Source organism: Marmota flaviventris, chromosome 8 (assembly GCF_047511675.1).
Source record: "Marmota flaviventris isolate mMarFla1 chromosome 8, mMarFla1.hap1, whole genome shotgun sequence".
NCBI classification, from domain to species: domain Eukaryota; kingdom Metazoa; phylum Chordata; class Mammalia; order Rodentia; family Sciuridae; genus Marmota; species Marmota flaviventris.
This window is the reverse complement of record NC_092505.1, coordinates 134900236-135186175: the sequence shown is the minus strand read 5'-3', so window position 1 is coordinate 135186175 and position 285940 is coordinate 134900236. Positions and strand designations below refer to the sequence as shown.

The window sequence follows — 285940 nt, the reverse complement described above, 5'->3', positions numbered from 1 at the left end:
TTCAGTCTATGAAGCTAATAGAATGATACCAAAACCAGACAAAGACCCATCAAGGAAAGAAGACTTCAGACTAATATCCTTGATGAATTTGGATGCAAAAATTCTTAATACTGGTAACTTACATACAAAAGTACATTAAAAAGATAGTGCACCGTGATCATCACTGGGTTTCATCCCAGTGATGCAAGATTGGTTGAACATACTGAAATCAACAATTATAATTCATCACATAAATATACTTAAAGACAAGAATCACAAAATTTCTTCAGTAGATGAAGAAAAAGCATTTGATAAAATACAGCATCTATTCATGTTCAAAACATAGAAAGTCTGAGGTTAATAAGAACATACTTCAATATTGTAAAAGCTATATGCATCAAACCCAAGGCCAACATCATTCTAAATGGAGAAAAACTGAAAAGTATTCCCTCTAAAACTGGAATAAGATAGGGATGCCCTATTTCATCACTTTCAGTTAACATTTTCCATGAAACTCTAGCCAGGACAATTAAGCTAAAGAAAGAAATTAAAGGAATACAAATAAGAAAAGAAGAGCTCAGATTATCTCTGTTTCCAACAATGTTATTTATATTTAGAAGACCAAAAAACTCCATTACAAAGCTTTTCTTCATATTTTTATGATACATCATAATCATACATGATAGCATGATTCATTGGTACTTATTCATACATGTAGACAATACAACAATATAATTTGGTCGATATCATTTTCCAGTAGTTCCTCTTCCTCTCCACTCTTCCTTCCCCCTCATCCTTTTCTTCTACTCTGATTAGCCTCCCTTCCATTCTTTCTTATCCTTTTTTCTTCTCTAGCATCCACATATGTGAGAAAACATATGACCCTTGATTTTCAGAGTTTGGCTTATTTCACTTAACAGAATGTTCTCAAGTTCCATCCATTTTCCTACAAATGACATAATTTCATGCTTCATTCAGTCATAAAGACTGAATAAAACTCCTTTATATATATATATATAATATTTTCTTTATCCATCCATCCACTGATGGACACCATAAACAATTGCTAATGGTTAATGAAAAGACTGTCAAAAATAACTAGAAGAGAAACTTTTCAGAAATTTCCAATGATGGGGTGCAAATATCCTCAGATGCAATTAATGTGTATAGAGAATCTAACTCCACTTTCCAGATAGAATTATAGTTCCCTGAGGGATAAATTTTCTTGAATGTATACTTCTATATACTTTCTCACAACACTTAGCAACTCGAGAATGTATAACATAAACAGTGAAAAAGAACAAAAAAATAGTGTGTAATGTAGCTGCAAAGGAAATAGAAGTAAATAAGGGAGATTTTTTTCTCCCACCAATGCCATTTTAGCAAAGAGGAAATATGGATTGGTATTTCCAAAACTGTTGCTAATATAACTACGTAAAAATAGCCCCTAAGTTAAGTGCAAAGGAAGTTCTGGGGGATTGAACTCTATTAAATATTTCTAATTATTATAATTATACTTTGTGCTTGGGAGTGAACCCAGAGCCTCTTAGAAACTAACTACACAATCTACAACTGAGCTATACCATCATTGCATTATTTAGAAGTGAAAAGAGGGAGAGCTTTTAATGTTTATCATACTCTCTGATACACATTTGTTTTGTCAGGTCATTCAAAGAACTTCTCATATGTTATTAATGAGATCCAACTAGCATGTTGTAATCAATATAGAAAAATGTCAAAAAGATTTAGATCCCTTCATATTATACTTTGCAGAAAAACTATCATAGCCTGTGAAAAGAGTGAATGTGAGTAGCTTTCTTATCCAAAAAAAAAAATGAAAATTGCTTTTTATCTTCTTTCCTGATAGGGATTTAAAAGAACGCATTTTTTATTTTATTTTATTTTTATTAGCTACACAGGACAGTACAATGATCCTGACAATTCATACATTTGAATCAAATGGGGTATAATTTCTCATTTTTCTGATTATACAGGTTGCAGAATCACATTGGTCATACAGTCACCTTTCTACATACAGCAATAATAATGTCTATTTTATTCTGCTGGCCTTCCTAACCCCCCTTCCCCTCCCTTCCCCTCCCATCACTTCTCTCTATCCAATCTAATGTGACACACTTTTTTTTTCTTTTTCTCCTCACAACATTATACATGTATTCTGTATAACGCTGAGGATCTCCTTCCATCTTCCGTGCAACTCGCCTTCTCCCTCCTTTTCCCTCCCACCTCTCTTCCCTATCTAGTGGTAATCTTTTTCTCATGCTTTTCATCCCTATCCCATTTTGAGTCACCCCCCTTATATCAGAGAAGACATTCAGCATTTGTTTTTTTAGGGATTGGCTAACTTCACTTAGCATAATCTGCTCTAATGCCATCCATTTCCCTGCAAATGCCATGATCTTGTTATTTTTTAGTGCTGAGTAATATTCTATTGTGTATAAATGCCACATTTTTTATCCATTCATCTATTGAAGGGCATCTGGGTTGGTTCCACAGTCTAGCTATTGTGAATTGTGCTGCTATAAACATTGATGTGGCTGTGTCCCTGTAGTATGCTCTTTTTAGGTCTTTTGGGTATAGTCTGAGAAGGGGAATAGCTGGGTCAAATGGTGGTCCCATTCCCAGCTTTCCAAGGAATCTCCATACTGCTTTCCAAATTGGCTGCACCAATTTGCAGTCCCACCAGCAATGTACAAGAGTACCCTTTTCCCCACATCCTCGCCAGCACTTATTGTTGTTTGACTTCATAATGGCTGCCATTCTTATTGGAGTGAGATAATATCTTAGAGTAGTTTCAATTTGCATTTCTCTGATTGCTAGAGATGGTGAGCATTTTTTCATGTATTTGTTGATTGATTGTATATCCTCTTCTGAGAAGTGTTTGTTCAGGTCCTTGGCCCATTTGTTGATTGGGTTATTTTTTGTTTGTTTGTTTTGTTTTGTTTTGTTTTGTTTTTGAGTTCTTTGTATACTCTAGAGATTAGAGCTCTATCTGATGTGTGAGGGGTAAAAATTTGTTCCCAGGATGTAGGCTCCCTATTCACCTCACATATTATTTCTCTTGCTGAGAAAAAACTTTTTAGTTTGAATTTATCCCATTTGTTGATTCTTGATTTTAACTCTTGTGCTATAGGTGTCTTATCAAGGAATTTGGGGCCTGCACCCATGTGATGAAGATTGGGGCCAACATTTTCTTCTATTAGACGCAAAGTCTCTGGTTTGATTCCTAGCTCCTTGATCCATTTTGAGTTGACTTTTGTGCATGGTGAGAGAAAGGGATTCAATTTCATCTTGTTGCATATGGATTTCCAGTTCTCCCAGCACCATGCTATCCTTTCTCCATTGCATGCTTTTAGCAACTTTGTCTAATATTAGGTAGTTGTAATTTTGTGGATTTGTCTCTGTGTCCTCTATTCTGTACCATTGGTCTACCAGCCTGTTTTGGTGCCAGTACCATGCTGTTTTTGTTACTATTGCTCTGTAGTATAGTTAAAAATCTGGTATCGTGATACCACCAGTTTCACTCTTTCTGCTTAGAATTACTTTAGCTATTCTGGGTCTATTATTTTTCCAGATGAACTTCATGATTGCTTTTTCTATTTCTGCAAGGAATGCCATTGGGATTTTGATGGGAATTGCATTAAATCTGTAAAGTGCTTTTGGTAATATAGCCATTTTAATAATATTAATTCTGCCTATTAAAAGAACACATTATTTAGAAATATAATCATTCACTAGAGTCTGATGATCTGTTCCTGTAAGATTAACACATCTACACAATAGCTGAGCATGAAGTAACCACATGTTCAGTTTGTGAGAGTTGAGCTCATCTGCTGTGATCCATCTTATTTTTATATTAGCCATACATGTTCTTTCCTACATACCTTTTATCTTTAAGGCTACCTGAATAAAGTATTACTCTGATTTACAATACTTTGATCAGTCAGGAAGTTTCAGGAGTAATCTCTTGGTACTACTTGCCATAATGAATTTACTTTATAGGTCCTACCAACCAATATGTATGCTTTTCTATATTATAGGTATTTCCTTCATAATTTTAAAAGTCATACTCCAGAGAAATGACAATGAGATAAGTTTTTAAGATTTGTCAAGTATTTGATAAGGATTTGTAAAGTATTTAACAAAAATTTGTCAATATTTTGTCAAGTCCTAAAAGAGCTCTCCCAACAATGGTTAAGGGGCAGCATCACATGACCGTCAATTTCTGTCAATACAAATTAGACACATCACCCTGCTCATCTGATCAATCATTTATTTCCTCCCATGGCAGGAAATTACACATATTAGACCTACCTTATGGATTGACTTAGCCTCCATCCATCATTTGGTCTTCACATACCCCAGTTTAACATGGGGACTATGGTTGATCTTTACATCACCCTGTTATTAGGGAGAAATGGAGGCATAATTTCTATATCCAACATTCCTCAAAAAGATTTGGGTGTACTCTTTTCCAAAGTGAATAGTTAATTGGACCCATGGCTACAGATCCTATTGGGGAAAGATTGGGTGAATATGTTTTCTATACTCACAGGGGCTCTGTGGGTTCCATTCTCAAGGATATCCAGGTCCTCATTCAAACAATGGGCTTTGTGTTCAAGAACTAGTTCAGATATCAAAATTGTGTGAGGGATCATGATTTTCTGCTAGGTAACTTATATGAGTCTTTTGCACACATGCTCTTTATTATTTCTGGTTATAGAAGGTGATCAGTATCACAGTCACTCCACGAAGCACGCACTACACAGCTCTCTCCCTGCTCAATGATCCGCCAGCCCGCGTGCTGACTGTGAGTCCTCGGTGCTCAACCTTTCAATTGCGGGACAGAAAAACAGCCGGACCCAGCATAGACTGGAGCAAAATGATGCTTCAACACCCAGAGCAGGTCTCTGCCTTGGGAGTCAGTGCCTCCGCCATCGTGCCCTGCCTGTCTCCTCCTGGGTTACTGATATTTGAGGATTTTGCTAACCTGACAGACACCCTTTGTCAAGGAAGGGTTGAGGTTTGCCATCCAGAACAAGCACCTCTGCCATTGGATGTCCTCTGCGCTGGAGTCAGTCATCATCAGCGACAGACCACTGGAGATGTCAGTCACAAAAGCTGAGGTAGCTCCTGGGGATGATGAAAGGAAAAAGAGGCAATGGGAAAGAAATAAGATCGCAGCCACCAAGTGCCAAAACAAGCAAAAGGAAAAGACCAAGTGCCTGCAGTCAGAGAAGCTGGAAAGTCTGAATGCCGAACTAAAGTCCCAAATTGAGGAGCTGAAGAATGAGAAGTAGTATTTGATATATATATATGCTCAACCTGTGTCGGCCGACGTGTATTGTCTGAGCTCAGAATGGGCAGACTCCAGAAGATGAGAGAAACTTCTTTATCCAACAGATAAAAGAAGGAACACTAAACAACAACTGGGGAGTCCTCATCGAATACACCTTTCCCATCTAAAACCTTGATGCCATTGGAAAGCCGACTACCTGTGCACCTCTAGAATCCCAGCAGCTGAGAACCACTGAGGCAGGAGGGCCCATGGTGAGTGATTCTACTGGGCCTTCCCACTCTGCTGAAAAGAATGAACTTTAGACCAGGGCAAGAGCATCCTTTGCTTCAGCTCCAGGATTTAGGCCTTCACATAGTGGTTGTTCTTAGATGTTCCAGATGGCCCCTGATTAGGGTCCTGTCTGCTTTCATGTGGGTTCTACAAGAACCAGGATGCCCACCATTAGGTTTCAAGCAAAATTATCTGTACCTTGGGGGGATGGAATGGCACCATCTCCTCCACTTCAGCTGCCTCTGTTGCTCATAGGAGACATGGAGTGAGAACAACACTTATTGAAGTTGTACAATGGCCAGGGTTGTGCTTTTTAGAGCATATGCTGTTTATCCTGGGATTACTGTGTGCAAGGCATTCGTTTCAAAACTAGGCATTATGTTCTTTTGATGTTTGTTTCATACAACACTGATGTGTGACTTTTCCGTGGTTTTCCTCAGATCTGGTTTCTGAGAGTCTGGAGGGTCCATTTCCATGGGCAGAATCTTACAAAAATGTTTGGTTGCCCAGAAGAGCTTTCCAGCTCCAGAAGAGCAGAATTGTCCTGCTGACCAGCAGAGCAAGTTTGTGCCAAAGAGAAGGCCTCCTTTTTCCCTTGGCACCCAGGTGTTAAGGGGAAATCTATGGGTGTGACAGTGAGTCCTCTGTTGCAGCTCAGTTACAATGTCACAGGAAGTATGCAGAAAGAAAGTCCAATTTCCAAAGGGTTAGGACTATCTACTCAGTGACTTTGTCAAGAGTTATCTCTAGTGGAAGAGCCAAAGAATATTCCATTTTCCTTTCCTTGTGGTAAAATCTGGTCAGTGGAGATGCATGATTGAAGCCTGATGATACCCAGGCTTTAGCATTATTGGATGTTAATGGCATTGTTTTTGTCATGTATCTGTCTTAAGAAATCTGGCTCAGAGCATTTGCAGCTGCGAGAGGTCACTCACACTGCCCACAGGCTACTATCTGATAAAATTCTGATGTTTCTGTGAAATCCTCAGTGTATAAGCTTTCTCAATAGTATCATTACAATTTTCTGTAAGAGAAAATATTATTTATCCTAGTATCCTTAACCTGTTAACATAATAAACCTTGGACCAAAAAAAAAAGGTGCTCAGTATCATCACTTGGTGCTCATCTAATCTCATTGCTAAGAACAAGTCCTATTTGCTACCAACCCAAATCCTTGTAGATCAAGGCCCCAAATTGCAAAGTCAGCCTTGTTTCCCCTTTCAGCAACTATACCCCTCTTGCTTCTAACAATAAAATGTTATCATATGATCCCTGTTACATGAAATTCTAGATCCCCAATGGTATTAAGGAAACAAGTTTCTTGAAGCTCTCTTGTCCTCACCTGGGAACATGAGAGGACAAAGCCTTTTAGTGATGCTGTGCTCACCTTACTAGTACATTCTATATTGTTTTTGTGAGGGGAGTGGCTTATGGACCCCCTCTCTGGGAACATAATCAGCAAGTGAGTTCCCTGAAGTCACAATAATTCAATTCTTTCTTCTCTTTTGCTGAAACTCATGACTATCTATATTTTCCAAAGAAGTCACAGCATCCAATTATTAACTATGTCAATACCTCGTAAGTCCTCAAAGAACCCTCCCAGCAGCATTTAAGGGCCGGCATCACATGATAGTCAATTTATGTCAATACAAATTGGACATATCATGCAGCTCAGTTGCTCAATCAGTTATTTCCTCCCACAGCAGTGACTTTATTTTCTTACCAAGACTCTGCTGGGACCTGAACCTAGTTATTGGTATAAAGACCATGAAGTGGGACACAGTAGAATCTGAGATGAGATTGACTTTTTTAGGAGACCTTTGTTTGACAAGAAGAAAATGGGATACCACTGTCCTCTAGCAAAGGTAGAACTATTTCTATAGGACTGAAGGATGTTTTAGGGGAATCTGGGAGTTTAAGAGTCTTAAGAAAATCCCACTATATAATCCCTTCCTTGGTGTAATGGTCTTCCTTCAGCATTAGTATCCCAATTTAGCATAGAAGACCCATAGAATCTGTTAATTCAGCATCCTTTTAACTCCACCACTATTCTAATTAAATCTTGTTTTCTGTTTGTCATCTAAGAGATAATGGTATTATGATTTAGGTATGTGATGTCCCTCAAAAGCTCATGGGTGAGACAATGCAAGAAAATTTAGAGAGGCTGGAGATGATGGCACACACCTATAACCTCATTGGCTTGGAAGGCTGAGGCAGAAGTATCATAAGTTAAAGCCATCCTTAGAAACTTAGTGAGGCCATAAGCAACTTAGAGAGACCCTGTCACAAAATTTCAAAAGGGTTGGGGGTGTGGCTCAGTCATTAAGTGCCTTTGGGTTCAATCCCTAGCACAAAAAAAGAAAGAGAGAAAAGAAAGTTTGGGTTATAAAAGCCTTAACCCAATCAGTGAATTAATCCCTGGATAGGGATTAACTGAGTGATGACTGTAGGCAAATAGAGTGTGTGTGGAGGAGGTAGGTCACTGGGGGCTTGCCCTTTGGTTTTATATTTTGTCCATAAGGAGAATCCTCTCTCTTCTTCTTGGTATGATGTCTTGAGCAAATTTCTTCTACCACACCCTTCCACCATGATGTTCAGACTCACCTCAAACCCCAAAGAATGGAGCCAACCATATTTGGGCTGAGACCTCTGAAACCCTGAGCCCCCAAAATAAACATTTCCTCCTCTGTTGTTTTTGTCAGATCTTTTGATCACAGCAGCAAAAAAGAAAAAAAACTTACTAAAACAGATGGTCTATTTAAATGCTTCTGTGAAGAGATTGACTTTCACAGCATGTCCTCATGTTACTGTTGGCCAAACACCCAACTCCAGATTTCTTCTAATCACTCTTCTCATGTACATTTCAAATGCAAAAACTAATGCATAAACCAAGTGCTTCCTTTTCAATCCATACCTCATCCCTATCTACCATATGTCTTTCCAGTTACAAGCATGGTGTTTGTCAGCAAAACAGTCCTCACTGTCATCTTGTTCATTGATCATTTACTACACCAATGATTGACAGTAAGAACTACTTACTTCATTGATAGTTGACCACTTACTATACCAATGGTCTTAGATTTGGTTCCCTCAAAGAAAACTCTGAGATATAGACTTAAATGACACATTTTATTTGGAAAACAGTCCCAAAAAACAAAAGTGAGGAAGTGGGGAAACAAGACAAGGAAGATGGCATTACTGAGCAGGTTTCTGCTCTCTTCCACTTGGAAAATCTCTGAGAACAGTATAAAACAAACCCAGCATCTTTGCAGTTTAGTACATTAAGTTGCATTTACCCACAAATTCCTCACTTCAGTGTTTGACTTTTACTCCCACATCCTTTGTCCCCGTCTGTTTTCTGTCAAGTAAGATCATGTACTACCAAAGAAAACTTCAGAGAAGAGACACCTATACCTGGGATATACAAAGATGATAGCACACTGGGAGGGTGTCTTGCTTTAAAGCTTGCCTTATGGAACTTGGGTGAACCTGTAATGCCAGATTCGTGGGACCCCAATAGACCTTAGGAGCCAAATCCGATGCAATCACACAAGAGTCTTTATTGCAAGCTCGAGCCTGGACTCACAACCGTTCCCAAAGTAGCAGTCCCAGGGAGTGAGTCCCAGTCCTTTGTTCAGTAAAATTTTATAGGTTTTGGGGGTAGCATCACAACATCACACAGCAAATCATTCCGTACCACGGGAAAGTCAAACAACAACTCTTAACATTGATTAGCACATTCACTGGCAGAACAAGTTGGGTAGGGGTGATTGGCTAGTACTAGAGGGGGTTCCTTTGAACTGATTGGTTTAGGCCACGAGGGGTGTACATGCTAAACTACATGGTTTCCCAACATGTTATCAACCACCATAAACTACTGGGGGGGGGGGGGGCCATCTGACATCCCAGGTATTTTTCCTGTCTCATGCTGATTGGCGGTTGCTAGGGGGTTGCTATGGGTCCTCACCTAGCCTAACTGAGTAAGGGACACCTGGTGCCGCAGATCTCTCCTGTTATTTGTAGACAACTCAGGAGGGTGGGTATGTGCTTTGGAGTGCTCTGTGGGTTTTTCCCAGGACAAAGGTCACACCCCCTTCCTTAGGACAGGCCTTGAGGTAGAAGCTGGTTTCTCAAAAATGGAGCCACATCAATTTGTCAAGCCAAAGGAGTGTAGAGACAGCACCAACAGTTTCTGATACACATCTCAATGCAATCCAGTGAATAAATTGGCAAGTCCATCCACAAAAGTTCAATCAATGGAGCCATTCTATTCCTCTTAAATGGAAAATTTTTCATGTTGCTTATAAATGTGTTCAAAGCATAGATCAAGTTCAGAAAATCATGTTTTCTCCAAATCATTATTGATTTAAGAAAAAGACATTTTCTCAGTAGAAGACATTTAAAAGGATCCTTTAAGATTATGAGATTATGTATGTTCACCATGGGCATATGACATGCATGATTTAAGAGTTACTGATTTACTTTAACTAGGAAGATGAGTTATTAAATTTAGAGCTAAATTATTTTTCTATATGTGAAAAAGTTTATCAGTCATAAAGAATTGGAGTTCTTTTTTTATTATTATTATTAGTTGTTCAAAACATTACAAGCTCTTCACATATCATATTTCTTTTTTTATTGGTTGTTCAAAACATTAATAATTCTTGACATATCATATTTCATACATTAGATTCAAGTGGGTTATGAACTCCCATTTTTACCCCAAATACAGATTGCAGAATCACATCGGTTACACATCCATATTTTCACATGATGCCATATTAGTGACTGTTGTATTCTGCTACCTTTCCTATCCTCTACTATCCCCCCTCCCCTCCCCTCCCATCTTCTCTCTCTACCCCATCTACTGTAATTCATTTCTCTCCTTGTTTTTTTTCCCATTCCCCTCACAACCTCTTATATGTAATTTTGTATAACAATGAGGGTTTCCTTCCATTTCCATGCAATTTCCCTTTTCTCTGCCTTTCCCTCCCACCTCATGTCTCTGTTTAATGTTAATCTTTTCCTCCTGCCCTTCCTCCCTGCTCTGTTCTTAGTTGCTCTCATTATATCAAAGATGAGTTTTGGCATTTGTTTTTTAGGGACTGGCAAGCTTCACTTAGCATAATCTGCTTTAATGCCATCCATTAACCTGCAAATTCCATGATTTTGTCATTTTTTAGTGCTGATTAATACTCCATTGTGTATAAATGCCACATTTTTTTTTATCCATTCATCTATTGAAGGGCATCTGGGTTGGTTCCACAGTCTAGCTATTGTGAATTGTGCTGCTATGAACATCGATGTGGCAGTATCCCTGTAGTACGCTCTTTTAAGGTCTTCAGGGAATAGTCCGAGAAGGGCAATAGCTGGGTCAAATGGTGGTTCCATTCCCAGCTTTCCCAGGAATCTCCATACTGCTTTCCAAATTGGCCGCACCAATTTGCAGTCCCACCAGCAATGTACAAGAGTACCTTTTTCCCCACATCCTCGCCAGCACTTGTTGTTGTTTGACTTCATAATGGCTGCCAATCTTACTGGATTGAGATGGTATCTTAGGGTGGTTTTGATTTGCATTTCTCTGACTGCTAGAGATGGTGAGCATTTTTTCATGTACTTGTTGATTGATTGTATGTCCTCCTCTGAGAAGTGTCTGTTCAGGTCTTTGGCCCATTTGTTGATTGGGTTATTTGTTTTCTTATTGTTTAATTTTTTGAGTTCTTTGTATACTCTGGATATTAGGGCTCTATCTGAAGTGTGAGGAGTAAAAATTTGTTCCCAGGATGTAGGCTCCCTATTTACCTCTCTTATTTCTCTTGCTGAGAAAAAACTTTTTAGTTTGAGTAAGTCCCATTTGTTGATTCTAGTTATTAACTCTTGTGCTATGGGTGTCCTATTAAGGAATTTGGAGCCCGACCCCACAATATGTAGATCGGAGCCAACTTTTTCTTCTATCAGAAGCAGAGTCTCTGATTTGATATCAAGCTCTTTGATCCATTTTGAGTTAACTTTTGTGCATGGCGAGAGAAAGGGATTCAGTTTCATTTTGTTGCATATGGATTTCCAGTTTTCCCAGCACTATTTGTTGAAGATGCTAGCCCCTTTATCAAATATAAGAAAGTTGTAATTTTGTGGATTGGTCTCTGTGTCCTCTATTCTGTACCATTGGTCCACCTGCCTGTTTTGGTACCAGTACCATGCTGTTTTTGTTACTATTGCTGTATAGTATAGTTCGAAATCTGGTATCGCTATACTGCCTGACTCACACTTCCTGCTTAGAATTGCTTTTGCTATTCTGGGTCTTTTATTTTTCCATATGAATTTCATGATTGCTTTATCTATTTCTACAAGAAATGCCATTGGGATTTTGATTGGCATTGCATTAAACCTATAGAGAACTTTGGGTAATATCGCCATTTTGATGATGTTAGTTCTTCCTATCCATGAACAGGGTATATATTTCCATATTCTAAGGTCTTCTTCTATTTCTCTCTTTAGGGTTCTGTAGTTTTCATTGTATAAATCTTTCACCTCTTTTGTTAGGTTGATTCCCAAGTATTTTATTTTTTTTGAGGATATTGTGAATGGGGTGGTTGTCCTCATTTCCATTTCAGAAGATTTGTCACTGATATACAGGAATGCCTTTGATTTATGCATGTTGATTTTATATCCTGCCACTTTGCTGAATTCATTTATTAGCTCTAGTAGTTTCTTTGTAGACCCTTTTGTGTCTTCTAGTTATAGAATCATATCATCTGCAAATAGTGATAATTTAAGTTCTTCTTTTCCTATCTTAATGCCTTTAATTTCTTTTGTCTGTCTAATTGCTCTGGCCAGTGTTTCGAGAACTATGTTGAATAGAAGTGGTGAGAGAGGGCATCCCTGTCTTGTTCCAGATTTTAGAGGGAATGCCTTCAATTTTTCTCCATTCAGAATGATGCTAGCCTGAGGCTTAGCATAGATAGCTTTTACAATGTTGAGGTATGTTCCTGTTATCCCTAGTTTTTCTAGAGTTTTGAACATAAAGGGATGCTGTACTTTGTCGAATGCTTTTTCCGCATCTATCAAGATGATCATATGGTTCTTATTTTTAAGTCTACTGATGTGGTGAATAACATTTATTGATTTCTGTATATTGAACCAGCCTTGCACCCCAGGGATGAATCCTACTTGATCATGGTGCACAATTTTTTTTATGTGTTTTTGTATCTGATTCGCCAGGATTTTATTGAGGATTTTTACATCTAGGTTCATTTGAGATATTGATCTGTAGTTTTCTTTCTTTGAGGTGTCTTTGTCTGGTTTCGGAATCAGGATGATGTTGGCCTCATAGAATGAATTTGGAAGAGCTCCTTCTTTTTCTATTTCCTGAAATAACTTGAAAAGTATTGGTATTAATTCTTCTTTGAAGGTTTTGTAAAACTCCGCTGTATATCCATCCAGTCCAGGGCTTTTCTTAGTTGGTAGTCTTTTGATTGCTTCTTCTATTTCATCCACTGATATTGGTCTGTTAAAAATTGTGTGTATCCTCCTGACTCAGTCTGGGCAAATCATATGACTTAAGAAATTTATTGATGTCTTCACTATCTTCTATTTTATTGGAATATACGTTTTCAAAATAATTTTTAATTGTCTTCTGTATTTCTGTAGCATCTGTTGTGATATTGCCTTTTTCATCCCATATGTTATTAATTTGAGTTCTCTCTCTTCTTCTCTTTGTTAGCATGGCTAAGGGTCTGTAGATCTTATTTATTTTTTTCAAAGAAACAACTTTCAGTTTTGTCAATTTTTTCAATAGTTTCTTTTGTTTCAATTTCGTTGATTTCCGCTCTGATTTTAATTATTTCTTGCCTTCTGCTACATTTGCTGTTGTTTTGCTCTTCCTTTTCTAGGGCTTTGAGATGAAGTGTGAGCTCATTTATTTGTTGGTTTTTTCTTTTATTGAGGAATGAACTCCAGGCAATGAATTTCCCTCTTAAAACTGCTTTCATTGTGTCCCATACATTCCGATATGTTGTGTCTGTATTTTCATTTATCTCTAAGAATTTTTTTATTTCCTCCTTTATGTCTTCTGTAACCCATTGATCGTTCAGTAACATATTGTTCATTTTCCATGTGATGTAGGATTTTTCCTTCCTTCTTTTATAATTGATTTCCAGTTTCATTCCATTGTGATCAGATAAAATGCATGGTATTATCTCCACCCCTTTATATTTACTGAGGGTTGCCTTATGGCATAATATATGGTCTATTTTTGAGAAGGATCCATGTGCTACTGAGAAAAAAAGTATATCCACTTGATGATGGTTGATATATTCTATATATGTCAGTTAAATCTAGGTTATTGATTGTGATATTGAGTTCTATAGTTTCTTTATTCAACTTTTGTTTGGAGGATCTGTCCAATGGTGAGAGAGGTGTGTTAATTATTGTGTTGTGGTCTATTTTATTCTTGAACTTGAGGAGAGTTTGTTTTATGAACATCGCAGCACCCTTACTTCGTGCATAAATATTGATAATTGTTATGTCTTGTTGGTAAATGGTTCCTTTTATCAGTATATAATGTCCTTCCTTATCCCTTTTGATTAACTTAGTCTTGAAGTCGATTTTATTCGATATGAGGATGGCCACCCCTGCTTGCTTACGAGGACCATGTGTGTGGTATATTTTTTCCCAACCTTTCACCTTCAGCCCGTGTATGTCTTTTCCAATCAGATGTGTCTCCTGGAGGCAGCATATTGTTGGATTTGTTTTTTTAATCCATGTTACCAGCCTATGTCACTTTATTGGAGAGTTTAAGCCATTAAATTTTAGAGTTACTATTGATATATGGTTTGTACTTCCAGCCATGTTTGATTATTTATCTTTTTTTTAAAATTTGGTTTGTTTCTCCATGATTAGCTTTCCCCCCACCCTCTGGCTTTACTGAGGTACTTCCCACTGTTGGTTTGGGTTATTGTTTTTCATTTCTTCCTCATGTAGTGTTTTGCTCAAGATGCTTTGCAATGCTGGTTTTCTGGCTGCAAATTCTTTTAACTTTTGTTTATCATGAAAGATTTTTATTTTGTTGTCATACCTGAAGCTTAATTTTGCTGGATACAAAATTCTTGGTTGGCATCCATTGTCTTTCAGTGTTTGAAATACGTTGTTCCAGGATTTTCTCGCTTTCAGCGTCTGTGATGAAAAATCTGTTGTTAACCTTATTGGTTTACCCCTGAATGTAATCTGCCTCCTTTCTCTTGTAGCTTTTAATATTTTCTCTTTGTTCTGTATATTGGATATCTTCATAACAATGTGTCTTGGCGTTGGTCTACTGTGATTTTGTATGGCCGGTGTCCTGTATGCATCTACAATTTGTACATCCGTGTCCTTTTTTATTTCTGGAAAGTTTTCTATAATTATTTCATTCAGCAGGTTCCTCATTCCCTTGGTTTGAATCTCTATACCTTCCTCTATCCCAATGACTCTTAAGTTTGGTTTTTTTATGTTATCCCATATCTCTTGGATGTTTTTCTCATGATTTTTTACCAGCCTTTCTGAGTTGGCTAGAATCTTTTCAAGATGATATATTTTGTCTTCATTATCTGATGTTCTGGCTTCTACTTGCTCCACTCTGTTAGTGATACTCTCATTTGAGTTTTTAATTTGGTTTATAGTTTCCTTCATTTCTAGAATTATTGTTTGATTTTTTTATAATCTCTATCTCCTGATAAAGATGCTTATTTGCTTCTTTTATCTGTTTATGTAATTCATTTTCAATGTGTTCTTTCATTGCTTGAATTTGCTGTCTCATATCCTCTTTAAGATTCCATTCCATCTGTCTAAGGTATTCCTTGAGTTCTTTATTTGACCATTTTTCTGATGCCTCTAGGTCCTCCTGAATATTTAGGCTGTCCTGCATTGTTTGTACACCTTTTCTTCCTTGCTTTTTCATGCTGCTCATGTTACTTCTTGTTCTGTTTGACTGCTGAGTTACTGTTTACTCCTATAAATTTATTTGATGTTTGGGAGGAAAGGTATTAGAAGGGAAGGGAAGAAGTCATTAAAGAGAATGAGGGTAAACAGGTAGAATTCAAAGAAGGGGGAATAAGGAAATTGAAAAGACAAAAGAAAAAATAGAAAAGAAAAAAATTTAAAAAATAATCAAAAAAATTTTAAAAATAAAAAAAATTTTTGAAAATGAAAAAAAAAAAACCCAAATAAAAAAATTTAATAAATGCAGTCTTAGAGTTTGATTAACTTCTCTTCCAGTAGGTGGAGCTGTGCCCACCGGGCCAAGCTTCTCCTCTCAATACGCGGGAACCAATCACTCTGCAGCAGCTCCTCCTCCCAGACTGGGTGGGTCTCCAATCCTGATTGCCTAGGGCCTTTTCCTGTGTCTAGTTACTTCCCCGCTTTTCCTCAAGCCAGGCCCCACTCACCGGTGATGCTCACCACAATACTGGCTACACGCCAGGACTGGGCACACTCTCCCTGTTTGCCATTCCCTCAGACCCTAAGTTTGCGGAGCTTGGGGCTGAGAACCCTCAGTGTATTTTGCTTGCCGTCCAGTAGCCACGCCCCTGGTAGCTGGTGTAAGAGACCTCAGTTTTCAGCACTGGTGGGAGCGGTAGCCGGGGGTCCCGCGCCACGGGTCCTGCACCACTCCTGATTCCCTCGGTCTGATTATCACACTCACGGGAGAGCTGGGAGGGGCCTTTGAGGTTTCCCCGCTGTGTGGAAAGGGAAGGCTAGGGGGTTACACATCTGTCGCCACCAGTTTCAATGAAGTTATCTCCTCCGCCACATTCTGGTGACATCAGTTCTCTGCCGTGGTGGTATCCCATGCAAATGGCAACAGTTCATTCCCTTTGCCGGGTGACCAATGCAACGGGTGGGTCCTGACTGGCTCTCCCAAGCCCCGTCTCAATCCTGTGGCCACTGCCTATGAAGGCTCAGTTGGTATTAACCTCCGCAGGTTCAGAAGGGCCAACCAGTTGTTTCAGCAGGATCGTTTAGTGCTGAGTCACAGCAGTTTGTCTGCGAGACACAGGCAAATGGGAGCTTGAATTCAGCCGATCTGGGCTCGGTGTGTGTTCTGAGAGGCACAGACTGTTCGCCCCAGATCCACATTAGCTCAGAATTGCCTAGTGATCCTGAGCAAACAGCATTTAGACGGTTTAAGACTCCCTATGCCCGCGCAGCTGAAGAAGTCAGAGACTTGATCTCTCAGCACCCACCGCCATGTTGGATCAGTCAGAATTGGAGTTCTTAAAAAGCTTATATTAAGAAAAAGATCTTCGGACACAGCTGGGTACAGCACAGGCCTGGGACCCCACAGGCTGGTACCAACGGGCTGCCAAAGCATTCATACTGGCTGGACATCTGGCTCTTTGTGCTCTTGGACATGGTGCTGTTCCTCTTTGTGTACCTCTTGCCCTGATGGGTTTGCTGACATCTCAAGACCACTGGATTCTGGAATGAATTCTGAAAATGACTACAGTCTTCTTGAACAAAGAAGATGGGATTGTGCTACTACAGAATATCAAGTCTCTAAGGGAACTTCCTTTCTTTTTATATATTTTTAACTCATTTGGGGAACTACTAAATGAGTAGTGATCTCCTTCATAACCAAGTTCTTAAAACTAAATGCAGTGTTTCACATTTACACTTTTCTCAAACACCTAATGGCTTTATACAGGCTGGTGTAGAAGTATTTGTACCTTAAAGCCTAGCATATTCACTAAGAATACAGTAATGTCTTTAATGTTGTAAGGGTTTGTCTGGGTTTAATTCAGTCACATAATGTGGTGTGTAACTAGATGAGATGAGGTAATTGTAAATTCCAAATTTATTCAGAAAAGAGAAGAACTTTACTAGTGTTCTAGGTTATGTAGATGCTGTAATTAACACAAGATGTACAGAAAATAGAGTCCACAAGCTATTGGCTCTAAACATGCTTAGTTTTTAAACAGTCTTTTCATGACCTTTGAAATTCTGCATTGTGGTCAGCAGGTCAACAGACACAAAGGAGGTAGTAGCATCTGATAGTGGAAAGCCCACCTGCATGCCCTCTTGAGCACCCTCAAGTAGGAGTGTTTCAAGCCTGTTTTCTTTTTTAAAAATTATTGTATTAGGTATGCTTGTGTCCAAAACATTTGCTTTTATAGTGCTTGTAACCTATTTAAATACTTCTGCAAAGTCAGTGATATTTACTCACTCTTCAGAGCTTCATGATTGGCTGGCAGCATTTTAGACCACAGCAGTGGAACAAATAAAAATTCTTGCCTCTATAGAGATTGTTCTGTCATTGCTGTTCTTCTAAAAATCTAATTGTTATTAAACACAAATCTAATTGTTATTTAAATCTGCAGGTATTCTGACCATGGAAAGAGACAGGGAAGCATTCCCCTGGTGAGCAAACTCCCAGAGGATAACTGGCACCCTGATCTCCATGATTGGAATGTCTAGAAGTTTCCCCCCTGAGGCTAGTAAGATAACCATGCAGGTGCACCACTTGATTTCCATAGTAACTCCTTGGGTGTGAGAGGCTCTGTGTTTGTATTAACCTAGACCTTATCTCAGCTAGCACTCAGCATTAAGGGAATACTTGTTAGAGTGTAGTCAGGTGTGATGGATAATATGTAACCTTTTTTGAGTTAAAAAACTTGGCAGGAGGGATAAGCAGACACCACTTCTATACTTCTTCTTCACTCTTTACTCCACTCTCTCTTTTCCATCCTGTCTGCCTGCTTGTACTTTTTGTGTCTGTGTCTGTTCTATGTGCACCTTCTTGCAGGTATTCCTCCACAGATGTTCCTTTACAACTGGCGTTCAACATTGGAGCACAAGACCCCGCATATCCTCCCAGTCCACAGAGAGTATGTGACAACAAAATCAGCCCTGGCAGAGACCATTCCAGATGTAATAGGGGAGGGAGTGGCTTACTCCCTACGCCCCCTCCAGAGGGCATTAGATGCATCTTTTCATCAGCTGGTACTGATCCCTAATCAGTGACACCATGGGAAAGTTTCTGTCAAATGCACAAAGATGTCATCAGGCTGAGTTTTCTTTCCTGTTTCACAAGGCTGGACATACTGTGACAATAATCTTACTGCCTTGCTGACAGAGATAAGCTCTTGCTCTCCCTTCTAATCAGAAAGTGGATCACTAAATTTGAAAGACTGGGAGAGGATAGGTGAAATTCTTCATGAAAAACTAAGGGCTCCCATACCTGTGTTACAAACTTGGGCTTCTTTGTAGGGATACAATTGATAAGGCCTCAGTTTCTCACTGCTTTTCCCTTTCTGTGCCTAGCCATGCGGTTCATTTAAGGGACCTGCAGTTGCCTGCAGCTACTTAGGACACTCCTAGATGCACAGCTCCCCTAGGTGATTTACTGCCTTTGTCTTCATGCCTGTAGCAGCCACCCTACCCCAAGCTAAATCCAAGTTAACTAAGTGTTTGGGACAAGATGCAGAGGAAGGGGAGTTTCATAGCTTCACTGTCTGTCCCATTGGGTTGAATTTCGCCGGTCAGCCAGAGCATAGCAATTATCTTCTGTTATATTTAAAGAGTTGCAATGTACTGTTTTAGAAAGTGATGTAAACAATGTTTTTACTCTAAATATGATTGAAATGTTGGAAATAGAATATGCTCTAGTTCCTAATGATTACAAAATCACTAAAATGGTAACTCCTAAAGTTGCCTTGCCTTAAAACCCCCCAACTCAGGACAAAAGGAGGAGGAACTAATTTCTCCAGCCCCCTCAGGATCCCAAGATGCAAGTGTTTCCAGAACAAGAGACCTCTCAATCTCATTTCACAAATCCTTTCACGCCACTAGAGGGAGCAGTGTAATAGGTTTGATTACTACTAAAGACATCCAAGGGAGGCCTTTCACTGGAGACACAGCTTGGTCCATAGGGTTCCTTGCATGGAGAAATCATGGGTTTCCCCAGTAATAACCTTTAAATAAAAGGGAAGATATAAAGTTTGACTCTACTGATATTGGAGCATGTCAGTCAGTTACTGAAAGTAGACCTAAATTAACTTTTTTTTTTTAATGAACAGTCAATTACAGGTTTATCGGACACTAATACTAATGTCATGGTAATAAATACTTTTATGGTATGGTTTTGTGCATGGCCTTAAGAGGCCACCCCGGTTTGAGGAAAAGAAAATAAAAATAAACAAGTGTCCATTTATTCATGGTCTCAAGGGGCCACCCCAGTTTGGGGAAAAGAAAACAAAAATAAACAAGTGTCTAAAACCTCCCTGTGGCTACCATGCTCTGCCCCTTACAATTCACAACAAATCATTGCTTATATTCAACCATATGTGGAAACTGTTACAAGATTTGCAAGGTTTAAAACAAAAAAGAAAAAAATAACTATCCAGAAAGAATATAAACTGCAACACCATGCTCTAAGAAAATAATATTTAAAAAGAAAAAATGGTTACACAGTTTTCCTTATTTTTAACTTCTGCTGGATTTCTAACTTTCCTAGACTTATATTTAAAATGTGAATACAGCCTCTATACAATTTACTAGGGTTATTTAAAAAATAGTTTAGACAAAAGAAGGGAAAAAAGTGTCTCTTCAAGCTGCTTGACTGGCTATCTTATCTGTTTTCAGCCAGCTTTCTTAACCAGCTCCTCCCTATTGCTGCAGCACAAATAAAAAGAGAAAAATATAAAGATTCCAAATGTGCAAGTTTGTGACAACAAATCTCACCACTGTGTATAACTATAATGCAACAATAAAAAATGTGGAAAGAGAAAATAAAAAGGAAGTAGAGTAGCGCTGAAGTACAGCACAATGGTAGAGTGCATGCTTAGTATGTATGAGGCCCTAGGGGTTCTATCTCCGGGACCACAAAGAGAGAGAGAAAAGAAATGGGTGTGGATTTGATGGAAGAGCTACAGTCTCATTATAAAGAAATACATACAAAAGGAGGCATGGATAATTACACACATTTTCTTTTCCTTTCCCTAGAAACAACTACAAAGAACAATCAATTTGTATCAGTTGTCTATATTTAAACCCTTTCCTAATTTGCATATCATTCCCCAGAACCAAAAAAAAAACTGTTCTCTTTATAAAGCCATTTAGCAACTGTCAGTAATCACCGGAGAAAACCCCCTGAAAGTTTCATCTTTAATTTCATGAGCTTCTCAAATATTTATCTGGAAAAAAAATGTAGATCTTTTCAGAAAAAGGCAGGTTGGAATTGTGCTGTGATACATGCAGATTTTTTATATTTTATCACATTTTATTGAGCAAAAATATCTAATTCTCAATTCTAGGTTTTATTTCCCTCATGAAAGGGTATAAAAATATAAAGCACAAACAAATTTTTCCAGTCCATGTATATGGATATTTTTGTTATTTCTTTTTAATTTCTTTTGGATGTGACTCATGCCTATCTTGTCCTTTGGAATATTTCTTCAGAGACAAATAAACATGTTTAGAATATGCCTGACATTCATGTAATTTTGAGATAAATAAATTTTTCCTATCTTTTTCAGTGTTAGGATAATATAACTCAAAACAAAACCTTCTATCAACCCATAAAACTTCTCCACAAAAAAAAAAAAAGAAAGAAAGTAAAGAGTATTAGTAAGCATTAAACCAGAATGTGATACACATCACAGGCAATCTTCTATTAGTTTGCAAAGACAGAAACAAATCTCTCTTTTATATAGCCAAGCAGATCAAAACTATTACATTCATGTTCCCAAAATAAACAAAAATTAGGTTTTAATTAGCCCTCCAGTATGAGAACTTGACAGTACCATTTATTACACACAGTTCATCCTAAATTTACCATCTGTGTTAGTTCATTGGTTTTATACAGTGGAAAAATAAACTTCTATCTTTCTGACAGGAGATAGTTTTGTGATTGGGAGCAAGGCATCCACTGAAATTAGGCTCCTACTCACCCCCAGAAACTGGGAGGTAGGGCCCTATTACACTTCATTGAAATGTAAACACCAAGGGATAGTGCACCCATAGTTCCCAGGTCCTTGAGAAAGACATCCTTATGTTATAAAGAAAGCAAAAGATTTATTTAGCTTCTCTTAAAAAAAAATATTGATTCCTGTGTGGATATTCACACATTTTGAGATAAGAAAGAACTTAGAATTTTTCTACAGTAAATTTTCTAATAAAAGGGAAGGGAATTTTCCCTCTTACTTTCAAGAGAGAGAAATTAAAGCTCATTTTTATTGATGCATTATAATTATGCATAATAATGGGATTTGTTATGCCATATTTGTACATGCACAAAACATCACTCAGTACCTTCCCTAACCCTTCCTTTCTTCTTCCTCCTGATCTGTTCTACTCTACTGATCTCCCTTTTATTATTATTGTTTTAATTAGTGCATTATATATAATTTAAAACAAATTTTATTTTCTCTTTCCCTAGAAAGAACTGCAAAACTCATTGTGGTATATTCATACATGAACATAGCATAATTTGATAGATTTCATTCTCCAGTGTTTCCCCTTAGGTCTCATTTTCAATTTGTATTTACCTTTTCCTTAAGCAATGGCTTTTCTGTGTCAGCCATGGTTGTTAGTAACCATGTTGTTTAGAGTACTTGTTATTCTCATCAGCTTAGAATTTGTTCATCCATTTCATCATCTATCAGGTTATAATTAAATCTTATGCACTAGAAACAAGCCTGGACTATGTTGATTTAGAAATGAATTGGAGAGACAGATTCCTTTCACTAAAGAAATTATATTTCATAGAAGGAAACAGATATTAAAGAGAGAAATAAATAAATTTACTTAATAATTTGTTTACAATCTAATTACAGGTGCCATTAAGGATAATGAGGATAAACAAGATAGCATAAAGGACTAAGCTGGAAAAACTTCATGGGAGATGATTTTTGAGCTGAGATGTGATGAAAGACCACCAAGAAGATGAGGGGAGTTAGTGTCATAAGCAAAGAGAAAATGAGCTTCTAGATGTTTAACCTTAGCAAAGGAATAGAATATAAATGGCATTTGCTATGAGTGGAAATACAAGTGAAAGGTACATTTGTGGGACCAGAGAGAATTCTGTTTTAAACATGTTGATCCGAGTACTCTCTTAAACATCAAAGTATAGATTTTAAGGAAACAATGGGTTCCATAGTTTTTAACTCATATTAAATGTCAGAAAAGAGCCTACAAATGTGAAAGTCATCAAGTTACAGACATCATTTAAACCAGAGATCCAGACTTCCTCTTCTGGCTATGACAAGTAATTTCTGGAAGACTCATGCTTCCCATGAAAAGCAGATTTAAAAGGAAATAAGATTTAAAAAAATTAATCTGTCTGACATTTTCAGAAAGATGACTAGGCAACTAGGATTCAAGTGGGCAGAATAATAAAAAGAAGGGAATATTTTTGCCTATGGATAGTTGGTCATTAATAGCATGAAGAAGCCTGAAAATTCAGGCATAAGGAGATCTGGACAAAGTTACTGCTAAAAGACAGAGCGAGCAAAAGAAGTGACAAAATTGAACTTTGTATGGCATGAAAGTCAAGATTCAAGTGGCCACATCTCAGCAAAGGATAAAACCCAACAACTTATTTGGTCTCTCCTTCCCCTAAAGGTATTTGCCAAATTCTTGGATTATGTTGAGATGGGGAATAAGTCTGAAAGTCTCTAAAATATGCCAGTCTCTCAGGACTAGAAGAAAATATTGAATTTTAAGAATTTTATTTTAATAATTTTAAAATATTAATTTTAAGACAAAGAAGAAGTATCCTTTAGGAAACACATTCTTTTTTGAGTTGAGACACCGCAAGGTACACACCTGAAGTAACATCAAGGCATTCCAGAAGTATATCTTTAAAAGTAGTGCGACCTTAAAATACTGAAAATCCATATTCTGTTATCTCATGGCCTTATCTGATTAAAACTGTATTCTTTCAGTCTTGATGGAGAATTGAGTACATTTATTACTAAGTAGATTAAAAGAACATATGGAGAATAAATAAACAAACCAACATATATGCAATCACTTGCTTTTCAACAAAGTGTCAGTGAAATGTGATAGGGAAAGAATGACCCTTTCAACACATGGTCTGGATATTCATACAGAAAAACTAATTCACAATGATCACAGATTTACATATGAAATGTTAAAAAATAAAGATACAAGCAAAAAGTGTCTTTTGGTAAACAAATGTATCTGAAAAAGGAAAGTATAGTCCATTAAAGAAAAAAATTGATAAATTGGACTTCATTAAAGTAAAAAAAAAAAAAAAAAAACTCTGTTTATCAAAAGTTACCATAAAGGTTCACAGGAAAATTTGCAGGAAGAGAGGAGTAAGATAAATGTTTTATATCTTAACTATGGTGTAGTTACACAACTGTAGAGTTAACTAGATTAATTCTCAATTTCTCAGTCAAAGAAAGACTGCCTATGCTCAGGAAAGAAAGTTCTATTCAACATGCACTACTCTCTGGCCTCAGAGTTTCCTTTATTTAGTAAGGAAATAGAATATGAATGTCTTTACTGGTCACTGCATTATATATTTAGAGGACATAATACTTAGAACAATGGCAGACAGGTAGGAATTATCCAAAACTTCTTAAAGTTTCTGAAAATCTAATGGATGAAGAAAGGAAGAATCCAAGAACTATGGGCACATTTTGTGCAAGCCTAGGCTCTTCCAACCCCAGCCCTACCATGGGGCTCACAGTTCTCAGACTCCATGTTTCTGCTCCAGTTGTTTCCCCAATTAGGTATGCATTGGGTGCCCAAGAATGCACAACAGATATCACATGAGCCAGCTGTTTTCTCTCTGTGTGTGTGTGTGTGTGTGTGTGTGTGTGTGTTACCCCACTGGAGACACTGGCTCTGAAGCTATAAAGACCTAAAGGTCTGTAGGCCACAAATCTTCTGTTAAACTACCTGAGGCACCAAATTCATGATTGTTTAACACATAAAATTTCCATCATCACAGTCCTCCATACAGGTGGTTGTTTTTATTCTGGGGATTGAGCCCAGGGGCACTTTATTACTAAGGTACATCACCCATCCTTTTAATTTTTTTACTTTTTTGAGACAGGATTGCTGCAGTCTGGCTGGGCACAATTCAGGAGCCACTTGTCAAAAGAAACGAACTTTATTTTTAGAACACACAAGCCAAACCACACAGCTCTTCAGGAAAACCTTCAGAGCCCAACTGCCACCACCGGCTTCCCACAAGCCTCTCAACCTCCCCCACTCCTCCTGCTCTTGAGGCCGATTGGCTGGGTCACATGGGCGGAGCCAAAAAAAAGTCCCCCAATGAGCAGCTCCGTGGTCTGAAAGAGTGGGGAAACAACCCAATGAGCATCACTGCAGAGGAGCCAATCATTTGGCAGCTAGAAGTTTGCTGGGGTTGCTGTGAGCCAATCATCAGCTGGCAGCAGGAAGTTTGCTGGCAGCTGGAAGTTTGCTGGGGCCCCTTCAGCTGTGGCTCTCAACATCTCCCCCTCTCTGTTTAAACAACAAGCATGTGGCTTAGGGACCGTGCCTGGCTTAGGTTGTCCAATACTACATATGGTCCTTACCTGTCATCGGATGAGCTGACCTCAAGGCGTCAGCCTCCTGTTTTAGGTTGGTACCATTGCAATTGACTATTACCATTGCAATTACCCATCATTGACTACTGGTCCAGCATACAGTCACACCTGTGGATAGGTCTTTGTGCCAGCGGGGGAGGGGGGTGAGGTTCTTTGCCTCATCTCTGTTGGCCCCCAAATTTTAGCTGAACAACCATCACAAGCAGAAGGGAGGAGGATACACCAAGCCAATTGATGGCTCCTTTTGGAAAAATTGTACCACTGATGACACCATCAGCAAAAATACCCCAACAATTTTCCAAATTCTGGCAAGTGTGTGACGTCCATCTGCCAAATATGGTTAGGTATCAGTGCTCTAAAATTGACTCCAAAATTAACTTGTGGTAAAAAGGTTACACAATTTTGACATTGTTTTATTATTTGTCTAGCTTGTTCCTTAGTTATTTTAAAACACTTTTGTAAAGTATTAGCATTGACGTGGAACTTTTTATGAAAATTTGTAGCTTCTTCTAGTGTAGAGAAAATATGTATGTCATGTGTAATTTTATCTGCTAAATCATTGCCCAAACTAAGGGCTCCAGGCAATCCTGTATGTGCCCTGATATGTCCCATAAAGAATGGATCTTTTCTGTCCCAGATTAGACATAATATAGTGGAAAGCAAAGAGAAAACAGTAGAGGAAGGGGAAATCCTACCAGCATCTTCAAGGGATACTATAGCATTAACTATATACTGACTATTGGAAAATAAATTAAATACAGAATCTTTAAACATCACAAAAGCTTGTAATACTGCATTAAGCTCTACCTTTTGAGCTGATTGTTTGGGTACTAAAAATGTAAAAGTTTGATCAGGTGTAACTATTGCTGCTGTACCATTATTTGACCCATCAGTGAATATATTTGGAGCATTCATGATAGGTGTTTTTCTTGTCATTTTTGGAAAAATTACAGGATGCAATGACCAAAAAGACAATAAAGGATTAGATGGTAAGTGGTTATCAAATGAAACATTAAATTTGCACATGATTATTGCCCAAGTATTTAACTCATTAGCTAACTCATTAATTTGATCCATAGTATATGGAGTAATAATTTTATTGGGAGAAATTCCAAACACTCCCTTTGCTGCTTTTATTCCTTTGAGTATTATTTGTCCTACAGCCTCAGGATACCTAGGAGAATAAGATAAATGTATCCATAGTAATGGACCTTCTTGCCAAAATACTCCTGTAGGAATATTTTTTGTTGGTAGTACAATAAATAATAAAGGCAAACTTATATCAATTCTATCCAAATGCATATTTTCCATATATGTTTCAATGATTTTTAATGCCTTTCTTGCTTCAGGCGTTAACACTCGGGGTGAATTTGGATCTGATGGACCTTTTAGGATATCAAATAAAGGTCCCAACTCTCCTGTTGGTATACCTAGATAAGGCCTTATCCAATTTATGTCTCCTAATAACTTTTCAAAGTCGTTAAGTGATTTGAGTTGTTCTACTCGTATTTGAATTTTTGGTGGACGGACCATGGTTGAGGATAATAGAACTCCTAAATAATTAATTGGAAAATTTAATTGTACTTTATCTATTGCTATCTCTAGATTATAATTTTTTAATAAATTTGTAAGTGTGGCATAACATTCTAGCAATGTGTTTTTATCTTTGTGTGCTAATAATACATCATCCATATAGTGAAATATTTGTAGTTCAGGATTTTGATTTCTAAGTGGCTGGATTACTTTGTTAACATAAATTTGACACATAGTTGGGTGTTAGGCATCCCTTGAGGGAGTACTTTCCATTCATATCTCTGATCAGGACCTTCATGATTCAGTGCAGGGATAGTAAATGCAAAACGTGGACTATCCTCAAGATGAATTGGAATTGAAAAAAAAAACAATCTTTAATATCTATAACTAAAACATACCAGGTTTTTGGCAAAGCAGACAATTGAGGAATCCCTGATTGAGCAGGTCCCATAATAACCATCTCATTATTAATGGCTCTTAAATCCTGCAATAATCTCCATTTACCAGATTTCTTTTTGATGACAAAAATGGGAGTATTATGGGGAGATACAGAAGGTTGTATATGTCCTTCCGCTAATTGTTGTTTGACCAGGTCATGGGCTGCTTGTATCTTTTCTTTAGTCAGGGGCCACTGAGGAACCCATACTGGTCTTTCTGATTTCCAAGTAATTTTTATTGTCTCAGTGGCCCCTTCTGAAAATCCAACCCATGTCTGTCTGTTCCTTGATCTATTTGTATTGGTGCTGCTATACCTTGTTCTTGTTTTTCTAATCTTTTTCCTTTCCTAAAACCTTGTCTAGCCATAATAGTGGGTGCATTTTGATTGATGTTATTTGTTAATGTCAAACCTAATTGATCTAGGACATCTCGTCCCCATAAATTTACAGGAAGATGATCCAATACATATGGTTGTATAGTTCCTTCACATCCTTCAGGATCCTTCCAATCTAATACCATTGCACTTCTATGGGGATTAGTCGCCACTCCTAGGCCTCAAAGCATTTGAGTGGCTTGCTGTAATGGCCAATGTTTTGGCCATTCTTGTCAAGAGATGATGCTAAGGTCTGTACCTGTATCCAGTAGCCCATTAAATTTATGTCCTTGAATATTTAGTTTTAGCATGGGGTGAGAATCTAAATTTAAAGAAAGCATAGCCCAATCTACACCTGTGGAGCCTAATCCCTTGGAACCTCTTTCTACAGTACGACTGGAAAATTTATCATGTAGGCTGGGTATTATTAGTAACTGTGCTATTCTATCTCCTGGTGAAATTACTGATATACCCTTTGGAGAACTAGCTATAATTTTTATTTCACCTTCATAATCGGGATCAATTACCCCAGGACTTATCATAAGTCCTTTTAGAGTAGAAGAACTGCGTCCCAATAATAAGCCTACTGTTCCTTTGGGAAGAGGTCCTTTTACCCCTGTGGGAATGATTTGAACTCCCATCTCTGGAGTTAGTACTGTTCTGGTGGAGACACAGATGTCCAATCCTGCACTTCCTCTGGTTTGTCTAGTGAGGGATTTAATGGACAATGTGTCCTGGCCACTACCCTGATGGGGTTGCTGGGTTCCTCCAGTGCTCCATATATTTGTGGTCTTGGGCCCCGGAGTACTGGGCCCCCCTGTCCATTTTTTGGCAATGAAGCCCGATGCCTTTCTCCACTATATCGTGGATAGACACCTGGTCCTTGTTCGTTTTTTGATAATGGAGTACCCTCTATGGTGGTTTGAGAATGGCATTCATTAGCCCAATGTCTCCCTCTACGGCATCGTGGGCAAATACCCGGTATTCTACTCCTTTGATACCTAGTTTTGTTAAACCCTCCTCCTATGGGGCAATTCCTTTTAAAATGTCCTGTTTGTTCACAACTGTAGCATATTACAGTTGATACTTCTTCCGGATTTTTGATGGGCTCCCTTCATACTGAAGAAAAAACTAAAGATATCATAGCCCATTGCTTACAAAATTTTGCCACTGTGGGTGTTCCAAAACAGTTAAAAACAGATAATTCCCCTGGTTATACTTCTACCTCTTTTAAACAATTTTGCTCATCATTTGGCATTATTCATATAACAGGAATCCCATACAATCCACAGGGATAAGGCATAGTTGAAAGAGCTCATCAAACTATTAAAATGTACTTATTAAAGCAAAAAGAGGGAATTGGGAAGGGGTATATATTCCCCAAAGATAAACTTAAAATAACACTCTTTACTCTAAACTTTTTAAATTTGGATTCATCAGGGCTTAGTGCTGCAGAAAGGCATATGTGTCCAAAAAATGTACATAAGCCCAAGGTACTTTGGAAAGATATTCTAACAGGACAATGGAAAGGTCCTGACCCAGTAATTATCTGAAAGGGTGGGGAAACAACCCAAATGAGCATCACCGCAGAGGAGCCAATCAGCTGGCAGCTGGAAGTTTGCTGGCAGCTGGAAGTTTGCTGGGGCCCCTTCAGCTGTGGCTCTCAACACAGGATCTCACTAAGTCACTGAAGATTTCACTAAGTTACTAAGGGACTCACTATGTTGCTGAGGCTGACCTTGAACTTGTGATCCTCCTGGCTCAGCCTCCTGAGTTGCTGGGATTACATGCATGTGTCATTGCAGCCAGCCCTCCATGCAGTTTCTAAACTCAGTGCATACAAAGTCAAAGTCCTCCTTTCCCCCCAGTCCCATACCTTCTACTGGGTTAGTGATCTTTGTGCCATGTTTCATCACTTCACCTTCTATCTGATTAGTCTGGACACCCCTAACTATAGTTCTCTCTATGGCACCCGATGCCCTGCATGAAAGCATTAGAATATGCAAATCCACTTCCCCCCTTTGCTGTGACTCTTGGCCATGACCCCTATCCCCCATTCTCAGTGTTCCTGCTTCCACCAATAGCAACTGTGTATAAAAGAATCATTGAAGGGCCCATTCAAATCCTCTAGCCATATAATTCTACATCTCAGTTCCACTGCAACTTCAATGAAGCACAAGGAGACCTGCTGTACAACCATTTCTCCCATTCCACATTTCTACATGCTCCTATTACTGCCCATTGAGCCTGCCCTGAACATTGTCTCTCCTGGATCCCATATGGTCTTAGAAGATTCATACCCATCCTATAAACTGAGAAAGGTCCACTATGGAAGAGTACTTTCATCCCACACATGGGTAGAGTGCAGGGTGAAGAACCCTAAAGTGGCTCAGAACTCACTAAAACAGGGTACAAGAACCAAGTCATAGTCCCAGGGATGGGGTTCAGGGAAGAAAAGCAGGGGGGAGTACTGGCTCATGTCTTGGGTTTGTTGGCTCTGAACTGAAGACTTCTTCTGGCATGAGATAACTCTGGATTTCTCATATAGATTAGAAGGAGAAGACTCTAAAGTTGTGTGAATGAATGGAACATTGGAAAAATTGATCTATACATGCAGGGTGCTATAGTTTGGATGTTAAATGTCCTTCAAATGCCCATATGTTAAAGGCTTGGTTCCCAGAGTGGTGCTACTGTTAAATGGTGGAACCTCTATTAGATGGGGACTTACGGGAAGCCCTTAGATCACTGAGCATCATTCTTTGAAGGGGATTGTGGGACCCTGGTTCCTTCCTTTTTCTCTTTTGTTTCCTGGTCATGAGGTGAGCAGTTTGCTCCATCACATGCTCCCTGTTGTTACCATCCAGAACCAACCACAGGCTCAAAGCAATAAGTCAACCTAATCTTGCACTGGAACCTAAAGCAGAGCTAAATTTCTCTAATAACTTAATTTTCTCAGGCATTTGATTATAGTGATAGAAAGCTAATATACAAGATAATTAAATTCAAATCTTATCTCACACCATAAAAAGAAATCAACTCAAAATGGATTAAAAACATAAGAACTGACAAAATAAAAATACTAGAAGAAAATATAGGAGGAAATCTCCATGATATGAACCCACGGGATGATTTTCTGAATATGACCCCAAAAACTTAAACAAAAAGAAAAAATAGACAAATAGAACTGTATCAAACTGAAAAGCTTCATAGCAAAGGAAACATAGGTTATTGTTGCATAGGTTATTGTTTCAATCAAAAGAATGAAACAATAACCTATGCAATGAAAGTAAATATTTGCAAACCAAATAATGTATCTGATAAAGCCTTAATATTCAAAATTTATAAGATTCTCAAACAGGGCTGGGATTGTGGCTCAGCAGTAGAGCGCTTGCCTAGCATGGGCAGGACTCAGGTTCGATTCTCAGCACCACATAAAAATAAAGGCATTGTGTTGTGTCCATCTACAAAAAAAAAAAAAAAAGATATTCATTCATTCTCTCTCTCTCTCTCTCTCTCTCTCTCTCTCTCTATCTCTATCTCTCTCTCTCTCCCTCTCTCTCTTAAAAAAAAAGATATTCAACCCAAAAGCAAGGAAATAAATAACCCAACTTAAAAACAGACAAAGGATATCTGAACAGACACTTCTTAAAAGAAGAGATATGAATGACCAAGAGACACATGGAAATGTGCTTAACATCTCTTATCATCAGGGGAATGAAAATTAAAATCACAATGATATATCACCTCACACTTGTTAGAACAGCTATTATCAAAAAGATGAAAGGTAACAAGTGCCAGCAAGGGATATTGAAAAAAGGGAAACTTTGTACACTGTTGGTAAATTATGGAAATTTATGAAAAACAAGATGGTGGATCTTCAAGAGGTTAAAAGTAGAACTACCATATGAACCAGCAGTTCCATTTTGGGTATATGCTCAAATTAAAATCAGTATCTCAAAGAGATATCTGCATTTCCATGTTCACTGTAGCATTATTCACAATAGCCAACATGTGGTAATAACCTGTCCATCAACAAATGAATTGAGGAAGGACAGCAGAATAAAATAGACATTATTATTGCTGTATGTATATACGTGACTGCATGACCAATGTGATTCTGCAACCTGTAACTCAGAAAAATGAGAAAATTATACCCCATCTGATTCAAATGTATGATATGTCAAGATCATTGTACTATCATGTGTAACTAATTAAAACAAATTGAAAAAAACAAATGAATAGATAAGAAAGTGTGGTATGTGTATACACAATAGAACACTCTACAACCTCAAAAAAGAAAATGAAATTCTATCATTTGTGACCTCATTGATAAGCCCAGAGGATAATATGTAAAGTGAAATAAACCAGTCAAAGAAAGACAAATATTGCATAATGTCATTTATATGTGGAATCTAGAAAGTTGGATAGTTGTTAGTTAAAGGATATAAAATTTCAGTTAGACAGGAGCAATAAGTTTGAGAGATCTGTTGTATGACAAGGTGGTTATAGGTTAATAAGAACATGTTGTATTCTTAAAAATTGCTAAAAGAGATTTTTAGATATTTTCACCACAAAAAAAATTAATAAGTATGTGAGGTAATACATATGTTAATTTGCTTGATTTACCTCTTCCACAATGTATACTTATATCAAAACATTATGCCATATGCCATAAATATATACAAGTTTATTTGTCAATATAAAATTATTTTTATAAAACAGAAGCACAAGTGGGGAACGTGGATCTCTGCACCCATTTGGCAATAATAAAGCAGCAACATTCACCCCTTTCCTCATTCCTAAAATGGCAACATAAAATCTTCAATCTCATCGTGTAGTACCCAGTGAAAAATCATTCATTATACCAAGAACCAGGAAAATCTGATACTGAATAATAAGTCAATAGATTTTGACATTGAGGTAACAAAGATATTAGAATTATCTGACATGCATTATAAAGATACTTTAACAGGCAACTGCAAGCATAAATGAGGCAATGAAAAACAGAAAGTCCAGCAAAAAAATGAAAAATAAAACATCTGATTTGTGGTTACAGCAAAATAGAGGAGACAGAAAAGAACCAGTGAACCTGTTCACAGAATAAAAGAATAACAGAAATTCATAACCAATATGAATGATTGAAATTAGACTGAAAAAAATTCAGCAAAGCTTCAAAGATTTTGGTGACTGTAACAAAATATCTAATGTTCTTATCATTGGAACTCTAGAAGTAGAAGAGAAAGGGTAGTGCTAAAAAGTTCAAAAAAGTATGGTTGAAATTTCCCAAAATTTAGAAAAAGACATAGTCTACAGATTTAAGAAACTGAGCAAACCCCATCAATGTAAATCTAAAAAAACTTTAAACCAAGACACATTATAATCAAAATTCTGAAAGTTTCAAAAACAATGAAAAAATTATAAAAAGCAGAAAGAAAAGTGACATCCTGTCTATAAGGGTAAAAACAACTTGAATGACAGAATATTTCTCATCAGCCATCATAGAGGCCAAAAAGAACTAGAACAGCATTTGCATCTGCTGAAAGAAAAGAACTGTTAACCCAGAATCCTATATCTACCCAAAATATCTTTAAATAATGACATGAGGCAATGAAAATTGGAAATCAAAAAATTGTCAGATAAAGAAAAACTGAAGTTTTTTTAAATCAAAAGACCTAAAATAAGTTCTTGAAAAAGAAATAAAATGATATAAGGAATATTGGAACATCAGGAAAGAAGAAATAAAAACAGAAAGAATAAGTTACGCTTTAATACAATAGATTTTCCTTCTCCTCTTGGCATTTATAAAACATGTGATACAGCTGACGCAAAAAAAAAATATATAACATTGTCTCATATTGTCCTATATGAATGTAGAGGAAATACTTAAGACAATTATAAATAGGAGAGAGTAAACAGACTTGAAATGAGATAAGGTTCAATAAACATCACTCAAATTTATAAAACATGGGCTCCATTGGACTTTGATCAGTTATATACACATAATGTATGTCTAGAGTAATCATTAAAATCTATGCATGGAAATGTATTTGCAGGAAAATGGATAGAATTAGGACCATTATGTTAAGTGAAATAAGTCAAACTCAGAAGGTTCAGGGTCGTATGTTTGCTCTCATATGCAGAAGCTAGAGAGGAAAAGGAAAAGAAAGATGGGAGCAGATTTCATGAAAATCAAAGAGAGATCAGTAGAGGAAAAGGACCAAGAGGTGGAAGATGGGGAGAGAGAAAGAAAGTGCTGGGGAGTAATATTGGCCAGATTATATTGTTATGCTGTGTATTGTGTGCATGTATGAATATGTAACAATAAATCCCATCAGTATCTACAACTATAATGCACCAATTAAAAATGTGAAGTGACTTTTGAATCATATAAAAAAATGCACTCAAAATGCTATTGACAAATCAAAATGGAATTCTAAAAAACGGATTTATGTAACTCAAAAGAAGGCAAGGAGAAGAACAGGGAAATGAAAAGGAAGGAAAAAACAGAAATATAAGAGTTCAGATTTAAAAATTGAAATGTCAATAATTCCAATAAATATAAATGGTTAAATACATCAATTAAAAATTTGGCACTGTGTATTTTTAAAATAATACAAACTATGTGCTGTCCACAAAAAAACTCACCTCAAATATAACAAGTTGGTAAGAACTAAAAGGATGGACAAGAATATAATATGCCAACAGTAATCCAAACAAAATAGTAGTGGTTATATTAACATCAAGTAAATAATAGTTTAGAGCAAGAAAATTATTGGGGACAAGAAGAGATCTTACACAATAATTAAAAGGCCAATTAGCTAAGAAAGTATTATAATCATAATGTATATATACCAAATAACAAGGCTGAAAATGCATAAGGCAAAATTAATAGAGCTGAGAGGATAAATAAACAAATCCATAATTATTGTTAGAATTTCAACTCTCCTCTTTCAACAATGGATAGAGCACCTAAACAGAAAATTAGCAAGTAATGGAATAATTCAGCAACACCATCAACCAATATAATCCAATTGACATTCACAGAACGCTCTACCCAATAGTAGAATATATATTATTTTCAAGCACACATTTACCAAGATAGACTGTATATTGGGCCACATAACAAACCACAATCAATTTAAAAGAATTGAAATCATACAGATCATGTACTCTGACTTCAATGAAATTAAATTAGAAATCAATAACAGAAAATTAACAACAAAAACCCTAACATTTAAAAACTATTAATTTAAAAACATTAAAAAACAATCTAATTCTTCATAACTATAACAAGATGAAGTCTCAAGGGAAAATTTAAAACTACATGGACCTAAAATTGACAAATTATGCTATGTGCACATACAAATATATCACAACAAATCCCACTATTTCGCATTATTATAATGTACCAATAAAAAATTATATTGAGTTGAATGAAAATAAAAATACAACATACTAAAATTTGTTGGATGCAGCCTAATCAGCACTGAGAGGAAATTTTATAGAAATCTGAAGAGAGGAAGCCTCAAATCATTAATCCAAGCTCCTGTATTAAGAAAATAGAGGGCTGGGGTTATGGTTCAGTGGTAGAGTGCTCGACTAGCACTTCTAAGGCCCTACGTTCAATTCTTAGCATCACATAAAAATTTTTTTAAAAAAAAGTTATTGTGTCCAAGTAAAAAATATTTTTAAAATAGAAAATACCCCTCAAAAAATAAAACAGAAAACATAAAAAACAAGAACAAAATAAATCCAAAGCAAGAATAAGGAAATAAATAATTTTAAAAGATCAAACAATAACAAAAATTGAAAACAGAAAAAATATGAACAAAACAAAAACTTGTCTTTTTCAAGATTAACAGAATTCTCTACTGAGAATAACAAAGAAAATGACAACACACAAATTTGATATCAAGAATATAATAGAGGGGTGCTGGGGCTGTAATTCAGTGGCAGAGCACTTGCTTAGCATGCGTGAGGCATTGGTTCTATCCTCAGCATCACATAAAAATAAACAAATAAAATAAAGGCATTCTGTCCATCTACAACTAAAAAAATATTTTTAAAAGAATATAATAGAGAGCTGGGGCTGGGGCTCAGGGCTAGAGTGCTTGCCTGGCACATATGAGGCACTGGGTTTGATCCTCAGCACCACATAAAAATAAAATAAAAGTATTGTGTCCACCTACAACTAAAAACATACATTAAAAAAAGAATATAATAGAGAATATCACCACAGACCTTGTAGACATCAATCAAAAGGATAAAAAGGTATACTATGAACAACTCTACATACATAAATTTGATAACTCAGATGAAATGGATCAATTCAATAAAATTCACAAATTACTATCATTACCTCAATATGAAATATTGTCATTTGCAGGAAAATGAATGGAACTTGAGAAAAAAAGCAAAATAAGCCAAACTTAGAAAGTCAAAGGTCACATGATTTCTGTCCTATGTGGAAGCTAGAGAGGGACAAGGAAAAGGAAGATGGAAGGAATCTAATGAAAACTGAAGAGACACCAGTAAAGTAGAGGAAAGGATCCAGGGAGAGGAAGGAGAGAGGGAAAGGGGAAATACCAGACAATGATATTAGCCAAATTATATTGTTATATTGAAGGTATGTATGTATGACTATGTAACAATGAATCCTGCCATTGTGTACAACTATAATGCACCAATAAAAATATAGCACACACCTATAATCCCAGCAGCTCAGGAAGCTGAGGCAGGAGGATCACAAGTTCAAGGCCAGCCTCAGCAACTTAGTGAGGCCCTAAGCTATTTAGTTAGACCCTGTCTCAAAACTTAAAAAAAAAAAAAGGCTGGGGATGTAGCTCCATGGTAAAGTGCCCCTGGGCTAAATCCCTAATACAAAATAATTTCATAAAATTTAAATAATAAGAAGAATTTTAAAATTAAAAAAAAAAAAACACTTCCAGGTCCAAATCATGTCACTGTGTTTAAACGACTGACACCAGTTCTATGTGTTCTTATAGGTGTGTGCTATATTTTTATTGGTGCATTATAGTTGTACATGCGTCTCTTCCAGAAAATAGGATAAAACAGTTCCCAATTCATTTCAGGAAGCCAGTATGACCCTAATACCAAAATCAAAAAATGAAAATGTGGAAAAAAGAAAGAAGAGTGCAGACCAATGAACTTGAACACAAAATTCTCAACAAATTAATAGCAAAATAAATTCAGCAATATGTTGACATAATTATGTGCCATGATCAAGTGCAATTATAAGAATGCAGAACTTGCTCAGTATTTGAAAATCAATCAGTGTAACACACTATATCAATAAGCTAAAGAAGAAAGTGATGATCCCATCAATTAATAAAGAAAAAGCAGTTGATAAAATCTAACACCCATTTTATTTTAAGACTTAGACAGAGGTTTATTTAGGAAGGTAGATTCAAGGGAGAATGTGGGCTGTCTCGAAAGTGACAAGCAGGCCTGACTTGGACTGAGGGTTCAATATTTATAAAAGGGCTATATCAGGGGCTGGACTGAAGGTAGATTCCAGGTGGAGCTGCACAATTTCACCCCAGTTTGACTGTGCTTGTATATTTCCCTCCTTTTACAAGGTCACAGGCCAAAAGTGTGGGCCAAGATTTGCAACTATGTTTTCTGCATCTCAGTGGCTTGATTCTATATTTCAATGGCTTGATTGATAAAATTTCTGAGCATTAGTTTCTGAGGTTTAGAAGGGAAACTTCTTGTTATGGTTTGGATGTGATGTGTCCCACAAAAGCTCATGTGTGAGACAATTCAAGAAAGTTTAAAAGAAATTATTGGGTTATGAGAGCCTTAACCCAATCAGTGAATTAATCCTCTGACAAAGATTAACTGAGTGGTAACTAAAGGCCTGTAAGGTATAGCTGGAGGAGGTGGGACATTGAGGGCATGCCTTTGGGGTATATATTTTGTAACTGGCAAGTAGAGTCTCTCTGCTTCCTAAGCATCATGCAAGCCACTTCCTTCTGCCACACTCTTCTACCATAATGTTCAGCTTTACCTCGAGCCCTAAGGAATGGAGCTGGCCATCTATGGACTGAGACCTCTGAAACCATTAACCCCTAAACAAATTTTTCCTCCCCTAAAATTGTTCTTGTCAGGTCTTTTAGTCACAGCAGTGAAAAAGCTGACTAAAACACTTCTTCAACCTGATAAAGAACATCTACTAAAAATCAACAGTTCACATCAGGAACAAGGCAAGTATGTCTACTCTCACCACTCCTGTTCAACATAGTACTGAAAGTCCTAGCTATCCTAAGACAAGAGAAAGAAATGAAAGGCTTATGGATCAGAAAAGGAGGCAGGCTATTACTATTATTAACTATTATTTGCTGGTGATGCAATGACATAAAACTTACCCATAAATATTCATGTCAATTTTGTTTATAAAACAATCAAAAAGTAAAGACAATTAAAATGTCTTTAAAAAAAGTAAATAGTTAAATCCACTGGGGTTCAACCATACTATGAAATACTACTCAGCAATAAAAAGGAACAAACCATTTATACATACATATTTATACATACTAGGATGGATCTCAAGGGCACTCTGCTGAGTTAAAAAAAAAAAAAATCCTATCTCAAAAGGCCAACCACCGGAGGGTATTAGTTTCTGAGGTTTAGAAGGGAAATTTATGGTATTCTCCAATGACAAGATTATAAAGAATGGATTAGTGACTGTCAGGGGTTAGAGAAGGTGGAGGAAGAAGAGTGAGTGTGACAATAAGAGGCTATGTGTTGGATGTGCTTGTGGAGTAATTATGAATCTTATGACAGCTACACAAATATTCATGTGCTAAAATGGTACAGAACTATTACATACATTGCACCAGAATCAATTTCCTGACTTTGATCGCTCTACATGGCTACATAAGGGTACACAGTACTATTTTTGTGACTTCTTATGAATATAGAATTATCTCCAAAAGTTTTTAAAATTAAATGTAGACATTTGTGATGAACATTTTCTAAGCCCTCCTTACCTAATCAGACTCAACGGAAAGGAATATTTTCTTGAGGACATGTAATTATGAACACAGAAGTCTGAACCTAATGGTAACATATAAATGCTCGGTTGTCTGCTCCTACTCTGTGGTCAGGGTCAACCAACTGTGATAGGCTCTATCCACAGCAGCAAAAGGCTAATAGCCCTGGCCAAGTTTCTAGCAGCATGCACACTGGGAGGGGTGACACCCACGCCCATACTTCTTAGGGAAGCACTTCTTGGAGGCAGGATGATGTAGGAGTTAGAAGTGTGGCTCTTGAGCCATATAGCCTGGTCACAACATCTGTGTGCCTTTAACTGCTGTATGTCCTTATGTTTCTCATAGATTCATTGTAAGGAATGCTTTGGAGGACCTGGAAGACTGGTGGCAAGAATTTCTTGGAAAGTACTCCAAATTCCACAAAACTCAAAGACATGGATCTATCAGATTTTAGCATCTACCGTAGAACCATCACTGCACTAAGCTGAACATTTTTTTCAAATTTCTTGCTCAACAAACTCACTTGAGTTACATTCTTCAGATGTGGACTGAGATTACATGGAGATGCCCAAGTTCTGCCCCTTTATCCTACCTAGACACCTTAGAACACAGCTTCCCTGCCTCCATCTCTGTCAGGTTTAGAGCTTCACAGAGCAAACCTACCTAATCAAACTGAGGTCACACCTTTACTGTGCATCTCAATTGCAAACACCCATGTTTGAGTAGAGTCTCTCCCCAGTGCCACACACAGTTGTGCTATAGTGGTGGCCATAGAAGGGATGATTTTTAATATTTCACATGAAAATCTTCTTTTAAGAATTGAGAGCCAGAAACAATCACTCTTCCCCACCATGAATGGCCATGCTTCCTTCTCTCAGAACTTGTAGGCTTATTTTTCTATGGACTTCTTTGTGATGAAAACCAGTATCACTCCTATAAACATTAGTCTCCTGCCATCATTATTTTTACTGCTCTTTACAATTATAATTTCTATTTTCATTTTAACATCTTGACTGATTGCACAACTCTTAATCTAAGGCGACTATAATTCCCTAAACTGGAGAAATCTAGCAACTACAGAAGACAAGGAAAATCCTCTTAGCACTAGCATTCTGGAAACAATAATATGTTTATTTGTATCATGTTTTTTTCTATTATTTCTTTTAATGATAAATAAAATATCATTAAAAATTTTTAGATAAGCAGAATCATGACCCCACTGTAACATGATTTATATACTCATTTTGTATATTCTCCTCAGTCATTATCCATTTATATAAATATTTATTTAAATAATCATGAACAAATTTTAAATACCAATGTAAAGATCTACTTGATATCATAAGTGTAAATGTTACATTTAAATTTATCTCATGGCTTTCCAATCATGATTTTTAAATGGCTTGTATTCCAACAAGTTGGAGGTATCAAATTTACAATACTTTTTTTGTGTGTGTCAGCAGAGTAGCTTTAAAACTTAGAGTGCATAATTCCCATTTCTAGTTTACATCCTAAGGGATTCCATTTAATACAATGTATGCCTCTGTTTGAAAAGTTGCCATTCCAAGCCTATGATTTTGCTTCTCTGGTAACTGAAGGAAAAAAATAAGAAAAAACAAATTGCCCCTAAACTACTTTACAATAGAAGCATAATTTATCTGTGCACCGCACCCTCTTCTAAGACTCCCACCAAGGAATATGTCATAGCCAGGGGATGATGCAGTAGTTAGCATCCAAATGTGGGTTGAGAGCATATCCCTGTGGCAGCCTGTCAGCCACACACTACCTGTAGATAAATCCCTGCTGCCTCAAGCCTGAGCCAGGGAGTACAGTCTCTTTCTTCTAAGGTCTTTCTTCATTCCCCTTAAAAACCTTTCATGTTTCCTCTTTTAAGGGTTACCTTCTGACACTTTAAGAGTCCTTTCTATTTTCATCAGCACTTTTTTTCATTTATTTGATCACCTTTCACATCTTTTCTTATTTCCTTCATATTTTTCTTTCCTCCCCACTTTGTTCTCAACCGCTCTATTTTGAAAGTCCACTGCACTTCTATTCTTCACACCATTTTTAATTATTTGACATTTCTTTCACCTTCAAGACTCTAAAATACACTCATTCTCATTATATTTCTTCTAATTATTCCAAGTTTTTCTGCTTTTTCTTTTCCTGGAGGCACTGAAGTGTAGCAGCTCGTAGTACTGATGCCAGTTGCTAGGGTTCAAACCCAGCTCTGGGCTACATACCAGATATAGGAGCCTGGATATGTTACCTAACCTTTCCACACCTCAGCTCCTATTAGTATGTTCTAAAATTTGTACCTACAGTTTTATCTAATCAGTTTTGGTAAGATATACAGGCACAGAAATGAAGGAAGAAGTCTGTATTCTTCTAGGACTAGGAAGCAAGACACAGCATGCAAAGTCATAGAGGAAAGCACCAAGGACAGTCAGGAGACAAAAGGAGAAAGCCTGGGCCAGAGTATTTCTTATGTTTTCTGCAAGAAAAGCAAAGCAGGACAGGGTAAACAGCTCAGCTTAATTGGCAAGTGTGAACAATTCTGGTGGGCTTTGAGGCATAGAGACTGTCCCTAGTTGTCTGGTCACTGACCCTGGGTTGATTTAGGGCAGGTAAAATACTGGCTTGGTGTGTGAAAGTCTGATACAAGAGATGGTTGGGGTGAGGGTCCTGGCTTGATTAATTGGTATAAAAGTATGCTCCTTTGCTATCTCTAAGGTTTGGCTAGCCCTGGGAGGGACATGTAAGATGCCTAGGCTGGAGTATCTGAGAGATTAGATAGATACATAGATACATAGATAGATACATAGATACATAGATACATAGATAGAGGTAGGTAGGTAGATAGATATAGATATATAAAATCACAATATCTCAGAAGGAAAAATATGGTCTCATAGTCACTATGTTTGTATTTGAATAAACTAATGGTTTTTTAGTCATCATTTTCCATTCCAAATTCTTTAAAAAGGACATTTAATTGTCCCTGAACAATCCAAGCTGGTTTTGGCTAATGGAGCAGATAACGTTGTAGAAAAAAATAGTACTCCTAAGAACCACCACTGTGGATCAGGCTGTGGGAAAATATTTAAAGTAGAGAAGTCATCACTACTGGGCTTCATAGAAGGACACTGTCTTACTCAGTTCAGGATGCTATAACAAAGTACCATAAATCAGTTGGCAGATAGACAACAGAAATTTATTTCTCACTATTCCTGAGGCCAGAATTCTAAGATTGGGGTGGCAGCATGCAAGATTCTGGTAAGGATTCTCTTTTAAATTACATACTACTGATTTCTTGCATCTTCACATAGCAGAAAGAGATCAAATAGACCTCCAAGGATTTTTTTAAAATGACACTAATCCCGTTAATTAGAACTCCTTATGACATAATTGTCTCCCAAAATTTTTTTTCTTTTCTTTTTTTTTCTTTTTATGAGAGAGAGAGAGCCGGGGGGATGGTCTCACTAAATTGCTCAGGGCCTTGCTGACTTGCTGATGCTGGCTTTGAACTTGCAATCCTCCTGCCTCAGCCTCCCAAATCACTGGGATTACAGGCATGCACCACCACACCTGGCCCTCAATATATGAATTTTTGAATTTTTGAGGGACACAATATTCATTCAATGACATCCTATGTATAAAATACTGAAAAGAGTTGTCAAATTCTTGACAGATATGTAATTATAGAAATTTGCATCCCAGGGACAGGCACTGACTGTAAGAGCCTTATCCAACAAGGCCTACTTAGCAAAGATCTCTATGGAAACATCTGTTTGAATCATTCTTTCAGTGATTCCCTCCTGTTAGAAAGGTAAATTCACAAAAGCGGAAACCTAGAAGCTGGGTTGGCACTGAGAGATTGGTGTTGCTAACCAGATTCCGTGTAAATGTGGCAAACAGATTCTCTACCCTAGTAATTTGGAACAACTAAACAGGTGCCACCTAGAAAACTAAATCTGCCCAATGTAATTATGTTAATTAACATTTCCTAGAGATTCCTTGCAAGGTCCATCTAGGCCTGCCCCCAGTCCTATACTTCTAATTCAAAAGTTGTGTTCATCTAAACAATGAACATCACTAAAAAGTGAGTTTAGATAGGGATACCTACAGCTGAGTGGATCTGGCCCAAGGGAAATACCAAACAAAGTGGAGGACAGACTGGGAGTCTGCCCACCTGCAGTTTGTTTCAATCAGAGCCAGATGGGCTGTGGGTGGAAATCCTTCCAACTGCTACAGACTTCAGCCAAAGCTTTAAATTCAGAGTGAACTGGATATGGGCTAGTGCCATGTAAAATGGAGATTGAGTTGCCTGATGTGCCCTTGGTGAAAATCTTCTCCTATCTGGATGCCTTGAGCTTGCTACAGGCTTCGCAAGTGAGCAAGGTAAAGGCTCCAGTCTCTCTACTGCTTTGACAGAATTGACCAGCTTCCTGCCCACACTCCTCTACCTTGTCAGACCCCTTCCACCTCTCAGCCTCAGCCATGGATCTTGGCTACCCCAGCATTACACCCACACAGCCTTCCTTCATTCCTTAAGTTTACTTTGTTCAGATCCACCCACTTAGCTCTGATACCAGTATCCCTAGAATCCATTCACTTCTCTTAACCAGTTGTGCATCAGTTTGCAGAATAGCAAAATACTTTGAGGGTTTGGGGGTAGTCCTCATTCACTGAGTGCCTCACATTCTGTTAAATGGAAAGGATAAGCTGATACACAGGACTTATTTTGACTAAATGATCCTTGAGGTTCCTATTTCAAGTCCTAGAAAATCACTTCTTCCTCAGAACTCTCACAGGAATATGGAGTGCCTGGATTAGCAATGATAGGTCTCTGCTGTTCCTACTTCCCTCTCTCCAGACTGGGAAGGCATTGAGAGCTGGGATTGTGTCAGATTAATCTTTGTGGGTCCAGGCCCGAGAATAAATGCAAGCAGAAGAGAAGCCAATGTTTGTGTATTGATTGCTTATCCATTGCCTTCTCTCTCATATTGGAATAAGGTTGCAGAAAGTGATTTGCTATGGAGGTGAGTAAGAAAAGGGGGAGAGTAAGGTGGGAAGGAAAGAGGAGGCCATCTAATTGTGTGTTTGCGCTGTGTACTTTGGTCTGTGTGCATCTGTGTTGTGGGAGGCCCATAGAAAGGTTAGCATGAATATAGGGCTCATATGACAACAGTGGCTCTGAGGAGATGAGCTGAGGGTCACCTGATAGGATTATGACTCCTGTTTCCAGGAGGATGTGTCTAAAGAAATGGCACTTCTGCAACTTCACCTATGAGCACCTGGGCACACAGACATGGAAGCAGTTATTCCTCCACCAAACAAAGCAGGAGCATCGGATGGCATGTGCACAGCCAGAAGACTTTATCTACAAAGAAGCAGCTGGGAACCTTGGTATGCCTTGGAGAAGCATGATAAACTTGTTTTCAGAGGTCTACTCTATTTTTCCCCATATGCAGTTTTGTGTACTCATTCAGTGAAAGGGAAAGGGATTAAAATTTAATGTGCCTGGGTTGCTGTGATAGCCACATCACCAGTGTTCCTGCTTCCTGTGTCTGAACAGAATGAAGGAACCAGAGTGATTGTTTCACAACATAAAATAGGGCTCTACTACTCTCTTTTTCCAAAAGTTTCTACCTGTCCTAGAAAAAATATTTGGGGGGGCGGAATTAATGGATAAACTCCTAAATAGCAAAGGCTCTACTGTTCATTTTATCCCTGATACCTCTTTTAATACTTGTAACAGTTCTCTGAAGAGTTTTTTAAAGAGCATTATAGTTGTACATGGTAGTTGGGTTCATTCTGACAAAACCATATATACAAAGAATTTTATTTTAATCCCCATTCCCCCATCTCTTCTCTTTCTCCCTCCCTCCCCCTATTCTCCTTCCTCTACTCATCTTCCTTTTGTTCATTTATTTATTTGGTTGGTTTTTGGTACTGGGGATTAAACTCAGGGGCATTCAATCACTGAGCCACATCCCCAGCCCTATTTTGTATTTTATTTAGAGACAGGGTCTCACCGAGTTGCTTAGCACCTCACAGTTGCTGAGGCTGGCTTTGAACTCACAATCCTCCTCTCTCAGCCTCCCAAGCCACTGGGATTACAGGCATGTGCTACCACATCCAGCTCATTTATTTTTGATTGGTACTTTCTATATATTCATAAAGGTGAAATTCCCTTTGGTACTTTTATATATGCCTATAACATGATTTTTCAAATTTATTATATATTTTCATGGAGAGATTCTAATATCCATGAATCTATGGATTAATTCTAATACCCATTAATCTATGGAAACAGATTAAAGAGAAAAAGTAAGTTTTCCAATATCTCCTAATCACCAATTACCAATCTATAACAGGACCCCATATTTGACTGACTCTAAAGCCCAGTTTCTGTCTTTTCCATAATTGCTACCCAGAAAAGCTTAAAATTATCTTTATTTGGTTTGAATGATCCCTCTATTATCTGGTGGCCAAGTAGTGTCTATGTTTCCTTCCAGGAATCTTGGGACCAGTGGCTTATGTCTCAGGAAGTAGATTCACACTAGATGAACAAGGGAAGTCAATCATTTGTATTGTGTCTTCAATGCGCAAACTTTATACCTGGGATGTGCAAGAGGTGAGTCAGGCAAAAATAATACATACCTGTGACATGTGAAATAGTGCTGAGAGGAAAATGATACTTGGAGTTGATAACAAAGTTTCAAGACATCTTTTCTTTTTTAAAGTTCATTTTTTGGGGTGGGGGCTGGGGATGTGGCTCAAGCAGTAGCGTGCTTGCCTGGCATGCATGCGGCCCAGGTTTGATCCTCAGCACCACGTACAAACAAAGATGTTGTGTCCGCCGAAAACTAAAAAATAAATATTAAAAATTCTCTCTCTCTCTCTTTAAAAATAATAAAGTTTGTTTTTATTGGTGCATTATAATTATACATAATAGTGGGATTCATTATGCCATATTTGGACATGCACATGACATAATTTGGTCAATCACATTCCCCAGTACTTTCCCTTTCCCTCCCCTCCTTCCTCCTCTGATCTGCTTTCTCTATTCTACTGATCACCCTTCTATTATTATTTTAATTAGTGCATTATAATTATATATAAAAGTGGAATTCATTATGGTGTAATTATATATGGATATATATACACTGATTTGGTAGATTTCATTCCCAGAACTTCCTCATGCCCCACCTCTCACCTTTTCCCCTCCCTAATCCCCTTCTTCTGCTTCACTGGACTCCCTTCTATTTTTATGAGATTTCCCTCTCCCCCGCCCCCACATTTTTTTTTTAATTCTTTCCCTCCCTCTCTTCCCTCTTTCTTTGGAGAGAGATTCTGTCTTTGAGTTTGAGCCTGGCTGATTTCACTTAGCATGATGTTCTTCAGTTCTATCCATTTACCAGCAAATGACATAATTTCATTCTTGTTTATGGCTGAATAAAACTCCATATGTTTTATATATACACACACACACACACATATATATATATGTATATGTATATAAACATCATTTTATTTGTTTAAGGTGTGGATATACTTTATTATTTCAAAGACAAATGGGTTGGACCCAACAGCTTGCTCTTAAATATTAAGCACACATACTTTTTTAGAGTATTATAGTTATATATAATAGTGGAGTTCATTTTGACACATTCATAATATATCATAATTCATAATGACACATTCATAAATTTCTCTCCTCTTCCCTCCCCTCCTTCCTCCCCCTGACTCCCCTTCTCTACTCTATTGGTCTTCCTTCTATTTATTTATTTACTTATTTTGTAATTGGTACATTATAATTATTGTTCTAATTTAGATATGAGATGTCCTCCAAAAGCTCCTATTAATGCAGGAATATTCATAGGTAAAATGATTATGAGACTGTCACCTAATCAGTTCATCCTAGTTTGAATAGACTGACTAGATGGTAACTATAGGTAAGTGGAATGGCCTAGATTAGGTAGGTGGATCACTAGGGGCATGCCCTGGAAGGGTGCATCGTCCCTGTGGTCCCTTCCCCCTCCCTCTCTCTCTCTGCTTCCTCACTTTACAGAGAGTTGTTTAGCTTTTCTCCACTGGGCCCTTCCCCCATGATGTGCTGCCTCACTTTGGTCCCAGAGCCATGAGTTGGCTGCCTGTGGACTGAGACTTCTAAAACCATGAGTCCCACATAAACTTTTCTTCTTCTAAGTTGTTGTCAGGTATTTTGGTCACAATGATGAAAAAGCTAACTAGCCGGATGTGGTGGCACATGCCTATAATCTCAGAGGCTTGGGGGCTGAGGCAGGAGGATCACAAGTTCAAAGCCAGCCTCAGCAATTTAGCAAGGCCCTAAGCAACTTAGCGAGACCCTGTCACTAAATAAAAAAAATTTTAAAAGCCTGGAATGTGGCTCAGTGGTTAAGCAACCCTGTGATCAATCCCCACACACCACACAAAAAAAGAAAGAAAGAAAGAAAAGGAATGCTAACTAAAACAGAATGCATTGTGATATATTCATACATGTGCATAGCATAATGTGGTCAATTTCATATGCCAGTTTCTCCCCTTTTCCTCCTCTCCTCCCTCACCCTTTCTCCCCTGTTTCTATTTTACTGCTCTCCCCTGTTTTCATGAAATATTCTTTCTTATTTCTTTTTTTCCTCTTTAGCTTCCACATATGAGAGAAAAAGTTCCACCCTTGATTTTTGAGCCTGGCTTATTTCACATAACATTATGTTCTCCAGTTCCATTCATTTACCAGCAAATGACATAATTTCATTCTTTATGGTTGAGTAGAACTCCATTTGTGTGTGTGTGTGTTTGTGTGTTTGTATGTGTATGTTTATCCATTAATTGTGTGTGTATGTGTGTGTGTGTGTGTATCCCTTCATCTGCTGATGGACACCTGGGTTGGTTCGATAACTTGGCTATTGTGCCTTGTGCTGCTATAAACATTGATGTGCATATATCACTATAGTATGCTGATTTTTAGTTCTTTTGGATAAATGCCAAGGAGTGAGATAGCTGGTTGTTCCATTCCTCGTCTCTATTCAGCTTTCCAAAGTGATTGCACCAACAATGCATAAAAGTATCTTTTTCCAGCCAAGTACCGTGGTGCACACCTATATTCCCAGCAGCTCAGAAGGCTGAGGTAGGAGGATCACAAGTTCAAAGCCAGCCTCAGCAAAAGCAAGGAACTAAGCAACTCAGTGAGACCCTATCTCAAAATAAAATACAATATAGGGCTGGGGATGTGGCTCAGGGTTTGAATGCCCCTAAGTTCAATCCTTAATACTCACCCGCCAAAAAGTATCTTTTTCCATGGATGAGAGGGTAATATGGTATGATATCCATCACCACATTGATTGCCAGGGTTGATTTGACTGATCTGGCTGGCTAAGCAGGTGTTCCCTTCCTTTCCCCAACACTTGTTTTTATCACATTTTTCAAGAATCAGTTGGCTGTAAATGCATGGAATTATCTGGGTTCTCTATTCTGTTCCCTTGGTGTATGTATCTGTTTTTATGCCAATACTTGGGTTTTTTTTATTGTTTGGTTTGGGTTGGGTTGGGTTTTATTTGGTTTGATTTTGTTATTGTTGTTTTGGTACTATGGCTCTGTAGTATGTCTTGAAATCAGGTATTGTGTGATCTCCAGCAGTTCTCTTTTCACACAAGATTGCTTTGACTATTGTGGGTCTTTTATTCTTCCAGATGAATTTTAGTATTGTATTTTCGGGTTCTGTGAAGAATGTCATTGGTATTTTGATGGGAAGCATTGAATCTGTAGATTACTTTGGGTAGTATAGGCACTTTAGCAATAATAATTCTTCCAAACCATGAAGTTTTTCCATCTTTTAATGTCTTCATCTTCAATTTGTTTCTTCCATGTCTTAAAATTTTTCGTGCCTGGCTATTGTGAATGGGATTGCTTTCATGATTTCTTTCTCAGCAAATTGATATATATTGGTATATGGACAAGCTACTGATTTCTATGTTGATTTTGTATCCTCCTACTTTACTGAATTTATCAGTTGTAATGGTCTTTTGGTGGAGTCTTCAGGTGTGTATTTGTGTAGAATCATATCATCCACAATCGGGGATAATTTGACTTCCTCCTTTCCTATTTATATGTCTTTTATTTCTTTCTCTTGCCTAATTGCTCTAAAATTTCTAGTACTATGTTAAATAAGAATACTAAGAGTGGACACCCTTGTCTTATTCCTTAAATAAACAAGTTTTACCCCATTCAGTATAATGTTGGCTATAAGCTTGTCATATATAGTGCTTACTATGTTGAAGTATGATTCTTCTCTACCTAATATGTTCAAGGATTTTTATCATGAAAAGATATCAAATTTTATTGAATGCTTTTTTTCTGCATCTATTTAGGTGATCATATGATTTTCATCCTTGATTCTGTTTGTGATGTCTATTAATTTTCATATGTTGAACCATTCTTGATTCATATTAGTTTTCATGAAACCAATTTGACCATGATCTATGATATTTTTGATGTCCTGTTGAGTTTGATTTGCTAGTATTTTGCTGAATATTTTTTCATCTATGTTCATCAAGTATATGTTCTCACAGTTTGAGAAGCATTGTGTTAAATGTTTGGTAAGCCAGGCTCAGTGATGCTCATCTATATTCCCAGTGACTCAGGAAGCCAAGGCAGGAGGATCACAAGTTCAAAGCCAGCTTCAGTAACTTAGTGAAGGCCTAAGTAATTTATATAGCCCTTATTATGTTGAAGTATGCAAGACCCTGTCTCAAATTTTAAAAAATAAAATAAAAAAGGTTGGGGATATGGCTCTGTGTTTAAGCACACCTGTATTCAGTCCCTGGTAGAAAGAAAGAAAGGAAGGAAGGAAGGAAGGAAGGAAGGAAGGAAGGAAGGAAGGAAGGAAGGAAGGAAAAGTTAGTTGAATAAGAGGCTAGAGTTGTAGTTCAGCGATAGAGCATTTGCCTAGAATGCACAGGGTCCTAGGTTCAATCCTCAACCCTACCAAAAAAAAAAAAGTTTAGTAAAATTCAATACTGATGCCTTCTGGTCTGGATTTTTCTTTGCTGGAAAACTATACTACTGGATTCAATTTCATTTATTGTCATTGGTCTATTCAGGTTTTTTATAGCTTCTTACTTCAATTTTGGTAAGCCATATAGGTCCATAAATTTGTTTATTTCCTTTAGATTTTCCAATTTTTAGCAGCTTTTCAAAATAATTCCTAATAATCTTTTAAAAGTCCAAATGTCTATAGTATCAGTTGTAATATCTCCTTTTATCTCTAATTTTATTTACTTGGGTCTTCTTATATGATCTCTATCTCTCTAAGATTTGACAAATTTATCTTTTCAAAGAACCAACTCTCTTTCATTGATCCTTTGTATTGTTTTTAGGACTCTATTTCATTTATTTCTACTCCGATCTTTATTATTTCTTTCCTTCTAATTTTGAGTATGTTTTATTCTTGCTTTTCTAAGATCTTGAGATGCATAATTATGTTTACATTTTTATTTTAAATCTTCCTCTTTTTTAATTTAAGCACTCAGTGCTATAAACTTTCCTCTTAGTACTGCTTTTGCTGTAAGACAGGTTTCTGTATATTGTTTCCATTTTCATTTTTTTCAAGGAATTTTTTTAACTTCCCTTCTGACTTCCTCAATGACCGCTATTTGTTCAAAAGTGTGTTGTTCAGCCTCCATGTATTTGTATAATTTCTAAAGTTTTCCTTGCTGTTGATCTCTAGTTTTATTCCATTATAATCAGAAAAGATACAAGATATGATTTCAAATTTTTTAATTTAAGACTTGTGGCTGACTACAGAAATTTCCATGTGCTGACAAAAAGAATATTATTCCACAGCTGTTGGATGGAATGTTTTCTAAATGTCTGTTAAGTCTATTTGATCTATATTTAGTTTAATTCGGATGTTTCTTTGTTGATTTGGTGGCCGGAGGTAGGATCTGAATGATCTATCCATTGATGAGAGTGGGATATTGAAATCCCCTACTATTATTGTATTGAAGCCTATCTCTTCCTTTTGGTTTATTAGTGTTTGTCTTATAAAACTGGCTGCTTCATTATTAGGCATGTAGAGATTAATAATCATCATATCTTCTTAATTAACTCAGTAATCATTATATAGTGACCTTCGTGGTCCCTTCTTATTGTTTTTGTTTTAAAGTCTTATCAGATACAAATATAGCTATTTCTACTTATTATCACATTCCATTTTCTTGGAATATCATTTTCCATCCTTTCATTTTCAGCCTGTGTGTGTCCTTATTGAGAGATGAGTTATATGTATGCAACATATCATTTGGTATTGTTTTTAGTGCATTCAACCAGACTATAACTTTTAACTGGAAAATTAAGACAGTTTACATTCAGAATTATTATTGAAAGGTATGGACTCATGCCTGTCATTTTGTTGATTTTCTTCTGGTTGCTGAATATTCTGTTTCTTCTTTCTTTAATCACCTTTGTGGTTTGATTTATGTTCTGACAATATTTGATTCTTTTCTGTTTACTATTTGTGTATCTACCCTTCTAGTGGTATTTATATTTTCACTTGCTATCATGATGCTAGTTCTCTTTCTTCCACTTCTGGGTATAGGACTTCCTTAAGCATTTTTTGTAAAATTGGTCTAGTGGTTAATTTTCTTTAGTTTTGATTATCTTGTAAGGTCTACTTCTGCTTCAATTCTGAAGGATAGCCTTGCTGAGCATGGTAATTTTGATTGGCAGTTATTTTCTTTCAGGATTTGAAATATATCACTCCATGGCCTCCTCCTGGAATACATCATTCCCTGCCTTCCTCCTCAGTTTCTACTGATAAATCTGCTCTTAGTCTAATGAGGTTGCCCTTAAAAGTGAAGTGGCACTTTTCTCTTGAAAATTTTAAAATTCTTTCTTTGTCCTGTAATTTTGACAGTTTGACTATAATATGTCATGGTGAGGAGCATGTCTACTTGAAGTTGTATAGACATCACATGCCTCAGTGTCCATGTATTTCCCAAGATTAGGGAAGTTTTCTGATATTGTTTAATTGAAGAGGTTTTCTGTGCCCTTAACTTTTTTTCTTCCCCTTTGAGGAGAAAATGCTGAGATAAACATTTGATCTTTTAATGGTGTCCCAATGATCTTGGATGCTCTCTTCATTCTTATTTCTGATTTATTTCTTTTTTAAAAAAATACTTATTATTTTTAGTTGTAGTTGGACACAATCTCTTTTATTTTTACATGGTGCTGAGGATCGAATCCAGGGCCTCACACATACTAGGCAAGTGCTCTACCGCTGAGCCACAAACCCAGCCACTCTGCTTTATTTCTGAATGTAATATTTCAAAAGACCTGTCTTCAAATTCCAATGTCATTTCTTCCACTTCTAATCTATAGTTGAAGCTTTCAACTGAATTTTTTCTCCATTTCCAATATTTCTAACTAACTGGGTCTTTTTAACCAAAAAAAAAATCTCTCAATCTCTCTCTCTCTCTCTCTCTCTCTCTCTCTCTCTCTCTCTCTCTCTCTCTCTCTCCCCACCCCGCCCTCCTGATTTTCTTAATCACATCCTGCATTATCTCCCTAATTTTGTTTCACTTGTTGTCTGTTTTCTGTTGTAACTTATTCAGCTTTCTTAAAATTAATCTTTTGAATTCTTTTTTTTTTTTTTTTGAAGCACCAAAAACTAATTTATTTAAGAACTTTGACCAGGTTATGGAACAATAATAATGGATAATCACAAACTGGGTGACCTGGGAATAGGAATGGAGATAGGATCCTTAAGAGATGGGAAGGGGGAGAAAGATCATCAGAAAAGAAGAGGAGATAGACTCCCTGTAAGCTTGAGGGTGTAATTCTTGACACATTCTGCCCTTGACTCCAGAGGCTGCCTGCTGTTTATCTGTTTTCACAGGTTAGAGTTACCTGTTATTTGCTATTCTCTCTACAGCTCTCCAGAGACCCAACCACAGCAGGCACAGGGAGAGAAACATTCTCCAGTCCAGAGGTAGCATCAGTAATTTTACCTTCAGACTGAAGCTCAGTATAAAAAATAAATAAATAAATAAATAAATAAGGCTACAAAGCTTAGATTCCAAATGTTGACTCATCATTAAATCTTTTAAAAGAATTTTCATGGCTCTTTTTTTCCTAGAATCAGAGAAACACTCCATTTTATACTATAAACTTTTACCAAGACAAAGTGCACACTAGTGCGTAGGTTCGGTAGTGCAGGCTCCCATCCCGCTGCCCCGGTTCACGCCTGCATTCTATAAACCTGTAGGAATCCCACCTAACAGCTTTTCTCAGCAGTGTGAGTTGTTAATATGTTATGTAGCATCCTCCCTTGATGACAAATGGGAATTGATGGATAAATAGCCCTGGCAGGGGAACTCTGAGGTGTCAGCTATGGTGCTGTAATAACCACATTTTCTAGTTTCTGTATTCGGTGCTTAGATGCTTAGACCTAGGAGTCTTTGCTGACTCCAGAAAAACCGTCCCTCCCAGGGCTACCCAGTTCCTAGTGATAGGAGAGGACTTAACCTGCAGATGCACTTGTCATATGCAAACCAACCCATCCAGAACCCATGCCTTGGTCACCACCTTTAGATGATCTCACTGGCTCCCACTCTAGGCCATTATCCACCTGCCCAAATCACCCCAAGGCCAAGTACCAGATGACTGAGCCCTCTTGCCTTAGGATCTGCCCAAATTATCCAAACTAGCCCACTACCAGCCTGCTCCTTCCCTGCCCATTACTTCCCACGGAAACCACAAGAAAGTCTTTCGCCCATGTTTTCTCCTGACTCCTTGGCCTCCTGACCAACCTGGTGCTTCCCTAGGTGGCCTCTCTGGGGTGGGACCTATCCCCTCCTCTTGAGATCTGCGGGTGTAACAAGTTACCTTTTCATCATCTCCTGATCTTCCAGCCTTGTCAGACCTGAATAATAACTAAACCTACGTTTTAAAGCAACCATCTCCCACACTTCTCCAATGAGTTTGAGCCCCAGGTATCCAAAACACTCATCTGCTCCACAGCTTTTGAATTCTTTATCAGGAATCTAGCCACTTAACTATCTTTGGAATAGTTACTAAAGAGTAACAATCTTTAAGAGGTGTCATATTACCTTGCTTTTTCATATTTCTTGTGCTCCTACATTGAGATTTGCACATCTGGTGAAATGGATACTTCTATCATTTTTATGGGATGGCCTTCTTATTATGCAGCTTTCTCCTCAAGATGAATATTCCAGAATCTGTTTGTTATGCTGAATTTATCTCCAGCTGGGTACTATAATGTAATTTCCTTGTAGCTTCTTGGGCTATGATAGGTCAATTTGGGTACAGTGTACTGTATCAGAGTCAGACACTGTCTCTGTGGGTCATGCATGAGTGGGGGCTCAGTAGCAGTTCAGGAAGATATTGTGTAGGTAGCAGAGTGTGTGGGGTGAAAGCTGTGTAATTACTCTGACAATGGAGTGACAGCCCCTATCAGGTGGAGGGAGTTTTCTCAGGCACTGATCATAATTCTGTTACTTGAATGGGTCTCTGGTATTCCATTAGTGAGAAGGGGCCTGAAGCACTTGTTATCTAATGAGATACTGGTGTGAGGCCAGGTGCTTCATGGGTAGAGGCAGGAAAGGAATCCCTGTACCCTTCTGTGCAGTCACACCCAGGCTTCCCAGCACCATATGTCAGACCAGGTATGGGGGCAACAGATGCAGCATACCTGCACAGGTAAAGTCGGGGCAACTGAGCAGGTTACCTGCATAAGTGCAGTGAAAGCAAATGTTTTGTGATTCCTCTGTACTGCTACTATAAGCAGAACCTACCAAGAGCAAAACCTTAGACACCCCCCACAGCTGTGCATACTTAAGGATAGGGCAACAGCCAGGGGCATTTCTCCCCCTGATTCAGTTGTAGTATCCACCAGGGATCAAGCAGGAGTGGATCATGGCTGGAGTTGGGTAAAATTCCTCTCAGCTGGGGTGCTTGAAGGATAAAAGGAGAGCAGAACACACTGGGCTTGGTGGCACACGCCTGTAATCCCAGCAGCTCAGAAGGCTGAGGCAGGAGGATCAAGAATTCAAAGCCAGCCTCAGCAAAAAGCAAGGCCCTAAGCAACTCAGTGAGACCCTGTCTCTAAATAAAATACAAAATAGGGCTGGGGAATGTGGTTCAGTGGCCAAGTGCTCCTGAATTCAATCCCCAGTACCGAGAGAGACAGAGAGAGAGAGAGAGCAATACAAGGTCAGCATAGAGCAAAGACTCTTTTCAGACCTTCTTTGGTGTGCATCTTGGAGCATGACTACATTTGGAGCTGCAGTAATGTTGTTTAAAACGGCCCCAACACCCCTCTGTGGGTAGGAGAGCAATAGACTCTCAGAGCTGTTTATCCACCTTGTTATTTGGTAGGCACCCTTGCATGGTTCTGGGAGAAGGGTGGCAGGAACTATGCAGGCAACTTCCTTCAGTCCTGGCAAACATGTGAAACCGCAGAGGCCAAGTTCCTGGCCTCAGAGGACACACTCCCCATCCCCCAATTCTTATAGAGGGCACCTCCTGTTCCCCTCCACATCATAACACCCATTCCCCACTGAGGAGTGCTCTCAGCAATTTGTGTCAGCCACTCCACCAAGCCAAGTCTAGTTCATGAGGCAGTCACCCCCTGAGACAATGCAGTGGAATGTCTGTGGGATCCTAGAAATGAGAATATTGCAGCAGTTTCTGACTCCTAAAGCAGTCCAAATTCAGACACTAGGTCCCTTCTCAAGATGGCTTCTATCTGCAGCATTCTTGGTTCACTGGGATATAAAGTGAATTCCTTTTCCAAAGCCAGACTACTGTAAAGATCTCAGTACAATTGTATATTTAGGCTGTAAGACTGCCAGGGCCATGAAACTTTGCCAATATCTGAACTGATAGAGTTTGCTGGAACTTTTTTACCTTCATTCCTTCAGAGGGGAGATTAACCCTCCTCCAGACCAGAATGTCAAGTAATGAGATATTTTCTCTTGCTATACTGCCATCTCAGGTCTCTGGACTTAACAAGGTTTCCATCTTTCTACTGTTGAATTCCAGTGTTCCCCTGTCACCTCAGTCTTCACATATACACCTGTTGCTTTAGTTCTTCCTTGTGAAAAAGCAAATGAATGCTGGGTACCTCTATTCAGCCATCTTCTCCCCCACCCCCAACCACCCGCTGTTGTCTCAGGAATTTGCTTTTCAATATGTATTTCTATTGTTTAAACTTGTATAAGTTCTTATTTTCTACCAGTAACACAAAGTGACTTCATGAAATAATCTTTTGGTGTTATGTATCTTCATTACCTTTTTACTGCCTCTTTGTCAATGATTGGCATTTGTTATGTTGGCTTTTGCAGAAAATTATCTCTAACTGATTTCCTCAAAGGTGTATAAAGTTCTTGTGAGAATTAACAAGGTAGTGCAAGGAACACTGGATTGGGAGTTGGAAGACTTCAAAGTGGGTCCCCAATTATTGTATTTTCTTGGATTTTTCTATTTGTATTTCTCTCTCCCTTTCTGGAAAAAAAATGTGTAATGACTCTTAAATCCCAGGGTCTTTTGAAGTATGATAAGTGCCCTCTTACAAATATTTACAGAGAAATTTTAAAACTTTCAGAAGGGTATCTCTTAGGTGACTTTTTCTAGATGATGCCAGTCATCATATCCCTGAGAACATTTAAGCAGCCCAATGATCAGACAGCAAAGAATCCTGACATCCTGCCAACAGCAAACACCAACTTTCAATTATGCTTGTTTTTGTGGTGACGGGGATTGAACCCAGGGCCATGTGCATGCAAGGCAAGCACTGTACCAACTGAGCTATATCTCTAGCCCAACCAACTTGCAATCATATGATTGTGTCATCTTGGCAGCAGATTCTCCAGCCCCAGTCAATCCTTTAGCCAATGACTTCTACAACCTCATGAGAGACTCTAAGCCAGAATGACTCAGTTAATCCATTCTTCGCTTTTTAATTCACAGAAACTGTGTGAGATAATGAGTATTTATTGCTTTAATTCTCAATGTTATTTGTTATATAACAATTTATAACTGGTATAGTCTTTAGAACCTAGACGCAGAGTGCTGCTATAACAAAAACCTAAAATGTAGAATAAGCTTTAGAACCAGGCAGTGGGCATAAGTTGAGGAGACTCAGAAGAGACAGTTGAGTTTTAAATGATTATCAAAAATCTCATAGCTTTCATGAGAGCTTCAAGGAAAATATAAGAAATATTATTAGACAATGGAGAAAATGGGTCCTTGTCATAGTGGCAGAAGTTTAGCAATAGTGTCACCCATGTAAAGTGAAAAATTAGAAAATGTATCCAACAAATTGAATAATGTTGCTAAAGACATTTCCTGGCAGAATTCTCAATGCTGACCATTTTTGCTGCTCATAGTAAAATGCAAGAGAAAATAAAGCAGTTAAAGTAATGACTTCCAAATAAAGGTGAGTTAGGAATTACTGGTTTTGAAAATCCACAGCCTCTTCAGATGGAAAATGATGCTAAATCAAGTAATAGGTTCCAAATGAAGATCAAATCAGAAAATCATACTACAAAGATAAAACCAAAGGAATGGTTGCAAATTTCTTTGATATATTTCAGAAATAAGCAAGGAAGTGCCTTGGAGAATTGTTAAGTCAATGAGACTTATAAGAACCTTAAGGCATTATCCTCAGTAGCCACAGCAGAATACCAAGATATAAAAGGATAAAAGGATTCATCTCAAAGACATGTGAGTATAGTTGTATAGTAGCAAAAACTCCAATAAGGCTCTTAAAAACCCACAAAGTTTTTCAAAGAATGACACTGGAAAAAGAAAAAACAATGACATTGGCAGAAACATTGCCAAATTGAGTTTAAAGGGGAAATACATTACAAATATATTTTACAAAGGAGAAGCAGGCTTTAGTTCCCAAAACTTTTACAGGCAGGAAGTAGGCTCCAAAAACTACTCAGCTATAAATTTGGCCCACTGTACATGGTGGACAGAGGACAGAACAAAGAGCCACAATGAATCTTTCTTAAGAGCTTGACTCCTAATCAGCAAACTACCAGCATATTCTCTATTGAATTTTAAAAGTTCTGTTTACCAGTGGTTTATTGGTGCTTCCCATTCTATTTTTCCATTTTCCACTTTTTTAAATGGCAGTGACTATCATCCTATGTGTACCCTGCCCTTGTATTGTGGGGACATGGAGGATAAATAACTTGTATATTTAGTTCAAAGATTTCACATCAAAATCAACTGAATCTTTACCTGTACCTAATGTATACCTGTATCTAATTAAACAATGAGATCTGAGATTTTTCAATGATGCTGTAATTAATGAATTGGAAGGTGGTGAGTGTATTTTCATGTGGGAGGAAAATGAAATATTAGGGTCCACAGGGTGGACTATGGCAGCCAATCTCTAAGATGGCCCCAACATCTTTGCCCCATAGTATTCATGATCTTGTGTTTACTGCCACATTGAATAGGGCTGACCTACGTAACCAATAAGATGTTGTAGAAATAATGGTGTGTAACTTCTGAAGCTGTACCATGAAAGACACTTATACTAGGGTCACTGGCTCTTAGAATAGCCATAATATGATGAAGACAGATAGTCAAGCAGACTTATAAAGATTGTGTGGTGAGGTACAGAGGACTCCTGCCAGTATTCAGCACCAAATTGCTGGCCATGTGAGTTAGATATTTTGAAAATGAAACTCGACTGCAACCTCATGAGAGATCCAGAACTAGAACTACCTTCTCAAGCTGCATCTGAATTTCCAACCCAACAGAAATGGATATTTAAAAAGCATGTTGATTTAAGTCACTAAATATTGGGATGGTTTATTACATGGCAATAGATTACTAGCACCAGAAAGGTAAATTGTTATAGTGTAATCAAGTAAAGATTACATTTGAGAAGGATGAAATGGTTATTAAATAAATCAAGGACAGTTTGGAGGGGGGCTTAGAAATTGGTTACCTTGAATTATAACCAAGTGGTTATAATTTACTAAATTCACACACATATTTGTTTTTATATGATATACCTCACAATTTTAAAAAGACTAAAGAAAAGTCTGCAGAAGTAACAATTTCTTCTGTTTTGTTTGCAGTGTAAAATTTTGATGATAGAATAATTATTTTCATGATGATTGATACATTTTGAACTCCTAGAATTCCCAAGACAGAATTCTGTTTCGAAACGTAATAACAGCCCCAAAAGAAGCCACGATAGGAGGTAACTTGCTGGATGTTGCAAGTTGGTTAAGAGGCAGAACTGATTAGAGCACAGAGTCTGATCATTCTTTATGTTCTTCACATTCTGAGTTCCTGCCTCTGAGCACAATGCATAGTTCCTGTTTTCATATTCACTCCCACCATCAAATAATTGAGATGTTTAGGATCTTGATGTCCTTTTCCCAAAAGCAAGAAATGGGTCTGGGTTGGGATAGGGTTCCAAGTAAGCATTAGCAGAATGAAAACACAATGGGTATGAAGAGTTCCTGGAACACCAAATGTTGCTCTTGCTCTCTAGGGCACTATGATCTGGTCAAGCCCAGTACAGCAGTTCAATATCACCAATTTGGAGACCCTCCCTCAGATGCATCTCGCGATCACTGCAGATATGGGAGAAAACAAGTGGAACTGTCGTGACAGGGATCCTCTGGCTACCTGCGCAATGGCTCAAATCTGTTTTTCCTTGAATGCTTTTCTCACAAAGGATGGGCCATTCCTGATGGTAAGTGAGCCCCACACCTTAAGTGGGTGCACAAAATAAAATTCTTGCTGCTGCTTTGAAGACACTGAGGTCCTATTACTGTCATATCTCGATCTGTCTTCTACCCTAGGAGTTGATCACAAAATACCAATGATTTTTGACCATAAAAACCTGCATTCCATTTTGACTTTTGACCTACCTCATGTATATTTCCCCAGCCATAATTCTATGGGGAAAATAAAGTCCCTGAATTATGTTGTATCTCTGTCTCTTCTTTCAGTGTACATTGTTGTCCATGAACTTGGGCAGGGACAGTGGAGAGTAAGATGTGAATTTTGGCAAACATTGAGAAGAAAATAGTGCCAAAGTGCCTATAAATAACTGTCCCTGGCAAGAGTGTTTGGGGGCTTAGGAAATTTTATTCCATAGTATTATCCCAACAATTTTGGGAGGCAAGCTGATCAGAAGTTTGGATCTCCAATAAATGACTGAAGAAATGGCAGTATATATTGAGTACTTTAGGATATCACATCTTTTTCTGTTGACATGGTGGTGATGCTTTGGTTGCAGGTGGGTGATTCTGATGGTAACATCCACACATTTACAATACCTGAGTTAAGGGATATTTCTGAAGTCCATGCATTTCAACATAGCATTGATATTCTACACTGCTCTCCTGACAAGAAATGGGTCTTTTCATGTGGGATACATCAACATATTTTTTCAAAGGTAGGTGCTGTTCTGTGAACTTCAAGTTTAGGATAGGAGGGTCAAGCATTAGGAAGATCAAGTTGGGAAGTATCTGAGGAACTGCAGGGCCAGCAAGGAATTGGCATAGTGCTCCCTCCTCTCTAAGGAGAATCTGTTCATAAGCAGAATCTGCTCAAATAGTCAGAAAACAATATTTCTTTAAGCAGAATCTGCTCAAATAGTCAGAAAACAATATTTCTTTAAGCAGTAGTATCCAGTTGCAGTGACAAATGTTTATTAATGGAAATATGTTCATGAAACCTAAAGGAAAGTGAAAGGGAGATCCAAAAAAAAAGGAGGGGCTGGGATTGTGGCTCAGCAGTAGAGCGCTCACCTAGCATGGGCAGGACCCGGGTTCGATCCTCAGCAGCATATAAAAATAAAGGCATTGTGTTGTGTCCATCTACATCTAAAAATAATAATTTTTTTAAAAGTATCTTTAGTGAGCTTGTTCACTTTTGCTTTCCAAATTTTTATCTACCTTGGTTAGAAAGTAGAGAAGTCCAAGAAGAAATCTATGTATGTCTCTTAGAGTTACCCTAAGGAAGTCTTTGGCCTCTGAGCAGGCCATCTGTAGCATGGCACCTTGACTAGTTTTCCAAGAAGGGAAAATTGATATAACCACCTCATTTTGATCAGGAGTCCAATGTGGCAAGATGATTTTGTAACCCTTCAGCCTTGCATCAAGGACTCCATTCTATCTGTGAACATCCTGGTAAGATAAGAAGACAGTGAGCTCCTCTTTATACTTTGGAGTGGAAGCAGTAATTGTTTAACCTTTCCTAAGAGGCAGAACAGAGCTTTGGGCATAGGAGGAGAACTCTTACAGTGGCTTGTCTGGAGTCCCTCCTATACTGAGATTCTCTACCTTCCCCCTTCACCCGATTTCACTCTCTCCTTAGATTTTTTTCACAGAGTGTTTATTGAGACCATCAGAACATAGCACCCCCCTGTATTTCACTCTCCCATTTGCATCATGCAACAGAGGCTGCTGGACTCCAAGGAGAGAAAACGGGATACCACTGATGTACCGGAGAGGTTCCCACAAAAAAAAACAGGATTTACCACTTTTGATCTAACAACAGAAAGCCCTGAGGGTTAAAAAGTCATTCCAGGTAGATTATGCAACATTAGAAATACTTGTTTCTATTCCTTATTCCGCATGCACTCCTATTAAGCTACAAATAGACATGAAGAGGTTGGTCTATGTAAAGGGACCAGAGAATTTCCTTAGCTGGGTGTGACCCCGTGCCTATTTGACTCTTATTCATGCTGATCTCTTAAGTTCACCCTGCTCTTTGGGGAAGAAACATTTTGATTTCTATTATGTTTTAGGGCCTGGGTTCCAATGCACATTTCCAGTAAAGGCTTCTTTTCAATGTTTAAGCTATTATGTATTGTCCATAATCTTCTGTTCCTATGTCAGGGTACCTATTATCTTGGTGGCATGGATTTGTCAGGCCACTTCATTGTCCTCGCTGGACTGGAGTTCCATGGAAGTAGGAAGTATGTTTTTTTTTTTTTACTCAATGCAAGATTATCTGTCTTATTCCTTAAGAATAAAACATTCAGGGTCACTCCAGGTGAATTGGGCTGCACAAAATAACCATACATGAGATAGAGATACCTTTTTCTTTGGGGTCCTGTGACGGTTCCTCTGACCTTAAAGGTCTGCAGAAAGAACACAAGTGAGCACGTGCTGAACCCTTTTATTGAGGAGAAGCCATTCAAATGAGGCAAGGGGTCAGGTTTCAGGGGGGTTGAGTCTAGCTTCATGATGTTTGCTGTCAGCAGATTGATATCTAGGAAGGCCATCCACAAAGGCAGAGCAAAAGAAGGGGACACACAAAGGGCATTTCCATGGAATATTCTATCCCAAACAGGGCAAAGGGGTAAAATCACAAAGGAATAGGTGAGCATAGCTCAATCCACGGGGCAACATGCCTATGTCTGAAGACGCATTCTCAAACTTCCGGGACTGGGGCAACATCCAGGTCACTACAAGATGTAGTGATGGCCAGAGCCTCTCTGCTCAGGGAAGGAGAATGTGAAATCATTCAGACTGGCTGCCCACAGTTATTGTTCTAACTAAACAATTTGCCTATAATATGTATATGTGTGTATGTGTGAGTTATACGAAAACAGCACATCAGATTGCAAGTTTTCTGTTGCCAGTTCATATAGACAGCCCTAATTGGATGGGAGTCAGTGATGGAAGTATTATTGTTGTTGAGAGTGGGCCATACCTGTTCCTCTTCACCATTAATGGCCTCATGCTAGAACGATGTGAGGGCCACCAGAGCATCATCAGCAACATATGGGTGGTACATACGATGCTTCTCTCTCTCTCTCTTTTTTTTTTTCCATGTCAGGGATTGAACCCAGGGCCTCACTCTGTCACTGAGCTGTATCCTAGTCCCTTTCCCTATTTTTTGATCTGAGCTTGACTCATTATCCATTCACTCTCAGGTGTCCTTTGAAGGATTCTCTCCATATCCTTGCAGCATCCATGGATTGTTCTTTACATGTGTACATGTGGGAAGAGGGAGGCTATTACCCATATCTCAAGAAGTGCTGTCACCTGGAATACCTGGGGAACAGTCTGACACCAAGCTGGTAAGCCCTGTTTTGTGACAAACTTTTCTTGTGGATTCTTATTTCTACATAAAAATAAATGAAAGGATAATAGGTTTTTGAAATTCTTTGTAGATAAATATATGAATAAACTTATAATTGGAAACAGAATTGCTGGGGTTGTAGCTCAGTGGCAGAGCCCTTGCCTAGCGTGTGTGAGGCAGTGGTTTTGATCCTCAGCACTACATAATAAATAAATAAAATAAAGGTATTGTGTCCATCTATAACTAAAAAAAAAAAATTTAAGAGAGAATTGGTAGTTCTTGGAGTCACGGTACTTGCAATAGACATAAAAAGACTTTCCAAAATGGCACTCAATTTTTATTTCCACAAGCAGTAAGTGGAAGATTGGATACTCAATATCCTATTTTACCTGCAAAATTTGGGCCTTTTATTTTTTTAAGTTTATCAGTCATTTGTGTTGCCTCTTTGTGAGCTGCCTTTACTTCTACTTTGCTATTTTCCTTTTGGAGTGCTTGCCTTCAGCAAAGATGTCTCCTTAAAATTTTACACATTGCCAGGCAAAGTGGTGCATGCCTGTAATCCCAGTGGCTCTGGAGGCTGAGGCAGGAGGATTGTGAGTTCAAAGCCAGCCTCAGCAATGGCAAGGTGCTAAGCAACCCAGTGAGACCCTGTCTCTAAATAAAATACAAAATACGGCTGGGGATGTGGCTCAGTGGTTGAGTGCACCTGAGTTCAATCCTTAGTACCCAAATAAATAAATAAATAAATAGTACTGTCTCAATTTTTTTTATTACTAGTATGTAGAAATACAAGTGTCTTTTATATATTAACTTCGTCCTGCAAACTTGCTAAACTTATTTATTCTTTATTCTAACAGGTTTTGTTTTTTGTTTATTCTTTGTGGGGGACAGATTTTTGGAGGGGTTTTGTTTGTTTTGTTCTGTTTTTGTGGTACTGGAGATTAAACCTAAGGGTATGCTACCTCTGAGCTAGATCCCTATCCTTTTTATTTTTTATTTTGAGACAGGATCTTGGTAAGATACTGAGGCTGGTCTTGAACTTTTGATCCTCCTGGCTTATCTTCCTTTGTCACTGGGATTACAAGTGTCTGCCACTGTTTCCAACATCTAATATATTTCATTTCTATTTGCAGATAAATTATGGGAGGTTTCTAGGTAGACAATCATATTATATTAATAGAGACTATTTTCTCCCATTCCAACATGTGCATTTACTCCCTAATCCTGCTTTACTGTTTTGGCTATAACCTTCAGCACAATGTTGGAGTAGATAAAAAGTGTTCAGTCTTTCACTATTATTATATTCACCATTTTTTTTGTAGATGCCATTTATGGGATTAAGTTCTCTTGTAGTCCTAGTTTGCTGAGAGTTTTTGTCATGAATAAATGTTGAACTTTTCCAAATGCTTTCCTCACATAAATTGTGATAAGCATATGGGTTTTCTTCTTTAGATTATTGGTAGGGTAAATTATATTAATTAACTTCCTTTGTTTTGATCAGGACATAAAACTTTATTTTTAAATCCATGATTCACAAATAATTGTATATATTATGTATGTCTTCATGTATGTATACATTTGTATATAATTAAATCAAACTAATTAACATATTCATCACCTCACATAATTTTTTGAGATGAGAACATTTAAAATCTACTTTTGGAAATTTGCAAAGAATTAATTACTACTAACTGTAGACATCAATAATGCACCAAAGATCTCCAAAATTTATTCCTGTCTAAAACTTTGTACGTTTTGACTACATTTTCCCATTCCCCTTCTACACCCCACACTCAATTGCCATTCTACTCTCTACTTCAATGAGTTCAGTTTTGTTCTAGATTCTATATATAATTGAAATCAAACAGTATTTGTCTTTCTGTATCTGGTTTGTTTCACTTAGCATAAATGTCACATAGTGACATGATGAATCCATGCTGATTCATCTTGGAGTCACAGCACTTGCAATAGACATGAAAAGACATCAAAATAATGACAAACATCCTTATTTTCCTGAATAGTATTCCATGTATATATATATACCACATTTTCTTCCTTAATCCATTGATGTACACTTAGGTTTAACCCATATTTCGGATATTGTGAAGAATGTCTCAATGAACAAGGGAGTACAGGTATCTCTTAACTTATCTCCATTCCTTTGGATATATACCCAGAAGTAGATTACTATATCATATAGTAAATCTATTTTTAATGTTTTGAGGAACTTCCATACTGTTTTCCACAATAATGTACCAATTTACAGTTTCAACCAACACTTTACAAGTGTTCCCTTTTTTTCCACACCTTTGTCAACACTTGTTATCTTTAGTCTTTTTGACAATAGCCATTCTAACAAATGTGAGGTGATACTTGTATTTTAATTTCCATTTCTTTGATGCAAAATATTAAGCATTTTTTCTTATATTTGTTAGCTATTTATATATGTGTTTTGGGGATAGGTCTATTCAGGTCATTTGTCCCTGTTTTTCATAGGGTGATTTATTTTCTTATTGAGTTATTTCAGCTCTATTATCTATTTGGATATTAGTCACTTATCTGATATATAATTTGCAAATATTTTCTCCCAATTTGTGGTTTTTTCTCTTCACTCTGTTAATTATTTCCTTTGCTATGCAAAAACTTTTCAGTTTGATGCAATACCATTTTTCAATTTTTGCTTTTATTGCCTCTGAGTTTGGAATTTTATCCAAGAAATCTCTGACCAGACCAATGTCATGGAGCTTTCACCCTTTATTTTCTTCTAGTAGAGTTTTACACTTTGGGGTTTTATATAAGGTGTGAGATAGATCTAATTTCATTCTTCGGCATATGGATATCCAGGTTTCCCAATACTAATTATTAAAGAGCCTGTTATTTCCCCATTATGTGTTCTTGGCAACTTTGTCAAAAATGAGGCAGGAGGATTGCGAGTTCAAAGTCAGCCTCAGCAATGGCAAGGCACTTAGCAACTCATTGAAACCCTGTCTCTAAATAAAATACAAAATAGGGCTGCGGATGTGGCTCAGTGGTTGAGTGCCCCTGAGTTCAATTCCTGGTACCCTCGCAAAAAAGATTAACTAACCATAAATGTGTGCTTACTTCTGGGCTCTAAATACTACCTATTTCATTGATTGATGTGTCTTGTTTTTATGCCAATACTATGATCTTTTGATTACCAGATCTCTGTGTAATGTATTTTGAAACAGTATTGTCATATCTCCAGATTTGTTCTTTTTGGTCAAGATGGCTTTGACTACTGAGAAATCCATTGTCATTCAAATCTGTCATTCTATAAAATGTGCTATTCTCTGATTTAAAGTTATTTTCTTTGTCTTTAGTTTTCAGAGACTTGATTATGATGTTTTTAGTGTGAATTTCTTAAGAGTTTAACGTGTTTGGGTTTGATCAGCTTTTTGAATCTGTAGATTTACCAGTTTGGGGATTTTTCTTTTGTTTGTTTTGTTTGTGCTGGAGACTGAATCTAGGGACTTGTGTATGCAATGTATGAGGTCTAGCACTGAACTGTACCCCAGCTCCTTAGGAAGTTATTACTTGTCTATGCATACTCGAGAGAAAGGGGATACCACTTCTACTTACCATAGTACAAAGGTGGTCAACAAGGCTGTAACCCCATGAGCAGATTGGGATTGCTACTCCTTCAGATGATACTCAGTATAACTTGGCTGGATCTATGCAGTTACTCAATATTTAAGAGTATGATTAAAGAACCAATTGGGAGAAATACTTATAGTTTTGTTGGGTTCTAATTTAATATCAACAATGGACATATCTAGTTTCCATTTCACCCACTGATCTTGTTTCTTCTGCCAGCAGCCAGGTCTCCCGGGCAATATGTGATAACATGAGCATAGTACGCGTGGTGTCAAGAGCTCATGAATCCAACATTCTGGTGATAAATATTTTGAATGTGTAACATGGAAACCAATGGAGTTAATTTTGCATCCTCATCCTTCTCCTTGATGTAGTAAAGATAATTCTGTTTGCAAGACCAGAATGATGATTTAAATGCTATTAAGAAATGGTTATATATATAGTGAATTAGACTCATGACAGATGTTATGAACAGGCGCTATACAAATAGAGTGTGGAGCAAAACATCCTTTAGAATGCAAATAAGGTAATAAAATGCAAATAGTCATAGATACACAGTTCCAAACAATTCAAGGGGAATATGTTATGGGGAAGATTTTCAACTGTAAACTTAGATTGACACAGATTCTTTCACTTTTAAATCAGCCTCAATCCATGTTCTTGCCTATAAACAACCACACACACACACACACACAAAAAAAAAAAAAACCTTTGTCAAATCTGAGCCAAAAAACAAAGTATTAAAAAGACATAGAGGTTAATATTTAATGACCTACCTGACAGCTGTTCAAAGTAGATATGATGGGCTGGGGCTGGGGCTCAGCAGTAAATAACTTGTCTAGCACGCGTGAGGCATTTGGTTGATCCTCAGCACCACATAAAAATAAAAGTATTCATCTACAAATTTATTTATTTATTTATTTATTTTGAGACACTGTCTCAAAATAAAGAATTCCTTGTGTGTGTGTGTGTGTGTGTGTGTGTGTGTAAAACAAATGTGACCCCACTAAGAATGTCATTTATCATAAAGGCAGATGGTTTGTCTTTTTTGAAAAAAGACATATCAGGCATGGTGGAGTACACAAGTTCAAAGCCAGCCTGGGCAACTTAAGACCCTGTCTCAAAATTTTAAAAAAGGGCTGGGGATGTAGTTCAGTGGTAAAGTACCCCTGGGTTCAATCCCCAGTACTATTTAAAAAATAAAAAGGAACTGTGCTGGATACAGTGTAATTCCAGCAGCTCTGGAGGTTGAGACAGGAAGATCATAAACTAGGGAACTTAGTGAGATCCTGTCTCAAAGTTAAAAAAAAAAAAAAAAAAAGGGCATGTGGGGGGATCCAAGATGATGGAATAGAAGAGAAACTGTTTCTGGCTGCTCTGTGCATGAATCCAAGGAAGCAGTCAGGCAGCTTCTCCACAAGGTCTCCCTAGACGGAATACAACATCTCAGAGCATGCGACAGGACCCCTATACAACAGATTTTCACAGAAACAACCAGTGCTGCGACTACCTATGCAGAAAGCAGAGCCTCTGTGTTCCACTAAGACTCCAGACTCCAGACCCAAAGCCCGCAGTTCGAGCATACACACAGCTCTCAAGCGGCGGCGTAGCAGAATCACTAAATCGGCACCTCTGCAGAACTCTAGACTGCGCTCCACTCCCACGCAGGTCACCTGACTGCGTTCTAGCCACAGCACAAGGACATCCCAGCTACCCCCACCTCACCAGACACCCAGGTGCTGGAAGCAGACCAACTCCATTTTGGAAAACCTTTCTCACCATTTTTTGGTGGGCATGGGTGCAGATCTCCAACTGAAGAGGTACCTGGTTTCTAACTCCCCCTCCCCCCATCTGCAAAAACTCGGCACAGTGACTACCCAGCACAAAAATTTCTCTCAGTAGAACAGAAGCGCAGTGCCACCAGGGCGCTGCCCACCTGGTGTGAACCACCAACTGCGAGAGGTCCTGAAGTTGGGACCTGATAAGCAACAGAGAGTCTAAAACCAGGCAGGAGAGGGAAGATGATAGGGGTGGGGTGGGGGGGGGGGGGGGGGACTCAAGTCTTCTCACCCTGGTTACCTACACCACCCTGAGGGCAGAGATTCAAGCTTAAAATAGACAATTCCACCTACTGGAAGAGAAGCAGGAAATAAACGGAATTCTAAGAGTATTTTCTTCCTTCTTATCCTTTTTCTTTCTCCTCTACCCTTCTATCCTCTGGCACTCACAACCCCAACATATGTGAAACCAAGAACTTTGCATGAAATAGAATATTGAGAACTGAGTCACCAGAATAATATAATATAGAGGAATTGCATAAGCCCCGCCCCTTTTCTTTTTTTCTCTTTCTTTCCTTTTCTCTTTCTTCTTCTTTCAACCTCCAAATTTTACTATTTTTACATCCTGTAATTTTGTAAATACATATGTGTGTTTGTCTTTATGTACTCTACTGTCCTCCCACGTACTTGTCTACCCTAAATTACCTCCTTTCTATTCCCCTGTTACTAACCCTCTTCATTAGAGTTCTCCTCCAAATTTCCTAAGTTATATTAACCCCATACCCTCACATCTTTCCCCCTTAGCATATTGTCCTACGCCCGACTCCCAGTTCACTGTCTGCCACCAGAAATTGTACACCTTTTATGAAACTACTGATTATATTTTAAATAATAATCCAACATTTCTGGACATTGAGACTAACTATAAATGTCTTAATAACAATAATTTGTTCATAGGTGATGTATTGTTGATATTGGAATCTATTAACACTATCCTTCCCCACAAAGGAGGGATCTCAAAGGAACCATACAAGAGCACTACAAATCTATAGGGTAAAAACAATAACACACCAGTCCCACAGAGCTGGAAAGAAAGAAACACGAGCAACATGAAAAGACAAGAGAAGAAAGTACCACAAACAATTCAAGACAACACATCATTAGAAGAATGGACAGCTCCAGCAGAAAAAAAATACAGAGAAAGATTTCAGGATATACATGATTAAAATGTTTTGGGATCTCAAAGAATTCATTGGAGAACAAATACAGGCAGTGAAAGATCACTTTGACAATGAGCTACATAAACAAATCCAAGAAGCAAAAGATCACCTCAACAGGGAGATAGAGGTTATGCAAAAAAAACAGAAATACTTGAAGTGAAAGAAATAATAAACCAAATTAAAAACTCAAACGAGAGCATCACCAACAGAGTAGAACACTTAGAATATAGGACATCAGACAATGAAGATAAAGTATATCATCTTGAAAAGAATGTAGCTAGCACAGCAAAAATAAGAAACCACTAGTAGAACATCCAATAAATATGGGATAGCATAAAGAGACCAAATTTAAGAGTTATTGGGATAGAGGAAGGCATAGAGGTCCAAACCAAAGGAATGAGCAATCTGTTCAATGAAATACTACCAGAAAACTTTCCAGACATGAAGAATGAAACAGAAATCCAAATCCAAGAAGCCTACAGGATGCTGAACGTGCAGAATCACAACAGATCCACACCAAGACACATTATAATGAAAATGCCCAACATACAGAACAAGGAGAGAATTTTAAAAGCCCCAAGAGAAAGAAATCAGATTACATATAAGGGTAAACTAATTAGGATAATGGCAGATTTTTCAACAGAAACCCTGAAAGCTAGAAGATCCTGAAACAACATATTTCAAGCCCTGAAAGATAATAGATGCCAACCAAGAATCTTGTATCCAGCAAAATTAAGCTTCAGATTTGAAGATGAAATAAAAACCTTCCACAATAAACAAAAGTTAAAAGAATTTACAGCTAGAAAACTGGCACTACAAAACATCCTTGGCGAAATATTTCATGAAGAGGAACTGAAAAACAACAATGAAAACCAGCAGAGGAAGGTAGTACACTAAAGGAAAAACTAATAAAAGAGGAAAACCAAGTCAAGTTAAATAACAAATATGGCTGGAAATACAAACCATATCTCAATAGTATCCTTAAATGTTAATGGCTTAAACTCACCAATCAAAAGACAGGCTAGCAGATTGGATTTTAAAAAATATCCAACAATATGCTGCCTACTAGAGACTCATTTGATGGGAAAAGATATACACAGACTGAAGGTGAAAGGCTGGGAAAAATCATACCACTCAAATGGACTGCGGAAGCAAGCAGGGGTGTCCATACTCATATCAAATAAAGTAGACTTCAAGCCAAAGTTAATCAAAAGGGATAAAGATGGACATTATATACTGTTCAAGTGAACCATACACCAACAAGACATAACAATCATAAATATATATGCTGCAAACAATGGTGCAGCTATGTTCATCAAGCAAACTCTTCTCAAGTTCAAGAGTCAAACTGACCACAACACAATAATCTTGGGGGACTTTAACACACCTCTCTCACCACTGGATAGATCTTCCAAACAAAAATTGAATAAAGAAACTATAGAGCTCAATAACACAATTAATAACTTAGACTTAACTGACAGATATAGAATATTTCAACCGGCATCAAGCGGATACACTTTCTTCTCAGCAACACATGGATCCTTCTCTAAAATAGACCATATACTATGCCACAAAGCAACTCTTAGCAAATACAAAAAAGTAGAGATACTACCATGCATTTTATCAGATCATAATGTAAAGAACTTGGAAATAAACGACAAAATAAAAAATAAAAATTTCTGCATCACACGGAGACTGAACAATATGCTACTGAATGAACAATGGGTTATAGAAGACATCAAGGAGGAGACTGAGGGCTGGGGATGTGGCTCAAGTGGTAGCGCGCTCGCCTGGCATGCGTGCGGCCCGGGTTCGATCCTCAACACCACATACAAACAATGATGTTGTGTCCAACAAAAACTGAAAAATAAATATTAAAATTCTCTCTCTCTTCTCTCCTCTCTCTCTCTCTCTCTCAAAAAAAAAAAGGAGGAGACTGAAAAATTCTTAGAGGTAAATGAGAACACAGACTCAACATATCAAAATCTCTGGGACACCATGAAAGCAGTACTAAGAGAAAAATTCATTGCATGGAGTTCATTCCTCAAAAGAAGAAAAAAATCAACAAATAAATGACCTCACACTACATCTGAAAACCCTAGAAAAAGAACAAATCAGCAACAAAAGCAGTAGCAGGCAAGAAACTAGAGCTGAAATCAATGAAAAAATTAGAGCTGAAATCAATGAAATCGAAACAAAAAGAAACAACTGAAAAAATTGACAAAACTAAAAGTTGGTTCTTTGAAAAATAAATAAAATTGACAGACCCTTAGCCACGCTAATGAAAAGAAGAAGAGAGAGAATTCAAATTACCAGCATATGTGATGAAAAAGGCAATATAACAACAGACACTACAGAAATACAGAAGATAGTTAGAATTTATTTTGAAACCTTATAGTCCAATAAATAGACACTGAAGGCATCAATAAATTCATTAAGTCATATGATCTGCCCAAATTGGGTCAGGAAGATACACACAACTTAAACAGAACAATATCAAGTGAGGAAATAGAAGAAGCCATCAAAAGATAACCAATCAAGAAAAGCCCAGGACCTGATGGATACACAGCCGAGTTCTACAAGACCTTTAAAGAAGAACTAATACCAATACTCTTCAATTTATTTCAGGAAATAGAAAAAGTGGGAGCACTAGCAAACTCATTCTATGAGGCCAATATCACCCTAATTCCAAAACCAGACAAAGACACTTCAAAGAAAGAAAACTTCAGACCAATATCTCTAATTAACATAGATGCAAAAAATTCTCAATAAAATTCTCACAAATCAATTACAAAAACATATCAAAAAGATTGTGCACCATGATCAAGTGGGATTCATCCCAGGGATGCAAGGTTGGTTCAACATATGGAAATCAATAAATGTAATTAATCACACCAATAGACTTAAAGATAAGAATCATATGATCATCTCAATAGATGCATAAAAAGCATTTGACAAAATACAGCTCTTTATATTCAAAACACTAGAAAAACTAGGGATAACAGGAATATATCTCAACTTGGTAAAGGCTAGCTACACTAAGAGCCTCAGGCCAACATCATTCTACACAGAGAAAAATTGAAGGTATTCCCTCTAAAATCTGGAACAAGACAGGGATGCCCTCTTTCTCACTTCTATTCAACATAGTTCTTGAAACACTGGCCAGAGCAATTAGACGAAAGAAATTAAAAGGATATGTATAGGAAAAGAAGAACTTAAACTAGCTCTATTTGCTGACGATATGTTTCTATACCTAGAAGACTCAAAAAACTCCACCATAAAACTTCTAGAACTAGTAAATAAATTCAGCAATTAGCAGGATATAAAATCAACACCCATAAATCAAAGGCATTTCTGTATATCAGTGACAAATCCTCTGAGAAGGAAATGAGGAAAACTACCGCATTCACAATATCCTCAAAAAAAAAAAAAAAAAAAAAAGATACTTGGCAATCAACTTAACAAAAGAGGTGAAAGATCTATACAATGAAAACTACAGAACCCTAAAGAAAGAAATCAAAGAAGACCTTAGAAGATGGAAAGATCTATCTTGCTCTTGGATAGAAAGAATTAATATTATCAAAATGACCATACTACCAAAAGCACTATACAGATTTAATGCAATTCCAATAAAAATCCCAATGGCATTCCTCATAGAAATAGAAAAGGCAATCATGAAATTCATCTGGAAAAATAAGAGACCCAGAATAGCTAAAGCAATCCTAAGCAGGAAGAGTGAAGCAGGTGGTATCACTATACCAGACCTTAAACTATACTACAGAGCAACAGTAACAAAAACACCATGGTATTGGCACCAAAACAGGCTGGTAGACCAATGGTACAGAATAGAGGATACAGAGACTAACCCACAAAATTACAATTATCTTATATTAGACAAAGTTGCCAAAAATATGCACTGGAGAAAAAAAATAGCATCTTCAACAAATGGTGCTGGGAAAACTGGAAATCCATATGCAACAAAATGAGATTAAACCCCTATCTCTCACCACGCACAAAACTCAACTCAAAGTGGATCAAGTACCTAGGAATTAAACCAGAGACTCTGCGTCTAATAGAAGAAAAAGTAGGCCCTAATCTTCATCATGTGGGATTAGGCTCCAACTTCCTTAATAAGACTCCTATAGCGCAAGAATTAAAACCAAGAATCAATAAATGGGATGGAATCAAACTAAAAAGTTTTTACTCAGCAAAAGAAACAATCTGTGAGGTGAACAGACAGCCTACATCCTGGGAGAAAATCATTACCCCTCACACATAAGATAGAGCACTAGGGTATATAAAGAACTCAAAAAGCTAAACACCAAAAAAACAAATAACCCAATCAACAAATGGTCCAAGGACCTGAACAGACACTTCTCAGAAGAGGATATACAATCAATCAACAAATATATGAAAAAATGCTCATCATCTCTAGCAATCAGAGAAATGCAAATCAAAACTACTCTAAAGATGTCATCTCACTCCAGTCAGAATGGCAGCTATTATGAAGACAACAACAAGTGTTGGCATTGCTGGTGGGACTGCAAAATGGTGCAGCCAATTTGGAAAGCAGTATGGAGATTCCTTGGAAATCTGGGAATGGAGCCACCATTTGACCCACCTATTCCTCTCCTCAGAGTATACCCAAAGGACTTAAAAACAGCATACTACAAGGACACAGCCACATCAATGTTTATAGCAGCACAATTCACAATAGCTCAACTGTGGTGCCAATCTAAATGTCCTTCAGTGGATGGATGGATAAAAAAATGTGGCATATATACACAATGGAATTTTACTCAGCATTAAAAAAGAACAAAATCATGGCATTTGCAGGTAAATGCATGGAGTTGGAGAAGATAATGCTAAGTGAAGTTAGCCAATCCCAAAAAACAAATGCTGAATGTTTTCTCTGATATAAGGAGGTTGACTCATAGTGTGGTAGGGAGGGAGAGCATGGGAGGATTAGATTAATTCTAGATAGGGAAGAGGGGTGGAAGGGAAAGGAAGGGGGCAGGGGATTAGCAAGGATGGTGGAATGGGATGGACATCATTAACAAAGTACATGTATGAAGACTTGAATTGGGTGTCAACATACTTTATATACAAACAGATATGAAAAATTGTGGTATATATGTGTATTAAGAATTGTAATGCAAAAAAAAAACCCAAAGTACATGTATAAAGGCATAAACTGGCGTGAACATACTTTATATACAGAGATACGAAAAACTGTGCTCTATATGTGTAATGAGAATTGTAATGCATTCCACTGCTGTCATGTATTTTAAAAAATAAAATAAAATAAAATAAAGGCATGTGACTTCAAGTGGTTTTCCTTAACTATGAGTCTACAGAAGTTACCAATGTTCCTTAGTTGTTTCTTTGAATGATATTTGCTGAGTTAAAGTAACTAAAGAATTAGCCTTTATGAGTAATCTGCATGGAACAACAATATGTGAGAATACTTTCAAACAAACTGGAAAAAGCCTGAAGTAGAACATACTAAAATGTGTTACTACTGGTGGCAATAAATATCCTATAAATAGAGTATTTATAAATGCTGACAACAGTCAATTCAAATCACAAGTCAGAGACACATATTCCATGTTCTATAACCACAATATAATTAGACTGAAACAAACAAACAAAAAAAGTATATTTTTAAGACTCTAAACTTCTGAGTAACAGATGGGTCAAACAGTGACAGTCTAAGACTATTAGACAAATTTACAAAATTTGTGAAAATATAAACGTATAGTTATTCATTGTATTATTTATCAGCAGTTACTCTAAGGTAAATATTTAACTATCACTCATTATTGAACCAGTAACGTCAATGGTGAACTTCATTTATTGTGATGAACTTAACTATGGTCAGTTCCCTAAATTTCTGTTAGAAATACAGGTTGATATCCTGACTTAACTAACCACATATCAGTTTCTTGACTTATCAATAATAAACTTTCATTGCAGCTTTTAAAGCTTATAGCCAAGAATTGTCCTCAGCCATTGGGTGACTTTACAAATTAGCTTTTGCTGCTGTCTTAGTTTTCACTGCTAAAATACCTGAGGCTGGGTAACTAACTATACAATGGGCAGATATTAAACTCTGCATTCCAAAGTTAGAATATACAGATTACTTAAATACAAACAGAATATTTCTTTGTTGTCCTTCCTTTTTTTTTTTAACCAGGGGCACTTAACCACTGAGCTATATCCCCAGCCCTTTTTATGTTTTTTGTTTTTTTGTTTTTGAGTTGGGGTCTTGCTAAGTTGCTTAGGGTATCTCTAAGTTGCCAAGGTGGCTTTGAACTTTCAATCCTCCTGCCTCAGCCTCTCCCAAACCACTGAGATTACAGGTGTACACCACCATACCCAGCTCCAAATAGGATATTTCTAAATGCTGATAGTATTCAACTCACATCACAACCATCACAAGTCAGAATCATATATCTCATGGTCAGTAATTATAACAGAATTAGACTGAAACCAAAAATGGATAGGAAAAATACATCTTTAATAATATAAACTTCTAGGGCTAGGGTTGTGGCTCAGGGGTAGAGCACTTGCTTAGCATGTGTGAGGCTCTGGGTTCAATCCTCAGTACCACATAAATATAAAATAAAGATATTGTGTCCACCTAAAAAATAAATATTTTAAAAAATAAATAAATAAAATAAATTTTTAAAAAAGAATATAAACTTCTAAGTAACCATGAGTCAAATAGTACATTATACTTGTAATGAGATTTGGATTGTACTTCAAATTGAATAATAATGAAAACATTACTTTTAAATTTGTCAGATATAGCCAGGTGCAATGGTGCACACCTATATTCCCAGTGATTTAGGAGGCTCAGATAGAAGGATGGCAAGTTAAAAATGAGGCCCTAAAGAACTTTGCAAGACACTGTCTCAAAAAGTAAAAATGGCTAGGGATGTGGCTCAGTGGTTCAGTGTCCCTGAGTCCAATTCCTGGTACAAAAAAAAAAAAAAAAAATTCAGATATAGTTAGACCAATACTTTGTGTGGGAAAATACGCAAAAACAAATAAATGATTTTTTGGAACAAGAAAATTAGCTAAGCTTTTTATTCAAAATATTAGGAAAAAAAGCAAAGTAATCCTAAAAGAAATCACAAAGTATAAAATACAAATAATCCAAATTAAAGAGAGTCAAAAATTTTATAAGTTGAGAAAGCAATCCCATTCACAATACCTACCAAAAATAAGTACAGATGAATTTAACCAAGAAAGTGAAAATCTCTACAAAGAAAATTACAAAACAATGATGAAAGAAATTAAAGAAGACATCTAAAATGGAAAGACATGGGGCTGGGGTTGTAGCTCAGTGGTAGAGCATTTGCCTGGCATGTGTGAGGCCCTGGCATGTGTGTGGTGTTCACTTCTCAGCACCACATACAAATAAATAAATTAAATAAAGGTCCATCAATGACTAAAAGAAAAATATTGAAAAAAAAAGGAAAGACATCCATATTCACTGATTGCAAGAATTGTTAAAAATGTCCATATTGGGGCTGGGGATGTGGCTCAAGCGGTAGCGCGCTCGCCTGGCATGCGTGCGGCCCGAGTTCGATCCTCAGCACCACATACAAACAAAGATGTTGTGTCCGCCGATAATTAAAAAATAAATATTAAAAAAAAAATGTCCATATATCCAAAGCAACTTATAGATTCAATGTAGTCCCCATCAAAATCCTAACAATATTCTTCATAGAACTAGAAAAAAAATCCTATTTTTTTTAAATTTTAATTAACAATCCTAATCTTAAAGGTGATGTGGAAGAAGAAAGACCCCAAATAGCAAAGCAATCTTGATTTAAAGAGCAAAGCTGGTGCTGAGGTTGTAGGTCATGGAAGAGCATGGGTGAGTCACTGGATCGATCCTCAGCACCACATAAACAATAATAATAAAAAAATAAAGGTTAAATTATTTTTTTAAAGAGCAAATCTGGAAACATCACAATACCTGACCTCAAAACATGCAACAACAACCAAAAAAAATGCAACAAAGTCATAACAACCAAAAGAGCGTGGTTCTGGCATAAAAACAGACACACAGACCAATGGAGCAAAATAAAAACAGAAATACATCTTTGGTAAAAGTGCCAAACATACATTAGAAAAAAAGGCAATTTCTTCAATAAATGGTGCTGGAGAAACTGGATATCTATATATAGAGGAATGAAACTAGACCCCTATCTCTTGCCACATATAAAAACCAACTCAAAATGGATCAAAGAATTGAATGTGAGATCTAAAACTGTAAAACTATGAGAAGAAAACACAAAACACTTTAAATCATTGATATAGGCAATGATTTTTCACATAAGACCCCAAAAGCACAGGCAACAAAAAAAAAAAATAAACAAAGTAAGAAGTTTCTGTTCAGCAAAGGAAACAACAAAGTGAAGAGACAACCTGCAAAAGGGGAGAAAATACTTGGAAACTGCTGAACTAACAAGAGATTAATATCCCAAATGTACAAAGAACTCAAGAGCAAAAAAAAAAAAAAAGGCCAAATAACCCAATTTTTAAATGGTCAAAGAAGCTGGGTATGATTGTACATGCCTGTGATCCCAGCTACTCCAGAGCCTAAGGCAAGAGAATCACAAGTTTGAGGCCAGCCTGGGCAATTTAGCAAAACCCTGTCTCAAAATTTTTTAAAGGTGGTGGTGGCTGGGGATATAGCTCACTGAAAGAGTGCTTGCCTAGCATATGAGGCCCTGTGTTCAATTCACAGTACTGAAGGAAAAGGGAAGTGGGAATGATCTGAATAGACAGCTCTCAAAAGACATAAATGGAACTGGGATTGTGGCTCAGTGGCAGAGCGCTTGCCTCACACATGTGAGGCACTGGGTTCGGTCCTCAGCACCACATAAAAATAAATGGTATTGTGTCCATCTACAACTAAAAAAAAAAAAAAAAAAAAATTGGAAAAAAAAAAGACATGAATGGCTTAGAAGTATCTGAAAACTGCTCAACATCACTGATTATCAGGGAAATGCAGATCAAAACAATGAGCTATCATCTCACCCTAATTAGAATGGCAATTACCAAAAATGCAAAATAAATAAATAAATAAATGCTAGCAAGTATATGGAAGAAGGGGATTCTTATACATTGTTGGTGGGGAGGTAAATTAGTGAAGCCATTATGGACAACACTGAAAACAGGACTACCATAAGAACCAGCAATTCTGCTACTGAGCATATATCCAAAGAAGATGATAGATGCATGATAGATGATGGACAGATAGATAGATAGATAGATAGATATCAGTATACCAAAGGGATACCTGAAAGTCCATGTTTATTGAAGCACTATTCACAATATCGAAGATGTGGAATTCAATGAAGACGTCTACTAATGGAAGAATGAATGAGTAAGTGCCTAGCATACACAGGCCCTAGGTTAATCCTGAACACCATACACAATGTACCCACACAAAAAAGCCAAAACAAATAAACTGTGGTGTATATATACACAGTGTGCCGCAGTCTGGCTGGGCACAAATCACGAGCCACTCAAGCAGGAACAAACTTTATTTCCGAACTCCCACAGCATTCCACGCACACTCCCCGGGAACGCTCCAGAACGCCACCCACGCGGCTCCTGCAGGAACACAACACACACTCACCCCGCGAGAACTCAACGGGAACTCCAAAGTAGCGGGCGCCCTAGGCAGCAAGAGCCATCCTATTACCGGACAGTAAAGGTCTAATATACAATTGAATACACAACCTGTTTCAATCCAACATCATCTTAATGGCTCGCCTCTCAACCATACTTCTGGTAAAATGCCAGGGGCCATTCCGACTTGGCTGTGGCTCTCAGCAACAGTGGAATACTTTTCTGCCTCTAAAAATTAAATTCTGTAATAATTGCAGCAACAAAGATAAAACTGGAGGACATTATGTTAAGTCAGACACCAAAAAACAAGTACCACAAGTTTTCCTCATTTACAGAAGCTAAAAGAGTTGATCACATGGGAGTAGAGAGTAGAATAAAGGTCACTAGAATCTAAGAAGGGGGGCAGTTAGGGAGAATAGAGAGGATAGATAATGGGCATCAAAATACTGTTAGAAGGAAGAAAGTAGTTCTGAAGTTCTGTAGCACATAGGAGAACTATATATATGTGTGTGTAAAATGTAATATATAATAATAATGCCACTTGGGGTATTCTTGAATATAGAGAATATCCTCCAAGAATAGCTTGTCCTTATGATTTTTAATTTTTAAAATATTATAGCATTCAAGTTTTATTTTCTTTTATTTTCAATGAAATTAATAGGTTAAGACTAGTAATTTCAATATTTTTTACCATATGGTTAATTTTATTTTCACTGCCTTTTCTTTGCTTTTTATTAAAAATTTTAAAAGTGAGTAAGTACTAGAAGCTATGAATTAATTTGAGGGCTGACTTTGATATATTTCCTTTTGTAAAAATTTGATTTTTATCTTAAAATCAAAATCACAGTTGTATTACTAATATCTATAACAACAGGTAATGAATTAAAGTTTAATTTCATGAAAGTCAAGAGTTGTCAACAAGTGACCCATTATAGAATTTTCAAAGTGGGTTCAAATACTTTCATTTTTCTAGAAGGGAGAAAGTAGTTCTGATGTTCTGTAGCACATAGGAGAAATATATATATATAATAATGCCACCTGGGGTATTCTTGAATATAGAGTAACCAATTAATTACATCTTTTAAAATAACTAGAGAAGTGTTTGAAGATTCCCAACACATAGAAATAATAATATTTAATGGAAATGCTAATTACTCAGATTTTATCATTACACATTGTACACATGTATCAAATTATACTATCCCCCATAAGTAAGTGCAAATATTATGTAGATTAAAAATAAATATTTTTAAAGTTTGTTTTATTATACACTGGATATTGAACAGCATTCAAACAGGAAGTGCAAACTCCAAAAGTATTACCAGATGTATATGAATATACCACAATGAATCCCACTTCTGTTTATAATTATAGTGTAATAACTAAAATAACAGAAGGGAGATCAATAGAGCAAATAGATCAGGGAAAGGGAGGACAGGAGGGAAAAGGAAAGTACTGGAGAACAAGATTGAGTAGATTGTTATGTGAATGTATGAATATGGCATAATGAATTACACTATTATGTATAATTATTATGCACCAATAAAAATAAGAAGTATTACTAGAAATAAAAAGGAAGTTTTAATAATAAAAAAGGATAAAACATTAAAGATAAAAAAAATCCTAAACATCTATCCGTGCATGTAATAGTCCTTCAAATGTAGGAACAAAGACTGATAAGAGTTAAAATGAGAAATGGACTATGAGAGGAATGAGAAGGGAGCTGATAGGAAACCAAAAGACTGAAGTACAAGGAGGCAGGGAACAAGAAGCAGAGAAGGAACTGGACTTTGTTGTCTCTTAAAAGGCTCAGAATCCTGGTCCAGTATGGAGATAAAGGCACAGAAGGTTCCAGAAGGTGACCTGGATGCATCCAGGGAAAAAGAGTATGGTGAGAGGTTGAACTTGGGCAGCACTGAAGCAGCAGAAGCCTGGATTCCATTTGTGGGTCCAGAGATCTAGGTTCTAGTCCCATTTGCTGTGTTCTTGAGCAAGTCATTCCTCTTCCCTTGTCTCAAGCTCCCCAGTGAAGGGACACCTTCTCCATCTTCTCCAGCCTACATGCCAGAGCAGCACCTTTCACATATATGGGGGTCATATATGTGAAAGTCAGAGGCAAAGGGCCTTCCTCTATCTCTTGGATTCTAGATCTCTACAGCCTTGAAGAACTCAGGAATCTACCCTGAGCATGGGAGAAAGAGGTGAAAAACCTCTCAGGGGATTGCAGGGATGGGACAGGTGGCAGGGCAGGAACTTGGTGTCTCTGATCCTAGCAGTTGCTGTGCCCTTCGATTTATTATCATAAAAGTCTTTCTGCTCACCACACAATGGAAGCCAACCAGTTAAGAGACAAGGCAGAGGTAGAGAAAGAAGTTAATTAAGTGATGAGCTAGCCAATCACAGCATGACTGGTACATAAGGACCATCTTGCCAGGAAGCTGAATTAACAGTAGTTTATATAGGAGATAAATAATTGTAGCCTTCTCACAGCTGAAGATTTATGGCCAGATTAACACACATTTGTTTTTTTGTGTGTATTTTTGTTGTTGTTGTTGTTGTTTGTAGTTGTAGAATGAGAGCACTATTTGTTTTTGTTTTTATGCAGTGCTAAGGATTGAGCCCAGTGGCTTACACATGCTAGGCAAGTGCTCTGCCACTGAGCAACAGCCCCAGTCCCTACACACATTTGATTTTAATCACCTAGTTACAAAATGTTTTCAGTTCTGCAAATCTCAAAAAACACAAAAAATCCCAGCATCTCAGGAGGCTGAGACAGGAAGTTCAAAGCCAGCCTCAGCAATTTAGCAAGGCCCTGTCTCAAAATAAAAAGGGCTGACAGTATAGTTCAGTGGTTAAGTGCCCCTGGATTCAATCCCCAGTACCAAAAATAAATAAAAAGTGATTATTTTTGTCAAAGACATTATTTCCTAGCCAAGTCTAGCCGTTATTTCCCAGCAGCTTGGGAGACTGAAGCAGGAGGACCACCAGTTCAAAGCCATCGTAAGCAATTTAGTGAGGCCCTAAGCAACTTAGCAAAGACACTGTCTCAAAATAAAATATAAAAAAGGCTTAGTGGTTAAACACCCATGGGTTCAATCCCGGTACCAAAAAAAAGAAAAAACACCATTATTTCTCAGCTATTCTTGTTACTAACTAGTTTGTTTATGTGAAGTACCTGAGACATTACACGATGAACAGGCTAGAGGGATAGCTGTCCAGAGGGCCTGCTGTCAAATTCATGGTTATGAAAGAAAACATACTCCAACTGATTAAAGATAAGGGTCAGGTGAAATTAAACATGGAGCCAGGCATGCTCAGCTTCAGATCACAAACCCAGCTCAAGGTGAAGAGGCCCTCATGATAGAGGGCTTTCTTATGCAGTACACAGTAGTGGCATTGAGGCCCAGCTGGCACAGGACTTCTGGATCCCAGCTTGCGCCCCTCCATGTGCTCATGTTTCCCTCCATCCCAGTAGAGGCCATGGTAAGATATACTTCTGACTGCCCCTCTCCTTTTCCAACAAAGCCTCAAGTGTGTGTTGGTGGGGGGAGGGATGTCACCCAGTGTGACACCTACAGCAGGGGTAAGCCCAGCCCCTGGGATGTAGAGGATTTCTAAAAACTCTGAGAGTCACCAGGGCCCTTCCCCCTGCCATGAGTTTTCAAAGGATGCTTCCTCTAGAAAGGTGGTTATAGACCCAATTTTACAGAAGAACAACCCAAGTCTCAGAAAAAGAGGTAGTTGTCTCACAGTGGTCAAGCCCAGGCCAAACCCTGACTTCATGCTCTAACTCCATGGGACTTTCCACCACAGCACCTTTATAACAGAGGTTCTGCCTACCCCCAATGATGTATACATCATGAGTACACGTATGCACAAATACAAACACACAAGTACAATGAGCAGGCTGGCCTGGGTGCAGGTGAGATTCTCTGCAAGGGGTTTGGAATGCCTTCACAAACTTCAATGGATATGAGGAATGCAGGGGCACCAGCTTCTGCATCTCTGGGTTGGACAGAGAACTGTAGACAGAGAACAGAAAAGATGTCTTCCACAGCCTGCAACTTCTTCCTTGGGTTACTTCCTGGGTTACACCCAGCATCCCACCCAACCTGGAGAAAAGGTATGAGAGCCCTGAAAAGTTGGGGTTTCCAAGGTTCTTCAGGTAGACTACGTAGTCCTTCCCAAGTGACACCTGGGTATGGTGTGGAGAGAAAATCCTGGGAACTGGGAGGCTAAAAAAAAAGTCCTGCTAAAACAGGAACTACCACAGCCTTTCATGATAGAAAGCCTACTAGGTGTCTCACAGGGCAGTAGGTACTCAGGTGAGCTGCACCAATGGTCCTTTCTATGACTTGCACCCTGTTCTGCACTCCAGAAGCTGATCCCCATTATCTGCACCAGCAAGGCTCCCCTGTCCTCTGGCTTTCAGGGCCAGATACCCAAGCAAGCTAACAGATGTCTGAGCAGTGCAAGGAGCAGGAGGCCAGGATAATTATCCCCAGCATCCTCCTGCAGGTTTGCAGCAGCTGCCTTCCTTCTCTAAAGGCTGAAGCTACTTGGGGGGCAGCCCCTCCTCCAGTTACAGACCCACTGGTCCTGATAACTGTTCTGTCCCTGCCCCCTTGGGGCCCAGGGCTAGTGAGAGCTACACTTCACTGCCCATAATTGGCTTCCCTTATACCTGAAGCTCTATATGTAGTTCCCTGGTTAAACTCTCTTCTGGTTACATCTTTTCTGGTACATGCCATCAGCATCCTGCCAGGAGATGGACAGATCCAGCACCTAAAATATTTCATTAAATCCTGCCAGGTGCCAACCTGGATGTAACCCAGGACTCAGGGTGGCTCAAACCACATGCCAGAATCTCTACCCTTCTCACCAGGTCATAGCAGGGAAGGAGAAACTAGAACCCAGGCCTTCTGTCACTCAGAACAGGGCTCCTGTCATTCAACTCCCTATTTGTCCCACTTAGGAACTCCTAGAGTGATTTGTTTTCCTGACTAGTCACTCAGTGTTATAGTATCTCAATTCTGTCCTTGGATGTAGTAATCTAAAACCAAAATTTACATTAGAGACCAGCCCCAGAGCTACAGACTCCCACTGTAACTTTCTAAACAGCTCAAGATAAAGAAACTCTCCTTATCTGCTTCATATTCTACACTATGGCCAGAAGATGGCAGTATATCACCATGCCCACTTTAATACTTCAATAGGGACCCAGATACCAGCTGGGACTGGACTGGGCAATGAGCACATTCCTGCACCAGAAAATTCTTCATGAGGCTTAGCCCACAGCTCACCTGTTTAAGGTGCACATATCAGTAAGATAATCCAAGCACTTAAGGTAGAGAATCCCAAACTTGTTCTCAAGGAAGAAATTCCCTTTCAAACATCATGACAATATTCTTGTCTTCTATTTTTGGTAAATTTGGATTTGGATAAACTATCAACCTTTATTAGGACAGAACACTTTTAAAGAAACCCATGAACCATTGCCAATCAGCTGATCTCAGTGATGTAGGAGATGTGTTTTTTCTTCAATGTGTTATATTTTAGGAGCCTGGCAGATGAAATAAAAACATCAGTAGGTGTTGGGGTCCAGCAGAGAAACCTGGGCAACCAGGCTCACCCTGTGGCCCCCAACACAGCCAAAACCACCTGCTGGCATTGGCTAGTAGGAGTCAGGGTGCTTCTGTCCATTCCCAAGACTCCAAGTTCTTTCAAAAGATTACAAAATGTATCCGCACAAATTCAGCTGTTACATTGACTAGCAAATGATTCTTTCCACATCAAAAAATAAACACAGGGGCTGGGGCTCAGCAGTAGGGCACTTGCCTGGCATGTGTGAGGCACTGGGTTCAATTCTCAGCACCGCATATAAATAAATAAAATAAAGGTCTGTCAACAATTAAAATAATATTTTTTAAAAAAAATAATAAAGTAAATAAATAAATACAAACCTCCTAGATCTTATAACCATTTGGACAATGACTCCAATATTTAAATTAGTGAAAGCTATTTTAATAAAGCAATTTGCTCCATAAATTCCCTAAGGAGTCCCAGGTAATACTGAGAAACAAAGGTGCTTTGTATGCTAACAGGCTTATAGAAAACAGTAATGAGAGCATACCTTTGAAATCTTGGTAAGAAAAAGACTGATTAAACTGAATTACAAACATTCTACATTGAAATTGTGAACTGGACCCAAATGAGCAAAGCTTGTCAGTGATGGCATCTCCATTGTGAGCCATGGTGTTTAAGTGAAGACTTGAAGGGATTCCTATCTTATTGTGGTAGGATTTTTTTTTCTTTATATTTCTTCTATTACAACAAAGTTCCGGGCCAGGGATGTACCTCAGTGATACAGTGCTTGCCTAGTACCCATGAGGTCCTGGATTCCATTCCCAGCACCACAAAACAAATATTTTGTGAAGGTGAGTCACAAAATTGAGTAACTCAAAACAAGTTCACTACTCACCCCTCCTACGTACATGTGCCCAGGTATGCAAGTACTTGGCCTTCTTTTCCTGGGAGCCCTCACCTTCAGTTAAAGGCCTCTAAAACTTGCAGAGGCCCGAGTATGGAATAGAGGCTTGGCTTTGTGGTCTTTGTGGTATTAACCAAGACTGCCTCCCTTTATGTGCCTGCTTAAAGTCCACCCCAAACTGCATTCTCCATCTGCCCTGCTTCTAGAGACTGTCAGCTCCATAGTTTGCCAAAGCAACTACTGGGGGAGCATCAGAACCATTCTGAGTGACTATAAAAACCTGGCTATGGCACCCATTTGAAGCTCACATGCTCCCAAATGACAATACCTGACCACTAACCTGTCCAACTGTGGTCTGACCCACATCTAGCAGAAAGAGAGAAGGAGGGACATTAGAGCTAACAGAATAGCAGCTATGACTACCTCTGGCATGGACAAGACCAATGTGAGTCCTACTGCATTAAAGAATTTTACAGATGTTTTTGGGTACCAAAGGGAGGCAGGGAAAGGACTCCTAGAATTATAGCAGCCTGTCCCTTCAAACCCTCAAGGAAGACCCCAAGGGGAGGCTGGGGGTCACAGGGTTATAAGGAGTAGGCAGAAAACCAAAGGAGTGTACTTTTTGAGGACCTTAAGAGATGAAGGGCCCCCATTTCACCATTGTTCAGTGAGGGACTGGTCTCCTGAGGGAAGTCTCTGTCACAAAACCATCAACCCCAGCCTACTAACCCAGCTAGCAATGTAAGACCCCACTAGGACTGTCTCAAAGATCACCTCCAGCTATGTATCAGGTAAAACCACCCAAGCTGGCCTTCATGCAGGTAGGCAGTTGGGTTGATCCCTTGCTCTAAGGGTGCCTTGACTTGGAAACCAAAGGTCTAGAAATGGAGCCATAGAAAAGGGCCCTTAAGACCTATGCTGCCTAGAGTCACCTGTAATAATGCCACCCTTTCCCAATTCCTTTCAAAATAAATGAAACATGAGTACAGAAGTTATAAAACTTAAGTTGAAGAGATGGTGGACCCCTCCAACTTGGGTCACAGGCCTTCCCCAACTGGTACTGGATGAAGTTCTCCCTTTCCAAAAGCTTTGGTCCCAGGAGCCAAGGATAGCCAGACCTGCAACGGGCCTTTAGTAGGGGCCTTGAGAGACCTCCAAAGTACAAAGTTCACCCCCCAACACACTTACCCTGTGCTTGCCAAGCATAGCTACCACCCTCATATGATGGGAGGGGCTGGGTGAGCCCACACATCACAGTCTACTTACTCAGTGTGTTATCCTTTAATGAAAAGCTGAGTCAGTGGGCCACCCTTCTCCCCAAGACCCCCTCAGCAGATACCCCTCATTACTGGCTGCCTGGAAGATAGGATGGCCCTGAGGCAGCCAGCCTTGCTGAGGGGTCAGTTTGCAATGACCTAGGAAAGGCTTTATCTAAGAGACCTTGGATGTGGCAGCAGCAACAAGGACAGAGGAAACTAAACCAAGGTCAGGGATGATGGAGGACAGAAAGTCTCTGAATCCTGTTGGGATAAAGGCCAGTGCTCAGGAATAGTACAGTCTCCCCAGGGTCCTGGAGGCCCTTCCAAACACTCTGGAAACCCTAAATCCCATATCCAAGCAGGCTGATGTCACACAAGAAGTAGTACTCAGGGCCACTGAGCTCAGAGAGCAAGCCAGGCACCACCTCATGAGCTTCAAGGTCCCACGCCTACAAGGTGAGTCTAGCAGGGCTAAGGCCAGAGCCACCAGGAGACTAGGAACCACCTTCCACTAAACCTGCTTGTCAGTCACTATAGACATCTAAGAAGGTGGTCTTCTCCTTAAGGTTCCAGGAATGTCCAGGCAGAACTGAGGCAACAGCAGGCCAGGACACCCTGGTGGTCCCTATAGATCCGTGACCTTGTTTTCCACAGCAGCTGCAATCTGCTGGAGACGATAGCCCAATTGCATCTTCTGAGCTGTGCCATCCTCCTCCAGGGCAGTGATGATCTGAAACGCAGACACCAACACCATTAGGGGAGATCTTTGGCCCACACATTCACTGCAGACATCAACAGGCCTCCAAAGAAGAACAACTGGCAGTAAGAACCTGAGAAATCCAGCAAAATGCCTCACTTCCTGTATGACCTCAGAATCTCACTGGAGAGAGATAATAGAGTAAAGTCACCATGGAGTTTTAGGGATTAATGAGGTAGGGAATGATATATTTTACTCAGTTACCTAGCACTTATGTTAAAAAAAAAAAAAAACATATACCTCACCGAGTAAAATTGTTGAATGGAGACCAACCCCTTACTGGTTTCTCACCACAAGCCCCTCAGAAGCCCTGCTGCAGCCATCCCAGCTCACCTGCCCTCCAGCCAATAGCAAATCCTGAATCCCTGTGTGTCAGATGCCAAGCAGAGATCAGGGACCAGGGACCCAATTATGGCCAGAAAGATGTTGTATGAGAGACAAGTAATGAGCAACCATAAACAGGGGGCTGCCTCAAAGGTAACAAGGAAGCCAGGCACATGCCTGTAATCCCAGCAGCTCAGGAGGCTGAAGCAGGAGGATCACAAGTTCCAAGCCAGCCTTAGCAATTTAGTGAAGATGTAAGCAAACTAGTGAGACCCTGTCTCAAAATAAAAGATAAAAAGAAAAAGAAAGGGAACAGGAGAGCAGCAGAGTTGGGGGAGAGGAACGGTCTCCCACTCTGTCTCCATACAGGAGCACAACTATATCATACCCCCACCTGCCCAATGCCTTAGCCCCCATGCTGCAGAGCCTGGACTCCACATTTGTGGATCCACTCATTGTCAAATGACTGCTGTCCCACTAGGCTATGGGCCACAAGGAAGGTTCAACACTGAACAGCAACAGCCGTATCACTAGTGCCACCCAGACATGTGAGTGAATGATTCCATTAGACAATGTAGGTTGACTGATGAACACTTAATGTAACAGGCCCAGCCCAGGGGTCCCCCAGAAAACCCCCTTACTGACTCTGTTGTACCCTAAGTCATCCTCATCCTGTGCCTGAACCCTTCTCTCTCATGGTTCATGCAGCCCAGTCAGGTCTGAACCCACAGAGGTGCCCATGCCCCGAATGCTGCCTACTTCAGAATCTGATAAGGGTTGAACAAAGGCATGGCCCAGGTAGAGATGGCAGTTATATGGTCCCAGAGCACATCCTACACACCATTTCCAGGCCCTGATAGATTCCCCAGCCCCACTCAACCACTATCACCATGCCTGGGGGCCCTGCTAAGGAACTGGGATGGGGAGTTGGGAAGAGCAGAGCCAACTTCTTAGAGCCAAGAAGAGCTATTCTTTTAACCAAGAAGCATGCCTACAGGACACTTTCCAAACCATTAAAGGACCCAGTCCCTACCCTATTCCATGCTGAGGGAGCCCCCAAAGACTCCCACCCACCCTGAGTCACAGAGTCACACCTCTTCACATCTATCCTTCCCCTCAGCCTCCCAGAGGGTACCTTGAGGTCAGCTTCCCAGTCAGGGCCCAGAGCTGCCCACCTGGTCATAGTATTTGTTGATATACTTGTAGAGTTCATGCAGGGCCACTCGTGCCCCGAGGTCACCAGAGTAGTTCTAGAAGGAAGGCAGATAAGAAGTGAGAGAGATGAGGGGTCTGGCCAGCCATGGGAGCAGGCCCAGGACTCCAGGGGAGGGTGAGAAGAAAGAAGGAAGCCTAAGAGGTAGAGCAAGGGACAGGCCCTATAGTGGGAAGTAGAACCCCACCACAGACTAGGGACTTCATGCTAGGCATGCCTAGGCTGTCCTCATGCCTAGCCTGAGGACAGGAGTCTTCTTGGTAGGAAGAGCCTCCATTCTGCAGTTTCCTCAAAGACTTGCCTCTCTCTCTGTCAAGAATGTCACTTGGAACCCCCACCTTCCCAGGGGACATGTAACAGGCCCAGCCCAGGGGTCCTCCAGAAAACCCCCTTACTGATTCTTTTGTACCTTTAGTCATCCTCATTCTGTGCCTGAACCCTCCTCTCTCATGGTTCATGCAGCCCAGTCAGGTCTGAACCCACAGAGGTGCCCATGCCTCTTGGTTCTACAGGGCCAAGTAGAACCAAACTCACTTGTAGGCTGTCAACCCAGTATAATTCTGCTCTGATCCCACTCAAGGATTTCCTAAAGTCTTTCCATAGAGACACCTGAGTGTCAACCTCCTAACTGGGACACTGGTGTTGATATCACCTAACTTGTGGGGGCACTAATGGGGATCAAATAAAATAAAGCCAATACCCCAAAAGTACAGCTGCTGTTAGTACTGTGCTTGTGATCAACATCATCATTTCAGAAACACTTTTCTGAAACTGTTTGAGGGGTAGGTAGGGGCATGACTATACCATAAAGGCTAGCAGAACAGTGGGAAGATGTGGGCAGGCAAATGCTAGCAGGCCTAGAGTTGATCCCAAGCATTCCACAGACCCCAACAGGCATCCAAGCACCTGACTGAATCAGATTAAGTGGCAGCTTCAGAATAAGACCCCTGCTTACTCCGTGATGAAATGCTCGGAGTGCTGATATCTTGCATTAGTAATTGGATCATTCTACATTTATACTGGTGGTGTGTATCATGTCCCAACCAACTTACAGGGCTGTTAAGGTCCCAAGGGCTTCCCTGCCAAGGAGCAGTATGAAGAGGGCAGGATTGTCATGGTAGGAGGCTTGTACCCAACCCAAAAAGCAGAGGCAGGCCTTACCCGGGACAGCTCAGCCAGGACAGAGTTCATCTCTTGATCACTGGCTGGGACATTCTGTTTGATGTCTGCATAATACCTGCCAAAAAGCCAGGTACAACAGCTGCTTGGTAAATAAGCCCACTCCTCCCAGTCCCCACCAGGACCCACCCCCAAGACCTCAACTGTATGCACGCCCATCCACCAACACCCTCTCCAGACTCACTCCCTTCCCCAGTACCTTTCCACCATCCCTTTGTAACGGGGAATATCACGAGCATACAGAAGTTTGTTGATGGGGGAGTCCTAGCACCGCCAGCAGGAGGGTAGTGAAGAAAGAAAGAAGGATGACAGCCTCTGTTAGGGTGATTGACTCCCTAGGGTTTCTCAGCAGTGCTTCAGTTTTAAAACTAAAAGTCCCACATCCTGGGAACCCCTCAGTCCCCAGCAAACCAGGATGATTTGTAACCCTAGCCCACTTTCTTCTGCAGGATCCTCCTCTATTCCCTCTGTGCTTCAACATTCATTCTCTGAGATCCTCAGCTAAGGATCCTCCCCTGTTATTCTGAGATTATGCCTCCATCTGGAGCCAGAATGCAGAGTAATTCCTCATGTAATTATGTTAAAAATCAGCAAATTGTGACCCAAAATATCATGTAAATTGCCCCAGACCATCTCACTCCCCAGTGACTGAGCTAAAATTTGAAGCAGGTCTCTCAAGTCAAAGACCATAATTCTCACACACTCAGATACAGCCTATATCACCAAACTGGGTTCAAGTCCCAGCAGCCATGACCTCTGGGCCACATACTTCTGCTCTCAGGACTTCTGGTTCATGCTAAAGCTGCCAGGAAGAGGAGAAAGATCTTTGGATGGCACTGCCCTATTAGAACAGGTCCAGGTTCTACCTCAGCCTGAGTCGGGATGTATGCTATCTCCTCAACTCTCCACGTTTGGCATTCCTGGCTTAGACTATTCCCCTAAGCTACCCAGGAACTATTTGCTGTTCTGTAGGAAAGAGGAGGCAGATAGAAAACCTGGCCGAAAAAAAAACATCACCACACAGGATCCACCCCTAGAGGTGACCCATGAGTCCTGATATGGCTTTGTGATTTTCAGCTCATCATAGGCAGAATAATGAGAACATGTGGAACAAAAAATGGCTACAAAAGACAGCACTACAAAGTGGAACTTTCTATTTTGCTTCTTCACTAACTCTTACAGGTATGTCTCTTAAGAGATCAGAGACCAACCATAGCCCAGAGGTCTGAGCTAAGCAAAACTTCATTCATGGAACTGCAAAGCCATAAAGGCCCTGCCTAATGGGTGTCTGAGCAACACGTAAGGACCCCATATATGATGGGACTCAGGCTTTGACTACATACTCCCAACCTTGGTACTACCAGAGACCACTTGTCTATGCTTCCCAGATGCCCTTGTCAGCACAACCCTCAAACCTAACTCTCTCCTGGACCTTCCTCCCCTCTAAACCACTAGCAGACAGACATCTCCACCACCCTAAAGAACCAAATCCACCAGGCAGCCCAGAGTGGCACTCAGATTGGAGAATCCATGTCTCCACTGGAAATCACGTGGTAGCCCCACAAATACCAAAGGCTTACCTCTAAATCTGAACTCACCATAGCCAGAAGCATAGGGATCATGCGTATTTGTCCTTCTTCTATATCCCCCACATCCAATCTACAGTTTATCTCTGCCCTGCACCTTGTTGCTGGCTTGAATCTGGCCACTGCTTGTCCAAAGAACAGCATAGCTTCCTCTGGACCCCCACTGCTTAGCTGCCATGATGCTCTGCCAAATTCTCATAAGACCTGATCATACCACACCCCCATTCCTAGGTCTTCTGTGGCTCCCCATTGCCCCCAAGGGGAGACCTCACCAAGTGGCCCTGGACTACTCCCAAAGCCTGCCAGGTTACAACTGCTATCTACATCTTAATCTTGTAATTTGGCACATAGTGCCCCCTACTCTTGCTCATCCCTTAAAATTAACCAATTGCCACCTTCCAGAAAGCTCTTGAAACAAAGCTTGGCTAGCGAATGTCTTAGGTCAGTGGCCTCCCCTAACCCTCTTCCTTGAAACTTTCAGGAGAACCTAAAAGCTGTGTGCACATACAGCACTGCTCACCCCCAGCCCATGCCACCCATGCCCCCATCCCCTTCCTGTTGTATCCAGCCCAGCCTGCTCACCCGGCCCAGCTTGTGGTCAGCCAGGGTGCAGGCATCCATGAAAGTCTGTGCAATGACAAGGAGCACTGCATCCATGTTATCAGACGTCTGCACATCAAACACAAACTGTGGGTTTTTGATTATATTGATCCAGAACCTCAGTGGCAGGCTGTGAGTGGGGAAAACATGGCTGATGATCATGTTGCAGGGGTGAAGGGGGGACCCATATACATTCTCTAAGCCCTGCCCCTGCCCACCTGTTGGTCTTCCAGATATGGATAGTGTCTTGGTCAGAGATGCCATGCTGCTGGGCCTGCTCATCCAGCAGGTCAAAGAAGTACTTCACAGCTAGAGGCACAGGGCGGCTGGTACTAAGAATTACCTGGAACAGGTCATCCACAAACTTCTGTAGGGTGCCCTATAGTAAAAGGGGAAAGCAAACAGGTGTGATCAGCAATGGGATTTTCAGCACCAGCCCAAATCCCATTAGTAGCCATTTTCCCTCACAGTCCAGACCCCACTGCTTGTCTTATAACCCTGACCAGTCCATCCAGCCCCACCTTCATGGATAACAGGCGAGTCAGGTAGATCTCAGGGATGGCCTTAGCTCGCTCACGCTCTCCGCCCCGAAGGCTGCCCCTCCGTGGCCTGGGTGGCTCTGGTTCCTCACTCGGTTTCACCAGGTGCCAGGGTCGGATGCCCCCCTCATCTACATCCTCCAGCATTGGAGTTCCTGTGCCAAGACCCCATAGTTTGTTGCCCCACATCAGGTGCCACCTCCTGGGCCTCCAGGGTCCTGCCAACCTTCCCAGGAGTGGAGATACCTGATTGAGGCTTCTTGGGTAGAAGGAAAATAGGCACAAGCCCACCCTGAGGTCCAAAGAACTGTCCCCCATTACCCAGGACTGGGCAAAGCAAGTGTAGAAGACTGGGAGGGTTAGGTACTCACGTTCTCCAGGGACATAATCCTGGTTTTCCCTGAGTACATGTTTGGTGAGGCAGGGAACAAGGGCCACAGTTGCTCCATCTGGGACCTGATGACCACAGCTGGTGACCCCTCTACCACTTCCACCCCATCATACCCCTCCTCCAACTCCCACCCTCCTACCTTATAATGCTGCAAAGTGTTCAGGCGCCTCCACATACCCTGAACCTCAGAAGTGACATCCTCATCAGAAAGGATGAGGTGTCCAGCCACCCCAGATCGCCATTCTATAAGAATAAAATAGGACTTGGTCCAGGGCTTCTTAGGATCCCCTTGTCATAATGGAACCCATCTTATCCTCCTAAAGGACAACATCCCTTTATCAGGGGCAACCCCTCCCCAAATTCTCTAAAAACCAGCAAGGGCCTAACCACAGGAGAGATTGTCTAATATCACCCACTCTGAGTGATAAGATGTCCCCGTAGGGCTGGTCCTAGGCCATCCCAGGCCCAGCACTATCATAGGTCCCCAGGCCATGCCCCTCTCCACACTTACCAACATCTAGGGTACGAGGTGCTGGCCTTTGGGCAAGAGGTACTCCTTTATAAAGCTGGTCCAGCATCTTCTCCTTGGCTTGGGAGATGGTGTCACAGTCCAGGACCTTCACAGGCACACCCTGAGCCTCTCCTGCCCCAGTCCCCACAGCCAACAGCGCATTCAAGGTCTAAGCAGGACACATGGGAACCATCAGTATTGTGTGACATTTCAAATGACCAAGACCCAAGGCTAAAGGCAGCAACAAACATGAGAAAGCCACAGCCTCTGACCCCCAAGTACCAAGCAACCCTAAATTCTTGTCTCATCACCTGCCTCCCCCAGGAACAGCAGCTTCCTACATTCACTGACCCCAGCACATAGACAGTGTGCTTGTAAACATCTATGGGGTAAATGGCAGAATACCTGAGTGACACAAACCCTTCTTCACTCAGGTTCCCAGGTGCTTGGCTGAGCTGGTCAGGCTGAAGTGCCTGAGGAAAACCTGCATAAGCCAAGATTCCCTGCCCTATCTGACAGAGAAGCAAGTTTAATGGAGTCTGCATGGCACTTCCTCAAAAGAACCCTCATGTGGAACTAAAGGAAAGCAAATCCAGAGGAAAAACATGCAGATCAGCCAGCCTTCTGACTTGGTAGACAAGGCCACATCCCTAACAGGGTGATCAGAAAGATATTCAGGCCCAATCACAACTCAGGTTGATGTTCCAGGACAGGGCAGACTCCTCTCAGACCCTGGACCTTCTGAAGTACTCTCAAGGTCTGGCTCTCAATCCTCTATCCTCCTAAGATTGTCTAAAGGCCTCTCTTAGGCTGGGAGTACATCTGAGTGATAGAATGCTTATCTAACATATCTGAAGCTCTAGGTTTGATCCAGCATCAAAAATAAATAAGCAAAGACCCCCTTCAGCCTGTAGCCAGAGATCAGCCTGGCTCTACGTCTAGATACAGACACTAGAAGCTAGTACCTCAACTGAGCACTGATATTGCAGACCACACACATGCACACCCTCACCAGGGGACGGTACTCCACATCTTCTCTGAGTAGGCGGTTGTCGTTCAGAGTGTATTTGGCTTTGCCAGTCACGCTATCCACTGGCCCCTTGTCCACTTGATGCTTAATCCCTCGAAAGAGCATGTACAGAGGCTCCCCTACTGAATCCTAGGAAAGAATAGGCAGTTAGGGCTCCAGGCAGGCAGCAGAGGCCTATGAGACAGAGTGCACACTGGGGAAAGGGACAGGATGCAAGCTGAAGGTGACTGAGAACATGCTAGGCAGGGTCTCTGCTGTGGCACAAGTATGCAAGCTAAGTTGCATTGGGGGATACAGGGCTTGTGTTTTAAAGGTCTCAACCCCCTCTGAATAGAAGCTCTATCAGTCTCTGCCTCCCTCACCCTCACGAAGGTATAAAGACAGATGGACATCCAGTTGGTGAGCAGCTTTTCCACCACAGTCTCTGTCCTGGGAGGACAAAAAATGGGAAAGCCAAAATTAGCAAGTGCAACTCAGGGTTCTCTATTCTATAGATCCCAGACCGGACCCAAAGCCCTGCCTCAGCTCCTACCTCCAACTGTCCACTACCCACCCAGTCACAACAGCCTTACAGACCTGCGCAGCATCAGCTTGGGGTTCTTGGCCACATACTGGGCTACCAGGTCACTGAGCAAGGTGCGAAGGATGTCAGTAAAGTACTCAAGCTTCCCATGCAGGGCCACAGTAAGTAGAGATGCAACGTAGGCACGGTCCCGAGCAGAGAAGGTTCGCTGACTCTCCAGTGTGTAGATGAACTGGGCCAGGGAGAAGATATGTGGGGGAGGGGATTAGAAATGGTGGAATGGAGAAGGGCCGGGCCAGGAGTCTAGTTAGGGATAAGATGGGATAGGAAGGGTCCAGCTGAGGGTGGGAAAGCACCTTGGTAAGAAAAAGCTTGCTGTTGAGCAAGTTGGAGAGCTGCCCCAGGCCCTGTTCCACAGTGGGTCGCCTGCTCTCAGGCACACCGAGATCCCGGTGCAAAGGTGACTCCCGGTGCCCAGGGAAGAAGACCCTCTCGGCATACACCTTATAGTCGAGGAAGGGGATGCCACTTCCCAGAAGGTCACTTGTGAGATCAGTCATCTCTGTCATGAGGTCTGTTGAGCAGAAACCAAGTTGGGTGCCAATCCTGTGTAACAGGAGTGGACTTGGGAAGAACCCTAGAGGCAGGAGCCAGCTCTAGGGCCTCACCTGTGAACTCCTTCTTGCAGCGGTCCCGTACACTGCTCTCCAGATTTTCCAACTGGATCTGAACCTTCTTATAGTCCCTCAGGGCCTGCTTGCTCTTCCTCCTGCTTAGCACCAAGATCAGGAAGGGACAGCCAAGAGGCCAAAGCCCTTGCTGGGTTCCACTTAGTCAGGCCTGCTTGACCCAGCCCTAGGCACACCCTGACCTTGTCCAGCACAGTCTAACCCAGGGATGTCGAGGCATGGCCCAGAATAATTCAGCCTGCCCTATCCCAGCAAGCCACACCCACCCATACCCTATCAGTGCAGTTGAGCCTAGGGATCAGCAAACTACAACAGCACCAAATTTGGTTTGTGACCTATTTTTACAAATACAGGTTTATTAGAACACAGCCACACTTATGTGTTTACATACTGCCCCTGGCAGCTTTTATGCCCAATTACAGGGTTGGGTAGTTGATTGCAACAGACACATCCATCCTACAGAGACATCCATCCCACAAAGTCTAAAACATTTACTCTGGTCCTTTGCTGAGCCCTGGTCTAACCTGCCCCTTCCCCATCCTGCCTCATGCCACTTACTGCCCCAGACCAGCCCAGCCCAGCCATACCTGGCTACACCCACCTGTACATGAGGACTATGATGATGACACCCAGAGCCAGAAGAGAGGCTCCCACCCCCAAGCCCACCTGGGCTGCCACAGGAAAAGCCACAGGGCTCTCGCCATCATACTGCACATGACCAAGGGAGAAGTGCAAGTTTCCCATCTGCACCTGTGTGGGGAGTCACCTGTGAGGAAGGGTTCAGCACATCCCCAATGCCCAGCCCTGCCTGGGACCGGCCCACTGACTGTGAACTCAGGCAAAGTATCAGGTGCCTCCCGGAGGGCATGGTGCCGTGGCAGTGGCTGCTCCACAGGGGGCTCACAGTACAGATGGTGCCGGGTCAGTGTCTTCACCACACAGGGGCCATCTCCTATCATGGCCACCACCTCCTCCTTGGATATTGCCAGGTCCAGATTCTCCCCCTGGAACATGAGGTCACTGATCTGTCACTTAGAACACTTCCCAGAGAAAGCTGGTCGCCATTCAGATCCTATCCCCCCACATATGGGAACAATGGTTCTGAGACCCACCCAAGTCACAGGGCTAACAGTCCCTTACCACTACTCCCCCTGTAGATAGGGCTGACAGTCATGGAGATATCCTTCAGGCTGATCCTCATGACCTTTTTCTGCCCCTCCCTACTTTTTCTATAGAGCTAAAAATGTGGAGAACCTAAAACTGCCTACAGAGTGCTGACCAATTAACTAACAAAGCCAGAGCCCCCATTGTCTGAAGACCCCACAGGTGGGTGATGGATTACCTACCTGTGGCCTGAATACCCACCTACTGCCCACCATGCATGTCAGAACATGTGCCTAGTGTTGTCTCTGTAAGCCAGGCTGCCACATAGGGATCAGCCCAGTTACCTGTTAAGTAGCACACCACTCAGCTACTGTGTGTGCCAAGTTATTTACTGATTGTCATGAAGACACCCATCATGAAATGTTAGAACCCAGGCCAGTAGTCAAACCCCTGCCAAGAGCCAGGGTTCCCCTACTCCACAAACCTCTTAGCCCTTGCTCTACTGTCCTGGCCTCTCTACCATTAGTGCAGTGCTGTCCTACAAAGGGAGGGTCTTTGGGCCCTGCCAAGCTCAAGAAGGAACAGTACCTCCACAGAGAACACACTTCCAGGTTTGTGCCGGAATGGCATGGTGGGGTCCTCAGGGTTGAGGGGCTGCAGAGTGGGATCAGCCTCATAGGAGAAGGGTATGCGGCTCAGTGTTGCAAAGTCAAAGACCAGGTTGTCAAGGACAAATTCCACCTGGACCCAGGGGTCCTCAGGTAGGCCTGGGAGGGCAGGTGTACGGCACATAATGAGATGGGAGGAGTTCACATAACATGGCTCTTCAAACTGGCAGAAAAAGACAAGAGAGGGTCAACTGAGGGGCCATGTAGGAAGAGGGCAGAGCTGGTACCAGCCATCTGTGGTTGTGGGGAAAAGGGACAGCAGCAGCCAGCCCAGTGCAGGCAGGGAGGTCCAAGGGTTTCCTACGTGATGACTGCCACAGGAGGCTCCAGGGGAACACGCTGTCTCCAGGACCGCACGGCGCCTCCGCCCATTCCCCTGGCTAGGCTGCAGCACTCCTAGGGCCACTGTCACGCGGATTCTTGGTGTCTGCACCACATCCAGATTCTGGCCACGAACCCATATCTCACGTCCTCCACTGAAATAGAGCCCATGAGCCACTCATGACTTACATGAATCAGGGTTTTCTGTTTTATTTTGTTACCAAGGATTGAACCCAGGGATGCTTTACCAATGGCCTATATCCCCTGCCCTTTTTATTTTTTATTTTGAGACAGAGTCTCACTAAGTTGCTTAGAGCCTCGCTAAGTTACTGAGGCTAGCTTTGAACTCAGCCTCCCTAGCTGCTGGTATTACAGGCATGCACCACTGCCTGGCTATGAATGAGGATTTAAAAGACAGCCAGTCCCAGCTAGCTCAGCCCAGCCCAAGCCACATGACCCCATTTCCCTATGCATGGGATTCAAGGGCCCACACAGAAAGCCCTATCCCCACTAAGGGAGTGGCAAAAGCTCACTTGTCATACAACCATGCCCATGGTCCCATACCTGAGAAAACTCTTAGTGGGGCCAGCTGAGGTGACATTGGGATCTGATGTGTATTTGAACTGGCCATGCTGAAGCCTCCGCTTAATGGTCCCAAACCACACTGTCACAGGAAGCGTGGCAGGTATGGAGTGTGGGCTGGTCTTACACTGCAGCTGCTCTGACTGCTGTTCCAGCAGTCTGGGGAGAAAGGTGAAAGTAGAAGGCAGGTCACCTGGGCTGGAGGATGTGTAGGAGCGGGGAACTAGAGACCCACTCAAGGCCTCAGCTTACTTTCCTTTCTTGCTTATTGCCATCTCCACCAGGTAGCTCTGAAGGCTGCTTTCCCACTACAGCCCCAGCTTTAAGAGGGCCTGACCAAAGTCTCAGAGGGCAGATTTGCCTTCTCCCACTTTTGTTCTCCCCAGAATCCCAACCCCTCCCATTCTCTCCCTGGAGCACATGGAATTTTGAAGGATAAGGAAACAGCTCTCACAAGTGACAAAGCTGGTCTCCAACCACCACTCGGATATCCTCTAGCCTCCCAGTCAGTAGCTTGGAACCATGCAGGGTGAGGTGGGTGCCCCCAGCTCTGGGGCCACGGGCTGGGAAGATGGAATGCACCTTTGGGTCCTATACAAAGAATGACAGGGAGTGATAGAAAACAAAAACAAGGGAGCTTGAGTCACACAAAAGGGCCCTGGGGTGGAGAGCCACATAAAGGCAAAACCAGATGGGGGTCAGCTGGGAAAATAACTCAGTTGGCAGAGGGCTTGCCTCACATGCACAAGGCCTTGGGTTCAATTCCCAGCACCACAAATAAATAAATAAATAAATAAATGATGAGGGGCCGCCAAAGGGACTAGCCACTTGGTAGCTAGGGGGAGCTCAACAATCTGGCACCTGGTAGGCAAAGTTGAGCTCTGAGATGCTGCGCCCTCTTCCTGGCACCTCCACTGCAGCAGCACCAACCACCTCCTCTCCACTGGCCCCAGTGATGCATACGAGACTGTGGGTACAAGGCAGGCAAGAAGTATGAGGCTGTATCAAAGGCCCCCTTCAAAGTAACCCAGTAGTCCCTCTCCCCACCCCACTGCCAAATGGTTTTCCTTTTTCCATGCTCCATGAAACGCATCGGGATTCTCTTGTTTTGGTACTCCTTAAGGCACACCAGCTGGCCTTGGCATCTGAGAATTAATATTTGTGGTTTAACCATTCAAGTGCTACCCCAAAGAGGCTCTCAACAAGGAAGAGTTGATCAAACCTCTGTTATGGCATAAATTTAAAGGAGCCCTGTAAGGCTGGTGTGGCGGGTGGTCAAGCTGAAGAGTGGGCCTAGCCAGCCACCCTGTCTTCTACCAACACCTCATGGCATAGTACCCACCCACAAAGTGGTAAAAACTTGATCTCTTCTTGAAAAAAATCTGAAAGTCTCCAGTCAGATCTGAGGGTAGAAGTGAACAGCCTAAGAAAATGCTGGTTATCAGCCAGAAGTTGGGGAAAATTAATTTCCAGAACATTAAGTCTCAGGGGCTCTATTCCATGACATTGTCACAGTCACTGCAAACACTCAGGGAAAACAAAACAAGTAAAGTGTGAACCAGCCAGGGGAGGTTCCAGTCAGAATATATTTTAATCACTTTATAAATTACTTTGTAACCCATGTAAGTCTTAAAGTTCTGGAATCATTAACAGTCCATAAAGTCTCCTTAGGTTTTTCAGTCATAACACATTTTAGAGAAAACTCCATGCTCTTGCAAAATAGTCCTTGTTTAAAATACCTATTGTGTCATTTGCTTAGCATGCACAAGACCCTAGATTCAATCCTAAGCACCACAATCAATCAATAATAAAATACAGATTGTGGGGTCTCACCAAAGGCCTTCTGAATCCACATCTCTGAGGGTAGAATCAGAGACCTGTTCTCTCTCCAAGTTACCCTGATATTCAATCAGGTTTGGGCCACTGATTGTGGCCACCACCTCTAGAATGTCCCACATGTGTACCTTGGGACCCTGAACCACTGACCAGGTTACCATGACTAGAACCTCAGTAAGCCATGAGCCCTGGGGAGGCGGCAGGGTTCCCAGAGGCTGGACAGAGAAGTCTGGCATTCTACAGGTGTGCCACAAGTATACCTCCTGAGAGCCCAGCAAGACCAATACTTGGGTAAGGACAGCTGATGAGAAGGCTAGCCCCTTAGCCCAGCTATTTGGATCTGGGAACCCTACTTAGCACCACTATATCCACTATCACTCAGAAAGTCAGATAAGAAGACCTAACCAGAGCCAAGATGAAGAGTTACCAGTCCTCTCTGCCCCGTACAGGCCCTGGAAGAACCCCAAACCAGTGACCTGCAGGTATGTGCAGAAAGCCAAGGTGGGTACTTCAATGCCTCAGTGGCAACCCCAGCACTAAGGCATTAGAACCAGAATCAAGGAAACAGGGAGACAGAAAGCAGATGAGTAGCAGGTAGTAAACCCTGAGTAAGAAAGTCAGCCATAGAGCCCTCCCATGTTGAGTCCAGCCAGCTCACCTGCTAGAGACCTCATACTCCTGGGCATCCACAGCACAGGGCACTCCAGCCACCATGACCATGCCCAGCACATCCTGCACATGTTGGCCCAGGTTGGAGCCCCTGATGGTGACACGGGTACCTCCATCTATAGGCCCAGTCAGTGGTTCCACCTGTTCCAAGACAAGGATTGCTCACCTCTACCCACCTGTGTAGACTTCTGGCAGTCTGCAGAGGCAGCCCAGCCTCCCACCTTTAGGTTCCCTGAATCCATGGCACAGGCACAACCCTCCCACCAAAGACAGCACTGAGGAAGGGATGTGCCAGCATTTCAACATACTGAGTGGATGAAAGGTGCAGGGCACTGGGTGGCCACAGCCTCAGCCTTTCCACAGGCTTCCTGGGCCACACAACGTGGATATTCTCCATCACACCACACACAACCATATTGGGGCATGGCAGTTTGGCAGCGGCTACAGTCCCAGTGGCCCACAGAACAGTTATATAGTATCACTGGAAGTAGCAAAGACAAATGTGAGAGGCAGGCCCAGAAGAGCCTTGCTACTACCAGCCCACCCTCATTACCAGTGAGTAGCTCACCATGCAGCCCATCAGCACTGTCTACACGCAGGCGGCCAGCCCGACGCAGAAACAGCCCCACCTGGAGCTCTGGCTGCAGAGCCTCATAGCTAAGCTGAAAAAGTAGGAGTGTGATCACAGCCTAGGGTTGGGGTGCTCAGAAAAGGACTAAAATGATTAGATATGGTAACACAGGATCAGAGATCAAAATTGGGATGCAGGGACCCCATAGAGTGAAACAGTTGGAGGTAGGAGGCAGAACTGGAATGGAGGGACTCTCTGGGATTTCTATTTACAGATCAGCCTCAATGCAAAGACCCCATGTGACACAGAGTCAGAGGTAGGGTACCCATCTGTTTTCCAGGGTCAAAACATGGATTGGGTCAAGCATGATGCAGCCAGCCTGTGGCCAGTGCACCCTTGCCCACCCAAGTTTCTGTGGTTTGCACCTGGTGCTGCTGGCACGTGACATGGCACATGGTATCTGGAGGCAGCTCACACTCAACCCGGGCCTCAACCACCACTTCAAGGCCCTCCAGCTCCAATACACACTCATTGTCTCCTGGGCTGTCCTGGGGGCAGAGAACACAGTTGTTGGGGCAGTTTTGGGAACAGGCCCCATGAGTCACATGGGTCCACAGGACAGCTTCTGAGTTGTAATTGGGACCCAGGGCCACACCCTTTTTTTGCTCCCCAGGAGTAGTGTAGAATTTGTCAACAGCCAAAAAGCCTGCAAGGACAGCTGCAAGCAGGACACACACACCTGGAAAAGGCGCAGATTCCTGCCTTGCAGATGAATTTCTTGTTCCACGTGGACTGGCATCAATGTGGAGCCCTGAACACTCTCTACACAGGGGCAGGAGCTTGGCCCCCAATTCACCTCTCCCTGCAGGTACCAAGAGCAAGGCAATCTATGGACCCCATGCTGCCTACCTCAGGCCTCTGTCTTGCTGGACTTCAAGAGCAAGACCCTGCCCCTGCCCTTCCACTGGGAGAATCACAAGGCAAGAGAGGGGCTACATTTCCCCAATCCCCTCCCGAGGCCTCCTTCCTGGGCTGGACCTCACCAGCTCCCAGAGCCCGGGGGTGTCGTACTGGTAGTCGAGGCTGGACAGGAGGATGAGGGGGGCAGGAGGGCCCTCGTGCTCTGCTGAGTCTCCATCACCTGAGAGGAGGGTGGAAGTGGAGAAGGCGGGCGCGTCACCCCCTGTCCACTCGTCGGCCTCGGGCAGCTCGCCACCTTCTCTCATGAGCCAGTCCAGAGCGGGCTTCGTGGAGCCAGTGGCCCCTGGGAAAGTGGTGGCAGGTACAGTGCCAGGGGGCTGATCCAGGGCCACCATGGAGGGAAGGGTCTCAGGGCCAGGTTCTGCAGGGGGCATTGGTGCTGCATCTGAGGGTGATGGATGGGAGGCTGAGAGGTCCTCAGGTGTGGCTGCAGGTCCCAAGTTAGTGGGGGCAGGAACAGTGGTTCTAGGTATGATAGGGAGGTTGGGAAGGAGGGGCTTCTCATGGAAATGTGATTCTGAAGAGGTGGGGGAAGGAATGGGACCAGGACCTGCCCATGGCCCCCAGGGGCTGAGCAAAGAAGGTCTGGCCCCAGTTGGGACATCTGAGTCTGTGGCTCCTGGGTCCACAGGAAAAGTGTCAGGTACAGGAGTGACTGTGGATGCAGGGGCAGTGGGTGGGAAGAGGGTGGGTATATCTCTTGCAGGGGGGGCTAGGGAGAGAAGCGGGCTCTGAAGGGGAAGGCAGAGAAAGACAGGAAGGGCCACTCAGCAGGCAGATGCAGGAGCAGGAGGCAGGCAGGCAAAGGGTATGTTAAAAGGAAAGGAGACCAAGGAAAAGAGAAACAAAAACAGCCCATTAATTCTCCAAAGGAGAAACACAGAGGGCAGGCTCCAGGGGTGTCTGTGCTGAGGTGGGGCACGAAGGCCACACCTCCCGCCTCTCAGCTACAAATGTCCTCTCCTGAAACAGGATGGACGGATCAGCAGCCATTCTTTAGTGAATCCGTCACACACAGCAGGTTGGGCATTCAAGACACAGTCTCACATGGGCAGGCAGACACACAGACCCCGGGCCATCAGAAAACCCTCACACTGGGGACCCAAAGCCCATGTGTGGTTCATCCTGGGGTCCCACTCACCTGTTTGCTCATCACCATGGGCCCAGCATCACATGAGGCCTTATGTGTGCACAGGTGCTGCCAGACACACCAGTTACACCCCCAGTGGCTGCTCACGCAGGCCTGGCACCTGCACAGAGTACAACCATGGGGCAGGAATCACCACAGGGAAGCTCAGAGCTGAGGGACAGGATGAGGAACTCACTGTGCAGATGGGCGAAGCTCAGTGACTGCCATACAGTCGTAGAAGGAGAGGGAAGCTTTGGTGATTACCACGTCGCCAAATCTGAGCTCTACACTCACGGAGATATGGTCTGCAAAGTGGGAGAGAGGCCCAGGGCTAAGGAGTGGGGAGTGCACTCAGACCCAGAGTTAACATGCTAAGACCACACAGAGGTGGTGCTACCATCCAGAATGGGTAAAGGAAACCAGGGTCAGAGAAGGCAGTCTACAGGGCACAAAATAGACATTCTAGGGTTTGGGGCATCAGTGAAGGGACTCAGAGAAAAGCATCAATTCAAGGTTCTTGTGCCTGGATTCACACCTCACCCTGACCACACCCTTTGGAACAAAATAAGAGCAGGGTAGGGCTCCCCAGTTGTGGGACTGGCAGCTTTTCTCACCCACCGGTTCCTCTTTGCAGCACTGGGGCTTCACTAGGGTCTGGGGAGGGGCACATCACACCAGATCCGGTCAGCAGGGCAGGGCTCTGATGTTCCCCAAAGTGACAAGAATATGACTCCCCCGGCCACAGGGGTGGCAGGTTCGGCACTGACAGGAAAACCTGCCAAGAAAGGCCAGCACACACTTTTAAGGCCCCACTACGGCTTAGTAGGTAGATCAGGGCTCATTAAAGGGTACCCAATGTGGGTTGGCACCAGTACCTCCACCCCAAAACCTCACAAAATCCTTCTGAACTAGGTTGATAACAGATGGAGAAATTGAGGCCTCAAAAGGAGTAATTATATAAGGCCATGTGGCATTTGGTACATCTAACACCAAAATGCAAGGTCCCATCCCCAAAGCCCTCCCCTCGGGGGCCCTGCCTACTCTGGTCACTCACCTCCCTCCTCTCCTCTCGGCTGATGTTGGCAGGACTTATGGCTGCCACTCGCAAACAGACCACCTCAGTTTGGAAGCTCCATAGCCACTGCTCTGGCCCTTGGCCCCTTGAGCACTCTGAACGGCGACTACACCTGAGCAAGAATGACCAGTACCTAATCTGTGACGCTCAAGAGCCCACTGGGCATTCATAGGGCAGAGACAACTACAATACTGAGGCCCTGGGCAGGCCCTTTCAGTGATAGATAACACCAGGATCCTGTGTCTGTCCTGGTAGGACAGTGATACAGATAGGGTGGATGATAGGGGTGTCCAAAAGTCAGAGTTTAAGAGTCAAGGGCCAAGGGTCAAGAATCCTGGATGAGACAATTACACAGTAGCACTTCAGGCATGAGGCTGGGTCAGGAGGGGTCAGGAACTGGTAGAACACTAACCTGCCGAGTAGCACACACCACCCACAGTAAGGATCCCTGTGAGCAAGGCAAGATGCACAGTCCAGATGCTGAGCACAGGAAGCCACAGGAACCTTCACAAGCTGTGAGAGCAAAGAGGACCTGAGGCCAGCAATCCAAACACCAGTGGCTCACCCACATGTGGGTCCCCAGCCCCACCCAGAGGACCCTCCCAGCAATCATGCCCTTGCTTATGCCTGACACTCACTGTAGTCTGGGTCATAACATACAGGTGCTCAAAAGTCCCATCAAAGGTGAGGTCTCTGCTCACTGCAGACCCCTGCTGGATGCTCTGTATGGAGTATCGTTGGCCATCACTCCCCGAGCCCAAATACACCTGAAATTAGAGACCAGGAATTGGTCTGGCACCAATTCCAGGGCCACAGACCCAAAGCCTTCTCCCATTCACAATTTAAGCAATTTACAGATAAAATCCCCTCCTAGGAAGTCACAGCTCATTACAACCAGTCCCAGAGTGAATAGAAGAGAGTTACTGGTAAACCCATCCATTTCTAGGAAGTGGAACACAGATTATCTCTCCCAGCCCAGGTCTTGGGGGCATATCTCAGCCTCAAAGAACACTGGGGTACCTCCACATAGGCTGGGTTCTCTAGAAGCCTGTACTCTCTAGATCCTGGAACAGGGCTGGTACTTCCTGTAGACTCACACTGTGCAGCTGTCCTTGACTGTCACCCAAGAAGGCGATGGTGTGTCCATCCTCCACGGTGACTGCCACAGCTGTTAACTGAACCCCTGGCAACTCTAGAATCGGTGTGGCTTCCAATGGAACATGGCTGGCCATAGGGCTGGGTGTGTGATCTGAGCCACAGGGATAAGCATCCGGGGTGTCCTGCAGGTAACAAGAAGAATTGATTAAGTCTCTCACTAAATAAACTTCCTGCCCCATCCTTCCTGGACAACCTCCTCCCAGCCCAGTCTCTCTGCCAGACCTCCCTGACAACCCTAGCCTGGGCAGCACCTGCCACAACTGCATCCTTATCACTAACTCAATGCACTTAATCTATGACTGCCATAGACAGTTACCAGTGGCTCCTTTCCCTCTCTTGATTCCCCATCCAATGCCTACAGCCGCATCTTTTCCCATCCCTGGCCTGGGAGCTGCTTCCTCTGATCTCTGTGTTCTGCCTTCTCCTAAGCCACTTCCTAAAGCTCTTGCAGCTGGCCTCCTCACCTCCCAGACCACTGGCTTAAGCCCTCTGCATTTCTCACTGACTCAGTCTTGCTGTGAGCAATTTCTTCCCTTCTGTATCCATCCAAAGACTACAGCCCCAAGTCCCAACCTCTTCTTCTTCTCTTGCTCCAGAAACTAAAACAATGTCTCATTTCAACATTTCTGCTTTTATCCTAGAACCTCAGCCCACCTCTACAATGCTACTTCTTCAACATTCTGTTCTAAGCCCATCCCGGTTCTATTTTCTGCCACCCTGAATGTTCTGCTGTGTTGAGGGGCCCCTTCATCACCTAGGCCCAAAGGAAATACCTAGTACTTGCTAACCTGATCATTCCCTGCCCCACTACCAGCTTCCTTTCAGGCTCCTTGGGTACCTTCTTGGCTGCAAATGCCTGGCCAGTGGCTTTGGAGAAGGGCAAAGGCCAGGCCATGCTGGAACTCACCATTGGCAGCTGATCACAGCAGGAATTGACATCATACTCAATGTAGGCCACCTCAGTCCCATCCTCAGCACGGCCCTTCCGGGTGTAGCAAGCATCTCGTGTATGATTAGCAAGCCGGTCCACCTCATTCAGAGGGAAGGCACAGAGTGCCGAGGCTCCAGATGCCCCAGTAGCCACAGATGGGGGCCGGCCCACAGTGGGGGGAGCCGCTGAGGAGAAAGCTGCAAAGAGCACTTCCCCACGGGCCACCTCCTGGGACACAGCCACAGCTGCAGCCTGGATCAGCCCATAGTGGCCACCCTGGCAGGCCAGAGGCAACTCTACATAAGAGTAATAGTGCTGGTCCCAGAGGCACACTCTAGACACATAGGCTCGAAAAGCTCTAGACTGAGCCTGCAGGTCCCGTCGCAGGAACAGAAAATAAGCATTGGTCCCATGTGCAAAGGCACTCACAAAGTGGTGGCTGTACTCAGAGAGGCGGCCTACTGCCAGCTTGGCTGTCTCTTCATAGGAGAAGGCAGCTTGGGGGTCTGGTGGCTGCAGGGCCCGGGTTGTAATAGGGGGGATACCACCCCCGACACCTCTGCTAGTGTATCCCCGCCCTACAAATAAGAGGGGCTCCCCTGCTAACCCCTGGGCCACCAGCCCCACTGTGCTGACTGCAGGGTCATTGGCAGCCACATACTGAGTGTCCCCGGGCCGCTCTGGTCTCAGCAGCAGCTGCCCAAGCTGTCCCAGTCTCCGCTGCTCACAGACACCCTGGTGCACACTCCCGCACACTACCAGGGCTCCTGGGCTCACCAGGAGCAACTGGTTGGGGTTGTTGGTAAGCTGGGCTTGGGGGCACTCATCAGACAACACAGGCGGCAGGCAATCCCTGCTATCTAGCACAGGACCTGTGGACACTGTGGCCTCCAGCTGCAGCCCAGGGCTCAGTTGAAACAGGAAGTTGGTGGCCCCTAGATAGAGGGTGCCTGATGTGGGGTCCCTCACCAAGTGCTGCAGATGTGTGCCATTGGGAGTGAAAGCAGCTGGTGGAGATGGCTGGAGAGTGAGGACCCACCCAGCCCAGAGTGTCTGGAGAAGAGCTGGGCCAAGAGCAGGCATGATCACCTATCAGGAAGAAAGGTTGAATGGGATTCATGTGGCCAGCAGAGTGCCCTAACATCACTAATAAGGGATAGGAATTGCCTCCTAACCTGAGGGTAAGCAGAGGAGGACTAGGCTTAGATAAGCACTATGGTCAAGGATGACCCTAGGACCACACACTATCTGGGGAAGAAACAGGGACACTTAACCCTGGAAACTTCAACACCAACCCTTCTCTGTAGGCATTATGCTCTCCGGAGTCCTACATCCACCCCACTCCACCCTCACTCCTGCTATGCTGTGCCACCATATGGATCAAAAAGAGAAGGGCCTTGGGCTGGGGTTGTGGCTCAGCAGTAGAGTGCTCGCCTAGCATGCACAAGGCACTGGGTTTGATCCTCAGCACCACATATATGTAAAATAAAGATAATGTGTCCACCTAAATCTAAAAAATAAATATTAAAAATAAGAGAGAGAGAGAGAGAGAAGGGCCTGGAAGAGATAGGAAAACAAGTGAGGAAAAGGAAGGGGCCAAGAACACTGAGAGGCCCTCTTTGCATGAATGTTGGTTTCCTGGCAGAGTGGAGAGGGAAAACAAAGACTCATGGGCCACTAGCATATCTGAGTAAAGCAAGAACTGGGTGAAGGGCCTTTCTGGCCAGGAATCCAGAAGGGTGATAACCACAGAACCAACAGGCCAGAGAGAAGAGGAAAATCCAGGCTGAGAGGGGTGGGAGGTAAAAGCCTGGGCCCAATCTCGGAGAGCCCTGAGCACAGGTAGGAATAACACCACCCCCAGATGCCTAGGAGTAAAGTTAGACTCACCTGGTAGGGCCAGCTGGATCAGGAGACAACAGCATGACCTAAGTAGGAGTCACCTAGCCAGGGAGAGAGCAGAATATGAATTTGGGGTCTAGGCTGTAGGCATGTGGAAACCCTGGGCTCCCCACTGTGGAAGTAGCACAAAACTACCCCCTCCCCATTGCCCAGCCTGCCTGTACAGCTAGGCCCAGCCTGGCCCTCAGCCACCAAACACATTCCACAGAGGATGCCTCCTCAGCACCCACATGAGGAGGGGGAGGGCAGCAAAGCCAGGCACCAGAGGGGCCTGGGAAAGGTCAGCTAGTAAGGAGCCCCATGGCCATCAGGGCCAAATCAGGCCCCCAACATGGCTCTCTCACCCAGTTCACTTCCTCTCAGCACTGTCTACTCTCCTACCCTCTGTCCAAACGCTTCCCTGTAGAGGCACCCGAGTATACACCCTCCACACCAGCCAAGGGCCATCCCAGTCCCAATGGGAACCAATACATTGGCAGATACATATTTATACACACCAACCAGCCTGTGTGCATACACCCACACATAAACACATGGGTAGTTGCACATACACATACACACATGCAGATACGATGAGTACACACACAGAAACACAGGCACATCCCATGTCCAGACACCATATAAAGTTACATCCATACAGAGACAATCCCTACACACCCAAACACATACATGGCACACTCTGCACAGGCACATGACATACCCACCGACCAGAGACATAGGTAACACCACCCACATTTAGACAATCACACACACACACACACACACACACACACACACATGCTTCCCTGGCTCAACTACTAAGTCCTAGAGAACTATGGAAGGCAGGCCATCTTTTGCTATTTCCTCCCATGGAGGACAGAGCTGAGCCAGGGCCCAGGGTGTGGGATGAGTAGGGTGTAACCTGAGGAAGTCATCATGCCTGTGTACACCAACCGCAAGTCCATCCAAAGGTCCATCCCTAGGACCTCACCAAACTTTGTACTTGCTCTTCTTACCCTCCAGCTGGGGCTCCTGAGTCCCAGAACCAAGAAACCATGGTAACACCAACTTTCCCAGACCCCAGTGGTCCCCAACTAGGAACACCAAGCATGCATCCCAAACTGGGAGACACCTCTCACTTATCTATGCTCAGGCCATGTTGCTCAGCCCTCCCACTACCCGGCTGCCAGGCTGTCTTTGCAGAATGTACCAAGGGTTCTCACTTCGAATGGCCCAGCTCAGCTTATCCCTTCAGTGGCCTCAGCAGGGTGCTCTATGGCTGTCCCTATGTAAGCAGGGCTGGGCACAAGGCTCAGAGGAGGGTCCAGCAGCCTGGTGGGAGCAGGGACACAGTGGCCACAGCCTGGCTGGGCACTGCTCCCAAAATAGCTTGGGGGTTTCCATTTTTAGTGTGCAGAGAACAGGGCAGCTCTATGGGAGCGGGAACAAGGCTGCCTCTGTTTGCCACCCAAGGGGGGGCGGGAGGTGGCAGGGAAAGTCTCAAACCAGCCAGAAGCTCAGGACGGTGGCAAGGCCAAGCTGTTTAGGAGCCCCCACCTTGTTTCCACAGAATGGGGGGACAAAATTTCTTCCTCTAGGAAGAGAATCCACCTGAAGATAGTCAGAGGCCACCTCCTGCACTTGGCTGCTGCCCATTCCTTCCGCCACCTCATGCCAAGGATATGCCCTGGGCATAGGGTCCTATAGTTAGACTGACATTCACTGTTTCATTTGCTGGCAAATATTTGCTTAGAGCCTACTGCATGCCAAAGTTCTCCAGGCCTCAAGGGGCAGCAAAAACACACTCACACACATACAAAAAAAAAAAAAACCACTCCCCAAATGTGAAATCACAACTGAGTTGAGGGGCACACAGGAAGAAAGAAATGCATGGGAACAGATGAGCTTCTGACCAGGGCACATAGAAAATCGAAGGCTGACCCACTACAGGGAACTACGTCAGGCTTAATCAGTTTTCCCATGAAGCAAGGCCTTGCACTCTTCCCCGCATACCACGGGCAGGTGGAAGACAAAGGACAGTGACATTTTCTCCTCCATGTTAGGCACACTTATTTTACTTAACCTCTGCCACACAGCACAGAGCAGCCTCTTTAATCTACCCCCACCCCCAACCTCACAAGATTTTCTTTGAGCAGAAATGGAGTGCATCTCTCTCTCTAGAGCTTTTGGGGTACCCCAGAGCCAGAGGGATAAAGGTCAAGCTCCTAGAGACCATATCCTCCCCCATACATGCTCTTCATTCCTGCCTGAACTGCAGGCTGTTCCACTTCTCCCTGCTGTCACAAGGACTGTTCCCACTACTTGGAATGCCCACTCCCTCTCTATCTCATTAACTCCCACGCCCAGCCATCACCTCCCTGGGGAGCCTTCCCAGTCCTCCCAGGCTCCTGAGGAAGTTGCCTGTGTGGCAGATAGAATGGACACACCCAGTCACCAACCTAGAGTACAGTGCTCTGCCAGCTGGGCTCTGAGCCTCTGATTTCCCAATGATAGAATGACAAAAAGTCCTCTGATCAGTAAAAGTGATAATGTGTGTGCCTGGCATTAGTTGCACTACCCAAGAAGACCACTTCTCCCCATTACATCATTCCACACTGGACCTGAAGCTCCTTAAAGACAGAGTACAGCTTTTGATTTGGAGTCCCCAGCAACTAGCACAGATATTAGCACAGGGCAGGGGCTCCCAGCATGGTGAATGAACCTCCATTTCACTTCCAAGGAGATTCTGTCCCTGGGAGAGATATAAGGCTTACACATGCCTCTCAAAGCCACTTGGCCTCAGACAGGGCAAAGCACTGGCTCCACTTTTATTAAACCACCAGGCAAGAGCACATTGAGATGGCTGATTTGAGCCAAACCTTGAGTCCCCAACTTGCACAGGCCGCGATCTCCTGCCTACTCCCCACAACTCAGGCCCTGCCTAGGCTCACAGCCAAAGCCTAACTGCCTGTGCCCAGGCCTGTCTGGCAGGTCTCTTCTGGGCCCATCTCTCTCTGAACTTCTTCAGCAGGGCCCAAGATTGCTTGCAAAGTTTGCAAAGAGCAAGCACCACCGGAACCTCCTGCAGCTGTCCTCACCAACCAAAAGGGTCATAAATTTGGTCCTTCCACACCTGTATATTTATTTATCTTGTCTGAGAGTGGGAAACTGGCATTCCCTTTCCATCCTCCTGCCCCACTCCCATGGTCCACCAAAGGGAGAAAATATTCATTGATAGTGGTGCGCAATGCCCACTCTCTTTTCTGGGTGTTGAGTAGGGTGAAGGGAGCCACCATTTACCAGCCACCCACGATGACCCGACGTGCTCATCAATCATCCGCTGAATTTGAGTGTGGAGAGGGGGTCGTACTCTAGTGTAAGGAGACTCGTGGTCCGCCTTTGTCAGCCTCACCAAGCGCAACCTTAAAGAGCTGCTCCTTCTGAGGGAATGCCTCGACCACCCCATTCGGCTCTTCCCCCAACCCTCCTCCCTCACTCTGCGGCAAGGAAAAGGACCCCACCAGTGGTCCTGGAAGGGCGGGGAAGGGGCCGGCCGGACCGTACCGCGGCGGCGGTGGTGGTGGCGGCGGCGAGGAGGGGGCGCGGAGGAGCAGCTCCACCTCCTCTGTCTCCCAATCGCGTTACAGGCGGAGCCACCAGAGTTTGCTTTCGCGCTCAGAAGTGTAGTTCCAACTCTCTTGATCCAAGCCGCCCACCACTCACTAAGGCAACCCCTGCCCGACCGGATCGAGGCCTCAGGCCATGCCACTCGGGACGCGTGGTTTCGTCCCAGTCCCACTGCCCCGGCCCGAGCCCCGCACTCACCACCCAGCCAGCCCGCGGGATGAGCACGCTGAAGCGGGCGCCGGCCGCTCCGGACTCGCTTGGGATCTGCGCGCAGCGGCCTCCCCCGGGGAGGTGGGTCTGGCGAAGCCGCTGCAGTTACCCGGAGACCGAGGGGCGGAAAACTGCGCCCGCTGCCCGCCCCTCCCGCCGCGGCGCTGCCACCGCTGGGAACAAAGGAGACAAAGCCGCGTCGGCCGGGCCGGGCTCCGCTCCTTCCCCCCCTTGCCCGCCGGGCCGCCCTTCCCCCTCCCGCCGCCAGGGCCTGGCCGGAAGCAGCGGGGAAAGCGGGACGCGCAGCCCTGAACCGCCCGGGACCCCGCATTCTAGTCCCCCGGGCTTAGTGTTTGCCCACGGATGTGGAATGGGGGGGACGGTTTCCAGCACCGGGGTAACGCTTCACCCTAGAGGTAGTCATGGCAACGCGGACCGCAGGGGGGAGGGGGTGTTAAGGAGTGAAACCTGGAGCAAGGGCGATCCCGCCCCGCCCCCTCCGGGCCTCACCTGCGCTCAGGGTTGGCACCGAAATTCGCGGCCCCACCTCCACCCAAAGAGGCCCGGATGGTCGCTGCGGTTTGCACCCCATGTGCTTTTGGTAAAGCGCCCCAGCCTCTTTGCCTCACCAGAACCGGGTGGGACCCGCGCCTCTCACCTGCCTGGCCTGTTGGCCCGTGAACACCACCACCACCCTGCCTCGCCCAGTGCCTGGAGCTCTTTTTTCCTTCTGGTACCGGGATCGTGTAGTCGATCCTCCCCAATTTCCTTTGTCTGAACTCCTAGGCGCCTTGTTTCTCCTCTTCACACCTGGCTCTGCCCACCGCTCCTTCTTCCAGATCTCCCCAACAACCAAGCTCTCCTTCCGGCCCCCACCCCTGGCTGTTTGAGAAGAGCTCGGGCTTTGGACCTGAGTTTGCGCCATCACTAAACTATGTAACCTGACACCCACCACCACCACCTATTTGCTAATCTACAAGTGGGGGTGACAGCACCCCTAGCCGGTCTGTGAAGCAGGGTACACAGGCTGCGGAGGTGCACAAGCAAGGTCTCACTTCCTTTCCTCTCAGGACTGTACTTTGACTCGCCCCAAGCTGAGAAACCTTGGGCAAGTCTGGGCTCCCTCACTATCAAACAACTGGGCCTTCCTGAGGAGGAAACGCTGGGCGAAGGGTTTTCTCCTGAGGCCTATTTGTGTCTTAAGCAACGACCAGGCCCAGCCTTTACCACCGCTTCCAATGAAACAAAATTTGTCACAGAACCTTCCAGGGCCTTCACAAACTAAAGGAAACCTCAACCGGGGGCTCAGGTCTTCCACACTGGCTACTCTTCAAACTTCCTACCCGCTCAGGGTCTCCATTCTCATTCATCTGCCTTCCAGATTCACCCTCCCGTTACCTCTCAAGTCACCCCTCCCCTTCATCCCCACTTCCAGTCCCTAAACCCAAGCTTCCAGCACCTTACAGGCACTAGCAAGGCAACCCTCTCCAGTTCCCTCACCCCTAGGCTCCAGCCTCAGAGACTGACAACTCTCTTCCCCATTCTCTAAATATACAATCTCCAACTTCCCTACAACCATCCTTACCTCAGCCAGGAGAGTTTGCCCCAAATCCCTCACCCACTTTGGCTTTCCTGTCTCTACAGCTTGTAGAATCCAAGCTGTTCCCCCGCCCTTTTTTTTCAGTTGTTGATAGGCCTTTATTTATATGCAGTGCTTCACACATGCTAGGCAAGCACTCTACCACTGAGCCACAACCCCAGCCATTTGTATCACCTTTTGCATGCCTAGAATCCTCTCCTCCCCAAATCCATTCACTCAAGTGCACAAACATCAAGACCTACCTTACCCCATAGGTAAACCTGGACTCACCCCACAGACCTCCTGATCTGTATACAGATAAGGTAACTCCTGTGCCATTAGAATAATGAACACTCAGTACAGAGGTCATTCCATCCCATGCCATTCTGGGGAAACATCACACACTGAAGATGGATTGACCAAATGACTGAGGGACCAGGTACTCAAAGGTTCAGAGGACTAGTGGGGTCATCTGGGCTGAGCACAGGCTCCAAGAGGAGGGTACCCAATACAAAACATTTCCGCTTTACTGACTTCTGCAGAACACTTTTACACAGGCACAGACGAATGAGCTCCCATCCACAGATCTAAGGTACAACTTCAGGGTACTCTGAAAGGGTAGGTAGGCTTTCTACTATATGCCAGATCTCCAGTACTCCAACACAAGTACAGAGCACCACCTTACATTCTAAGACATTTTAATTGCACATTCAAAGTTGTGATAATTAATGAAAATAAGCATTGCCTGCAAAGCAAAGTACATGCAGATGGTAAGCCATGCAGATGGTGTTCAGACTCAGGCTGAGGCTGTATATGTCCCAAGACTCGCTTCATCACTGAAATTCACTAATGAAAGCCACATTCTACCCCCTTAGACCTTCAATAGGCAGATCCAGGGGCTAGCTGGCCTTGAACAGCATGTAGAGCACAGGCAGTGTCGCCATAAACGTCACACAAGTGACCAGTGTGCTGTAGATGGTGTTCCTGTTGCCTTGAACTTTTACCCTCTGCTCCATGTCAGACAGAGCCAACATCACACTCTGCTGTTCCAGCAAGGAGCCAAGCAGAGCCCCATCTGCTGGCTCCACCAAGCTTGGGTGTGCTGCAGCCTTTGCAAGCTGAACCACCCCAGCCATTTGGCTGCAAGTCTTTTCCAGGCCATCAAGCTGCTCTCGTAAACCCTCTAGACAGGAATGGACCTGCCGAGAATGACTGAGCTGCTCTTTCAAAGCAGCTGAAAGGACATCGGTGTCTCTGTTTCGATGCGGGGAAGTACCTGCCAGTGACCCAGATCCCTGGCCCTGCCCAGCATGCACCAGGCTCCTCAGGTCTACCATGAGGTTGTGGAGGTCCCTCTGTTGGAGGGAGTAGCTAGACGCCTGTTCACGGATGGCCTCTTGGAGACTCACAGGCCCTTTCTGTGCCTCCAGAAGTAAAGCCTTCAGTTCCTGTAGCCGAACACGGTTTACATAGGTGGAGCCAGCCACACCAATCAGGGCTCCTAGGACTGACCCAATGAGGGACCAGTTCTTGGTCCTCTCGGCCCTTGCCCGCTCCTTCTCGTGACTCTCACGCACAGCTGCAGAAAAAAGGGAGAACTTCTCACGCTCAGAGTCTTCTGTATGCATATAGGCAATGCGGAGCCTCTTCTCCTCCTGTGGAAACAAAACATGTCACATAGCAGCAAGAGACCCTGTGGCTACAGCCAGTGGCACCTGGGTCACTTCCCTGCCCCTGGTTCCACTACACCTGCTGAATGATAAAGGCCACATAAACCTGGCTAGGTGTAGGGGCAGAGAAACAGGGAGTGTAGAAGTAGTGGCATGATATTCCCATCTGGGCAGTCTTGGGTCTGGCCAGAAGTGCACTTATGTTTCCCAAAGGTGTGTATAGGAAATGATGTGTCTGGAGCTGCCTGGGCTGGTCCTTCTTAGTGATCTGGGTCCTAGAATGTCAACCCCACTACTCAACAGGAAGAACATGAACAGGCTCTGGAAGCATGGGGCCCTACCCCTTCACAAGAGCTTCTGGTTTACCTCTTAGTCTCTCTACAATTTACCAGGCAAGGGGCCCTGTGCAGGTGAGAAAGGCTACCTCATAAGAGGCTTACCTGCAGCATCCTGTGCTCCAGAGTAGCCAGTTCCAGGTACTGGTTATCTTCCCTGGAAACACGGTCCAAGCGATCCCTCACCTCCTTCAGCTTTGCTTGCTGAACTTCCAAGTCCTCCCGAGCCTCTCGGACAAGCCCACGAGCCACCATGAACACTTTCTCTGCCTGTAGAAAGAACAGCAGAGGTCATCAGTCCCCTCCCTCAACACCCACACAAGCTCAACTCCTTGGCCAAAAAGGCAGTGGTTAAGAGGTCACTGGGGTGTCAACTGCAAAGGGTAAAAACGGTTCTTTTGATGCTCTTCCTGGCTCACCCAGTGGTATAGCCCTGGGCCACACCCCTCCAAATCACCAGATTTATCCATTCAAACAGAAATAATGTGCCCCTGAGAAAGTTGAAAACAGCTAACAATGCATATAATCGGTGTTCACTAAATCCAGCCAACTCAGATACAAAGCACAGTAGAACCCATGTTCTTACATTGTTTCCCATGTATTACCTTACTTATGCCTCAGGACAAGGCCATCAAAGGCACTGCTACAACTCTCCAGTTTATACACCAGGAAAGTCCAGCTTGGCCAAGCTCACAATCCTCAGATTCTTCCTGCCTTGCTACAATGTTTTGTGCCTAAGCAGGAGTGGGACTAGAGGTAACACAATAAATTTCTGCTGCCACAAAGGACTTGACAACTGCCTCAGGCCCTCTACCTTCACATAATAAGGCAGAATCACACCCCCCTTGCCTGAAAGTCTCACCACCAACCCTCCCTAACAATCTGTGAAGGATGTTCATTGGCTTAATTGAATGTATATTAATGGCCAAAGACTTACTGGCACACAGCAACTATTTTCACAGAGATTAGGGGGCATAGTTACATAGAGACCTTCATCCCAGAAGTGTCAGACCCAAGTTTCCATGCAAGAATAAGTCAAATCCCTCCTCCAGAGATGTTTAAGAAAAGGAAGGTCTGGCCAGGCGCAATGGCACACACCTATAACCCCAGCAACTTGCAAGAGGAACGCAAGTTTAAGGCCAGCCTGGGCAACTTAGCAAGACTCTTGTCTCAAAATTAAAATAAGAAAGGGCTAGTGGTGTAGCTCAATGGTACAGAACCCCTGGGTTGGAAGGAAGGAAGGAAGAAAGGAAGGAAGGAAAAAAAACAAAAAGTACTGGGGATATAGCTCAGTGGTAAAGCAGCCCTGGGTTCAATCCACAGTACCAAAAAAAGAAAGAAAGGCAAATTTGGAGTGGTTTCCCAGCACCAGCATATGGCTGATATACCTGGTAGTAGCCAACATAGCACATTTCCCAAGTCTGAGGGCAGGGCCAACCACCCCAAGTCCCCTGCTCACCTCAGTCACATTTCCCTGGGCCTCTCGAACCTCATTAAGTCCAACAAACTCTTCATATCTGTCCCACCAAGTCTTGGCTGTAGAGGTCGCCCTTTGTTGAATGTTGTGCCCCAGGGCTCTTCCTAGTGCTGGGAGGCGGTGATACAGCCCAAGGGCTGCTTCCTCTGGTCGCTTATCCCCAGGCTGAGTGGGGCCTGGGCTGCAGAGAGTCCTGGCCACAAAGAGGTCCCTTCCAAGGAGACCCCTTCGCATCAGTACATGGGATAGATCCATGATGTGCTGCATGGCAAACACAGGACTACACCCCATCAGCAGGAGATCTATGAGGAGAACATCAGAGAGATGAGCTCACAGCTAAGAAAGGCTGGACAGAAGCTAAGTCTCAAGGCCTAGGGATAGTTCTGAACAGATTCACACTAAAATTATCTAAACCAAGCACCACTCTGTTCAGCCCAGAGACTGCAGCCCTGTGGTAAGAGTTTCCCCCAGGTCTCCTGAACAATGGAACACATTCAGGGAAAAGCTTATGTAGAACATCATGTCTTCCATGTTCCTCCATGACACCACCCAAAACAGACCTTCCCACCTCCTTGCATCCCTCTGATGTGACCTGGATGATAATTCTACAACCCAGTTTTCTGATAATGTCAAAGAAAGAAACCAAACCTGGGTTATGTCCATGCTGACAAAGCCTCACAAAGATTCATGAAGACTTCCTGGAAAGTGATGGAACTGAGGGCAATTCAGGGAAGATTAAGATCCAGGGTCATTTCTGGAAATAACCCTCACATTCAACTTCCCAGACTTCTGAAGCCATCCTCCCATTGGGTAAGCAAAGTTTCAATTATGTGCAAGGACATAAAGACACAGGTCATTCATATCCCAACAAAGAAAACTCTCATCACTCTTTGAGAAGATAATTCCAGAGGAAGAAAAAAAAAATCTGCTTTCTCCAAAGAGAACAGCTTTTCTTAGGTTCACAAGCCTTCTCCTGCCATCTAACTCAACTTTCCAGACTACCAAGTCCCAGTCTCACATTTCTTGAGAGCTTTTTCCTTCCTCTCCAACTTTAGGCACTGCTCAACAGGTTAGGTTTCTCTAGTTTCCCTTTTAGCCTTGCTTTGATGTTTGGGCCTTAACAATGCCTACTTTCCCGAATATGAACAACATAGTGAATCTCCCAGTATCCCAGAGTCAGGCCTTGCCCAGCCCAAGAACAGCACTAAAAAGGAGGTCAGTTACCCATATTCTCAGGAAAACCTGGCACCACCTTCTGGCCAAAGCACATTTCAAAGCCCCTAAACACTGATCCTAGCTGTCAGAGTGACATCTGGTGGCCAAATAAGCAAGTCAGAAAAAAAGCAAAAGGAGCTAGGCACAGAAAAATGGAGGGAGGTACATCAGATGCCAAACAGAAAAAGGCTTCCTGAGGTAGGATGATGTGAAACAGAGATCTGCCCACAGCATCCCAGCCTCAACCTCATCACCTATGAAGAAGCTCAGGCCCTCATGAAAATAAGCCTCATGGGCAGGGACATGCCTTCTGGTCAGAGTGCACCCAAGCTAAGAGCCATTAAAGGGGACATCCCAGTAACAGAGTTTCCACGGTGTGCTGTACAGGAACCCCCAGCCTCATTCATAAGGCTGGGAACCATGGAAAATCACACTTTCCATGCCCCAGTGAATGGGTGAGCCTCACAAGCCTCAATACTAGTGCCCTCAGCACACAGACCACGGCCCCACAACAGCCCTGCCAGTGTACCCTTCACCAAAGCAAAGCACATGGCACTGCACCCCACCAAACAGAGCACCCACTCTCTTTCCCAGCAACACTTGGCAAAAGGGTTCATCACCTTGGCTATCACCACTCCCTCCTCTTTCCCTCTCTTGATCCTACTCCATGATCAAGGTTGTTCCCTACAAGCCCCTCAAAACTTCCAATTTTTTAGGTTCCTATTTCTGCTTCTCAAATTTCTTCTCCAGCCTCTCTGCAACTTTTGATACCCTCTCTTCCTGAAATCACTGCCCTCTTGGCTTCCTCCAATCTGCTCAATCTCCTTTCCTCTGGCAGAGGCCCACTCGTGGACCCCAAGAGAGTCACCCATCCCTGGGAGAGATGATAGCTACAGCCTCCTCCTGTGCAATCTCAGCTTCCTCTCCTGCCTTCCACAGACATTCTCCATCAGCAGCCCAGAGGTCTGTTAACATGTGAGAGAGATTGTATCTTTCAGCTCCCAGTTTACCTAGCATGAACCCCAAGCCTGGAAGCAGCTAACAAGTCTCTCAGCCCTTACCTTCTTCCTTCTCTCCATCACTGTACTCTGCTCCAGCCACCTTGACATGCTAAGCAGGATCCTATCACAGGCTCTATGCCCCGCTGCTCCTCCAACCCAGGCCTCTCTTCTTCAGTAAATCTACATGGCTTATCTTGACATTTATGTCTTTCCTCATAGCTCACCTCTCAGTAAGGCCTTCCTTGGCCACTCATTGCATGGCCATCTTTCCTGCTTCATTTTTCTCTATTAGACATCCATTTCCTAACTAGAACATAAGTTTGGTGACACAGGGACTTCATGAAGAAATGTGTCAATAACATTTGGAGTTGTTTCTCCACTCCTTTCCCTCCTCTCAGCCTCTCTGGCCCATCCCAATCCCTGGCCTATCTTCCCCACTTAGGTATCTTCCAGACCCTTTAACCAGCAAAGGGAGAATGGTACTGGCAGAGGTAAAAGGTGGAAAGTACTTGAGGTTGTCCAAAACCTGAAAGGCAGTCAGTGCAATGCAGAAGTAGAAGCAGACAAGGGTGGATGGAGGAGAAGCTGGACAAACGGACAGAGGCTCAATTGAACAGGGTCCCAGGAGCCAAGCTTGGAATTTTGCCCCTCCAAATCCATTCTCCCACTCCATCTAGATGACTGTCTCCTGCCAACTGCTCTTTCTTAAACCCTCTGTTATCTGTACCTTATCTTCATTCACAGTTGATGCCCTACTTCATTCCTCACCAAGAAAATATGAATTTGGAAGGGAACTTCCAACAAACTCCCATAATATCTTCCCAACTGCCGATTTCTGCTCCATTTCCCTTTCTCTCTTTACTCTTATTATTCTTTTATTATTCTTTTTTTTTTTTTTTTAATGTTGTACAAGGGATTGAACCCAGGGGCACTCTACTACTGAATCACATCCCCAGCCATTTTTATTAATTTTGAGACTGGATCTCACCAAGTTGCCCAGGCTAGCCTTGAGCTTGATGATCCTCCTGCCTTAGTTGTTTTACAGGCATATACTACCACACCTGATTGGGCAATTGCTTTTTGATGACCATACTGTAATAATTCAACAGAGAAATTTCAAAATGGTGTTGGGGGCTGGGTAGCTCAGTCAATAGAGTGCCTGCCTCATATGCACAAGGTCCTGGGTTCAATCCTCAGCACCACACACACATATATATATTAAATAAAAAAAAAAATGGTGTTGGGCTAGGAAAGGAGGCCCACACCTGTAATCCCAGCAACTGACTATGGCAGGAGGATCACAAATTCAAGGTCAGCCTCAGCAACTTACCTTTTGTCAAAAAAATAAAAAAGCCTGGGAATGTGGCTCAATGATAAAGCACCACTGGGCCCAGTACTCCCTGGCAAAAATGGTGTTGGAGGGGCTGAGGCTGGGGCTCAGTGGTAGAGCGCCTGCGTAGCATGCATGAGGCACTGGGTTCGATCCTCAGCACCACATAAACAAATAAAGATATTGTGTCCACCAAAAATTAAAAAAATAAATATTAAAAAAATGGTGTTGGAGTAACTGCAAAAGAATTAATTTAGACTTGTATGTCACACTATATACAAAAATTAACTTGAAATGTATCAAAATCCTTAATGTAAGATATCAAACTACAAAAATCTTAGAAGAAAATAAGCAGTGACTTCTTAGATGTGATACCAAAAGCACAATAAACAAAAGTTAAAAAAAAAAAAAAGAGAGAGAGAACTGGACCCTACCAAATGAAACACTTTTGTGATTCAAAAGAGAGTATCAGGGCTAGGATTGTGGCACAGTGGTAGATGTATAAGGCACTAGGTTCAATTCTCAGCACCACACATAAATAAAATAATTAAGTAAAGATCCATCAACAACTAACAGAAAATATTTTTTCCAAAAAAATACACTATCAAAGCCAGGCGTGGTAGTGCATGCCTGTAATCCTAGCAGCTCGGGAGACTAAGATAGGAGGATTCAAAGCCAGCCTCAGCAACTTAGCAAGGCCCTAAGCAATTTAATGAAACCCTGTCTCAAAATAAAATATAAAAAAGGGGTAGGGATGTGGCTCAGTAATTAAGTGCCCTGGGGTTCAATCCTCACAACCAAAAAAAAAAAAAAGATGACGACACTATCAAAAACATAAAACGATATGGGCTAGAAGTGTAGCTCAGTAGTAGAGCACTTGCTGAGCATGCTTGAAGCCCAAAGTTTGATGTCCCAGCATCACAATAAAAGGAAAAAAAAAATGAAAAGTTAAGTTTATAGAATGGACTCCCCATCTCTCTTGATTCTCAGGATAAAGAATCTATGCTTCTAGGGAAGACCAATGCATGCCCCAGGTCCCATTTCCTCTCCCTCCTCAGATATTGCTCAACAACTGATGTGGCACCCCCTTCAGCAACTGCCCCATTTCTATGTTCTTCACATCAGACTCTTCCACAGATTGCCTGAACTCACCGTCTCCACTTGTTTGCCTCCTGTTCTCTCACAAACCCTGTCTGCTCTGGCCTTCATACCCACCATGCCACTGGAACTGTACTTGTCTGGATCACCACACTACTAAATCCAATGACAAGCTTTCAGTGCTCATCTCATTTGCCCTATCAGAAATCTGTGCCTCATGATAGCAACCTTCTTCCTTCAAATGCCACTTTCACTTGGCTCCGAATCCCCCACTCATCTCCCTAACCTCTAAACACTTGCCTCAGGGCTCAGGGCTCAGACTTCTAATACAGTATTTTTAAATGCTGGGTACATAATGGAGCACACCTATAAACCCAGTGGCTTAGGAGGCTGAGGCAGGAGGACCACAAGTTTAAAACCAACAATTTAGCAAGATCCTGTTTCGAAATAAAAAATAAAAAGGGCTGGGGATGTTGCTCAGTGGTTAAGCACCTCTGGGTTCAATCCTTGGTACCAAAATAACAAAAAAAAAAATGCTATGGTACTGGGTGCTCACTTCAGCAGCATAAAATTGCAATGATACAGAGAAGATTAGCATGGCCCCTGCACAAGGATTACACACAAATTCATGAAGCATTCCATATTTTTCCACTATGTATAACTACTTTTAAAAAAGAATTAATACTAATGAAATTATGCCTATGGAATAAATAATGTTAGATCTTGATTCATTGTACTTATAGAACATTAGTAGCCCTATTTAGATGACAAATTACCACACACCCAAGGTGTTTTAAAGGATTAAATTAAATCTGTTAGATCTATACCTGGCAGAACAAAATGAGAAGTGGTAGCAATTGTTATTATTGATTATAACGAGAACAAATAAGTACTTGATGTTAGTGGCAAATATATTCTTCCAACAAAATTGTCAAGTGAGTATTAAAAAAAAAAAATGCAACAGAGCTGAAGTGCAGTGAAGTGGCAGAGTGCTTACCTAGAATGTCCAAGACCTTGTGCTCAACAACCAGCACTATTTTAAAAAAAAAAGGGGGGGGGGGGACTAGGGTTGTGTCTTTGTGGTAGAGTGCTTGCCTAGCATGCTTGAGGCACTGGTTTCGATCCTCAGTACCACATAAAAATAAAATAAAGGTATTATGTCCACCTATAACTAAAAAAATATATATAGGTTGTGGCTCAGTGGTAGAACACTCAGCATGTACGAGGCTCAGCACCACATAAAAATAAATAAATAGATAGATAGATAGATAAAGGTATTATGTCCAACACCAATTGAAGAATATTTAAAACACACACACACACACACACACACGGATGAAAACGCTTTTAAAAATTATTGCAGTAATGTCTGCACATCTCTGATTATACTAAAATCTACGGACTGTACATGTTAAGTAGGTTAATTGAATTGTACGATAAATTATATATGAATAAAGCTGTTATTTAAAAAAGAGAGAGAGCGCTTTAATTGAAGTACAGCTCATTGGTAGAACATTTGCCTAGAATGATGGGCTCAATCTCTAGCACCTCAAATACAAAAATTAAAACTATACAGACTTCTCCTCAGGATTCAGGCTTATTTATCAAACTGCCCAACCCTTATCTTTGCTTAAAAACTAACAGGGTCGGAAGGGAATGTAGCTTAGTGGTTAAGCACCTGTGTGCCCCAAGACCCTGGGTTTGATACCAAGCACCACAAAAAAATAAAATCTAATGGTAAATCTTATCTTCCCCTCTATTTTGGTTTGATCAATTTTTCCTGGCTGTGACAAAAATACCTGACCAGAACAACTTAGAGGAGGAAAGATTTATTTTGGTTCATATTTCCAGGAGTTTCAGTCCATGGTTGGCTAGTTTCATTGCTTTGAGCCTAAAGTGAAGCAGAACATCATGGCAATGACATGGTGGAGGAAAGCTGCTCAGCTCATGACAACCAGAAAGCAGACAGGGAAGAAGGACCAAGGATAAGATATAGTCTCCAAGAGCATATCCCTGGTGATCTACTTCCTCTGATCATGCCCTACCTGCCTACAATTTCTACCTCCTCCCAGTAGTCCATTCAAATTATTAATCCATCAAATGGATGGATCTACTGATGAGGTTAGAGCTCTCCCGATCCAATCATTTTCTAAAAGCCCTACCTCTGGACATTGCTGCATTCCTTCAACACATGTGTTTTGTGGGGACATTCCAGATACAAACCATAAAGCCTCCCAAACCTGCTTTTCCCATAACCTTCTCCATCTTAGTTGATGGCAACTTCAAGTCCAAATGCTCAGGCTGAAAACCTCACATCCTCCAAAACCCCGTACTTTCTCTCCTACCCTGACATCTAATTGATCAGCAAATGTCCACTAGGATCACTCCTCCTTTCATCTCTGCTAGTGCTACCAAATGGTCCCAATGACCAACATCCCTTTCCTGGATTATCCCAAGAGCCTCTTGACAGGTTTCCCTACTCTAGCTCTAATAGACTACTGTCAACAGAGCAGCCAGTGTTCCTCTCAAAACACTGGTGAGACCATGTCTCTGCTCAAATCCTCAAATCTTTTCTCACAAAGTAAAAGTCAGTCTTTTCCACAGCCTACAGGGGATGGAGCCCCAAGCTCCCATACCTCTCAGACCTCATTTTCTACTATTCTCCCTTTCCTCACTCTGCTCCAGTCACATGGACCTTCATGATGCTAGAACACACTAGACTGTTCCTCCTAAAGGTTTTCCAATCCTTAAGTGACCAGTGATCATGGTCAGCACTGCTTGCTCTCTGGCTTTAAGTTTTGCTCAAATATGAATTCCTGGGGAGGTCTTTTTGTGTCCACCCTATCAGCAATGGCCATCCACTCTTATCCCAGTACTCAATACCCACTTTCCCTCTTTTTCTCCTAAAACACCTCATGAACTCTGATATGTATTTCACTTTTATACTTTGTTTATAATCTGTCTCAGTTGAATTTAAGCTACACCAGCACAAGAAGTATTGTTCACTGCTGAATCTCCAGAGCCTAATATACTATCTAAATATAGTACATACTCAACAAAAGTGCAATGGATGAATAAACAGAATTCACAAACAAGTGCACTCCTGATTATCTTATAAAAACCAAACTCCTTCCAATGACTTCCAAAGTTGTAGGATCTGGTGACTTAGAGCCCTCCCACTTCTGCCATCTTCCTATCTCCCTTCAGTAATTACTTTCTGAATTCAAGAAAAGCTCCTGGCACTTGCACTCCCCTCTACCCGCAATCCTCTTTTTTCCGGTGCACGCAATTGCAGGCCCGGCGCATTCAGGTCAGGTACCCTTCCCACAGTTCCGGAGACCCCTGGGGAAACGACCCTTCCCACTTGTACCTGGTACACCTAGTCAGGAGCACTGGAGCTATAACTCCGACAAAGCATCTGCCATTCAGTTGACCTCTGACCCTTTAGCGCCTGCCCCTGGAGAGCCGCATCCTGTAGCGGGAGGGCAACTTCCTGACTAGGACCCAATCAACGGGCCCGCAACGCGGTATACGAACAGGAGGCGGGACTCGGATCTCCGTTTCCGGTTTAGGAGCAAGGTCTAGGGTAGGGGCGGCAGGCGCCATGTCCGGCCGGGAAGGTAAGTGTGTTCGGATTGCGGGGACCGCGGGGCGGTGCTGAACGGCTGGGAAGGGCCCGGCGGCGGGGACGGGCTGACCGTGCTCCTGTCGCCTACAGGTGGCAAGAAGAAGCCCCTGAAACAACCTAAGAAGCAGGCCAAGGAGATGGATGAGGTGAGAGCGGGCTCGGAGGCGCGGTCGGAGCGGGCGTGCGGAGGGACTGGGAGACTTGCCTGGAGTGAAACTTGTGCTTCTCTCTAGGAAGATAAGGCTTTCAAACAGAAACAAAAAGAGGAGCAGAAGAAACTTGAGGAGCTAAAAGCGAAGGCCGCGGGGAAGGGCCCCCTGGGTAAGTGAGGACCGAGGGGCGCTCAAATCGGACACATACTTTGAGCATCTTTAGGGATGAGGGCCGAGATGTTCCCTGTATCATTGGTGAGCTGCGAGGTCTCAGTTCCTGGTGTCCGCCCCGGCGGATCGCCCTAGCCAATCTTGGATTTGAATGCAAGCCAGAACTGGAGAAGGTAAACCCTTAGCAAAACCCTGTACAAATTAAGTATCCCTTATCTGAAAAGAAATCTTACCTTCCAGGCAGTCTTGGGCTTTCATTCCTAAGAAAGCTGCAGAAATTTACCCCAGGCACAAATTTATATGGTTAGGTTTATGGATATTTTTCTTCCATGCTTTCTTGCCCCAAATTTGTAACTAACTGCTTATTGATTTTGTTGCGTTATGTTGTGTTTCTTGGTACTGGGGACTGAATCCAGGGGTATTCTACCACTGAACTACATACCCAGCCTTTTAAATTTTATTTTGAGACAGGGTCTGCCTAATTTCTCATTCTTTTTTTTTTTTTTTTTTTTTTTGAGAGAATTTTTTAATATTTATTTTTTAGTTTTCGGCGGACACAACATCTTTGTTTGTATGTGGTGCTGAGCATGGAACCGGGATGCACGCATGCCAGGCAAGCGCGCTACTGAGCCACATCCCCAGCCCATAAGTTGCTCATTCTGAACTCAAAACTTGTGATCCTTCTGCCTCAACCCCTTAAGTAGCTGCTATCGGACATGAGCCACCACACCTAGTTTATTTATTCTTTGTAACACTACTCAACTAATAACTTTTACTTACTGCTCATATTATTTATAATAAATGATTCCTCATTTTGAGTTACTACTAGGTGTGCCTAGACTATAGTCCAGGTTCCTTAGAGTGCTATTGTTCCATGTGCTTTTCTAGTCTAACCCCCCCACCATTTTTTCTCTTTTCCTTCTTGTGAGAGGAATGGATTACATTTTACTTGCTGTCCTAGTACTGTGTGCTAGTTGGAGGGTAATATACTGTGAATTGAGCCCAGGGGTACTTTATGGCTGAACTACTTCCCCAATTCTTTTTATTTTGAGACTGGGTCTCAATAAATTGCTGAGGCTGGCCTTGAACTTGTGATCCTCCTGCCTGTACTTTCTGAGTCATTGGAGTTAAGGCCTGCACCACTGCAACTGGCCAGGGCCTACTAAAAGCTGTTTTCAGAATTATATCAGGTACCTTGCACCTTCCCTTAATTTGCGACTGTATATAGGGAGAAGGTAAGTCCTTAGCAAAACCCTGTACAGATTGAGCATCCCTTACCTGAAAATCCAAAATGCTCCAAAATCTGAAATGTTTTGAAAATTCCACACCTGGCCTCGTGTGGTGGCTTGGAGTCAAAATGCAGATGCACTAAACATAATAAAATTACTTTCAGCTATGTATATAAGGATATTCGGAGCGAAACATTAATGGATTTTGTGTTTGTTTTGGTACTGAGAATTGAACTTACCACTAAACTATATCTCTTTTTTTTTTTTTTGGTAGGATCTTGCTAAATTGCCAAGGCTAACTTTGAACTTGCAATGCTCCTGTCTCAGCCTTTAGAATTTCTGGGATTTACAACTTGGGTCCCATCCCCCAAAATATTTTATTATGTATATGTAAATATTCAAAAATCCACTGGGCACAGTGGTGCATGCCTATAATCCCAGTAGCTCAAGAAGCTGATGCAGGAGGATCACAAGTTCAAAGCCAGCCTCAGCAACTTAGCATGACCCTGTCTCTAAATAAAATATAAAAATGGCTGAGGATGTGGCTCAGTGGTTAAGCACCCCTGGGTTTAATCCCTGATACCAAAAAAAAAAAAAAATCCAAAACACTGCCAGGTGTGGTAGCACATGCCTGTAATCCCAGCAGCCAGGAGGCTGAGACAGGAAGATCTCAAGTTCAAGCACAGTCTCAGCAACTTAATGGGACCCTGTCTCAAAATAAGAAAACGGTTGGGGATGTGTCCCAGCCCCTGGGTTTAATCTCTGGTCTAGTAAAAAAAAAAAAAAAAAAAAAAAAAACTTGTGGTCCCCAATCGTTTCAGATACAGGATACTCAACCAGTACTATTTGTTTCTCGTAGAGCATCATCTGACTTTTTTTTTTTAACATCTTTTTTTCTTTTCTTTAATATTTATTTTTTAGTTTTAAGTGGACACAATATCTTTATTTTACATTTATGTGGTGCTGAGGATCAAACTCAGTGCCTCAAGCATGCTAGGCAAGCACTCTACCACTGAGCCACAACCCCAGCCCAACATCTTTTTTTTCTAATTAGTTACATGATAGCAGAATGCATTTCATTTCATTATACACAAACGGAATCATGTAACTTTTTTAAGACTCATTTTGTCAGAATCCTTTTATATCTTCATTCTGGTATCAGGAATTAATTCTACAGTTATTGCTAAAATTACCTACAGGTTGCCAAATGTATTATCATTTGTTAATTGGGTAAAATAAAATCATTGAGTAAACCAGGCCCCAGGAACATAATATGGAATGGAGTGTAGTATAATGTGGCAGTTAAGTATGGATCTAGAAATCAGACTACCGAGGTTGGAATTCTGGTTTGTCACATTACAGTTTAAAACCTTGAACAACACCAAATATAAAGACTATCTGTAAAGTAGGATGCATGGCAAGAGGATTATGAGCTAATCTGTGAAGTATATGATATTGTGGATGCAGAAAAGTACACAGCTATTGCTTGGGCCCCTGCCTTAACATCATTCTGCCTTTGCTCAGAATAGATGGTATCAGTAAAGCCACTGTGCACACTTATGTGAGAGTGAATTCCCAGGGTAAGAGTTAAGCTTTACTGGAATATACATTAAGCTCATTGGGATTTTTGCCATAAGAAATATGTTTTTCCTTAACTGTGACTTTTCCTTTTGTAGCCACAGGTGGAATTAAGAAGTCTGGCAAAAAGTAAGCCGATTCTTGTGCCTGAAATGATGGTGACCATTGATTCCATTCCTATTTAGACATCTGGATCCCCGCTGTAACATCTTTTGCCACCTATAGCTAGAATGAAGTGTTATGTTGGAGTCTGTTGTAAATTTAATAAACTTTTGTAAAATAATAATAATAATACACAACAAGTGGCTCATTGTCTCTTTAGTTTCATTCAGGCATTCCTACCTCAGCTGTGAATTTAAAGTAGACCCATCCTAGAATCTTGCCAGAGTTTGAATTCTGTATCACCCGGAATTAAACAAGTTCATCTGAAAGGCTGTTATCATGTGATGTATATTCAGTGGAATGCCCAGGACCTCTCACATGGGCAAGTTCTCCACCACCAAAGTACATCCCCAGCCCTTTTTAATTATTTTATTCTAAGTTGGCTCTTTTTAATGCTCAGGTTGGCCTCGAATTTGCCATCCAACTGCCTCAGCTCCCAAGTAGCTGAGATTACACACATGCATGGCCACACCCTACATATATATTTATTGAAACATTTGGTTAAGAGCCACCAGTTTGATTTCCTCTCCAGGCCTTGATAGAACTTGGGAATAATGATAAGCTTTGTATTTTAAAAGGACTTTCAAATCATTGAGACTACTAAATCAGAACTATAAAAAGTTTTTTTTGTTTTGTTAACAGGGATTGAACCCAGAGGCACTTATCCATTGACACACATTCCCAGCCCATTTTTTTGCTTTTTCACTTGAGACAGGGTCTGGATAAATTGCTTAGGGTCTCACTGTTGAGGCTGGCTTTGAATTTGTGATACCCCTGCCTCAGCCTCCCAAGTTGCTGAGATTATAGGTGTATGCCATCACACCCAACTCTAGAAAAGGTTTTGGTAGACTGAAACTGTTTTATGACTACAATGAACATGATATTAATAGGGGGGAAAAAAACACCAGTTTGGGTCCTCCAGAAAGTTGCAGTTAGCAGTACCTTCTTTGGGTTTTAGGCATTACTCATGAGGCCTTGCCAAGCCCTGTGCTGCTGTAAACCACCATTCTGAGTGCATTGCCCTAAAAGGAAGTTACTGCTCTTTTATTTGGTCAACCAATCCCTTCCACCAAAAGAACGATTCTGTTTCCAGGACCAGAGGCATGCAGCAATTAAGACAACCACTCAACATTTGGGCAGCTATCTGAAGGAATCTACCAGTTGCTTTAAAAGACTGAATTTTTAGGCATTCTAGGCCCTGACATCTCCCTTTTCATTTAATCTTTCATGTAATGTTTTTTTGGTTTTTTGTTGTTGTTGTTGTTGTTTTTAATATTTATTTATTTTTAGTTCTCGGCGTACACAACATTTTTGTTGGTATGTGGTGCTGAGGATCGAACCCGGGCCACACGCATACCAGGCAAGCGCGCTACCACTTGAGCCACATCCCCAGCCCCTCATGTAATGTTTTGGCAAACATTCATGGGCTACTCACTGAGCATGCAAGAATGAAAAAAGTCTTGATTGAAAAAGTCAAGATTGAAAAAAGTTGCTCTCCAATACCAATGCCTAATTGCTGCTAGCTGTTCTGCACACCACTGCTGCTCAATAAAATCCTGGCAGGCACTCAAACCCGGCTCAAATTCGTGCTCCTTTGTGAAGCTTTACCTTCTATAAAAAGGTGTAGTTTTTTTGTTATGTTGTTTTGTTTTGTTTTACCACAGATTGCACCCAGGGGTATTTATCCATTTTTGCCATAGATAACTTATTATCTGGCTTTCCATGTTAAATTCTTGTCTGAATAAACCCTGTGCTACAGCCTCCTACATGTTTTTCTGGCTAACTTCCACTCAACCTGTAGGAAAATCTAGAGGACATTTCCGGGAAGGGAAAGTCTTTACCTCCTGAGCCTCATTCACCTCTATACAACCAGCGCTTGGCACAAAAACACTATTGTACTCTCAGAGGCATGAATGAATGTTAACAGTCTGAGCAATTCTCATTCCCTCCAACACCAGCACAATATTCCTCAGGATCCTTTTTCACCTCAGACCTTTCCTGCTCCTGAGACCTCCCCAGAGGAAATGCAAATGCAAACATTTGAAACATTTACTTATTCTAGAAGATCCCTGCTCACAACAGCTCCACGCATACTCCGCCCTCAACCCCGCTCTTCCGCCCTCAACTCCCTTAGGGAGTCTCCTGGTAAGTGAGAGGTGTGTCAAGCGAGGTAAAAGTAAAAAAGTGAGGTAAAAGAGACTAGATCCCTTGAAGCTACCTGCCTCGATTCAAGGGCACACGTGCGAATGTGAAGCCAAACTGATCCTGCACGACTCTCTATTCCACACAACGCAGGGAGGGGCCTCGGAGCCATAAGTGAGAGCGGACAGATGCTTGTCAGACCCGCGCTCGGGGTAACTCTAATAGCGCCGCTCCGAGTCCTACCGCCGACTAGCGAAGCCAGCCGCTAGCGCTAGGCGCCAGCCCGAGCGGGGCGGAGCCAGATGGTCAGGGGCCTGGCTGAGCGCTGCGGCGCGCGCGCCTATTGTATGTCATTTCTCGGCGCCTGGCGGCTGGCTGCTAATTGGCCCTTGGACTCGGGGGCGGGGCACTAGCTGAGGCGAGCGGCGGCGCGCGGGCGGTTGGTCCTGCTAAGGCTTCAATTTCACTGTGTTGGGATCAGCGCCCTCGGACGCTTGGGGCCCAAAGAAGATATGGCTGGGACACCCGGGCCAGGCAGCAGGAGGCGGAGCGGGCCCCTGGCACCTCGCCCTGGCCCACCGCCCGGCACCGGATACCCTCCGAGCAAGCGAGCTCGGGGCTTCCCGGTGGCCGCCTCCCCGGATCCCGAAGACCCCTTCGGTGCGCAGGGGGAATTCACCGCCGATGACCTGGAGGAGCTCGACATCCTCGCGTCACAGGCCCTGAGCCAATGCCCGGCCGCCGTTCTGGAAGTATCCAGTGAGTGCTCCTGAGGGTCTTTTCCCCGGCGGGTGGCGCAGACCTCGCCTGACCTCTTGAGGGCTGTGGCTTCGGGATCCTGAAGCGAGTGCTGCCCCTGTGTCTAGCACTGATACTGCCTTTTCTACTTTTTAAACCCTGATTTAAGCAGGGGTTGTGTTCCAAAAACACTGTGATTGGGGCGGGGGCAAAATATCAAACAGCCGATATGAAGCGTGGACAGCTAGATTAACATTTATTTTCTAAAGTTTAGGCCATGTGGTTCTTGGTTCTAAGCAGAGATCCTTAGAACACAACTACCACCACTGTCAGAACCATCACAACCCAAGTGACGGAGTTTAAATTTTATGAAGCCACTGTTCCTTCTGGCGGTATGAGTAGAGGAGCGGCCTGGCAGAGGCACGACATGAAAGATTTATTATTTTGTACAACCAATATTCTGCACTAGGTGCCCAATGGTTAGGAATTACAGCAGACCTAGCAATGAACACAGGTTAAAAATTCCTTCCTCCATGGATGCATTAGGGTTTTCTAGAGGAATAGAATTAACAGGAAGTATAATTATAAAAAGGGGATTTATCAGGTTGGCTTACTCAACCAGAAGTTGAATAGTACACAGTGGCCGCTTGCAGGCTTGGAGAGCTGGAGGGACAAGTAGCTGCACAGTCCAAGAGGCTGAAGGCCCAGAACAAGAGGGATCTACAGTGCTAGAGGGTACTAGTCAGAGATCAAAGGCTCTGGAAACTCTGGAGGATCACTGAGTGAAGAAGGGAGAGTCCTGATATCCTCAGAGGATCCCTGCAGCAATCGAGAACCTGGTCAAGAGAGGAATTGAGCTTGCATCTGTTGCTGCTTCCTTTTTCTTCCAACTTTTATTCTATCCAAGCCACCATTCTATTCAAGGGTGCTGCCCATACTTAAGAAGGGTCTCCATTTCAGTTGGCTACCTCACATGCCAATTATTCCTTGACACACCCAGAAGCTTCTTAATCATCAGCATCTCTTAATCTAATCAAGTTGACAATTCAAATTAACCATTACAATGGAGATCATATTCTAGTTGGGGAATGAGTGAAATCCTGCCAGGTTGCCAGAAAGAATGGTCTTAAGGTCAGCTAACATCTGTACCTCACAGTTAAGACATCATTTAAAAAAAAAACAGTTATTTCCTGTAAATTCAGCCCTCGGCATCTGCAGCACAGACAAAACAGAAATTTAGAAAGTACTCACTGATGACCAACTGTTCGTGTGACAGATGACTAGAACCACTCTCCATCCAGTGGCACAAGGCAATTTCTCCCCAGTCCTGAACGCTACATCTAACTCCTTTCTAAATCTTATTATCAACTTTATCTTCTTTATTCATCTCTGGTATTCATCCTATTCACATCATTTCTACCAACTCTGATCTATGCCACCATGATACTTAACCCTAAACAGCAGTCTACTAAATTAACTCATCATTTCCAGTCTTGACTCCCTTCACACCACAGCCAGAGTCATGTTTTCAGAACTCAGTTCTGGACATGTTTCAGACAGACGCATATGTGTATCCATATTGAAAACCCTTTAATCAACGCAGGTTTGCATTGTTTTGGAGTAAACCCTATGCAGCAGCTTAAAAAGAGAGAAAGAAAACCCTTTAATAACTTCTCACTACTCCTAATATAGAGACCAATTTTTAACACTCTGCAAAGCCCAACCAACATGGTCTGACCCTTTCTCTCTTTCCTCTCTTCTCTTTAGCTTCTAACCACAACAAACCTTTCTTTTTTTTTTTTTTAAAGAGAGAATTTTAATATTTATTTTTTTAGTTTTTGGCAGACACAACATCTTTGTTTGTATGTGGTGCTGAGGATCGAACACGGGCCGCACGCATGCCAGGCGAGCGCACTACCGCTTGAGCCACATCCCCAGCCCACAACAAACCTTTCTTACTTTCTTGAATTTTCCCTGCTTCCTTACAATATAGGAACTGCACATGCTTTTTCTTGTATTTAATTGTCCTTTCCACCCATTCCCCATCTCCATTCATCTGTTTAATTCTTGCTTGTCCTTCAGCTCTCAGCTCAGTAAGGTCTTCCTTAGGGAAGCATTCTAGACATTCCATTTGAGTCAGATTCCACTATTATAGGCTTTCTTGTATTTGTCCTTAGCGGTTCTTATCATAGTTGTAATTTTACATTCATTCCTGTGTTTATTTGTTGAATGTCCTGTAATGGTAAGGATCGTTTTCATCACCATTGTATCTTTAGAGACTCTCATCATACCTGCCATATTCTAGGTGCTCGGTAAATCACAATTCTGGCCTGTAAAATCTCCATGGTACCTTTCAACATTTAGATGAGACCCTTGAAATTCAGTGAGCTTTGGAGAGAGGGTACAGGGTCTGTTGTTTTGTAAGGATTATTTATATGTTTACATTATTTTCTTAGGTTGGAAAATATTGATGTATATTGCTTGCTAGATCTTTTCTACTTTGCTTTCAAGAGCAATTCCATTCTGCATTTTCTAGCAAAAGTGGGAAAATGTTGAGTCCAAAAATGTACACAGGAATTGTTTTTTATAGGTGTTCATAAGGTCCGCAGATTAGATGGAATGTCAAAAAATCCTTCAGGGAAAAACAGAGAAAGTGCTCCAGTTAAAGATAATTTTGAATTAGAAGTTCTTCAGACACAATACAAAGAACTTAAAGCAAAGGTAAGTGACAACTTGTGGGATTTCTTTTGTTGTTTCCTTGCTTGCTTACAGGACAGGGAATTGAACCCAGGGATGCTCTATCACTGAGCTCATCATACAGTAGCACATGCCTGTAACCCTAGCAACTTAGGTGCCTGAGACAGGAATATCACAGGTTCAAGGCCAGCCTGGAAAACCTAGGAAGATCCTGACTCAAAAAATAAAAAGGGCTGGGGATGTACCTTAGTGGTAGAGTACCCCTGGGTTCAATCCCCGGTACCAAAAAAAAAATAGTGGGATTTGGTTTGGTTTGGTACCAGGGTTTAAACCCAGGGCCACTTAACAACTGAGCCAAATCCCCAGCCCTTTTTTGAATTTTTACTTTGAGACAGGGTCTCACTGAGTTGCTTAGGGCCTAACCAAGTTGCTGAGGCTGGCTTTGAACTCACAATCATCCTGCCTCAGCCTCCCAAGCTGCTGGGATTATAGGCATGTGCCACCACAACCGGCTAAAATGAAATTTTAAAACAGCCAGATATGGCACACACCTATAAGCCCGGCTACTTGGAAGACAGAGGCAAGAGGATCAAAATTTCCAGGCCACCATAGACAACTTGGTGTTGCCCTGTCTCAAAATAAAATTTAAGGCTAGAAATATAACTTTGTAGAGCACTTGCCTGGCATGTGGAAGGCCCTGGTTTCAGTCTCCAGTTCAACAGCAACAAAAAAAAAGGTTTTAAAACAAGCATCTAGATTTGTCCCCATGAAATGAAAGATGGTTGAGGAAAGAAAGCCAGAAAATTTAGACTAAAAGACACTAAATAGATTTCCAACAGCAAGGCAAGGGAATGGAAAAAAAAAATATAAAACTGTACACCAGATCCAAAAAGAGATATACACTGTGAGAGCACTGAGATGAATTTATAGTATATATTTTCTCACAAAACTGCTAACAAAATAGCAACATCATGAAGGTTGCTATTTTGTTAGCAGTTTTGTGAGAAAACAAGAAAGACATCTTTCATGTGACCATCTGTAGGTCCTAAGAGAACTAGAAACATAATGTGGCATTTTAGTTGTGGGACATTTGTGACAAAGGTTGTTAAATGCCTGTTAAAGCCCAAAGATTCTGCATGTGTTAGTGACAAGTATGTCTTTAAGCTATTCTTTTTTTTTTTAATATATTTAGTTTTTAGTTGCAGTTGGACACAATACCTTTATTTTATTTATATTTATGTGGGTGCTAAGGATCGAACCCAGGTTCTCGAATGTGCTAGGCAAGCACTCTACTGCTGAGCCACAACCTCAGCCCCTAAGCTATTCTTGCTAAATATCTGCTGTTAATCTGGTATTTACAGCTGAAGGCAATGGAAGAAGAAGTCCTCATTAAAAATGGGGAAATTAAAATTTTGCGGGACTCACTGCATCAAACGGAATTCATTCTAGAAGAGCAGAGAAGATCACATTTCATTCTTGAGCAAGAGAAAACCCAAGCACTCAGTGACAAAGAAAAGGAGTTCTCCAAAAAGGTGACTTAGAGCATTTGTTTTGCATGTTACGGACACAGCAGCTTTGCTGCTCTTGAGTTCCTTTAAAAGCAATGATCAGTGTTGCCTATAAATCTTCCAAGGAGGCTTCAACAGTTTCTTTTATGCTTGTTTTCATTTTTACTTTGTTTTTATTGGTCCATTATAATTATACATAATGGTGAGATTCATTGTTACATATTCACACATGCACGTGACATAAATTTGGTCAGTTTCATTCCCTAGTATCTCCCCTTTCCCTCTTCTCTTCCTTCCCTCCTAAACCTCTCCTCTACTCTTCTGATCTCCCTTTTATTATCATGAAATCCCCTATCTCACCTTTTTTTTTTTTTTTTTTTCCTTTTTTCTCTCTAATTTTTACATATGAGAGAAGACACAGCAAGACTTGCTGAGTCTGGCTTATTTCACTTGTCATAATTCTCTCAAGTTCCATTCATTTTCCTACTAATGACATAATTTTGCTCATTTTTATGGCTGAATGAAACTCCATTGTATATATGTACCACATTTCTTTTTCCATTTATCAGTTGACTAACACCTAAGCTGATTCCATAATTTGACTATTGTGAATTGTGCTGCTATAAACCTGAGCATGAATGTATTGCTATAATATGATGACTTTAATGTTTTTGGATAAATACCAAGGTATGTCTAGGTCACATGGTTCCATTTCTGGTCTTTTTTTTTTTTTTTAAGAGAGAGAGAGAGAATTTTGTTTAATATTTATTTTTTTAGTTTTCGGAGGACACAACATCTTTGTTTGTATGTCGTGCTAAGGATCGAACCCGGGCCGCACACATGCTAGGCGAGTGCGCTACCGCTTGAGCCACATCCCCAGCCCAAAGATTTTTTAAAATTTATTTTTTACTTGTAATTGGACACAGTACCTTTATTTTATTTGTTAATTTTTATGTGGTGCTGAGGATCGAACCCAGGGCCTTGCTCATGCTAGATGAGCACTCTACCACTGAGCCACAACCTCAGCCCCTTCATTTCTGGTCTTTTGAGGAACCTCCACATGGGCTTTCTTTTTTTTTTTAAAGAGAGAGAGAATTTTTTAATATTTATTGTTTAGTTTTTGGTGGACACAACATCTTTGTTTGTATGTGGTGCTGAGGATCGAACCTGGGCCGCATTCATGCCAGGTGAGCACGATACCGCTTGAGCCACATCCCCAGACCTCCACATGGGCTTTCCATAGTGATTGTATTAATTTACAATCCCACCAACAGTTTGTAAATGCTTCTTTTCCCCACATCCTCACCAGCATTTATTATTTGTGTTCTTGGTGATTGCCGTTCCAACAGGAGTGAGATAAAATCTCAGCATAATTTTAATTTGCATTTTCTTGATTGCTAAAGATGTTGAACATTTTTTAAATTTTTTCTGGTACTGGGAATTGAACACAGGGGCACTTAACCACTGAGCCACATCCCTAGCCCTTTTTATTTTTTATTTAGAGACAGGGTCTTGCTAAGCTACTTAGGGCCTAAGTTGCTGAAGCTAGCTTTGAACTTGTGATCCTGCTATCTCAGTCTCCTGAATCACTGGGATTATAGGCATATACCACCACACCCAGCTAAACATTTTTTCATATAATTGTTGGCCTCTTGTATTTCTTCTTTCAAGAAATATCTGTTTAGTTATTTGTTTTTCTTAAATACTTTCTGCTTTTAGCAAATTGCCATTCACTTTTCTTCTAGAGTCTGCTTATGGGTTGAAAAAGAACTTGAGTTTGCTGTGGTAGCCAGGAATAAATCACTAGCTTAGAATTTCTAGAAACATGCTTAATTAAGGGTTCTTTGTAATCAGAAACTCAGCTGATATAGCTTAGTCCAAAAGGAAATGTATTGGACTCCATAACTAAGTTTTGGAAGACAGGGGTGTACTGGGGCCTCAAATGACTTAAACCTTACCAGGACAGTCAGGGAAATGCAAATAAAAAGTGTGCTGAGATTTCATCTCACTCCTGTTTTTATTCTCTATGCTGTAGACAGGTTCCATCCTTATGATAGAAGGTTTGTTCTCCAGTAGCTCCTGAGCTCCTACTCCTATTTCATAACTCTACAGCACAGTTCAGACTTGAGCTTCCTCATCTCAAGTGTTAAAATTCTGAGAAAGGCTCCGATTTGTCTAACTTGAGTTGGGTGTCTATCCCTGGACCAGTTGCCATACCAAAGAGATTACAGCTCCCATTCAAATCACATGGTCTAAGATAGGGAAATGATTGTATCTCAGGGAAAGGGAGATGCTGTTCTGGAAAGAAAAACAAAATAGTAGGTAACCAGTATATACCACCACTTTCTTTCATCACTTCCCAGTGCTTTAGCCTAAAGGACATGGGGTCTTATTCTGCCATTACTTCATTCAGCAAACTTTAAATACACACATGTGCCCAGCACAGTAGTTGAGTTTTAATGTAAATGAGAAGAGCAAGGAATTTGCAGTCAGCCAAACTAGAATTTGAATCCAGGCATCATCACATACAAGTGATGACCTCAAGGTAATGACCTAAGCTTCATGACTCATTTATCTGTTTCAGAAAATAACCAGAAAGGGTAATTTTTTTAAATATTTATTTTTATTTATTTTTTAGTTGTAGTTGTCAATACCTTTCTTTCTTTCTTTCTTTCTTTCTGTGGTGCTGAGGATCGAACCCAGGGCCTGCCACGTGCCAGGCGAGCGATCTACTGCTGAGCCACAACCCAGCCCCAGAAAGGGTATTAAGAGATTCAAACATTTCTGCACTTACTGTTACTGATGCTGTGTCTGGTACAATGTGTATGTGGAGAATACTGTTTGGCTACAGGCCTGGAGGCAGATCATCTGGTGTCTCCCCCACCACCACCCCACCCACTGCCTCTCTTTTTCTTTCCTCTGTATATGTATGTATGTGTGTATAGGTCCTCTTTTGTGAAGAATTCAGTGGTGGTTTGGATCAGGCTGAATGGTTTGAGGTATCACAGCATAAATACACACACACACACACACATATGCATACAGGATTTAGGTAAAACTTCCAGATACTCTGCTAAGACTTTCATGAAGACCTGGAATTGTGACCACTATATTGATGAAAATATAACAGTCAGGTATGGTGTCACACACCTATAATCCCAGCTGTTTGTGAGGCTGAAGCAGCAGGATAGTGAGATTAAGGCCAGCTTGGGCAACATAGCAAGACTCTATCAAATAAAGAAATATGTTACTGCTAAGATATGGCATCCTCTCAAGTTCTGTGCTGGGTATTTTATATTCATTGTTCTTGATCCTCCCAAGTATGAAGAAGACAGTATTTATGTTACAGATTCAGCCAGGTTAAGTAAATGGTGGGACCAGATTTAAACCCTCACAAACTTTCTTCACAATAGTTAAAAGTATCGTGCTGTCTTTTAGGAAGAAGGCTAATGTTTGATATTTTAGGACATTTGTATCATAGCAAACTTTCATATGTATTTTTCATTGTATTTCTTTTTCTAGCTTAGGATTTTGAAACCCAGAGATATTTTTGTGAATGTGGTGGTGCCATTGCAAGTATATTTCCTTTGTCTTTCAGCTCCAATCATTGCAGTCTGAACTCCAGTTTAAAGATGCAGAAATGAATGAATTAAGGACAAGGCTTCAGAGCAGTGAACGAGCAAATAAACTTGCTGTTTCTTCTGTTTCCCATGCCAGGTAAGGATAGTGCTGGAGAAATTATTAAGTTTTGCATTTTTTAGTAAAAAGTCTACAGAACTCTCTCAGACTGGTCCTAAATAAAGGCCATTGAGATCCTGCCACCTGGTCAGAGGTCCTCTTTTGTAAAGAATTCAAAGATGGTTTGGATCAGGCTGAATGGTTTCAGGTATCACAGCATAAAGGCCCACAATCTGGAAATACTTTCTCTGAATCATACATTATAAACACAATACCTGAGACTAGAAAAATAATTAGCAAATTTGTGGGATGGGCCAGTCTTCATTTCAATATAATTTATTTATTTAACATAACAGGTTTTTCCCAAGCATGAGTATATTTCAATCCTAGTTCTTTAGAATATTTCTGCTGATTTGCTTCCTTGGAACCTTTGTCTATCAGCCCCCTCCTTTGCTGAGCAGATGTGCTCAGCTTAATTGTATCCTGCCCTTTGCCTGGCAAAGCAGTCTGGCACTGTCGTATCAGTCTTGAAACTTAACAGTGTCAGTCACAGTAACTTTTTCTGGTATTAAATATTCTGCCTTTGCTCATAATAGGCATGGAATATAATTGAACTTCTTGCCTTATATAAATTCAGGTGAGACAAGAGAGCTGACAACAGGAAAACCCAGCTAACAACAGGAAAACCTCAGATCAGAGGGCTAAGACTGCTTCTCTGATATGAAGATGTTGGCTCTGAGCACCTTGCTCAGTTTTCAACACATTTTCTAATAGTCCCTATTAAAAATTAGCTTCTTTGCTGGGCATGGTGGCACAGGCCTGTAATCCCAGCAGCTTGTCAGGCTGAGGCAGGAGGATGTCAGGTTTAAAGCCAGCCTCAGCAACTTAGCAAAACTGTAAGCAACCTGATGAGACTCTGTCTCAAAATAAAAAAGGGCTAAGGATGTGGCTCAGTGATTGAGCACCCCTTGGATCCAGTCCGTGGTGTCCAAAAAAAAAAGGTGGGGGGGTGGGGGCTGGGATTGTGGCTCAGCGGTAGAGTGCTCGCCTAGCACATGTGAGGCCCTGGGTTCAATCCTCAGCACCACATAAAAATAAAATAAAGATATTGTGTCCAACTACAACTAAAAAATAAATTTTTTAAAAAATAGGTTGTTTCATGTTGAAAAGTTTCAGTGGAATTGGAAATGGTAAAGGAATCATGACCAATATTTTTGGGTGATTAGGAGAATATGAAAATAAATGAAATACTTTTTCAGTAATTTAGATCAAAATAACCAAATGAACATTTTATACTGTGTTTCTGGACAAAGAATGACACATAAATAACAGATGCAGTCTGGTCAAACACCTAGACATGAAAAGTTTAAATTTTGTTGAAAGTTTTCTAACCAGGTATTTTAAGTGATTTTAGTAGATCATTTCTTTGCTTTCACAGTTAACTTTTTCCAGTCCTAGGAAAAGCCCTTCTGTGGTTATAAAGCCAGAAGCATATTCTCCACAGTTTGGAAAAACATCTTTCCCTACAAAGGAGTCTTTTAATGCTAACATGTCCCTTCCCCACCCTTGCCAGACAGAGCCAGGATACAAGTCTCTTGTGGGCAGAGAGGGTAAGTCAGTCTATTAGTCATCTATTATGGTTTAATTGACTACCCAACCTTAAACAACAATTATTTATTTTCTCCTGATTTCTGTGGGTTATAATTCAGGTGGGATATAATGAGGATGGCTTAGCTCTATAGGGACTAGAATCACTGAAACCTTCTCGAGGTGGCTCTTTCACATGGCTGACAACATAATCCCTTTCCATAGGGCTACTGGGTGGCCTCATAACATGATAGATGGCTTCCTCTAGAGCCAGCAAACTCGGAGAGATCCAGCAAAAAGCTTTTCTTTTTATGGCCTAGTCTCAAAAGTCACATACTATCACTTTTGCCACATTCTCTGTCAAAAGCAAGTTAATGAGGATCTGGCACATTCAGTGGGAAGGAAAAGAGGCTGCACTGTTTGAAGGGAGGTGTGTCAAAGAATTTGTAGGCACATTGATTGTTTGTCTGTCTTGGTCATCATCACTCCCGTACTGGTGATTGAACCCAGGGGCACTCTACCAGCCCTTTTTTATTTTCCATTTGGAGACAGGGTCTCCTATGTCACCCAGGCTGGTCTCAAACTTGAATCCTTCTGTCTCAGCCTCCCAAGCAGCTAGGATTACTGGCATGTGCCACTGCACCTGGCTCTTGTTTATTTTTGTCTGTTTGTTTCTTCATCTGCTGTGCACTCTACCATTAAACTGAGCTACATCCTCAGCCGCTGTGACCATCTTTTGAAACCATCACAGTCATTTTACATGGACCATACCAGAAACATAGCTAGATTGCAGGGACCTGTGTTCCTTTTATAGTCCAGCCATGAGTTGTATAGCCACTCTAGACAGGGAATGCTGCCACTGTCTAGAGAAAGATCATCTACATTAATAGTTTTCACTCTGAGATTCTGCCATGCTAGATGATTGTATAATTCAGCCTTTTCAAATCACTGACCATCACATCACTCCTGAGAAACTGCAGACCACTCATATTTTTGGTGTCTAGCAACTAATAGGGTACTGCAGGATAGTATTACAAGCAGACAGTAGAGCCTAATAGTCTGGATATAGATCCCATCCACATTGCTTACTGGCTTAGCTGATGTGGGCAAGTGCCTTAACCTCTGTGTCTCAACTTTCCTATATCTAAATAGTGAATGATAACACCTCCTGGTAGGATTGCTTTGAGAAGCAAAGGAGCTAATATGTTTAAAACTCTTAGAGCAGTGTCTGACCCTTACTTAGCCCTGTATAAATGTTAGTGGTTACTGTTTTCACCTTATTATTTCATTTTGAAGTAAGGCAAACAGTTTGATTTTCTTTTGTGAATTCCTGTTTTGCATGAGAAAGGCAAAAGATGTGAGGGATCTTGAGCTGCTTTGAGTCTTTCTTTATCCAAGGTTAAAGAAGTAGAACAACCTGATTGTGTTTGAAATTCATTGCATGTCAGAGTTGCAGATAATGCCTGTGCTTTTGTGCTCAACTTTTGATTCTCATTTTTTCTAGTTTCAGATAATAAGACCCACAGCCTGAGAGGTAATCCCAAAATGCAAGAAGAGGTACAGAAAAGTTTTGCTGATAACTGGATGCAAAAGTCAAAGACTCAAGGTACCAAAAATTCCTGCTTTTCCTGCAGGGACTTACATGACTCTTATCATCTTCTGTCACACACAGTATAATTGCCTGTAAACTGTCTGGCTCTCTGAGAATCCATGCCCCAGGCAGACCTGCAGAGTTCAGGCAAGTAGGAGACTATGACTTTATAAAATGGAAAGGGCAACTAGGCACAGTGGTGCACATCTTTTATCTCTACAACTCCAAAAAGGACTGAGGATGTAGCTCAATGGTAGAGCACCACTGGGGTTCAATCCCTAGAACCACAAAATGAATTAATTAATTGAAAAAAAAAAAAGAAAGGAAAGGGCAAGCTTGGTGCAGTGGTGCATACCTGTTGTCCTAGCTACTTGTAAACAGAGGCAGGATGATTGCTTGAGCCCAGGAGTTTAACCTGAGCAGCACAGCAAGACTTCATCTCTAAAAAGAAAAGGGCAAAGAAGCCAAATACAGTGGTACACACCTGTAATCCCAACAGCTCAGGAGACTGAGACAGGAGGATTGCAAGTTCAAAGCTAGCATCAGCAAAAGCAAGGCTCTAAGCATCTCATTGAGACCCTGTCTCTAAATAAAATACAAAATAGGGCTGGGAATGTGGCAGTGGTCGAAGGCCCCTGAATTCAATCCCTGGTACACACACAAAAATAAAGGGGTTGGGGGGGGCAAAGAGCAGGTACATCCCAGAGCCTTCTGCATCTTACAGAGCTTTGTGTCAGCTTAGAAGACACTTGGCATCCAAAGAGTTCTCATCTTTTCCTTCTGAAGCCATAGAAAAGGTCTCACATGTCAGAACCTTCTAGGTTATCTTGTTTTCTCCTACAGGTTCCATTTTGATAAATCTGCTCCTGAAGCAGCCTTTGATCCCAGGGTCATCCCTAAGTCTTTGTCACCTCCTAAGCAGTTGTTCTGAAACTCCTACTAGCACCCTCTTGCAGCCACCAGGGTTTGGCAGGTAAGCATGATACTCCTGAAAAACTTGTCTCTAGGAAGTCAGTCCAGTCCCTTTCTGGCCCTGGCCGGCATTGGGAGATCTATGGGATGTGCAGAGAGACTGGAGAATTTGGCAGGCAGGCTATTTGAGGCCCTTGACCTTATCTATTTTGTTTTGTTTGTTGCCAGTACCTTGACTGGGATTTCAGGCCTCAGAGCTACAAATTCTCGAAGTGGATCGTTTTGCCCCTTGGCCCTGAGAGAAGCACAGAATCTGGCATTCACAGGACTGAATCTGATTGCCAGGAATCAAGGCTTATGTGATGGAGACACAGAAGGAGATAAAATGGCCTTCCCACTCTGCCAGCTTCCTGGAGCCGTGCACCTTCTCCCCCTTATCCAGTTCTTCATTGGCTTGTATTGCCAGGCTCTGCAGGATTTGGCAGCTGCTAAGAGGAGTGGAGCACCTGGGGACTCTCCAACACATACCTCCTGCTTGAGCTCTGGGGTAGAGGCCAACCCTGATGACTCAGTTAGCAACTTGGAAGGTTTCTCTGCAGCTTCACTTAGCATTCTTCAGCACCTGGTATGCCACAGCAGAGCAGTTGTCTGCCTCTTACTATCAGGAGTTGAGGCAGACTCTGCTGCTTGGGAAGGAAATGAGAGCCTGGTTCACAGACAGAGTTGTGGAGATACAATCTCAGTCCCCAAGGAAGTTGCGGACGACCAAGGACTGCATCCACTATTGAAGATGCTACTTCACTTACTGGCTTTCTCTTCTGCAGCAACAGGTCACTTTCACATCAGTGTCCCGAGCCAGTGCCTCAAAGTTTTGGTGAAATTAGCTGAAAACGCTTCCTCTGATTTGTTGCCCAGGTATAAAGCAGCATGGGAGGCATGATTTTATGTGTCTTCTCTGACCTCTTGGCCCTTGTACATTGCTTACATCTTCACTTATCCCACTACTCAGCTCTGCTTGGTGCAGATAGTTCTGAGGTGTTAAGAAGTGGGATCACGTGTCAGATAACCAAATAAGTGGGGTTTGTGTGGTTTAATTCTAGACTGCAGGTAAGCAAAAGACACATGTGATAAGGAAGCTGTTAGCCACTGTGGAAGAGTATCCTGTCCCAGGACAAAGGCTAAACCAAGAGGCCCTGAACCTGAGATAATGGAACAGGTGAAGCCTATGTGGCACAACATGTTTAAGTTTGTTGAATTTCCCTAAGGAAGCAGAGGGTATGGGGAAGGTCTGCAGCCACAAGCTGACCTTGCTGAGTATCTGCCTCTCATCATTGTTTCTACCTCTAACTTGAGTTACTTGTTGCTTGCCTCTCATAGGCTGTGTTAGAATTGGAAGTATAATGAACCTAGCTTACAGTGTTATCATAAATTCCTAACTTAGAGCCACACGCCCTATAATCCCAGCAGCTAGGGAGGCTGAGGTAGGACGATCATGAGTTCAAAACCAGCCTTAGCAACTTAGTGAGGCCCTAAGTAACTCAGAGAAACTCTTGTCTGTAAAGAAAATATTAAAAAAGGGCTGGGGATGTGGCTCAGTGGTTAAGTGCCACTGGATTCAATCCCTGGTACAAAAAAAAATTCCTAACTTGAGAGTCCAGAGCTGTGAGATGGGAGCAGATATAAACACCATTCAACCCACCATTGTCCAGTCTCCCTCATAGTACTCTTCCAAGATGCCAGCGCTTGTGTTGGAATGATTCCACTGACTGGACATAAACTTTAAGTTTTCTCACCTCTGAGCTCAGCATGCCTGTTCCCTAAAAACACTTCTGGATCCTAGTTTCCATGTGAATATTTTCTGGTTGATCTGATCCATTCCAAAGGTGCTGCTCAAGAGTTGGATACAACTACAGCACAATATGGGCAACACAGTAGGGGACAGAATCATTACACAAGAGCCAATTCACAGTGACTATTTGCTTTTTCATGTATATTAAGTGAATGAATTCTAGAAACCAAGTTCATACCATTTCTCTTGGTAGATGCACCCCATTCCATTCCTGTTGAACTTGTCCCCAGGGGTATTCAAAAATAGCAATTTAATGGATAGTCAGTATAGGCCAGATACAGATGCCCTCCAATCACTGGTTCATGTGACATACATGGCCCTGCATCCTCTGCTTCACACAGAACCTGGCTCACTCTAAGCAGTCAGTAATTATTGAATAAACCCTATGGTGAGAGAGGAAAACTTGTCTGAAAAATCCCATAGGGAGTGTTCTGGGGTTGGTTCTAAACCAACTACTGTCCTGAGCCATTGCCTAACTCTCTGACACATCTCCCAATCAGTGCTTCTCTTCAGAATTCTCCATGCTTAACTAGGCCTGGTGGGGCATGCCTCTAATCCCAGTGACTTAGGAGACTGAGGCAGGAAGATCACTGAGTTCAAGGCCAGCCTCAGCAACTTAGTGAATCCCTGTCTCAAAAAATAAAAGGGACTAGGTATATAGCTCGGTGGTAAAACACCCTTGGTTCAGTCCCCAGCACTAAAAAAAAAAAAAATCCTCATACTTCCATGCTCAAGTTGAACCCCACTAACACACCACTCTCTTTTTGCCTCAGAGAAAACTAGAGCAGGGGGTGCTATCAGGGTTTGAACATAGTATGTGTTACAGTACAGATAGCCAGGAAACTTGCCGTCTTTCCTGCTACCAATCTTTACCTACCCAGTCTTCAAAGCAGTTTGTCCCTTGTCTTTTCACTATATTGTAGTTTGGGGTTCCGAGTTAGAAGGGGTTTTTATTTTGGTGTTTTTTACTGTTTGTTTTGTTGTTTGGGCGGGGAGGTCGGTATTTGTTTTGCTGTACTGGGGATAGAACCCAGGAGTGCTTTACTACTGAACTACATCCCCAGATCTTTTTTTTTTTTTTTTTTTTTTAGTTGTAGGTGGACACAATATCTTTATTTCATTTTTATGTGGTGCTGAGGTTTGAACCCAATGCCTTATGTGTGCTAGGCAAGCACTCTACCACTGAGCCACAATCCCAGCCCCAATCCCCAGATCTTTTGATTTTATATTTTGAGACAGGGCCTCACTAAGTTGCTGAGATTGACCTCAAACTTGGGATCCCCCACCTCAGCCCCCTGAGATATTGGGATTACAGGAATGCACCATTACTCCCAGCTCAGCCTTTTTTTTATTTTTGAAAGATCTCACCAAGTTGAATTTTGCAATCCTGCTGCCCAACCTCCCGAGTCACTGGGATTACATTTGTGATCTACTGCACCTAGCTCATTCCCAGTTTTAACTAGAACAGCATGACTTCTCTTGTATACAAAGGCTATACATGAAATTTCATTTTTAAAAAGTTCCCAGTTCTAGCAAGAAATAACTTGGAAACCACTGTGTTTTATACAAAGGTGAATTGTTCTTGCAGATACTTTCAGGAGCCTTAGTGACTAATTAAGGGCCACTTACAGCTGAACAATGAGAGCAGGTAACCAGGTTAAGTTCCAGTTTCCCACAAAGTTCCAGGGTCCCTGGCAACTAAAGAAAATGCAACTTTTTCCATGCTTACAGGACATGCCATAAAATGAGTTCACCCAAATAGTGACATACTGAGGGATATTCTTGATCTTCATGCTAAGATATTATATAGTCTAACCCACAGAGTGTTTTAGATGGTGGCTCCCCAATCACCAGGCCAGTTCCCCGTTATGCTCTTGCAGGCTGGACGATTGAGCAAATAGCAGCAGTTGCCTTGAGACTTGGTTCTTTGGTCCCTTGGTCATAGCTATCCCTTTCCCCCTAAGACCTGGGAGAAAGTATACCCAGAGCCTCTTACCCATGCACACCCCACAGTGACAGCAGAGGTGACCAGTGTTTACTGAAGAGAAAATGGTCTTCCTTGCTCTGTGAGTGGCCTTATAACATCCAGCCATAGCCAGGTCCATTTTTTGTCACTTCTAGAGTCCTGGTGAGTCCTGTGGTGGTAAGCAAGAATTTACCAAGTTATGCCCTGCATCCCTATTTGGGAGCACAGGCAGGGAAGAGACCAGGAGCTTGTAGAGGCCAGGCATCCCAGGTCCAGGGAATCCTCTCCCATTTACTGGGTGTTGCTGTGCAAGGTGAGGGCTGTCATCTCTGAGCCATAGCAGTCTTCAGTAAAGGTTAGTGTCCACTCGTTCACATGAGACAGCTTCATAGTAAGTAGTCAGTGTGAGAGGGAGCAGCATTTGAACCAATCTCCTTTTAAGGAGTGTCACATTTCTTTGGGCCCATCTTTCAGGTTCCAGTGTGTGTTGCCAGTGCTGCCACGGTGCCTCAGCCCAGAGACACCCCTGCCTTGTGTGCTGCTGGCTGTCCAGCTGCTCTCCCTCCTAGTGGACCATGATAGCCTTGCACCTCAACTCTGTTCCCACTCTGGTAAAGGTGGGCCTGCACTCTTACAGAGGGAGGGAGGGGTTGGGGCAGGGACAGGGGCCTCCTGAGGGCTTCTGCAGAAAGGGGACCCTGAGTGAGATAGGGGTATCCTTTTCAGAAAGCTGCCTCCTCCTGCTGCTGTACATGTACATCACATCAAGGCCTGATAAGGTGGCTTCAGAGACACAGTGGCTTCAGCTGGAACAAGAGGTAAAACAGGGAACCTTATGGAGATTGCTCATCACCCCATCTTAAAAGACCACAAATTCTCCCCTCCTCTCTGGAGAGAAAGGGGACTGTAATTCTTTTTGGTAACAAGAGTTTTTATCAAGCAGCTTGCAGCTTATCAAGCAACTCATTTAGGGACTCCCCACACAGATACAATACAGGTTGTAATGGGACTCAGCTGAGTTGCGTGATAATTGATGCTATCCTGGCTTTGGGGCCTGGTGGCTGGAAATGAGTCTGGAGGCAGGCGGATTATTGGTGAAATTCAGGTGCCAGTCCTGAGTCTAGCCTGGAAACCCCATACCACTGCTTCTAAGACCCCATTTGTACAGACAAGCAGTTGCCAAAGCAGCTAGAGCTCTTGTAGGAGATGCCTGAAAGAGCCCTTGCACAGTGACAAGGGTCTTATTCTGACAGGATAAAATAGAATCTTTTTTTATTCCAGGCAGTGTGGCTCCTGGCCAAACTGGGTGTGTATAGCCCTCCCCCCACAGTCACTGGCTCTGACTGTCAATGCAATGTAGAGGTGAGTATCCAGTGCCAACAACATGGCAGCTCTGTTTGTGGATAAAGGAACCTTGCACAAGTCCCAATTAGAGCCCTGCTCCCCTGGGGCAGCTAGGCTGAACAGAGTGTTAGGGCACAGAAAGGTTGGAAACCTCAGTCTGCACACTTTCTCACTCCAGGTGGTTAGAGTTCTCACAGTGATGCTGCACAGACAGTGGCTGACCGTGCAAAGGGCAGGGGGGCTCCCAAAGACTGACCAGCAGAAGCGGACAGTGCGGTGTCTGCGAGACACAGTGTTGCTCCTGCACAGTCTGTCCCAGAAGGACAAGCTCTTTACTGTGCACTGTGTGGAAGTCCTGCATCAGTATGACCAGGTTATGCCAGGGGTCAGCATGCTGATTCGAGGGCTTCCTGACGTGACCGACTGTGAAGGTGAGCCAATAAGCCCACGCACGTGTGGGTTCTCCCTGATCCTTGTGAGCAAGTCAGATTCCTATTCTGAGGACCTCCTGCCCTGCATGCTGTGGTTCTTCTGAAAATATTGGGCTGCCCTTTGCCCATATTTGTTGAGTTGACCTGGCAGAGCCACGGTTTTTCCAGAATATCCTGATCTGAATTGCCTTTGTTATCACTTTGCTCATAATAGCCTGGGCATGGAAGGGACTGGTTAGTTCCTGCAGGTGCTGGGGGAGGACAGGTGGGACTTCCCCCAGGTCCTAGCACCTTCAGGCCTTCACCATTGAACCCTCCCTCTTCCTTTTGGCTCAGAGGCAGCCCTGGATGACCTCTGTGCCACGGAGACAGACATGGAGGACCCTGAAATGGACTGTGGCTGAGGCCCTGAGCATCCTGCCACAAGGGGGCACCAGCACTGCTGCTTTCCTCACACACCACATCCTCTGATTAAAAGCAATGACCGGCAGTTGCCGAGAATGTGAGAATGCGTTGTTTCTCTGATCTCTTTGGCTGAGTGGGAGGGAAGGAACTGGACGGGGACCCAGGAAGACTTAACGCCTCCCCCACCATCTCCCTGGCTGGAACTGAGACGGTCCCCATGGTAACTAATCTGCCTTGAGGAAAGCCCTGGCCTGTTGGTGGAATTGTCCTGAGTCATTGCTTTGGCTGGGGCCGTGGGGAGAAACCATTGTGTGGCAGATAGGAGGCTGCCCTAGGCCAGAACTAAACCTGGGAAAGTAGGCCAAGGACTAGGCACAAAAGGGCCATGGCAGGGGCTCACAGCATTGCTTGAGACCTGGAACTAGCCTGGCACCTGGAGATAGCTGAGGCAGCTGTTTTCTCTGTGGGCTCTCAGCAGCATGAGGGCCCCCTGTGCACAGTGTCAGCCAGCAGGCCCACAGCTGTGGATCTGAGCAGACCTTCTGGGATGCCTGGGGAGGGAGGGGTTTTAGCAAAAGAGGCACAGACTAGGCAAGCTGATGAGCAGGGCGGGCCTTGCTCACGAGGCAGGCTCGCAGGCGGGCCCAAACCCAGCTTCACTTCCCGCCACTGCTGCCAACAGCAGGGCCAGCAAGAGTGTGCGTGCCTGACTCTTTCTAGTCACTGCTGCCTCCCTATTCCGGTAAGTGTGGACCCCCAAGGGGATGGGGCAGGGCAAGAATGTCATGGGTTTCCCCCACATTGTACTAGGTGGGCACTAAGGGCGGGACCAAACCCATGTGAGGAAGAAGGAACCTTCCTCAAAAGTACAGTCCTCCTCTAAGGAAGCTACCCCACCCTCACCAACTTCCTGCCCTGAAAATGGGCTCTAGAGCTCTCAGACAGTGCCTGACTGTGCAGGCAAAACCTACAATGTACTTATGCCCACTCTCCTCCCACCCTTGCCCCCAGACCCTGCTCACTTCAGATCTTTCCCTTGCATTCACATGCTCCACCTCCAACCTCATGCTCCTTCCCAGGCACAGCAGCAGGTACCTACCCCAGCATGGGCTCACAGGCCCCACCTCCTGGTCCCATGCAGACCCTCATCTTCTTGGACCTGGAGGCCACTGGCCTGCCATTCTCCCAACCCAAGGTCACGGAGTTGTGCCTGCTGGCTGTCCACAGATGTGCCCTGGAGAATACTCTCACCTCTCAAGGGTTATCACCCACAGTGCCCCTGCCACCACGCGTGGCAGACAAGCTTTCACTGTGCGTGGCTCCTGGGAAAGCCTGCAGTCCTGCAGCCAGCGAGATCACAGGTCTGAGCACAGCTGTGCTCGCAGCACATGGGCGTCAACGCTTTGATAACAACCTGGCCAACCTGCTCCAAGCCTTCCTGCAGCGCCAGCCACAGCCTTGGTGCCTGGTGGCACACAACGGTGACCGCTACGACTTCCCCCTGCTCCAGGCAGAGCTGGCTATGCTGGGTCTTGCCAGTATTCTGGATGGTGCTTTCTGTGTGGACAGCATTGCTGCCCTGAAGGCCTTGGAACAAGCTAGCAGCCCCTCAGAGCATGGCCCAAGGAAGAGCTACAGCCTGGGCAGTATCTATACCCGCCTATATGGGCAGGCCCCAGTGGACTCACACACGGCTGAGGGTGATGTTTTAGCTCTGCTTAGCATATGTCAGTGGAAGCCAAAGGCCCTGCTGCAGTGGGTGGATACTCACGCCAAGCCCTTTCGCACCATCAGGCCTATGTATGCCGTCATGGCCTCTTCTGGGACCAACCCCAAACGGTCTGCGGTCACAGCCACTACACCCTTAGCCACTACCAAGAATGCTAGTCCCAGCATTGGTGAAAGCAGAAGACCCAAGGCTGTTACTTCAACAATAGCCCCTGGAATCCCACCCCGGGAGGGGCTGCTGGCCCCTCTGGGCCTGCTGGCCTTCCTCACCTTGGCGATAGCCACATTGTATGGACTATTCCTGGCCACACCTGGGCAGTAGATTGAGAAGGAAAATCTAATAAAGACCCCCCACAACACTGAGTAGTCATTTGCCTCCTAACTTCCTTGGCAGCTGGGGCCTCTACCTGTACTAGGGACCTGGGGAGCAGTCCTTGTCCCTTACTCTCTTCACAAAATAAGCAAACCTTTGAGCCCAGTAAAAGTAGGAAAAATACATATATCCAAATAGTGAATGGAAACAATACTCAGCCTAAGGCTCAATCCCAGTTACTAAGGCTCTGAAAAAAAAAAAAGGAGATGGCAGCTCTGAATATTTGTTTTTATTATAAACAAGGGTGCAGACTCTAGACTCTTAGAAACACATTAACAGATTGAAAGCTAAAACAGACCTGGTCAAACATTAACAGGGGCAGGGTACACCGAGGTATTTGTATCTGGGTCAGAGCTGCCACCGAAGCCCCCCACCCTCACCTTTGGTCCAGATGGTCCCTTGGCCCTGGTGTCCCTACTGCTAGGACAACTATAGATTGGGGTATATGAGTTGGATATTCCTATCAGGCTAGGACCAGGGGAAACAGAGTATCAGAGGTTAGGTTGTGGATCAGTTTCTCTCCATACATTTCAGCTTCACATCAACTATCACACATCTTAAAACAGAAAACAGGCAAAATATTTGGCTAAAAGTAAAAAACACTGCAGGAAGGATACCTGAGTGTGTTGGTGGAAAGGCCCCCTTGCCCACCTGTGGCAGGGGCCGGGCAGCAAGGGGGACAGCTTCCCCACTGGTGGTAGGAATCATGAGTGCATCTGGCCCTGCAGGAAGGATGGAAGGACAGTCCAGATAGAGAGCTGTCAGGTAGATGGGACTGTGCCTGGGGTGTGTTGACATCAGGAGCCGACCAACCTCCACTGAGTATGGCACCCACTCCAGGGACACCTACCCAAAGCACTGAGCTTCAGCCAGATCCCATACTTTGTCTACTTGCCTGCTTCACAGCACAGGCTCTGCAAAGGGTAACCCAAACCCTAGGAAAAAGCCATGATTTTGAGCAGCAACTGGCCATTCCTAAAACCAGAATACATGGCCCATGGTGCCCATAAAAATTGCAATCCTAATGTGACAGACTGAACCTGGTAACCCTGGAGTGAGTTGGAAAAGACCTACCCCATTTTTTAAATATGCTTGAGATTTCAGGAAGCATGATTTCAAGTGAGGAAGCAAAAGTTTGGTCCCAGCCTACTCTGGCAAGGATTGTTCCCTACCTGGTCAGTATCAGAGGAAGCCACGTGTCTAGACAGGACACACACACCACACACAGGGCAGTAAAGAACTGTGCCTGCACACCACTCACACACAACATAATCAAGTGGCAGCTAGAGAGGCAAACTCAGGGGGCTGCCTTTGGGGGATCCATGTAGGCCGGGTTATAAGGAGGCTGGCTGGCAGGGTATGGCATGGCTGCACCTCCTGAAAGTAAAGAGGACATTAGTTAGCTGTGGCACAGTGGGCTGTAATGCAAATGCGCTGGCTAGCAGAAAGGGACAGAAACATCCAATGACATACCCTGGGATACGGGGGCACAGGCATGAGCTGAGGGGCAGGCAGAGTCACAGAATTTGCAGTGGTACTCACCAGCTAAGGTCTCATGGTAGGCTGGTGGGCCCACGGGCTGGGCTGGATAGGGTGGTGGGTACTGTGTCGGGTAGGGTGCTGCTGGCATCCCTGGCTGCGGGGGCATGGGATGGTAGCCCTGGTATGTTGGTCCAGGATAGCTAGGGGGCACACTTGGAGGCTGAGGGTAAGGTGCATGCACCACAGTGGTGGCAGTGGTGGTGGTCACAACGGCTGCAAAGAGAATCCCATTTAAGACACTCCAGTTCCCCAGGTCTTGAGGTTGGCTTGCCCCTCATCCCTCCAGCTTGGCCAAAGTAGGGCTCTGGTCAGCTGCCCTTGCCTATCCAGGAATCTGGACCTGCACAGAAGAAGGGTCCCGGTAGGATGAGGGGTGGGGCGTGGGGCATGCTTACGACGTGGTCGGCGGCACATCTTGTACAAACAGCAGCAGGAGCAGGTGAAGCAGACGATGATGGTGACAACAGAGAGCACAAAGATGGTGAGGCCGATGGCTACAGTTGCTCCAAACCTGCCAAAGAGCTGGTCATGACCCAAGGCCCCTCCCCCTCCCAGGAGAAGCAGTCCATACCTCAACTGCTCCAAGGAACATCCCTCTTACCAAAAAAGACTCTAAGCAATATAGATACCGAAACTTCCTAGTTGTGTAGTTGAACCTGTCTCAGTGTCAGTTTCCTCACATGTAAAATGGGGTTATTTGTGAGCTAGGAGCTCTGTAAAGCTCCTAGCCCAGGGTCTGTCCTCTGCTCCCCTCTCAGGTCCTCTGCACCTTACCCTCAGCCTCCTGCATATACACCTTGTCCATCACCACCCCCGCCCCTGCAACCACAAAGCAGATGGCTATCAGGAACGTGCCACAAGCTAGGTACTGTGGCACGGTTGCTTCCTAGATGAGAAAACTAAAAGTAGACAGGATGATTTGGAGGGGCAGGGTGGGCAGAGCAGTGGTCTCTGTAAGAGACTTCCCTGACCAACCCAGGTGTCCACAGAATGAGGGCTTGCCCTGTGAAAAAACAGGGTAGGAAGTTCACCAAAACAGACTTCCAAAGATAGACAGGGCCCCTTACTATCCTCCCATGTTCCCAGGGGCCCCAAAGTATTCTTATAGAAGGTAAATGCTTGGTAAATAAATGCACCACGTACATTCAAAGTTGGAAATAGCTTTGTTAGCTACAGGGCATGTGCCACCTTGGAGGCCAGGGAGGGTGTGGGTCCCACCCTACCCCAACATGGGCTTCCAGTTCACAGCCCAGAGGAGCAACACACTCTCAGTATGGCTGGGCTCCCCAGCCAAAGAAAAGGCTCTGCACACTCTAGGCTCAAAAGCACCCAGGCAAGCTCCCAGGATGGGAGCCATCACCATCAAGTGGCCAGTACAAGCCCTTAAGACAGGACCATCAGACCATAGCTGTCTCCCTGCCCAACTAGAGGCAGGAATGTAGGAACCCACATTCATACACAATCAATGACATGCCCAGGCAGAGCCAGCGTCAGTTCTGGAGCAAGCTCTGTTTCCTGTCTCAGTCTCTAAAGAATGGCGCCCAAGCTCACCCCATGTTAGCCTCCGCCTTCACCCTAGGGCCTCCTGCATGCCTGGAATTTCCCCTTTTCAAGAGAGGCCACTCAGTTTCAATCTCCTCCCCTTTCAAGGAAAAGAAAAGCAAATCGCCTCCTCAGTCCTGCCCATCCCTGACGTCAGCGGCAGGAAGGACAGACACAAGAGGCCCTGGAGCCACCCTCTTAAAGACACAGTCATGGCCCAGGTGCCAGCAGCCAGGAGGGGACTAAGGGGGAGAAGGAGAAGCCAAGGCACTGGGAGCCTTTCCAGAGCCGCCTTTGATCCTCACTTGCCTCAGCTGTCTGCTACCCAGAATAGCTCCACTGGGGGATCTGAGAGATGCCCCAGCCTGGGCATGCCTGAACAACACACAAGCTCACCTCTAGCTCCTCACCACCCTACTGCCTACTCTGTTGCAGCCATTCTCCCAGATGAGCACCTTCATCCACCTACCCCCTCCAGCACAACCCTAGGGCCCTGGATGACAAACATGATACTTCCAGCAGGTCCCTTTTGCTTCTCCTCTTCTACCAGCATACTCTCCAAGCTTCTATTTGGCCTTACTAAGATGCAGTTGCCACCCCACTGCACCATCCTACCAGGTCTGACCATGGCACCCCCTGCTGAAATGTACACTATGACTCTTCTAGCTGTTGGAAACAATAATTTGCTTTATAAGTAAAGTACTTGCTAAATTGTGGGTATATGTGTAGTTTTCTGTATGTATATTATAGTTGACAATTAAAGAAGAAAAAAGTCTGGAGTTTGTCTAACTAGACATAAACTTAAAATAAAGAAATTTCCAATTTTTAACTAAAAATTTAAATAAAACTCCCTGTTAGATCTACAAAATCTGTCATGATCTGGGACTCTCACACTCCCTCCTTGTCTGTGCTCCAGTCACATGAACCTTTCAGTTTTTGAAAGTACTATGCTGTATCCTACCTCAGGGCCTTTGCACAAGCAGGTCCTTCTGCCTGGTGGGTGCTTTTCTTCCCCCCATCCTCACTCCTACATAATTAATTCCTTCTCGCTCTTCAAACCTCAGTTCAAAGCATCAGCTCCCTACAGATGAGGTCAGGCTTCTTGACAAATGCTTTTACAGAATTAAGTTCCTTTCTACCTCAATATGTAAACAAGAGTTCCTTTGTGCTGGGCGCAGTGGTGCATGCCTGTAATCCCAGCAGCTAGGGAGGCTGAGGCAGGAAGATCATGAGTTCAAAGCCAGCCTTAGCAAAAGCAAGACACTAAGTAACTCAGCAAGACCTTGTCTCTAAATAAAATACAAAATAGGGGTGGGGATATAACTCAGTGGTCCAGTGCCCCTGAGTTCAGTCCTTGGTAAACCACCTCCCCACCAAAAATAATAATAATAATAATTCCTTTGTGTGAGCACTTGATAAACTGCATCTTACGCCTGCCTTAGGCAATTACTATATTTCCAGGGCCTAAAACATAGCAGGTTCCTAATAAATGAATTATTAAATTCACTCAGGGACCCCAAGGGCAGCCCCTGGCAGGACTGTCAGGCCTGATGCTCTGAGGAAACCAAGCAACACTCAAGAGCGGTTGCAGAATGTGGCAGAGGACCATGGCCACATCAGGTTTCAGAATTAATGGAACTACACCACCAATAGGAAGGAAGGGGCGTCCCCAAAAGGGGTCAAGCCAAAATCAAGGAGTCTGAAGATCAAGTTCAGAAGGCAGAGTCAGCCTAAGCAGGAGACCAATGGAGCGAACAGCTTGAGGGTTGGGGCTTGAGGGCCTCCAGGAGGTGGAAGATGCCCAGTGTTTAGACAATAAAAGAGCTGTCTCTGGACTAAGACAACCCATGATACTGGCAAGACACCAGACAGTCTATAACGCAGTGTGTGGGCCCAAGAACCACAGAAAGAACACTTTGAGGACAGGAAGACATCCCAGGTTCATGATGCTCTCACATCTCACCTCATGGACCTGTCTTTCCTGCTCATCGTCACAGCAGAGTCAGGGCAGAGGGTCAATAGTGACTGGCCCCCCAGTTACTATGACCAGAGATTCTACTACTCAGGTCCTTGAAAACATACCAGTCAAGTCCAATAGTCCTGTGAGTGGCAAGGAGCTGGGACAGGACAATGAAATCAGGATCCAAAAAAACAGTGATAGAGGGACCAACAAAACTCTAAAGAGGAAACACACCAAGTCGATGCAGGCCACCAACCATTCAACAGGGCAGGGCAAGAGTCACTTGCCAAAGCAAGGTAGAGAAGACCTGGGCTGACATAAAGCCAACAGGCCACACGGCCATACTATGGGAAGCCAAGGTCCACGTTGAAGGAAGACACAACCCAAGCAGGGTGTGATGTCTCAAGGTGAGGCAGGTCTGGGCTCTTCCAGGTCCCTGTGCTCTAAGAACCTGGTGCCTCATTCCTCGGGAACCCAAGAAGTAACCCAGAGATGAGAGCCAAAGGAGAGGGCTCAAGATGAGGAAAAGAGGAAAGCTGATAAGAGAAAATGGGGGCAGAACTGGTGCAGACCTCTGGCCCACAGGGCCTTTCCTCTTCTAGGCTTCTCCCAAGATCCTGGCCACAGCCAGGGCAGCAGGAGCTGGACCTCCACCAAAGAACCAACCCTCTAGTAGGCAAACAGAGCCCTCAGCCAAGGATGGTACACAGGAATACCCAGCAGAAAGGGTGTCTCCTAGGGACTTGGAAAGGCAACCACCTGAGGGTGTTCACAAAAGTATCATGGATAGCAGGGCATGGTGGCACATGCCTGTAATCCCAGCAGCTCAGGAGGCTGAGGCAGGAGGATCACAAGTCCAAAACCAGCCTCAGCAAAAAGCAAGGCACTAAGCAACTCGGTGAGACCCTGTCTTTAAATAAAATACAAAATAGGGCTGGGGATGTGGCTCAGTGGTCAAGTGCCCCTGAGTTCAATCCCCAGTATCAAAAAAAAGAAAAAGAAAAAGACTCCTTATTCTATGTCATCACCTCTGTACTCTCACAGCTCAAGTCTCCACCACTGCCAATAAAGTCCTGCACACTAATTCCTCCTCCAATTCCTATCTCACTCCTCTGTTCACTGCCAAGTCTCTCCAGGGAGCTGTCTCACTGTACACACTTTCAACTCAATTCTCAATCTACTCCACTGAACAGCTTTTGCCAAGGGCACCATGCCTCTGCAAGGTGATGTCCCCAACTCACAGTGCAGTTTACAATACTACCTTCCTGAACTTCCTGATGTTCTATCCCCTCTCTGAACCCTTTCTCTCATCTCCTCCTGCTGCCATTTCTCAAACACCACTGACCCTCAGATTCAATCCTCAACATTTTTCTCACTCTTCTCACCCAAAGGATCTGGGATGAGTCTTTCACCCCAAACCCATGAGTAGGACTTATCCTGCATATGTCCTGTATCCCCACACAGGGATGGATGCCCAGCCCGGTCTCCAAAGAAGAGACCAGGGCAGCCCCTATGTCTGTCCACCCTCTTGTGTCTTGCTGGCTGGCAGCTGCTAAAGGCCAGACTCCATCTTCCCCCTCCCCCTATCCTTCCCCTCAAGTACTGTCTCCCCGCTCACCTCCAACACCTCTGGCCAGCGGGCCACAGCTACTTCCACTGGCTGTCTGCCATACCCACTCCATCTGCTCTTTTCATCCTCTAGAGAAGCCAGAGTGGTCCTCTTCCTAAAATACCACATAGACCCCAGCACTGCACACAACCTTCTATAGTACCCACTATACTCAAGTTGAGGCTCAGTCTTGGCTGCCCCCAGGTCTACAATAGCTGGGTATCAGAATATCCTATGGGGCCACCTGAAAGCCCATGTTCCTGCATGAAGGCTCTCCCTGGATGTGGAAGAGCTCATTGAGGTCTCAGTACCTGTCCTGCCAAAAGAACAACCAGTCCCCAGGACTACAAAAGAGGGAAGGAAGGAAGGAGGGAAGGAAAACAAAGGGGCAACTAGGCCTGAGTGGGCCCCTTCTGCTGAAAGGAACTTACAGACACATCAGGGCAGGAGACAGCTCAGGAAACAGACTCCCTTCAGAAAACACATGCACACGTGGCTGCATGCTCACTCTACCCACACAAACATGCATTTCAACACCTGTAATGGTGGTGACAAGACAGGGCAGGAGCCTGGTCAAGGGGACTGGAGTTTGGGGAACAGGGTTGCTTCTAGGTCCCCTGAGATGAGGGTCTCAACACAGTGACTAGTGACTATGATCCATAAACTCTGATACAATAACCATGGCATCTGCTCTCCCAGCACCTCTGCCCCACCGTTATCACCCTATCACCACACTCACTGCCCCTACCATTGCCCCTATCATAGCCATCATTACCCCACCACCATGACTGCCACCATTGACCATCGCCTCATCTGATCACCACTGCCCCCATGACCATCACCATTGTTGTGGTTTGGCTGTGAGGTGTCCCCCAAAAGTTCACGTGTGAGACAACGCAAGAAGGTTCAGAGGAGAAATGATTGGGCTGTAAATCTTAATCCAATCAGTTATTTAATCCCCTGATAAGGATGAACTGAGTGATAACTGAAGTGGTAGAGTGTGGCTAGAGGAGGTGGGAATTGGGGCATGGCTTTGGGGTATATATTTTATCTGGAGAGTGGAGTCTCTCTCTACTTTCTGATAATGTGAGCTACTTCCCTCTGCCACACTCTTCTACCATGATATTCAGCCTCATCTGGAACCCCAAGGAAAGGTGCTGGACTTCTATGGACTGAGACCTCTGAAACCATAAGCCCTCAAATAAATCTTTTCTCCTCTACAGTTGTGCTGGTCAGGTCCTTTAATTACAGCAACAAAAAAAAAGCTGACTAAAACAACCATCATTACCTCACATTTTATCACTGCTGCCCTCACCACCTGTCACTTCCTCCTCTATCACCTAAGCCTATCAGTCACCGCTGCCCCACCCCATCACAGCTGCCCCCCACCCCAACACATTAAGGAAGACAATTCTCCAACATAAAAGTTAAAGGTCCTGTTGGCCAGGCACGGTGGTGTGCACTTATGATTCCAGTGACACAGGAGGCTGAGGCAGGAGGATCACAAATTCAAAGCCAGCTTCAGCAATACATATATATATATATATATATATATATATATATATATATGCCTTAAGCAACTTAGTGAGACTCTCTCACTCTCAATCAAAAATTAAAAAGGGCTAGGGATGTGGCTCCTTGGTTAAGTGCCCCTGGGTTCAATCCCTGGTACAAAAAAGGTAAATAAAAGTTCTGATGGTCAGACATGATGACAACTTCCTTGGGGCCCCACTGCATTGACTCTGCACCATCCCGCCCCTACAGGTCTCACCAAGCCCACTTGTCACTTCTACCAGGAAGCCGCATCACAGTTTTATTTACCCTGACATGGGGTCGCTGTCAAAGCCAGATCCAAACCTCAGCGCTGAGCCCAGCTGCTCCAGTGGCTCCGTGTGGATGGGTGCACTGCAAAGAAGGAAGCTCATGAGAAACCCACTTGAACCCCACCTGCATACCAGGAACAAACACACTATCTTATGGCATAAACATAACATGAATCAAAGCTATCATGTACTGGTAGTTTTCAAGGTTTCCAGAAGAGCTATTACACACACCAAATCTCACACTGCAATGTCACACATTCTTCTCAGGTGCACCAGGGACAGTATCCAGGACACACCACATGTAATGTTACAAAATAAGTCTCAGTAGTTCTCAAAAGACAGATATACAACATATCTTTTCTAACCACATAGGGTAAGGTTACAAACCAATAACAGGAGACTATGCTGTCACAAAGTTAAAAATACAAAAAAGGGCTGGGCCCAGTAGTGCACACCTGTAATCCCAGTATATCAATAGGCTGAGGCAGGAGGATTGAATTCAAAGCTAGCCTCAGTAACAGGGAGGCACTAAGTAGCCCTGTCTCAAAATAGGGCTGCGGATGTGGCTCAGTGGGGTTGAGTGCCCCTGAGTTCAATCCCTGGTACCAAATAAACAAATAAATAAATAAAAGAAGTGCTTAAAAAACAAAACACACACACACACACACACACACACACACACACCCCACATACTTAATTAACATGATTCAAAAAGACAAATTTTTAAAAAACTTGTGAATTATAGTATGTTAAATAAGAAATCATGAAGGAAATTAACAAATATATAGATAAAAAATTATAAAAAAAATAGTACAGATCAAAATTCATGAAATATAGCCTAAGTAGTTCTTGAAGGGAAATTTATACTTTTAGTAGAATTTATCAGGAAAGAAAAAAGGTTAAAAATAAACAAGATTGGCTGGCCATGGTGGTGCACACCTATAATCCCATTGACCTGGGAGGCCAAAGCAGAAAGATCACAAGTTCAAGGCCAGCAGCAACAATTTAGCAAGGCCCTAAGCAACTTAGCAAGATGCTGTCTCAAAATAAAAAAAAATAAAAATAAAGGGGGTGTAGCTTACTGGTAAAGTACCCCTGGGTTCAATCTCCAATACCAAAATTTAAAAAAATATATAAGACTATTGAACTCAAGAAGATAAAAGTGAAAGCAACACAGTATGGCACAGTGGTACATGCCTGTAATTCCAGCTACTTCAAGAGGCTGAGGCAGAATAATAAAAAATTGGAGTCAGACATGTATAACTTAGCAAGAATCTCTCTGCAAATATAAAACTTAAAAGAGCTGGGAGTATAATTCAAAGGTAGAGCACCCCTGGGTTTAATTTCCAGTACCATTAAAAAAAATGAAAGTAATAGAGAAACCCCCCCCCCCGAAAAACAAAGAAGAAACCAAACAGTAAATAACAGCCACAGAAAATAATAGAGAAGATAAATCCAAAGCTGAAGGACCTCTAGCAAGACTAAGTAAGGAAAAGAAAAAGATACAAAACAGAGGGAAAAAAGTAGAATAAAAAGGGAAAATCATAGGTACAATAGATACATTAAAAATGGTAACCTAAGGCTGAGGTAAAAAGCACACACCTAGTATATATAAGGCTCGATGCAATTCCCAGCACTGTAAAAATAAATTAATTAATAAAATAATTTTGTCTGGATTCTGACTTTAACCAACCACCTCTGGAAAGGCATTCTGGAAGATAGGGGAAGTAACTGATCACACACTAATATTGAAAGCTACAGAGTTACTGTTAATTACGCCAAATATATCACTGATATGGTAGTCATATTTCTTTTTAAAGAACTCATTTTAGCCTGACTGTAGAGCATGCCTGCGATCCCAGCAACTTGAGAGACTGAGGCAGGAGGATTGCAAGTTCAAAGCCAGTCTCAGCAACTTAGTGAGGCCCTAACCAACTTAGTAAGACCTTGTTCTCAACATAAAAAAATTAAAAGGACTGTGGTTGTGCTCAGTGGTTAAGTGCACCTAAAATAAAATAAATAAATAAATAAATAAAAATATAAAGGCCTCATTTTTAAATTTTTTTAATTTGTTTTAATTAGTTATACATGACAGTAGACTGAATTTGTGCACTTTTATATATTATACATAGCTGGGATATAATTTCTCCTTTTTCTGAGTGTATATGTTGTGGAATCACATTGGTCATGCAGTCACATATATACATAAAGCAATAATGTCTGTTTCGTTCTACTATCCTTCCTATCCCTACCTCCCCACTCCTTCCCTCCCTTCACTTCCCTCCACCTAATCTAAGGTAACTCTACTTCTCTAGTGCCCCCATTTATTGTGAATTAGCAACCACATATTAGAGAACACATTCAGCCTCTGGTTTTGGGGATTGGTTTATTTTGTTTAGCATGATTCTCCAACTCCATCCATTTATCAACAAATGCCATAATTTCATTCTTCTTTAAAGCTGAGTAATATTCAATTGAATATATATATACCACATTTTCTTTATCTAGTCATCTATTGAAGGACATCTAGATTGGTTCCATAGTTTAGCTATTGTGAATTGAGCTGCTATAAATATTGACGTGGCTGCATCACTATAGTATGTTGATTTTAAGTCTAAAGGCCTCATTTTTAATGAAGAAAGCTAACAGTTAAGGAGAAATTCTTGTAATTCTGGAATTGTTTTTTTTTTTTTTGGGGGGGGGGGAGGTTATGTTTCAGCAGTACTGGGGATCAAATTGAGGGCCTTGTGCATGCTAGGCATATGCTCTACTGCTGAGCTACAGCCCCAGTCCCCCTTTTCTGAATTATTTTAAAGCCAATTCCAGCTGGGCTCAGTGGCGCATGCCAGTAATCCCAGCAACTTGGGAGGCTGAGGCAGGAAGATCACAAGTTCCAGACCAGCCTTGGCAACTTAGGCCCTAAGCAACTTAGCAACTAAGCAACTCTGTCTCAAAATAAAAAAAAAAAAATAAAAGGGCTCAGTGGTGAAATGCTTCTGGGTTCAATCCCCAGTACCCCAACCCCCCAAAATTACTGTGGGCTGCTCCCTTCAGCAGCACTTATGCTAAAATTGGAACAATACAGAGAAGATTACATTGGCCCCTGCACAAGGATGACATGAAAATTTGTGAAGTGGTCCATATTTTGTGTAGTTCTTAAAAGATTATTTGACAATTGTATATTCTTTTCAAGAAGACACACTCAAGGTACAATGAGTGGCACCTGATATTGAAAGTGTGACTTTCATATTTAAAAAAAAAAAAAAAAAATCAGTGTGGAGCTGAAAATTAACTCCGTGTAGAATTTTTTTTTTTTTTTTGTACCAGGCATTAAACACAGGGGCACTGGACCACTGAGCCACATCTCCTATTTTGTATTTTATTTAGAGACAGGTCTCACTGAGTTGATGAGGACCTCACCACTCCTGAAGCTGTCTTTGAACTCTCAATCCTCCTATCTCAGCCTCCCAAACCCCTGGGATTACAGGCATGTGCCACTGTGCCAGCTCCAGGACAGAACATTTGCCTAGCATGAGCTAGGCCCTGGGTTTGATCTTCAGCACTGCATAATTAATTAATTAATCAGTTTGAAAGCATTGGAGGGTAATGACATGGAGAATACACAGCTGGGACCCAGTGGCAGTAAGGCTGGTAACAAAGATCATAAATATGCATCATACCCAAGGTCTTTCTTCTCCTAGGAGAGTTACAAGGGTGGGAGGCCCTGATGACACTCATCCACTTGTACTGTGACCTGAAAAGCTGTTTCTTGAGAAGAAAGGAGCTTCTAATCATCTCAGCCCTGCAATCAGGCCAAAGTGATCTTAGAGTGCTAATGTCCCTGGAGAGTCCTGAGCTCCAAATTTCTATAATCAATTTTGCAAATGTACCATCAAGCACACAATCGAAACTTTTCAGGATCACTAAGACACTAAACAACAGGAACAGAAAAACAACAGCAATAACTGACAATAAAAACATCCACAGGGACTTTAAGTACTGAAGTTATCAGACACTGACATTAGGATAACATGTTTAATATTACAGTGAAGGCTGGGGATATAACTCAGTTGGTAGAGTGCTTGCCTCGCTTGCACCACAAAAAAAAAAAAAAAAAAAAAGAACACAGTGAGACTAAAGAAAAGAAGATCTTACAAAGACTAAAGAAAAAAAAGTGAGTGATCCTGAGAACAGGAAATAGGAAATATATTGGATATTTGGCTAAAGAAATTTCTAAGCAAACGTTGAAGGAGCAGCTTAATTTTTCTTGATGGCTTATAGTAAAATGCAAAAAGAAAAAAATGAATCAAAGACGGAATTAGCAAAAACTAATCATAATAAAGATTAGGAAAATTTGGGCCTAGGGGTAAGTTCAGTGGTAGAGCACTTACCCAGCATGCACGAGGCCCTGGGATTCAATATCCAACACTGCAAGAAAAAGAAAAAAAGAAAAAGAAAGAAAGAAAAGAAAAACTTTGGAAAATTCTCAGCCTATCATATACAGTCAATAAATACAATAGTCTATAGAGTCAATACAATCCAAGATGGTTTTACGAAACTAATTCTAAAATTTACAGTGCTAAGAATTGATCCCAGGGGTGCTGTACTACCAAGCTATATATCCCAGCCCTCTTTGTTTTTTTGTTTTTTTCAGACAGGGACTCAATAAATTGCCCGGGCTGACCTCAAAGTTGTAACCCTCTTGCCTCCAGCCTCTCAAATCACTGGGATTATAGGTATGCACCATTGCACCAGTTTAATTCTAAAATTTATATGGAAATACAAAGGCCAAAAATAACCACGACTCTATTGAAAAATATCAAGCCTTCCTATGAAACTACAGTAATTGTGAGTCTTCTATTAGTTCAAAGATAGACAAATAGACCAGTGCAACAGAACAGAACCTAGAAACATATCCATGCCTATATAGACACTCAAGTTGATAATAAAGTTGTCACTGAAGAATGATTAAAAAAAAAAAAACACTTTTCTCAGTAAATGGTCCTGGTTCAACTGGATATCTATATTTGAAAATGAAACTTGATTCCTTCTTAATCTACTATTAGGCATATACTCAAAGACTCAGGAGGCTGAGGCAGAATAATCATAAGTTTAAGACCAGGCTGGGCAATTTAGTGAGACTATGTCTCAAAACAAATTTTTTTAAAAAAGGGAAGAAGATGTAGCTCAGTGGTAAAGTGCCCCAGGTTCAATCCCCAATGAAAGGAAGGAAGGAAGGAAGGAAGAAAGAGAGAGAGAAAGAAAAATAAAGAGAGAAAGAGAGAAACAGAGAGAGAGAAAAAAGAAAAAGAGAAAGAGAGAGAGAAAGAAAGAAAGAAGGAAGGAAAGAAAGAAAGCAAGCAAGAAAGAAAGAAACAAACAAACAAACTGAACATAGTGGTGAACACCTGTAATCCCAGCAACTCAGGAGGTTTAGGCAGAAGGACTGCAAGTTCTAGGCCAGCCTCAGCAACTTAGCAAGATCCTGTCTCAAAATAAAACATAAAAAAGAGCTGAGGGGACTGGAGTATAGCCCAGTGGTAGACTGCTTGCCTAGCATGTGTGACACACTGAATTTGATCCTCAGTACCACATAAAAATAATTTTTAAAAAAGGTATTGTGTCCATCTACAACTAAAAAAAAAAAAAAAAAAAAAAAGCCTGAGGATATGCCTCAGTGGTTAAAGGCTTCTGAGTTCAACCCCTAGTCACAATAACCCCCCACCCAAAAAAAAGAAAGAAAGAAAGAAAAGAAAAGCATAAACAAGGGTACCAAAAGATATGTACAAGAATGCTCAAAGCAGGGGCTGGGATTGTGGCTCAGTGGTAGAGCATTTGCTTCTCACGCACGAGGCACTGGGTTCGATCCTTGGCACCACATAAAAGTAAATAAATAAGATAAAGATATTGGGTCCATCTACAACTTAAAAAAAAAAAAAAAAGAATGCTCAAAGCAGAGCTGGGAACAGTGGTGCATACCAATAATCCCAGCAACTCAGGAGGCTAAGTCAAGTTTAAGACCAGACTGTGAAATTTAGGAAGACCCTATCTCAAAATTTAAAAATTTTTAAATGGGCTGGGGATATGGTTCAGTGGTAGAGTACCCTTGGGTTTAACTCCCAATACCAAAAAAAGAGAATAGTTATAGGTCATAGCAGCAACCATTTATAATAGACAAAAAAATAAAAATAACCCAGATATTCATCAACATTAGAATGAATAAATAAGTTATGGTGAATATTATAATACCATACACCAAGGAAATAACACAATGTGTATCAAACTCCACAATATTAACAGAAAGAAAACACACCAAACCACAGGCAATCTATGTATGATATATAGATTTTGTATGTAGGCATACCTGTATGCATATGTGAGAGAGAGAGAAAGAGAAAGCTGGCAAACAGCTGCTTTGGGGAAAACAGAAGAGATGTAAAATGAAAGGGAATGTGAGGGGCTTCTGGGTACTATGATGCTCTATTCTTAGCCTGAATAGGTTATGGTTATATAAATGTGAGGTGTTTTTTTTTTTAATTATTTTTAGAGACACAGGACACTAGAATGTATTTTGGCATATTAAACATACATGGAGTATAACTTACTCTAATTAGAATCCCATTTTTGTGGTTGAACATGATGTGGAGTAAACCCTGGTCATGTATTAATATATGAACATAGGAAAGTTAGTCCAATTCATTCTACTGTCTTTCCTATTTCCATCTCCACTCCCTTCCCTTCATTCTCCTTTGTCTAGTCCAATGAACTTCTAGTCTTCCCTTCCCTCCAAATGTAAGTCTTTATCTTGTGATAATTCACTAAAATTATATACTTCAGATTTGTCTAATTTTATGTGTATGTTATCTATTACCTAAGGAAGTTTTGGTGTCTGGCAGGGTAGCTCAGTAGTAGAAAATGTGCTTAGCATGAACAGACCCTGGGTTCAACCCCAACATACAAAAAAAAGTTTCTTCAAGGCTCCAAAGAAGCTATTCTCCCCTCAAGAAGAAAGACAAAACTGAATCATGGAATTTAGAGATGCATACTTGAGCATTATAACTCTAAAGAAAAGTTTACCAGAATCAGTAGCCTATAGTCCCTGCTACTTGGGAGACAAAGGCAGGAGGACTGCCAGTTTGAGTTCAGCCTTACCAACTAAGCAAGACCTGTGTCAAAAAAAAAGGGGGGGGGGGGGCTTCGGATGTAGCTCAGTGGGAAAGCACACCAAGGGAGGGAGGGAGGGAGGGAGGGAGGGAAGGAAGGAAGGAAGGAAGGAAGGAAAGTTTTTTGTTTTTTGTTTTTTGGTACCAGAAATTGAACCCAGGGGTTCTTAACCACTGAGCCACATCCCCAGCCCATTTTTATTTTTTATTTAGAGACAGGGTCTTGTTAAGTTGCTGATACTGGCTTTGAACTTATGATTCTCCTTCTTCAGCCTCCCCAGTCACTGGGATTACAGGCATGCATCACCATGCTGGCAAGAAGGATTTTTTAAAACTCTAAAAAATGGACTAGTGGTGTAACTCAATGGTAGAGCATTTGCCTAGAATATGTGAGGCCCTGGGTTCAATTTCCAGTAGTGAAAAGAGAAGAAAAAAGTTATGTAAAAGTTAGAATAATAGTTACCTTTTTAGGAGGTGGGAGAGATACTGATTGGGAGTGGGCTCAAACAGACTTCTGAGTTGCAGATATATGTTCACTTCTGGGTGGTGGTATATGCTGGTAGTAAGTTTTGTGACAAATTACTGGTTTGTATACTTATTTGTGTGCTTTCTTGTGCATAATATACAGAATATATTGTGTACAATGAAATTATATAAAACAATCTGGGTGGATGGGTTGAGAATTATGTAAACTGAGTGGTTACAAGACATTATTCAGGAAGCATCAAGGAGACGAAATATGGAAGAGAAGCTAGAAAACAGACACTGGAGGGAGAAGAGTAGCATGTATCTAATTAGAGTTTCAGAAGAAAAGGAGAAGACGGGGGAAGGAGTAATATTTAAAGAAATAATGGCGGCCAGGTGCAGTGGCACATGCCTGAAATCCCAGCTAGTCAGGAGGCTAAGGCAGAAGATCACAAGTTCAAGGCCAGCCTGGGCAATTTAGTAAGAACCTGTCTCAAAATAAAAAAATAAAAAGGACTGAGAATATAGCTCAGCCCTAGTTTCAAGCCTAGTACTTCCAAAAAAGAAAAAAAAAAAAAAAAAGAATGATAGAAAATTTTCCATAACTAATGAGAGATACTAAACCACAGATTTAAAAAGCTCACAAATACATAGCACCAAAAGTTAAAAGGAACCCATACCTAAATATATTATAATGTAACTGAACAATATCAAAGAAGAATTTTTTTTAAATGAGCTTTCAGCTAAGAATCACCACATATTTGAGAATTTTTTTTTTTTAATATTTATTTTTCAGTTTTCGGCGGACACAACATCTTTGTTTGTATGTGGTGCTGAGGATCGAACCCGGGCCGCACGCATGCCAGGCAAGCGCGCTACCGCTTGAGCCACATCCCCAGCCCCGAAGAAAATCTTAAAAAGTCCTCAGAAGAGATTTTTATTGAGGGGTAGAGGTCATGCCAGAGTACTTGCCTAGCCAGATTTATTTTAAATGAGGGACACACTGACTGTTTTACTCCTATCTGAACAGAAATAATGGATACTAAAAGACTGTGTATAATAGAACCTTCGATATGCCAAGAGAAAAATACAATCAACCTAAGTTCAATGATAGCCATAAAACTAAGTTCCATGCTCAGATAAAATATTATTTTAGAATGAGATTAACATAATTTATCATATTAAGAGAATAAAACAGAAAAATCATAAAATCTCAACAGAGAAAAAGCATTAGACAAAATTCAACACCCTGCTGGGCACAGTAGCGCATACCTGTAATCCCAGTGGCACAGGAGGCTGAGGCAGAGGAATCACAAGTTCAAAGCCAGTCTAAGCAACTTAGCAAGGCCCTAAGCAACTTAGTGAGACCTTGTCTCTAAACAAAATATTTTAAAAGGGGTGGGGATGTCGCTCAGCAACCCTGGGTTCAATTCCTGATACAAAAAAAAAAATAGCCCTTCGAGATTAAAACTACAAGTGAGGACTGGGGTTGTGGCTCAGTGGTAGAGCGCTTGCGTAGCACCACATAAAAATGAATGAATAAAACAAAAATATTGTGTCCATGGACTGGGGTTGTGGCTTAGCGGTACAGTGCTTGCCTAGCACATGTAAGGCCCTGGGTTCAATCCTTAGCACCACATAAAAATAAATAAATAAAATAATGGTATTGTGTCCAACTACAACTAAAAAATAATATTACCCAAAAAATATATTGTGTCCATCTATAACTAAAAAGAAAAAAAAACTGCAATTAAACCAGGAATAGCAGGGAACTTCCTCAACCCAATAAAGGGCACCTATTAAAAAGCTACAGGTAATATCATAAGTGAAAGACTGAATGCTCTCCCTCAAAATTTGAAATAAGACATAGACATCTGCAACTAGCCAGTGCAATAAGGCAAGAAAAAGGGATTAAAGGCATCAGTTAGAAAAGAAGTAAATAGTGGGGAAAAATGGCATAAAAACAATACAGAAAAAAAAGAAAGTACAGAAGTACAGAACAAGAGAGATAAACAGTACAATAAAATAATACAATAATACACAGAGTATATTGTGTACAATGTAACAGTATATAAAACAATCTGGGGGGATGGGTTGAGAATTATGTAAACTGAGTGGTTATAAGACATTATTCAGGAAGCAAATAGAGTTCTATAATATCAATAACTTCACTACATTTAACACCTTTTTTTTTTTTTTTTGGTATCAGGGATTGAACTCAGGGGCACTCGACTACTGACCAACATCCCCAGTCCTATTTTATATTTTACAGACAAGGTTTCACTCAGTTGCTTAGCACCTTGCTTTTGCCGAGGCTGCCTTTGAACTCATGATCCTCCTGCCTTGGGCTCCCTAGCCGCTGGGATTAAAGATGTGCACCACAGTGCCTGGCTTAGCATCTTTTTTTTTTTTTTATAGTGTCAGAGTTTAAACCCAGGACCTCACACCTGCTAAGCATACATTCTATCACTGAGCTACACCTCCAGCCAATACATTACACTTAAATGGAATAAATGTTCCTGCTTTTTTATTTATTTTTTTTTTAATTATCATAGGCCAGGTGCCCATACTTGTAGTCCCCAGCTACTCAGGAGGCTGTGACAGGAGAGTTAGTTGAGTTCAGGAGTTCGAAGCCTGCCTGGGCAACATAGTGAGACAGACAAAGGAAGGAGGTGGGGGGCAGGGTGAGGGAAGGAAGGGAAGAAATAAAACAACAACAACAACAACAATTTTTAAAATTAAGGTATTTGTGAAATACAAAGATACCCAAAAACTGAAAGTAAAAGGGTAGAATATGATCTATCTATCGGGAACCCTCAACCTTGGCTGAGAAGTATGCAGCCACTCCCAAGAGCACTGGGAAGTCCTTAGTAATTCAGTGACATCCCTCTGATCCAGCAATTGTACTCCAGTAGATATTTTCAGGTAATTCTTATAGGCTCCATAAAAAGAGGAAAGGAGGAACTATATAAGGATACCTACCACAACCATCTATGATGGCAACACTTTTGGGCTCACACCATGGAGAATCACACAGTTGGTGGGCACAGGCCAGATGTGCACACAGAAACATACAAACACTACACAGAATGCAAAAAGTAAGGGAGTTCATTGTAATCCTACATATGTGCCCACAACATAATATAGACTTGGCAAGAACACAATTAAAAGGATATAACTAGGGCTGGGGCTATAGCTCAGTGGCAGAATGCTACACGTGTGAGGCACTGGGTTTGATCCTCAGCACCACATAAAAATAAATAAATAAAGATATTGTGTCCACCTATAACTAATTTTATATATATATATATATATATATATATATATATATATATTTTTTTTTTTTTTTTTTTTTTTTTTTTTTTAAAGGATATACCTTAAGCTCAGCAGACTGGTTGCCTATGGAGTAGGAGAGGAATAGAATGGTCAGAAAGATTTAAGTAAATATATAAGATGGGGGGGCAGAAAGGGGCTAGTCTTGCCCAAACCAGTGATGAGCACCTGACATAAGCTGAGGAGTATGACCACTTCAACTCTCTACATCTGTGGTCAAACATGAAAAAAACACAGAATATGGCAAAGGGAGATATACCTTGGTATAAGGCCATGACAAAATCTACACCCCAGATACAGGGTAAATATGGGTCATGCTGGGAGGACATAACACTCATACCCTGTGCCCTGCACAAAGCACACACACAACCAGGTGCATGCACACACTATGGGTACACTTACACCCAGATGTAGGAGGCCGACTAGCTGGTGACTGTGTCTGTCTCCCCTGCTGACAGGTGTGGCATTGTGGCATTGTCAGAGGTCACTCTGAGATCTGGTTGCCTGGGTAACGGAGACGACTGCCCCCATCTTTTAGGGTGCGAGTGACTGTGTCTTCGTGCATGGGCATGCCTTCCTACATCCCCAAGGGTGGAGCTATGCTCACCTATTCCTTTATAATATTACCCCTTGCCCTGTTTTGAATAGAATGTTCCATGGAAACGCCTTTTGTGTGTCCCTTTCTCTTACTCTGTCCTTGGGTGTGTCCTACCTAGATGTCAGTCAACCTGCTGACAGCAGACATCATTAAGTAGACTCAGCCCCCTGAAACCTGACCCCTTGCCTCATTTGAATGGCTTCTCCTTAGTAAAAGGGGTAAGCATGTGCTCGCTCACTCTCTCTCTCTCTCTTTCTGCGGACCCTTAAGGTCAGAGGAGCTGTCACAGCACCCCCAAAGAAAAAGATATTTCTGTCTCTTGTGTGATTATTTCACTCAGCCCAATTCCCCTGGAGTGACCCCTGATGCAACCTGGCACCCAGATGCCCACCCTAAGGGCATGTTGATACAGGTACACACCCAGCGTGAGCTACAGGGACAGAGCCAGCTGAGGTCACTGACCCATGCCTAAGAAACCTGCTCTGCCCAAGACTGGGCAAACCAGTGCCCTTGAGGATGGGGGAGCAGAGCAAAGGACAAATTGTGTAGGTCTAGTGAATCAAGCCCAGAGGAGGGGGTCCAATGCCCAGTCATCATCTTATGAGGGTGGACAGGCCTAAGGAGCAGTACTCTCCTGCGGCAATGAGGCTCCAATCATCCACCAGTGTACCAACCTGGTCTCAGGTACAGCACACATTTCTTCATTCCACTCGAATTTCTTCAGCACATCAGAACAGCAGTATTGGTCGAAACAGGAACCACAGCAGAAATCAGGACAGGACTCAGGGAATAGGTTGCTTCCAGGAGCAGCCATGCACACCTCGCCGTGGGCTAGAAGACACAGGCACACCTGTTCCCTCTGACCCACAGGCACAGAGACTTCCCCAGCACAGCCACCAAGCACAAGCATGCTCTGGACCATACTTGTCAGTGGCCAATTGTCCAGCCTTGCCCTCTATCCTGGGCCTCAGCAGAAGTGCCCTAACTGATCTCACTCTCTCCCCCTGCCAATCTGCTGGCCTTCTGATGAAGAGTGACATTTTCAAGTTTGAGTCTGACTGGGCTTCTCCCCACTCTCAGACCTCCCCTGGTTTCCACTGCTTCAAGATCAGGCTGAGTCCTCAAAGCAGGATGAAGACTGCAAAGGGCCTTGAAAAATCACTCCAACTTTCCAGGTTAGCCACACTGCCTGTTTCTCATCTCCCACCTTCAACTCTACTCATCCTTCCAGACCTTACTCCAAGCCACCTCCTCCAGAAGCTGCCAAGACCAGCAGGTACGCAGTTTAATGGTAATACTCCTGACCACCTGCAGAGACCAGACACTGGACTATTCAGTTTATAATCCTCATTTTCTCTCCAAATCACTCAGCCACAGCAGCTTAATTTACTGAATACCACATCTGCAAGGGCCTGACCTTCACAAGCCCCCAAATGCCTGCAGGCTGACTCCTGACCAATTCAGTCAGCCAGTCACACCCATCACAAATATCCATAAAAGCAGGTGCCTAGGAAATATCTGTGTTCTCAGTGACAGTATATGAAGTCCTGGAGCTCTCTCAAGGACTGTCAGACACAGAGGTGGAACCTAGTGACAATCTTGCAAACTTCAATATACAATATCATGCTGAGAAAACCAATGACCCAGGCCTCTGAGGTTTGCAAACCTTCAGGAAGATGCTACAGTCAGATGTTCTCGTGTTTCCTTAGGCTACCTTAACATAGACTTAGACCCCATAAGCCAGAGGAATAGTACTAGATTCTGCCAAGGCAGATCCCTAATGGAACACCCAGTTCAGAAAGGCCCATATGACTACAGTAGGCTGAGGACAAGTCTGATGATAATCCCTGAAGTAAGCCTGGAAACAATCCTGGCACAGCACGTGGGCCTCAGACTTCACAATCCTAAACTGGCCAAGCCCCCAGGCAGTGTCTCGAAACCCAGAGTAGTTGGTGTATCATGCACCCTGAGGCTATGAAGAGGGCAGCCTAAAGACAGAGACACTGAGTGACTCCTTGAGAAACAAAGTGCCATGGGGCTGCACTTTGTTCTTGGCAATTCCAGGAAAAACCCTTCTCTGGGCAAAGCTATAGAGCAGAGGTTAGGACCACTGACAGGCCCAGCTCAGCTAGGTGGCCACCTGAAAACAGGTATTCTTAGCATGGCCCAGCTGTGGCAGCTAAGTTGAATCCACCTTTACTTGGGCCTTTACAGCAAGAGCTACAGGCCAGGTCAGGCTGAAGACACATACTGGTGAGTCTTTCAGGCCCAGGCCACGATACAAATGCTCTTCTGACAATCACTCTGCTCAAGGCTCCCCAGACATGGGGCCTGGGACCCTCCCACAGGCTCATGCTCACTCTAGGGGTTACTCATTCTAAGTACAGAACTCCCCCTTCTCATTTCTCCACCCCAGGTCCTCCAGTTTTGTCTTAGCCCTCAGGAAACAAAGCCTTTCTCCTCCAGAAAATCACCAGCCCCAAAGTGTCTTTGGCTCTTCAAGGATGGGCAGAAGACTGTTTTAAATTCCCATCCCTAAAAGGCCCCTAGCCTGCCCTCTCCAGTCTGAGTCATCAGTCTACAATCACATACAAGGTGGTGGTGTCTCTTCCAGCGCCTGCAGGAACACAAGGGCCAAGGAGGCGAGAGGGGCGTGGAGAAGGGGGTAGGCGAGGGGAGGGGAGACGGGGTAGGGGGGGTCCCCAATCATGAAACAGAGGCTGAGAGGGACAGCCTCTGAGGGAGGGGCCCCGCCTCCTTGCTGCTATGCCTGGTCAATGCCAGGCAAGGGAATCCTACTCCAGCCTCTGGGGACCCAATCCCCTAGAACATCAGAGGAAGGCTGAACCCTCGTCACCATGCCAGGACAGAACAAAGGTGGCAGTTGCCTGGGGTCTAGGCAGTATCAATTCAGGCGAGGTGGAGTGCTGGAGTGGAGAAGAGGTCCGTCGTAAAGTTGGCGCACCGCCTCGCGGGTATTAGGATTAGGCGGGGAGCACTGTGAGGCTGGTGCTGCCTGGCTTGTCCTAGGAGCAGCACAGGGAAGTGAGTGACCCTGTCCCTGGGCAGGACACACCGCCCCTCCCCCCAGGCTCACCACCCGGAGGCGGCGATAACAGCAGCAGCAGCAACAGCAACAGGGTCGGTCGTGCCGAGACCGGCGCAGCCATGGTTGGACGGACAGACGGACTAATGGACAGACGGAAGCACAGGGTTGTGGGGCTGCCAGAGTCTCAGCGACCAGCGCGGCGGCCCGCTTTCTTGCCCCGCCTCGGCCGGTTCCCGGAACCCCCGCCCGGTAGAGGAGGAGGGGTGCGGAGGGAGGGGAAGCGGACGCCCCTCCCAGCCTTGGGGCCAGCTACACGCCGGGTGTCTGCGCGGAAAACTTGGGACGCGTTTCCGGCACGCATGCCGTAGCACCCAAGTTGCCTTCTGCTCACCGGATACTTTATAGGGGAGACCCCCAGTCCCCAGCCCTCGGGGCTTGGAGAGGGTCCCAGTGGGAATCTGCAAACTAACACTTGAGCGCCTACTGTATGCCTCTGGAAGGCCGTGCCTAGCCCCTCCCTCCCTGCGCCACGGTTTCCTCTTTTGCTTTGAGGATCTTTTCTTTGAGAGGTGCTTAAAGTCCAGGTGAAGGGATAGGAAAAGGGTTCAGCGAAGACCTTAGCACAGTAGACGCCCAACAAATGCCAGTTCCCTTCTGAAAGACTTTGTGTAGGACCCCGGCTCTGAAGGCAATCTGGAACCCCACGCCCTGGGATGACACTTCCATCCCCCTGGTGATCCAGGCTCTCAGACCAGGCATGCTCCCCTGGCTCAGGAGCCTGGACTGTGGGTAGGAACTGGCAGCTCCCAGGGCCATCTTTTGGCACAGGGCTGACAGCTGTTCCTGCCCCCTCAGTGTGGAGCACAAAGGTCCTGGCAGAGTAAGGAAAGGAAGCATTCTTCTTTTTATGCCCAGGACTTCTGACCTGTCCCCACCCTGTGTCTGTCACAGCCAGTCATTATACTCAAGGCAGAAGGCATGAAACATACACCAACAGAGACCTGAGCCAATGTGTACTCTCTGTGTGCCACCTATCTTATCTGGAGGTAGGGGCATTGCTGTGAACAAAGATGGGATCTGAAGGGACAACTTGGGATGGCTCCAGCACAGTTTCCCAGGCTTGGGAGTTAGAATAGGGAGAGGAAGTCCTGTGTTTCCAACAAATCCCCAATACCACCTGGCTGAGAAGGGCTTAGCACACATGTTGGGGGCAGGGATATGACTGTCTCCAGGCAAGATCCCTCTCTGAGGGGCTTAATGAGAAATCTGAACCACATCCTTCCTGACACAGCCTCATCCTACCTCTGCCTTCTGAGTTTTACTCTCCAAAGCTGAATGAAGCCCAGATTCCCCTTCCCCTAAAGTATGACCACCTGTTCCCCTCCACATTCACCTTTTCCCACCATCCTCCTTGATCCCTGTTCTATGCCCCAGATATGCCTCCCCAGAGATTATTTCTGTCTTCCCAGGGATTGCTTGTTCCGTTCTGCCCTATCCACAAACTTGGTTTTCAGCCAAGCTCCTAGGTCCATTCTCACTTCCCATCACCTACCTTTGGTGTCTCTGAGCTACTGTCCACTCCCAGATCCTCCAGGGGCCTCTCACCTGGCCTTACCCTCCTGACGTTGTCAGTATTAGGATCCCCCATACTCCCTCATCTGCTCACAGCTCACAGACAGCCCATGTGAGACCTTCATGGTTACCCATTGCTTTAGGACTCAGTCAGGACTGTGCTTGGAAAGGACATGGTGGAGGCCAAGAGTACCACAGAGGCTTAGAAATTGCAACAATATCCCTGACAGGCATGTGCCCACATGTGTGGGCATGAGGTAGGTCAGGTATACAAGTCATATCCACTAGTGGTCTGGGGAAAGTGGCCCCTCCAAGGCAGAAATCAAACATGTTGTGCCAAATGTGGGTTGTCAAAAGATTGCAGAGACACAAATCTATGCAAGGACACATAATGTGAGAACCCAGACCAGCTAGACCAGCTTAGCATAAAAATGCCAGCCATAGTAACAAGGCGGAAGGACTGGGGGCAGCCAGGAACCAGTGCAGTGAGGTCTGTACCCCATAAACAGCCTTTCTTATGAGGCCTCTCCCCAGTACCCCTTTCATTCCAACAGGTGTCTAGTCCCTGGTTTGTTTGTTGTTTGTTTCTTTGGGTACTGGAGATTGATCCCAAGAGTGCTTAACCACTGAACCATATCCCCAACCCTTTTTAAAAAATATTTTTATTTTAGATGGACACCTTTATTTTATTTTTATGTGGTGCTGAGCTAAACTTCAGACACATCAGTCCTTTTGATTTTGAGACAGAGTCTTGCTGAGTTGCTTAGGGCCTTGCTAATTTTCTGAGGCTGGCTTTGAACTTGTAATCCTCCTGCCTCAGCCTCCAGAGTTTGCTGAGATTACAGGCGTGAGCCACCATGCCTTGCCCTGTCCCTGGTTCTTATTGGGCTAAGTCAATAGAAGGTAGTGAAGGTAGAAGTTATCCAAGGTAGCAGCAAGAGGTGGAAGGGTAGAAAGAGAGTGCATTTATAGAGCTATTTGTTCTTTGCTCCATCTCTTGTGGGTTGTCACACACCACCACTAACCCTTATCCCCAGACCCTGATCTCCACCCACCAAAATTATAGGAGTCGAAACTGGAGGTACAAGGTAGACATGGAAGGTTGGACATGGGGAGGGGGTCCCACCATATTTCAGTCACTCTTCCTGCCTTGCCCCTACAGGCCTAAGAATGGAGAGGGCCCTCCTTGATGCCAGACCCAGGCATAGGTGGTTCCCCAACCGATTTGCAGCTCTAGAAACAGCAGTTTTAGTAAACTCTCCTCCAATACCCAGCTTGATAAGAACAACTGTCCCCAGCGCAGGCGGTGGAATTGGGGTCCCTCTTCGTGGAGTAGGCTGGCTGCAGAATAAAAACTAAAAGAAGAAAACAGCGAGGAAAAAAAAAAAAACACAGTACATGGGAAGTAATTTTGAAAAGCAGGGGCAGGACGGGTCTTCAATCTTAGGGATTGAGCTTCCACACTGGAGAGAGAAAGAGCTGGAGCCCATGCTTGCTTTATTTATATGGGGGGAACATCAAAGGTTTTTGATGGAATGTCTTTTTGCCAAATAAGGTAGGGGGTGGGCTGTCCAGTTCCCAATGGGTTACGCCCAACTCTAGAGCTATGAGAGTTGTCTCACTAGTAGAGGGAAGACAGACATCTCACTCCTTGAATGGTCTGATACACACAGGGAAGCTGGGAGAGTTCCCAAAGAAAAACCTAAGTCTTCATGGCTCGGTACCAAGTAAAGAACCCTCATGTAGCTCATGGGTGTTTTCCCACACAACCGTTTCATGCTGGGACCTTGGTTACAGTTTGTAAATGGGAATTCTCTTGGGGCTTGCAGGTCAAAACAACTCCCAATTATGTTCAGAAAGCACAGTTGTCTTATAAGGTGGGAGTAACCAGATATGGACGCCACCTATCCATATCTGGTCCCAAGACTGGTCCTCAGGGCCAGGAATGATGCCTGCTAAAGCAGAGCACTAAAGGGTCCTTGCAATTCCTCTTACCAAGTACCTGGGCCCCTTTCTTCCACTTCAGACAATGGACATGCCAAACTCTCACTCTCCCAGCTTCCTTTGCCCAAGGCAAGAGCTTTTGCCCTAATCCCAGTCAATCAGACATACTCTCTCTGTAGTCTGATGGGGATGCTGGTGACCAACAGTAAGACAATAGATTCTGCTTTAGTGGTGTTATCAGAATCCATGTTAAGAGGCCTGACTCTGGAGTTCCAACAGACCATCAGCTGCCTTGAGAGTCTGATCAGAGAGAAAAAGATGGTTGAAGCAAGAATTTATTTGGTATGGCCATCTTGGAAGGAACAGGAGGACTAGCATCCTAAACCCAATCTTCAGGATACTGACACTAGCTCCAGGATTATATAGGAGAAGAACGAGGGCAGGGAGCAGGAGTAGTCAAGCAGTCTTGGTCAAACTGTGGTCTAGTTGATCTTCAAGCAGGTCCAGTTTTGCAAGGTCCTGATGGCACCCATGAAATCATTATTGCTTGAGGCAGCAATTGAGTTCCCATCATGAAGTGATCTGCCTGCAAAACTTATTGTTCTTGGAACCTGAGATACACTGAGGAGAAATGACTTAGAGACTAAGAAGAGGTTAGAGGAGGAAAATGGAGTCAGTCAGGACAATGACTGGGTCCTCCTTTAAATCCCCAATTAAAGGAGCCCTTGCTACAGGGGGGAACCACAGCAGTCATGGCAACAGCACACAATTCTGGGCCTATAGTGAAGGCTTAGTTACAAAGGTCCCTGCATGCCCCTGGTGGTGACAGCAGTGACATGCTCACCAGGCTAATCCAGAACTGTGATTTGGGCTGGAGATAATGTTGTATGGCCTCAGAACCTTGCTCTCTGATCCCCTTGGTGACTTTCAGAGATATACAAATTCCTTTTCATGAGTCTATTGGGCAGAGGTAGTTTCCTCCAGTTGATAAAAAGTTCTAACCAAGAATGGTAGCAGGTGCCAGGAAAATGGGGGTGTCCAGACTGATAATCTGCCAGGTGGAAGCTAAAGATGGTGGAAATGCAGCCAGGTTAGAGAGTCAGGCTCTGGCAACACATGCATGCAGAGAAAATGGGGCTAGTAAAGCCACCACTACTGGTGTATATAATGAAAAAGTATCTGGCCTTAGTTTAATCACTGGGGTGTCCAGTTGGGGTCCATGTCCTTGGTGTCCCGAACAAAGAATTGAGCAAGACACACAGAAGTAACAGGCAAAGTACAGATTTATTGAAGATGAAGGTGGAAGTGGCACTCCATAATGTAGAGCAAAGTGAGCCAAGCAAGAGAGGGTCAAGGTCCCGAGGTCTGTTTTTATATGCTGGACTGTGAGGCAATCTCTTCCCTATATGGACCAGATTGAAGAACTTACTCCAGTTGAGCCCACTGGTTACCTTATAATACCTGACTAGAAGGGTGTCCAATTTTCCCCCATTGGTTACTTTAGAAAACCTAATTAGAATACTGCCTACTGTACCCCCATTGGTTATTTTAGAATTCCGATCCTGTGGCAGGAGTATTATGGGCAGGAGTAGTCATGGTAAACAGGGACACGATGACTCATCTCCCTGTCTTGTCTTCCAGTGGCATTTTTCTTATACCCTGCCTCTGACATCTTGGTTTTCCTGAACTCCTACCTAACATTAGTTCCCAGCTTCCGGCTCCTACAGCCTTTGACATTTACTGTTTTTCCTTTGCTAATGAATAAAGGGGAAAAGAGGGGGCACACTGAGCTTCAGATTGCAGGCTAGTGACCAGAAAAACAAAATCAGCATGGGTTCCAGAGGGCTAGAATTTCAGTTCCAAACTCCAGGAAGAGAAGGGGCTAGAACTAGGTTCAATTTGCCATAGCCAATCAATGAATCAACCATGCCATTGTAATGACACCTTCCAAAACAACTCTAACAGTGGGGTTTGTGGAGTGGCAGACACACTTATGTTCTGGGAAGAAAGTGTGCTTAGAGAGGGCATGGAAGCTCTATGCCCTCTCCCCTTATGCATGTCTTCCATTTGGCTTGTCAAAAGACAAAATTATAATGAACTTAGTTATAGATCTAATTAGCTTTCTATCCTATAAAATAGAATGAGAGCTCTCACTGGGCAATGGCAGAATGGTGGGATTTGTAAAATGGGAACAAAGAAACACAACAAAAGATAAAAGATGACTGATAAATATCGGTTTACTATTGTAAGAGTTAAAAGCATTTTGTTAAATTTCTTTTAGCAGTGTGAGCAATCAACCCAGGGCCTCAGATATGCCAGGCAAGTGCTCTACCACTGTTATACCCCCAGTCCTTGGGTGGACTTCTTTAATATGCCCACTCAGGTGCACTGAAACCCCCTGTTTTCAAGAAAAGAATGGTCTACTTTAGGATTTGTCTGCTTCCTTATAGTTTCAGTTTGGGGCTGAAGTATACATAGCTCAGTGGTAGAGAGTTAGCTAGCATTCATGAGATTTTGGGTTTGATCCTCAGCACTTGAAAAACAAACATACATTTCAGTATGATTATGTGGCACATTACATAAGTGACCCCATTTTGGTCTAGTCTATTGGGGCCTAGAACAAAAAGCTCAGTCCAAAATGATAGCTAGTCTTTCATATTTTTTGTTTAACTGGCTGTTCCTGGGTGGAGGTGTAGCTCAGTGGTAGAGCTCATGCTTTGCCCGAAGTCCTGGGTTCAATCTCCAGAAAACAAAAGAACAACAACAACAACAAAAACTCAGGTTATCACTGAGTTGCACTCTTTTATGTTCTTTACAATGAATTAGTAAAATAGAAGTAAAGTGCTTTCCTGAGTTCTATGAATCATTCTAATGAATCATAAAATGTGTTGTGAGAAATAGAAAGTCCAATGGTCCATTTTCAGAATATAGTATTTGGCCTTAATTTGGATGTAAGATCCAATCATAACCATTTTGAGCTTCCCAACCTATATCCAATCATAGCCATTTTAACTATAGTCCTTCTTTTCCCTTTCCAATTTTAAAATTAGCCAATCGTGTAGATTGTAACCGTGAGCCCCTCCTATCAGAGAAAGGGGCAGTGCAGGTTTAGGGATTAAAAACAGACAGATTTAGCCAGGCATGGTGGCACATGGCTGTAATCCAGCAGCTCGGGGGGCTGAGTTCAAAGCCAGCTTCATCAATTTAGCAAGGCCCTAAGCAACTCAGTGAGACTCTGTCCCTAAATAAAATATTAAAAAGGTCTGGGGATATGGCTCAATGGTTAAGAACTCCTGAGTTCAATCCCTGGTACAAAAAGAAAAAAAGAATGTATATGTGATAAGTCAAAATATACTCTACTGTCATATAGAACTAAAAAGAATAAAACAGGCAGACTGCATACCCAAGTGAGCTTGCTTGTCATACTGTTCAGTAACATACCCTTCTGTAGAAGTAAAGTTTGCCTTGCCAAGCCACTTCCAAGCATGAGTTTGAGTCCTTGCAGCACTCTGGTATTTCTAACATTCTGGAGGGGGTTGTTGGAACTCTAGATTTATAGCCAGTCACTAAGAAGTATGGCCCCCCTGGACTTCTGACTGGTACTGTAAGTGGGTGGGCAGACTTGAGGGACTAAGCCCTTAACCTGTGGGGTTTGTGCTAACTTCAAGAGTTAATATAAGAATTGAATTAAATTATTGGATGCTCAAGTTGGTGTCAGAAACAGAATTGGCTGTTGGTGAGCTACCTTCTCCTTGCACACATTGATATTGAAAAAACGACACCATAGGAGGCCTGAACATATTGAAGACAAGTGTTTTAGTCAGCTTTTTTTGCTGCTGTGACCAAAAGACCTGACAAGAACAATTAGAGTAGGAAAAGTTTATTTGAGGACTCATAGTTTCAGAGGTCTCAGTCCATAGAAGGCCGGCTCCATTGCTTGGAGCTTGAGGAGAGACAGACCATCATGGTGGAAGTGGGTGGCAGAGGAAAGCAGTTGAAGACATGGGGCCAGGAAGCAGAGAACTCCCCTTCCCATGCACAAAATATAAACCCAAGGGCATACCCCCATTGACCTACTTCCTCCAGCCACACCCAACCTACCTACAGTTACCACCCATTTAATCCTTTTCACTGGATTAATGAACTGATTGGCTTAAGATTCTTTCTTATAACCCAATCATTTCACCTCTAAACTTTCATGCATTACCTCACACATGAGCTTTGGGGGGACATCTAATATCTAAACTATAACAAGGCCTTAGAATAGCATGAGGAGGGTCTGGGATTGTAGCACAGTGGTAGAGTGCTCACCCAGCATGTGTGAGGCCCTGGATTTGATCCTTAGCACCACACAGAAATAAATAAAATTAAGGTATTAAAGATTAAAAAAAAAAAAAAAGACTAGCATGATGAGCTAAGAAATCCAGGATTGTAGTGTTAAGCGGTTGCTTCTATGTCAAGGCACTAATTATTAAAATTTAATTCCAGGACTGATTCTATGGTTTCCAGATTAAAATACTGATTGAATTCACAGCCTAAATTTTCTTTTCTTTTTTTTTTTTGGTGCTGAGGTTTGAACCCAGGACCTCTCACTTGCTAGGCAAGCAATCTACCTCTGAGTTATACCCTCAGCCCCTCATTGGGTCTATTATGTGAAAGTTAGGCACTGATCAGGTCAGAGAATCCTGGGAAATTGGACTCCACATGTCTATATCCAGTAAGTAGCTCTGTCTATTGCCCTTGACCTACTAGTCTTAGTGACATGGTAGGTCACCGCCTTTTCCTTCACACAGGCCTCACACTGCTACTTAGGCTGCTCTGCTGCCTCTTCCTCTTTGCAATGTGGGGTACTTAGGTTTTAGTCGTCATGGCTTATATCTTCTTCATAGTCTTCTTTGTAGAGCTGGCCCAGTGTTATGACTATAAATATGATCTACATACCCATGAGGCCATTTCTTACCTGAAGCCCCAGGCTTTTTAACACCAGACTTGAAGCTGCAATCATCTTGTCAACATCACTTGGATATCCAACTGGCATTTCATCTAAACCACCTTTGGCTGAACTACTGACCCACATCTCCCACAAGCTTCCATGTACACAGGTGGTACTTCTACCCTTTGGCATATGTTTCTCATATGCCTTCCTCCAAACTGTCAGCAATCTTGGTTCTACCTTCAAAATACATGCAAAAGGACTATGAGTGTAGCACAACGGCTCAGTGGTAGAGTGCTTGCCTCTCATATTGAGGCCTTGGGTTCAGTTCCCGCACATATATACTGAAGTATATATATATAGAAGCTGGGTATGGTAGCACATGCCTATAATTCCAGCAACTCCAGATGCTGAGACAGGAGCACCCAAGTTTGAGGCCAGTCTCAGAAATTTAGCAAGACCATCAGCAATTTGGTGAGACCCTGTCTCAAATTAAAAAATAAAAAGGACTGGGGATATAGCTCAGTGGTTAAATGCCCCTGGGTTCAATTGCTAGTACCAAAAAAAAAAAAAAAGTGTGTACATATGGGGGTGGGTGATGCTGGAGGCACAGCTCAGTGGTAAAGCTCATGCTTGGTATGCTAGTATACATAAGACCCTGAGTTCAGTCCCAGCACCAAAAAATAAAAATAAAAAAATAGATGCAAAATCTGACCACTTCTCAGTAGCTCCACCAGAAGCATCATTGTCTTTCATCTGAATTATTTTTTTTTTAAATTTTTTATTGTTGGCTGTTCAAAACATTACATAGTTCTTGATATATCATATTTCACACTTTGATTCAAGTGGGTTATGAGCTCCCATTTTTACCCCATATACAGATTGCAGAATCACATCAGTTACACATCCATTGATTTACATATTGCCATACTAGTGTCTGTTGTGTTCTGCTGCCTTTCCTATCCTCTACTATCCCCCCTCCCCTCCCCTCCCCTCCCCTCTTCTCTCTCTGCCCCCTCTACTGACATTCATCTGTCCCCCTTGTATTATTTTTCCCTTTCCCCTCACTTCCTCTTGTATGTACTTTTGTATAACTCTGAGGGTCTCCTTCCATTTCCATGCAATTTCCCTTCTCTCTCCCTTTCCCTCCCACCTCTCATCCCTGTTTAATGTTAATCTTCTTCTCATGCTCTTCGACCCTACTCTGTTCTTAGTTACTCTCCTTATATCAAAGAAGACATTTGGCATTTGTTTTTTAGGGATTGGCTAGCTTCACTTAGCATAATCTGCTCTAATGCCATCCATTTCCCTGTAAATTCTATGATTTTGTCATTTTTTAATGCAGAGTAATACTCCATTGTGTATAAATGCCACCTTTTTTTTTATCCATTCATCTATTGAAGGGCATTTCATCTGAATTATTGCAGCAGGTTCCACCCAAGTGTCCTCGCCCCATTAAAGTATATTCTCCCCAGCAGCTCAGGAGGCTGAGGTAGAGGATCACAAGTTCAAAGACAGATTCAGCAAAAGCAAGGTGCTAAGCAACTCAGTAAGACCCTGTCTCTAAATAAAATACAAAATAGGGTTGGAGATGTGGCTCAGTGGTTGAGTGCCCCTGAGTTCAATCCCCAGTATTTAAAAAAAAAAAAAAAGTATATTCTCAACTCAGTAGCAGCCAGAGGAAAGATAATTTTCAAATGTTTATCAAGTCAAGTCACTCTTCCCAAGACCCTGAGATTGAAGTCCTAGATCAAAAAGAACTGGTCCTCCTTTATCTAGGGTTCAACATAATCTACTCTCCATGACTTCTCATATTTAGTCTTCCTCCTTTTCTTCGTTCTTCCCAAGCCACCCCAGCCTCTTCTATGTCCTTGAACTAACTGGTGGCTGTGCAATGCTCCATAACCTAATCCAAGGCTTTGGCACCCTCTAATATGCTACATCTTTTGCTTATTTGTTTACTGTGTGTGTCTCTCCCCACTAGAATGTCATCTATCTGACAGCAGGGAAGTTACCCATTATGCTTACTCCTGTATTCCCACTGCTTAGCACTTGATAGGCACTTAACAAATGTGCTGAATTAATGAATTAAGTGTAATGCACAAAAAATTCAGATCACCACTAACCCCCAGTTTTTTTGGTACTTTCCTTGCCCACTGAAGTAAGGTGTCCTAGAAAGATATGAGGGAATGTGGCTTTGCAAAAGGGAGCCAACGATTCTTATGGTCCTTCCTCCCAATTTCTTAGTGTCTCTTATGCCTTAAACTAGAGATGGATCTCAGCATGTCTGGGAGGCTCTATTACATAAGCCAAACCCAGAGGGATAGCTTATACATCAAAAGAATTATAACACATTGTTACTTTATATTAGCCAAAATATGAAGAAATGTGTGAGACTGAAGTCCTAGACCTAAAAGAACAAGTTTAGATTGAGCTACATTTATCAATATGGGTACAGAAACTTGGGGTTCACTGTGCTAGCTCAAGTTGTTGGGGATTGTTCTACATACCTGTTTGGTTAGCTGAATGAAAGCTGGATCTCACTAAATGCAGTGAGATACTGTATAAGTCCATTTTCCATTGCTCTAACAAAATACCTGAGGCTTAAAAACAGAGGTTCATTTTTTATTTTTTGGTGCTGTGGATTAAACCCAGGGCCTGACACATACTAAGCATGCATTCTATCACCCAGCTATAAAACAGGTTTATTTAGCTCAGAATTTTATTTATTTATTTATTTGGTTGGGGGGCGTAACTTGGGATTGAACCTAGGGGTACTTAACCACTGAGCCATATGTCAGCTCTTTTTTATTTTTTATTTTGAAACAAGAGTCTTGCCAAGTTGCTTAGGGCCTCCCTAAATTGCTAATACTGTTTTGAATTTGCAATCCTCCTGCCTCAGCTTCCTGAGTCACTGGAATTATACGCATGTACCACTGTGCTCAGTGCCCTTTTTTAAATTTTGAAATAGGGTCTCACTAAATTGCCAAGGTTTGCTCAAATTTACAATCTTCCTGCCTCAGCCTCCCCACTCTCTTGAATTACAGGCCTGTGTTTGAAGTCTACCTCTTAAAGGTCCTCTGCCTCCTAGCATTGACACACTGAAGACCAAGCTTTCATCACATGAATGCTTGGGGACACAGCCAAGCTATATCCAAACCATAGCAGATGCCCAGAGCTTCCTAGTACATGTAGTGCTTAAGATCTAGTCATTCATTCAAAATAAATGTTGGGACTGAAATTTTATCATGGACAACTCACCTTTTCCCTGAATTCCTAGAAAAGGCCCAGAAAATACTCTCTTCACTGAGGCCATCGAAAATTCATTGCTGAGGCGAGCATCTTTGAAAACTTGTTAGACTACTATAGCAAAGTGCAATAAACTGAATGACTGAAACCACAGAAAGTTCAAGAAGCCTGGGCAATTTCGTGAGACCTTATGTCAAAATAAAATATAAAAGGGGCTAGAGATGTAGCTCAGTGATGAGGTACACCTGGGTTCAATCTCTGGTACCATACACACACAAAAGGGGGCGGGCAGGATGGCATGGTGGCACAGGCCTGTAATCCCCGCAGCTCAAGAGATTGAGAAAGGGGGATGGCGAGTTCAAAGCCAGCCTCAGCAAAAGCAAACTGAGACCCTGTCTCTAAATAAAATACTAAATAGGGCTGGGGATGTGGCTCAGTGGTCGAGTGCCCCTCAGTTCAATTCCCAGTATTCCCAAAAAAGCAGGGGGAGAGGCTCTTAGATTTCAATTTAGATAACAGAATGCTAAGTAACAATGGTTAAGCAGTGTTGAGCTGCCAGAAGAGGTGCAGAGACCATGACATGTAGGACATGTAGGTAATTTGAAAGGTCAGAATTGCGGGGATCTTTCACAGTAGGAAACTAATCATCAGGCCCCCAGAACAAAACTAGATGAAAAGCCAGCAGAGTTCTACTTATATGACAGAACCTGTGGCTCAGCTAACAGAATCCTGACTGCAATAAAAAGGATCCCTCATCAACTTTCCAGATAAAATCAGTTCATGAACCCAGGAGCCCCTGAAGGGAGCCAGGTAGGCACCCTTTAAGGAGGGCCTCCAGCATGTCCATGAGTGTAGCTCAGGGCTCAGTCCAAGGCAACATAATTCCTCTCCGGTGAGGGGTGTCCCCAGGGAGTAGGAGCTGAACCAAGGATTCCCACTCAGATTGAAAAGAAAGATCTCTATATGGGGCATGTACAGAACTGTCAGAGAGAATACCTCAAAAGCAGAAAACTGGCTACAAAATACAATCTTAAATTATCATGTTTTAAAAAGTATTTATTGCAAAGAATGCTGGACACAGTGTGATTTGTAGCTGAGATTCAATACCATCCATTCTCAGGAAAGCAGGAAAACATTTGCAACTTGGACACATCAACCATCCCAGCTACCTGGCAGCCAACCAGGCTTGTGGCTGCCTATGCAGAGGTTTCTCCAGGACAATGTTGAGGGAGAGGGCTGATCCTTGCACATGCCCTGACCCCAGACTTCCTTCTGCCCTATCCCTAGTCCTTGTAATACATCCATGTCCAGCAGCTCCTGCCTCTTCTCTATACAGGGAGAACCAAGGCTTCAGTGGTCTTGCCTCAGGTGACATTGAAATGTAAATGCACAGCCACTGGCCAAAGGGATCTGCTATAGCTAATAAGTATTTTCAGGAGGTGTCAAAAGTCACCTAGAAGGATCCTGTCCTAGCCCTGTCCCAGACATCTCTCTACCTGTATTTATTCAAAGATGCTACAGCACACAAGGATGAGAGACCACTGGCCAGGGACAGTGGCTCCTCTCAGGGACAGGTGGTACTGACAGGCTGCAAAGTTAAGGGGGCTGGAAAAGATAGGCTGCTCTAGCCAGGCACAGGCATGGAAAGATTCCAGATACAAAATGGGCTTGGGAATCCAGGAGCATGGCTTCACCAATGTCCACATATGGCATCTGACAGAGAGAATCTGACTACTAGTCCTTCCAGACACTTTCCAGTACTGACCCACAACCTGACTGGTTGGGCTGTTGGCCAGCTATAAAAAGGATCCAGAAACCATTGCCTGGACCCAGAAGAACTCAGGGGCATGACAGATGTCAGACTTTGTAAAGCCATTTTCACCAGGCTTCATATGCACATGAATCAAAGTTGTGATGCAATTGGAGAAATGCTTTCTTGGCCAGGGGCTACCTCTGTCCTCTCCCTTCCTCAGTCTCACAGGTAGAAGTCAACAAACACCAGGACAGATTTTATAGGACCACAAGTTTTTCTGAACGATTTATGGCAAATGCATGTTTCTGCCACCAATATACATTCCTGTGTGGATAGAAGCTGCAACAGGCAAGAGGCAACCTCGTCCCTGGCTGCCAGTAGACATATAGCCTGGGAAGGGGAGACTCAGCCCTCCCCTTGAGCACTTCGGTGTATGCACCAGAAAGGTAACTTGTACAACTACCCAGTCTTTACATGGTTGCACTATGACCTGTGGGAAGGGGTGGCTTTGGCCACCAGCTTGCCCATATTCCAGTGTATGCACAGTTGGGAAGGGGTGGTCACAAATACTCTTCTTCCGACATGTTTCTACAGCATCACAAGATGCTAAAGCAGTGTGTTGCTTTCAGGAGTGTCCACAAATATGAGTGATATGGACCCAAGGACCTGGTCAGTGTCTTCTTCTCTTCAATTCCTGGATGGGAAGGATGGGGAAGGCTCTCCCGCTCACCTGAGGCAGCAGATGCTCAGGGATCCATGAAGACCTGGCCACTGGCTCAGCAAGAGGCCACAGAGCAGGTAGTAAAGGTCCTACAGGGTGTCACTTGGTCAGCCCCAGACAATTGGGCCACAGTGACAACATCTCAACGAGACTTTCTGCTTCACATTTAGGGATATACACTTCACAAAGCCATCTGGCCTTTTGAGAGTAACCACCTGAAAGCTGCAACAAAGGGACCAGCTGCTGGGCAGCCTCAGCCCACCGACGTGGCACAGTCTAGTCCAGTGATTCTTAGCAGCAGGTTAGCAGCCACGCCCAACCCTGTCACAGACTATCAACAAGGAGGCAGGTGAGCTGGGCAGGGACTCTGGGTGCTGCCAGCCATACACTGCTTTGAGAGTATTTCTGCATGGTGACTGTCACATACACAGACCTTCTGCAGAGATCAATGCCTGCCCAGGGGTTGCAGTGGATGAGAAATGGTCACTGGTGAGCCGGGACTGTGACAAGGGCTTCCTCTGGAGGCCGAGAGATGTCTACATTCTGCACAATAAAAACACAGAACATTCATCCTGTAGCAGGATAGATAGGAAACCTACTGCCTGCTTTCCCTATCATGTGGCCAGATGGGACGGGTATACATTCTCACCTCAGGAGACCCAGCCACAGGACTCTAGACCCTTAGCTTCCCTAAGAATGTAGTCACAAGCTTCCTGTCACACAATGGGTGCTCAGACAATAGGGCAAAGGTTGGGTGGGGAATGTCACTCAGCTCATTGCTCTATTATAGGCAGGTCAAAGCAAGGCTTTCAGTTACAAGGACCTACAGGTTAGACAAAGCAAGGTTAACTCCTGCTCAGGGTTGGGTCACATATAGAGGAACCCTTGGCTTAGAGCCTGAGTCCTCATTAGTGGGGACAGGGAGGGAGTTAAACTCCTAGGAGGTGCCTCCCTCCTGGCTCTGTCAGAGCATAGGTGTCAGACATGGCCCCAGAAGTCCATGAACATCTCCTAGTCTACAGCCTGGTCTGCTCCTTCAGGGCTGGAGCACAGTCCCCTGAAGCTTTCAACTACAGATGGCCCCTACAAAACTATAGAACCCATCTTTGGTCTGCTGAGCTCAGGATATCTCAAGCCTGAGCACAGGGGTCCTCAGACTCCCCTCAGTTCTACGAGGCTGTCCTACATAAGCCCTATTCTTGTGCCCCTCCTCCCACCTGTGGGTCATGAGAACTATCACCTGAAGGAGCAGGTCACCAATGATTTGAGTTGCAGCCTTGTGCAATGTGATGCCCAGATCCACAGGGAAAGAGATAGCCCCCTTGACCTATACCATGGGCTCACAGACCAGCCACTGGAATTGTAGAGGCAGGTATATTTCTAACCTTGAGGTAGGTTTCCTGAGGGCCCCCATTCCCACCATATCCCAACCCCAAAGATGAGCCAGGAAACTATAGGATCCTATCTCCCTGAAAGGGAACTGTCTGGAAACCTATGGCCAATAATAATAACTCTTTTTCAGAAGTATGCATCCTGAGACTGTCAGAGTGACTATCAGCCAGAGCATGGCCATGGGCTGGCAGGGTTAGCCCCCAAAGGCTGCCAGATCCAGGGACCTCACTCACCATTACCCTATCAGTGCTGGGGGCCCAACACCACCTGAGCTTTCCTCAGTGAAAAGGATGCCTGGTAGAATATGCCTTCCCCTGGCAGGGGATGTGGGGATAAGAAAGATAGTAGAATGAAACAGAAATTACTTTATGTATGCATGTGATTCTACAATATGTACACTCAGAAAAATGAGAAATTATATCCCATCTATGTATGATATATCAAAGTATATAAGTGCATTCTACTGTCATGTGTAACTAATTAAAACAAATTAAAAAAGAAAAAAAAGAATATGCCTTCCCCTGTGACCTGTAGGTGCTAGACAGCGTGGTTCAAACTTGGCCAAGACAAAGATTCCCAGAGCAAAGAGAAAAGAGGCCTGCATGGTGACTGGTCCTGGTTGTGGAAAGCAACGTTGGGAAGGAATAGGACACATTACTATCTCTGCAGTGTTCAAGACTAAGGAGCTGAAGGTGAGGAGGGGCACATCAGCAAAGACCCTAGTCCATGTATGTGCCACCATGAATGGCAACAGATATGACTAAGGCCACAGAAGTCTTCCTGGTGCAGTGGACTCCAGAAGGGAAGGGAGGTCCTCTCCTTGGCTACTATGAAAGGACCTCCACATAGTCAGTGAAACTGGTACTGGGCAGCACTTAGAGGAGCTTCACCACCATGAACAAGGCCCTTGGAGAACAGAGGTAGTGAGCTGTCCTTCTGGAGGCAGTTTTCTGCCTACAGCTAGGCTCCTCAGCATCTTCCCCAACAAAACATGATACTGTTCTTATGTTCAAAAGCACTTTAGTCAGAAATGATGCTCACACAAGGCATGGACTGGCAGAAGATAGAAAAATCCCCACTTGCTCCTCTTTGTCTCAGACCTCTATGGTGGGGCTACTGGGAGCTGTGTGACTTCTCAAGAAGTGGCAGTCAACCATACCCAAATTCAGGTGCTTACTGACATGGTAGCCCAGCCCCAGGGATTCCCCTACCCCTAGAGCAGCTAACCAAGACACAGCCCCACCCAAGGACAGGAGAACTATCTGGGCAGAAAACAGCCTTGGCAAAAGATTTGAGCTCCTTCTGGCAGGCACCCAAGCTGGCCTTAAAGATTTAGAGTCTCAACACCTCTGGGCAACATGCCTGCCATCCCAGCAGTGACCCCAATACTACCTGAGGCCTGTCCCGGTGTGTGTTCACAGCTGCCACATTTAGGAATATGGATTCCACTTTACAACCTGTCAGAAAAGAGGAAAATTTAGTTCCCCCTCCCTGGAAAGACTGCTGGAGACAGAGGACAAAATCTTATCTCAGGAGGAGGTTATGGATTGTGGAATGGAGCAGCTATCTCAGCTTTACTCTAGTACTAGTACTCCCACCTCAGGTAGCCCTAAGGAGTCAGTCAGGAAAGATTAGGAAAGAGATGGTATCTTGTCAGTCTTGTGCTTATCCATGTATGACTGCCCAGACAGCTCCACCCAGAGGCCCCAAGCTGCCTACGCAGGGACCAAGAGCAGAGCAGTAACAGGCTTAAGCTCAACATGGGGTCACTTATTTGTGGGGGGGGTCCTCAAACCACTGATAACCCTAACCCTGCCACACAAGGTCAAATCAATTTGTGCTGGGTGCTCAGTGCAAGGGGGAGGTTATCACACATTGGAATGAAATTAGCTGCCCATACAGCTTCATCCTCAAATGAGAACCTGTATCAGAGGAGTTAACACCCAAACTAGAAAGCTGCCTGAGCTCTCTGTTAGTGTAGTGAGAGGCAGGAGTGAGATATAAACTGCGCTGTACCCAGAACATTTTAAGATCCAGGTCCTGGGGGTCATGGGTGTTTGGGTGGTTTTCGAAACACCAGTAGAAAAGGCCCTCATGCAGGTGGGTAATGGTTAAGGAAGGATCATTGGAGAAGGTTCCTGAGGTCACATAAACATCCCTCCCCCCCCCCCGCCCCAGTACTAGAGATTGAATTCAGGGCTTTGCACATGCTAGGCAAGGGCTCTTACACTTAGCAACATCCTCAGCCTTTTTTTTCCCCCTCTTTTTTTGGGGAAGGGCTCAAACTTATGATCCTTCCACCTTAGCCTCCCAAATTCCTGGGATTATAGATATGTGTGACAGAGTCCCATTTCAACATAAACTTTTAAATAACAAACTTAAAAAGCAAATTGGGAATGGTAGTGGTACAGGGACTGGAGGAATGGGCCCCTAATGGAATTTTCAAGTGATTTGCCAAAAATCACAAAATGCTACAGAGAGCTAAGATCAACTGTGGGACCCTCCCTTACCATAAGCCACAGGAGTCAGCTTCAGGACTGTGTGCAGTGGACACTTGAGGTAGGGAAGCTGTTCTGTGGACAAAGAAGGGAATGGATAACATGCCCAGGTGACAGTCCCTCTTTTTCTCACACACACACACACACACACACACACACACACACACACACACACACACATCCCACCTCCCCAGAGGCAAGACCCCTAACCTGCTGCCTTGTCAAGGAAGTAGGCCAGAAGACACCGCATCACAGCCTGGTGGCAGATGACTAGCACATTCTCTTGCCTCTCCAATTCCATAATGACTGGTTCTAGACGCTGGACCAGGTCCTCATAGGACTATAAGGGCAAACAGGAAGGTTGTCTCTCAGGCCTGGATTCCAGGGTAGGTAGGAACAGAAGCATCCTGGGCAATGGGCTACCTTCCCATTCCTGGAGCTGCTCACCATTCAGAAATTTGTGGCTAACCCTCTTCCAGCCTGGCTTCTGAGGGGATAGAGTTGGTAGACGCCCTTAGAAGACTGCCAGTGAGATGTCTGGCTTGAGAAGGAAGAAAGTAGGAGTGGGCAATGTGGGAAAGGAGCCACCTCCCCTTCCCAGGGCCAGGACTAGGACTGAGAGGGCTAGGCCTTAAGCTCTCATCCCAAAGGACTACCTCACACCCACTCATAGGGACATACACTGAACCCTATGGGAATTCACATTCTATTAACTGTGGCTGACGGAAAAGATGCAAGATGCAACCTGCTTTCAGTTCACAGCAGACAAGGGTGGTAGGGAAGGGGAACAAAGGCCCCAGAATTTCCTGGAGAGTAATTGTCAGAAACACATGAGGTTTCTAGGAACAACCCTCACAGTGTGCCCTCTGCCTTCCCCTACCTCTGTGATAATATGTAATTTGGACCCTTGCTGGTCCCCTAATCAACACTCATATGTTAGGAGAATTGGACTTAAGCCTTGAGGGAATTTTATTTCTCTGTATATAATGAGTAGCCCTTTAAAATAAAGTACCCATGGTTGAATTTGCCCCATGCTTTGACTCGGAAGCAATACCAATACACTGATTTATGCTGGCCCCTAGTAGTTCTAGGCAGAACTTGGATCAATTCATTTAACTTCAATTTATTTAACTTCTACCTCAGGCCATTTCCTAGAAGGGAGAAGAAGAGCTGCATGAGTGAAAAGTGACCCCCCAGTTTCTGACCTGGGGCCTAGACTGACCAGGGACTCTATTGGAGGGAAGGTGACAAGTGCAGATCACTTATAGTGATCACAATCTATCTGGGGAAGGTGCCTCTGGGTCTGTAACCAAGGCTGGGGTGGTGCCTAGAGCTGTAGAGAGGACAGGATCATCCTGTAATGATGGGAAGCATCCATAGGGAAAGCAAAGGCCCAGCATTGAGACATGAGTGGGCTAAGACCTAAGTCTCAGGCCTGGCATGTGTCCCTACTACTTGGCTATTTGAGCACCCTAGGAAGGGCTAACAACTTCCTGGCAAAGGAGCTAGGAATGTAAGGAGACCATAAACGAAGCCAAACCACACAGAGCCAGGCTCTGTTGTGCCTCCACCCTGGAAATGAGGAAAACAGGGACAAGGAGCAGGGATTCAACAGCTCCCAGGGTTGGATACCTGCTCTATGTAATACTGTCCACCCACCAACCAAGGAGGGGGCAGAGGCCTGGACCACAGAGCTAGGAAGTGGTAGAGATGAAACATACCACAGATCCTCAGTCACAGGCAGTATTCCCAGATAGGCATCAGGTAGTTGGAATAAGACCCAAATCCCACCTACCTCACCCTTGGGGTACCGGTACCGGTACTTGTCTTGGTCCCGCAGGGCAAATTCCAGTGGATAATGATACTGAATTTCCTCATATGTCATCTCCTCACAGACACCCTAGGAAGACACCACAGTCATCACATCTCTCAATCTAGGCCTGGAAAATCAGTCTTGCAGTGGTTGGGGAATTACAGGCATTCACAGGGCATTTCCTAGGCCAATGGAACTCTCCCAGCCTAGAACTTAGACTATCTGGGAAAAGTGTGTCCTCTCAGAACACAGCCTGAGGCAGCCCCCTGTTTCTATGAAGCTACCAGAACAATCTTTGCCCATCCATCCAGTTTATGCCATAAAATTAAACACAAATGTTAAATGTGCATCTTTTTTCTGTGCTGTGAAAATATAAAGTCTTAGTATAGAGTGTTGTACAAATTATAAAGCAATTTTCACTTGTGTCATTCAGAACACACACACCCAACATAGATTACTTTATACAAATATATTAAAAAACAAAACAAAACACCAAACAAATAAACACAAATAAAACAAAGCAAACAAACAAAAAACCCACAAAAAACAACAATAACAAAAGTACCCAACCTGCAGAAAATGATTGAAAATAATTAAGAGTAATTTAAGGACACAGAGAGGCCCAGAGTGAATTAAACCATCTCTTCCTTAGCCTGGTACACCCCTACTGAGCCACATTACCAGCAGCATTGTGGACCTCTTTCCCAGGGCCCTGTAAAGAATGACAAACGCTCCCCAATCCATTCCTTCATTCAGGAGTCTAGGAATGTCTGAATTGACCAGTGATTTTCCTGAGGCCCAAGCCAAAAGCCATTAAAGAAGACATATCCAGAGAGAAAGAGAGAAACAATAAAGTAGCCTAACAAAAAGCTGCATGTCTCTGATTTTGTTCATCTTTTTTCTACAAAGACTGGGCAGGGCTGGGGATACAGTTCAGTTGGTAGAGTACTTGCCTCGCATGCACAAGGCCATGGGTTCAGTCCCCAGCACCATACAATCACAAAAAAGACTATAAGAAAAGATAGAGCCAGGCATGGTGGCACACACCTATAATCCCAGTGGCTTGTAGGATCACGAGTTCAAAGCCAGCCTCAGCAACAGCGAGGCACTAAACAACTCAATGAGACCTTGTCTCTAAATAAAATACAAAATAGGGCTGAGGATGTGGCTCAGTGGGCAAGTGCCCCTGAGTTCAATTCCTGGTATCTGGGGGGGGGGGGGGGGGGGAATGATAGGGACTCGTGTTGTGGCTCAGTGATGGAATGCTTTCCTAGCACATGTGAGGCACTGGATTCAATCCTTGGCACTACATAAAAAAACAAATAAAAATAAAGGTATTGTGTCCATCTATAACTAAAAAAGAAAGAAAAAGAAAAGAAGAGCTGGGGCTATAGCTCAGTGGTAGAGCACTTGACTAGCACATGAGACCCTGAGTTCCATTCCCAACACCATACACAAAAAAAAAAAAAGAAAGAAAGAAAACAAAAGATAGAGCTGGGCATGGCACACACCTATAATCCCAGTGACCCAGGAGGCTAAGGCAGGATCAACACAAGTTACATACCAGCCTGGGCAACTTAGTAATACCCTGTCTCAAAATAAAAAATATAATGGGCTGGGGATGTGGTTCAGTAGTTCAGCACCCCTGGGTTCAATCCCTGGTACAAAAAAAGAAAAACATCAGTGCAGAAAGTAATAAAATAGAGAACAGAAAAAACAATCAAGCAACAAAATCAAAATTAATTTCTGGAAAAGATCAACAAAATTCAAAATTTATGAACTCAATTTAGCTAGAATGACCAAGAGAAAAGAAGGCTTGAGTTAGCAAAGTTGGAAATGAAAGAGAAGATATTACTACCAACCTATGGAAATACAAAATAAAAGAATGTTATGAACAACTATATATATAGATATTGTATCCATGGATTCAATAGAGGATCAAAAATATTTGGAAAAAAAGATGTGTATATACTGAACAAACACAGACTTTTTTCCTAAAGAATACAATGTATAATAACTATTTACATAACATTGTATTAGGTATTATAAATAGGTAAGATTATTTAGTGACTTTTAAATTTTATTTATTTATTTACTTATTTGAGACAGGGTCTCAAATGTTACCCAGGCTAATCTTGAACTCATGGCCTCAAGCAATCTTCCTGCCTTATCCTCCTCAAGTACCAGGAATTAGAGCTGTCTACTACCATGCCTGGCTTAGAGATGATAGGTGTAGATTATGTGGAAATATTATACAATGGATTTAAGTATACATGGATTTTGGGTATTGACTAGCATTCTGAAACCAATCCCCCAGAGATTAGGTTGCTTAGATGAAAAAAATGTTAAAAAGACAAACTACCTGTTGTGGGTTGAACTGTATCTCCTCAAAAGGTATGTTCAAGTCCTAAACCCTTGTAGGTGTAAATGCCACCTTCTTTGGGAATAGGGTCTTTGAAGACATAATCAAGTTAAGATAAGGGCATATTGGATCAGACTAAGCCCCAAATCCAGTGACTGGTATTCTTTTAAGAAGATCACATGAAGACACAGACACACACAGGGAAAAAGACCATGTCATGATTGAAGTAGGGACTGGAGTGATAACTGCTGCAAGACAAAGATTACCAAGGATTTCTGGCAACAATGAGAAACTAGGAAGAGAGGAAATATTCTGTACTAGAGACTTCCAAAGGAGCAGGGTCTTGCTGACACCTTGATTTCACACTTCTAGGCTCCAGAAGTACGAGAAAATAAATTTCAGTTGTTTGAAGCTACCCATCTTATGGTACTTTGTTACTGCAGCCCCAGGAAGCTAACATATATTTTGGTACCAGAAGTGAAATGCTATAAAAAATAACCAAAAATGTGGAAGTGGTTTTAGAATTGGGTAGTAGGTAGAGGGTTGGAAGAATTCTGAGGTGCATGAAAACAAAAAGCTTAGATGACTTGAAGACTCTATGGTAAAAATATGGAAGCTCAGATGGAAGAAGATGGTAGAGAAAGCTTCTGTTGCCTAAAGGAATACATATATCATCATGAACAGGCTGATAGGAATGTGAATGTTAAAGGTTCTTCCATCAAATTTCAGAAGGAAATGAGGTACATATTACTGGACTCTAAAGAAAAGATAATCTTTGTTATAAAGTGGCAGAGGACTTGGCTGAAGCATATTCTAGTATCAGGTGGCTGTTATCAAAAAGTCAGATAATAACAAGTGTTGGAAAGGACATAAAGAAATAAGAACCCTCACGCTCTGCTGGTGAGAATGCAGAATTGTGCAGCCATATTGGAAAACAGTCTGGTTGTTTCTCAAAAGATTAAACACAGAGTTACCATATGACCCAGCAATCCTACTCCAAGGTATGTGATGGAGAGAATGAAAACACGTGTCCACACTAAAACATATATGAATGCTCATATTATTATTATTTGTAATAGCCCCAAAATGGACACAAGCCAAATGCTCAGCAACAGATGAATGGATAGATAAAAATATATGGTATAATAATAAATGGAAATTATTCAGCCATAAAAAAGAATGAAGAACTGATACATGCTACAACATGGATGTACTTCAAAAACATTATACTAAGTAAAAGAAGCTATAATTCAAGTATTATCAAGACCATATATTATATGATTCCGTTTATATGAAATATCCAGAATAAGCAAATCTATAGAGACATAAAATAGATTAGTCATAGACTGAGGTTGAAGGAGGGGTTGGGAGGAAATGGGTAGTGGCTGATGATGAGTACACACATGATTTCTTTCTGAGGTGATGAAATGTTCTAAAACTGTGGTGATAGTTGTGTAACTCTGTGAACATACAATTACTAAACTGTTCATGATGAATGGACAAACTATGGTATGTGAATTATATCTCAATAAATCTGTTTTTCTCCCCCCCCCCCCCTTAAAGAAATATAGGCTGAGGATGTAGCTCAATGTTAGCATGTTAGTTAGCATGTAAGAGGCCCTGGGTTGTAGTCTCAGCACTCCAAAAAAAAAGGAATTTAAGGCTATAATTGTAGAATGACTAAGAAAAATATTACAATGTTGAAAAGACCAGCTCAAGAATGTTTATCAGAACAGAGGAAAAGAACAAAGATAAACATGGAAAATGATTTATAGATGATAATAATTATAACAGTTTCAAAACTTGCAAGTTTTGCAAGAACACCTATAGCATCTAAGGAAACAATCAGATTAACCTTAAAGGAAAAACCCTGGGAAGCCTCAGTTTTTTAGACAAAAATCAAAGGCTAGAGCCAAATCTGTGTACTTCAAGGCAAGAATGAATGGCCTATAACCTGCCTCAGAAAGCCACTATTTGTATGAGAAAGAAAACGGTGGCTACAGGCCTCCTCGACTGTCACGGGCCACAAGATGACTTAAAAGAGCCATGAAATAGGTTATAAAAATTGCTTATTTTTTAAAACAGATAAACAATTCTGGAGAAAAAGAAAAAACAAAACCATGGTGCTATACTCTGCCCAATTATGTTAATGAAAGGAAATAGAAGTAACAAACCCTCCTCTTTCCCAACAACAAATCAAAAATGATTTTCCTGTTACTAACTTTGATAAGTGTATTTTACCTAATTCATTCCCCCATTTATCTATCTATCTATCTTTTCTTTTTTTTTAATATTTATTTTTTAGTTTTCGGCGGACACAACATCTTTGTTTGTATGTGGTGCTGAAGATGGAACCCAGGCCGCATGCATGCCAGGTGAGCGTGCTACCACTTGAGCCACATCCCCAGCCCATCTATCTATCTTTTCAATGCTGGAGATCAAACCCAGGGCCTCACACATTCTAGGCAAATGCTCTATCACTAAGCTACATCCCCTACTTTTTTAAATTTTTTTATTTTGAGATAGGGTCTTGCTAAGTTGCCCTGGCTGACATTAAACTTATGATCTTCCTGCTTCCAAGAAGCTGGAATTACAAGTGAGTGCCACTATGCCCAGCTTATTCCTCTATTTACGTGCATCCTACTTAGGAATGTCTTTGAAAGCTTTAAGGTACTACTGGAATAAGTACACTGCCTACCTTCTAAAAAACAGAAAAGATAATGTATTCAAAGAAAAATTGGAATAAAGAGAAAACCAAGTACTGAAACAAGATCAAACAATACTACTACATCTAATAATAATAAATGAGGTTTGGGCATATACAGTGGTACAGCATTTGCATAGCACATGTGAGGCCCTGGGTTTGATTCCCTAGCACTGTCCAAACTAATAATAATAATAAATGTAAATGGTTTTAGACCCTCCTTCAATATAAAAGCTTTTATGGGCCGAGATTATAGCTCAGTAGTAGAGCCCTTGCCTAGCATGCGTGAGGCACTGGGTTCAATACTCAGCACCAAAAAAAAAATTAATAAATACAATAAAGGGGGGCTGGGGATGACTCAAGCGGTAGCGCGCTCGCTTGGCATGCATGCGGCCCGGGTTCGGTCCTCAGCACCACATACAAACAAAGATGCTGTGTCCGCCGAAAACTAAAAAAAATAAAAATAAAAATAAAAATAAATATATATATATAAATAAATAAATAAAATAAAGGTATAGTATTCATCTACAACTAAAAACTTTTGAAAAATTAATTTTAAAAAGCTTTTATAGTATGCTAAAAAACATACCAAATATATGCTCCCTTCAAGCAAATATAACCAAACAATATGAACAAAAAGCAGAAATGGCACATAATAACCACAGTGAGATGCCACCTCACATACATTATTAGTATGGCTACTATCAAAAAAATAAATGGGCCATGTCAATGTTTATAGAAGCTCAATTCACATAGTTAAAGTTCCATAGCTGAACTATGGAACCAAACTAGGTGTCCTTCAGTAGATGAATGGATAAAGAAAATGTGGTATATATATTCAATGGAATATTACTCAGCTTTAAAGAAGAATGAAATATGGCATTTGCTGATAAATGGATGGAGTTGGAGAATATCATGCTAAGCCAAATAAGCCAAACCCAAAAAGCCAAAGGCCAAATGTTTTCTCTAATATGTGGATGCTAATTCACAATGAGGGCAGCAGGACACTAGAGAAGAATAGAGTTACCTTAGATTAGGTAGAGGGAAGTGAAAGGAGGGGAGGGGAGGGGAGGGGAGAGGATGTGGGGATAGGAAGGATAGTAGAATAAAACAAACATTATTCCTTTATGTATATATATGACTGCATGACCAATGTGATTCCACAACATGTACACTCAGAAAAATAAGAAATTATAACCCATCTATGAGTGATATATCAAAGTTCATAAGTGCATTCTACTGTCATGTATAACTAATTAAAACAAATTTTAAAATAATAATAATAATAATGATATAATAATAATAATAAATGGACTGGGATTATGGCTCAGTGGTAGAACACTTGCCTAGCATGTGTAAGGCACTGGGCTTGATTCTCAGCACCACATATAAATAAATATCAACAACTAATAAAATATTTTAAAAATAATAGTGGCACATGTTTGTAATTCCAGGAACTTGAAAGGCTGAGGCAAGAGGATCACAAATTCAAGGCCAGCCTCAGAAACTCAGCATGATCCTATCTCAGAATAACAAAAAAAAAAAAGCAAGGTTGTGGGAATGCAGCTCAGTTACAAAGTGCCCCCTGGGTTTAATCTCTAATAATATGAGATTGGGGGGGGGGGGGAATAACACATATTGACAAGGATATGGAGAAACTGAACATTTGCACATCATTGATGGGATTGCAAAATGTACAGTTGCTGAGGAAAACAATATAGCAGTTCTTCAAAAAAAAAAATAAAAATAGAATTACCACACGATCTAGCAATTCCACTTCTAATTATGTACCAAAAAGAACTAAATTGAGAACAGTATCTTGAAGAGATATTTCTACACTCATATTAACAGCAGCATTATACATAAGAGCTATAAGCTGGAAGCAACCAAACTGTCCATCAACAGATGATTGGGTAAGTAAAGCATCATATGAATATACAAACAAAGGAATATTTTCAGCTTTAAAAAGCAAGGAAATTCTGACACATGCTACAACATGGATGAATCTCGAGGACAGTATATTAAGTGAAATAAGTCAGTGATAAAAAGGTACTTAAAGTAATCATAGTTTTAAGGACAGAAAGTGGTTGCCAGGGACTAATGGGAAGTGAATAATGAAGAGTTATAATGTAGTGGGTACAGAGTTTCTGTTTTACAAGATGAAAAGAGTTCTGGAAATGGACGACAGTGATTGTTATGCAACAGTGTGAATGTATTTAATCCCACTGAAAAATACACTCCAAAAAAAATGGTTAAAATAGGCCAGGTGCAGTAGGGTATGCCTGTAATCCCAACTACTCAGGAGGCAGAGGCAGGAGAATTCCAAGTTCAAGGTCAATCTGTGTAAACTTAGTGAGATCCTATCTCAAAATAAAAATTTAAAGGGATGAGGATGTAGCTCAGTGGTAGAGTGCCTTGTATCCAATCCTTAATATTGAAAAAAAAATTACAAATTAAAACAAGATTGTTAGGGCTTGAGATGTTTCTGATGATTGAGGAGTTGCCTAGAATTTGTAGCAAAGGAGCTATGGTGGTCATGAAACAGAGATACAGCCAGTGAAAGCCAGTTATCTCCTCTTGGGGACCACCATCAATAAGAAGACACGTGGAGCACCCTCAGCAGAATCAGGCACAAAATCCACAAGAACAAGAGCCACCCTGATCTATGGCCACCATCTGCAGAGGTTAAGAGCAAACAACTCCAACCAAGAGCTCATGAGTCCCCTCCCATCAAAATAATACAGCCAGCTGATTTTCTTAACCAAAACGGGGGGAAAAAAAGCAGAAGTAAAAATAAGTGAACTTAAAAACACAGCAATAGAAAGAAACTATCCAAAATAAAATTCAGGAAAAAGAAAAGACTGAAAGGAAAAAAAAAAAAAAAAGAACAGAAGTCAAAAACAGATAAAACAGAAGTTCAGTGAGCTATGGGATAATACCAAGTGGTCTGGGGGTAAATATGGTTGGAATCCAGGGTGGGAAAAGGGGATGGCAGAAAACATATTTGAACCAGGCACAGTGGTGCACACCTGTAATCCCAGCGGCCAGGAGGCTGAGACAGGAGAATGGAGAGTTCAAAGCCAGCCTCAGCAAAAACAAGGCTCTAAATAACTCAGTGAGACCCGTTTCTAAATAAAATACAAAATAGGGCTAGGGATGCAGTTTAGTGGGCAAATGACCCTCAGTTCAATCCTTGGTACCCCCCAAAAGAAAACATTTGAAGGAATGATAGCTGAAAATTTCAAACTTTCTATTTAGAAACCCACAAATAACAAATCTCAATGAAGCCCAAATAGGATAAACATAAAGAATCCCATATCAGAGCACATCATAATCAAATGCTGAAAATCAATGATACAGAGAGAATATAAAAAAGCAGTTAAGGGTTGTGGTTGTGGCTCAGTGGTAGAGTGCTTGCCTGGAATGTGTGAAGTACTGGGTTCAATCCTCAGCACAACATAAAAATAAATAAATAAAATAGCCAGCATGGTGGTACATGCCTGTAATCCCAGCAGCTCAGGATGCTGAGGTAGGACAATCATGAGTTCAAAGCCAGCTTCAGCAAAAGCAAAGTGCTAAACAACTCAGTGAGACCCTGTCTCTAAATAAAATACAAAATAGAACTGGGGATGTGGCTCAGTGGTCAAGTACCCCTGAGTTCAAACCCCAGTACTCAATAAATAAATATAAATAAAGTTATTGTATCCATTGACAACCAAAAAAAAAAAAAAAAAAAGCCATCAAGCTGGGTGCAGCAGTGCACACCTGCAATCCCAGTGACTAGGGAGGCTGAGACAGGAGGATTGCAAATTTGAAGCCAGCCTCACCAACTTAGTGCGACCCTGTCTCAAAATTTAAATTTTTTAAAAAAGTGCTAGGGGTATAGCTCTGTTGTAAAACACCTCTGGGTTCAAGCCCCAGTACAAAAAAAAAAAAAAAAAAAAGCAGTCAGAGAAAAAGAAGTTACATTAAGTACAGAACAGAGGAGAATGACAACAAACCTTTTCAAACCAATGCAACCCAGAAGAAAATGGAACAACACCTTTAAAGAGATACTGTGCTGTTTCATCCCATTTGTGCCTCCCTTTCCCCTTTTCCACTGCTTTCAGCCCAGGAAGCTGACCATTATAAGACCATGAGGAACCCTGAAAGGTTACAGGGAAGGAAGTGAGTGAAGTTCAAATGTTCATTCCCAGGCTCATTCTGTAATTACAGAGGTTGCTTTTAGCAATCTAGGTCCTCACCAAGGACCATCCCATTACACTGCCTTCCCTCTCTGCTCCCTGCCTCAGGTTCAGTATCCTCTTACTTTCTCTTCTCTCCTTTGTCCAAGGGGAGCAATGGTCCCTGCAGTTAGGAGGTCAACACAACGTAACAGGCCTATGGTTTCCACATCCCCTGCCCATATCTTTGTAAAGAGTCCCTTTATAAACTGTCATAAAATTAGACTAATTAAAGTGGCCATCTGTTTTCTTTCATATCTCACAAATTCATAGGTAAGAGATTTAAATTACTTCACAAAAAATATCAAAATAGGTAAAAAAAATAAACTATATAAAGCAAAATAGAAATGTGAGAAAAACAAAGTCATAATTATAGGTTTTTGTTTTGTTTTGGTTTTGGGTTTGTTTTGGTACTGGGAATTGAATCCAGGGGTACTTAACCACTGAGCCACATCCCCAGCTTTTTTATACTGTATTTAGAGACAAGGTCTCGCTAAATTGCTTAGTGCCTTGCTAAATTGCTCAGACTGGCTTTGAACTCATGATTCTCCTGCCTCAGCCTCCTGAGCCACTGGGATTATAGGCGTGTGCCACTTTGCACAGCATAATTATAGATTATTTAGCATTCAACTATTACTTTATGATGAGGGGTAAACAAAAACTAAAGACAGAAAAATTTGAATGCTATAAAGAAGCTGAAATTAAAGAGTTGTACATATAAAAATTTTAATAGAAATTTTCAGCTACACAGAAAAGTAGAGACAATAGTATAATGAACCCATGCACCCACTTCTTAGCCACAAATATTAACAATACACAGCTAATCTTACTTCAACTAAACCCACACTTGCTTCCCCATTCCTAAACAATGAGATTATTTTGAAGGAAATGGTGATATGACTCAGAGGGAGAAATAAATAGAAAGTGAAAAAGCAGATACAGTAAAAGGCTGACAGTAGAATCTGGCAGGATTGGAGTTCTTGACTTCCATAAGCCAAGCTCTTACATAATCCCCTCCCCCTGAGTACAGGCAGAATCTGTGAACTTCTTCTAATCAACAGACTATTGCAAATGTGATAGGCTCTCAATCTCATGGTTATATTATAAGATTTAATTTTAGCAGATTTAACATTTCATTTAGAGAAAGAGAGGAGGTGGAAGGAGGGAGGAGGACAGAAAGAGAGAGATTGATTATCTCTTACTGACTTTGAAGAAATAAGCTGCCAAGCTGTGAGAGGTCCATATGGCAAGAATTATAGATGGCCTCTAATAGCTTAGAACACCCTTACTGACAGCTAGGAAAAAAACAGGACCTTACAACTTCAGCAATGAGGAGATAAATTCTGACAGTCAATGTGAACTTGGAGGAGATCCTGAGCCTCAAATGAGATGGACACCATAGCCAACACCTTGAGTGTAGCCTGGTAAAAACCTTAGCAAAGAACTCAGCCACACTTTGTCAGGCTCCTGACCTACAGCAACTGTGAAATAATAGATGTGTATTGTTTGAAAATACTGTTTTTGGTATTTGTTATGTAGCAACAGAAAAATAATACAGTAGATATACAGGTATTCCCATAAGTCTTTCAACTCTGTCATATGTTTCAAACAGTTCTGGAGGTAAGATGACTCAAGAATATGTTTTTAAAGAATGGACTAATGAGTAAATTTTAATTATTATCAAACAATTATCTCAAAGTACGAAGGCCTAGCCTAAGCCAGGCATAATGGTACATGCCTATAATCCCAAGTTGAGGCAGGAGGATCACAGTTTCTAGGCTAACCTGAGCAACTAAGTGAGCCCCAGTCTCAAAATAAAATTTATAAAAAAGGGATGGATCTACTGTTATGTACAACTAAGTAGAAAAATTAAAAAACATATAATAATAATAATAAAAAAGCTGGAGAGGTAGGTCAGTGGAAGAGTGTTTGCCTCATGTGTGAGGTCCCAGATATGATCCCAAGAAACAAACCCACATAAAATCAAGTTCAAGAATAACTTATCACAATCAATTAAGGTTTACTCTAAGAATACAATGATCTGATACTAGAAAATAATGTTTCATTATCAATAGGTCCAATGAGGAAAAATATTACCTCAATAAATGATTTTTAAAACTCTTTAAAAAAAATGTGGAGTATGGTGGTACATGCCTGTAAACTCAGCAACTCCAGAGGCTGAGGCAGAAGGATCATGAGTTCAAGGCCAGCCTCAGAAACCTAGTGAGGCTCTAAGCAACTCAGTAAGATCATGTTTCTAAATAAAATATAAAAGAAGGCTGGGGAATGTGGATTAGTGGTAAAGCACCCCTGGGTTGAATCCCCAGTACCAAAAAAAATTAAAAAAAAAAAAAGGACACTGTGTACATGCAATATGTTGACTTGATTTAAGTTCTTTTTAAAAAAAATTTTAATTGACACATAATCATGTACTTATTTATGGAGACTAGTGTGATATTTCATCACATATATACAGTGTATAATGATCAAATCAGAGTAATTAGCATATCCATCACCTCTAATATTTATCATTCCTTTGTGTTAGGAACATTCAAAATTCTCTCTAGCTATTTTGAAATATACAGTTGTTAACTACTATCACATCCTATTGTTTTGTGGAACAGAACTTATTTCTACCTAATGTGTTTCAGTACCCATGATTCACACTTTTTCTCTCCCACCCGCTTTCCAGCCTGGATCCTCTGTTCTTATTCTATAAGATCACTTTTTTTAAGATTCCACATATTGGGCTGGGGATGTGGCTCAAGTGGTAGTGTGCTCGCCTAGCATGCGTTGAGGCACTGGGTTCGATTCTCAACACCACATAAAAACAAAATAAAGATATTAAAAAAATATATTCCATGTATGAATGAGATCATGTGACCTTTGCCTTTCTGTGGCTGGACTATTTCATTTTTCATGACGTCGTCTAGGCTCATCCATATTGCTACAAATGACAAGATTTCTGATTTAAGTTCTAATTTAAACAAAACAACTATAAAAAAATTTTATAAGACAATCAGAGGAATTTTTTTTTTGAGGTTTCATAATGACAATACAGTTACAGTAATGAGAAAAAAGTCCTTAATTTATTTCTAGAGATATATACTGAATTGAAACATTCTGCCTGGATTTGGGGGGATGGAGATTAAACACATATGTTGAACATGTTGAAGTTGGTATTCTTCATCATAATATTCTCTTGATCTTTATGTATAACTGAAATTCCCTATAAAAAAATTTTAAAATAAATCAGGACAGAATCATCTCAGTCATCTATCACCTTTCCAAAGGATGGAAGCCTAAAGGACAGGTCCATTAAATTAAGCACGAAAGGGCTGGGGATGTGGCTCAAGTGATGGCGCGCTCGCCTGGCATGCGTGCGGCCCGGGTTCGATCCCCAGCACCATATACAAACAAAGATGTTGTGTCCGCCGAAAACTAAAAAATAAATATTAAAATTCTCTCTCTAAAAAAAAAAAAAAAAATTAAGCAACAAAAAGAACATGTACACTGCTCATCACATACTCTTGCCAATGTAATAATATGAAACAGAAACACAAGATACCTAAATTAGGAAGGAAAAATCTGGATTATCCTTATTTCAGATAATAGCTCCTCAAGAAAATCCACAAAAATCAACTGGAAACTTACTAGAGTAAAAAAAAATCTGGCTATGAGTTTTGGGTGGACTGGGAATGACCAGACAGAGCTAGACTCTAAGGAAAAAGACATCAAATTTTTCTGTGCCCACGTTCCCCTCCTCCCCTCCTGTTACTCAGGAATCTGGGCCTCTGGAACCTCTCAGGGTCCCTTGAGCCTCCACTCTCTCCCTTTCTACCAGCCATACCTTGTCAGCTTATACCTGGCCAGGTTCACCTCTGAGCCTCCTTGCCATCCATTCACTTCCCACCCATTCCCACAGGGCTCCAGCCCCACCAAGCTCATATCAAGAAGCCTGGTGACACTGTTGACATACAAGTGGTTAATTTGGAGCCTGACCTCAGTGCCTCATTCCCAAGTATCAGCCCTCCCTGATACTGTGTCCTTCTTTCTGCCTTGATTTCCAAAGGATCCCATCAGCTTGGTTTCTCTTCCACTTCATTAGATGGCTATTTAAAGGCTTCTCCTTAACCCTTAAATGTTGAGGTTTCCCAGGACTTTTTCCTGAGCCCTGCTTCGTCTCCTTCTACCCTCTTATCCATTCCACAATCTCAAGTATCATGCCTATATGGAGATGAACAAGCTCAACTCTCTCTTAAGAGATCAAACTGTCTCTTAGGTATCTGTTTTTTAATATTTCCCAGGAATTCCTTTCTCTCATTCAGTGCATATTTACTGAGCATCTACCATGTGGGTAAAGAAAAAGACAGCTTGCTCTAGTGTGAGTTCATCATTTTCCTTGCTCCAGAATTCATCCCAGTGACTGGAAACCTACAGTCATCCTGGATACTTTTTTCCCTTTATCCCCACAAGTTCTACCACTTCCCTCTCTGGTCCTGGTCCTGAGAACCTGGCCATAGTTCCTTGGCACAGGGTGGGCTCACATAAGTTTGAAGGATGAATAAACATCCCTCAAATCCATCCATTCCTCCCTCTATCACTGTCATCACCCAAGTTTTAGATGTAAACACCTTACCAATCCACTCAAGTGCTCCAACTAGTCTCCTTCCCCAGCTCATCTCCCACTTCACTCCAACAAAAACATTCTCAACATGAGTTGAGGTGATCTTTCTAAGATTCAAATCTGATCCTGTTAGAGACTTCTGCTTCAGGCAATGGAAAACTAGCTTGTTTCAACCAACTAGAAACAAGAGCAACTAGAAAAACCAGAGAGAAAAAATTTTTTTAATCTGTTTGATATCATCATAGAGTTACCAAGATAGAGAGGACTTGAGAGGTCAAGATCTTAGAGCAAAGGGAGGTCTAAAGAGGTGAAGTTGATATGTGATACGTATCACTTTTTCTTTTAGATTTTGCCAATCTGAAAGTGGAAGCTGAAAGGTAAGAAGCCAAGCAGAAAATAAGAACTGAGCAGAAGCTTAGTAGAGCTTTCAGCAGTCTTGGGCCAAAGAGATAACAACAACAAAAAAGGCTGGGCCCCTAGGGTTTTCAGTGAGAACCTTAAAGACTACACTCCAACAGTAAGAGTGACTTCAAAATTGAGTAGCCTCCACAGAAACCAAAGTACCACTTTGAAACAACTCTATTCCTGACTAAACTAAGGTGATCCACTAACTGCCTTCCAGAAGTAAAAATAAATCTTCTGGAGAAAGATAACATAAACTAAAATCTCAAATTATCTCCATAATTATTCTTCAAAATGTCCAGCACTCAATCAAAAATTACCAGGTATGCATTAAATCCAAAACATATAAATTACTCCTAAAAATCAATAAGAAAAAGAGCTGGGCAAGGTAGTACATAGCTGAAATCCCAGCTACTCAGGAGGCTGAGGCAGGAAGATTGAAAGTCTGAAGCTGGCCTGGGCAACTTAGTGAGACCCTGTCTCAAAATAAAACTTTAAAAAGGGCTGGGATGTAGCTCAGCAGTACAGCACTTGCCTAGCATGTACAAAGACCGGGATTCAATTCCTAGTACAGAAAGAAAAAAGAAAAGAAAAAGGAAAAGGTAGACAATGTAAAAGAAAAAAAAAAAAAAGCAAAAGATCTCACATAAGCTTCCAAAGAGCCAAAAAATACAGCAGAAACTACTATAATTAAAATAATGTGATAAAAAGATACATATATGTAAGAACTTAATATAAAATTAAGTAAAATAAATTGATAGAAAAAGTATAGATAAATGGCTATAGGTGGGACTGGGCTGTAGCACAGTGGCAGAGCACTTGCCTAGCATGTGTGGGGCACTGGGTTCTATCCTTAGCACCACATAAAAAAAACAAATAAAAGGATGGTATTCTGTCCATCTACAATTTCTGTTGTAGATGTATACTGTTTCTTCTGCACTTCAAAAAAAATTTTTAAATGGCTACAGGCAAATGAATTAACTGGGGAAAGAACAGATTTAAAGCTTTTATCAGAACATCAAAATAAATCTGGGGTTATGGCTCAGAGGTAGAGTGCTCGCCTAGTATGCATGGGGCACTGGATTCAATCCTTAGAACCACATAAAAATAAAATAAAGATATTGTGTCCACCTATACCTAAAAAATAAATAAACATTTTAAAAAATGAATTTTGATTAATCTAGTTCGTTTAAATGTAAGAGAAGGGGGAGTCAAAAAAACAATGAAGTAAATTAAAGAGAAAGTTTTCCCTGACACTTAGCACTGTGCTCTGGAAACAGGCAGGGCAAGGAAAGGATGGTAATTACCGCATCAATCTCATTGAGAACCTTCCACTGCTCATAAGGTACACCCAGTGCCTCAGCTGTCTGGATCGTCCTCTTCATCTGGCTCGTCCAGACCTTCAGATCCTTGATGTTCTGGTCACTGATGAACTGGGCCAGACTCTTTGCAAACTGAAACATATCACAGGCAAATTCAGACCTGTAGGTCCTGGGTTGCCCTAAAAGGATCCTATAGCCATAGGGTCCATGGGATCATGCTCAGCCTCAGAGAACACAGGTTTAGTAAAAAACATGAACTCCCAATGACATAGACTTACAAGCAATATTCTAGGGCACTCTCCCCAGGCCCTGAAAGCAGTTTCAGCCATGATTTGTTGATCCTCCCACCCCAGTCCATATGCCCTAGGCCACATGATCTTCCTGCTGAGGCCTCAATATCCCTCTAGACTATGGCACAGCTATCAGCCCCCCAACCCTTCAGCACTGCTGGGGCTCATGTCACTCCAAGGGTTGTAGAACTCTGCCAGAAAAAGGGCTCAGCTAATGACAGCTCACATGGAGACCAGAGTTCTAGGCATTTGCTAGGTGACTGATGACCTTCCCTACAGGATAGAAATATTCTAGACTGAATGAAGGTCATGAACCTCAATTGCACAGAAGCCCAATCATAGTACACACACATATACAGAATATCCAGCCACCCAGAGGTACCAATGGGCAGGTACATACACACTGACCTCCCTGCCCCGGGGGGATAGTCCTGGGTCCCCACCGATCCGGCCCTTGAGGTTGAGCTCACTCTCCCCATGCCGGCAGAGGTAGATGGAACGGGGAGTCACATGGATGTTCATGAGGTAATATACGATTCGGCTCTGGATGTGGTCAGCTACACGGTTCACCACGTAGCTCTGCCCCACGTCCATGATCTTGATATAGGACAGATCCCTTTCCAGAGAGAAGGTAGAGAGAGGCCTGTGAGTGTGGCCAGGGACCTTAGAAGGCACACTGGCCAGCCACAGGACCCAGTTGTAAGGCCTTACATCTTCAACCAACAAGATGAGATCACAGCACTCAGGACCATTAGCTGGTGTGCAAGTAATAAGGGTGAGGCAGGAGCAACATACCACATATGACACACAGACAAGTCCAGTGAGAAGTGCTCAACACTAATCATGCTTACAAAGGTGACATCCAAAGCAGTGGCCAGTCATACCACATCATGACTTTTATTGCTGCTCATGTGTCCCCCAGGTCCCTTCTTCCCTACCTCTGAGCTCTCAATACACCGTCTGTAAGTTGAAACAAGAGACAATTTTCCCAAGGGTTGACCTGGGAGTAGCTGGCAAATGCAAAAGCTCCCCATGCTTCCTGGTCAGCTTTGCTTCCTCCAGAAAACCCCTCCCCGAAGAACCCAGTCCAGGTCATTTATATATACCAAGCAGCTGCCACACCCTACATCAGACAGCTGGTGGACAAGACAAGAAACACAGAAGGATGGTCTTGGTGGTAGCAGCTGATAAACCCAGCTCAGTTACTTTCTCTGGTTTAGACCTATATGACCCTAAAGCTTGGAGAACATACTTATGCTGGCAGGGGTAGGGACAGGCTGTGATCCACCTAAGAGGCCTCTGGATATTCACATTTGAATTCTGTTTAGTCCATGGGGCCTCAGTTTAGGGTTATTACTCTAACATTACCAACAAAATACAGCAATGTTTCCTGAAAAATCTAATAGGAGCTGCTCTAGAGGAGCCCCTATGTACAGTTGCATCATAGGACAAGGAGGCGAAATATGTGCTGGGGAAACCTGAGGCAAAACGAAAGCTACAGAGAGGCCCAAAGGGCCGTTAGCTCTATCCAGATCTGGGCTGGTTTCTAGAGCCTAGTAGACAAAAGAGAGATGTCTCAGGCCAGGGCCTGTCCAGAACTGACTGTTCTATAAACATTTCCAGAAACTATCCCTCTAACAGTTGCTTGTGTTCCTTAGTTCATATGCATTATATATTCTTATATGATTATACAGGACCTGGGCACACATCTATATTTCAGCCTTCCACTTAATGTTACACAACATATATTCTGCCATGCCTCTCCATAATTATGATTGACAGTTACTATGTAATATTTTACCAAGGGCTACACTGTTATTTACTTAACCACTGCCCATTTATGTGAAGAAACTGGAGTTGGCAAACTAGAGTCAGCAATTCAAATGCAGCCATAGGCTGTTTTTATAAACTTTTACTGGAACACACCTGCTTATTTGCATACTGTTTCTTTTGTACTACAATGGCAGAGCTGAGTCACTGGAACAGAGACTAGACACATTCCAAAGCCTAAATAAAATATTCACTATCTGACCCTTTACAGAAAATGCTTGCTGATCCCAGCTATAAGATCCTCCATTGCATGCCCCTTATGGACCTAAAGACCCCTTGCCACTCAATAGTCCTGCTTGCTCTTCCATTCCAGAGGAAGGCAAGTGGAGCTAACAAGCACTGATTGCTGCCCACTGTTCACAGGTAGGGTCTGGGTCTCCCTCCTCTCCCCAAAATAGATTGCAAATTGAAAGAACAGTATATAATGTTTACAAATGCCTTGTAAGAAGACTCTCTGCACAAAAATTAGATTTGGTTTTATGGTAGAATAATAGGAAATCCTGACTCGCAGAGATCCAGAAGAGCTACCAGGTGTTCTACAAGTCACCTCTGGCCAACAATTTCTGCCCCAAGAAAAGAAACAAAAAAGGTCAGACCATCTCTGCCTTTTGGTGTGGTCTTCAGCTACCACCATGGGGAGCCACAAGGTGGCTACCAAGTAGGACTCCCTACCACTCACCCACTGTAGCTAGAGGACACAGCATTCTCCTCACTCACCTGTCCAGGTCCTCATCCAGTGACTCGTAGGAGTTCTCATAGCACTCAATGCGCCTCATGAAATCCTCTGTGGCCTCATCGCTGTCACGGTTGACATAGTCAGGACTGCCCAGTTTAACTTGCTGCAGAAGCCAAGTACAGAGTAAGGGCATATCAGGATTGAAGGCCAGTCAGAGATGATAAAGGAGACTGCTGGGCAGGGGGATGGGGAAGTCTGGGCCAGAGGCCAGGCCAGGGCTGGGGCCTGTGGCTAGAAGTTAGGGGAATTTTCCCGTAAGGAAGAGACAAGCACCTCCCTGCTCTGAGTTCACACACAAGTGCCCTGAGATTGAAGTCCCTTACCTTGTTGGTCCAGGAAGGCCTATAAGCCTTTCCCAACCTGTCCTATCTCCCCAAGCCCACATGGTCATTCCTTAGGAAAACAAAACCCCCATCCCCACTCCTTCTCCCACTGTCCAGGGGATTATGGAGGGAGGAGTGGAGGGAGAAGGAGGAAAGAACAAGAATGAAGGTAGGAGGAAAGAGCAAGAATGAATACCCAGGAGCCACACAGCTTTCCATGAGTGGTCCTCAGGGGTCCAGATTCATGTGACCCAGCTTTGGAAGCTACACTACTTCTCCACCCCCAAAATGTTCAAGAAGATTAAATGAAAGTCAGCCCAGAACCAACCCAAATCTGAAGAAGGGCCTCACTCTCACATGCCACCTTTTGTTTCATTATTGCCCCCAATGCACCACTCACCACGATGTTGGCAGCTATGACCTCAGGATCTACACAGATGGACTCAACAAAAAATGTCTGCAGCAAAAACCAGAAGCACCAGGGTTGGTAGGAGGGAAAACATCTTTAAGGCTCTGGGCCTTCTTCCATAGAATTCTCCACCCCACCCAGGGCAATGTGAACTAGCAGCCAGGCCCCGAGGCCTTTCTTTCAAGGGGGCGGAATCAGGGTCAGGGATCACAGAGCTAAAAAAGTATGGCCTTATCTTGGACTCTCCCATTACAACCTCCTTTCCCCCTGGAAAGAAAACCCCAGGAAGAGAGAAAAAAAAAAAAAATAGGACCTCTCATCCCAAATTATACTCAGGAACCATGGTAGCCCAAAGCCCTATGTGCATCAGGAGACTCTGAAAGGTACCCCAGATGACCCAACCAAGGAGGGGAGGTGAAAAGGTCTCACCTTGTAGCCATTCTGTTCCCCAAAATTAAATATAGTTGCTCTCCGCTCTCGGGTGGTATTGGTTGCATCAAAAACCTAGGACCAAACTGGAGTTAACTCACCCTTTGCCCTGGGGAAAATAGTTCACCAGGGGGCTGCAATGAGACCATCTCTGAGAACTGGATTTCTCACTAGGACCAGCTGCTGCCTAGATGACTGGCCTGGCCAGTCACCTGCAGACTTTCACAGATAAATGATTCAGTAATGCATATAGCAGTCACTTAGTTCATATGTAACAAATAGGAACTCCAGTAAAACTAGTTAAACATGGTGCTGTTGTTGATCCCCCAAGGTTCATGTTATGATAGTTCTCCAGAGAGGATTGTTATAAAAACAGCAAGTCTGGCCCACCCAGGTCTCTGGCTTCCTGTATCCCAATGTGATCTCTTCCTCCCACATGGGGTCCCACCTTGATGCCATTAGGCCCCTACGGAGACTAAACCAATGAATTGTCTGATGTTACATTTTCAGCCTTTAAAACAGTAAGCTAAGTAAACTTCTTTATAAAATGAAATTAGTCTGTCTCATATATTTTGTTAATGAAAAACAGATGAATATATAAATATAGGTGAACTGAATCTATGTTATTTCCACTCCATACTCAGATTCCAATAGGATAAAGAGAACAAGAGGATAGGAGATAGACACCTGGTGACGGACTCAGAGAAATGCAGAAAAACAAACACAAGCCAGAGCATATCCACTTGCCCTAGAATGAGGCATGGGCTTCTCTGAAAAAAGGGACGAGGGTGGAGAAGAAATGGGAAGATTGACTGGAGATCCAACAAAGAGTAGTTGAAACCCCAGGCCTGCTCCCTGCCCTACCCAGCCAGACACTGACCCACTGGGCTCCTTATGAAGTGCCTGGACCTATCCAAGCACCCCTAGGTACAATGTAGCCATTAAAACATTCAATCAGCTTTTGCACTGTCACTTTTTTTTCCATTTTTAATGGAGAAAATCATAAAACTTTATTGAAAGATATTTAAAAATGAAGAGCCATGTCATTTTCAAGGACAGAAAGATTTGATATCATTAAAATTTATCCCCAAATTGATCAAGAGATTTAATACAATTCTAGTAAAAAGCCTAAAAGGTTCTTTGTGTAGCTTGAAAAACTTATTCTAAAATTTAAGTTGCAAATCAAAAAGGAACAATAGCCAATATATTAATGAAGAACAATTAAGCTGAGAAAACTAGTTCTAGTATAAAACTTATTTGCACATTTAGAGTGTTTAGACAATGTATATTGGTGTATGGGTATGAAAACACGTTAGTGCAACAGTAAACAGTATTCAGAAACAGACTCATCTCTATAAGGGAAGATATAGTATAAATGGCATATTTTAGATTGGTGGGGACTGCACCATCACTTTTTAAAAGGGGCATCCAACCATGGCTCGGTGGACATTCAAGCAAAACTTCTAACAAGAAAAATAAAACTACACTAAGATTTCATCTCATTCCAGTCAGAATGGCTATGATCAAGAATATAAACAATAATAAATGCTGGTGAGGTTGTAGGGGAAAAGGTATACATGTACATTGCTGGTGGAACTATAGACTAATACAAACACTCTGGAAAGCAATATGAAGATTCTTCAAAAAACTAGGGATGGGATGGGCAGGTGGTGCATGCCTATAATCCCAGTGGCTCTCAAGGTAAGGCAGCAGGATTGCAAATTCTAAGCCAGCCTCAGCAAAAGTGAGGTGCTAAGCAACTCAGTGAGACCCTGTCTCTAAAAAAATAGGACTGGGGATGTGGCTCAGTGTTCGAGTGTCCCAGTATCCAAAAAAAAAAAAACTAGGAATGGAACCACCATATGACCAGCTAACCCACTCCTTAGTATCTTCCCAAAAAATCTAAAATCAGTATATGACAGCAATACAGCTACATCAATGTTTATAGCAGCACAATTCACAATAGCTACATTATGGAATCAACACAGATGTTTGTCAATATATGAATGGATTAAGAAACTGTGATATATATATATATATATATATATATATATATATATATATATATATATATGCTAGAGATGTTGAACATTTTTTCAAAATTTGTTGAGCATTCATATTTCATATACATATATCCATATATCACAATATATATGTAATATATACATATGTCACAATTTCTTAACATATATACATATGTACACACACACACACACACACACACACTGCAGTAATGGAGTTCTATTCAGCCATAAAAAAGAATGAAATAATAGTATTTGCCAGTAAATGAATGAAAATGGAGAATATCATGCTAAGTGAAATTAGCCAAACTCAGAAACTCAAAAATCAAATATTTTCTCTCATATGTGGAAGTTCAAATAAAATAAAAGCAAGGGGGAGGGAAGAATAGGATAATGTAAAGAACCAATCAAAAATAAATTAATATAATATGGAAGTCTAGCAGAGTAGAGGAAGAAAAATGGAAAAGGGGAGGGAGGATGGAAGGGAAAAGGGGGAGGATCATGAACTGAAATAATTTCCATGTATGTATGAGTTTGTCAGGATGAACAACTACCACGTGTAACTCTAAAGCTCTAATAAAAGAAAGAAATAAAAGAAAAACAAAGACTAGCCAAGTACCTGCCTATAATACCAACAACTTGGGAGGCTGAGGCAAGAAGATGGAAAGTTTAAGGCTAATCTCAGCAATTTAGTGAGACCCTGTCTCAAAAGAAAATTTTTAAAGGACTGAGGATGTAGCTCAGTGGTTGAATGTCCCTTGGTTCAATACCCAGTACTGAAAAAAAAAGAAGGAAAGAAAAAGAGAAAATCAAACAGAAAATCAAAGAAAACAAAACAAAAAAAGGTACTTGAAGAAAATGAAAACAGGACATAGAACAGAAGAAAACATTAAAAAGAAAAAAAAAGCTGGGCACGGAGGCGCACGCCTGTAATCCCAGTGGCTTGGGAGGCTGAGACAGGAGAATTGCGAGTTCAAAGCCAGCCTCAGCAACTGCAAAGGCGCTAAGCAACTCAGTGAGAACCTGTCTCTAATAAAATACCAAAAAATAGGGCTGGAGATGTGGCTCAGTGGTCAAGTACCCGAGTTCAATCCCCAGTACCAAAAAGGAAAAAAAAAAAAAAAGAAAAAGAAATCTTTTAAAATCCCAAAGAGAGATACAGAAGGATATAGTAACCACAAAACAAGAACAAACTTCTAAAAACTGAACCACTTGCCAGATGTGGTGGTGCACGACTGTAATCCCAGCAGCTTGGGAGGCTGAGGCAAGAGGATCATGAGTTCAAAGCCAGCCTCAGCAATTTAGTGAGGCCCTAAGCAACTCAGTGAGACCCTGCTTAAATAAAATACAAAAAACGGGATATGGGGATGTGGTTGAATGCCCCTGAGTTCAATCCCTGTACCCCCAACCCGCCTCAAAAAAAAAAAAAAACCTGGACTACTCAGAGAAAAAGAAAAGTATAATCACTGATTTTCTTTCCTTTTTTTTTTGGGTAGTGCTGGGGACTGAATCCAGGGCCTTGCATATACTAGGCTAGTTCTATAACAATGAGATACATTCCCAGACCCTGAAATTTTAAAAATATTCAACCACTTATAATGTTGAGGAAGTCTGCCTCAAAACAAAAAAGACAGAGAAAATGAGGTGGGGAAACAAAATTAGGGATCAAGCTTAGCATGTAGCCATCAGGAATCTAGAAAAAGCAGCTCAGAAATGGGAGAATTGAGAAATGAGTTGCCAGAAAGTAGCACAGGTTTATCAAAGACATAATGTATGACAATTTCCCTGATATGGAAGATATGGCAAGGGCCCCCTAAAAGACAACAGGGTAGAGGAGAGAAGACCTAACATAAGGTCCTTTGCCTTGAAGACCTAAAGTTCTCCAAAAGGGAAAGGAGCATGAAAAGTCCCCAGATCATTTCAATAGATGAACCTTATACAAAGATCAAGAAATCAACAACATAAGATTTCTGTGTGGTCTCTCTAGAAGCTTTAAAACAAGGTTGTAAAAAGTTTTTGTAACCTAAAATTCTTTCCCCAACCATGAAATGTGAGGATGAAGAAAGAGAAGGAAGGGAGGGGAGAGAAGAGAGACAGGGAGTAGGAGAAGACATTTCTGATATGCAAACTTTCATACACTTTTCTTCTCAATTACTTTTCTTTATTTTTTTATTTATTTATATTTTGGTACTGGGGAATAAATCCAGGGGTGCTTAACCATGAGCCAGATCTCCAGTCCTGTTTTATATTTTATTTAGAGACATGGTCTCAATGAGTTACTTAGGGCCTTACTAAGTTGCTGAGGCTGGCTTTAAACTCATGTTCCTCCTGCCTCAGCCTCCCAAGCCCTTCCCAAGCCACTGGGATTATATGCATGCACCACCACACCCAGCTCCTCATGTACCTTTCTTAGGAAGCTCCTGGAAGATGTGCTTCAACAAAGCAACTCAGTAAACAAAGCTAAGGAAGACATGAGATCTAGAAGCAGGGGATTCAACCCAGGAGAGAAGAGAACTCCCAGGGTGACAGCTGTGCCACAGGCACTTTATCCATATTGAAGCCAGGGGACAAAGAGCTCCAGGAGGAATAACTCCAAGTAGAAAGCAGAAGGGAAAGAACAACTCCCATGTTTGGAAGTAGAGGGCTGAGCTAGAGCCTTTCCCTGCTGACACCCTAGCTCAGACTTGCCCCACCCTTCCATCTTACTGCAAGGGCCCCCACATAGTAGAATTTCCTTCCTGGGACTCAGCTGGTTCCTGGAACAGGCAGTAAATGCTAGGCAGGACTTCCCACACCTGGAGAAATCACTTGTGTCAAAAATTTAGGTGTAATGATAGCCCTGACTTCCCAAGGGAAGTCCTCTTGGGTTAAATGCAGTTACAATCCCTGAGGAAAACTCTTGGGCCAGGAGTTTCCTCTAACTTCATCCTTCACAGCCACCCCAAACTTCCTCCTTAGGCTGGCACCCAGAGGCATCTAGGGCACATGCACCCCACCTCCCCTTCCAGATGCCTTATGTGAAAAGGAGTAGATGATACACATGTATATGGTCCCATGTCTCACTCCAAGCTGTGACCAGGATTTCACACTCACCGCCACATGACCCCCCTCCTCACTGAGGAATCTTCGGACATCACAGAGGGCTGCCAAGGCACACTGCCTTTAGGAGAAAAAACACAGGGTCATCCCAGCAGCTTACCCAAGCTAAGAGAATGCAGAAACTTACCCTATCCAAGATAGGAAGGGGGATAGCTCTAGGATTCCTTCACTTTTCAAGGCTTCACTTCTTTTCCTGGCAATAATTTTAGTGTTTCACTAATTCTGCTCCTGTAAGGTGCAGAATTAGTGAAACGCACTCCTGAACATTTGGATTTTTTTTTTCCTGAGACAGGAATCTCACTATGTTGCCTAGACTAGTCTTGAACAGTGATTCTCTTGCCTCAGCCTCCCAAGTAGCTGATTACACATGTGTACCACTTCAGCCCTTTTTCATTTTATTTTGAGACAGGGTCTCACTAAGTTGCTTAGGGACTCGCTAAGTTGCAGAGGCTGGTTTCAAACTTAGAATCCTCCTGCCTCAGTCTCCTAAGTCACTGGGATTACAAACATGCACCACCATGCCCAGTTAGTAGAAATTTTTTTTTAAATACCATTTCTGTACTTTGCCCTCATCATGTCATTGTGTATAAATCCATGCTGCCACTTTGCCTTATTCATGATTTCTAACTGTCATGCATTTTCCCCTGATTATCAAAATAAGTACTTTTAGGGGCTGGGGATGTGGCTCAAGCAGTAGCGCGCTCACCTAGCATGCATGCGGCCTGGGTTCGATCCTCAGCACCACATACAAACAAAGATGTTATGTCCGCCGAAAACTAAGAAATAAATATTAAAAATTCTCTCTCTCTCTCTCCTCTCTTTAAAAAAAAAAATAAGTACTTTTAAAAAAAGACATTTTCTTGTGTACATGCAGGGGCTGGTGGTGGGGGAAGAGAGACATTATGACTTTCCCAGTGCAATATCAAGCTTTTTTTTTTTTTTAATATTATATTATTACTTTATTTTTTTTAAAGAGAGAGAGGGAGAAAGAGAAAGAGAATTTTTAATATTTATTTTTTAGTTTTCATCAGACACAACATCTTTGTTTGTATGTGGTGCTGAGGATCAAACCCGGGCCGCACGCATGCCAGGCGAGCACGCTACCGCTTGAGCCACATCCTCAGCCCCAACAATATCAAGCTTAATGTTCAATTTCCTGTTCTGGAAGAGAGAACTTCCAAAACCACACCTTCTGAAGGAGGATGTCACCATCTCTGTCCTTCAGCCCAGGTCCATAGACCCTCAGGAATTTGTAACCCTTACCTATAATGGATTATTGACTTCACTATTTTCAGAACATTTCAGCCCTTTTATTCATTGCTGCAATATGGACTGGCATGTAGAAATATCTTTCCTATTTTATCCATTTCTCCTTTAAGGTCTAGATATAGACAAATTACTTTTTTTTTAATCTATACTTTCATTTTTTTCACCCTAAGAGTAAAGTTCCCATTTGTTTGATCTTCAGGCTCAAAATCAGTCCTCTTTCTTTTATCTGGCTCCACATCACCAGAGGGCCCTGCCTTGTATTTTACCTGCAAGTTGGCCACAAAAACCTGAACATCAGACCCCTCTTTTTGGTGAATCAGCCTGGCCCAGCCCTAATAAAGCAGGAACAAAGTGGCCTGAAGTTCAAAGTCCCACAGTAGAGAGATATTGCCCCCTGGTGGCCATAGAAGGCATAAACAGCCTAGTGTCCAGACCATGGCGTCACTTTGCCAGTTTGTGGGGGCAACCTCATAACTTCTACCTTGAGGTTGTTTGATTTAGAGAAGTCACTAGAGCTGAGCAATGTCTGCTCACTGCCCTACCATAATGGCTGAGCCCAAAACCCAAAGCAAGTCTCTGTCATCCTAGGCTGACAGGGGCTTCAGGTGTTTTTTCTTCTTCTTCTTCTTCTTTTTTTTTTTAATAGTACTGGGGATTGGAATGAATCCAGGGTGCTCTACCAACAAGCTACATCCCCAGATTCCCAGTCTTTTTTTTTTTTTTTTAATTTTTTGAGTCAGGGTCTTGTCTCAAACTTGCTATCCTCTTGGCTCAGATTCATGAGTCATTGGGTTATGGGTGTGTACCACTACACCTTGCTTGACAAGGGGCTCCTTGATCACCCTGATAACACCTGCCAAGAAGAGCACAGCATAGCTCCTCAGACCAGCAGTCATGCTCAGTTCCTTGGATAAAGTGTTTATTTAGTTCAAGTCTGAATGGGGATGAGGGTATCATATGCACATTTCTATCTCATTAAGAAGAGTAGGAGTGGGAACTACGCACCCAGAAGCATACAGGCCACTTCAAAACAAAGCCAAGCATGACCCACAGATGCCAAGAACATGCCAAGCACATGGCAAACATGCTTTAAATATACAGAAGGTGCTTATTCTGGGGCAAGAGAGGAAAGACCCCACCCTGCTCTATCCCTGAGGCCATCTCTGTACCATCTAGGGTTCCTCTCACCACCAGCAAGGCCTGGGGTGGTAGTCGTTCAGCACAGCCACTTCTAACCTATCTCTCCCCTCCCTGAAGCTGCTTCTGTAGTCTTACAAGATGCCCTTACCAAGGATCCTTACACCAGGGTAGGAATGGGCCAGCCACCAAGAGACTATATACCATTTCCTCTTGTTTCTAGATCCATCACATCCCAACCCACCACATCCTCAGAGGTCCAGAGAATGGCTTTAACACAGCCATTGAGGCAGAATAAGGCTAGGGCTCAGGAACAGCTCAGGCATTCACCAGCTGCTCGGCTCTAGAAGCTACAAGGACTTCTCAGCAAGTAGGTGATAATTTGTTGGCCTTCTCAACAACAGTGCTTCCCCATACCCAACGTACTTACTTCCTGATTTTCAGGCCCTCTTCATTGTCCGGGAGAAAAAACTCAAAAGATTTGTACGTCTTGACCATGTCCCGACGATACTGGCCAACGTTGAATTCTGAGAGGAAGGAAAGGCTCAGCTTTCACAGAACAGTAAACCTACCAACTCCTGACCAGGATCCTTCCCCACCATCTGGCCTTCTCTTTCTTCTTCCCCTCCCCGACATATCCCCCAGTGTCCTCGAGAAGGCTTACCCCGAGTAGGCACACCAATCCAGTTCAGGTATCTGGTCAGCTTCTTAGAAATGTAGGTCTTGCCCCTGGCAGGCAGGCCCACCATGACAATGAGCGTTGGGCAGTTGGTCATGCAAACTGGAAGGAAAGCAGCACACAGTGTCAGACACAGCCAGGACCCCTCCTGTGTGCCCCTCCTTCTCTGACTGTGGTCTCTCAGCTTCAGGACACAGGACTGGCATCAGCTGTACCTTCCAGGCCTCCTGGCATCAGACAGCTCCCTGAAGACCCCACACTCAGTCTCAAGCTGGCAGATCCCTATTCCTCAGGACTGTCTTGGCTCTGGTGGACACAACAGGGATTTTACCAGCTATCATTCTGATGTGCACCAGCAATTATAAAGCTCAACCAGACATGCTGCATGAAAGACCCAAGGGGTATTCAGTGCCTGCCTCTCTCATCCAGGAATCCATACCTTAACATTCTCATGTTCCCCCCATCCCAGCAATCATTCGGTGCTGTCAGCATATACAGCCTCTGCCGCAGTCTGTCTGGGCACAAAATAACCCAGCCGCCACACAGCCTTGTAGGTTCAAACAGCAACTCTGGCGCCCGAGGCTGGCGCCCGAGGCAGCAGGATCCGCCCTAATCCCCGAGCTGCCCTATTCCCAGCAGGATCCGCCCTAATCCCAGAGCCACCCTATTCCCGGAGCAGGGTCACCTTTCAACCATTCCCTCTAGCAAAATGCCAGGCGTCATTCCGACTAAACTGTGGCTCTCAACAAGCCTCACAGTTTTGCCCTCCCTGTGGTGAATTTCTTTTTCTTTTCTTTTTTTAAAATATATCTTTATTTTATTTATTTATTTTTATGTGGTGCTGAGGATCGAACCCAGGGCCTCACACATGCTAGGTGAGGGCTCTACCGCTGAGCCACAATCCCAGCCCTATGGTGAATTTCTTTTCAAAGCCTAGACTAAAAGCTGCTTTCTCAACAAGCTTTTCTCTGTGGTACTTTCATGACCACCTGGTGCACCATCACCCTCTCTAAACTGATCACTTGGAGCAGAAGCAGGTCTGCAGTGTCTGAGCCATTCAGGGTCTTGAGGCCTGGTACCATGTTGGTGTTTAAGAAATATGGGCAAGAGAAGGGAGGCATCTAGAAGTCTACCAGGGATGGGCCACCAGTGGCTAAAAATAAAATCCCAGACCAATATCCACAAGGACAGTCCTTCTGATAGTCTGTCCACCACGATATCATGTGCCAACAGGTCAGTGTGCCAACCTGAGAAGTTGCCAAGGCTAGCTAGAGGTAAGGAAGGGCCACTCCTCTGAGCCTTAGTTGGCTAGAACAGACACCAAGGCCACAGAACGGCCAGCCTCATATGATCCAACTCAGCTTTCAATGAGATCAAATTCAATCTCACCTCAGAAGCCTCAGAGAGCTTCTCTTTCATCATCCTTAGGACCTGGGCCAGTAAAACCATAGCAGATAGCCTGATGAACAGATATAGGGAACTGTCACTGCCCGTTGTCTGCCCACTTGGTTCTACAATTGCCTTCACAAGTAACCCTCCTTAGATAGACTGCCAGGCCCCCTTCATGGGGGCCTCTTAGCTTAGCTTGGAAATCAGGAATTGGACAGGCAGAGATTCCTATCTTGATTCTGACACCAGCAACTCTGAGCCTTGGTGTCCCCACCATGAAATGGGATGAAAATTCCTCAGCAAAGTCCAGCACTAAACTCATGTACAAACCAAACCACTTCCAGGAAGCTGTGCTATCTACCTCATCCCAGCAGCACACCAGGCTGTTTCAGATGTACTTTGACACTAACTGCACTTGGGACTTGGGATGTGAAGGCAACAAACTGGTCCCCGGAAGGACCCACAGAGAAGTAAAGGTCCCTGCTTGCCAGTGGATTTTTCATCACTCCTGTGCATGGCCTTTGTGCAAAAGGCCATGTGACCCAATCTGCAAACCCCAGGGAAAGGAAGGAAGGAACCCTACGGGACCACAGACCAACAGTAAGCAAAAGTGAAGAAACATGCAGAAAAACCTCAGCTTTGGCCTAAATGAGAGAAATACAAGTTAGGCAAGGTCCTGAATCCTCAGGCTAGCAGATGACTGAGGCCCTGTGCTGTTTGCACAATTCTTGGCCAGGCTAGCCATAGTTCTCAAGGGTAGACCATCAGCCACTAATCAGAAGGGATCCATGATTAGGCCACCTCTTTCCACTGCTTCTTGGTGTGTGTGGGGGAGATCCCATGACCTCAGGATTGTGTTTCTACATCCCCTGCCCCTTCACATCTTCTGTCTTCCCAGAGATGACCCTGGCCTCTTCTCATGGCATGAACTTCCTCCCACATCATTTGGTGACAGTATCCACCTTCCCCTCTCCCATCAATTTGCAAGGTGGGCAGTCAGGCCAGCAAATCAAGCCAGAGTACAAAACAAGGCAATAAATTAGCTATCATCTCTGCTCCTCAAGATAAGTTACAAGAAATGACCCAAAGAAAACCAAAGTTCAAGTATATTCATAGCAGCTCTGCTTACAACAGCAAAATGCTGGGGAAATTCCAGCAGTGGAGAAACTGCAGTCATGATAAAAAGGAAACACACTACAGTTCTTGAAACAGACAGCACACGGACTAAAGGAGCTGGGGTGTGCAGACAAAACTGCAATTCTGAGCCCACAAGGACCCCGATACTAAGCAAACAGGACAACAAAACACACTTCCTATAACACTGAACATAAGCAGCTTCCCTCCCTGGTGCCTTTCCTGTAAATCTGCTGAAGGTCCTAGGAGCTCTAGGAGATAAGAAGCCTAGGACAAGAAGCACTTCTACTGAAAGGGGAGCCACAAATGTCTAGAACAGATTTCGAAACTGTACCTGCTCCTACCTCCTTAGGCCAAATTAGGGAAGACAGGAGCACATATATATACATGTGTGTATATATATATATATATATATACACACACACATATATATACATATATACTATATGTATATTATATACATAGTATATTATAACATATATATTATAACATATATATTATATACATATTGTATATATATGTGAGATATATATATATATATATATATACACACACACACACACACACACACACACATAGTGCATGGTGGTCCCATTCAGAAAGACAAAAAATCCTCTCTCCCTCCTTCTATTGCCCTCTATACAAAAAGTCCTCTCTCCTCCTATTGTCCTCTGCACACACTGGTCCTGTCCTCAAACAGTAAGAATCTTGTCACTTTGCAACCTTTTGGATGAGAAAAGTCATCAGAAAAATTGCTCTTCCTGCTGTGATCCCTGGGACCCTCTTTATCCCTAGCCCTGCCTGCCCCACCCTAGAGCTCCTCTGGGTCTGAGCTAAGAGGCCAATGATGGGGAATGTAAGAGCCTCTGGGCCCTCAGGATTGGCTCTGAATTTCATCAAGCAGGGGAAGAATTTCCAACTGTGAGTGGAGGTGATGGCAGCAAAGGACACCCCTCAGTCAATCAGCCATTTCATAGATCAAAGATGATGACTATCACTTCGCATAGATAAGGATCCCAAAGTCTGGAGGGTCAGCTCCATGCTCAAGGCCACACAGCTCAGCCAGTAAATAGCTTGAGTATACCCACCTCCAAAATCAAGGTTCTTACTCCTTTCCCTTTATTAAATAATAGCAGCTGCCCCCTAGTCAGCATCACAGCCCTAACAGGCTGGTTAGAAGAATAAGAGAGAGGAGTTTCAGCCACCACACCTCCAAAAGAGTCTAAGTAGGGCTGGCCAGGCTGAGGCCATAGCCCCTTATGACTTAAAATGAGAATCCTGAATGGCCAAGGCCCCATCAGAACTTGATCAGCTTATAAACCACAGCCACCCCTTACCAGGACTCACAGTATGATCAGAAGTACACACAAACCTCTCCTGGAGGGCTCACATTATTGTCAAATCTATGGCCACAGTCTAGCCTGGCAGCATCAGCACAGAGGATCCCCCTCCCTGCCTTATCACACACAAGCAGAGATCAGGAGTTCAGGGAGACCATGGCACATCAGACAATCTCCCAATATCTATTTCCATATCTGCACCACCGGTTGAACTAGATGTCCTCTGAGATCCTTGCCAAGTTGCTAATCTGTTACAATATTTCAGTTACTCCTAAAACAAATCTTTCTTTTCCTTGGTAACAAAAAGCTGCAGATCCAGGACTCCAGGAGAGGTGTCCCTTAGCAATTCCACAAATTTCAGCTTATCTTCTAGATGTTCCTCTCTTGCGTTTTACTATTCACCTATAAAACATGTGGATGCTTACATCCCATGGACACAAAGATGGGTCCATTATGGCATAGTGGTCTTATTGTCATAGAGGCAATAAGACCACTATGCCATAATGGACCCATCTTTGTAATTCCCTAAAGCTCCTCCCAAAACGTGGTATTAAGGCCAAGGAGCACCCATTCTCCTTCTGGAGGACTAGCCCATACTTAGGCCTTTGAAAATTCGGACTCAGAGAGGCCAAGTGATTCTCCTAGTGCCACACAGCTCAGTTCTCCACGAAGTACTCCCTTAGCGGAAGGCCCTGGGTACAGAATGGGGAGCAAAGAAGCCAGTCCCTTCCCCGATAGGGTGGCCAGACCTACCCTATCAAGCAGAAATAGCCCCACACACCTGAACCCACTCCCTGCTCCACCACACTTCAGCCCACCACTGTCACGCCTCTTCAACCGTCCCCAACTCCCCCACAAACCCCGACTCCTCCCACCAGTTATAATAGCCTGTGCCGGTTCCCCACCAGTCCCCTGTTCCCTCTCCACGAGAGACTCCCACCCAAGCCCTCTATCCACCTATCCCGGTGCACCTCCCTCCCCTCACCACCACGTTGGCAGGCGTGCAGAGCAGGTCTCCCATTGCTGTACGGCATCCAGATCTTCTTCAGTGGGTTCTGGGTCAGTTCCCGTGGGGACGCCATCCCCGGGCCGAGACTAGTCGGACTGCGCCGCTGAGGACCCAGCAGCCAGGCCACCTCGGGCCACCCGAGGTCCCGCCCCTCAGGCTCCGCCCCTCTTCGAGCCGCGACAACGCTATTCAGTCTTCCCTCGGGTCCCGCCCCCAAATGAATAAGCTCCACCCTAACAGAAGGACCAGGCTCCGACTACGCATGCCCACCTCTCCAACAGTCCTTTTTTTTTTTTTTGGACCAAGCACGCCCCGAGAATACGCATGCTCAATTTCCACCAGGCCCAATGCCCGGATTATGCAGGCCCCGCCCCGGATGCGCGAACCTATCACGCTCTGCTGATTTCTGTGGGTCTCCCTGATCCCCTCCCAGGGAATTTAAGCCCCGCCTTCACGGCAAGCAGGGCTTCCGCTTCCTGCTGAGTTTGACCTCCAGTCCCCTAGGAGGGAAGTGTTTGCGCGCAATACAGCGAGGCTTGCATGATCTGCAGGGCCGGGTTAATCTGAACAAGCCTGGCGGCTTCCGCGTGACTCCAACCCCTGGTCCGCTGTCCGTGCCATTAATTGCCCCGCCCTCCTGGTCCTGCGCTGAACCACCTGGTCTGGCTCGAGCCTTGAGATTCTCCCCGGTCCATAAAACCAACCTCCTCCTCGCCGCAGGAAGAGCTCCTTTATCCTATGCACAGAGACACATGACAGATCTCAGGATCGATGGAGTTTCTCTCTTGGTTTTGGCTATTGGGGAGCACAAACTAAACTCCTGCCCTCCTAGAGCAAATGCGCAGGATCTTGTGACTGAGTTATTTGAGGATTCACTAAACCCTGGCCACATCTTAATTCTCTTGCCAGGATTTCATTTTTACCAATTAAATGTTCATCGTAAGTTTATGCATTTTTAAAATAATTTAAATAGCTTCTTCCTCTTCATCAGGAAAATGGGTGCGCTGGTCATTAATCTTAAGAGATTGTGGTGTAGACTAAATGTGTCAAATCATTCTGAGAATTCTGTTCCAAAACAAATTAGTGTTCTGATTCAGTATATTATTTATCTCCTTCCTGTCTTTGCAAATGCGCAGGCGGCAAGGAAGAGATCCAGAAATTCGGGAAACCTTCTGGTTGACTCTCATGTGTTTGGCACCCGCCCAGCCCCTTCAGGCTCCTGCCTCCTCTGATTGCCAACCCTGCCTGTCCAAATTTGGGACACTTTCTGCCCTAGCCCTCACAAATATGGCTTGAACCTGGATCACACTGCCCTCTAGTGATGTCCACCATCACATCCCTAGCAGGGTCCCTGCAAACTGAAGTTCTCTGCCCAGTGTACTCAGCCAGAAGATCTGGGCATGTAGAACAAAGCTGACTTCATTGTCAGTTCATGCTGCACCTTCTTCCATGACTTGAGATGACTGATAACAAACATCTTGCCTACTTAAGGAAATGAAGGTTCAGAAGGTCTAAATGCTGGAAGCCTACCTGGACCTTGCCTGAAACCAGCTCTAGCTGCCTACTCTGGGGAATGCCCTGCCTGAAGCAGGGTCCACCATTTCCTCCTTCCTCATTCTCCAGCTGCATTTTCCATCACCCATTCCCCTCCAGGGCTCTTGTGATCATCCACCTGCTTCCTAGTTCCCCAAAGCCACTCATTCTGTTCTTGACACAGCCAACTCTCCTGTCTTTCGCCTGGCCACTGCCAAGGCCATCTTGGGGCAATCCTGGCTAACGAAACATCATTGCCACACACCCATATTCTGTCCAACACTCATTGTAGAGACTGTCTCCTCTAACACCCAGCACCTCCTGAGGCCTGCCTTCTGTCTTCTTCTGTAGCCTTCCTGGATGTTAGTAGAGAGCAGGGAGTGGAAACAGCCAGGGAAGACAAAGCAACTAGGACTATTTCTACATCCAGACAGTATGAGCCTGATTCATAGGAAACACCTTAGCTCTGTAAACTCCCACACTTCCCCAGCTGACCTTGGGCTGACCCAGACACATCCTCCCATGTCCATATACTCATCTGGGAGGTCAATGTCAGGGTCTAGGGCCCTTCCCAAAGCCAAGGTCTACATCTACTCTGAAGGTAATCACCATCTCCCCTCCCATGGCCTTATTTCTTAGGTAGAAAATTGATGGTCTGTCCAAGAGCCAGTCCACAATGCAGGAAGAACTTAGCTCAATTCCCAGCCTTCAAAACCTCACCTCCCACACCTTTACACTATTGCTGAACCTCCACACCCAGGCTCTTGGTTGTTCACTTCATTGAAATTCTCTCCTGGCTCTCTGCATCTCCCAGGATCAGTAGGTACCCCATAAAATAACTGGTCCTCATGACTTTTCCTTCCTCAGGGCATCCCAAAGTGTGCCAGCTTTCCTGTCTCAGGTATGGGAAGTGTGCTGGGATATCACTGTGTACTCATAGGTGAACATGTCTGGCTCAGCCTCTCCCCACCATGAACATAACTGACCTGATTCCAGTTGGCTCCCAGGGTGCCCCCTCTGCACTGACCACCAAACCCCCTCCCAGTGTCACAGGCCAGAAGCCGTGGGGTGTGGCTAAAGTCTTCAACCCATAGTTCTCAAGGCTCATACTCTTTCCAGTCTGTTTATCTGTTGCTGAATTCTGGTGGAACCAATATGCCACCGTTCGCAGCATAAGGATGGGGGGCAGGCTCAATGCATGCCACACAGACTCACACGCCAGTGCACACAAGCTTGCATATGCACATGCAGAAGCACACGTACCAACAAGCCCTGTACCCAGGCATGTATATAGGGACAGGCAAGTTGTAGCAGGGCCTGCTGCTCTCTGCTGCCTCCCTTCCTCTTTATTCCCTCACCTAATGCTGCCATTGCTGGGGGGGTGGAGGTCCTTAGGAATCCTGGCCTCTTCTAGCCATTTCCAGAAGGGACTGTCCCCAGTAGCCCAGAGCACACAGAGTGTGAGGGTCTTACTTGGGGGTATAGAACCATGTAAGAAGCAGCTTATGAACTCTGATCTGTACTTCCTGATTCCACTCCAGCACAGGGCACACAGTAAGTGCTCAAAGTAATTTGAGACAAGTCAGGGCACAGAGAAAGGGCCCAGAGAGACATGAGCAAAACAGAATACACAGTAGGTGCTTTCAGAAGCTCAGGACCAGCTCAAGCACATGGTAGTTGCCCTAGAAATGCTGGTTTAATAGCTAAAGCCACATCATATGAAAAACTTCCCAAATGAGCCTCTAGTCCTCCCCAAATTGGATGACCCCTTAAAAGGGAGGTAGAAGAATATGACCCCTTTGAGGCCAGCAAGGGGCAAAGTGGGAGGGCCTCAGGCAGCTCCAGCTGGCTGTCCCTCCCCCCTGGACTAAAGGAAGACACTATTTATAGCTCCCCCTCGGCCCAGCCCCATCTCCCCTGCAAAGCAACAGTGTTTCCCTGCCTCCAGGCCAGTGACAGACTGATGCCTCCTCAGAGCACCCCTAAACCAAGGGGAAAATCCCAACACTCTCATATCCCCTCCAGTACCACCCTCGCTGTGCCCAGGTCTTTTCCCATTCCCCCCACACTCCCCACACTGCCCCGTGCCTACCCTGCCCGCTGCTCCCCAGCCCCGGGTCGGTCAGAGATCTGCCTCCTAACGTGCCTGTGTCCATCCTGTCTCCGAACTGACCAGGGCCACCGCCCCCTGCGGCTTGGGAAGAGTAGGGCAACCCCGCCCTCTGACAGGCTCAGAGTACAGCAGCCCCGCCTCTCCAGCGGCCCTGGGCCCGCCTGCCAGGGCTGCTTAGTACTGTGAGGTTGACACTGGGGGCCCCATCCAGGCCGGCAGCCACACTCTGGCTGGCCAGTGTTGCCTCTTTCCAGTCAGAGCTGCCCTTACTTCCCAAGAGCTTCCCTTGTCTTTCGGTGGAGTTGTCTACCTTGCCTGGAGTGCCTGCCCCATCCTCAGGCAGGCCTGTCCTCGCACCCAGGAAGTCAGTCCTAGCTCTAGGTCAGTAATGGAGTAGAAGATGTGAAATAGGCAAAACCTACTTCCAAACTAAGGGACCAAATCAGTTAAAAGAGGGTGGTGAAGGAGGGTGGACAAAAGGACAGAAAAGCTAGGTGTGACTCAACCCTCCTGCGTCACTGCATGGGTGCACATGACTGTGTGATTCTTGTCCATCCCATCCTTCAATCACTTGATGTTTATTGAGTGCCTCTTGCAGCCACAACCTTCATGTACACTATGTCACTCAGTGCTCCCAAGAAGCTTGGTGGCATCACTCTGCTTTACAGAACACCTTTGCTCAGGATAATTCAGTAAGGACTGGATAGAGTTAGATTGGAGCTTGGCAGACTAAGCCGCCTCTCCCGAGTCTTTGTTTCCAAGAATCAAAACTGGGTATGTGAAAGACAATGCCCAGTTATGTGGTACGTGTGCTTCATGCAGGTTTGAGGGACAAGTACCCACTCCTCCCTGTTCTCTTACACCCCCACACACACATCTTGCTCACATACTCAGCTGTCAGAGCTTTGTTTGTAAAAGGCAGCACATAGAGACTCAGCCACACGTGCACAGACACCCACAAGGTAAGACACAATGGTCAGACTTTCTGTGTACAGTCGTATCTATCTGGGATAGAAGCTGCCTCATGAAGCAGAACACATGTATGTAAACTTCAGCCAGCACTTCCATGTGTGGTGGCCTAGGAGGGGGAAAAACCTGTAGGCCTTAGATGGACTGGTCTCAGATGCAGTATTCGTTTCTTGTTTTGAGGCTTCTGAATATAACATGATGGTTACCCCATGTAATAATGTCCAGATGCCCTGTGACTGTGGAGCACCAAGACATAGCAATATTGTACTTGGCAGTGACCTTGTATGGTACTGTTCAAACTTTCCAAACATACTGTAAGTCTGTAGAGTACACAGGCATGGCAAGACATCAATACAACAATGTCCAAGGTGTCCAGAGCCCCTGACTGTGGTACACTCAGATGGGATAAGACACTACTTGGCAGTGGCCTATTACAGTGGTGTTCAAGTGCACTCTGCCCAGATGTAGTATGATCCAGCTCTGTTGCCATCCTCTATGTTTTTCCATCCAGACCAACCCCATCATTATAACCCTCTCTCTCTCAGGCTTAGCGGCGGCCAATGTGAGCCAGGATGCGAGCATTGGTTGCAGCCTGCTCCCTGGAAGCCCTGGCCCGGGCCTGCTCCAGTAAAATCTGTAGGAGGCCAATGGGGACATCCAGTGAGAGGGCGATACGTGGTCCAAGGCGGGGTACAGGGCTTGAGTAGCTCCAGGCAGCTGAGGGACTTGTGGCAGTAGCTGAGGGGCTCTTCAAGGACACAGAGAAAGGAGTGGTCTGGGAATAGTTCTGAGGAAGAATCTGGAAGGCTGGGATAGGGGTCACTGAAACAACCATGACTCTGCCCAACATCAGGACCATCAGCACCAGCGGAGCCCACCTGGTCATCATGTGGTCAGGCTGTGAGGAGAAAACAGGCTCAGGGAAGGGGCTCTGTCAACTATGGTTAAAAGACAGAAACAGATGGCAAGAGCAGAGAGAGAGAGAGGAAGAGACAAAGAGACAGACAGGGAGGCCAGGCCAGGGACAGAGAGAAAGTCAGTCAGAGACAAAGATAAAGGGATGAGAAGAAAGCTAGAGTAAATCAAGACAGAGCTAAACAGAGAAGGGGGGCCCCCAGACAGAAAGATTGAAAAGGGGAATGAGAGAAATCAAAAACACAAAAGAGGGGGGAAAGGAGAAGGAAAGGGAGATGAATGAGATGAAGGCAGAGCAAAATAGGAGACTGGAAGAAAAGACAGAGACAGAAACCATCCAGAGACACCATGATGGAAACAGATTCAGAGTCAGAAAAACAGACAGCTGATTTAAGAAGAAGTAGTAGGAATGGGAATCCTTGAGGCAGAGAAGCAGCTGGAGACCTCAGACCCTCCCAGGTCCATATATCTCCATGAACTTGAACCCAAGGACCACTCAACCCCCAAGACCTCTCCCGACCCAACACCAGTCCTACCACTGACAGCTTCCTCTGGGGTAAGTTGCGATGTCTATGGCTGCTGGGGCTGGGATCAGGCGATGCTATCCTATGTTCTGACCCTCTGCTCCACTTCTGGGCCCATTTATCTCCACTAGCCCACTGTGGTGGGAGGTGGGTGTTTCCTGGCATGAGGCAGCCCCCACCTATGACTCATCCCCTCCTAGCAAGCAGTAAGGACACATCTTTATCTGCTTCTTTCTGAGGGTCACAGGAAAATGACCATGGCGGTGCAGCAGGACTTTGTATTCATGCAATACTGACTCCCCCGAGGGAAAATATGCCCCCCACAACATCACCCCCAAGAAGTCATAACAAGGACATTTTAAAACAGCAGCTTTAATGCCCCCCAGAATCAGCACCATGGCATCACAGGCTTGGGTCAAGGGGAGGGTCAGACGCAAGTCACATCCGCTCACTGCCCATAGCCACCCCCCATGGTGAGTCATCCACCAGGGAGGCAGGAGCCACAATGGGGGTTTGTCCATAGGGACAAAGGCTAGACCCACAGGACCAAGTCACTGAAATAATGGACATGCACACACACGCTCATGTGCACAGAGGTCTCTAGCACCAAAGGGAGGGACAGCAGGACCTGTTGAGATCCAGATTCTTCCAGGGGACACTAAACAGCAGCTCATCAACTCTGGGCAGCACCTGGGTGGAGCAGGTTAGAGACTGTCTTCAGCCCCTGACCTCCTTACACAGTATGCAGACCACAGAGAAACATGGCAAAACATCTTCTGGCGGGATAGGGAGTGGTGTGGGGACCAGAAGCCTAGCAGTAGGTGGGGCCCTGACTCAGAGAAGGACCCATACTCAGGTCTTTAAAGAAGGGAACATGGAGAGGGACCATAATGGGAGTTCTACAGTTGAGGTTCTGTATTCAGTTCTTTCATCTGGGGGGTCCATCCCAGGTCCCCCACTCTGAGGGAGCTTCTCACTCATGACCTTGATCCTCAGGGCCCAGTTCCCTGCTGAGGTGGGGCTAAGCCTCTACCTGTTTTCTGGCTCTGGATCACGTGGGGCAGGCAGCGGCGCTCACAGGCTTCACGAGTTCCAAAACGGTTGGCATTCCCTCCACAGCCACCATAGACAAAGGGGTGACAGGCCTTTGTCCTGCCTGGCACAGCCCGATGGTACCAGCGCAGGGTGAAGGCAGTACAGGAGCCCTCATCCAGAGGTAGGGAGCAGGGGTCTGGGGTCAATGGGGATCAATGAGAGGCCAGCAGGGAATGGCTCCACCTGCCCTTACCTGAACCCCTCTAGGCACATCCCTCATTCTCACCATCACCATCCCAAGGAACCTCAAGGTCCTGGTATTCCTCCACAGAATACTCAGAGTATTCTGAGAACTCGTCATCTTCAGGGGGCACTTGGTCTACAGCACAGTGGGATATACCATGAGGGAGAAGCTGCTGGCCCTGGGGTAGTGTGGGCAGCACTAATCTCCCCCTGTGTGCATAAGGGTATTCATGCATATGCCCTGCATGTGGACCCTATGTGCATGGCATGTGCTCTGCATGCATGAGCACCTAGATACATGTCCATGTTCCATCCATACATGCCCCATGGTCCAGTCATTCTCACCTTCCTCTTCTACATGAGAGACACGGAGTACAGGCACTGGCCTGTGCATCTGGGTGCCAGCTGTGTCTGCAGCATAACTAGGGAGGGGTCCTGGAGCAAAGAACAAGTGATGACACGTGGGGTCATCATGAGCGGCCATACCAGCCACTCCCCAGGTGATAGACAGGGCAGGACCTAGGGTGAAGAAAGTTCTAGGCACAGAAAACTACTCACGTGATCCAGATGCAATAAACTGTCCCTGGCAGGCTGAAAAGGGTAGAAAGAGACAATGATGAAGGGAGAAAGAGACAAAAGAAAGATGGGAAGACACACACAAACACACACACAGAGGGAGATTGAGATGTACAGAGAAACAGCAGGAGAGACAGTGATAGAAGGACCAATAGAGAGAATGATAGGTAGAAGGATAGAGAGAAGGAGGCAAAGAGAGAGAGTGAAAAGAGGGAGAAAGAGGAAGAAAGATAGAGGAGAAGTAGACAGGAATGAGAAATTGGGAAAAGGTCAACAAAGGGCAAGAATAGAGGGAGACAGAAACAGGTAGGCATAGACAATAAATGCAGTTGCAAAAAAAAAAAAGAGGAAAAAGTACAAACAAAAGAATTAATCAAAAAATTACAGAGCTGGGGTTGTGGCTCAGTGGTAGAGCGCTCGCCTCACACATGCGAGACCCTGGGTTCAATCCTCAGCACCACATAAAAATAAATAAGTGAAATAAAGGTATTGTGTCCAACTACAACTAAAAAAATAAATATTAAAAAAAATTACAAAGAGAAAGAGAGGAAGAGCAGAGCTTCACTCTGATGTTCCCAAATTCATCGCTGCCTGGCTTGTGTCAGAGCCAGTGGGACCACCTCTGCTCCCTCCTCTATTCCCTCCACACATGGCGACTCTGAAATCCTCAACTTTGTGGCTATCTACATCTGCTGCGCATCTCTCATCATTGGGAGAATTTCTGTCAGCATCCTGTCCTACAGTATGTGTGCCCTTCTGAATACCTATCCATCTCAACTCATCTCTCTGACACTTGCCTCCTGTAAGTATTGGGGACCTGTCAGCCCCTATCTAGGTGTCCTGGGACAGAGTGGGACAGGGTACCAGAGACTCCAGGCTAGGCTCACTCACCACAATGCTGACTCATCTCCTGACGCACAAAGCCCCGAATGTCATCCTCCTGGAGACAAGACCACAAGGACCATGAAGAACCCATGAATCACAGAAGTGACATCAGGCACATAATGCAGGGGTCAAAAAGAGTCAGGAGCCTAGGGTCCAGGGGCTCAGGGTGTTGGGTGTGGAGACAGAGCCCTAGCCCACATAGACCCACACTTACTGTCAATGCAGCTTCTCCCTTCTCTCCACGGGGACCAATGGGCCCTGGCCGCCCCTATGTGCAACAGATAAGAATAGGCTGTGACCTCAGGTTCAGGGACATCAGGGTCACCCCAATCTTTGACCTCGAGCCTAGAAATCCCACTTACCTGCTCTCCTCTCTCACCAGGGGTCCCAGGAGCCCCAGGGGCCCCTACCACACTCTCTCCAGGGGGACCTCGCTCACCCTGCCAGACACAAGGATCAAGTGAGCAAGACCAGAGTTGGTAAGGGTCAGAAAACAGGCAAATTTGGGATCACAGCTTCAGAGGTTGGGGCAAGGAGACTGGGGAATGGGTTGCAAAGTCAGAAGTCCGAGAGGTAGGAAAGGTAGGGAGGGTTAAAAATGTAGCTCAGTGGTAGGGTACTTGCCTAACATATGTGAAGCCCTGGGTTCAATCCCTAGCACCACTCCCCCATACCAAAAACAAAAGGGTAGGGAGGTTCAGAGCTTAGGAGTCAGAGAATTCAGTCAAGAACTCTTACTTTCTGACCCTGAAGTCCTTCAGGGCCTTTGGGACCAACACCACCAGGTGGCCCTGGGGGACCACTAGCACCATCATTGCCCCTAGGACCTGGAAAACCCACAATTCCTGGGGATCCCTGAAGAGAGATGGGATAGGGTCAGTAATAAAAATCTTGAAAGATGAACTCACTCCCAAAGAGCATGCTCTCCTCAGTTTACCATGATCTTGACCTTGACTTACCCGCTCTCCTTTCTCACCCTGGTCACCCTTGGGTCCTAACTGTCCATCAAAGCCTCGGTCACCCTGGGAACAGAAGAAACATAAGAGACACTTTGCCTTGACCTCCCTCAGATCCTGAACCTCCCCAAACTCCCATGAGTCCCCAGGCTCAATGCTTACAACCTTCCATGATCTGAGCATCTGTGATTACCAGCTGTGATCCCCATGACACCAACCCCTCTATAACCCACCACCCTGATATACATGAACCTCTGCTCCATGTTCCACTTTTTCATCTAAACTCTCCACTGTGATCCTTGCCCATCCTGAAATCTCACGACTAGCCCCACACCATCCCCCAACACCTGAACCCTCTACAACCTTCCTTGACCTTAAACCCTCATCACCCTATTGTAGCTTTCCTTGCCCCATCCTGACTCCCCATCATGACCACTCAAGAGATCCTGTACCTTGGGACCAATCAGGCCCTCTTTGCCAGGAGCCCCAGACTGGCCTGGCATACCAGGCTCCCCCTGGAGAAAAGAAAACAGAGCTTAGACCCTGGCCCAGCCGTATCCCACCTGGCCCACTTGGTCCTCCTCATTCTGGGTGTTCCTCATACTCACCATCTCTCCTTTTCGTCCTACCAGCCCTGGACGGCCAGGAAGACCAGCTTCTCCCTACAGGCATCAGGTTTGGGGTCAGTCTTGGGTACCAGATACCATGGTCCCCACACTAACTTTTACCTCTGTACCTTGTCTCCCTTCTCTCCATCAAGGCCACAGGCTCCCTTCATCCCCCGTTCACCCTAAGGGCAAAAAGCAGGTGAGAAAGAAACTTCCAGGTACTTCACCATATGAGCTCTTCACCCTAAAACTAACTCCCCCAACAGACTTTAGACATTCCAACATCTGACCTAACACCCAACATTCATCCCTGGATACCCTAACATCTGACCCCAGCTTCCTCACCCTCCAGTATCCAGCCTTCCTGACAAGAAGAACAGAACAAAACAAAAAACCTGATCCCCTTCCCACCTTGATGCCCCTGGGGCCCATGAAGCCAGTATCTCCTTTGTCTCCTCGGAAACCAGGTGCTCCATCCTTTCCTGGGGCTCCCTGGGGTGGGGGTAAGGTGTAGACATGAGGTCAAAGGAAATTAGTGAAGAGTTGCAGCAGGGAACATCATAAGGTAACAATCACCGAGGAGGCCAGCAGCACGGGAAGGGAAAAGTTTGGCATGGGGAAGAGTCACTTTGGGCAGGCAAAACCATCATAGAGGATTACTATGGAGGCAGGTCCCCTGGGCAACAGGAAGACATCTTGAGACATTGGTCACCATAAGGTCAAAAGCTACATGAGTGAGACCACCATGGAGATGGAGTTCCCACAGGAGGTCTCTGTGGGAGTGGAAGCACTTACCGGGTCACCAGGGATCCCTGCAACACCAGGCTCACCCTATAAGAAACATTATGGGAGAAACCTTCAATGTGACCATTCTTCATGCTGGCCTATCTGTTGCAGCTAGTTGGCACCCCCGAGGCCAGAAATCTGTGTTAACACTCATGTGGCCAACAGCGAGGGAACGAGGATCCCTACAACACTTAGGAGACACCCAGGGACGGGTGTGCGTAATGTGTGTTTGACTCTAGTGCAGAGTTTACCTTGGGTCCTATGAGTCCTCGAGCTCCCATTGACCCAGTGGAGCCCTTGTCACCAGGCTCCCCCTTGGTGCCCTGTGGGAGGGACCAGGAGAGGAACAGTCAGGACCATACCAGGCTGGAGGATGACTGGCGCCTCCAAGTTAGGGCAGGTTCCTCAGTGTCACTCCCACTGACCCCAGTAGCTCCCTCCCTTCTACCCAGGATTCAACAACTCATTTATTGCTCTGGGACCCCCAGACTCCTGCCTTTCTCTCTTACGCTAGGCTCTTGATCCCATCTGGACTACCCTAACACCCAAGGAGCCTGCTTTCAGGAACTTCATAGAGCCACAGTCTACCCAACTTCTTACATTAAAGCCCTAAAGCCCTCCCTCTATCCCCATTCTCTCAAGTCACTACAGCCTACAGAAACCCTGCCCCTAATCCCCAGAAAGACCCCTCCTACACTCACAGACCCACTATGGAATCCCCATACCCTTCAGGGCTCCATATAGTATACCCACCCTCTTCCCTGTACCTTGTCACCAGGGTTTCCATTGTCTCCCCGAGGTCCTTTGTCACCATCTAAGCCCTGAGGCCCTCGTTCACCCTGGGTCAGAAATTAGGAATGAGGGTCAGAGCTTGAGACCTTTGAGTTTTCATCGCCACAGGATTCCCTGTCACGCTAAGGAAGACCCAATCTGCACATGAATAAGACTCACTCACCATGTCCCCCTTGGCACCCCGTGGCCCTGGAGGCCCCACAATCACAGCTGAGTCACCCTGAGAAGGCAGAGAGTAGTCAACAGAGTCAAGAGCACCCCAATCTCTTGCTCTTCCCATCCCCCATGCCCACACTCACCTTGTCACCCTTTAGCCCTGCAGTTCCAGCATCACCCTATTGGGTAAAAGAATGTGAATCTCATTCAAGCTGAGGAGCCTTTAGTCCTGAATTATACGCCCCACCCCACTCACCACAGGGGCATTTTACCCACATTCTTACCTTCTCTCCTCTGTCCCCCCGGATGCCTGGGGGCCCCTACATGAAGGAAGATGACCATAAGCTATGAAGATTTGAGGGGACTAGTGAGGAGACAGCTCAGGGAGAGGCAAAGAGAGAGGGACAGAGGGGGGATGAAGGAAACAGAGAGCTAGAGCAGACAAGGAGAATTAGAAGGCTGGGGTGGACTGCAGAGAGTATCTCAAGGGCATATAGGGGACAGTCAGGGTACTGAAGTCATACTCCTGGCACTTTTCCCAAAGGAACCCACCATGAGTCCTCGAGGTCCCTCCTGACCAGGGTGGCCGTCTTCACCCTGGATGGTGACATTAAGTTAATTGACTCAGGGGTTGGAAATTCAAGGCAAGAGTGGTCATGAAGGAGTCATTGTCTGCCTCTCTGGCAGTGGGCCTGGCTATGAGAAGACATACATACCCGGATACCTGGCTCGCCACGCTCGCCTCGGGGCCCAGGAAGCCCTGCTCCAGGGTCTCCCTGAAGATCAACAGAATATCCTGGATAAGTGAGGGGACTCAGTGGGGGACAGAGGGCCATGGGAGATTAGTGGAGGTTGGAGGTTGGAGGTGACCAGAGCACAGGAAAAAGAAGATGACCATAAGCTATGAGGATTTGAGGGGACTAGTGAGACAGCTTGGGGACAGGCAAAGAGAGAGGCACAAAGAATAAGCACACTAAAGCCAAGATAGCATTCCACCTACCTTGTCTCCTTTCAGTCCAGAGGCTCCAGGCACTCCCTGTGGGTCAGAATAAGGTAAAGGTCCTATGGTCCTTAAAGCCCACACATACCCAGCCCTGCAGTGTGGTCTGTCCCCATTATAAATTCTCATGTGGACAGACTCATGGGGCATTGGGACACTTCTACTCACCGCTGACCCTGGTGGTCCAGGTGGTCCCAAGGGGCCTGGGGGACCTTCTCTTCCTGGGAGGCCTGCCAGACCCTATAGGAAAATGGGGCAAGAAAGGCAGAAAGTAACTTAAGAAACTTCTTTCTCTTCTTCTCAAGTGAGGAGCCCCTAAGACAGGGTCTGGTTTCCCTCCTCCTCACCCACCACTAGATTTAGAAGTCTTGAAGTCATCAAGTCATGGAATGGAACCACTATGTGACCCAGGTATCAATCCCTAGGTTTATACCCAAAGGACTTAAAATCAGCATACTACAGTGATGCAGCAACATCAATGTTTATAGCAGCTCAATTCACAAAGCTGACCTATAAAACCAACCTAGATGCCCTTCCACAGATGAATGAATAAAGAAAATGTGGTACATATACACAATGAAATATTACTAAGCCTTAAAGAATAATTGAAATTATGGCATTTGCATGTAAATGGATGGAAATAGAGAATATCATGCTAAGTGAAATAAGCCAATCTCAAAAAAACCAAAGGCCAAATATTTTTTCTGATAAGCAGATGTTGATCCATGGTGACAGGGAGGGGAAGGATAGAATGAAGGAACTTTGGATTGTGCAGAGGGGAGTAAAGGGAGGGGTGAGGTGGTAGGGATGGGAAAAACAGTAGAATGAGACAGACATTATTACCCTATATACATGTATGATTATACTTTTGATGTGACTCAGCACCATTACAGCCAGAAGAATGAGAAGTTATGCTCCATTTGTGTACAATGTGTCAAATGCATTCCACTGTCATGTATAATTAATTAGCATTTTTAAAAAATAAGTCATCAAGCTCCCATGTGTTCTCAGCCACTCACCCGCTCTCCACTGGGGCCTGGCTGGCCCATCTCTCCTCGAGGGCCTGTCTGACCAGGAAACCCAACAACACCAGGAGCACCAGGAGCACCAGGAGGGCCCAGGTCTCCCTGAAGGAGAGAGAGCAAATGGAGAAGGGGTTATATGGGACGCCTTTCTGGGACTAGTCCTAGAATTCCTTCTTTCTCCCACCTCCAGAGGCCACCTTGCCCACTGTCCCTGCCACTGTGATTGGATACTGACTTACCTTCATACCTGGAGGACCAGTTGGCCCAGGGAGCCCTTGGACCCCAATTCCTGGGTCACCCTTTGAGGGAAAGAGAGGTCATATCAGGATCATGGGGTCTCAGGATCATGACCCCCAGCAGGGACCCTTCTGGGTAAATATACCTTGTTTCCTTTAAGTCCTGGAGCCCCTTTTTGACCCTGAAAAAAAAAAAGTAAACAGCACTTGAAAGGGTAGGAATATACAAACCAAACTTAGACATGGGCCAAAAACATTCCCAGGGGAGCTCAGATATGATCATGAACCCACGGAAACTCAGGATTATAACTAAGGCTTGGCTTACAGAAGTCCAGACATTTCCATGGGTTCATGAGTACATAAACTGAAGTTCAGATGTGACCACAGATACGTGGGAGTTCAGGCATGACCAAAGGCACATGGAGCTCACACACGAATGCAGACATAAAGGAACACAGATGTGGAATTCAGACAGGAACTCTACTGTGTCTACTCCCAGGAAGCTTAGATGTGACCACAAATGTGTACTCAGACAGATGGGGGTGGGAGACGGGATTATAAACACAGGTCCAAGGAAAGGCTGGCAAGAACTCAGCTATGTCCTGAGACTTAGATCAGATAGGAGCACACACATGTGGGCTCAGACATGGTAAGGAATAAAAGACCAAGAATAAGCACACTAAAGCCAAGCTGGGACAGCCTCACAAACTCAGAAGTTTGAGTATGGAAGCTAAGAGTGTGTGACCCCAAGGTGCCCCAAGAAGCAGGCTCCTGAAGTCATCAAGCCCCTCAAGCCAGATCCAGGGATTCAGATATATGCACTGGCCTAAGAATGATCCCACATGTCCACAGTCATACTCAAGCCAAGCTTGGACCTGCCAGACCCCAGACCCCAGACTCACATCTTCCCCAGGGTCTCCAGGTTCTCCTGCACGGCCGGCTTCACCCTGCACAGAAGTGGTGGTGAGGTCTAGGGCCACTCAGCCTTATTCCTCCCTGCCCAACATTCAGACCCTAAGACCAGGTCCACTCACCTTCTCACCCCTTGGCCCTGGCAGTCCTCGATCACCTTTGGCCCCCTGTAGACACAAGAATAAGAAAGCAACTCAGGCATTAGTTATAGATAGATGAGACTCAAGGAAAGAGGCACAAGCAAGATGTCAAATGTGGGGCATATTATATAAGTTGAGGGTCATGAGGGTGGATAAACTATAGGTCAAAGACCCCTTGCTATCAGAGGTGCCACACTTACCGGTTCACCCACCAGGTCTCCAGCAAGGCCTCCCGGGGCACCCTGATGAAGAAGAGGTGTCAATGGGGTTCCTTGGCATCCCCTCTTGGTCCTCCCTTCCAAGTCCCTAGTACACTCACCTTCTCTCCCTTTGCTCCAGGGGCTCCAACTACCATCTGTGGGGAATACCCAGTGAGTTGCCTAGCCACCCATCCTCCCCAACCCTACCCTGCCATCATGAATGGAATGTGGAAACTGAGGCTTGGGGTGAAGCAGAGGAGTTGGTGCAATAGGTAGAGGTCAGGGTCAAAGGTCACCTGTCCAGGAGTCCCCATGGGTCCAGGTTCTCCTTTAGGTCCAACAGGGCCAGGCAGACCTGGCGATCCCTGGGGCAGAGCAGTATGGGTAACTCAGAGCCTCTCCACCATTCTGTCTCTACTGCCCCACTCTTCATATCCAAGCACACAGCTGGGCACAGGGCCCTATGATAAGCCTGCTATGAGCAACCCCCAGAACACATACTGGTACACCAGGGCTTCCTCTGTCTCCATCCTTTCCACTGGCACCGTCACGACCTGGGGGTCCTGGCTTCCCTGTCTCCCCCTGAGAGGGAGGAACTTAGTTAGGGACCTGATGGTTGACCCTTGACCCCTGAAATCAGACCCTTACCTCTATGACTTACCACTTGTCCAGGCAAACCTGGTGACCCCTGAGGACCCTGAGGGGAAACAAATATGGGGATGGATGACACAGGGCAAAGGACAAAGGAAGACATGGGAGAACATGGAACCCAGTATGTAGGAACACAGTATCCCTGAAAGAGCCACAAATCACTCACCACAAGGCCTGAAGGGCCAGGGGGGCCAGGAAGTCCCACAGCTCCAGTAGGTCCAGGCAGGCCCTAGAGGAAGAAAAAGTTCAAGGAAGTGCCACTTCCACCCATTTCCCTGTGACCTTACCCTACGAGTTGGGTCACTCACCCGTCCTGGGGGTCCTGTCTCTCCAGGCTCTCCCTGCAAAAGACCCCAAAAGCTTATGAACAGAGCCCACAGAGGAACTCCTGGGGCTTAGCATAATCACCAGGAATGATACCCCAGAAGCTAACAGAGCTTATTCTGGGTGTGGACAAGGCTTGAAGGATCCCCCTCCTCCACCATCCACGTACTCCCACATACCTATACTCACCTTCAGTCCAGAAGGTCCTTGGGGTCCGGCAGGGCCAGCAAGACCCTAGAGAAAAGTGTCAAGGCAGGGAAAAGGGATTAATATTGTTTGCCTGGGTTCAGGGATTCCCATAAACAAGGTGTGGTTCAACAGCAGACTGATGCCTGTCCTATCCCTCCCATACTCCCACCATTTAGTGCTCCCCCATCACTCACTGGGGCACCAGGCGGTCCAGGGTCTCCATGGCCACCCTGTTAGGAACAGTCAGATGAAGAAAGCCAGCCCCACCCCACCAGGGAAACTAGGCAGAACTGTTCATGGGGGTTGGGCACAGGATGGGGCAGGAGAAGTAAAGAATTCAGTACTCACTGCTGGGCCAGGGGCCCCCCTGGGACCCTGCAAACCCTGCATAGAGAAGAAGATAATGAGCCTCAATCGAGGCCTCACTTGGGCCATTCCCACCCTCTGGGGATCTTTGCTTAGGGGCCCACTTCCATGCCCCCACCCTCCCAGAGACAGATCACTGTGTATCCACAAACTACCCTTCGGATAGCACACATGGTCCTGTGTGTACATGCGTGCATGTGCATGTACACACACACACACACACACACACACACACAGAGCAGAATACCAGAGTCTGGGCAAGCTGCTCTGGCCACCACTCACCAGCTTTCCTTCAGGCCCAGCTACACCACGCTCTCCTGGTAGACCCTAAAGAGAAAAGGTCTAAGGCTACACTGTTCTTATGCCCTGACCTCAGCTTCTCCCCCAATCCATCACTCCCTGTGTAGCCAGAAGCAGGAGCCAAATAGTCCAGGTAGTGCTGACTCCAACTTTGAACATAGGACAAAACATGTAACAGCCACATTCTTTCATACAAGTGGTCCATGGGGCAAGGACTTACTGGGTTGCCATCATGACCTCTCTGTCCAGGTTCTCCCCGATCTCCCTTGATGCCTGGCACACCCTGCAAGCATAATATCATGTCCTGAACCCCCAGTCCCTGCCATGTGCCCATGTACATACACAATACCACCCCTAGTATGCCACATAAAGGAGGGGGAAATACAGTGTGATAGAAGACCTCACCCTGTCTCCTTTGGGGCCTCGGTCACCATCGCTGCCTGGCTCTCCCTGTGGGGATGTGATGTCAAGTCAGTTCTTATAGACTTTGCAAGTGGTGGTCCCCAGGCTGATCCCACACTGACCTTGGCACCCTTGAGTCCAGGGGGCCCTTGTTCTCTGGTGAGTCCGAGACTTGGCTCATCTATAGTCACCTATAAGCACAAAGTCACAGGAGAGAGAAAGACACAGAATGTGTCATGATGGGTCACAGGATCACAGAAGGTTATAAAGTCAGAGACACCACATGGATTTCTGGGGCCCAAGCTAAGGGTGGCCTCCTGGTCACCAGTCACAGCAGTCACAGGCCTTGGGCAGGGCTGAGGTAATCACCTTGGGACCAGGAGGACCAGGGGGTCCAGGGAGGCCAGGAAGGCCATCTCTGCCCTGCAGAAAAGAAGAAAATGGGGAGGTTTTGCCAGCACATGCTCCAGGAAGCTCCACCTCACAGCCCCATCTGGCTTACCTGCTCTCCACGTTCTCCTTTCTCTCCCCGTTCTCCCTGAAGTGCAAACAGCAGGTTGAGGGTTATGTCCATGAGAATCCAACACTCCCCTCAACCCCACACCCCTGGCCCTCCCAGACAGTCCCCAGGCTCACCCTCTCTCCTGGCCTTCCTGCCTCCCCCTCACCCCCAGCCCGACCTGGGAGCCCAGGAATTCCAGGTTTTCCAGGCTCCCCGGCAAGGCCAGGAGGTCCAGGGGGGCCTCTCTCCCCAAGGGCCAGGCCAGGTGGCCCCTGAGGGCCAGGGTCTCCACGATCTCCCTTTAGCCCTCGTTCTCCAGGAAAACCAATGGAGCCCTGGAGGAGCAGAAGATGAATGCTGGTGGGTGTACAACTATGCCGCCCACAGGGCATACATACTAAGCCACCACTTACCTCCTTGCCTGGGGGACCCCGCTCGCCTGGGTCCCCTTTAGGGCCACGGCGCCGTTCAGTCATAGGCAGGAAGCCACCAGAACTCTCATCCCAAGACTCCACAATCTCCCGCAAGGCAGATGTCTAAGGGTTGAGAGGAGCAGGGCCCGTAACTGCCACCACCTACCCCTTGGGCCTTGTGGGCACTACTTGCAGCATGAGACCCCCACCTGTTCCCACCCCAGCCCCTAAACAGCTTACCCTGATGCCAACAGTTTCCAGAAATCGCTCCACATTCTAGGAATACAAGGTTGGTGAGGGACTACACACAGAAAAGAAGCTCCTGCCTCCTGCTTCATACTGCCCCCACAAAGAACCTCCAATGCCCTCTTGTCCTGGCCTCTTGCCAAGCATATTTTCAGTCCTATTGAGACCCACTTGGGGCCCCTCTCTGGCATGTCCCCATTGCCCAGGTTCCCTTGAGTATAAATTATAAAAATCCCAATGGGGCAGGGGACAAAGCACAGAGAACAGAACCTGTGGAGCCTCATAGCAAGGGGAAGAAGATGGAAAGGTTGTCATTATGGGCATGCAAATGAGTGTTAAGGGCCAGGTCCCAAAGTCAGCTCACCGGGACACTCCCAGGTTCTCCTCTCAGGCCACGCTCTCCAGGCAGGCCCTGGAGGGATCAAGAGACAGGCTGCTAGGATCCAGCTTATGAGGCATGTGTGAATATGTGGGTCTACAGCTACTTAGGCAAATGAAAAAGGTGGGGCCTCACCTGTTCCCCTTTGGATCCAGTCTCCCCACGGTCACCCTGAAAACAAAGAATGATTAGGTGAGGAAAATGTCCCCCAATCTGATCAGGCCCTCACCATACCTCCTACCCAACTCACACACTCACCTTGAGGCCGACACTTCCTGGGACACCAGGAAAACCCTAAGATATGACAGAATACAAAAGGATCACATAGGATCATGGCATCCTGGGAGGTATCCCAAGAAACATAATGGCCTCTGTTTCTCTCAAGTTCCAGAACTACTGTGAACACTCACCTGGCCAGGAGGGCCCACCTGCCCTGGAAGACCTGGAGGGCCCTGGAGCCCAGGGATACCAGGAGCTCCACGTTCACCCTTGGGGCCCTCATGACCCTGTGAAGGATGCAGTCAGCATCAGAACACTGAGGTCCCAGGAAAGAATGGAGTCATATCTCACAGAGTCAGGATGTAAGATCAGAGGTTACAGAAAATTCCAGCACTTACTTCTCTCCCTGGGGAGCCTGAATCTCCCTTCTCTCCCTAAGGAAGACAAGGGTTTTTCAGACATGGCCCAATCCAAAGCCACAGGAGACCCCAGGGGAGGGGGCTTTACCTTCCTCCCATCTTCTCCAGGGTCCCCAGGTTCTCCCTGTGGGCAGAGGACTCATATTAGCTCAAACAATCACCAGTATCTGGAGACAACACACTGTCTCGGCAGATTTCAGATGACTATGACTGTCTGTGCCTCTACTTCCATGGCTGTTTTTGTCTTGGAGTGTGGCCTGGACCCAACTGAGTAAGCTGCTACAAGACTAAGGGTGACCTGCATGGGCCTGCTCACCTTCATGTCCCCCAACCTGATCAGGCCCTCATACCCCCTACCCAACACACACACTTTTCTGGCTTTCAAGATGACACTCCACTATGCATCTGGTTTGGTGATAATCCATGTGACCCAGTAATGTATGCATCCATGTATATCTTAACAGGTGTATCCATGAGTCTCTGTGTCACAGAAGTGATTTTGTGACTCACTCTGTCTGCACATCTTGGCCCATGTCTGCACTTGGGCATGGGCTTATACATGTATAACTGGGTCCCCAGTGCCTTGAGAACCATGTGTCTTGGCATCTGTCTACAAGTCTTGTATTTCAATGTGTATGACCAAATGTATGTAGATGACTATGGATATAAATGTATGTATCAGCAAATATGTCAGATGACAGAGTCAAGGGTATGTGTTTTACTAGGTCTCAATGTAAGTTCACGTGTAGTCCTAAGTCCATTTCTTAACATATATCTGAGTCCAGGTGAAAGTGTCTATATATGAATATGTCTCTATATGTCACTGAATAAGGCTTCATGCCAGCATGTCTGTACCTGTCAATTTGTGTCTGGTTCTTTGTCTATGTCCATGCCTGTGGGTTACCTTGGACCCAAGTTGATACATTCATCTATGAAGTTGCCCTATGTGCACTTAGAACTGTGTTACAGGATATATCTTCACACCTGGGCTAGGTTTTCAGGGGTTGGTAGGTGTCTACATGTTTTAGCCCATATGCTTCATGAGTTGTCTGCGTATTTGGGCTATGTGCATGTGCTAGGGTTCCTTAGCAGGTTTTGCCCTGGCTGTCCTGGACACACTCACATTTTTCCCATTCAGGCCAGGTTTTCCATCCTCGCCTGGCTTTCCCTGTGGAAAGAGATCATCCATCAGATGTCAGGGCTCAGAAGAGGATAGGAAGCAGGCAAAAGGACAGCGTGAAGGCCTGGACTTACCAGTGCTCCAGGGGGTCCTGGGGGACCAGGTGGACCTTGTTCTCCTCGGAGGCCAGGAAGTCCCTAAAAAAATCTTGGTTAGGTTTGAGAGGGCCTCAGATATCCCTAGAGACACAACCCCATGGACTGAAGGATGCACTAAAATCCTACTCCAGTGTAGAAACGCCAAGGATTGGGAGGTCCCTTTGGGATCCTATGGGTTAAGGGCACTCCTGCTGCTGAGACTCCCAAGGAAATAACCCCCCAAAGCTAGAGGACCTATTAAGATCCTCAAGGCAAAGAAGATCAGAAAGGGGGACTCTATTAAAACCTTCAGGCCAGGGACTCAAACCCCTCCCAAGGAGAAGGAAGAACCAACTGCCTTCACTCTTACTGATGCTATGATTATGATGGACCTGGCTGTGGCTCATGCTAGACCCCTGAGCCACCCTCCACCCCAGCATCTCCCCTCACTTACGTCTCTCCCTGGGTCCCCAGCTTTTCCTGCAGCACCCTGGGGAAAGACTCAAAGTCAGGATCATGGGGTCAGGGGCCCTGTCCACCAACAGGGCACCAGTTTCTATGAACTCAAAGCCTGCATGTCAGTAGCATGCCCATCCTCAAACTTCAAGGCCAAGACCAGCCAGATGAGACACAAGTTTTGGGCCCTCTTATGAGGAGGTACAGGAAGGGGATGACCAGCAGTGACTACCATGACTCACATGCAGCCCAGGGGGACCAGGAGCTCCTGGTTTCCCATCCAGCCCATTCCGGCCATCCAGTCCAGGGGGGCCCCGGTCACCCTGAGGAAAAGAGAGTGGTAAGAAGCATCCAAGACTAATATGGATCTTGGAGTCAGGCACACCTCCCCAAAACCACACTCTCTCACCTTTTCTCCTGTTGGGCCTCGGACACCTGGGTCCCCCTAGAGGGAACAAGGTCATATAAGAAGTAAGGACAAGGGTTGGGGTTGGCTCAGTGGTAGAGCACTTGCCTAGCATTTGTGAGGAATGGGATTCAATCCTCAGCACCACATAAAAACAAATAAGTAGAAAAAAGGCATTGTGTCCATCTACAACTAAAAATATTTTTTTAAAAAAGAGGTAAGGACAAGGGCTGGGTCTGAAGCTCAGTGGAAAAGTGTTTGCCTAGCATGTGTGAAGCACTAGGTTTGATCCTTAGCACTGCATTAAAAAAAATAAATAAACAAAATAAAGGTATGCTGTCCATCTACAAATACAAAGAAATTTTTTAAAAGATGTAAAGACAAGATGAGTTTTGGGCTGAGGGGCAAAATTTAGCACTCACCTGGGGACCCTGGGGACCCCGAGGCCCATCAATGCCCTGCAGAGAGAGGGAAAAAGAATCAGAGCATGCTTTCTCAGGCCAGCCCCCACCAAAGGACCAACCACACTCACCCTCTCCCCAGGAGCTCCAGGTGGCCCAGGATCACCCTTCGGTCCTCGAGGACCCTCCTGTCCACGGTCCCCAGGCTCTCCCTGTGGCAGAGACAAACTTGCTAAGGAACTAGTCCTTGAATCACAAAGAAAAGATATCGTGTGGGGTACTGATATCCTTTATAGACTCATAGCTTCACTCTACCCCGCAGACCCCCAGTACCTTCTCTCTGGCTCCAAGTTCTATGTCCACCTGTGGACAGTGAGAAGAATGCTTCAATGAGGGGAAACAGGAGTTAGAGAGGGACAATGGGGTTAGTAGGGATTGAGGGTCAATAGAAGTGTCGGGGGGGGTCATGGAGGAAATAGAAAAGGTAACAAGACATAGTATGAAGTCAACAGGGGCAGGTGTAGGAGATAACAAAAAAATAAACCCAGCTCAGTGCCTACCGGCCTTCCAGAAGGTCCTGGGGGACCCTGGAAAAGGAAATGATCATAGTGAACAAGAGTCCTGAGGTCCCAGGGCGTGGTTTAGGTTTGCCCCAGGTTCAACTCTGCCCCCAAATTCCTTGAAGAAACACCCCAGTACTAACTCCCAGAAGGTCATCAGCGACCTCCAGGCCCCTGGCACAGATTCTGACTAATAAATTGGCAATGGCACCAGGGAAATTTTCATCCCACCTGAGCCCAGTGCCAGCACAACTCACCGGCTCCCCACGGTCACCCTTGGGTCCAGATGGTCCAGGGCTTCCCTGCAGAGAGCCAGAATGTCAGGGTCACTTGGGGAAGGTAGTAATTTGGAGGAACCTTGAGGACTCATGGAGTTCTGGTGGCCAGTGGGGGATTGTGATAAGGGGTTACAGAAAGTAAAGATCATAAGGGTTAACATTGCAATGTTGGAGCAGCAGAATCAGGTGCTGGAGACTAGATGGTTGATGGGTTAAGGATGAGGTCAGGGTAAGGTGTCAGAGGCTGAGACTCACGTTTCGTCCATCCTCTCCAGGATCTCCTTGGTCTCCCTTTTCACCCACAGGACCTCGGGGTCCAGGTGCCCCCTGAGAAAAACAGCTGGTCTGAGACAAACCTTCATAATATTTTGAAGCTTCCCCCATGAGTCCCTATACTGCCCCAGGTTTTCCCATCACCACTTTCCATTGCCACTTTCTCCTTAAAGGGTCTCCCATCACCCTCAGTGCTCCCTATCACCTTCATGCCATAGATTCTCCCATTAGCCCTCCTACTTCTCCCTGCTAAGACTCACCCGAAGGCCACGCTCACCAGCTTTTCCAGGCAAACCTGGTTCACCCTGGTGACAGAGAGAAAAGTGGAGGTGGAATTGGGGAAAAGAGTGCCCGGGCACCAACTGGACAGAAGGCAGGGAATAGGTTGGATGACCTGACAGAGTCCCCAGGCCTTGGGATCATAGTTCAAGGGTAAAGGATCAGAAAACACAGTAGGGAGAAATCTTACCGGGGGACCTTCATCACCTTTCTCTCCAACTTCACCCTGTGAGACATGAAAGTCAGCCCCAATCCAAGACCCCTAGTGATGCTGGCAAATTCCTTTTCCCCATATCTTCCATGGCTCCCCCAACTCCAGCCTCTTACATCTCGTCCTCGGAGGCCAATAGGTCCAGGAGGGCCAGGCCGCCCAGAGTCTCCCTTCTCTCCAGGAGGACCTGAGTCACCCTATAGGGAGATAAGAGTGAGGTGATGAAGAATGAATGCAGCAGGCAGCCTTTAAAGAAGTGACCCCCAAAACCTTGAGGGCACCCAAGGTCATAGATACTCACTGGAGGTCCTGTTCTTCCATTGAGGCCAATGGGACCCTGAGGGTGTGGGAAGGGGGACAGAACTTAGTGTTCTCAGGTACCACCTCTTCTCCCTTTGTCACACATCCCCATCCCCACATTTATTCACCCGGTCTCCACGATCTCCCTTGGGGCCAGGGTCTCCAGGAAGAACCAACCCTGGTGGACCCTGTGGGTGGAAAGATTAGAAGTCAGTAGGGTACACCCTTCACCTGACCCACCCCTAAATACTTTCCCTTCTCTCACCTGTTCCCCTTTTACTCCAGTAGCTCCTTTGGGTCCAGTAGGCCCCATATCTCCCTGAAAGTAACAAAGACCATCAGTGTTGGTCCCAGAGTCCAGGTATCTCCACAATCCAACAATCATGCTTCAACTCTTGTGACCTTCAGGTAGGCCCAGAGTTCTATGACCTTGACATCAACCTTGTAACAACTTCTCCTACCCTCACCAGATGTACCTTTTCTCCTTTGGCTCCCGCACCAGCAGGTCCCTAAAAACAAATAGTATAGATATTACTTGACCCCACCTGGGGTTCAAAAGATCAAAATCTTGATTGGAATGGGTTATATATAACTGGAAATCATAGAGCAGTCTTTGCCCAGAGGTCTCAGGGTCACCACTGAGAGCAGGGGGGTTATACAAAATGGGATAACACAAAGTTTGTGACCAGTATGGTGGTTAAAGGTTCAGAGGATCACAACCAGGAGTCTGGAAGCAGGTTATAGCATAAAAAAAGTCACAGACTTCCGAGCCTGCCCAGGAATCCAGGGTTATAGAGTGACATAGTATTGTTTATAGGTCACTGCTCCAGGGATGTGCTGGGCTCAGAACCCCATCCTCCCCACACTCACCACTACTGCAGGGTCCCCAGGGCGACCAGGCTCTCCCTGTGAAGACAGTATAGGGGCAGGGACAGGTTAGAGATCCACCTAAGAACCCAACTTTCCAGTGTCCCACCTGCCACATCCTGATGCCAGGAGGTACAACACCCAGCCCACAACTCACCTTCTCTCCACGGCGGCCAGTGGGTCCTGGTGGCCCCTGTATGTGAAGAAAATATGAACTCAAGTGGAAAGTAGGAGGGGAAGACCACACAAAAGTCCCACTCCTCATCCCACCAGTCATAGACTCACTTCAGGACCCTCAGCTCCAGGACGTCCAGCAATCCCAGGCAGCCCCTGGGGAAGAGGAATAGAATTGCTGCTCCAGGTAGTGGGGTGGGGAGCAAGGGGATCATGAGTAAACAGTGGGTCGAGACTGGGGATCAGAACTGAAGAGGGGTTGTGGAGAACTGAGATTTAGGTAGCAGGAGTCAAACTTGGCTGGAGGGCAGAGACCAGGTCATAAAAGTCGAGGTCAGTACAGTAAGGTCAGAAGGTTAAAATCCAGGTCCCTGGGGTTAAGGACTAGAGTCTGCATTAAGGCGATTAAGAATTGGGTAAAGGGGCTGGGGATATAGCTCAGTTAGTAGAGTGCTTGCCTTGCATGCACAAGGCCCTGGGTTCGATCCCCAGCACCAAAAAACAAAACAAACAAACAAGAATCGGGTAAAGATGGGTGGATGACAAGATCAGCAGACATCAAGGGAAAGAAGTCAGAATCAGGAGGGGGCACAGAGTTCATAGGTAAGTTGGCACTGGCACTGAAGTCAGTGGGCTTACCTGGGGTCCCACTGGGCCAGGAAGTCCCCGTTCACCCTGATGGAATAGAAGAGGTATCAGAGCTAAGTCTGACCCCAGATCCTCATTGGCCCAAGAGCCCCAGACTGCACTTACTTTTTCTCCAGTCTCACCCGGGATCCCTGTCAGTCCCCGGTCACCCTGGGAAGAGAGAGGATGGGAGAGGGGCCTTGACTGGTGAAACCAAACAAGGTGTTGTAAACTCCAACTATCCCCCCTTCTCTGAAACCACATCCTCCAACCTGGACAGAACCCCTATGTCCTGGTCTTCCAGCCTCCCCTAACACCATGGGAGGCCCAGAGTATCAATCTTCACTCCTGAAGAGTACTAGTACTAGTACTCACTTTGGGGCCAGTGACTCCAGGAGGTCCCTGCAAGCCCTGGAAAGGATGAAATTGGAAATTCAAAGATTTAAGTTTGGGCAAAAGGAAAGAGTAGGAGTTAATGGTTGAAGGTGAGGTCATACCTACCACATTCAGAATCCCCAATCCCTAACTCACCGGCTCACCCGGGGTCCCAGGTTGTCCTGGGAGGCCTGGGGCTCCATCCTCACAGTCACCCTGTCAGAGAAACACATGTTAGGAAGACACAGGGAAGCCCTGACCCCACACCCAGCCTCTTGCCTTTGAACTAAGATACCAAGAGGCAAGTTTCCTACCTTTTCTCCTTTCTTTCCAGGGGGACCAACTGGGCCTTGGGGTCCAGGGTTTCCAGGAAGACCCTAGGAGGAACACATAAACATATGAATCTAGGAACAAATCCCAGGCCCAGCAGAGGCCCCAGTTTCTACCGAAATTCCTGAGCAGGTTCCCCAGTAGAGCATCAAGGTTCCCTCACCGGCAGTCCAGGTTCCCCAGATGCCGTGCTACCAGTACCTGGTCCAGGGGGACCCTGGGAGAGAACAGCAAGTCAGCGGATGGCCAGAGGAATCCATCTCCAAGCCGCCACCTGCATGTCTTATACCTAACTTACCCGTTCCCCACGATCACCTTTGTCACCCTGGAAAACAGATTATGACCCCATGAATCTGTACCATATCTCCTTCCCCAAGACACCAGATAGACAGGAGTCATAGTGAATAGATTATAAGGATCACATGGGAACTGAGGAGTCATGACATGGGAGGGGGTCAAAAGGTCAGAACAATCAGTAGGTGTTGCGTAGGTTTCAGTGGCGTCATCGGGTCTTTGAATCACATGGGGGTCATGCTGTTACCTTCACAGCTGTTCCAGGAAAGCCAGGGGGACCACGGGGTCCTGGGTCCCCCAAAGGGCCACGAGGTCCAGGAGGGCCCTAATGAAGAGACAAAGTATAAGGTGCAAACCCCACAGATCTTACTGTCTTCTACACATTAGTTCCACACTGCAGATCACCTGCTCCCACATAATCCCTGAGACTTACCGAAGGTCCAGGGTCCCCTTTCTTTCCAGGAAGCCCTAGTCCCTCTACTCCAGTGACTTGCCCAGGCTCCCCCTACAGGGACAGAGAGCAATAGGCAGGGTAGTGAAGGTTCAAGGTGGAAGAAAATTCTAAAGGTACCCCAGCTATTCCTTACCACACCTCAGGCCTGGCCCAAGATTGCCTGCAGCAACCTCTTCTTCCCTAGGACAACTTCCCTCATTCCCCCTTCACCTACCGGTTCCCCCTTCGGGCCTCGAGGTCCTCGCTCTCCCTAAGGACAAAACAGAGCAGACAGTGGTGCTTTAGGCTCAGGTGAATCTCAGGGTGGCCCCATGGGCCAACAACACCCCAGCCCAGCCTCCCTATCCTGTAGAAAGAACCCTGGAAAAGCAAAGAAGGGAAGGCACTTACTGGTTCCCCACGAGGGCCAGGCCACCCTGGGGAGCCCTGTAAATGGAGGCAAGAGTCAAAACAGTGAGAACCACCCATTCACTCAAGCATTTGTCCTACCAAGGCCTGAAAAGGCAAAGTTTGCTCACCTTCAGGCCAGGGGTTCCAGGGGTTCCAGGAGTCCCAGGGCGACCAGGGTTGCCTGGAGGCCCATCTGCACCAGGGAAGCCCTAAGGAGGCAAAGAGATCAGAAGAGGAAAGGACCCCCTCTCCAATGCCCTGCTTTGCTGAAGGTGCCCCAGTCCATCAACCAGGGATTCCCACCCCATAGTCCTCCAAGTATTGTCAGGGGTGGAGCCAAGGGGCAGAGAATGGCCCCTCTGAACTGAACAGCATGATAAGGCAGAAAGTATTCCCTGCCTCTGCGACCCATAACTGCTACCTGGAGCCTCTCGAAAGGATCTCATGGCCTCTCTGACCCCTCCACTTCAGAGTTTCCACCAAGTCTTTGATGTAGTTTATAATCTCCACTTAGGCTTCTAGGAATACTCTGTGGTCCTAATTCTACTTCCTCTTTCTTCCTTCTAAAACCCCTGAGAACATTAGGAAGAGCAACCTGGGGGACACCCCATGGTCTTCTCACTCACCCTTTCACCCTTTCCAACAGTACTTCCAGGAGGGCCTTGGGGGCCAGGAGCACCAGTCCTGCCCTGAGAGGGGACAGTAGGTAAGGAGGTAGTAAGCCAGTCAGGACAGGGACAGGTGTGGGGAGACACTCACCGGGAGACCGGAGGGGCCAGGAGGCCCAGCTTGTCCTTTCAGGCCCTAGGAAGAGTGATCAGTGAGTTCCATGCTATCAGTTCTCCTTGCTCCACTGATGCCCAACCCATTGTATACTCCCACAAGGCCACTCACCATCATTCCAGGTTCCCCTTTCTGGCCCTGGGAAAAGACATATCAGCGAGAATCAGCATGACTAGCCTCAGATGTGGCCTTTACCCACTCACTCAGGCCTGGACACTTACCTTTGGACAATGCACGGGGCAAGGCTCTGGCCGTGGCTATGAACACAAGATCTCTTTAAGTCCATTTGGTCCTTTCAAGAGCCCCAGGTCCCCTCATCTATACCACCTAGCACCCCCAGAGGCCTCTTCCAAACCTGAGTGGCTGAGGATGCTTGACACAGGGCTATTGCCAGATCACTGACTGCCCGGGTCAGACTTGGACCATCATCCACAGCAAAGAAGTTCTGCACAGGGTCCACACCTGGCACCAAGCGACGTAGCTGTTCTGGGTCAGCTCCAGCCAAGCCCAACATCATCACCTTGAGCCCTAAAGAGGGGTCCAGGAGCCTGCATGATGTCCCCTCTGGGGCCATCCCTGTTCCCAGATCCCATTCCCATCAGCCCAATTCCTCACCAGCAGACTGGGCCTCGCGGATAGGACTGAATATGTCACCTCTCAATGGCTCATCCACTAACAGAACCATAACCCCAGGCACTTGTTGTCGGCGCCCAGGAGCATCTGGTGCCAACAGATGTCTGTGAGCTGTGACCACAGCTGTGCCTGGGAGGAAAGACATGGCAGAATTGGGAGGTGGGAAACCAAGCTCCTAATAGGGAATCCCAAGGAGTCCATGTTCACTGCAGTCCTCACCCAAGTTGTTCCCACTTGGGTCTATGTAGGGGATGTCACGGATCTTCTGCAAGATGATGCCAAGGTCATGGGAACTATTCAGTGGAAATAGTGGGGAGGGCCGGTGACTGTAGGATAGCAGGCCAACCTGGGGTAGAGGGAGATACAGAGCCTGGGGGGATGACAAAGCAGTGATGGGAACATATAGAGCCTAGAGAAACAGAGGGGGGATGACTAAATGTGAATTTCTTATTAGGAGGTCAGTAATGATAACAGAATAGGGAGCCAACCAGCAGGTGAGATCTGGAGCCTGGGAGAAAGACTGGACCTGTGGTGGGGTAGACAGATGGTGACTAGTGTGGAGCCTGGGATGAGCAGAGAGGTGGGGGGACATATGGTCTGACTGCCTTTAGGGTCAAACCTGGGTAGCCTGTGGCCCAAGAGGCCCAAGTGCCGACACCAACTGCTCCAGGACCTGCCTAGCAGCCTCTGCACGGTGAGCATTGTCTCGAGTAGCATGTAACAGGAACACCACATCCACTGGGCCATGGGAACACACTGCAGGAAGGGGTCAAGTTACTGATGGGCCCATCTAGCAATCCTTCTTAGGCCTCTCCTACTGTGCCTTCTATACCTGGCTTCTGTGTAACAGAGGCCTCAGGACCCAGCACATCCCCGCGGACAGGTGTCAGGGAGAATATATAGGAGATGCCAGGCTCTAGACCTGTCACCCGCTGGGAGCTCGAGCTGCCTGGAAGTGTCTGTGGGGTCCCCGGTACTTCTGCAAGGGACAAAATTTCATTAAGAAGGAGGCCCTCCATGGAGCTCCAACTGCCAGCCCACCCCAACCTTGGCCTCACACTCACCCTGGCCAGTGCTTCTGAGTGGCTGCCAGGATAGGATGTACCTGGATGCCCCAGACACTGGGGTCCAGGCCAGAGTTACTGAGTCGATCGAGGTTTCCACCACATTTAGTTCAGTACTTGGAACACGAGGTGACTCTGAAGGAGAAATCAAAGATCAAGGTGTCCTGAGAACCCAAAGGAGAGAGTTCTGAGATCCTGGAGCAGGTTATCTTAGAGAAGTGTCATGGGGAGGTCATGCTGTGATTACTCTAGGGTCAAGTGTGTGGGAGGACAACAGAAGTCACTCAGAATCTGGGGTGCAGGAAATCAGGATGGGTCATTAGTGTGAGGCAGGGGATGAGCCCCTACCCGAGCACACCAAAGCAGAGTGGGACCTCTGGGCTCACCAGTGTGTGCAGTCACCTCCCTGGGGGGTCCTTCTCCAGCTGGCCCTAGGACACTCAGCCACAAGTGGTACAGTGTCCCTGGCTTCAGCCCGTCCAGAAGGTAGCTGCTGAGTTCAGGTCCCAAAACCCTAGAGTGTTCCTGGCCACCTGGGGCAGAAATGAGGGTGGGACCAGGAGCATGTGGGAGGATGCTACCTACCAGTATTAGTGAATTCCACTCCTCACTAACCCCCACCAACCTCACTGACTCAGGGTTCACCCTCCCTATTGATATTCCTTATTCTCCCTACAGCTGCCTACTTTTCTGACCCTCCCCAACTGATCCTCTAGGGCCTCCTTTATCCCACCCACCTCACTGATTAATCCCACCACTGTCTCAGATCCTGCAGACCCTGCTCCCACTAACCTTGTCAATCTCACTGGCTCTGCCCACAGCCCTGCCCCCACTTGGTTAGGTCCCTAACCTATTGGGGCACCTCTCACCCTCAGGTTGCCAGCGAAGAAGGAATCCATGTGCCCCAGGCACCTGTTCCCAGCGGAGTCTCAGTGAGTGCTCACTGCGCTGCACCACGCGAAGTGTCTGTAAGGCTGTTGGAGCCTCAGGTGCTTGAGAGAAAACGTGGGACTCAGGGAAGCTCTGCACCGACTGACCCCAATGTCAATCCCACACACTCTCCTGTCCCAACCAACCGCTCTACCTGTCTCAGGCTTCACCCTTCCTCTTTTCTCAGATCCTGCCCCTACTGGCTCATTACCAATACTTGGTCCCATTTCCAAATCCGAGCACCAGCCCCACCCCACAGACAATCCAAACCCCAATTCAAGGCTTGCTCCCGCCCAAGATCCGCCTACGTGTGGTGACGACAATGGAGACAGGTGCGCCCTCTTGGTCACCAATAAGTGCTGTCACTCGCACAGAGTAGCTGACTCCGCCTTCAAGACCCCTGATCTCTGCAGAGTCAGTATTTCCTGGGAGTATCTGATGTCTCATGGGGCCACCTGGCCATGCAAGCAAAGACCAGCGGTCAGGGTTGTACCAGAGGAGCAATCCCAGTCATAAAGAACAAGGGTGAACCAGGGAGCCATACCTTCACTCCGGCCCCAAGCCAGTCTGTATGCTGTGGCTCCAGGGACCCCTACCCAGGTGACCCGAAGAACATCACTGGAAGCATTGAGGATCTGCAACTTGGACACACTGCCCACAGGTTCAGGAGCTAGGAACACAGGCAAGGAAAGAGATCAGGGCCACTGGGTATCTAGCAGAGAACAGGGTGGCAGTGCAGGCATGGTAAATGCAGAGAAAATCTGAAGGTTAGGTGAGTTTAGTGTGGACTGGTCAGAGTAGGAAACCCTGAGGAGGTCAGTGATTCATAGTGGGCAGTGTGGGACATCCATACTGTTATGGATATTTAATCATCATGAGTGGTTCAGAATGGACAGGACAGTCATTGAGCAGCAGTGGAATGGGCAGCTGGAACAGTCAGGAAAGTCTCTGGTAGAGACTTTACACAGTAAGGCAAAATAGTCAATGTGGTGTGGTGGCTAGCAGGTAGCCAGGGTCCACTCACCAGTCCTTACAACAACAGAGGCAGGGGCCCCATCGACACCGGTCACTTGGGCCCTCACGTGTATTGTATACTCAGTATCTGGCTCCAGCCCATCTAGCTCAGCCACTGTGGCCTCCCCAGAAACCAATTGGGATTTCTCTGAGCCTGGGAACAGGGATAGAAGCAGTTCCAGGGCTAGCCATACTCTGTCCCCCAACCCTCAACCTGGACCCCCAAGAAAAACTCCAGCCCCTATTCCATCCAGATCTGCCACCCACAACCCTCCCAAACTCCTGACTCCCACCGTGGCCTGAGTGCCAGGAAATTCTGTATCCTGTGGCACTAGGAACCCTGGTCCAGGCAATGGTGACGGATGAGCTGCCAGCTTGAGTCACATGAACTGTCCTCACTGGGCCCACTGGGTCTGGGAAGAGAGGCAATGGGGAATCTGATGGGAGAGGGAACAGGAATCATCTGATAAGGGAAGACTATGAGAGTCAAACAGGAGACAGGGACCTGATAAAGGAGATGATGAATGGTTCAGATGGGGAAGGAATGGGAATCTGAGCTGGCAGGTGACAGGAATATAAGAGACAACAAGATCTGACAGAGAGGGGGAAATCTGGTAGAGACTTTAGGAGGCACAGAGTAGGGTCTGTCAAATGAGAAAGTGGAAGTCTGAGAGTTAGGTCCAGGAGAAAAAGTGGTGAGGGTCTGAGGGATAAGTAGTAGAAATACAGGGCTAAGATAGTGGGAGATTTAGGGGAGAGGCAGAGGAATCTGAAGAAGTGGGAAGCTAAGGAGACCATGGAGACTGGAGGGGAAAGCAGTAGGAAGAGGCAGTAAGAATGTAAGGGGGAGACTGGAGTTCTGGGGAGAAGCAGGGATCTGAGCACAGAGGTATAGGAGTCTGAATGGACACTAGAGGCAAAGATCCAAGGAACTGGGTCAGGCCCTGACCGGTTCGAGCTATGATGGTCACAGGGGGGCCCTCCTCTCTCCCTCGAAGTGCAGACACAGCCACCTGGTAGGAGGTTCCAGGCTGCAGCCCCAGGATGTCCGTGGCAGTAGCATCTGGGGGCAATGTCTGACTAGACTCTGGACCTAGGATCAGAGAGAAATGCTGGCATGACTCCTGTCTATCCCCTTAGTTCCCCATACTCTGATCATACCCCTCAGCAATCCTATCACACATCCCACACTGACCACTGCTTGTCTTCCAAGTAATCCGAAATCCACTGGCTCCAGGAACAGGTCCCCAGGCCACTCTTACTCTCGTTGCATCTGACAACACAACTCGTAGTCCTGGGACAGCAAGAGGGGTTTCTGGTTCTGGGAGTTAAAGACAGGGGCCAGGGTCAGGACCAGAGCAGGAGTCAATCAATCAGCTGTTCCTCATAAGCCTCTCACAGGGCTCACCTCGGCGAATAGTAAGGACACTGGCACTACCCTCACGGGCACCCACTCGAGCAGACACCCGCACAGTGTAGCTGAGCCCAGCACGAACATCATCCAAATCAAAGGCTGTCTGACTCCCAGGAAGCACCAGTGTTCTCTCAACCCCTGAAAGAGAAGGAAGGGTTGGTGGGTAGGGGTCAGTTAGAGACAAGAATGTAGATAATGGCAATCAGTGATGAACAGGGACACATGATGAGATGACTCATGGGGGATGGGAGTTAGTGAAAATGGGACACAGATGAAAAGGGTGAGAGACAAGGACACAGGTTAAAAGCAGCCAGTGATGAATGGCAACACTGATTAACAGGGGCCAGTGTTGAATGGGGACACTGGATGACAGGGGTAAATAGATAGAAACACAGGTTGTAAGATGACAGGAGTCAGTGGACAGCAATCAAGGTTGATAAGCCGTTGAAAGAAATTGATGGAGGTACAACCACAAGAATGAAATCCTAATTGGAATGGGTTGCACTCCATGTATATATAATGTGTCAGAATACACGTTTTTCTAAAAACAACAAATAAACAAACAAAAAAGATTCTCATGGTAAGCAATCAGCACCAACCATACTTACAAATGGTATTATTCTATAATATGCACGTTTTTGTTTTAGAAAGTAAAAGTTAAAAACTGATATCAATGGGGCTGGGGGTGTGGCTCAAATGGTAGTGTGCTGGCCTGGCATGCGCAAGGCACTGGGTTCGATCCTCAGCACCACATAAAAATAAAAATAAAGATATTGTGGGGCTGGGGATGTGGCTCAAGCGGTAGCGTGCTTGCCTGGCGTGCGTGCGACCCAGGTTCGATCCTCAGCACCACATACAAACAAAGATGTTGTGTCCGCCAAGAACTAGAAAATAAATATTGAAAAATTATCTCTCTCTCCCTCTCTCTCTCACACACATTCTCTCTTTAAAAAAAAAAGATATTGTGTTCACCTAAAACAAAAAAAATAAATATTTTTTAAAAATCTAATATCAAATCATAATAAAAAAAGGCAAACTCAAAAAAAAAAACAAAAAAAAAAGAAATTGATGCAGGATGACAAAGGTCAGTATTCGATGAGGACATGAAATGAGAGGTTGGTGTGGACAGTAGTCACTGCTAGGATAAGAGAAGGGCAGTGATAAGAGCTTGTGGCTATGAAGAAGGATGAAAGTTATGGACAGGGATGCGGGGCAAGGACAGAACCAGCTGAGGAGGCCAGAGTTCTGGGAGTTAAAAGACAGGGGCCAAAATCAAAACCAGGACCAAGACCCTGTGACAGCTCTGGGCTCACTGCCATCTTGGGAGGTATATTGACAAAGAGACAGGGAAAAAGCTTGTAGAGATCCAGGAGTGGAAGGAGATGAGGCAAGGGTGCAATCAGACCCTGGGGGCTGGAACTTTAGAGATTTTTCTGGCTGCTTCCCCTCACCTTGGGTGCTGCGCAGAGTGATTCGATACTCAGTGGCACTGGGGACAGGGCTCCAGGACACTCGTACTCGCTGCCTAGGCAGTTCAGTTGCTTGTAGGTCCATCACAGGGCCCACAGGCTGTTCTGGTCCTGTTGGAGAGCACAGTGAGAGTTGATTTGGGTTCCTGACACTTTCCCCAGTTACTTAGTCAGGCTGAGAGTTCTCACCAGTGGGGACCACAGTTGCAGGAGTGGCCACTTCACGGCCCTCCAGCAGAGTGTAGAGTGTGAGGCGATATTCAGTGCCTGGCTGCAGCCTATCCAACTGGTAGTGAGTCACATCAGAAGGCAACACCACTTTCTGAGGTGGTTCTAAACCTGCAAGAAGACAGAGTCAGGTTAGCTGAAGCCAAACCCTGACCACTGCCTGCACAGCCCTCTCCCTGCACTGACCACTCTCACGATGCCACTCCAACCGATAGCCACGAGCCTCAGGCACCAAGTTCCAAGAAAGGAGAATGGATGTGGGTCCCAGAATGACAGGACGCAGGGTCTGCTCAACAGAGGAGTCTGACAAGGGCACATGGGACATGAATGGCCTCTTTACCCTACCCTGCCTGCCCACCCAGCCTAAAGAAAGTGCTCAGCCTTCTCACCAGTGCGGGCTGTCAGGGAAGTAGCAGGCCCCACACTATGGCCGAGTAGGGTGCTCACAGTCACCTCATAGTCCATGCCAGGCTCCAGGTCACGTAGCAACAATGACCCCTGCCCAGGGCCCAGCTCCTGCTGCTGTGTTTCCCCACCTGCATGGGGCAACATAGAGGGGTCAATGGGCCCTGCAGACTCATGACTCTATAATCTCATCTGAAGTGCAGGAACTACCCCATACCACTCTTCTCACTTACCACTGAGAACCCGCCATGTCACACGGTAACCAGTAGCACCTGGCACACTCCGCCAGGCCACCAGGAGGCTGTGGGCTGTGGTATTCTGGATAGTTAGCTCTGGCCCCTCTAGGGCAGCTGGGGGTAAATAGAATCAGGAGTGAGCAGGGATTCTGGGGCTGGAGGGTATTTAGGTGAATGGGGTCAGAAGTTGGTAGAATTACTCACTAGTCTGAGCTGTCCCACTCACAGTCTCACCAATACTATTGGCATAGAGGGCAACCACAGTCACTTGGTACTCAGTCAGTGGCCGGAGACCCTGCAGCCACATGCTGGTCTCACCAGCTGGGACATTCACCTGCCCAGGATTAGAGGTCACCTCATCTTATCCAGTCAAGTCCTCAGCCACCCTCCTATCACTTCTGACATCCTTACCTCCCGCAGTTCGCCTGGCAGTGGTTGTCCCAGCCCTGTCAAAGGAGTGTACTGGACCTTATAGCCAGTCACAGGGCCACTAGCTGCTGTCCACTGTACTCTCAGAGATTGACTGCTTGGCTCAGACAGCACCAGGTCCCGGGGGCCAGTTGTTGAATCAACAGCTGCCAATGAGGGAAATCAGGTGATGGGGCAGGAGGACCAGGGGTCTGAGCATATGTGATGGGTTCAGCACTCCCATGCTAGGGTTAGGTAAGTGGCCCAGGTTAGGGCACACAGTGTGGACAGGAACTCACAAGGCAAGGTCACAGGCACACCACCAGCAGTTGTGCACACTCTCCGGGAAATGAGGGGCAATAGGGTTCTCAAGATGCTGAAGTCATTGACGAAGAAGAAGAAATCATTGGTTGGCTGTGAGGCAACTCTCTTCAGTTCCTCAGGGTCAGCATTCTTGATTCCTGAGGCGATGCCCAATCAGGACTCAGTTGCCTGTATGTCCCATATGTCCACCCCAGCTGACCTGTCACCTAACTTAGTACTCACCCACAGCAAACAGCTTGACCCCTTGTCCCTTTAGCCTCTGGGCTGCTGTGTCTACCAGGTCCTGGGACTTCCCATCTGTGATCAGGATGCAGACCTAGAGCAGGTGCAGAGGCCAAATTAGGGCTGCTTTGGACATTTATTTTGGGGTCACCTTGGAAGGCCATGGTAGGGGTTAGGGATCACCTTGGGGATGCCAGGTCGGGCCAGCTGGGGCAGGAAGACATGGTCAGATACATGCAGAAGTGCAGCCCCTGTGCGAGTGTTGCCCCCCTTGTAGCTGAGCTCACGAATGGCACGAATCACATCATCCCCAGAGCCAAGTGCATCCAGGCCAAACTCTGTTCTGATAGGGGGAGGGAGCAACAGGCAAGGAGTCAGGACCTTGTCCAACCACAGTCTCCAGGAAGCCTCTGGCTGAGGCCTCTTAAGGGTGCCCTTTATTCTGTGATTCCTGCCCCCCATCACTAAAGCCTCCAAGTTAATAAACTCCCAAGGTGCTACTTTGTGTGCCACTTATGGCATCTGGTAGACCTGGAGCCCTTGAGGTTCTAGGGAGATAGGATGTCTGGTTACATAATTATATGTTGCCGGGTGCAATGGTGCACACCTGTAATCCCAGCAGCTAAAGAGGCTGAGGCAGGAGGATCAAAGCCAGCCTCAGCCACAGTGAGGCACTAAGAAACTCAGTGAGACCCTGTCTCTAAATAAAATACAAAATAGGGCTGGGGAGGCTGAGGTTGTGGCTCAGCAATAGAGTGCTTAGCTCATACATGTGGGGCACTGGGTTCGATCCTCAGCACCACAAAAAAAAAAAAAAAAAAAAAGGATAAATAAACAAAATAAAGGTATTGTATCCATACAACTAAAAAATAAAAATTAAAAAAAAATAGGGTTCGAGATGGGGCTTAGTGGTGGAGTGCCCTGAGTTCAATCCTGGGACCGCCCGCCCCCCCCCCCCAAAAAAAATATGTGGAAGATTCACTTGTGGGAAGGTGGACACTGCCAGTCAGAGAGCCCTTCTAGTGAATTGAGAGGCTTGAAAGAGAGAGCTAGAACATGAAGAGAGTTCCTGGGTCCCCTCCTGGACTCCAAATCTCTATCCAGATAAGGAAACAGAGCCTCCTGTGTTGGGCAGAGTACTAGCCTGGAAGTGTTTCAGGCATGAGCACTCTTCCCAGTGAATCTCTGTCCTGTCTCCAGAGGAGATGCTAGGGAGGGGCTCTCTGGGCTTCCCAAGGCCCCCATCTGGAAGGGCCTGGCCTACAGGTTTCTGGGCTCTGTACCCTGTCTGTAGAAGGGGTCTTGGTGAGGTCTACAGTTCCCTAGGGCCACTACTTACCGTGGGTCATCACTGTACTGAACTGCAGCAAAACGAACCCCCTGTGTACCCGCTGCCCCAGAGAAAGGCAGCACCAGCCCCTCCAGGAAGCCCCGCACTTCTCGGAAGTTGCCGCGGCCAATGGAGGAGGAGCCGTCCAGTAGAAACACGATGTCAGCGGCATAAAGGCGTGTGCAGGTCACTGGAGCCGAAAGGAAAGACTAAGACCTTTTCTGGGAGACCACCCATTTCCTCCAGGCACTGTGGTCCCCTGTGACTGAGGGGCAAGGTGGCGAGTAGGCCTCATATACTTATGCAAACTGGCCGGTTCTGTGTGGGCCTGGGAGCTTTGGAGGGAGCTACAATGGGACCCAGAGCACACTCTCCTGCAGAGAATTGGAAAGTACTGGGAGAGAGAGTTGCCCACACTGGTGTGGATCTATCTGGAACTGAGGTCAGTCTCAGGGGACCAGTGAAGAGTGGCATAAAGCAGAATACTCAGCATGCATCTAGGGTGCCAGAATTTGGGTCTGTGCAGGATAAGAGGCAATTTGGAAGAACCCAGCACCAGATTTTGGAGCATTTGAGGAGTCTGAGAGATTTAGGAGGCATTCCCCCAGGAGGAATCCATGGGGATTGTGGAGATATGGGGGAAGGTATTAGTGATGAAGGCCAAGTGGAGCCACGGGTGACAGGGTACTACGGGATTCTTCCTAGCTTGTGCCCACCTCTTTCCCTGGGCTGAGCCCACACTTTGGACGACCCCGTCAAGATCCCGGCACAGAGCGCGGCCAACAGGAGCCGCAGCTTCATCCTGGGTGATAGAAACGATCAGAGATACTCCCACCTCTGTCTCTTGCCCCGTCGGCTTTACTAGGTCCCAACTCAGTGTTCCCCCACCCCGAGTTCTGATCTTGCCTGTGAAACCGCCTGCTCCTGCAGCCGCCGTCGCTGCCGCCGCAGCCTCCGTACCGCAGGCACTTTGCAGAAAAGTCCCGATCCGGCGGGTGGAGCGGCGGGTGGAGCAGCGGGCGGGGACCAAAGATGGCCCGCCCTCACCCACCTCCCTGAGAGGTTACCGCCCTCACCCCTCTTTCCCCAGATAATATGACGCACTTAAGTGCAAAGCCCCCATCCTGCGTTCTGGGAATCCCCCCCCCCCCTTTCTTGACAGATGATGAGGGAGCTCCTCAACCCCATCTGGGATTACAAATCTTGTTCATTTAGGTCAGAGTGACCAGTCACGACAGCTGGAGGCTGAAATGTGAATAGGTTCCTGCAGACGAAAGGGTAGCAGCAGGATGGTGGGGGCGGGGGGGGGGGGCAGGGGCTACAGCTGAAGATGACTCACCCCCAACTAGGGGGTGCCCAGACAAGCCTGCAGGCCATGGGTCCCGACTAAGGACGCTCCTGTGAATCAGTCATGTTCTGTCTGGTGGGTCTCCTGTGCCCCACCCCAACCTCCTTGACAGAGCAGCCTCCAGCAAGAGGAAACTGAGCCTGAGGGAGATCAAGGCCCCATTGAGCTGGATATAACTAATGTATCCCTCCTCTTTGGAGGGAGAACCCAGGAGGAGGGAGAACCTGTATTATGCTTATGCCTAAGTGTCCATCCCAGTACCCCTGCACTTCCTACTATGACTATGGATGCATTCCAGCTGTATTTTCAGGGAGTGGGGTAGTCCATATGTGGAGGGTGAGACCACCCACTGTGGCAGCTGATCCCTTAGGAATCTACCTCCTGGTGTCCTCATCCCAAGCCAGGTCCCCCTACCTACATGTCCTTATTCTGATCTGCTGGAGTTCCTTCCTTCAATCTAGTCTTCCACCTAACTGCCCTACCAAGCCCAGAAGTCACTCTCAATATACTTATAGCTTCTTCCTTCATAAATACCACCTTCCTTCTCTTACTCCCCTCCCCTTAATCAGGCTGATTTCCCATCCCTCTCCTCCAGTTAACACTATGACTATAAACAGTCTCCACTTAGGCCCAGAGGAAGTGAGTCTTTGCATATGCATCTCTCTTCGGCTGGGTAACACTAAGGCAGACACTCCCAAGAAAAGCCAGCCCCCAGTTGGGTCCTGATCCCTGTTTTCTTGCCAATCCTAGATAATTCTGGGCAGCCCATTACATATCTACACTTACTGGGCCCCTTCCAATATGCTTGACCCTATAGCTTTCCTCCCATGGAGATCAATACATGGACTGAGTCAGGGAATGGGGATAGAATTTCTATTACATGTTTCCCCTTGAGTCTTTCTGGACTTTCTGGTATGGCCAAACCTCAGAGTGGTGAGGACCAGCCAATACTGCCTATTTTCCTGTTGCCCATGAAGGCTGGATCTGCCCATTTTCACTGTCTGCCACACCATCCCCCATCCCCAACTATCCTAGAACACAGTGCAGTGACCTTAGGGGACCCAAAACCCTTTTCCAAGGTCAAGGTCTCCTCAGCTGTGTCCCAGGACTCCCACCCCAACCTTGGAAGGTGTGCGCCAAGTAAGAGTAGCAGAAAACCAAACGACTTCTCATCAGAGACAGCTCCTGCTCCTAAGACTATCACCTCCTCTGTAAGGGTAGGTGAGAGCAGGGTCTCAGAGAAGGAATGCACAATATGGACATACATGTACACATGCATCCAGCCTTTAGGAAAAGACAGGAGACCCAGCTGAGAAAGTGGATATACAGGCAAAGCTCGCCAGAACTGAAGTGCACCCAGAAAGGAAGGGCTGCTGTGAGGGAGACACTCAGAAGATATTTGAGACAGGCTTTTGGGAAGGAAGAAAGCTAGGAATGAGTACATATAGCCTAAGGCATAGCCTTGGAGGCCAGTACCTACCTGTACTTCTTCCAGGGCACTGAGACCCCCCGAGTTCAAACTTCTCCATCCTATACTTCCCTAGACACTCCTTTCCTTGGTTTGATCGCCAGCTCTACTGAATGGCACTATGTCTCCAATCAAGGACTCTTCTTGGGGTTCTAGCTATATAGATCCTATTGTCTTAAGATGCCACCAAACTCCTCACCAGAATCATAGCTAAAGCTGGGCAGGTTGTCCCCTCCAATCCACTCCTCTCTAGATCTCCCAATACTACTGCTAGAGATTCTGTTCTGCAAGTACTTCCACAACCTACCCTAGCTCTCCCTATGGCCACAACCACAGCATGGTTCACCAGGACTACACAGAAATCCAGCCAAGTCCCTGTGCCAATGAAATCTCAGCTTTGACCAAGTCACATAGTAACCTCCAGTGCACCTCCCCAACATGCCTCTAAAGGAAATATCAAATGCCCCGAATAGAATGCAAAGAGACCAGATGACTCCCAGCGGCTCCAGCTCTTATGTCCAGTCCACCTGGCCTTTGGAGGACAGGCATTGGTGTAAAAATCAAGTGGCCTCCTCCAGGAGCTCAAACTTAGGGCAACAGACTTAGCAATGATCCCCCCCCTGCCTGGGTGCCACATCTCTTAAAGCTACTGGGGTTTGGTCCATCAAGGTTCTGTGCCACCCAACAGCTTTCCTCCAGTTGGTCACACAATAGGAAGATGATTTGCTAAATGCCCCAGTCCTAGGCCATAGGAGGCATTGGACAGATGTCTCCTAATTGACAACCTGCGGCATGAAGTGGGGGTAAGGGAAAGGCACTGGGTCAGAGTGAGACTGATTCAAGGTTTTGCCTATTTTCAGGCTAAGATGCTGGGGAGACTTCAGCATAGCCCTCTCTCCACAAAACTTGTCCCAGGACCCCTGCTCATGACTGCCAGCCAAAGACATCCTCAGAGGAGACTCAAGCCCCTCACTTCCTTTTTCACTCTTGGGCTCCCCAGGAACTTGAATGTGGAAAGACAGGGCAAGGGTACAGAAAGAGTCATACCTGCCCACCTGCTGTGGGGACCAGGACCCAAAGAGTTAAACAAAGGACAAGGCAGCTGAGAGCTCCAATAGGTCCTGACAGCCTCAAGAAATAAGGAGAGGGGAGGGGCCGGGTGTAGTGATGCATGCCTGTAATCCCAAGGGCTCCACAGGCTGAGGCAGGAGCATCAAAAGTTCAAAGCCAGCCTCAGCAAAAGTGAGGCGCTAAGCAATTCAGTGAGACCCTAAATAAATAAAATATAAAATAGGGCTGGGGATGTGGCTCAGTGGTCGAGTGCCCCTGAGTTCAATCCCTGGTACCCTCCCTCCTCCAACACACACACACACACACACACACACACACACACACCCACCCACAAAAAAAAAAAAAAATAGGGAGAGGGGCTGGGATTGTGACTCAGTGGTAGAGTATTTGCCTAGCATATGTGAGATACTAGGTTTGATCCTCAGCACCACATAAACAAATAAATAATGGCCATCTACAACTAAAAAAAAAAAAAAAAAGTTAAAAAAAAAAAAAAAAGAAATGGGGAGGGGATCTACAGCCTAACAACAGCTCAGGACTTGCCTGAGACAGATCTAGTGGAGGGAGGGGGCTTAGGCCCCACTGAGCTCAGGGCTATTCTTGGAGCCTGAGTCAGTGGCAAATCATGGCAAAGCATTCTTACTCTGCCTGTACAGGCAGCAGTTAGAAACCAAGAGAATTCCGTGCCCCAGGCTATCCTCTTCCAGGACTGAGAGTAAACACAAAGAAGGCTTCCTTAGGGAAAGTTCTTGGCCCCTCCTGATCTGTCCTACCAGACCAGGGACTGCCAGGAAGCAACTATGTGTAGGGTCTGCAGTGAGGGGTTTGCCACCCAAGCCCCTAGTTTCCAGGCTGGGACCCCTATTAGGACACAGGCTGGGGCTATTCCCATGAACTCCCACATCCCACTCTTGAGACAGGCTGGCTAATATGCCACATGCTGAGCAGAAACATCTGGAGTGGGTTCTTTACAAGCATCAGAGACTTCCGGCCTCTATGCTGCAGCCCCCAACTTACCCCTGGCTGAGAACACATCAGCCTGTGTGGGAGGGAAGGCAGAAGGATCCAGGGGATGTAGAACTGGTGGGAGGTGCTTGTTCCTCCATGAACTGAAGGACTCCATGCCAATAAAGGAAGTACAACACAATTCTCAACAGAGGACTTTATTGGTGGTATCTATTGCATGGGTTTGAGGTGCCAGAGTGGCATGTTTGTAGAGGGGGATCATGAGCCCCGATCCTACCCTCTTGCCTGCACAGGCATCCTGCCTAGAAGCGCAGCCAGAACATGCCACTACGGATCCGGTTGTAGTCAGGGAGCTGCTCGATTGGGCCTGTGGGGATAGGGTGAGGCGTCAGGGTGGGGTACCTGCTCTGTACAGGGACACCTGGCCCTGTGCCATACCCAGCTCAGAGCTGCTGCCCAGAGAAGCACAAGACAGGCTTTCAGTGAAGAGAGGGAAGACAACATTCCCCTAGGGGTGCAGAGCCTGTCCTTTCTTGCTCAGGCCCTTAGAGCCCCACCCAACAAACAGGGTGTCCGTTACCCGGTGGGTAAGGGATATTGATGAAGACACCTTGGCAGGGAGTCAGGGAGCTGCTGGGACAGGTTTTCTGAGCAAGAACTCCCTGGCAGCCACACTACTCTCAGGGGCCTCAAACTGCTTCTCTCAATGTAGGCTGGAGGTAGGGGAGCAGAAGTGGAAGGGGAGACTAGGACAAGGATCTGAGGAAAAGGACAAAAAGCAGACTTTCTAGACCACTCACCCATTCCAGCCACTGCTGGACACTGGTCATAGAAATACTTGGAGCAGACCTCACGCACCACATGGGCATCCACCTCCTGCAGGGAGAGGCAGAGGACAAACTGACTAATAGGCACTGGGCACCACCTCAGTCAGCCAGCCTCCTCCAGCTGACCAAGATCTCCCACATGTACTGTGGAACATTTCCCTCATCCAAAAAGGGTGGCAAGGTTTTCCCTACTGTAGACATCCATGGACATCACCTATCCCTACAGTCATTAGTGCCTTTGCCCTTCCTTCTGACTACATCACCCCTATGGGTGACAGCTACCTAGGACAATAGAGATGCCTATGGGAACAGTCTCCCATCAGGCATCAACATCCCACCCCCTTTCAGGGTTCTGCTAGGCCAAGACTCCAGAACCTCTCCCAGGGGCCCATGTTACCGCAATCCGGCTCTCCCACTCAGCCAGGGGGATGCGGCGGCCATATGTCAGGAGGCTGCGTCCAATATCCTCACACACAGGAGTGGTGCCTTTAATGGTGGGGAAAGCTTAGAGATCTACCCAGTCCAATCTTGAACCCACATATACACATAAAATCCCTGGCATCAGGTTAACAAAGACCTTGCTCTGACTCCAGACCACAACCATCACTTTTCTAACAACCTATTTCCACAGTGATGGGCTACCCCCATGTCTACCTAAAGCTTCAAACCCCTGTAGTTGGGGTGGTGGAGCATGGCATGACCTTCAACGTTTTCTTTTCCAATCTTGGTTTGTAATAATGGCTACAATGAGCTGTCACTGCCAGGATGCACTATTCTACCCCTTCCTTTAGGGATAAAGGGCTCACCATCCAGATGAGATACCAGGGCATTTCTTAGGATGTTTTTGCCCCGAGTAACCTCACTTTCCGTGGCACTGGTACACAGGCGCATCCTAAAGCAGGGAGTAAAGGACAGGTATATGGTAGTGTTCATTGTGACAAGTGCGTTGACTCTTAACCTCCCACCTCTCTGGTCAGATTTCTATCCCACCCAGTAGTTCCCAGCTGCCACTCACCACTGGCCCTGCAGGAAGAATATCATGTCATCGATGCTCATACGGTCACAGACGAAGTGTGCACCCAACAACCCAGTCTCTGCATAGCAGATATTGAAGGTCTGGAAACTCTGGCACAGCTTGTTGGCCACAGCAACTGAAGCCAGTGGGCTGGACAGGTGCTGCCAGGGGCACAAATGGTTAGCACCCCCTCTTATCTCTGGCCCATATACCCTGAGACCCACAGCTTAGTACTCCCTTTTCTTTCCTTTTTTTTGAGGGGGGTGGGGGGCGGGGTGGTGTACCAGGGATTGAACTCAGAAGCACTCAACCACTGAGCCACATCCCCATTTTTTTTTTTTTGTATTTTATTTAGAGACATGCTCTGGGTTGTTTAGTGCCTTGATTTTTTCGCTGAGGCTGGCTTTGAATTTGCGATCCTCCCATCTCAGCCTCCCAAGCTGCTGGGATTACAGGCATGCACCCGGCAGTACTCTCTTCTTTGAAGGCAATGTCCTATGCTCAATCCTGACACTTACCACGCCACCACCGTAAGTGCAGTCGTAATGGCCAATTATGGCATTGGCCACTTGGAGGGCCACATTGTCTGGGTTGGACCAACCAGGTCCCTCTACTGCAATGGCCACATGGGCCAAGGGCAGGGCATCATCACGGTGGCGAATCTGAAAGAGTACATGTCAAGGGCTGAGGAACAGTATAGCCAGACTTCCAGGACAAACAGAAAGGATGGCTGGTGTGGGTGAAGCATGCACATATGTGTAAAATCATCCTCAGGCAACAGGCACAAGACCCTTTCCCTACTTCTGAGTCATTATGGGGTCACATGCATATGAGGGTTCTCTCAAAATCCCCAGTTGACAACAGCATCCCTGCCCACCAGGCAGCACACCTCGCTTCCAGTGAAGCGGCACGGACTTAGAGTAGGCACGGTGTCATCTGGGTATGTCGCAGAGACGCTGCTGAAGTGCTTCTGGGCGAGGTCTAGCAGTTGACGATGCTCCACTCCTGAGGACATGGGCAATGGAGTTACTGGCTAGCCAGGGGGAATCACAGACAGGTGCAAGACCCTATGTCCTGTCTCAGTGGGAGACAGCAGAAGGAAAATACAACATTGAGATAAAATGAGGGAAGAGGAGCATCTGTCAAATGACCCTATCTCACAGGCAAGAAAGACACTTCAGGATCAAATAGTTCCCATGGTGTCAGGCAAAAGAGAAAAGCAGCATTTTTTTTTTTTTTTTTGGTACTTGGGATTGAACTCAGCAGCGCTTAATCACTGAATTACATCCCCAGTCCTTTTGTATATTTTGTTTTAGAGACAGGGTCTTTCTAAGTAGCTGAGGCTGGCTTTGAACTCACGATCCTCCTACCTTAGTCTCCTGAGATACTGTAACACCATGCCTAGCAAAAACAGCACTTTAAAAATGGGCAGCCATGGAACTGGGTAGAGCACTTGCCTAGCATGCGGGAGGAACTAGGTTCAATCCTCAGCACCACATAAAAATAAAATAAGGGTATTGTGTCCACCTATAGCTAAAAATATATATTAAAACAAACAAACAAACAAAAAAGGCCAGATATGGGGGCACATGCCTGTAATCCCAGCGGCATGGAAGGCTGAGGCAGAAGGGTCATGAGTTCAAAGCCAGCCTCAGCAATTGTGAGGCATTAAGCAACTCAAAATAAAACACAAAACAGGGCTGGGGATATGGCTCAGTGGTTGAATGTCCCTGAGTACAATCCGCAGTAACCCCCACCCCCAAAAAAAGGGCTGCCATGACCCGGGCACACACCTGTAATTCCAGCAGCTTGGGAGGCTGAGGCAGGAGGACTACAGCCTCAGCAAGATCCTACCTTAAAATAAAAAATAAAAAAGGGCTGGGGATATGGCTCAATGCTTAAGTGCCTCTGGGCTCAATCCCTGATACAAAAAAAAAAGGTGGAGAATGCTGCTATGTGACGTAAGTGCCGATTCTCATTCTAGAAGCATCATCTCACCTGTATCAAGAACAAGACTGGTGCTCCTGGGAATAAGGTCACGGGGATGCCTTGTCCCTCAAGCCCTACTACAAGCAGATCTGGGTGCTGGTCATGAAAGCAGTGGCAAGTGAGAGGCACAAAGAGGTGCTATTGCAGGGCTATAATGAATTCTGGTGTCCCTGAGAGCTGAGAACACTTACAAGGAGCATCACAAACTTATACCCTCAGGACTCCTTTCCAGGTCTCACCTCCTCAGTTCCACAAGAGGCCTCTGCTGCCCCAGTGATTTAACCAGTAATCACTATGGCAGTGGACAGCCTGCCCCAGTTCTGCTATCACTCGAAAAGTCTGTGTTAGTAGCTCACACTGCCCTTGGTCCCAGGTTTCCTGGCTCTAAATCCCTCAGTTATGCTCTTCCTATCAGTCTTTTTCACCTACCCAGTTGCCAAGACCATAAGCAGGAAGCATTTTGAACCTCCTCCCCTACCCACATCCAGATCTGTATGAGGTTTTCAACTACAGAACTTAAGTCTAGAAAACCTAAGTCTCTCCTTAGCTCCTGCTATCTCTCTCCAGGCATGTGCCACACCTCATCCCTAGTTAGCCTGCTCTGCTCTGGCCCCACTCAGTAGAACAAATCTTAAAATAAATTACCAGAACATGACACCCCTGCCAAGGTCCTCCATTCCCCACCTAACAAATACCTACCATCCTTCGGGCCTCTGGCAAAAGACTCATGCTTCACCTGTCCCCACTATAACTAACTCTGAACTCCCCTAACATTTTGTGCCTTCAATGTGCTTCCCAACTCATCATGTATATGCATCATCACATATCCAATGTCTGGTTCACCCAATGGCAATGAATGGCAAGGCCTACCCAGGAGCTTATGTCCCTCAACAGCCACGAACTAGTTATCCTAGCACCAGGGGGGACAAAGAGAGGCCTGAGCCCTAGGGAGGGGCCAGCAGTCCAACTGAGGCATGTATTAGATGAGGAGTGTACCTGTGTGGCTAGTCCTAGTAATGGCAGAAGGGCAGAATTCTACCCTATCTTGAAAGCAAAGGAGAGAGATCATTCCCCTCAAGGACAGGAACAAGGTCCCTTGGAGTGAAGATGGGGGTTCTGACTACAAAGGCCAGGCTTCACTTACCCAGAGCTTCAAGGAGCCCATCACTCACCTCCTGCTGCTGCCAGCACCATGCGAGGGGCCTTGTAATGCCTGCTTAGATACTCAGTCAAGTCTGCACGAGACAATTTCCTGTAAAACATACAGCCCATATGGATCAAGTTCTCTACCAATCCATAGCAACTTGGATATAATGGAACTGAGAAGAGACATGGCCTCTCTGAAGAGGCCCTATTACATCTTCATCTCTACCAACCACTCTTTCAAGGCCCAGAGTGGAGCCCCCATCTGGCCCTGCCTCACATGTGCCCTCAGGACAGTCTCACAGCCCTCTCTGAGGTGTGAGCTGACGCTGTGTGACTCTGTGTGACTCGAGGGGCAGGGTCAGAGCTCTCAAACACCTCCCACCTGCAAGCCAAATGTTCCCTCCTTAGATTATAAGGGCATACATGGAAACATACCCTAAAACAAAGCCCAAGATTGAAGTGAAGACCACACAGCCATTTAAATAGGTTCACAGGGACCATATGGCAATACAGAAACTGTCTCCAATTGCAGAAAATTAGGAAAATAAACAACACAGACAGTCAGTTCTCACCTGACATTCTCACTGGGCCCTTCCACAGCCTGGGCTAAAGGTGTGCCTTGGAACGCTGTTGCATGCAAGTAGTCAAAGACCACATCCCGCAAGGATGCATCATTCTCCTGCATTTCCCGCAGGATCACGTCTCGTTCCTTTTCAATCTGGGAGTCTTCCAGGCTGCAGTTCTGCACAATGTCAGCCAGTAGCTCCACGACTGGACACAAGGACATGTTCAGGTGTCCAGTGGAGACCAATGACAATACAAAATCCCAAGTCTGGCATCTCCTACTGCTGTCCATCCCTACTGGTCATCCTGCCATAAGGCCACAACCCATGGGTAATCAATTCTGCAGCCTGTCCAGGGGCTCCTGGGGCTCCTCTGCTCCCCTAGAGTTATATTCTTCTGTTTCAAACCCTCTCCTCTAAGCATTACCTTTCGGCAGGTCACTGGACAGTGCCTTGATGTAGTAAGCTGTGTGCTCCCGAGTGCTATAGGCATTCAGATGGGCCCCCATGTTCTCCACCTCCTTCTCCAGGGCATTGCTAGGCCGATTCTTTGTTCCCTGAAACCAGACATCAAGAACACCAATCATGAGACACAAAAGAAGCCCGGGAACTCTGCCCTCACAGGCTAATCCCCAAAGGACTAGTAGTCCACAAGTACCTTCTTCCACAAAGATTGTGGGGTAGGGATGTAGGGCCCAGAGTTTGTATGCACTGAGCCTTCAATGTGCTTCCCAACTCATCATGTATGCATCATCACATATCCAATGTCTGGTTCAACCAATGGCAATGAATGGCAAGGCCTACCCAGGAGCTTATGTCCCTCAACAGCCACAAACTAGTTATCCTAGCACCAGGGGGGACAAAGAGAGGCCTGAGCCCTAGGGAGGGGCCAGCAGTCCAACTGAGGCATGTATTAGATGAGGAGTGTACCTGTGTGGCCAGTCCTAGTAAAGGCAGAAGGGCAGAATTCTACCCTATCTTGAAATCAAAGGAGAGAAGTCATTCCCCTCAAGGACAGGAACAAGGTTCCTTGGAGGTCCCTTGCAGGCCTTGAGCTGACCAAGGTCACAGTATCATGGGTCAAAAGAACAGAGATGATCAGGGTTAGGATAGAAGGTTGTGGAAAAAGCAAGTATTGCCCAACATTCATAATAACCTGTCTTTACTAATACTCCACATCCCCTGACAGCCATGATCATGGCTATGTTCAAACGATGTGACCTACCCCTAAACACATGCCATTCATATGAATCTGTGTGTCTGTGTGTGTGTGTAAAAGCTCCATAAGTCAGGCATGAACATACCAGCCTGGTGAAAACTGGGGCTTCTGTAGGCATTTGGGTTTTCTCAGCTCTGAGGACTTCATACAGGGAGTCACACATAAGTGCTCAATCAGAAGACAATAAGCTCACATGATTTCTTCCAGAAAGACCAGCTAGAGTCACTCCCCAACTGAGGTCCATAATTAGGAGGTTAATTTTTCTGATCTTCAACCTCAAAACAGGCAGCCCTAAGCCCAGGGAAGAAAAAAACTTCACAGGCCTCACCTTGAAAGCTAGATGCTCCACAAAGTAGCCTGCTCCATTGTTCTTTTCAGTCTCATAACGACTGCCAGCATCAATCCATACTCCCACCTGCACAAGAAGTCACCAGCAAATAAACAAAACATCCTTGTACCACTCACAATGCACCCTGAATAATTCAGCATAAGGCCCACATAGGGCCTTATGGATCCCAAGGTGAGGGAAAGCTTTCCCAGTAAGGACCCCTGTACTTGGAGTTACAGCAGAGCCCATGGCACAGAGAACCAACCAATGGCTACTCACACTGCATCACTGCTCCTTCCATGTTTTTTTTTTTTTTAATACTAGGGATTGAGCCAAGGAGGTACTCCACCACCAAGTTAAACCCCCAACCCTTTTTATTATTCAAGAGAGGACCACACTAAGTTGCCAAGACTGGCCCCAAACTTGCAATCCTTCTGACTTAGCCTCTCAAGTAGCTGGGATTACAGGCAAGTGTCACAGCTCCTGGTACCCAGTGACATATCTAACTGTACCCATTTACCTGATCCCACCACCACCATAAAGTTTTTAAATTTACTATCTTTTCAGTTGATTCTATTTTATCTAGGCTTGAAGTCTATCATTTGCAAAGAACACTTATTTTCTCCATTCTAAAAATTCTGCTTTGTTCTGTTTTAAAATATTTTTATTAATTGTTGATGGACTTTATTTTACTTATTTATTTACTTACTTACTTACATGCAGTGCTGAGAATCAACGCAGTGCCTCACATGTACTAGGCAAGTGCTCTACCACTGAGCCACAATCCCAGCCCCTGATGATGATTTTATCCTTTCATTTTTAAGGAAGAAGATGCTATATATTTTATCATATTAAGGAAGTAACCTTCTAGTGACTTTGTCTTCTTGGTTCTAGGAGTTGAACCCAAGGGGCGCTTTGCCTCTAGGCTGGCCTCAGACTTGCAATCTTCTTGCCTCAGTTGCTGAGGATAACAGGCATATGCCATCACATTTGGCTCTTTCTTCTTTCTTTTTCAAGATAGGGAGGAGGTTCTTACCATGTTGCCCAGGCTGACCTCAAACTCCTGGGCTCAAGTGACCCTCTTGCCTGAACCTCCCAAGGACTTAGGACCACAAGTGTATGCCATTGTGCCCAGCTTAACTTTTTTTTTTTAAAGAGAGAGAGAATTTTTTAATATTTATTTTTCAGTTTTCGGCAGACACAACATCTTTGTTTGTATGTGGTGCTGAGGATCGAACCCGGGCCACACGCATGCCAGGCGATCGCACTACCGCTTGAGCCACATCCCCAGCCCCCCAGCTTAACTTTTACTTATTTATTTTGCAGTTCTAGAGATAAAACTTGGGCCTTACCCATGCTAGGCAAGTGCTCTACCACTGAGCTACACACCCCAGGCTGAAAAAAAATCAAGGTTTTAATCGGAGTCACCAAATACTGTCAAGTGTCTCCCTGACACCCAATGAAAGAATCTTAAAATTTTAACTGCCTCCTGGTATGCTGTGAAACACCCCCCACATGGTCACAATGGTCTATCCTTTTAATTTACTATTTGTTCACAGATGATTTAAGTTTTTCACATCTCATTTCCAACAAGATATTGATGTACCTATCTATGTTTATCTTAGATGAACATGTTATTTCAAATCCATATCTCAGAAAGGAAGATGCATTTTCTACTCTACAGTATCCTTTGACACAGAAGCTTTCTAGACAGGCTTTGGGTCAGATGCCATATAACAATAAAGTTGCCTACCACTGTTTCCTGTGTTCAGTAACAACCTGTATGACAGGACATTATCTGTTCCTGGAAAAGTGAAAGAATTTGCCAATAAAAACATCTGGCCCTGGAGCTGGTGTGTATATGGAAGAGGAAGGATTATTTCTTGGGAATCTTCTCACCTACTCATACATCTAGTCAAAGTTTCTATCCTTGAGTCAATTTTTTTTTTTAATTATTTTTTAGTTGTAGTTGGATACAATATGTTTATTTGATTTATTTATTTATTTATTTTTATGTGGTGCTGAGGATCAAACCCAGGGCCTCATGCATGCATGCTAGGCAAGCCATCTACCACTGAACTACAATCCAGCAACTGCATCCCCTCAAATGCATTTCTTGAAGTGTATTCCTGTTCTAGCTTGGAAGTTGTGATCTTGGCTGCGAGGCTGAGAAATGTGGACCTCTGTAAGGCACCTAAAAATCTCTGAATCCCACACTTCATTTTTTTTTCAAGACAAGGACGCCATTTCTTCTCTCATATTTTTCTTAGCAAAGCAAAACGCTGTAAGGGAATTTGGCCCCCTACTTGGCAGGCAGCAAGTGTTTAAGGATTGTTGGCTAAAAGCGAACACTACCCCATGAAGTTAAGGCTGGGCAGGAATCAGGGATTGGGACAATCTGGCAGTGAGTGGGCCATACTCTGAAACCAGACCATAGAGAAGAAGGTCACACCACGACCTAAGAAAAGATGGCCCAATCTGGAGGTCCCCCGCTCCTCGACAGAACTGCCCACTCACCGTGCAGGTAGGTTGGGAGGACTGCTCCGAGGCCACTCGCAGCCCATTGTCCAATACGCTGACCTGTGTCTCTGGCACACTCTGGAGGGCCTGGGCGAAGGTTGCGGCACCCCGTAAGGCAAGCGCCCTCAGCACTGCCGGCTGCGAGAAGGGACAGGCGGCGAGTGAGGACCGGGTTAGAGAATTGCTCCCCAGCACCCGGGTCCGCTGTGAGACCCCTATTCCCAACCGCGGGCCAGCAGCAGGAAGACGTCCATTCCCGCAGTCGGCCATGACCTTTCCATGGCCCTGACCTGGTGACCTCCCCACTTCAACCCGCCACTGCTAATGGCCTACTCCTCTTCTGAGTCCCGAAGCCCTGAGCCCCGCAGTCCAGCGTTATCGCGGCCACCTCACCGAGCGGCGAGCGCGCAGAAGAGTTTGTGCCCCGGTGCCCGCTGCACGGCAAACTGCGGACGCCGCCATCTTGTAGCCCAGTTAGTGCGCAGTCGCGTCACACATGCGCAGAGCGGCGGGGTGAAGCCTGGGGCGTCGGCGCAGTACCGAAGACTTGGCGCTCGGTCGCCGCCTAGCGGGCAGCAGTAGCTATTCACAACAGCTAGTGGCTGGTTTTGTGTGCGAGTTCAGCAGTGCCTGTCCGGCATCAGTCCACCAGGCTGTAGGTCAGCTTGCGCAGCAGCACCGGCCATCCAGGCCATCCAGTCTGTCCACCCTTCGTAGGCAGAGTGCACGGTTTCTCATCAAGTGGAGGCGTCTGTAATCCTCTGCATGCCAAGAGCAGAATCTGGCGGGCCGGGAGTGCAGCTATAGTGTTCCCTGTGTCTGGGTCCAGGGCATAAAACACCAGCGTGAAATACTGAAACTATGAAGTGGCCATGAAACAATAACAATTTTCTCTTTAAAGGAATGAAATAGGGCTGGGGTTGGAGCTCAGTGATAGAGCGTTTGCCTATTATGTGTGAGGCCCTGGGTTCGATCCTCAGCATCACATAAAAATAAATAAATAAATAAATAAAGGCATGGGTGGGGGGACTTTTAAAAAAAAAGAATGAAGTAGGGCTGGAAATGTAATTCAGTGGCGGAGTGCTTGTCTGGCATGCCTGAGGCACTGGGTTCCATTCCCAGCACCCCGCGGTGCGCCGGTGGGGGCTTGAATGAAGTATTTCAGGCGTGCTGGCACACACCTGTAAACTCGGCAAATTTGAGACCAGCCTGATAAATTCTGATAAATTTAGAGAAGACCCTGTATCAAAAATTAAAAGGACAGCCAGCATCATGGTGCACACCTGTAATCACAGCAGCTCAGGAAGCTGAGGCAGGAGGATCATGAGTACAAAGCCATCCTCAGCAATTTAATGAGGCCCTAAGCGACTCAGTGAGACCCTGCCTCTAAATAAACTACAAATAAAGGGGGCGGGGTACTGGGATGGGGCTCGGTGGCTGGGTAAGTGCCCTTGGGTTCAATCCAGGTACAAAAAAAATTTTTTTTTAATTAAAAAAAGACAGGTTTCTTGACTTATATAAGAACAAATATTTGAATGTGTTTATTTGCTTCATAACTTGCTCAAGTGCCCACATTGAAAAAATTAGAATGGAAGATGTTCAAGAATCAAGATGGATATCTTGAGTGGTTGGTTTATAGAATAGCCCAGTAATGATGGGAGCTTTCCAGAAATAATAAAGCCATTACCTAGATCCTAATGGGGAGAAATTTCTGAAATGGTTAAAACCAGACTCCTGAAAAGTATATGAAGCACCCAAGGCCAGAGAGGATGAACAACGGTTTCTCCAGGAGGTGAAATCTCATGAGATTAATCGTGAAAATGGAACATTGCAAATTGTTCTTGATTCAGATTGGCTTTGGGGTAAATTGGCTTTAAGGTGAATCTTATCCAGAGCAAATTATTTTTCTCTGCCACTTTATTAGAAAATCTTTACCTCTCCAAAAGTAAGGCTGGGCATGTAAGGTCAGGCATAGTGATCAAAAGGAGGCAGATTAAAAGCAGCTGAACAAGGCTTTATTGAGATTTGCTCCCCAGCAACACTCTTCAGACCAACAGAGTGGGTCAGGGAGAATTGTGTCCAGGCTCAGCAGGATTGGAATTTTATTGGGTTTAGGGCAGGAAGGAGGTCTTGGGGCACGAAAGGGACCCAGGTTTTTAGAGTCCCTTGTTCTCCTGGGGTTGATCAGGGGAAACTTGCTGAGATCTGTGTCCTTCCAGGATTAGTCAGGAGACCCTGCTGATTGACAAGTGGTTATACAGCACCATCCCTGCTTGTCTGTCCAGGCCTGATTGGTTGTTCTTTCTGCACCTGCGGGTTGCCTGGTGCTTTGTTCCCTTAGCCACCTCAAACCGGACTAACAGGGCAGGAATTGGACTGGGACAATCTGGCAGTGAATGGGCCATAGTCTGAACCCAGATCATAGAGGACCTAGGAAAAGACAGCCCAATCTGGAGGTCCCCCGAATTTGCAGTCAACTCTGAAAATACCATCATTAAAACACCCTCCCAGTTATTAACTTTTGTGCTATGGGTGTCCTATTGAGGAATTTGGAGCCCGACCCCACAGTATGTAGATCGTAGCCAACTTTTTCTTCTATCAGACGGCGTGTCTCTGATTTGATATCAAGCTCCTTGATCCATTTTGAATTAACTTTTGTGCATGGCGAGAGAAAGGGATTCAGTTTCATTTTGTTGCATATGGATTTCCAGTTTTCCAAGCACCATTTGTTGAAGATGCTATCCTTCCTCCATTGCATACTTTTAGCCCCTTTATCAAATATAAGGTAGTTGTAGTTTTGTGGATTGGTTTCTGTGTCCTCTATTCTGTACCATTGGTCCACCCGCCTGTTTTGGTACCAGTACCATGCTGTTTTTGTTACTATTGCTCTGTAGTATAGTTTGAAGTCTGGTATCGCTATACCGCCTGATTCACACTTCCTGCTTAGCATTGTTTTTGCTATTCTGGGTCATTTATTTTTCCATATGAATTTCATGATTGCTTTCTCTATTTCTACAAGAAATGCCGTTGGGATTTTGATTGGCATTGCATTAAACCTATAGAGAACTTTTGGTAATATCGCCATTTTGATGATGTTAGTTCTGCCTAGCCATGAACAGGGTATATTTTTCCATCTTCTAAGATCTTCTTCTATTTCTCTCTTTAGGGTTCTGTAGTTTTCATTGTATAAGTCTTTCACCTCTTTTGTTAGGTTGATTCCCAAGTATTTTATTTTTTTTTTTTGAAGATATTGTGAATGGAGTGGTTGTCCTCATTTCCATTTCAGAGGATTTGTCGCTGATATACAGGAATGCCTTTGATTTATGTGTGTTGATTTTATATCCTGCCACTTTGCTGAATTCATTTATTAGCTCTAATAGTTTCTTTGTAGACCCTTTTGGGTCTGCTAGGTATAGAATCATGTCATCTGCAAATAGTGATAATTTAAGTTCTTCTTTTCCTATTTTGATGCCTTTAATTTCTTTCGTCTGTCTAATTGCTCTGGCCAGTGTTTCGAGAACTATGTTGAACAGAAGTGGTGAGAGAGGGCATCCCTGTCTTGTTCCAGATTTTAGAGGGAATGCCTTCAATTTTTCTCCATTCAGAATGATGCTAGCCTGAGGCTTAGCATAGATTGCTTTTACAATATTGAGGTATGTTCCTGTTATCCCTAGTTTTTCTAGAGTTTTGAACATAAAGGGATGCTGTACTTTGTCGAATGCTTTTTCCGCATCTATCGAGATGATCATATGGTTCTTATTTTTAAGTCTATTGATGTGGTGAATAACATTTATTGATTTCCGTATATTGAACCAGCCTTGCATCCCAGGGATGAATCCTACTTGATCATGGTGCACAATTTTTTTGATATGTTTTTGTATCCGATTCGCCAGAATTTTATTGAGGATTTTTGCATCTAGGTTCATTAGAGATATTGGTCTGTAGTTTTCTTTCTTTGAAGTGTCTTTGTCTGCTTTAGGTATCAGGGTGATGTTGGCCTCGTAGAATGAATTTGGAAGTTCTCCCTCTTTTTCTATTTCCTGAAGTAGCTTGAAAAGTATTGGTATTAGTTTCTCTTTAAAGGTTTTGTAAAACTCTGCTGTATACCCATCCGGTCCTGGGCTTTTCTTAGTTGGTAGCCTATTGATGGTTTCTTCTATTTCCTCAATTGATATTGGTCTGTTTAGGTTGTCTATATCCTCCTGACTCAATCTGGGCAGATCATATGACTTAAGAAATTTATCGATGCCTTCACTATCTTCTAATTTATTGGAGTATAAGGATTCAAAATAATTTTTGATTATCTTCTGTATATCTAGAATCAACAAATGGGACTTACTCAAACTAAAAAGTTTTTTCTCAGCAAAAGAAACAATAAGAGAGGTAAATAGAGAGCCTACATCCTGGGAACAAATCTTTACTCCTCACACTTCAGATAGAGCCCTAATATCCAGAGTATACAAAGAACTCAAAAAATTAGACAATAAGAGAACAAACAACCCAATCAACAAATGGGCCAAGGACCTGAACAGACACTTCTCAGAGGAGGACATACAATCAATCAACAAGTACATGAAAAAATGCTCACCATCTCTAGCAGTCAGAGAAATGCAAATCAAAACCACCCTAAGATACCATCTCACTCCAGTTAGATTGGCAGCCATTATGAAGTCAAACAACAAGTGCTGGCGAGGATGTGGGGAAAAGGGTACACTTGTACATTGCTGGTGGGACTGCAAATTGGTGCAGCCAATTTGGAAAGCAGTATGGAGATTTCTTGGAAAGCTGGGAATGGAGCCACCATTTGACCCAGCTATTCCCCTTCTCGGTCTATTCCCTAAAGACCTAAAAAGAGCATGCTACAGGGACACTGCTACATCGATGTTCATAGCAGCACAATTCACAATAGCAAGACTGTGGAACCAACCTAGATGCCCTTCAATAGATGAATGGATAAAAAAAATGTGGCATTTATACACAATGGAGTATTACTCTGCATTAAAAAATGACAAAATCATAGAATTTACAGGGAAATGGATGGCATTAGAGCAGATTATGCTAAGTGAAGCTAGCCAATCCCTAAAAAACAAATGCCAAAT

The 285940-nt window shown here is 44.3% G+C and overlaps 10 protein-coding genes, 1 long non-coding RNA gene, 1 other non-coding gene and 2 pseudogenes across 23 annotated transcripts; 7 read left to right on the top strand and 7 right to left on the bottom strand.

Moving 5' to 3' along the window:
* Positions 1 to 4879: 4879 nt before the first annotated feature.
* LOC114091208 (cyclic AMP-dependent transcription factor ATF-3 pseudogene) lies at positions 4880 to 5463 on the top strand (annotated as a pseudogene).
* Positions 5464 to 42795: 37332 nt separating this feature from the next.
* Fbxw12 (F-box and WD repeat domain containing 12) lies at positions 42796 to 66544 on the top strand. The gene is given in 11 exon segments (XM_071614945.1): positions 42796 to 42886; positions 43490 to 43526; positions 43733 to 43893; positions 45006 to 45124; positions 59057 to 59260; positions 59810 to 59968; positions 60892 to 61032; positions 61035 to 61086; positions 62135 to 62313; positions 62472 to 62605; positions 66442 to 66544. Coding segments are annotated over 11 exon segments (1380 nt in total).
* Positions 66545 to 84876: 18332 nt separating this feature from the next.
* Positions 84877 to 112751, bottom strand: Plxnb1 (plexin B1). Its single transcript, XM_027933724.2, has 38 exons — positions 112697 to 112751; positions 108881 to 108933; positions 106967 to 108079; positions 105999 to 106181; positions 105540 to 105668; positions 105314 to 105414; positions 104881 to 105013; positions 104445 to 104601; positions 104023 to 104131; positions 103839 to 103947; positions 102760 to 103428; positions 102456 to 102578; positions 102142 to 102264; positions 101714 to 101807; positions 101454 to 101626; positions 101135 to 101286; positions 99502 to 99607; positions 99095 to 99231; positions 98623 to 98799; positions 98042 to 98213; positions 97658 to 97900; positions 96793 to 96969; positions 96567 to 96715; positions 95945 to 96045; positions 95633 to 95850; positions 95330 to 95508; positions 95116 to 95182; positions 94736 to 94882; positions 93724 to 93892; positions 93352 to 93455; positions 93193 to 93277; positions 92804 to 92976; positions 92501 to 92661; positions 92265 to 92412; positions 90296 to 90360; positions 90079 to 90154; positions 88880 to 88954; positions 84877 to 87353 (listed from the first exon to the last, which is right to left on the bottom strand). Exons 3-38 carry the CDS (start codon positions 108071 to 108073, stop codon positions 87249 to 87251), a joined length of 6396 nt encoding a protein of 2131 aa, XP_027789525.1. The 5' UTR covers positions 108074 to 108079; positions 108881 to 108933; positions 112697 to 112751; the 3' UTR covers positions 84877 to 87248.
* Positions 112752 to 114968: 2217 nt separating this feature from the next.
* Ccdc51 (coiled-coil domain containing 51) lies at positions 114969 to 125871 on the bottom strand. 3 transcript variants are annotated; one of them, XM_027933837.2, is made up of 5 exons: positions 125784 to 125838; positions 118418 to 118483; positions 117752 to 118071; positions 116398 to 116562; positions 114969 to 115942 (listed from the first exon to the last, which is right to left on the bottom strand). In XM_027933837.2, the coding sequence occupies exons 3-5, from the start codon at positions 118058 to 118060 to the stop codon at positions 115187 to 115189; spliced, it is 1230 nt and encodes a 409-aa protein (XP_027789638.1). In that variant the 5' UTR covers positions 118061 to 118071; positions 118418 to 118483; positions 125784 to 125838; the 3' UTR covers positions 114969 to 115186. The 3 variants fall into 3 exon arrangements, with proteins under 3 accessions (XP_027789638.1, XP_027789637.1, XP_071471861.1); XM_027933836.2 differs by lacking the exon at positions 118418 to 118483 and having other exon boundaries at positions 125784 to 125871; XM_071615760.1 differs by lacking the exons at positions 117752 to 118071; positions 118418 to 118483 and having other exon boundaries at positions 125784 to 125849.
* LOC114091574 (U6 spliceosomal RNA) lies at positions 122964 to 123061 on the top strand (annotated as a pseudogene).
* A 60-nt stretch (positions 125872 to 125931) lies between the features above and the next one.
* Positions 125932 to 129476, top strand: LOC139706741 (uncharacterized). Its single transcript, XR_011708400.1, has 4 exons — positions 125932 to 126033; positions 126132 to 126187; positions 126275 to 126362; positions 129270 to 129476. It is a non-coding gene; the product is annotated as an uncharacterized lncRNA (long non-coding RNA).
* Positions 129477 to 131885: 2409 nt separating this feature from the next.
* Atrip (ATR interacting protein) lies at positions 131886 to 150285 on the top strand. 2 transcript variants are annotated; one of them, XM_027933682.2, is made up of 13 exons: positions 131886 to 132234; positions 134804 to 134934; positions 136272 to 136442; positions 140017 to 140135; positions 141549 to 141706; positions 143188 to 143289; positions 144118 to 144247; positions 144415 to 145101; positions 148476 to 148612; positions 148728 to 148819; positions 149283 to 149363; positions 149524 to 149776; positions 150113 to 150285. In XM_027933682.2, exons 1-13 carry the CDS (start codon positions 131988 to 131990, stop codon positions 150178 to 150180), a joined length of 2376 nt encoding a protein of 791 aa, XP_027789483.2. In that variant the 5' UTR covers positions 131886 to 131987; the 3' UTR covers positions 150181 to 150285. The 2 variants fall into 2 exon arrangements, with proteins under 2 accessions (XP_027789483.2, XP_027789482.2); XM_027933681.2 differs by having other exon boundaries at positions 148476 to 148618.
* Positions 150286 to 150373: 88 nt separating this feature from the next.
* Trex1 (three prime repair exonuclease 1) lies at positions 150374 to 152272 on the top strand. The gene is made up of 2 exons (XM_027933683.3): positions 150374 to 150923; positions 151261 to 152272. The coding sequence occupies exon 2, from the start codon at positions 151287 to 151289 to the stop codon at positions 152229 to 152231; it is 945 nt and encodes a 314-aa protein (XP_027789484.1). The 5' UTR covers positions 150374 to 150923; positions 151261 to 151286; the 3' UTR covers positions 152232 to 152272.
* Positions 152273 to 152496: 224 nt separating this feature from the next.
* On the bottom strand, positions 152497 to 175611 carry Shisa5 (shisa family member 5). 4 transcript variants are annotated; one of them, XM_027933951.2, is made up of 6 exons: positions 175415 to 175611; positions 172992 to 173148; positions 160757 to 160840; positions 154220 to 154335; positions 153825 to 154037; positions 152497 to 153659 (listed from the first exon to the last, which is right to left on the bottom strand). In XM_027933951.2, exons 1-6 carry the CDS (start codon positions 175485 to 175487, stop codon positions 153580 to 153582), a joined length of 723 nt encoding a protein of 240 aa, XP_027789752.1. In that variant the 5' UTR covers positions 175488 to 175611; the 3' UTR covers positions 152497 to 153579. The 4 variants fall into 4 exon arrangements, with proteins under 4 accessions (XP_027789752.1, XP_071471856.1, XP_027789753.2 ...); XM_071615755.1 differs by lacking the exon at positions 175415 to 175611 and adding an exon at positions 165150 to 165186 and having other exon boundaries at positions 172992 to 173111; XM_027933952.2 differs by lacking the exons at positions 172992 to 173148; positions 175415 to 175611 and adding exons at positions 165150 to 165186; positions 171369 to 171474.
* LOC114091575 (U6 spliceosomal RNA) lies at positions 163800 to 163906 on the top strand. Its single transcript, XR_003582512.1, has one exon. It is a non-coding gene; the product is annotated as a U6 spliceosomal RNA (small nuclear RNA).
* A 12488-nt stretch (positions 175612 to 188099) lies between the features above and the next one.
* On the bottom strand, positions 188100 to 231664 carry Pfkfb4 (6-phosphofructo-2-kinase/fructose-2,6-biphosphatase 4). 5 transcript variants are annotated; one of them, XM_027933950.3, is made up of 14 exons: positions 231601 to 231664; positions 223089 to 223205; positions 222855 to 222951; positions 220013 to 220079; positions 214899 to 214973; positions 214461 to 214517; positions 213719 to 213840; positions 211580 to 211787; positions 210867 to 211013; positions 195224 to 195328; positions 193639 to 193768; positions 193441 to 193503; positions 192323 to 192387; positions 188100 to 190081 (listed from the first exon to the last, which is right to left on the bottom strand). In XM_027933950.3, the coding sequence occupies exons 1-14, from the start codon at positions 231662 to 231664 to the stop codon at positions 190022 to 190024; spliced, it is 1377 nt and encodes a 458-aa protein (XP_027789751.1). In that variant the 3' UTR covers positions 188100 to 190021. The 5 variants fall into 5 exon arrangements, with proteins under 5 accessions (XP_027789751.1, XP_027789750.1, XP_071471852.1 ...); XM_027933949.2 differs by lacking the exon at positions 231601 to 231664 and adding an exon at positions 227952 to 228123; XM_071615751.1 differs by lacking the exon at positions 231601 to 231664 and adding an exon at positions 227955 to 228123.
* Positions 231665 to 233137: 1473 nt separating this feature from the next.
* On the bottom strand, positions 233138 to 233479 carry Ucn2 (urocortin 2). Its single transcript, XM_027933589.1, has one exon. It carries the CDS (start codon positions 233477 to 233479, stop codon positions 233138 to 233140), a length of 342 nt encoding a protein of 113 aa, XP_027789390.1.
* Positions 233480 to 234383: 904 nt separating this feature from the next.
* Col7a1 (collagen type VII alpha 1 chain) lies at positions 234384 to 267182 on the bottom strand. 2 transcript variants are annotated; one of them, XM_027933903.2, is made up of 118 exons: positions 267098 to 267182; positions 266391 to 266571; positions 265235 to 265394; positions 265052 to 265145; positions 264805 to 264966; positions 264509 to 264672; positions 264302 to 264431; positions 264095 to 264211; positions 263846 to 263992; positions 263643 to 263759; positions 263418 to 263567; positions 263211 to 263339; positions 261754 to 261897; positions 261541 to 261666; positions 261295 to 261438; positions 260639 to 260758; positions 260356 to 260499; positions 259876 to 260001; positions 259640 to 259786; positions 259271 to 259393; positions 258788 to 258934; positions 258402 to 258536; positions 258170 to 258316; positions 257957 to 258093; positions 257557 to 257683; positions 257320 to 257466; positions 257060 to 257232; positions 256926 to 256961; positions 256816 to 256842; positions 256681 to 256725; positions 256548 to 256610; positions 256050 to 256130; positions 255922 to 255957; positions 255746 to 255781; positions 255511 to 255582; positions 255325 to 255402; positions 255082 to 255108; positions 254947 to 255000; positions 254768 to 254830; positions 254610 to 254669; positions 254454 to 254489; positions 254205 to 254249; positions 254091 to 254126; positions 253563 to 253607; positions 253435 to 253470; positions 253281 to 253316; positions 252887 to 252919; positions 252676 to 252729; positions 252539 to 252598; positions 252412 to 252447; positions 252227 to 252307; positions 252090 to 252125; positions 251881 to 251925; positions 251603 to 251674; positions 251327 to 251371; positions 251070 to 251096; positions 250843 to 250872; positions 250641 to 250721; positions 250531 to 250566; positions 250112 to 250147; positions 249945 to 250025; positions 249701 to 249736; positions 249244 to 249306; positions 249113 to 249157; positions 248078 to 248113; positions 247969 to 248004; positions 247762 to 247857; positions 247610 to 247645; positions 247487 to 247522; positions 247337 to 247384; positions 246967 to 247002; positions 246727 to 246849; positions 246448 to 246648; positions 246314 to 246349; positions 246181 to 246234; positions 245934 to 246002; positions 245815 to 245859; positions 245630 to 245692; positions 245392 to 245436; positions 245092 to 245127; positions 244938 to 244973; positions 244744 to 244788; positions 244539 to 244571; positions 244397 to 244459; positions 244241 to 244276; positions 244081 to 244161; positions 243876 to 243944; positions 243699 to 243734; positions 243580 to 243621; positions 243362 to 243406; positions 243230 to 243274; positions 242474 to 242509; positions 242331 to 242390; positions 242086 to 242193; positions 241235 to 241306; positions 241067 to 241102; positions 240783 to 240842; positions 240619 to 240663; positions 240351 to 240386; positions 240210 to 240245; positions 240074 to 240130; positions 239886 to 239957; positions 239370 to 239441; positions 239128 to 239163; positions 238744 to 238824; positions 238461 to 238514; positions 238333 to 238386; positions 238177 to 238239; positions 237728 to 237790; positions 237507 to 237623; positions 237131 to 237208; positions 236983 to 237036; positions 236775 to 236823; positions 235866 to 235898; positions 235653 to 235742; positions 235351 to 235443; positions 235063 to 235260; positions 234384 to 234719 (listed from the first exon to the last, which is right to left on the bottom strand). In XM_027933903.2, the coding sequence occupies exons 1-118, from the start codon at positions 267180 to 267182 to the stop codon at positions 234703 to 234705; spliced, it is 8829 nt and encodes a 2942-aa protein (XP_027789704.2). In that variant the 3' UTR covers positions 234384 to 234702. The 2 variants fall into 2 exon arrangements, with proteins under 2 accessions (XP_027789704.2, XP_071471851.1); XM_071615750.1 differs by lacking the exons at positions 264095 to 264211; positions 264302 to 264431; positions 264509 to 264672; ... (3 more) ...; positions 266391 to 266571; positions 267098 to 267182 and having other exon boundaries at positions 258170 to 258313; positions 263846 to 263957.
* A 4233-nt stretch (positions 267183 to 271415) lies between these two features.
* Uqcrc1 (ubiquinol-cytochrome c reductase core protein 1) lies at positions 271416 to 281345 on the bottom strand. The gene is made up of 13 exons (XM_027933787.2): positions 281235 to 281345; positions 280839 to 280979; positions 278322 to 278408; positions 277202 to 277331; positions 276784 to 276982; positions 276238 to 276317; positions 273966 to 274081; positions 273595 to 273738; positions 273077 to 273237; positions 272868 to 272953; positions 272459 to 272547; positions 272035 to 272110; positions 271416 to 271601 (listed from the first exon to the last, which is right to left on the bottom strand). The coding sequence occupies exons 1-13, from the start codon at positions 281301 to 281303 to the stop codon at positions 271537 to 271539; spliced, it is 1443 nt and encodes a 480-aa protein (XP_027789588.1). The 5' UTR covers positions 281304 to 281345; the 3' UTR covers positions 271416 to 271536.
* Between the last annotated feature and the right edge of the window lie 4595 nt (positions 281346 to 285940).

What these genes read in the sequence shown, in the direction of transcription:
- Plxnb1 (XM_027933724.2), bottom strand. Translation starts at nt 108,073, where the DNA reads ATGCCTGCTCTTGGCCCAGCTCTTCTCCAGACACTCTGGGCTGGGTGG. An exon ending in GGAATCTGCGCCTTTTCCAG is followed by an intron (nt 102,265 to 102,455) that starts GTGTGTGTGTCC and finishes CTCTGCCCCCAG; the next exon opens with GACAGCCCAGGAGACAATGA. An exon ending in ATACTTTGCCTGAGTTCACA is followed by an intron (nt 96,716 to 96,792) that starts GTCAGTGGGCCG and finishes CTCCCCACACAG; the next exon opens with GTGCAGATGGGAAACTTGCA.
- Atrip (XM_027933681.2), top strand. Translation starts at nt 131,988, where the DNA reads ATGGCTGGGACACCCGGGCCAGGCAGCAGGAGGCGGAGCGGGCCCCTG. An exon ending in GGCTTCAGCTGGAACAAGAG is followed by an intron (nt 148,820 to 149,282) that starts GTAAAACAGGGA and finishes TTTTTATTCCAG; the next exon opens with GCAGTGTGGCTCCTGGCCAA. An exon ending in TGACGTGACCGACTGTGAAG is followed by an intron (nt 149,777 to 150,112) that starts GTGAGCCAATAA and finishes CTTTTGGCTCAG; the next exon opens with AGGCAGCCCTGGATGACCTC.
- Trex1 (XM_027933683.3), top strand. Translation starts at nt 151,287, where the DNA reads ATGGGCTCACAGGCCCCACCTCCTGGTCCCATGCAGACCCTCATCTTC.
- Shisa5 (XM_027933951.2), bottom strand. Translation starts at nt 175,487, where the DNA reads ATGGCTGCGCCGGTCTCGGCACGACCGACCCTGTTGCTGTTGCTGCTG. An exon ending in GACAGCGACCCCATGTCAGG is followed by an intron (nt 154,336 to 160,756) that starts GTAAATAAAACT and finishes GCTCTTTGGCAG; the next exon opens with GTTTGGAGCAACTGTAGCCA. An exon ending in CTACCATGAGACCTTAGCTG is followed by an intron (nt 153,660 to 153,824) that starts GTGAGTACCACT and finishes CTTTACTTTCAG; the next exon opens with GAGGTGCAGCCATGCCATAC.
- Col7a1 (XM_027933903.2), bottom strand. Translation starts at nt 267,182, where the DNA reads ATGAAGCTGCGGCTCCTGTTGGCCGCGCTCTGTGCCGGGATCTTGACG. An exon ending in ATGGAAACCCTGGTGACAAG is followed by an intron (nt 239,442 to 239,885) that starts GTACAGGGAAGA and finishes TCCCTCCCACAG; the next exon opens with GGCACCAAGGGGGAGCCTGG. An exon ending in CTCTCATGTAGAAGAGGAAG is followed by an intron (nt 235,444 to 235,652) that starts GTGAGAATGACT and finishes ACTGTGCTGTAG; the next exon opens with ACCAAGTGCCCCCTGAAGAT.
- Ccdc51 (XM_027933836.2), bottom strand. Translation starts at nt 118,060, where the DNA reads ATGGGGTGTAGTCCTGTGTTTGCCATGCAGCACATCATGGATCTATCC. An exon ending in CCCAGGGAAATGTGACTGAG is followed by an intron (nt 116,563 to 117,751) that starts GTGAGCAGGGGA and finishes TTCTTTCTACAG; the next exon opens with GCAGAGAAAGTGTTCATGGT. An exon ending in TGGAGCACAGGATGCTGCAG is followed by an intron (nt 115,943 to 116,397) that starts GTAAGCCTCTTA and finishes TTGTTTCCACAG; the next exon opens with GAGGAGAAGAGGCTCCGCAT.
- Ucn2 (XM_027933589.1), bottom strand. Translation starts at nt 233,479, where the DNA reads ATGATGACCAGGTGGGCTCCGCTGGTGCTGATGGTCCTGATGTTGGGC.
- Uqcrc1 (XM_027933787.2), bottom strand. Translation starts at nt 281,303, where the DNA reads ATGGCGGCGTCCGCAGTTTGCCGTGCAGCGGGCACCGGGGCACAAACT. An exon ending in CCTCCCAACCTACCTGCACG is followed by an intron (nt 278,409 to 280,838) that starts GTGAGTGGGCAG and finishes CTTCTTGTGCAG; the next exon opens with GTGGGAGTATGGATTGATGC. An exon ending in GGTGCTGGCAGCAGCAGGAG is followed by an intron (nt 274,082 to 276,237) that starts GTGAGTGATGGG and finishes CCATGTCCTCAG; the next exon opens with GAGTGGAGCATCGTCAACTG.
- Pfkfb4 (XM_027933949.2), bottom strand. Translation starts at nt 228,048, where the DNA reads ATGGCGTCCCCACGGGAACTGACCCAGAACCCACTGAAGAAGATCTGG. An exon ending in GCACGCCTGCCAACGTGGTG is followed by an intron (nt 223,206 to 227,951) that starts GTGAGGGGAGGG and finishes CTTTCCTTCCAG; the next exon opens with TTTGCATGACCAACTGCCCA. An exon ending in TCATAGCTGCCAACATCGTG is followed by an intron (nt 213,841 to 214,460) that starts GTGAGTGGTGCA and finishes TGGCTTCTGCAG; the next exon opens with CAAGTTAAACTGGGCAGTCC.